Genomic DNA, 276,443 nt, shown 5'->3' with positions numbered 1-276,443 from the left:
CCCTGATCCAGAGACCATGAAAACATATCTGCTTATTATATTTTCATGATACTTTTTGAATGTGGCTTTGAGTAGCCTGAGGGGTGCCATTTTTGGAATGGTGTCACTTTTGGGTGTTTTGTGTCATGTAGACCTTTCAAAATCGCTTCAAATGTGATGTGGTTCCTAAAAAAAAGTGGCTTTGTAAATTTTGTTGTAAAAATGAGAAATTGCTCATGAACTTTGAACCCCTATAACGTCCTTAAATTTTATTTTTTTTCCCCAAAATTGTTCTGATGTAGACATGTGGGAAATGTTATTTATTAATTATTTTGTGTCATATGTCTTGTTGGTTTTAGAGCATAAAAATTCAAAGTTTGAAAATTACAAAATTTTCGCGAAATTTCCGTTTTTTCACAAAGAAACGCAAAAACTATTGGCCTAAATTTACCACTAACATGAAGCCCAATATGTCACGAAAAAACAATCTCAGAATCCCCGGGATCCGTTGAAGCGTTCCAAAGTTATAACCTCATAAAGTGACACTGGTCAAAATTGCAAAAAGTGGCCTGGTCTTTAGGGTCAAAATAGGCTGGGGTCTGAAGGAGTTAATGTAATAATAATCTATTTAATTTTCTAATATACTTTAATTAAAAATTCCCTACTATTCCCTATCTAGTCTAATTGTTTTTTTTTTAACAACTTCCTGTTTGATGACATTTCGTTTGAGAATCCCCATTGCATCAGGGCGGTAGAGGCTGTAGTCACTGCTTCTGTCCCCACACTGAAATTAAGCATCATCAGTGATGTACATTTCAGGCGCTGAGCTAGTCCCTGCTCTACTGAACATATGTTGGAATTGACAACCGACATACTGTCACTGTGCAATATTCTTTGTAATGCACAGTGACAGTACACTCCCTAGCAAGCCCTGATTTGAAGTGATGAGCCAGTGAGAGAGCAAATTGTAAGGAGCTAAACGCTGGCTTTCCCAGGAGAACTGGTAAAAAGAAAATACGACGCTCCTGAGGATTGTTGTTGCCCGGATAGAGTCCCATCCATTGTATCAAGTGAAAATGAAGATATTTGGCACTCAGAAATTAATAAGGTGAAAACCAATGGCAACTTTATATTAGTGGTCCAAAGATAATTGTGTATTGAATTTGTGAACAGACCTTTTTCAAACCTACACTGTGAAAAAAGACAAATATAAGAATTCAAAGAAATATGTACAATATAAAAAAATTAAATGTTATTTTGATACAGGAGGGCATGGTAGTTGCAAAGAGAATTAAATGGTACAGCAGTAATTGTCAAGTCCAATCACTAATTTCAGTAATGCAGCAGATTGAATGGTGGCTTAAATAGCAGCCACCAATATGACAAACAAAGCGCATTACCCTGAGCGACGCAGTCGCATGTCCCAAAGTTCTACATTCCTTTGCTATCTATACAGGTCGTTACATTCCAGCCAGTAAGCATATACTACAGTATACTAATTGTTTGGACACAGAGTGGATAAGACAGATTGGTAAAATAAACAGCAATCATACAAGGCACTCCAAACAACAGAATGGAGAAATGTGGAATGGACCAATGAGCCAAACCAAAAAGGGATAAGGAAGGGAGCAATCCAACACACTTTTCAGATAGCAAACTCTAACAGTGGATCTCAGAATGACTTTCTCGATTACAGCTCACAGGTTCCCTCTCTAGAGGCAAGCTTAGCAGAAGCTATCACTGGCAATTACCTGGACTGGGACTTGGAGAGCTAATAACAAACGTTTATTATATTATAGAGATATATTATATTGTAGCAGAGGTACTTAGAAGCTCAGCACAGCTGATTTCAGCTTATATCCAGAGCATAGGGGACCAGAGGAACTGCTTAACCCTACAGCACCAGATAAAGGAGAATCTGCACAGCCAGCAGTATTACCCTGAGCAAGTGTGTTTCTAGCCCTGCGCTGTGATCTCCTTCACTAGAAATAGGAGAGACCACTCTCCATCATGGTACACTTGTGACACCCCCACATATAAGTCCTTTTTAGTATTTCATCATACCAGTGATATTCTAAACACCCAGGTTTTGGCAGCACTACCTGAGGCACATGTCTGTATGTCTTTTACTGCTTCTTCCTGATATTCTGACCTTATCCATCCATATTACTATGCATTATCTTTGCTACATTGTGTTACACTTTATATCATGAGACCTTTTTCCTTTGACTTTAATATATATTTTCCCCTCTCTCTTTCTTATTTCTCTGTATTCTTTTGTATATGACATTTGCCCTTTTTTTTCTTTGTGACAACTACACTATTTATAGCCCTCTATATCATGTTATACGCTTCTGCTGCATTACTGAAAACATTGATTGTACTTGTCAATTACTATTGTACCATTAAATTTGCTTTGTAAATACCATGCCAGCCGGTTTTGAAAAAACATGTCTTTTTATGTTGTACATATTTGTTTGAATTCTTATATTTGTCTTGTTTTATTTCACAGTGTATGTTGGAAAATGGTCAGATTTTGACCGAAACATCACAAATGTATACACATGTACCTTTGGACCATTAATATAAACTTGCTATTGGTTTTCACCTTATCCATTTCTGAGTGCTGGATTTCTTCACTTTCACAGTAGAACTGTCAACTGTCATGACAAGCATGACAGCAGACTTCCAGCTGACATGGTAACCCATTGATTCTCCACGATCATGGCACGTCCTTGTTGATGAGAACAAGGAATGACATACCCCCTTGCTGGTTTGCAAAAATGCCACTGTCAGAGATTGACAGCAGCATTTAACAAGTCACCCATGCCCACACCACTGATTGGCAGCTTTCTGTATACACTGTAGAAAGCTGCCAATCAGTTGTGGGAGAGAGGTTATGCAGAGCTGATGAATAAGGAGCACATACATAGCAGCAGGTTCATTAGTCCCTCTGAGGTTAATTTCCTCCTGATAAATCAATGATTTAATCAAGCATGCAGTCAGGGTCTCTGTGCGATGCCGAGCATCGAGGTGTAATGAGATGCTAGACCACTAGGAGTCGCTAGATACCATAGTGGAGGACGTCTGCAGGGAAGTCAAACAAGCCAGGGGTCAGGAGCGGAAGATCACATTAGTAACAGAGGGAGAGGGAGAAGCCAAAGTCAGTGTGTGAGCCAAGAGTCAGTAAACCAGGAAGTCACGTAAAGTACCAGGAAGAGAGCGGAGCCGTGGTCAGAATACAAGCCGAGGTCGGTAGCCAAGAGGACAGGTACATGGGAGAGAGCGGAGTCGGGGGTCAGGAACAAACCGAAGGTCAATGAGGCAGGGAGTCAAGACAGAGTAGGGGAGGATATGGGACAGGGTATGAGGAAGTAGGAAGCGGGACAAGATCAGGACAGTCACTTGCAGGAACCAGAGATGAGTACTGCTAAACAGGAACTACCACTGGTGGTGTTCCGGGTGTACTGGCTCCTGGATCAAGCAAACATACCCCAGTGTTTGCCGGCTATGACCTCCTCCGTACTCGGGATGGATAACGCACCTCAGCTGAGGAGCAGTACCCTGTGGCGACCTGAAGCATCAGGGGCACCACACATGCTAATATAGTTAACAGTGGCAGTAACTCCAGGGGAGGCCCACTGATTTAAGGACCGAGGGGGGCAGAGGTGGCGGTTTCCCTCGGCCCTTAAATCAGTGGGCCTCCCCTGGAGTTACTCCCACTGATTTAAAGGCCGAGGGAAACCGCCGCCTCTGCTCCCCTGGTAGCACCATGGATATTTTTATTATATGCACTGTGTATTAATTAACTACCTATATTAAGGTACCTCTCTGATCATGAGGTAGGGATTATAATCTGTTCTTATTGTTCCACTCAAGCTTTCTCATATGAAATATGAATAGAGGTATTACATTTAATAAAACACTTGTGCATGCCCTGTATCTGGTATATAATTCCATAGGATATATTACGGTGACTAAGTTATTCACTTTGTTCTGGACCATGTATCTCATACAGTATATCCCGTATTAGGCTCAATATATGGAGTTATGTATACATCCTATAAGGTGATTTTATACTGGTGTTTGATAGGTGTCTCTTCCCTATTGTTATATCTTCTAACCCATATATTTTGTGTGGACCATCTTGGGATAATTACGTACTTTATCTACATTTATCTAACTTGTGTTATAGCAGTTATTTCCAGGCTATTCTTTAGTTGCCTTATGTGCTTCCGTATATTCTATGGAGGTACTTTGTATACTCTGACTCCTTGCGCATGTGTCTATATACTCCCTAGTTGTGTGAGATTTCTGTGAAATATTTCTAAGTTTTTGCGCATGCGTATCATACCACTGGGACACGCATCTCCGGCTAATTTTACATGCAGGAGGTGTGCGCTGGGAGAACTCTCCTGCGCATGCGCGGAACCATTTGTTGCATAGGAACGCTTTATGTCACTCATTTACACACCGGGGTTCATGGTGAGTTGCACACTTCCGGTCACGGAGGATTACGGGCTTCCCCTGTTTTTTTCACTGGAGGAGTGTTTCAGGATGCATGCTTCCGGTACGCACATCACAGCTGACCTGTCTAACGTGCCCTAACAGGTGTTGTACATAATTATTTGTTTAACAAGTGTATGTTTGATATAAAAAGCACCAGTTTTTGACCTATGTATTCATGACCCATTTTTCCCTGAGGAAGACATCACTAGGGTGGCGACACGCGTTGGGGGGGGTTTCTTGTCCCCCTCCGTTATGGTTATTTTATTTCATCTGTGGGATTTGCTCCTGATTGCTAATTCTCCTATCTGAACTCTGACTGAGATAGTGTAGCGTACCTGAACCCCTCAGGGTGCTATAAGGTTCTGCATCCCAACAAGGATGCAGGGCCTACCCCCTTAGGGACCCAAAACACCAGTGCCGGTAACACCAAAAACCCAGGTAATCCCAGTTTTCCCCTACAATCCCCCATACAATGGTACCTACATTAGCTAGGGTGGGACCATGGATGGCTGCCTAGAGGTGGAGCCACGCCAGTCCATTAGTTGACCAGGTGGGAGGGGCAGACTGTGGAGAGTAGTCAGTTAAAGTCAGGCTAAGTCTGGTGAAGGTGGAGGGTGTGACTGAGGAGCATCCTGACTCGGGTTAACGGTGACGTGATACCCAGGAGAGGTAGTTGCCGGTGGAGTGGTTGGAGTACTCCTGGAACTACGCACCGACGGGGTACAGGACCCTAGGACAGGAAAGAGCTCCAAGTCGACCTGTTAACACCTGCACAGCAAAGGGGACCATCAAGCACCTTGCTGACCCTAAAGAATCCGAACACTCAGTAGCAAAGAGAGAGCCGGGGACCGGACCAGAGACTCCATCCCCACATGGTTCACGCTACCATCAGGCGAACAGAGGTGGACAAACCACAAACCGGGGACCCCCAGTGTTCCATACCATGGGGACCCACTTCAAGAGACAGGTGCAAGGAAGAAGGTACCAGAGAACCAGACTGACACTGGGACGACGGGGACCTGGAAACAAAACCAGCCGGCCTCAGGCAACCAGTTAGCAACTAAAGTGAGTAAACCAGTTGCACTGAATACCTGTCTGGACTCCTTCTTCCAATGTCTACCGCACCATACACCTGCTGGGGTAATACCCTACTTGCGGAGGGCCCACGTCATCAGAGCTGCACATTCCATCAGCCCCAGCAAAACCTGCAGCGGCGGCTCCCTACACTTAGCCGCATCACCGCAAGTGGCGTAACTAATAACTTTATTCACAACTAGCTTGTAAATATTCCCCATTACAAAAAGGGCCCAGGGCACGGAACCAAGTAATGGCCACCATCGTGACATCCCCAATAGAGACACTGGCCGTAATCGAGTACCCCATATCCCTGGGTGCTGCAACCCTTTTTCCTGGCGTCACGAACAGGATTGAACTGCACCCGATCAAACCAGGTGACGTGTGCTTTAAAAACTGTATTATATGGACTGAACTTTGTTGTTTGAAAAAACGCAGCCATTTTGCTGTGAAAAATAACTGCGCCACAGCAGGCTAAAAGGCGCAAACAGAAAACCCCGCCCACGACTCCTGTAAATGCGGGCAGAAGGGGGCAGTAATCTGACCTGGAAGTTCCCACGGGTGCTCCAGTTCCGCGAGAGTGGTAAAGAAAAACCAAGGGGGACTAGAAAAATACAGGCGCCTGATAGCGGGAACGCAGTGGGCCCAGTTCCGGTAGATTAAGCAGCAGCACCCAATGCCGGAACGATGGTACCAATTATGCCAATCACCCTGCCGTATGTCCCCGGAGCGGCATGGCTGCCCCAATATGTTGGCAAACCGGATGCCTTACTCGGGTTTAAAAAGAAAATCTGCACTGTGTTGGACATGTATGCAAAGACCGGTAAACAGCGAGGGTCTGTTTTGCTGGGAAAGTTGAAGGGGGCAGCAGAACTGGAGGTGGAAACCTGGTCAGATGTGGATTGAGAATCTGTGTCCACCATCTTTGAAAAATTAAAAGCTGCTTTTGAAACCGCACAGAAGCAGAGCTGTGGATGGACTTTTATAATTGCAAGCAGCGGCCCAGGATAACATGAGAGACTATGTGTTAAGATTGCAAGCTGCACTACCGGCTCTGAAACATATAGATCCCATTGATAACACACAGCCTCTGATGTTTACTATGGTGTGTACGTTTATATGGCAACAAGATACTTCCTGCGGTGTGTCCACGTGTCCCGCACATCACGCCCGCTCCATAGCCAGCCCACTCAAGCGTGCACAATTTAATAGAGGGCGGCTGGTAAAGCAGTGCCTATACAGCAGAGTGTCTAGCGCGTCATGAAGAGGAGCCAGCACTCCATCTCAGATAACCAGTGTAGTGGTATATATATATTGAGATGGGCGTCATGCCAACAGGACACCTTAATATGCATCCACTTATCCCTGTCCCTTACAGCCCACAAAGTGAGACCACCCATTCTGATAGGTACGATCAAATGGGGATATAGCCAAAAAAGGCAAAAGGTGACAGCAGCGTATTTGCAACATCACATGGGGGGCTTTTACATATACTCTCTGGTAACCTCTGCGGCGCCCAAAGTGAACGCCCGGGGAGCACCACGTCACCGCGAACGTGTCCAGCCGCAACCATGGGGAAAAAATTCCCATCGGAGTGGCCACGAAGGACGCGTCCACGGCGACACAGGGCAACCAGGGCGAGCACATGGGCGCACCGGTACCAAAAGAGACATGCAAAAAACAATCCGGTTTGTGCCTGATGCAACGGATCCATCTCTGATTGTGTAAAAACTGATGTGATGGATCCGGTAAAAAACGGATCCGTTTTTTTTTTTGTTTTTTTTTAAAGGCTTAGAGAGAGAGAGACTCCATTATCACCGCACAAACACCGTCACTACCGCCCCCACCATCACTGCACATACACCGGCACTACCATCCCCACCATCACCGCACATATACCGGCACTCCCGCACGCACCATCACTGCACATACACCGGCACTCCCGCCCCCACCATCACTGCACATACATCGGCACTCCCGCACACACCATCACTGCACATACACCGGCACTCCCGCACGCACCATCACTGCACACACCCCGGCACTCCCGCACGCATCATCCCTGCACATACACCGGCACTCCCGCATGCATCATCACCGCACATACACCGACACTCCCGCATGCATCATCACCGCACACGCCCCGGCATTACCTCAGTGACGTCCCTGCTGACAGCGCGACTCACGTCAGTTGCTGCGTGGAGCTGATAGAGAGCGGCGGTGTTCTACTGCCGTTCCTGTCAACTTCATGTAGCAGAGCTGAAAGCGAATGTGGGACCTCTGTGGATTACGTCGGACCTGGAGGGGTATTTGGGGATTTTAATAAAATGGTGAAAGAGTGTTTTTTTGTCTTTTATTCCAAATAAAGTATTTTTTTCGTTGTGTGTGTTTATTTAATTTCACTTACAGGTTAATCATTGAGGGTGTCTCATAGACGCCTGCCATGATTAACCCCTTATTACCCTGATTGCCACCGCACCAGGGCAATTCGGGATGAGCCAGGTAAAGTTCCTGGACTGTCGCATCTAATGGATGCGTCAATTCTGGGCGGCTGCTGGCTGATATTGTTAGGGTGGCGGGCTCCCCATAATGTGGGGCTCCCTATCCTTAGAATACCAGCCTTCAGACGTGTGGCTTTATCTTGGCTGGTATCAAAATAGGGGGGGACCGCACGCCATTTTTTTTTAATTAATTATTTATTGATTTATTTTACCGCAAGATATAGACCCGCCCACCGGCGGCTGTGATTGGTTGCAGTGAGACAGCTGTCACTCAGCGTGGGGGCGTGTCTGACTGCAACCAATCATAGGCGCCGGTGGGCGGGGAAAGCAGGGAATACGAGATTGAATAATGGGCGGCCGGCATTTTCAAATCAGGAGAAGCCACCAGCAGTGTGACAGCCGTGCAGCGCCGGCCCGTGATCGGTGAGTGGGTGAGAGTGAGTGAGTGAGTCAGTGTGAGTGAGAGAGAGTGAGTGAGTCAGTGTGACAGCCGAGCAGCGAGGCGCCCGCGATCGGTGAGTGAGTGAGTCAGTGTGAGAGAGAGAAAGAATGATTTTCTGACAAGCAATGAATTAGATCACTTCTGGGCATGCTCAGAAGTAAAAACCGAATCCGGTACATACTTCCGTCGTTTGATGCATGCCACCGGATTCGGCGTTCATAGACTTTCATTATGCACCATGCCGCACAGCGCTGCACCCGGCGCTACGCGTTTTTTTGCCGCGGGCAAAAAACGTTCCTTTCTGCGTCCTGTGCGGCTGCCGGAGTGATGATTTTTGCCGCAATCGGCAAAAACCGGATGAAACGCAAGTACATGCGGCACAATCCAGCGCTAATAAAAGTCTATGAGGAAAAACCACACCCGGCGGCAAAAAAAAACGGATGCGTTTTTTCTGCAGAGCGCCGGACTGTGCCGCACAGGAAAAACCTGATGTGTGAAAGCAGCCAAACTTGGACTTTGATGTTTTTAAAAGACCGAGCTATAAAAGCCCTGCAGTTCCCTGTCACCACAGACTCTGTTCCCTAGCCCTGGCCAACCAGTGCCTCACCTGTGCGGATGGAACCCCCCTTCCTCAACAGTGGCAGCAGCTAATGAGCAGGCTGTGCCCCCTGGTGTTCCAACTGACTTATGCTCTCAGGTACAGCAGCTGAGCAAAGACGTTGCTAGGATCCTGAAGGTGATGCAGATCAAGCCTAAATCCCAGCCAGTGGAGAAGATCCTGATAGCTGACTGCCCTGAGGATATCCTGTGGATGCGAGGAAGGAGGACCCCAACATCCAGAGGGAGGAACAGCGACCGGTACGACTCATCTGGACAACCCATCTGCTGTCGTTGCCACAAAGCCGGCCATTTTGCACGCAGGTGTCCTTTAAACCGGCAAACCCTGGGGCCAAGGGCTAACCCCCAGGATTAAGGAGACAAGGCCCAGCTGACTGGCAAGACCGGTATGTAGGAGGACGCCTGATTCTGTCCATCACCTTGGACGGGATACCCACTTCTGCATTGCTGGATACCGATTCCCAAGTAACCACCATACCATATGTTTTGTACAAAAGGTTTTGGTCAGATACTGAACTTACCCGCCCGGACTCGGGCTTCACTATTTATGCTGTAACTCAAATCAGGTTTAAAGAAGTCACCAAAAAAGTGGGGAGGGGAGAGTTAAAAGGCCAAGGCCTCATTGTAGTCGAAAGTGATGTAAATGACAGAAATGCACAGGTGATTCTAGATACCAATGTCATTGAAAACTGTTTAGGAGAAGTGTTGTTTTTGCTCCAACAGATTGCTGAAACTGCAGGTGCTGGGCAGCAGAGGGTCCTGTAGAGAGAGAACCGAGCCCTCTTGCAAAGACAACAGGTAATCCTGTCTATTGGAGAAATTGAAAATGTATGGGTAATTGACCCTGGTCCCATAGTGATACCACCCTGAAGTGAAATGATGATCTGGTGTCGAGCATCCATAGGCTTAAAGGGGCAGGACTACCAGGCGGTAGTGGAACCCATTTATTCAGAAAATTGGGCAACAGTTCTGACAGCCAGGGGAGTGATTGATGTCCGCCGGGGAAGAGTGCCTGTGTGGGTATTAAATTGTGGAGAGGAGGAAACCAAATTGCCCAGGTATGCCACCATTGCCAAATTGTTCACAGTAACAGATTACTCCATCCAGACAGTGAAATCCCTGATGCCATAAGAGCCAGAGGAGGTTGACAATCCCAAAAACAGAGGATTGGTGCCAAGAGTTACATGTAGGTACTGATTCCACACCTACACACCAGAAACACGGGGTTTACAGGGTAGTACAAGAATACGAGCAAGTCGTTAGTAAACACCCACTAGACTTTGGGAGAATCAAAGGGGTACACCATCACATACTCACAGGGAATCACCCTCCCATTAAAGAGAGGTACAGACCTATACCACCTAAACATTACCAGTGTGCCAAAGAAATGCTGAAGAACATGAAGGAGGCTGGGGTTATCAGAGACAGTTGTAGCCCCTGAGCAGCTCCATTGATTCTGGTGAAAAGGAAGGATGGCACCATGAGGATGTGCGTGGACTATAGGCAGATCAACCAGATAACACACAAAGACGCCTATCCACTACCCCATATAGAAGAATCCCTGGCTGCATTGAAGGCTGCTAACTACTTTTCCACCATATATCTCACAGTGGCTATTAGCTAGTCTCCGTTGCAAAAGAGGACCGAAAGAAAACTGCATTTGCCATCCCGATGGGATTGTGTGAGTTTAACAGCATGCCCTTTGGACTCTGCAATGCACCTGGACCGTTTCAAAGATTGATGGAATGCTGTCTGGGACACTGCAACTTTGATACAGTCCTGCTCTACCTGGATGACATGATAGTCTACTCGAAGACCTACGAGGATCATCTGGAACACCTGGCTGAGGTATTCGAGGCACTATCCAGGTATGGAATTAAGTTGAAACCATCAAAGTGTTACCTGTTGAAACCCAGGGTCCAATACCTCGGACACATTGTCAGTGCAGATGGAGTAGCACCAGACCCAGAAAAGGTAACAGCTATCAAGAACTGGCCATGACCAACTACTGTCAAGGAGGTCCATCAGTTCCTGGGCCTGGTAGAATACTACAGGAGATTCATCAAGGGCTACACGAAGATGGCAGCGCCCCTACAGGAACTCCTGGTAGGCCAAACTAAAAAGGGGAGAACTTCTGGTCCTCTATTCGAATGGGGTGAGGAAGAAGAAAACTCCTTCATACAGATGAAGTTGGCCCTGACTGGTGATGAAATTCTGGCAAACGTTGACTACAATCTGCCCTTTGTGCTATAGACAGATGCTAGCAAAGTGGCACTAGGAGCTGTGTTATCCCAGGTACAGAATGGTAAAGACAGAGTGATTGCCTACGCAAGCAGGAAGCTTTGCCCTACGGAGAGGAACCCTGAGAATTACAGTTCCTTCAAGATGGAGTTCCTGGCGTTGGTCTAGGGGGCTGTCACAGAGCGGTTTAAACATTACCTGGCAGCCGCGAAGTTTACTGTGTTCACGGATAACAATCCCCTGACCCACCTGAATACAGGAAAAATTGGGTGCATTGGAGCAGCGGTGGGTGGCTTGACTAGCAAACTACGATTTCACCATCAAATATCGTGTTGGTCGCAAGAATGCCAATGCAGATGCATTATCCAGGATGCCTCACTTTTGAGAAAAGGGAGAGGATGTGGATGAGTTGGAAGAAATCGAGTTACCAGCATTCAACCGCCCTAGTGCCTCCCAGTACCAGCAAGTCAATAACAAACTTCAAGAGGCTGCATTAAACTCGTTACCTCATCTTGGTTGGAAAGAGACTCAGGATGGTGACCCTGCTGTGAAGTTGGTCAGGGAACTGATCACTCAACCAGATGCGCACCTAGGACCTGATGCTGCACCTGAAGCCCAACAATTGTGGAAAGAAAGAAGCAGGTTATGCATCCACAGGGGTAAACTATGCAGAAGTGTTACCAACCCTAAAACTCATGAAAGAGTGTGTCAGGTGGTGATACCCAAAAGCCACATCCAGATGGTGTTAGAACCTTACCATGATCGAGCAGGACACTTTGGCTGGAAGAAATTGGATGCATTGCTGCAGGACAGATTCTATTGGATTGGAATGAGAAACTGGTGCAAAAACTGTGGTCCATGTGCACTGAGAAGAAAGGATCGCAACAGCCAGAAAGCGCCACTGCAGCCCATTGTTACCAAACAGCCTTTGGAGCTTGTAGCCCTTGATCATGTGAAGCTGACACCCAGTAGATCAGGCTACACTTATGCCGTGACAATAGTAGATCATTACTCCAGGGTCTTAGTGGTCATCCCAGTTAAAGACTTAACAGCAATAACAGCAGCAAAAGCCTTTCAAGCGCATTTTTGCAGACCACATGGATACCCTAAGCAGGTATTAACAGACCAAGGACCTGCATTTGAAGCTAAGATCTTTCAAGAGTTCTGCCACCTGTACGGATGCAAGAGGATTCGCACCACTCTGTACCATGCACAAACCAACGGCATGTGTGAACGCATGAACCAGATTGTCATTGAATTGCTAAAACCTCTCCCACTAGAGGAAAGAAACCTGTGGCCAGAGAAGCTACCAGACCTAGTGGATATCTAGAATAAAACATTCCAGTAAGTTCAACAAACTGTACACCAGCTTATCTCGTGAGAGTGAGACCTGGAAGACTACCAGTTGATTTGGAAATGGAAGTCATAATGCCAGAACTTGAATTCTCTGAAAATGACTGGAACATTACCTACCAAGCACAGTACAAGAAGATCCAAGAATGTGTTGAGAACAGCTTGAGCCAGAGTCAAGAAAAACAAGAAAAGGACTTTAACAAGAAAGAAAAAGCTGCTCCCTTCAAACCAGGAGAAATAGTACTGAAGAGGAAAAGAAAAATTCACAAACTAGATGATCAATGGGAAGCGGAACCAGCTCAGTTTCTTTTGGTGTTTTTCGTCTGTTTTCTTGCTTTAGTGCAAGATGGGGGTGCAGCCCTCCTTATACTGAGACTGGGCAATCAATTTGCTTCCCACTTTGCTGTGTATTTAATCTGGGACTCAGCTGACCACTTGCTACCATTCACATTGGAGTTTTGATAGACACAAGTCAGGTATAGAAAATGTTTTTAACTTTAGTTGGTTAGGGACTGTCCCAGATGGGTACACCGTGACGAGGTGGGACAGCTTCTTACCTTTTTGTAAAAATGTATATACTAAGTACCCTGTTATTAAGCACTTGCAATTTATTTATTTATAGTCAGGGTATTTTTCATACAATTTTTCTCTTTGTTTTTTTTCTAGTCTTGAGGCTGCCATTCACATGCTTGTAATGTTGCATGTTTACTGAACATTTGTTACAGCTCAGTTTCTTTTGGTGATTTTTATAGTTAACAGTGGCAGTAACTCTAGGGGAGGTCCTCTGATTTCAGGGCTCAGGGAAACTACCACCTCTACTTCCCTGGTAGTTACACTACTTATGGGCGGGACAGGACGTGTTCACGCCTGCCCATCAAATTCATTACAAGTTATGCCATGGATGCGGAACAACATAGCAGTGGTGATGTAGAACAGGGGTTTCATTAGGTAGATTATGGTTCTTTTGCTATGGTATGCATTTCACTCTTTTTAGTCAATTCGCCAATCTCAGAAAACTACTTTAAATCACTATTTTACAGTATTTCAAAGACCTTTTGTGTAAAATGTTTAATAGAATAACTCAACACCCAGTTCTGAGCCTGCCACATTTGCCACAGCCCAGCAGTAATCACAGCAGTCAAATCTGTGCTGTTAACAGACGGTGCAGCACACATGTGTTAAGCCGATGCTGTTCATGCGGCAGAGTTTGAGAGGCCAGACCACATATGGAAAAGCAAAGCCTGATCAGTTAGTTGACACCGGGATCAGATAAGCAAAGTTGGCAGACAGGAACCTTGGAGTAGTGGAACCAAAAGCATTTTGTTTTAGGTGATGTAAAATTTCTGAGGAAGCAAATTCTGTAATATGAAAAAAATGTCTTGCTCAACAGCTTATACCTAAAATACAGAACTTACTATGCATTGCACCATACTGAAACTTGACAACTCACAGCCCGCATTATGTTTCTTTTTGGACTTTGAGGTTTTGAGATAGAACAAAATTATGACGTCTAATGTGTAACTGCTGTGGGAAGGAAACTGGAGACATGTCACTTGTTTTATTAATTCTGTACTAGTAGTGATATATCCCTCAAAGATAAAAATGATCTAAAATTATTATTGCTGTTAACCAGTTCTTGATTTGACCAACTTGATCTGCTAAACAATAAAAACAAGCATCTAAAATGTAGAGAACATTGGGCCTTCACCCTGGAAGTGGAATCTGTCAAGTTTACCGGGAGCTATGTTTGTAGGCCACATTTCCACATTTAGAGTTTGGTCAGTATTTTACCTCAGTATTTGTAAGCTAAAATCAGGAGTAAAACAATCAAAGAAAAAGTATAATAGAAACACGTCACCACTTCAGCATTTTTGACCCACTCCTGGTTTTAGACTACAAATAGGCTATGTGAACACGTCGAGTATTTGGTGAATTTTTACCTCAGTATTTGTTAGACAAAACCAGGAGTGGGTGATAAATACAGAACTGGTGAGTGTGTTTCTGTGACGCCCTGGACTAGCCAGGTAGTCACAGGTAGGCCCCCTGCACAAACACCAGCCCCTAAAAAGGTATCAACAGCCAACCTAAAAACCCTGAGTCACCCCTCTCAGGTCTTCACGTTCACACCCGGGGGTGGAGCCAGGTGGTTGGCCACACTCACCGAGGATTTCGGATAGCCTGAGGTGGGGAAAAACACACAACAGATCTGTTAGGAGGTGAAGTGGAGTAGAGAGGAGTAACGTCTGTCAGGGATCTGGGTAGGAGCCCGGATACCCTGTGGCCAGGAGGCAGATGGTGGTGGCCGCCTGCAGGGGCCGGAAAGACAGCCGGTGGAACTGTCAGGGTCCGGGACAGGGTAGTGGCCCACCAGTACCGAACCGGGGAACAGAACGGAAACCGGAGCACCAGGAGGGGTACTCAGAACCAGTACGACACGCAGAAGCCACTGGACAGAGTCGAATTCACTGATTGGGGTCTGGACCTTAGGTTCTTTCCCACCCAAGTCCCGACTGAAGGCAACAGCCCAACGAGGGGGATAGAAAGCCACCGCCCAGGCATAGAGATCCCACGGGCCAGCGTCTGCGGGCAATCAGGCTCCCCCGACATCCACTAGCCGGGGAGCGGACTCCCGTCGCTGAAGCGAAGGAAGTCAGCATTCTACTACAGAGGTGCAGGAGAAAGGCGGCGACCACCAACCTGAGTAAGGGGCAAAGCGCAGCCGGCTGCGGGCACCGACCACCATCCTTTTGGTTTACCAGAGACTCCGGTGTATTTATAATAGTGAGTACAACAGTGCCCTCAGGCAGCGCATCGCACCGCACAATCCCGCCCGCACCTCTCACCCAATCGGGCCCCCTGGGCCACCAACCCCTGCCCACGGAGGGGATCAACACCAAGCTGCATAACACCGTCCCCGGGAGCCTAGTCAATGGCAGCGGTGGTGCCCACTCACTCACCACAACCCGTGGGTGGCATCACGAACTTAATCCCCCAAACAACCGCGGCCCCAGCCGTGAACCTCCCCACCGAACATCACCCCTCACATAGCGCCAGCATCACTTCAGATCGACGTGACCCCCGGGTTCGGCAGGAGCTCGAGCCACCAACCGACGAGCACGGATCCGAGCGGCTCGGCAGCCGGCCGAGCCCCGGGGCGGTACATTTCCATTATACTTTCCCTCTGATTGTTCCACCCCTGGATTTGGCTACAAATATGGAGGTAAAAAACCTCACCAATACTCAATGTGTGTGTGACGCCCCTGATCTTATCAGGGTGTCACAGGGAACTGCACTTCTTTCTCTTATGGCGCAGAACTCATCCTCCATGGTTCTGGGATCCTAACTCTGGTATTGTTTTCCATCCGCATACAAATCCTAACCACACCTCACACCACACCCTGTCAGACACACCAGCGGGTGGTCTAGTTGGAAAAGAGCCACCCGCCTAGGGGTCAGGCAGACTGGTGGGAGGGAGGAAGAGAGTGTTGAGAGTAGCCATCAAAGAGTGAGGAGCTGAGGGAGTTTTAGCTCCCTGGGAGACTTTTGGTTAGGTCGCAGACGGTGGTCTGGGACCGGAGGAGTCAGAGACGCGGTCGCAGGGTATTGGAGAAGGGTGCCCAGACTTTGTTTTGGAGAACGGTCAGCACCGAAAAGTCCAGTAACCAGACCGGTACCGAGCACGGCGGGGTACAGGACCCTAGATCAGGGAGTAGCTTGACGCAACCTCGTAATTCACCTTTGGAGAATAGTCTCTTTATGAACTTACCCAAGAGCTCAGAGATCTAAGGCATCAACACAACAAGGGGGATAGGGCTTTCCAGTCTATGCGGCCCACTAAAATCCCAAGTGTCAGCCATCGAGAGCAAAGCTTCCCTATTTAAATATAGGGAGCGGGACCCCGACCGCTTCAGGCTGAGGGGTCACACAGAAACATCTATCTACATGTACATGGAGGCAGGCTCCAGTCCACAAAACAGTAATAGCAGGGACGGATTCCCAGACAAGCTCCCCAAAGTGAGCAAGGATGGTTGACCTTAGGGAGATCGACATCCACCACTGCGGAGACACCATCACGTGTTTCTCAACGCAGTGATTCTAGAGCAATGCCCCCGGGGAAATATTCAAAGCAAGAAGGCCTGCGGAGACACCATCACGTGTTTCTCAACGCTGGCAGGAAACTAGCCAGGTCTTTCACCGGGAAGGAACAACCACGGGAAGGGCAGTCTCCAGTCAAGGAGACCACCTATGCCAAACATGGTATCCATCCACAGACAGCCGTTTCGGGGTATTTGCCCCTCATCAGTGTAGAGTAGGAATCTGGCTAGTGGGACATTGCCTAGTAAAAGACTATGTGAGCAAGGATGGTTGACCTTAGGGAGATTAACATCCACCACTGCGGAGACACCATCACGTGTTTCTCAACGCAGTGATTCTAGAGCAATGCCCCCTGGGAAATATTCAAAGCAAGAAGGCCTGCGGAGACACCATCACATGTTTCACAACGCTGGCAGGAAACTAGCCAGGTCTTTCACCGGGAAGGAACAACCACGGGAAGGGCAGTCTCCAGTCAAGGAGACCACCTATGCCAAACATGGTATCCATCCACAGACAGCCGTTTCGGGGTATTTGCCCCTCATCAGTGTGGAGTAGGAATCTGGCTAGTGGGACATTGCCTAGTAAAAGACTATGTGAGCAAGGATGGTTGACCTTAGGGAGATCAACATCCACCACTGCGGAGACACCATCACGTGTTTCTCCACGCAGTGATTCTAGAGCAATGCCCTCTGGGAAATATTCAAAGCAAGAAGGCCTGCGGAGACACCATCACATGTTTCTCAACGCTGGCAGGAAACTAGCCAGGTCTTTTACCGGGAAGGAACAACCACGGGAAGGGCAGTCTCCAGTCAAGGAGACCACCTATGCCAAACATGGTATCCATCCACAGACAGCCGTTTCGGGGTATTTGCCCCTCATCAGTGTGGAGTAGGAATCTGGCTAGTGGGACATTGCCTAGTAAAAGACTATGTGACCAAGGATGGTTGACCTTAGGGAGATCAACATCCACCACTGCGGAGACACCATCACGTGTTTCTCAACGCAGTGATTCTAGAGCAATGCCCCCTGGGAAATATTCAAAGCAAGAAGGCCTGCGGAGACACCATCACATGTTTCTCAACGCTGGCAGGAAACTAGCCAGGTCTTTCACCGGGAAGGAACAACCACGGGAAGGGCAGTCTCCAGTCAAGGAGACCACCTATGCCAAACATGGTATCCATCCACAGACAGCCGTTTCGGGGTATTTGCCCCTCATCAGTGTGGAGTAGGAATCTGGCTAGTGGGACATTGCCTAGTAAAAGACTATGTGAGCAAGGATGGTTGACCTTAGGGAGATCAACATCCACCACTGCGGAGACACCATCACGTGTTTCTCAACGCAGTGATTCTAGAGCAATGCCCCCTGGGAATTATTCAAAGCAAGAAGGCCTGCGGAGACACCATCACATGTTTCTCAACGCTGGCAGGAAACTAGCCAGGTCTTTCACCGGGAAGGAATAACCACGGGAAGGGCAGTCTCCAGTCAAGGAGACCACCTATGCCAAACATGGTATCCATCCACAGACAGCCGTTTCGGGGTATTTGCCCCTCATCAGTGTGGCGTAGGAATCTGGCTAGTGGGACATTGCCTAGTAAAAGACTATGTGAGCAAGGATGGTTGACCTTAGGGAGATCAACATCCACCACTGCGGAGACACCATCACGTGTTTCTCAACGCAGTGATTCTAGAGCAATGCCCCCGGGAAATATTCAAAGCAAGAAGGCCTGCGGAGACACCATCACATGTTTCTCAACGCTGGCAGGAAACTAGCCAGGTCTTTCACCGGGAAGGAACAACCACGGGAAGGGCAGTCTCCAGTCAAGGAGACCACCTATGCCAAACATGGTATCCATCCACAGACAGCCATTTCGGGGTATTTGCCCCTCATCAGTGTGGAGTAGGAATCTGGCTAGTGGGACATTGCCTAGTAAAAGACTATGTGAGCAAGGATGGTTGACCTTAGGGAGATCAACATCCACCACTGCGGAGACACCATCACGTGTTTCTCAACGCAGTGATTCTAGAGCAATGCCCCCTGGGAAATATTCAAAGCAAGAAGGCCTGCGGAGACACCATCACATGTTTCTCAACGCTGGCAGGAAACTAGCCAGGTCTTTCACCAGGAAGGAACAACCACGGGAAGGGCAGTCTCCAGTCAAGGAGACCACCTATGCCAAACATGGTATCCATCCACAGACAGCCGTTTCGGGGTATTTGCTCCTCATCAGTGTGGAGTAGGAATCTGGCTAGTGGGACATTGCCTAGTAAAAGACTATGTGAGCAAGGATGGTTGACCTTAGGGAGATCAACATCCACCACTGCGGAGACACCATCACATGTTTCTCAACGCAGTGATTCTAGAGCAATGCCCCCTGGGAAATATTCAAAGCAAGAAGGCCTGCGGAGACACCATCACATGTTTCTCAACGCTGGCAGGAAACTAGCCAGGTCTTTCACCAGGAAGGAACAACCACGGGAAGGGCAGTCTCCAGTCAAGGAGACCACCTATGCCAAACATGGTATCCATCCACAGACAGCCGTTTCGGGGTATTTGCCCCTCATCAGTGTGGAGTAGGAATCTAGCTAGTGGGACATTGCCTAGTAAAAGACTATGTGAGCAAGGATGGTTGACCTTAGGGAGATCAACATCCACCACTGCGGAGACACCATCACGTGTTTCTCAACGCAGTGATTCTAGAGCAATGCCCCCTGGGAAATATTCAAAGCAAGAAGGCCTGCGGAGACACCATCACATGTTTCTCAACGCTGGCAGGAAACTAGCCAGGTCTTTCACCGGGAAGGAACAACCACGGGAAGGGCAGTCTCCAGTCAAGGAGACCACCTATGCCAAACATGGTATCCATCCACAGACAGCCGTTTTGGGGTATTTGCCCCTCATCAGTGTGGAGTAGGAATCTGGCTAGTGGGACATTGCCTAGTAAAAGACTATGTGAGCAAGGATGGTTGACCTTAGGGAGATCAACATCCACCACTGCGGAGACACCATCACGTGTTTCTCAACGCAGTGATTCTAGAGCAATGCCCCCTGGGAAATATTCAAAGCAAGAAGGCCTGCGGAGACACCATCACATGTTTCTCAACGCTGGCAGGAAACTAGCCAGGTCTTTCACCGGGAAGGAACAACCACGAAAGACCTGGCTAGTTTCCTGCCAGCGTTGAGAAACATGTGATGGTGTCTCCGCAGGCCTTCTTGCTTTGAATATTTCCCAGGGGGCATTGCTCTAGAATCACTGCGTTGAGAAACACGTGATGGTGTCTCCGCAGTGGTGGATGTTGATCTCCCTAAGGTCAACCATCCTTGCTCACATAGTCTTTTACTAGGCAATGTCCCACTAGCCAGATTCCTACTCCACACTGATGAGGGGCAAATACCCCGAAACGGCTGTCTGTGGATGGATACCATGTTTGGCATAGGTGGTCTCCTTGACTGGAGACTGCCCTTCCCGGTGAAAGACCTGGCTAGTTTCCTGCCAGCGTTGAGAAACATGTGATGGTGTCTCCGCAGGCCTTCTTGCTTTGAATATTTCCCAGGGGGCATTGCTCTAGAATCACTGCGTTGAGAAACACGTGATGGTGTCTCCGCAGTGGTGGATGTTGATCTCCCTAAGGTCAACCATCCTTGCTCACATAGTCTTTTACTAGGCAATGTCCCACTAGCCAGATTCCTACTCCACACTGATGAGGGGCAAATACCCCGAAACGGCTGTCTGTGGATGGATACCATGTTTGGCATAGGTGGTCTCCTTGACTGGAGACTGCCCTTCCCATGGTTGTTCCTTCCCGGTGAAAGACCTGGCTAGTTTCCTGCCAGCGTTGAGAAACATGTGATGGTGTCTCCGCAGGCCTTCTTGCTTTGAAGCTCCCCAAAGTGGCAGCGGCACCCAGAGACTTGGTTTACTTCAGTGTCAGAGTCTGTTTAATGGTCGCACCAACGTCCACACAGCCTGTGTGAGTACACTGCTCTCCCTGCATCCTGTCTGCCCACGCAGCCCGCACCACGTTATCCTCCACTTATTCTCTAGAGTCCCGGGGTCTCCCCTACCCGTGGAGGGAACATCATCTGGCTGCCCCGCTCCATTTTCCCTGGGTACTCCCATTGGCAGCATCGGTACTCCCCTTACCGCGAACCATGAGTGGCGCCACAAACTCTCCCTTGTAAATATCCCCCCCTTTACATTTCGAAGTGGCCGCAAGCCCCCGGGTCCAGAGACCCTCGAGCTACAGTGACCCCGGATCCGCGCAGTTCGACTGCTGCAGGGGCGGCACACCTCGAAAACTTTAGCGTCACGAATAGGATCGGACTGGACCCACTAACCTGGGTGACGTGCGCCTTGAAAAATCCGAACTGCGGTGCTGAAAGTCTGTTCCCGCCATTTTCCGCCATTTTGGTGTCTAAACGCCATCTTCCCTGCCAAAAGAGCGTGAAACTGAAGCTCCGCCCCTCGTCAATAGAGCGCAGTCGGAAGCTGGAGAGCTGGCTACCGAAAACCAAGGGGGTGTAACGGGATGTAACAGCGGAAGTGGCACAGGGACGCCAGGATTCTACCCATAAAGTTCCTGGAACCCGCAGAGGCAAGATATCGGAGCAACGCGACTGGTTGACAGAAGGTGCTGCCCCCAGGACGGCTGCCTGGATTGAGATGAGGAGCGTAGCCGCAGCGGTGTGGGCCCGCAAAATGGAAGCCCTGTGTGTGGAGCGGGCAGTGTGGACAGTGGGCTGGATGGCCTGTGGTATCATGAGGATGAATAGTGCTGAGCATTTGATCAAGCACCGTACAATAGCCATGTAGACAAACAGGCACTTTGATATAGTGGAGCCAAATCTGTTGACAGACATTGGAACAATAGAGACAAGCAGATAGCCAGACACTTAGGCGGGCTTTGCACACTACGACATCGCAGGTGCGATGTCGGTGGGGTCAAATTGAAAGTGACGCACATCCGGCATCGCATGCGATATCATATTGTGTAAAGCCTAGATGATACAATTAACAAGCGCAAAATCGTCGTAATCGTATCATTGGTGCAGCGTCGGCGTAATCCATAATTACACTGACGCGACGGTCCGATGTTGTTCCTCGTTCCTGCGGCAGCACACATCGCTGTGTGTGAAGCCGCAGGAGCGAGGAACATCTCCTACCGGCGTCACTGCGGCTTCCGTAGGATATGCGGAAGGAAGGAGGTGGGCGGGATGTTTACATCCTGCTCATCTCCGCCCCTCCGCCGCTATTGGCCGCCTGCCGTGTGACGTCGCTAGGAAGGATGCGGGTCGCCGGCCAGAGCGACGGTCGCAGGGCGGGTGAGTGCATGTGAAGCTGGCGTAGCGATAATTTTCGCTACGCCAGCTATCACACGATATCGCACCTGCGACGGGGGCGGGGACTATCGCGTGCGACATCGCAGCATCGGCTTGCGATGTCGCAACGTGAAAAGCCCGCCTTAGATGCAGCAGAGTCAAGTGTGTGATTGGGAGCTTTCAACAGCAAAGCCATGAAAGTAAACTGGTACCTTGTTGATGCAGAGCCAATTGTGTAGACAATACTTAGGAACAGCCTGTGTAATCAATTAAATGACCACCAATTAGTAAAAGTTTACAAACAAGTGGTTATTGAGTGCTGCTGATTTGACTGTCTGATGGGAAATTAAAGTGAGGCCGGAGTCACATTTGCAAGAGATTCCCATCGCATCACCCGACATGGCAGCACACTCTCCTGACCGGAGCAGGTCGGCTGCATGTATTTCTATGCAGCTGAGATGCTCGTGTCCGGAGAGCGACAGGCTGTGCCGGGTGATGCGATGCGAGTCTCCCACAAGCCGTCAAGAAGTGCTGAGAAAGATGCGGGCTCACACATCACAGCCAATGACATAAATATAAGTCACCATTTGTGAAGGAATTACATTTCTTTTTTTTTCCCCACATGTCATAGACAAAAAATAAAATTATAGAAACCAACCTGAGGAGGGGACATATACCCCCTCACATTGATCAAATTGGATTAATTATAACTGGGAAAGTGAAAGACTGATAACTGGGGAAGAGAGAGAGCTGATACTTCAACCTCCACTAGGCCGGGGCCACACGAGGCACTAGTGCGATGCTCGCATGACACTCGGCTGGCGCTGGCAGCACAGCAGGAGCCGAGTGTAATGCTAGTGTCCCTGCGACTGAGGTCCGACTGTGCGAGCGGACCTCAACTGCGGGGTGGTGGGCCGGCACTGCGGAGGGGAGGGCCAGCACTGCGGAGGGAAGGGAGGGATTTCTCTCCCTCTCTCCTCCGTAGCCGGCTATTGCGATTCTCGCTCTGCATGCACGGTATACCGGTGTACTGCGAGTGCAGGGCGATTTTTCTCCCCCCCCCCATTCACTTGAATGGGTGCGAGAGAAAAGAGTCTCGCATTACAATCGTAGCATGCTGCGATTGTTTTCTCGGTCCGATTAGGGCTGAGAAAATAATCGCTCATGTGCGCTGACACACAGGCTAAAATTGGTCAGAGTAGAATGCGATGTTTTATCGCACTCCACTCGCACCGATTGTCTCGCCGTGTGGCTTAGGCCTTAAAGTAGGACTTCCTGCAGTGCCCACATAATTGAACTGTACATCTGCTTCTTAACAGACACAAATCCTTGGCTCTGTTTATACCAGAGTGTAGAAGTGACAAATGTATCACCTTTTCAGAGTCAGATCTGCTTGAGTTCCAAGCTCTGTAAGTGTGGCGCCCCTGACATGGTCAGGCACCACTTAGTACTGCACCCATGTTGGGGGCAGTGCAATACAGGTAATCCAGAAGGCTGACCAAGATGTGACTACACAGGCGCATAGTAATCAGGTCTCACACATTGACCTTTGAAGGGCCTCCTGAGAGATTCCAGGAGGGGGGCGTAGCCTCCATATCCACTCAAGGGGTGTGGTAGAGAGCCTGGTTGCTAGGTGGCGTAGGCAGGCACAGTGGAGAGAGGAAGTAGAGAGGAGAGAGGAGTGAGGAGTCTGGAAGTGGAGCTCAGAGGGAGCAGACGTGCAGAACCCACTAGTGAGCCAGTTTAGAGTGTGCAGCCCAGGGAGAGGAGTCGCGGGCAGCAGACCCTGGAGTTGAAGCACTTGAACAGCGTCCGCGCAGTGACTACCGACGGGGGAGATTGGTCACCTGGTAGTACCACCCGAAATCCACCCAAGGCTAGAGAGAGCAAAGGGGTGGCAGAGTAAGGGGACTGCCAGGGAGGTACCAGGCCCACAAGGGTAACAGGTCCCAGTACAGAGATAGATTCACCTTTCTTCTGCCAAACCTGCCTGAGGGGGCACTTCAAACCCCCAAGACAACACCACAGAGTCCGCAGCCACGTAGCAAAGAGAGGGCCCATAGTTCACAGGAGGCAAGCAGCCGGAGTGACCTGGTCCAGGCTACAAGCAAACGGGCCGAAACGAGGGGAGAACAGACAGCAGCAACTTCCCTGGGTGACCCCCGTAGGGACTTCAAGTCGGGGTCACCACAAAAACACAAAGGGCTAAGGAAGGCAAGTTGGTAGTCACCCTCATCAGCCAGCCAGAAGGATTCCTGGTTCCAGCCTGGTTCATCCCAGCTACGCCCGGGTTACCCTGCCACCTAATGTGAGTAAAACCCCTGAAAGACATTCTGCTTGTGCGTGTGAGTCATTCTGCGACTTGTGGTGCCACACACTTACACAGGGCCCTGGGGCTTACCTCACTCTCGGGAGGCCACTACAAATGACTGCACCCACCATCAGCCCTAGGTACCCCTTAATCTGCAGTGGCAGTCACCCTGACCGCAATACTGAGAGTGGCGTCACGGAATTCCTAAAGAAGCAACCTACCTGTGACCAGACTGTTCCCTCCACGTGGAGTCCCTGAAGGCAATGCACCGACACAACACCTGTGGGGCTTCACATAAGCAGTTGCCTCGCTTCAGAACCAACTAGACAGTTATGAATACTTGGGTTCTTGTGGCAAGCAATAGTTATGGGAGATATATTTTCAGCATCATAGCAAAAGGATGAACATAATGCATTCACTCACATCACCATATGGCCAGCCGAAGACCTCCAACTTACTATTGGTCAGACAAATGATGCTATCCATCCCATGTTTCATCTTCATAGAAAGGTAAAATCATGATACTTAACATGACCATATCGCTCGCCTGGGACCTCTAGGGGGGAAGATATGAAAGTTGGGGATCTCATAAAATTCTAAAAGACTTAGTACATCCCACGACCGGCCCTCATATCTGCTTACCAAGGGGAGATATGTGGCCATAACATGTATCCAGTAAAAACCGGAGTATGGGTTTCTGTCATTTGTCAGTCCTGAAAGGTACAGCTTGCGGTGGTTCCCTCCATTTTCCTAAGAAGCACCTCCCTCCGATAAACTCTGATGCATTTCCGTGACACAGTTTAGTTGTTTTCTTTTGTTATCCATTTCATTTTATGTAATTGTCGTAGGATGGCACTTGGTAATATCGGAAATGGCCGGTATGTGTCGCAGAGAACCTCTGCCATGAACCTGGAGTGTTCGCTGGGACTTGTAGTTCCACAAATCTGTTTGGTAACATGTTTCAGAGCTAGATTAATGGAATAGTCAGAAGTGATGAGCGGGACCATCCACATACCTCCCACCCAGGAGTGTGTCTGGGAGGATATCATGTGTCTGGTTGTGATCACTGCTGGAGCAGATCGTGAGACCATGTGGGGAGTGTGCTGCGACTCCTGAACAGGTAACCCCAGGAGAAGGGGGTTGTGAGCTGACTGGGTGTCAGCAAGTGAAGACCGCCATATATGTCTTCGTTCAGAGACAGCTGCGAGGTCAGTGAGTAAAGGCTGTGATGCTGGCACGGGGACGCTGTGTGTGTGAAGCCTTGCAGATATACTCACTATTGGAACAGACTGGGGATAGTGGCATGTTCCGGTAATATGTTTAAATGAACTGTAACAGCGGTTCATGAGGTTTGAATAAACCACATGGACATTTTAAGTTATAAAGTTCTCCTGTGTGACTCAATCCCGCTACCTGACGCATGGTCCCCCCATATGCTCGGGGACCACGTCATCACATTGTATATACTGTTTTTTGTCCCCCCGTGTAACATCTTTTGTATATTGTTATAAACACTGCCTGTGCTTCAGATTAAATCTAAAGAATTGAATAGCTTTGTTTCTCTTGCTCTATAAACCCCATCTCTGAAGCCATCTACTACCTGTAAGTGTCCAATCAGCCTGTATATACGAATAGTGGTGGCAGCTAGTAATTCCTTTTGTTATTGCTTCTACTATAGCCTGATAGTGGAAACAGCCTCGGCTTCGTCCGTCACTTGTCAGTCAATTGGCTAATTGTTCTGATAATTGGAGACAGCAGAGGGCTGTTTGTGACACAGCACTACTAGACACGTTTGTTATCGCCATCATGATACTGACTTGAATCATATTGTGAGGTTATTTTTACCACATAGGGAATGCTATAGGATCAAAATCTTAAAAACAATGGCAAAATTGTGTTTTGTATGTTTTACCATTTAACTGCACTTGGAATTTTTTGTTTTAAAAAACATTGTATGGTAAAATGCACGGTTTGGCATCATTCAAAACTACAACTCGTCCCGCAAAAATAAGCCCTCATACACCTATCTATATGGGAAAAAATGAAAGTTATAGCTCTTGGAAGAAAGGGAGGAAGAAAAGATTGGGCAAAAATGAAAAATGCCATGGTCATTATAGGGTTAAGAGGATTATTATTATTATTATTATTTTTTTTTTTTTTTTTTTTACTCATATGGGGACAAAAATGATATACATACAGTGGTGAAAATAAAAATCCAATAAAAAACTTCGACTTTTATTTCAACAAGGTTAAAAGCGATAAAACCAATTCACATGAATGTAAAGGAAGACGCGTTTCGGACAGTCTATGTCCTTAGTCATCTAACATCATGAGTGATGTGACACACAAATGTTTTATAGCCAAAAAGAAACATGTGACAACCAATCACCTGGACAGCTGATCACATTGGCTAAACATGCACCAAGCACAACACATATGTGGAATAAAGACTGATTGATCACTATATATATAATTGCCTTATTCTGTCTGTCTGTCTGTCTGTCTGTCTGTCATGCTCCAAAATTGTGTCCTTACGGTGACACAAAGCTGATTGGCCGCTGGGCTCGCCATGGCCCCGCCCCCCCACACGGATTGGCCTCTCGCCCCGGCTTTCTGCAGGCCCCGCCCCCCTCACGCAATGCACGCTCGCTCTGGCCCAACTGACACGGAGCTCCGACTCCAAGGTGAGTACACACACATCAGATCACACTCACTCTCACACACACCTCACACATCACATCCACACACTCACAACATCCTGGGATATCGCTTGCTTCTACACCGGCTCCGTCAGGATCCCAGCAGCGCCAGACATAACCTTGCGATGCTGGGATCTTGACGGAGCCCGTGAACGCTGGTAACCATTATACACATCGGGTAACTAAGGTCCCTTGGTTACCCGATGTGTATCATAGTTACCAGTGTACACCGGCTCCGTCACGATCCCAGCAGCGCCAGACATAACCTTGCGATGCTGGGATCTTGACGGAGCCCGTGAACACTGGTAACCATTATACACATCGGGTAACTAAGGTCCCTTAGTTACCCGATGTGTATCATAGTTACCAGTGTACACCGGCTCCCGGTACACATGTGCAGGGAGCCGGCATTATACTCCTCTCCCCCCAGGACTACTCCTCCTATTACAGCCCTCCTATTATACTCCTCTCTGAGTATAATAGGAGAACTATTATAGCATGGGGGATGTAGCACGATGGGGGGTGCGCAGCATGGGGGATGTAGCACGATGGGGTGCGCAGCATGGGGGATGTAGCACGATGGGGAGTGCGCAGCATGGGGGATGTAGCACGATGGGGAGTGCACAGCATGGGGGATGTAGCACGATGGGGGGTGCGCAGCATGGGGGATGGAGCACGATGGGGGGTGCGCAGCATGGGGGATGTAGCACGATGGGGAGTGCGCAGCATGGGGGATGTAGCACGATGGGGAGTGCGCAGCATGGGGGATGTAGCACGATGGGGAGTGCGCAGCATGGGGGATGTAGCACGATGTGGAGTGTGCAGCATGGGGGATGTAGCGCGATGGGGAGTGCGCAGCATGGGGGATGTAGCACGATGGGGAGTGCGCAGCATGGGGGATGTAGCACGATGGGGAGGTGCGCAGCATGGGGGATGTAGCACGATGGGGAGTGCGCAGCATGGGGGATGTAGCACGATGGGGAGTGCGCAGCATGGCGGATGGAGCACGATGGCGGGTGCGCAGCATGGGGGATGTAGCATGATGGGGAGTGCGCAGCATGGGGGATGTAGCACGATGGGGGATGTAGCATGATGGGGGATGTAGCACGATGGGGGGTGCGCAGCATGGGGGATGTAGCACGATGGGGAAGTGCGCAGCATGGGGGATGTAGCACGATGGGGAGTGCGCAGCATGGGGGATGTAGCACGATGGGGAGTGCGCAGCATGGGGGATGTAGCACGATGGGGAGTGCGCAGCATGGCGGATGTAGCACGATGGGGAGTGCGCAGCATGGCGGATGGAGCACAAATGGCAGGTGCGCAGCATGGGGGATGTAGCACGATGGGGAGTGCGCAGCATGGGGGATGTAGCACGATGGGGAGTGCGCAGCATGGGGGATGTAGCACGATGGGGGGTGCACAGCATGGGGGATGTAGCACGATGGGGGGTGCGCAGCATGGGGGATGGAGCATGATGGGGAGTGCGCAGCATGGAGGATGGAGCACGATGGGGAGTGCGCAGCATGGAGGATGGAGCACGATGGGGAATGCGCAGCATAGGGGATGGGGCATGATGGGGGGTGCGCAGCATGGGGGATGGAGCACGATGGGAGGTGCACACCTCCCCCCAACACACACACACACACACAGGGAACCACAAACACCGCCATACACAGACACCCACACACACAGACAACGCTGCACACACACAACACCCAACACACAAACACCGCGGCATACATAAATATACGCACATACCGCACAACACACACATTGCACAAAACATACCTCCCCCAAAACACACCACACCCACACAAACCGCGCAACACACACACACACACAACGCGACAGACACACAGCGCTCCACAAACAACGCAACAGACATACAACACCGCTCTCACCCCCCGCCACACCCAGACAACACCCAGAACATGTACAGCGCCCTACACAAACACTTGGTAACTACACACAACAACATCTATATAAATATATATATATATATATATATATATATATCTATATCTATATCTATAACAAAAATCATACATGAACTACACAATACGTAAATTCTAGAATACCCGATGCGTAGAATCGGGCCACCTTCTAGTCTATATATATAATTGCCTTATTCTGTCTGTCTGTCTGTCTCTCATGCTCCAAAATTGTGTCCTTACGGTGACACAAAGCTGATTGGCCGCTGGGCTCGCCATGGCCCCGCCCCCCCACACGGATTGGCCTCTCGCCCTGGCTCTCTGCAGGCCCCGCCCCCCTCACGCAATGCACGCTCGCTCTGGCCCAACTGACACGGAGCTCCGACTCCCAGGTGAGTACACACACACACACATCAGATCACACTCACTCTCACACACACCTCACACATCACATCCACACACTCACAACATCCTGGGATATCGCAGACATAACCTTGCGATGCTGGGATCTTGACGGAGCCCGTGAACGCTGGTAACCATTATACACATCGGGTAACTAAGGTCCCTTGGTTACCCGATGTGTATCATAGTTACCAGTGTACACCGGCTCCGTCACGATCCCAGCAGCGCCAGACATAACCTTGCGATGCTGGGATCTTGACGGAGCCCGTGAACACTGGTAACCATTATACACATCGGGTAACTAAGGTCCCTTAGTTACCCGATGTGTATCATAGTTACCAGTGTACACCGGCTCCCGGTACACATGTGCAGGGAGCCGGCATTATACTCCTCTCCCCCCAGGACTACTCCTCCTATTACAGTCCTCCTATTATACTCCTCTCTGAGTATAATAGGAGAACTATTATAGCATGGGGGATGTAGCACGATGGGGGGTGCGCAGCATGGGGGATGTAGCACGATGGGGTGCGCAGCATGGGGGATGTAGCACGATGGGGAGTGCGCAGCATGGGGGATGTAGCACGATGGGGAGTGCGCAGCATGGGGGATGTAGCACGATGGGGGGTGCGCAGCATGGGGGATGGAGCACGATGGGGGGTGCGCAGCATGGGGGATGTAGCACGATGGGGAGTGCGCAGCATGGGGGATGTAGCACGATGGGGAGTGCGCAGCATGGGGGATGTAGCACGATGGGGAGTGCGCAGCATGGGGGATGTAGCACGATGTGGAGTGTGCAGCATGGGGGATGTAGCACGATGGGGAGTGCGCAGCATGGGGGATGTAGCACGATGGGGAGTGCGCAGCATGGGGGATGTAGCACAATGGGGAGGTGCGCAGCATGGGGGATGTAGCACGATGGGGAGTGCGCAGCATGGGGGATGTAGCACGATGGGGAGTGCGCAGCATGGGGGATGTAGCACGATGTGGAGTGTGCAGCATGGGGGATGTAGCACGATGGGGAGTGCGCAGCATGGGGGATGTAGCACGATGGGGAGTGCGCAGCATGGGGGATGTAGCACGATGGGGAGGTGCGCAGCATGGGGGATGTAGCACGATGGGGAGTGCGCAGCATGGGGGATGTAGCACGATGGGGAGTGCGCAGCATGGCGGATGGAGCACGATGGCGGGTGCGCAGCATGGGGGATGTAGCACGATGGGGAGTGCGCAGCATGGGGGATGTAGCACGATGGGGGATGTAGCATGATGGGGGATGTAGCACGATGGGGGGTGCGCAGCATGGGGGATGTAGCACGATGGGGAGTGCGCAGCATGGGGGATGTAGCACGATGGGGAGTGCGCAGCATGGGGGATGTAGCACGATGGGGAGTGCACAGCATGGGGGATGTAGCATGATGGGGAGTGCGCAGCATGGCGGATGTAGCACGATGGGGAGTGCGCAGCATGGCGGATGGAGCACGATGGCGGTGTGCGCAGCATGGGGGATGTAGCACGATGGGGATTGCGCAGCATGGGGGATGTAGCACGATGGGGAGTGCGCAGCATGGGGGATGTAGCACGATGGGGGGTGCGCAGCATGGGGGTTGTAGCACGATGGGGGGTGCGCAGCATGGGGGATGGAGCATGATGGGGAGTGCGCAGCATGGAGGATGGAGCACGATGGGGAGTGCGCAGCATGGAGGATGGAGCACGATGGGGAATGCGCAGCATAGGGGATGGGGCATGATGGGGGGTGCGCAGCATGGGGGATGGAGCACGATGAGAGGTGCACACCTCCCCCCAACACACACACACACAGGGAACCACAAACACCGCCATACACAGACACCCACACACACAGACAATGCTGCACACACACAACACCCAACACACAAACACCGCGGCATACATAAATATACGCACATACCGCACAACACACACATTGCACAAAACATACCTCCCCCAAAACACACCACACCCACACAAACCGCGCAACACACACACACACACAACGCGACAGACACACAGCACTCCACAAACAACGCAACACACATACAACACCGCTCTCACCCCCCGCCACACCCAGACAACACCCAGAACATGTACAGCGCCCTACACAAACACTTGGTAACTACACACAACAACATCTATATAAATATATATATATATATATATATATATCTATATCTATATCTATAACAAAAATCATACATGAACTACACAATACGTAAATTCTAGAATACCCGATGCGTAGAATCGGGCCACCTTCTAGTCTATATATATAATTGCCTTATTCTGTCTGTCTGTCTGTCTGTCTGTCTCTCATGCTCCAAAATTGTGTCCTTATGGTGACACAAAGCTGATTGGCCGCTGGGCTCGCCATGGCCCCGCCCCCCCACACGGATTGGCCTCTCGCCCTGGCTCTCTGCAGGCCCCGCCCCCCTCACGCAATGCACACTCGCTCTGGCCCAACTGACACGGGGCTCCGACTCCCAGGTGAGTACACACACACACATCAGATCACACTCACGCTCACACACACCTCACACATCACATCCACACACTCACAACATCCTGGGATATCGCAGACATAACCTTGCGATGCTGGGATCTTGACGGAGCCCGTGAACGCTGGTAACCATTATACACATCGGGTAACTAAGGTCCCTTGGTTACCCGATGTGTATCATAGTTACCAGTGTACACCAGCTCCGTCACGATCCCAGCAGCGCCAGACATAACCATGCGATGCTGGGATCTTGACGGAGGCCGTGAACGCTGGTAACCATTATACACATCGAGTAACTAAGGTCCCTTGGTTACCCGATGTGTATCATAGTTACCAGTGTACACCGGCTCACACTCACTCTCACACACACCTCACACACACATCACATCGCATCCACATACTCACAGCATCCGGAGATATCGCTTGCTTCTCAGCCTCGATACTGTGCTGTTGTGACCTTCCAGGACCTGCCGGAGGATCACATGGACAGAAGCATGTGGTATCTCCGGATGTTGTGAGTGTGAGCGTGGATGTGCGATATCGTCAGTGTGTGTGTGTGTGAGTGTATGCGATCGGGTGTGTGTGAGTGTATGCGATTGGGTGTGTGTGAGTGTATGCGATCGGGTGTGTGTGAGTGTATGCGATCGGATCTGTGAGTGTCGGCAGAGGAGCACGGCGTGCTGGAGGAGGCTGGGAGGAGAGAGGCTGATCTTGGGGAAGGCTGGGAGGGGGAGGCTGATGCTGGGGGAGACTGGGAGGGGAAGGCTGATGCTGAGGGAGGCTGGGAGGGGGAGGCTGGGAGGAGAGAGGCTGATCCTGGGGAAGGCTGGGAGGGGGAGGCTGATGCTGGGGGAGGCTGGAAGGAGAGAGGCTGATGCTGGGGGAGGCTGGGAGGAGAGAGGCTGATGCTGGGGAAGGCTGATGCTGAGGGAGGCTGGGAGGGGAAGGCTGATGCTGAGGGAGGCTGGGAGGAGGGAGGCTGGGAGGAGAGAGGCTGGGAGGAGAGAGGCTGATCCTGGGGAAGGCTGGGAGGGGGAGGCTGATGCTGGGGGAGGCTGGAAGGAGAGAGGCTGATGCTGGGGGAGGCTGGAAGGAGAGAGGCTGCTGCTGGGGGAGGCTGATGCTGGGGGAGGCTGGGAGGGGGAGGCTGATGCTGGGGGAGGCTGGGAGGAGAGAGGCTGATGCTGGGGGAGGCTGATGCTGGGGGAGGCTGATGCTGGGGGAGGCTGGGAGGAGGGAGGCTGGGAGGAGAGAGGCTGATGCTGGGGGAGGCTGATGCTGGGGGAGGCTGGGAGGAGAGAGGCTGATGCTGGGGGAGGTTGATGCTGGGGGAGGCTGGGAGGGGGAGGCTGATGCTGGGGGAGGCTGGGAGCACGATGGGGGGTGCGCAGCATGGGGGATGGAGCACGTTTGGGAGTGTGCAGCATGGCGGATGGAGCACGTTTGGGACTGCGCAGCATGGCGGGTGGACCACGTTTGGGAGTGCGCAGCATGGCGGATGTAGCATGTTTGGGAGTACGCAGCATTGCGGATGGAGCACGTTTGGGAGTGCGCAGCATGGCGGATGGAGCACGTTTGGGAGTGCGCAGCATGGCGGATGGAGCACGTTTGGGAGTGCGCAGCATGGCGGATGGAACACGTTTGGGACTGCGCAGCATGGCGGATGGACCACGTTTGGGAGTGCGCAGCATGGCGGATGGAGCATGTTTGGGAGTGCGCAGCATGGCGGATGGAGCACGTTTGGGAGTGCGCAGCATGGCGGATGGAGCACGTTTGGGAGTGCGCAGCATGGCGGATGGAGCACATTTGGGAGTGCGCAGCATGGCGGATGGAGCATGTTTGGGAGTGCGCAGCATGGCGGATGGACCACGTTTGGGAGTGCGCAGCATGGCGGATGGAGCACGTTTGGGAGTGCGCAGCATGGCGGATGGAGCACGATGGGGGGTGCGCAGCATGGGGGATGGAGCACGATGGGAGATGCACACCTCCCCCCAACACACACACACACAACACACCACACACACACTGGGAACCACAAACACCGCCGTACACAGACACCCACACACACAGACAACGCTGCACACACACAACACCCAACACACAAACACCGCGGCATACATAAATATACGCACATACCACGCAACACACACACATTGCACAAAACATACCTCCCCCCAAAACACACCACACCCACACAAACCGCGCAACACACACACACAACGCTACAGACACACAGCGCTCCACAAACAACGCAACACACGCAACACACATACAACACCGCTCTCACCCCCCATCACACCCAGACAACACCCAGAACATGTACAGCGCCCTACACAAACACTTGGTAACTACACACAACAACATCTATATATATATATATAACAAAAATTATACATTAACTACACAATACGTAAATTCTAGAATACCCGATGCATAGAATCGGGCCACCTTCTAGTACAATATAAACAGAAAACTGGAAGGTCTGAGAAAGAAAAAAAAAAAAAGAAAAAAAATTTAGCGAACCACAAATGATCAATTTTGATAAATATTATTCAGTTCGTTTCTCAAATTTAAACCAAAGGGCATCCTAGTGTCTAAGTCAAAGATCCATTTTGCCTCTTTTAAATGCAATATAGACACAGGATTTCCTCCTCTCTTAGGTAAAAAAATCTGTTCAATAGCATTGACTCTGAAGGAGTCCACATTGCCACTGTGCACATTGATAAAGTGCTGGGAGGCACCTGATGGGCCTCTGCTACTGATGTTTTTTATATCATAGAGATGTTCAGAAATCCTGCGTCTTAATGTGCGATTTGTACTACCTACATATTGTACATCACAGGAGGTGCAGGTAATCAATTCATTGCTTGAACACCTCTCTAAGTGGTTGGATGTCAGGTTGCAGGCTCTGTCTCATGTGTCACCCAGCTATATTCAGGATACTAAACACATTCTTAATGTTTTTTCAGATTTTTCCTGGCAGAATCAATATAGCTGGGTGACCTGTGATATTCAGAGCCTGTACACTTCCATTCCACATGATCTGGCTATTCTTGCCCTAAAACATTCTTTACACAAATACAGCAACTATTCTGATGACCTTCAGTATTTTATACTGGAGGTCACTAGGTTTTTGCTGGAAAATAATTTTTTGGTATTTTTGGATGAATTCTATATCCAGCTACAAGGCTGTGCAATGGGTGCTCGTTTTTCTCCATCACTTGCAAATATTTTTCTTTCCTGGTGGGAAGAAGAATATATTTTTTTCTGTCAATAATCCCTTTATTAAGAACATCATTATTTTTTTGAGATACATAGATGATGTCATCATCATCTGGGATGGAGACACTCCTTGCTTGGACAATTTCATGTTCTATATTAGAAATAACCCCTATAATCTCAGGTTTACGTTTGAACATGACCCAAATAAAATTTCTTTTTTGGATGTGTTTTTCTCATCTAATACTGCTACTCAAAAAATCGATTGTACCGTTTACAGAAAATTGTCTGCTGGAAATTCACTCCTTCATGCCCGGAGCTGCCACCCCAAACACGTTGTCAATAATATACCCACTGGGGAATTTATTGGAGCTAAACGTTGTTGTACATCTGAGGCTGCTTTTGGGGCTGAATGTGTTCGAATTCCCAGCAGATTCAAAAACAGAGGTTACTTTAGTTCAATTATAAAAAAAGCCATGGACAAAACCAATGAAAAAAGCAGAGATCAGTATTTGATGAAAAAAACCTTTTCTGAAAAAACATCCTCCAATTCGGTAGTCTTTTCTACTAAATTTAGCAAAGATTATTTTTCTATAGTTATTATTGTAAAAAAAATCTTGCCCATTTTGACTATCGATAATACCTTAAAAAACATTTTAGGGGATGGTATAAAGTTTGTTTCCAAAAGAAACCGCACCATAGGTTCGATTTTGTCTCCCAGTGACCACTTGAACAAAATTTCCCAGAATAAAAACAATGCAAGAACGTGGCTTTCCACTACTGGGTCCTACAAGTGTGGACACAAATTATGCGGTTTGTGCAAACATATGTACAATACAAAAACATTTTTTTTTTGTACATCAAAAAAAGAATTTAATATTAAAACCTTTATCAATTGTGGATCCAGTGGGGTAATTTATTTGATTACCTGCACCTCCTGTGATGTACAATATGTAGGTAGTACAAATCGCACATTAAGACGCAGGATTTCTGAACATCTCTATGATATAAAAAACATCAGTAGCAGAAGCCCATCAGGTGCCTCCCAGCACTTTATCAATGTGCACAGTGGCAATGTGGACTCCTTCAGAGTCAATGCTATTGAACAGATTTTTTTACCTAAGAGAGGAGGAAATCCTGTGTCTATATTGCATTTAAAAGAGGCAAAATGGATCTTTGACTTAGACACTAGGATGCCCTTTGGTTTAAATTTGAGAAACGAACTGAATAATATTTATCAAAATTGATCATTTGTGGTTCGCTAAAGTTTTTTTTTTTTTTTCTTTCTCAGACCTTCCAGTTTTCTGTTTATATTGTATAGTGATCAATCAGTCTTTATTCCACATATGTGTTGTGCTTGGTGCATGTTTAGCCAATGTAATCAGCTGTCCAGGTGATTGGTTGTCACATGTTTCTTTTTGGCTATAAAACATTTGTGTGTTCACTCATAATGTTAGATGACTAAGGACATACACTGTCCGAAACGCGTCTGCCTTTCCATTCATGTGAATTGGTTTTATCGCTTTTAACCTTGTTGAAATAAAAGTCGAAGTTTTTTATTTTACTGGACGCAGTTGCTGGATTTTCATTACCTACCTACATGCTGTGGATTTGCCTTCCATCCGTGCACCGTCTCAGGATCACATCTTTATATTGGGGTGAGCTGGACTTTTTTGTTTGTTTACAGTGGTGAAAATAAGTATTTGATATACTTCCAATTTTGCAAGTTTTTCCACCTACAAAGAATGGAGAGGCCACTTAGTTTCACTTTAGAAGGAGGGTTACCTCGGAACAGTTTGGACGCAGGAGAGAGAACAGCTTGAGACAGAGAAGAGCAATGCCTTTGGGGGGATGCTGAATGGCTCCCCCCAGAGGGGCCGACCGGGTGCCGGGCAGACTGAGAGAGAAACAGGAGACTACTTGGTGGAGCTGTGAGATTAAGGAGTTCATACGGTAGCTGGAAGATGAACCCCAACAGCCCCTTTGGGACTGGTGCCACACAGGGTGCAGAAGCCCTAGGGTAGAACATGCTTCACGTTGAACTACCAGAATCTGCAGCGAAGGGGGATTTCACGTCCCTTTGCCCACCACCAAAAGTCCCGGGGCACCAGCAGCACATAGAGACAGGAGCCACGGACAATGGTCAGGTCCAAAACAAGTTTTGCGCTTTGACATCAATGTGTGTATTATCCCTGTACTGTCACATCACTGTGTGTATTACCCCTGTATTGTGACATCAATGTGTGTATTACCCCTGTAATGTGACATCACTGTGTGTATTACCCCTGTACTTTGTAGTTTTATTATGGTTCCTAAGGCTATGAAGAAAAAATAGAAGAAAGGATCTCCAGCAGCTCGGTAGAATATAATAAAAACACTTTATCCTACATGTTTCGGCATGAAGCCTTAAGGGCCCCGTTACACGCTACGATTTATCTGATGATTTGTCGGGGTCACGGTTTTTGTGACGCACTTCCACCGTCGTTAACAATGTCGTTGCGTGTGACACCTACGAGCGACTCCAGACGATTGTAAAAATAGCGAAAATCGTTGATTGTTGACACGTCGTTCATTTTCAAAATATTGTTCGTCGTTTCGAACGCAGCAGACATATTGCTACGTTTGACACCCTGCCAACGTCGAACAACATCGTTAGTGCGCCTATCATCAGCGACGCGGGCATGTCGTTACCAGCAATGCTCCACGCCTCCTCCGCTCTGATTAGTGTCACGCCAGGGTGTATGCATGGACAATTATACGCCTCTGTCTTTGCCGGAATCGTTGGGAGGAATGCTGTGTGACGGTACCCACACGACCGCCTTGGTCAAACAATATATCGCTGAACGATATAGCGCCGTTTGTGAGATGGGTACATGTGACCGCTACAAAACGACCTATGAGCGATCTCGGCAAATCGTAGCAACGATCTGGGCATGTAACATCGCTAACGAGATCGCTAGAGATATCGTTGTGTGTAAAGCGGCCTTTAGCTTTGTCCAAGTCTAAAGGGTGCTTTACACGCTGCGACATCACTAATGATATATCGTCGGGGTCACGGTGTTTGTGACGCACATCCGGCGTCGTTAGCGACATTGCAGCGTGTGACAGCTAGGAGCGACGATCAACGAAAGCAAAAACGTCAAAAACCGTTGATTGTTGACACGTCGCTCCTTTTCATAATATCGTTGGTGGTGCATGCTGCTGGTTGTTTGTCGTTCCTGCAGCATCACACATCTGTCCCGCTCCCCGGTCCCCGTGGCACGCTCCCCAGTTCCCGACGGCGCTCCCCGGTCCTCCTTTCCACGGTCCTCCTGCTCCCTCTCCCTCGCCGGTGTCCTCCATGCGTCCCCGCTCCAGGCGCCCCTCTGCATCGCAGGACACTCTGCCCGGCACTCCTGCTTCTTCGGCGCCTCTTCCTTCCCTGGTCTCAGGCACTCGGGTCTCGCGCATGCGCATTAGGGCACGCGCGCGGTCATTGACCCTCTCTTAACGGGCCAGCGTCCAGAAACAGGATATTGGCTTGCAGGTACAGGGTATAAGAGGATTCTTCTTACAGGTGGGCGGGGCCTGTTCTACGTGTTTAGTAAGCTAGGAGTTCAGGTCCCCTTTTGCCTTGTCCAGTATTAACCCTTGTCTGTCTCGCAGAGCTCGTCCTGCCACGCCAAACGGTCCTAACCACAACTGCTGCTTAACTCGGGGTGGGGGTGACCGGACAGTCCGCCCTGTATAGGGATTAGCTCCGGGTTGCTCCACTGGAGGAGTCCGGTGCACGGTCCAGAGTTTCCACCACCAGGACCTTACAGATAGAACAGGCCATGGATCCCGCCGAAGCACTGGCGTCCCAGCTGGCCGGATTACAGCAGGAACTGGGACGTCAACGCGAAACCCAATCCCACATGCTGGCTTTCATGACATCGGTTGACACCCGCCTGAATACGCTACAACCGACAGCCACGTCCCTGGCTACTCAGTCCACGTCCGCAGCTCCCGTGGGGGCTTCCTCGGAGACCTCTAAACTCCGGCTCGCATCTCCGCCCCGGTATGCTGGGGATCCTAAGGCCTGCAGGGGATTTGTGAATCAGTGCTCCCTCCATTTGAAGCTTCTTCCGCATCTTTTTGCCTCAGACCAAGCCAAGGTTGCGTTTGTGATGTCCCATCTAGAGGGTGAAGCACTGGCCTGGCTGAATCCCTTGTGGGAGAAGGAGGATCCTGTGACCACCAACATCCAGGACTTCCTGCAAGCTTTTCGCACCACATTTGACGAACCCGGACGCGCCTCCACGTCCGCCTCATCACTCCTCAGGTTACGTCAGGGGACCTTGACGGTGGGCCAGTATGCCATCCGCTTCCGCACCTTGGCCTCAGAATTAGGATGGAACAATGAGGCTTTAACTGCTGCTTTCTGGGAATTGCTCTCTGGTCGTATCAAGGACGAGTTGGCCGGCCGCGACGTGCCCTCCACCTTGGATGCCCTGATTGCTCTAGCAACCCGAGTGGACCTGCGCTTTCAGGAACGATCCAAAGAACTGTCCCGTGAGAGACGTCCAGTACGGCACTTCTCTCCTCCGTTAAAATCCGCTGCTCCCCAGGCGGCGTCATCTGGCATTCCCATCCACAAGCCTATGCAAATCGACCGTCTGAGGCAGTCTGAGCAACGACGAGCAGATCGGCTCACCAAGGGCCTCTGCCTCTACTGCAGAGATGGCACACACCTGCTATGGTCCTGTCCAGAGAGGCTGGGAAACTCCAAATCCTAGGGTTGGTAGGAGAGGCCACCCTATGTACTGGGACTCTCTCAGATCCTATTACATGGACTGTTCAGGTGACAACGGAGGAGTCCCAGTTCATGGCAGAAGCGTATCTCGACTCTGGGGCCGCAGGCAACTTCATCCAGCAGGCTATGGTGGACAAGTACCAAGTGCCTGTTACTTCACTAGACAAACCCCTCGTGATTGCCTCTGTGGATGGGAGACCCCTCTCGGATACCATCTCGTTCATCACCAAGCCTGTGGAACTTCGCATCGGTGCCCTGCACACCGAGAAAATCACTCTCTATGTCCTTCCGCGCATGTCTCATCAGATCCTGCTGGGTCTCCCCTGGTTACGGGCACACGAACCTTCGGTCAGCTGGTGTACTGGAGAGATCACCCGATGGGGTCCGTTCTGTCACGAGAACTGTCTGAAGTCCATACAGCCCATCCGACGACCTCCGGCCCCGGAGTCTCTACCAGGACTGCCTTCCACCTATTGGTCCTTCGCGGACGTGTTTGATAAAAAGGAGTCGGCGGTGCTTCCGCCACATCGTCCCTACGACTGTGCCATCGACCTGCTGCCAGGAACCACGCCTCCTCGGGGACGGATATACCCCTTGTCCCCTGCTGAAACATGGGCCATGTCCACCTACATCACCGAGAATCTGGCTAGGGGATTCATTCGGAGATCCTCGTCTCCTGCTGGAGCAGGCTTTTTCTTCGTTAAGAAGAAAGAAGGTGACTTCCGTCCCTGTATTGACTACCAAGGACTAAACCAGATCACCGTGAAAAATAAATACCCTCTGCCGCACATTCCCGAATTGTTCGATCGGCTTAGAGGAGCCCGTGTGTTCACCAAGTTGGATCTCCGCGGTGCCTACAACCTGGTTCGCATCCGCTCTGGGGACGAATGGAAGACCGCGTTCAACACTTGTGATGGGCACTACGAGTATTGTGTGATGCCCTTTTGTCCGTGTAACGCCCCGGCAGTCTTCCAAGAACTAGTGAACGACGTATTCAGGGATCTCCTCTACGTCTGTGTGGTCGTGTATCTTGACGACATCCTGGTCTTCTCTCCGGACCTACCGACCCACAGAGAAAACGTGCAGCTGGTCCTACAAAGGCTGAGAGAGAACCGTCTGTACGCCAAGTACGAGAAATGCGTGTTCGAACAGTCGTCTCTTCCCTTCCTGGGTTACGTGAGCTCCAACATTGGTCTGCAGATGGACCCAGAGAAGGTCTCTTCCATCCTCAACTGGCCCCCTCCTTCCGGGCTGAAGGCTATCCAACACTTCCTCGGTTTCGCCAATTACTACCGTCAGTTTATTCCTCACTTCTCTGCTCTGACTGCGCCTCTCTCGGCCTTGACCAAGAAGGGGGCTAACCCGAAGGACTGGCCACCGGCGGCTGACGCTGCATTCCGCTGCCTGAAGCAGGCCTTTGCTTCCTCTCCTGTTCTCCATCGTCCAGAGTTGAACCAACAGTTCACCTTGGAGGTGGATGCCTCCTCCTCAGGGGCCGGGGCAGTACTCATGCAGAAGACCTCCACCGGGAAGATGGTCACTTGCGGATTCTTCTCCAAGAGCTTCTCGGCACCTGAGCGCAACTACACCATCAGTGATCGAGAGCTACTGACCGTCAAACTGGCGTTGGAAGAATGGCGCTACCTCCTGGAGGGTGCAGTATACCCCGTGATCATTTACACTGACCACAAGAACCTGGAATACCTGCGGTCGGCTCAAAGACTGAACCCACGACAAGCCCGATGGTCCTTGTTCTTTGCCCGGTTCGATTTCCAACTCCATTTCCGGCCCGCAGATAAGAACGTGCGAGCAGATGCCTTGTCCAGGTCCTTTGTGCCAGTAGAGCAGGAAGAAGAGGCGTTCCAGCCCATCATTTGTCCCAGCAAGGTCATTCCGGTGGCTCCTGTCACTCAGGCTCAGATACCTCCTGGGAAGACCTATGTCTCGGAGACCGATAGGCAGAGAGTCTTACACTGGGTATATGCCTCGAAAACAGCCGGCCATGCTGGCCAGAAGAAGACATAGAGTATGATTGTCCGTCACTATTGGTGGCCATCTCTTCTCAAGGACGTAATCTCCTTCGTCTCAGCCTGTCCATCCTGTGCCCGGAACAAAACGCCCAAGCACCTTCCCTATGGCCGCCTTCTGCCTTTGCCAATTCCCTCCGTAACGTGCCGACACATTGCCATGGACTTTATTACGGACTTGCCCTTGTCCTCCGGGCATACGGTCATATGGGTCGTGGTGGACCGTTTCTCTAAAATGGCTCATTTCATCCCCATGGTCGGATTGCCCTCCGCTCCGGAGCTTGCTGACGCCTTCATACAGCACATCTTCCGGTTACATGGCTTTTCCACACACATTGTGTCTGATAGAGGAACTCAGTTTACCTCACGCTTCTGGAGGGCCCTCTGCAAGCATCTGGGAGTGTCTCTAGACTTTTCTACAGCCTACCATCCTCAGTCAAATGGCCAAGTGGAACGAGTCAACCAGATCCTGACTTCATTCCTGCGTCACTACGTCAACGCCCATCATGATGATTGGTCCCCGCTTCTTCCTTGGGCTGAATTCTCCTACAACCATCACATCAGCGAGTCCACCTCCAGCTCTCCTTTCCATGTCGTTTACGGACTTCAGCCTTCCGTTCCTTTACCAGTATCCTTGGCTTCTGATGTCCCCGCTGCTGATGCCCTGACCCGAGACTTCTCTGCCATATGGAACACTGTTAAGACCTCTCTTGAACGAGCCTCCCTGCGGATGAAGAGACACGCCGACAAGAGGCGTCTGGATCCACCGAAATTCTCTCCAGGCGACCTGGTCTGGCTGGCTTCCAAATATATCCGATTGAAGCTGCCTTTGTACAAGTTTGGTCCTCGATACATCGGGCCGTTCAAGGTTGTCAGCAAGATCAATGAGGTCTCCTACAAACTGCAGCTCCCGGCCACGATGCAAATACCCAACTCCTTCCATGTCTCCTTGCTCAAGCCGATTGTTCTTGGTCCCTTCTCCGATGACGCCTCTGCTGCTCCTCCTCCTATTGCTGACGATGACGTTTATGCGGTAAGGGATATCGTGGCCATGAAGACCGTGCGGGGCCGGCAATTCTTCCTGGTGGACTGGGCGGGTTATGGCCCCAAGGACAGGTCCTGGGAACCCCGGGAGAATGTTGGCACTCCCCTAATTCGTGCCTTCCTGTCCCAGTTGCGGGGGAGGGGGTACTGTCGCGCTCCCCGGTCCCCGTGTCGCGCTCCCCGACGGCGCTCCCCGCTCACCACTCCTGTCCCCGGTCCTCCTTTCCACGGTCCTCCTGCTCCCTCTCCCTCGCCGGTGTCCTCCATGCGTCCCTGCTCCAGGCGCTCCTCTGCATCGCAGGACACTCTGCCCGGCACTCCTGCTTCTTCGGCACCGCATCCTTCCCTGGTCTCAGGCACTCGGGCCTCGAGCATGCGCATTAGGGCGCGCGCACGGTCATTGAACCTCTCTTAAAGGGCCAGCGTCCAGAAACAGGATATTGGCTTGCAGGTACAGGGTATAAGAGGATTCTTCTTACAGGTGGGCGGGGCCTGTTCTACGTGTTTAGTAAGCTAGGAGTTCAGGTCCCCTTTTGCTTTGTCCAGTATTAACCCTTGTCTGTCTCGCAGAGCCCGTCCTGCCACGCCAACCGGTCCTAACCACGACTGCTGCTTAACTCCTGTCGGTGACTGTTGGCTGAGGACTCCACCATCATCTTCAGCCCAGACCCGGCTCCGATCCCCAGCTCCACGTGGTGACCTCCGCCCTCTCGTCCAGCTGGATCCGGTTCCACCTGTCATCTCCACCCGGCACCTGAACCAGAGCCTTGTTATCGGGATTACCATCTGGAACCCTGTGACCTCAGGGACATCTTCCTTTCTCTTTCTGGAACGGACTGTGCCTATACAGCTAGTGCTTCGGCTACCGTGCATCAAGGCCCCCTGGTGGGGTGACCGGACAGTCCCTGTATAGAGGTTAGCTCCAGGTTGCTCCACTGCAGGAGTCCGGTGCACGGTCCAGAGTTTCCACCACCAGAACTTTACAACATCGCTATGTGTGACACCGCAGGAACGACGAACATCGCCTTACCTGCGTCCACCGGCAATGAAGAAGGAAGGAGGTGGGCGGGATATTCCGCCCGCTCATCTCCGCCCCTCCGCTTCTATTGGACGGCTGCTGTGTGACGTCGCTGTGACGCCGCTCGAACCGCCCCCTTAGAAAAGAGGCGGTTCGCCGGCCACAGCAACGTCGCAGGGAATTTAAGTCCGTGTGACGGGTGTAAGCGATGTTGTGTGCCACGGGCAGCGATTTGCTGGTGACGCACAACCGACGGGGGCGGGTATGCTCGCTAGCGATATCGATAGCGATATCGCAGTGTGTAAAGTGCCCTTAAGGCTCCATGCTGAAACATGTAGGATCAAGCTGAGTACCTAACTGTGTTCCCCTGCTATTTCTATGGTTTTAGAGGACTAAAATAAGTGTTTTTTTTTATCATATTCTACCGAGCTGCTGGAGATCCTTTCTTCTATTTTTTCATTGTTCAACACTGCCCAAGGCCAGGGCAGCTCCGAGCACCGACAGGGAGTCTGCAATTCACTGCAAGATCAGAGGTGAGCTGAAGATCTACATATAAGGCTATGAAGAGGCTCATATTCGTTACCATTATATGGGGTAGATAGAGGTGGAAATTTATAATATGTGTGATGAGGGGCATCAAGGAGATCATCGTTACTTAAGGCCAAGTTCACACACTGCAGATTTGTTGGTGATTTGCGGTGTGAACCCACTGGTCTTTGTGCAGTGGACTTTGCTCAGTAACAGTATGATAGCTATATTCAGACTCTATGTGGTGATAATATTTGGTCATGGTGTGGCAGCATTATTTTGCAATGTATTATTGGTTTTCATATGGCGGGTGCTGTTCAGTAACACTATATAGCATGTATTATTTGTAAATTGTATGACTACTTTGTTGATGCATTACTAAAAAGAAATGTAGATATTTATAGATTTGTATTATTTAATTATTTTTATGGCGGCAGTAAATGTATCACTAGTTACTGTGAGACACTTTGGTAGGACTATTTTTTAGTACTGTTTACTCTGGAGTTCTTTGGTTTGTTGGTTGCGGCTGATTCCACTGTTTGCAGGCACTGCGGTGCTTAGCGAGCGTTAGGCGCTGCGGTGCCCAACGAGCGTCAGGCATTGCACAGAGTCACAAAACAGGACCACAGGAGCACACCACTGCCTAGACTGGTGCTCTGCACATAGAGCTGCGCCCGGTAATAGTCTGCTTACTGGACTGGTAGACTGGTAGATATATAGCCTTGCTAGGACAAAGATTAATTCATAATTTCTGTATATATGCCCCCCAATAACTTGTATGCCCCCCACTGGTCCCTAGTAACTTGTATGCTACCCCCAGTAACGTGTATGCCAGCCTCCAGTAACGTATGTGTGACGCCCTGGCCTAGCCAGGTAGTCACAGACACAACACCATACACCCCTTCCCTGGACAGGTCACACCAGTCACACATTAAACCCTTGTTGCCACCCTCCAGGGTTGATGTCCACACTAGGTGGGGCGGAGTCAGGCGGTTGACCCCGCCCACCGAGGAGTTCACAGGCCTGGAGGCGGGAAAACACAGTCAGTTAGAGAGTCCCGTTGTGGGCAGTAGAGTGAGAGGAGTGAAACTGTCGGTGTCTGGGTTGGAGCCCGGGCACTTCCAGCAAGGTAGGCAGACGGTGGTGGCCATCTGCAGGAGTTAGTGAAGGTCAGCGGAACCGTAGGACCGGGGTCGGGCGGTGGCCCGCCGGTACCGAACCGGGGAGCCAATTGGAGCCAAGCACCAGGCAGGGTACTCAGACCCCGACTAGGCTCGAAGCCAACCTTTAGTCAAATTTACTGATGGCGGTCTGGACCTCAGGGGTTCATTCCCACCCAAGTCCCGAGTAAAGGCAAAAGCCCAACCATTCCGGATAAGTGCCACCGCCAAGGGCCAGAGATCCACAGGGCCAGCGTCTGCGGGCAAAAGGGCTCCTCCGGCACGTATACGTCAGGGAGCGGACTACCGGTGCCCAGGCATTGGAGTCAAGATACAAAAGACAGGTGCAGGGAAACGACAGCCACCATCAACCCATCCAGGAAGAACACCGCAGCCAGCTGCAGGCCCCGTCCATCCAGCCGTTTGGTTTACCAGAGACTCTGTCCATCTGTGTCTGAGTGAGTACACCTGTGCCATCCGGCACCGCACTGCACCGCAACCCTGGGTGGCGTCACAAACTCTCCACATCCCAAAAGGAAACCCAATCCCCCTTTTCACTCGATGGCGAGGAGCGCTGCTCGAGCCCTGGGTTCGGCCCGCTCGAGCCACCGAGGAGGAGGCACCAGATCCGAGCACGATATCCCCGAGCAGCCCCCGCGACGGGGAAGCTGGCCCCCGCCCCCGACATATGTGCTGTTTATTATGTGAATATTTTATCGTAAAAAAAATTTTATTAGGAGAAGGGCCCCCATTCAGTCTTTTGCTATGGGGCCCCATGATTTCTATGTGAGCCCCTGCTTATCACTATCTTCAGTGTATGCTTTTGTTGTTTAATTTCGTAATTTCTTTAAATGTCCGAATATCCTCCCTTTTAACACCGCTTTTGCTGTATCCCAATATAAATGTTAGCTATCCTTGTGCCCCTTGTTAGGCTATGTGCGCACGTTGCGTACTGTCCCTGCAGAAATTTCAGCAGCGATATGAACAGCTCACGTGCAAATCGCTGCAGAAACAGTCCGTAATGAAAAAAAAAAAAGCTGATTTCATGCGCTCTGACTGCAGCCCCTCCCATAGACAGAGCGGGACCTGCAGGCAGAGCGCACGAAAGAAGTGACATGTCACTTCTTAGAACGCGCGCTTCGGGCAGCAGCCGAAGCGCTGCTCTCTAATACGCCACGTGCGCACGTCTCCTGCATAATCTTCCTAGATTATGCAGGGGACGCAGGACGCATGCAGTTACACTGCGGTGCAGATCGCAGTGTAACTGCATGCAATTACACAACGTGCGCACATAGCCAAAATTCCTGCCACCACATCTTCATCAGCTTTTGAAAATTCTCATCTTGCGACAAGTATGAGGGAAATTTCCACATTATCACCAAGTCTTGTATACTAATTTTCCTTATTTTTCTGATTAAAACATGTGATAGCAGGAAGTAATCTATCTTTTACCACGTACTATGAACATGGGAAAAATTAGTGTATTCACGATCTGCTGGATGGGCACTACGCCAAGTGTCTGTCAAGGCGGAGATGGTTACAAACGGGGCCAGAACCTTATCAAGTGTCCTGACTAAATACTTTGGTACCTGGACTTGCCCTATCTTCTTTTACGTTCAACACAGTATTAAGATCTTCACCAATCATAATATTCCTCTCATAATCTTCCAGTACCTGCTTCCCCAATTCCTGGAAGAAAAATTATTACTTTAATTTGGTGCACACAGATTGTAAATTTTCAACCACCAATTTGGGCCGTCAAATATTATTTTTTTTTGTATTCTACCTTCTTCATCTCTTTCATATGTTATAAAGGAAGAATAGGTGTGGACACATGTCGCGGGCGGAGGAGGGGACGCTGCGCTCTCCCACTGCTCGGGTCCGGCTGCTGCTGTTGCTGCTTGGTGGTGGCTCGAGCGGTGGGCCGCATCCCGGGGACTCGAGCAGCGTTCCTCGCCCGTAAGTGAAAGGGGGGGAGTTGATTGTGGGGATTTGGTATTGTCCGTGACGCCACCCACGGTTGTGGTGAGATTGGTGACACCACCGCTGCTCTGGACAGGGATCCCGGGAGCGATGACAGGGAGCAGCCTGGATGTTAGTTCTCCCCTCCGTGGGTAGGGGGTTTGGTTGTCCCGGGGCCCGATGAGGGGGTAGGGATGGATGGCAGGCAGATTGCAGGGCCTGGTGAGGTGCAGGGTCGCGGGGCAGCGCTGTGCCGCACGGCACGGTGGTACTCACTCAGCCAATGAGGAACACAGAGTCTCCGGTAAAACAAACGGCTGGATGGATGGGTCCCACAGGCGGCTGCGGTGTTTCTCCTCCCGGCAGGTTGATGATGACTGCCTTTCCCTGCACCTGTTTAGAGTGTATGGTTCCAATGGGTTCCCACCGGTAACCCGCTCCCCAGCTTGGATATGGGCTGAAGGAGCCCCTTTTGCTCGCAGGGTCTGGCCCTGGGAACTTTAGCCTTGGCGGTGACTGTGTTTCCCTCTAACGGTTGGACTGTTGCCTTCTATCGGGACTTGGCTGCTGGGAAACCCCGGAGGTTCCCTTCGCTAACAGATATGACAAATTGAACGGCGACTCCTAGCCTTGTCGGGGTCCGTAAGCCCCTGCTGGATGGTGCTGGCTTCTCTTTGCGTACCGGTCCGGTACCGCCGGGCCACCGCCCGTCCACGGTCCTTACGGCTAGCTCCAATAGGCCTCTCCTGCAGACGGTCACCACCAGCTGCCAACCTTGCTGTTCTGTCCGGGCCACACACCCGGACCAACTTCAGTCTGCTCCACTACCACTTTCCTTCCTTCCACTTTCAACTCTCAAACTCCACTCTTCCTTTTCCCGCCTCCAGGACTGTGAACTCCTCGGTGGGCGGGACCAACCGCCTGGCCCACCCCCTGGTGTGAACATCAGCCCCTGGAGGAAGGCAACAAGGGTTTTTGTCTGACTTTGGTGTGCCTGACCGGGAGTGTGGGGTGTGTTGGTGTAGTTCCTGTGACGTCCTGGCTTGTCCAGGGTGCCACAACACACATCCCTTGATTACCTGGTCTGATGCTGCAGATGGCTGGGGAAAGGCACTGAAACCCAAAAGAACGACAGCCGTTTCGCACAAATACACTTCTACAGGTCCTTGCTGAGCAAGTGATATAAATCCACCTCCTTTTAAGTGGAAGCGCCGGGTACAGCTTTCTTCCTCTTTTTAATCCAGGGCCACACGGGGCACTAGTGCGATCCTTGCATGACACTCGGCTCACGCTGACAGTACAGCAGAGTTGAGTGTCTTGCGAGTGTCCCTGCGACTGCGGTCCGACTGTGCGAGCAGACCTCAGCTGCGGGGGGGTGTGCCGGCGTTGCGGAGGGGAGGGAGGGATTTCTCTCCCTCCCTCCTCCGTAGCCGGCTATTGTTGTTCTCGCTCTGCACGTGCGGTACACCGGTGTACCACGAGTGCAGTGCGATTTTTTTTTTTTTTTTTTTTTTTTTTTTTTTTTATTCGCCCCATACACTTGAATGGGTGTGAGAGAAAGAGTCTCGCATTACAATCGCAGCATGCTGCGATTGTTTTCTCGGTCCGATTGGGGCTGAGAAAATAATCGCTCATGTGTGCTGACACACAGGTTAATATTGGTCCAGTGGAATGCGATTTTTTTTTTTTTTTTTTTTTTTTTTTTTTATCGCACTCCACTCGCACCGTTTTTCTAGCTGTGTGTCTTAGGCCTTACTGCCTCACTTTTATGTGTTATCACCTTGCAATTTGCCTGTTTACGGAACAACATTAGGACACCCGCTTTTTTATTCTGGGCTGAAGATTCATACACTTCTCCCACCAACGTTTTGCGCATTCTGTCAAAATCCTGGCTTTTCATATGGGTCTCCTGAGGTAGTGCTACATGTACTTAAGTTTCTTTAAATGTCTCAAAACCATACGTCTTTTATGTGGAGATTGCAGGCCTTTCACATTCCATGACACAATTTGCATCCTAGTATACTAGATATAAGCTTTTATTATAGGTCACTGACCCAGACCTAACACTTTAGATATAAGCTTTGTATTAAACTTTAATTTTACTTAAACTTTTCTACCACTAGTGGTAGAGAAAACAAACAAAAACTTTAGTTGTGTAGGAAAACACTTTCTTCCCACATGTGTAAAGGGACTCCTACCTATCCCTTATTCGTATCTTCAATAGCATAGAACAAATATAATCGTCTTTGGATTTCCAAACTTTCTCACCTAAAAATACAATAAGTAAAAAAATATATTTACAGATATCCCCTAATTCAGAGAAGCTAGAAGAGAATAGATTGAGAAGATGAGGGACGACTTTTTGGTGAGACTGAAGGGGAGGGAAAAGGAGGCAGGGAGCTTACATCCCCGCATAATTGCCTTTACACATGTTGGTATTTATGTTTAAACAAAACACAATAGCTCCTCTCCCGCTATAGGGTGATGAATCTGTCATCAGTCTCTCTTACCTTGTCAGTGACCCTCTCATATGATGTAAAAATGTGTCAGAGTATGGGTCAATGGAAGTGTGGCGCCCCTGAGTATATCAGGGTGTCACAGGGTACTGCAATCCTGTCACCCAGGGTGCAGGACCTACACCCCATGGTTCCAGGTTCCTAAGAAACCGGTGTCACTACCATCAGCACCACAAATTCCAATCACACCTCACATTATGACCTGTCAAACACACCAGTGGGTTGGTTAAGCTGGAATAGGGCCAACCATCTAGGGGTCAGGCAGACTGGTGGGAGGGAAGAAGCAGGAGAGTAGTGAGAGCTCTCAAGGAGTGAGGAGCTGGAGTAGTAGCTCCCGGGGCTAGACTGAGGTTGGGTCGCAGATGGTGGTCCGGGACCAAAGGAGTCGGGGACCGGTGGCAGTGACATTGGAAGGGTGCGACGGACATAGTCTAGGAGGACTGTCGGCATCAGAAACCCAAAAGAACTGATCGGTACCGAGCTCGAAGGGGTACAGGACCCTAGGTCAGGAGCCGATTCAACGTCCTGATAATTAACCTGGGAAGGAGCGTATCTTTATGAACTTCCCTAAGAGCTCAGAGAATGAAGGCGACAGCACACCGTGGGGGATAGGGCTTTCCAGTAAAGCGGCCCACTAAAATTCCAAGTGCCAACTATCAAGAGCACAGCTACACTAAAGTATAGTGAGCGGGGCCCTAACAGCTTCAAGCCGAGGGGCCACAACAGAGAACTAAATTGTGCACGGAGGTGGCTCGAATTACCAAGTGACACCGGTGGGAGCAGACACCTGGACGGGCTCCCCGTAGTGACTGTGATGCACAGAGACTTTGGTTTATCTTCAGTGTGAGTGTCTACTTTATAATCCTTATCCAGCACCACGACTACCCACAGTGAGTACCCTGGTCCCCTGCACCCTGCGCTCCCAAATATCACACCAAAACCCCAAAGGCCGGGGCCTTCCCGACCTGCAGAGGGACTGACACCGTGCTGCTCCACACCCTCTGCCCCGATACTCCTTCCAGAAATGGCGGTACTCCCATTACCGCAACCCGCAGGTGGCGTCACGAACTTCTCCCCTGTAAATAATCCCCTTTCAAGGATCGGAGTGAGTGCCGGGCCTGGGTCCGGACCCCTCGAGACACGACCACCCCAGATCCGAGCAACCCAGTCTGCGCCAGGGCGGCACAGAAGTCCTCATTCAATCTGAACAGTGTTATCCCTGTGATGCCCTGGCAAAACTAGGTAGTCACAGATGACTGTACCCCCACCAAGGGTACAGAAATCACCTCCTCCTTGGGAATTAACACCACACATCCCACATACAGGAACACCAGCCACAAATCCTAGTTGCCCCCCCCATGACAGCCGGGACACACCATTGGGCGGGACCAAGCGGATGGGAACGCCCACCTAGGGGTCTTGAGGTGAGAACCAGTCAGTTTTCCAGGGAGTTGGGAGTTGGAGGAGCACTCGGTGACAGGAGCTGAAGTGCAGCGTGGTCAGGATTGGAGCCCTTGGACCACAGGAGACCCAACTAGGTGGCAGACGGCTTTGTAGGGCCACAGGCGATGGAGATCCGGTCGCGGGAGAGCTGAAGTGGACCGGGGCAGGGTTGTACAGATGACAGGAATCCGGTCCAGAGGCCATGCACGGGCGGGGTACCTGGACCCTAGGACGAGGCAAGCTTCAAGCCCCTTGTTAATTGACCACCGGGATAAGGTACCAGGCCTTGTTCCCGAAGAGAGCAGCCCAGATAGAGCAGACCGGAAGCCCAACGCGGGGGACAGGGTGTCAGCCAAGAACCTATTGAAGTCCCACGGGTCAGCGTCTGCAGGCAACGGCTCCCTCTGCGTCCAAAACTGCAGGGGAGCGGATTTCTCCCGTTACAAGCAGGTTAACCCACACACCAAAAGACACAAGTGCAGGAGGAAGGACCCCTACATTGCTAACCCGTGTGCGGGACCAGCACACCCTTCCAGAGGCAACCAGCATCCGGCCTTGGTTTACAGTACTGACTCTGTGTGGATTATTCGTAATCGTGAGTACACCGGTGTCACCGGATCCAACCTGTCAACAACGCCCCAGCCCTGCTCCTGACCCCACAACCGGACCCCGGGACTACACCACCCCTACCCGTGGAGGGGATCCCACCTTGCTGCCCCACTCCAGCAGCCCCAGGCACCCACAAACAAGGCAGCGGCGGTGCCACCATCCCATCACCGCAACCCACGGGTGGTGTCACAGACAATCTCCCCTGTAAATGTGCCGCCCCCGAGACAGCCGACGGGCTGCTCGGATCCAGATCCGCAGTGGCTCGAGGGGTCTCCGGACCCGAGGCGGGGTCGCGCGGCCACTCAAAATGAAAAAGCGGGGTATTTACAAGGGGTATAAAAATAAAGTTTGTGACGCCACCCACGGGTCGTGGTAATGTGGGATACCACCGCTGCTGTGTTTGGGGGGGAGGAGCGCCCGGGAGCGATGGGATGGCAGCTTGTAATGTTAACTACTCCGTGGGCAGGGGGAAGGTGTCCCGGGGCTTGGTAGTGGAAGAATGGGGACCCGTCGGGAGGAAAGGGGCACAACGTACTCAGAGTCCAGAAATTCTGACACTGACAACGGGTAAACCAAAGTCCTGAATGCCCTGCAGATGTTGTTGGAGCACGCTGGGTCCATGCACTTTTGGCGTTGCTGGTTGGTCTGAAGCCTTGTCCTTTGGCACTGTGTTTACTCTTTGTGGATCCCTTTTGCCTGAAACTACTCGGGTCCCGCTCACCCGCTAACGGAGTGAGCTTGCTCTCAGGGTCCACGCTTTTGATTTTCTGGACGGTTTTGGGAAGTCCTATCCCCCTCGTTGCGCTAGTACCCTGATTTTGGAGCGGGTGGAGAACGGCTCGTGAAGACTTCGTCCTCATCGGGTAAATTACTGGGCTGTGTGAAGCTACTTCCCAGCCTAGGGTCCGCATACCCCGTAGTGCCCTGGCCCCTGCCCGGTTGTAGCACAAGGCCGCCGAACTGCCGTCCGTGGCAGTACTGTGCCCCTTGCCACTACCCGCTGCGACCGGGGTCCAGCTCCTTCCAGGCCAGGCCAACGTCCGGCACCTGGGACGGGTACAGGAGCCCAGCTCCGCAGTGTGACCTTTCACTGTTACTGCTGTGCTCGAACTCTTCTACTCACAGTGACAATTCTGGCCCTCCTTCTACCATCCCTCCATCTGGGCGGCCCTATTCCCCTCAGGTTGCCCAATGGGTGTCTGGTGGGTGTGGTGCAGAGTGTTCCTCAGGATTTCTGTATACCTGTTCTTAGCAACACCAAAGGGACAGGACCCGTAACCAAGGAGGAGCAGGTACTATGCAGAAGGGCAGATTGCACAGCACCCTTGTGACGACCTGATAGGCCAGGGCGTCACATAAATACCTCCCTTTTTCACTGTGTGCGAGGACGGGCGGTTGCACGAGCCCCGAATCCGAGCACCCCTCGAGCACCCCCAATTGCCGCAGCGGAGGCGGCACCCGTCCGCGACTTCCCCATCTTCCGTAGGTGACGTCGTTTTTGAGAGAATCTTTTCATCTAGTTTCTTACCTGATTACGGGTGATGAATGTCTCTGTGCCTCCTCCTATTCTTTCTGACTGGGTCAGTGCACACAGCACTGAAAGCTCTTCTTTCCTTTGTGACCTCCGCTGAATAGTCACTAAATATTAGGACATTGTGCCCCCTAATCAGTGTTGGAGCAGATTTCTTCTGATAAGATTGCAGAATGTTTGTTTAATCCACAAAGTTCAAGTATCTGACAATCGCCGGACTGGGTCTGTTAGGGGTACTTGCATTTGCCTGCTGAGTTGGGGGTCCCACTCTATATGCTCTTTCTACCTTGAGTGTGTCACCAGTTCCCCAAGCATGGGATAAGTACACCATACAGATCACCATTAACTGGTGTGGAGTGATGGATTCTAGCAAGCCTATGATTCTCAAGTTGTTTCTTCTGGAACAGTTCTCTAAGTCATCTCCTTTATCAGAAAGCAGTTTATTCACTCTGTTTAGCTCAGTCTGTACGTTCACCAGATCATCCTCAGCTGAGCTGATTCTGTTCTCTGCTATCTCCAGTCTCTCTGCTTGCTGAGAAATGGCTCCCTGACTTTGATGCAGCGTGTCAGTTACTGCCTGCCTGCTCCAGCATCTGCTTAAACTCTGGGGTTAGCATTTTAGCTACTTCTGCCATGAAGGATTTTTATAGGATGTTGAGCTATGAGATCCTCCTCATCCCCTGAATCCCTCTCCGGGTGGGTCTGAGGAGATTGCGAGGCAGTTTTATTATTTTTCCTGGGCCTTGGTGTGTCCAGCGCCAATATAGAGCGGGTCTTTGGTGGCTTATCCCCACTTGCTGCCCTGGATTGACAGCTCTTTGCCTATGTGCAAAGGCAAAAAACTTGTCAATCCAGAGATACCACCAGGGACTCACCTCTTACTAGTTTCCCGCAAGACTCGGTCCCCAGTGCTTTTTAAAGTATGTCTTTCTCTGACACGCTGTAGTGTTTCAGACTCAAACATACCTGGCTGACATCATACAGCTAGTTACCTGATACATGCTGTCCGTGGATTGGGCATCATGAATCAGCTGTCAGGTTCAATTTAAATAATGACCTTATGGTGGGGGTGTGACAGGATTATTTTTGTCCTTCCAAAGACTCTGAACGTTTGATTGGATGAAAGGGCTTGATCACATACAAGAAACCTTACGGAAGGCACCTGCAAGGCTAAAGACCTGCATTTACACTTGATAGCTACCAGCAGAATAATATTTTGATCCATAGTTTGACAGCTATTTTCCTTCACACTCACATACACAGTGTCATAAGTAGAGTCTGATGGGGACCAGTAAAATAAATGTGGACCTGGGTCCAGCCCTGCATGTTTTTCAGATATATGTGCCTTTGTAGAGTTCTAAATCCTATAAAGACATACATGTAGCCCACTCTCCCCCTTCATCATGTAATAATGTCCCCATCCTGTATTATGGTATTCTGTTCTGGGCTCCTTATAAGTATATGTTCCCCATCCTGGTATATGTGTATCCCATCCTGGCTCCTTTCCTGGTATATTTGTCCCCCATCTTCCCCATCCTAGTATATATGTCTTTGATTATTTTCCCCTTCCTGGTATACTTGTCCCCATCCTGGAATATAGGTCTCCCACTCTGTTCTCTTTCCTAGTATATATGTCACCTATCCTATTTTCCTTCCTGGTATATATGTCACCCATCCTGGGTTCCTTGCTGGTATATGTAACTCATTCTGGGTTCCTTCCCAGTTAACATGTCTCCAATCCAGGCTCCTTCTTGGTATACATGTTTCCTATCTTGGGCCCCTTCCCGGTATACATGTCTCCCATCCTGGGCCCCTTCCTGGTATACATGACTACCATCCTGGGCCCCTTCCTGGTATATATGTCTCCCATCCTGGGCCCCCTCCTGGTATACATGTCTCGCATCCTGGGCCCCTTACTGGTATACATGTCTCATATTCTGGGCCCCTTCCTGGTATACGTCTCCTATCCTGGGCCCCTTCCTAGTATACATGTCTCCTATCCTGGGCCCCTTCCTGGTATACATGTCTCTTATCTTGGGCCCTTTCCTAGTATACATGGCTTCCATCCTGGTATATATGTCCCCCATCATGGTGTATATGTCCCCCATCGTCGCATATACTGTACGTCCCCCATTCTGCCACTGTTTTCTAATACATAACAGAACGACCAGTGACGTCCTCTTCTATAGTTGGTGTAGAAGCCAAGAGTTGACATTGGTGTGCCTGCTATGGTGATGCATGACTTCACTGCCATACAATGTCAATTCCTGGCATGCCGACATTAGCTAGCAGGCCCCAGATTGGCAGGTGGCGTGTATTGCGATGCAGGGAACCGATGAGACTGCAGTGCTATACACTTCAGCTGAATATGTGCCCAGGTCGGTGGGCTCCATCTGGCACAAGCCTGGTAGCCCCCTCTGAGACTGTTAGGCCCTGTGCGCACTTGCCGTTTTTTGCCGCGGATTTGCTACATGTTTCGCTGCAGAAAATATTCATAACATCTCAGTGATTCCCCAGCAAATCCTATGGGAAAAAAAAATGCTGTGCGCACTAGGCGGATTTTGACAGCTGCATGTTTTTCCTGAGGGATTCCCGCAGCAAAAACAATTGCATGTTACTTCTTTTCCGCAGGTAGCTGCGGGATTTCACTCCATTGACTGTAATGTAATCGTGAAATCCTGGAGGGAATAACGCAGGTAGCAAATTCTGTGCGTTTCATTGTGTTTTCCTGCATTATTCCCTCAGGTATTTCGCGTTTTCGGGACATAATGTTCATCACTGCCCTGCGTTTTGCAAGGAAGTGATGTCATTATGACAGGAAGAGGAAGCTGAGCAGAGTAAACACACACACATCACAGACATACACAGACACAGACATATAGAATACACATAGAAATCAAACATACATATAAAAATAAAAAAAAAAAAATGCGGGCTCCGCAGTATTTTTACCGTCCAGCTGAGGTAAATACACAGCGGCAGCCCGGTATTCTCAGGCTGAGGAGGGCGAGGGCCAGGGTTAATGCCCCCCCCCCTCCCGCAGCCGAGAATATCAGTCCGCAGCTGTCCCGGGACTGTCGCATCCATTATGCGATAGTCCCGGAGTGTCCCTGGTTCTTCCAGATTGCCGTGATGCGGTGGCAATCAGGGTAATAAGGAGTTAAATGGCAGCGGCTGCCATTTAAGTCCAGGCTTAATCATGGCAGCGTCTATGAGACAGCTTTCATGATTAACCTGTAAGTAAAGTGAATAAACACACACCGAAAAATCCTTTATTTTAAATAAAAAAGCAAAAAAGCCCCCTCTTTCACCCCTTTATTAACCCCCCAAACACACAGCTCCAGCGTAATCCACGCAGGTCCCACGACGCTTGCAGATTGCTGCAGCCGCGTCTGACACACTGTACTGAATGCAGCCTCGTAACGAGCCTGCAGGGTGATGTGAACACATTACCGCTTGTGAGAACTGCAGTGTGTGCTCACAGGGACTCTATTGATTGATCTGTCCGCTATCTATTGATTATCTATCCATCTATCTATCCATCTATCTATCTATATATCTATCCATTATCTATCCATCTCCGTATCTCAGAAGGAAACTATTTATTTATTTTTTTTCAATGTGCATTATTGCATGGAATGCATTAAAACACATTTACCAACCCACCGAAAAACCGCAACAAAACGCATGCAGATTTCGGTGCCTGCGGAATTTTCTTAAGAAAATTCCATTTTCTAGTGCGCACAGGGCCTTAAGCTTATCCAGCTTCTTTACCCACTTTTCACTGCAGTTCAGTCAGATGTAAATATACATACACGTCGCGTTTTCTGTCAGAATTTCGTGCATTGTGTCAGTAATTCTCCGTACAGTCAGTGTGTAAGTGATTGTGAACTTGGTTGTGTATGACCCCGTGTGACAGCACACAGCAGCCACCGCCTCAGACACGACACGGAGGGAGGACGGCCCGGGAATTCCCTGTCACTACACGTAGAGTCGCGCAATAGGGAAGGGGCGGCACCGAGAGAGTCCACCAGGAAGACAAGTTCTGAGGGAACAGGCTCCGGCGAGGACTCCAAGTGTCCAAAGTCACCGGCTGTGGAGAAGTGAGGGCAGAGAGGGCACAGCGCGGGAAGTGCCATGTAGAAGGAAGTGGGGATCCACGGAGAAGCTTCCAGCCCCGCACGGTGAGTGTGACCTGTATGTGACAGGTGGGGGAGGCCTCTGTTCTGTGCACAGCTGGAAGTGCGGTGTGTGACTGTGCCAGGCAAGTGTGGCCATGACAGTACGGCCAACCCAGTACGGCCACCCCTGTGCCATTCACTGGAGGTGGGGAAGCGGAAGCGAAAGTGAAAGTCTGTCCTGTATCCTGGAAGGGCCAGTGCTAATGAAGTACAGCCAGATAGTTAGTGTGTGTGAGAGTGTGTGTGAGTGTATATATACTGTGTGTGTGTGTATGTATATATACTGTGTGTGTGTGTGTGTGTGTGTGTGTGTATGTATATATACTGTGTGTGTGTATATACTGTGTGTGTGTGTGTGTGTATATATATATATATATAATATATATATATACTGTGTGTGTGTATGTATATGTATATATATAGTGTGTGTGTGTGTATATATACTGTGTGTGCGTGTGTGTATATATTCTGTGTGTATATATACTGTGTGTATATATACTGTGTGTGTGTGTATATATATATATATATATATATACTGTGTGTATATACTGTGTGTGTGTGTGTGTGTGTATATACTGTCTAGACAAATTACAGATATCAAACTCAAATACACAGTGGGCTAAATGGAAAACGTTGTCATAGTCACGGGCTAAACTTGATGTTTATTACAAAAATGTCTACAATTAAGGACGTTTTATATAAAGATGAGACTTATGAAACAAATTTAAAGGGGTTGTCCATAAAAAAAACTACATTTTAATCAATAATTCTGAGATGCAGAAATTTCTGCACCCAAATACTCAGCGAGCGCACATAGCCTTAGGGCATGTGACCCATGATCCACACGTTACGTCCAGGGCGCAGCGTGTCTTCCTCTGCGACGACGCGAGTGTTCTCTGCAGGAGAAAGCAGCATCCCTGCTTTCGATCGGTGTTCTGGGCGCTGCTTTTTGTGTGTTCCCCGCAACCATAAATTAACGTGCAGCAGCACAGAAATCCAAGATGAATATCCATTTACGCTGCAGAAAACAGAAGCGCACAGTGGGCATGGGAATTCTCTAAATCCCATCCACTGTGCTTGTACTGTACAACGCAGAGTTTTGGACGCAGAAAAAACATGCTGCTTCCATTCCAAAAGCTGCTATTCCTTATTGTGGGCACATATCCTTACAAAATAATTTTTCCTCCTGTTGAAACCCCTACATTACCCAGTCAGTGCACCCATAAATTATGGTGCCAACAAAAGTGCCCACAGTTTGAAACCTCCACAGTGAATTCCTCTACGGTACTCTCAATGTGCACGATATGATAGCCCTACTGTACACCCCCCTGTCTCAACCAGCCTGGCACATTATTGTGACCCCCAACACAGTATGATGACAGTAAGACAACTATGATCCCCACGCAGCTCTCCACACTGTTTTATATGCCCCACATAGCCCTCTATACAGAATAATGTGCCCCACATAGCCCTCTATACAGAATAATGTGCCCCACATAGCCCTCCATACAGAATAATGGGCCCCACATAGCCCTCCATACAGAATAATGGGCCCCACATAGCCCTCCATACAGAATAATGGGCCCCACATAGCCCTCCATACAGAATAATGGGCCCCACATAGCCCTCCATACAGAATAATGGGCCCCACATAGCCCTCCATACAGAATAATGGGCCCCACATAGCCCTCCATACAGAATAATGGGCCCCACATAGCCCTCCATACAGAATAATGGGCCCCACATAGCCCTCCATACAGAATAATGGGCCCCACATAGCCCTCCATACAGAATAATGGGCCCCACGTGGCCCTCCATACAGAATAATGGGCCCCACGTGGCCCTCCATACAGAATAATGGGCCCCACGTGGCCCTCCATACAGAATAATGGGCCCCACGTGGCCCTCCATACAGAATAATGGGCCCCACGTGGCCCTCCATACAGAATAATGGGCCCCACGTGGCCCTCCATACAGAATAATGGGCCCCACGTGGCCCTCCATACAGAATAATGGGCCCCACGTGGCCCTCCATACAAAATAATGGGTCCCACGTGGCCCTCCATACAAAATAATGGGTCCCACATGGCCCTCCATACAAAATAATGGGTCCCACATGGCCCTCCATACAAAATATTGGGTCCCACATGGCCCTCCATACAAAATAATGGGTCCCACATGGCCCTCCATACAAAATAATGGGTCCCACATGGCCCTCCATACAAAATAATGGGTCCCACATGGCCCTCCATACAAAATAATGGGTCCCACATGGCCCTCCATACAAAATAATGGGTCCCACATGGCCCTCCATACAAAATAATGGGTCCCACATGGCCCTCCATACAAAATAATGGGTCCCACATGGCCCTCCATACAAAATAATGGGTCCCACATGGCCCTCCATACAAAATAATGGGTCCCACATGGCCCTCCATACAAAATAATGGGTCCCACATGGCCCTCCATACAAAATAATGGGTCCCACATGGCCCTCCATACAAAATAATGGGTCCCACATGGCCCTCCATACAAAATAATGGGTCCCACATGGCCCTCCATACAAAATAATGGGTCCCACATGGCCCTCCATACAAAATAATGGGTCCCACATGGCCCTCCATACAAAATAATGGGTCCCACATGGCCCTCCATACAAAATAATGGGTCCCACATGGCCCTCCATACAAAATAATGGGTCCCACATGGCCCTCCATACAAAATAATGGGTCCCACATGGCCCTCCATACAAAATAATGGGTCCCACATGGCCCTCCATACAAAATAATGGGTCCCACATGGCCCTCCATACAAAATAATGGGCCCCACATGGCCCTCCATACAAAATAATGGGCCCCACATGGCCCTCCATACTAAATAATGGGCCCCACATGGCCCTCCATACAAAATAATGGGCCCCACATGGCCCTCCATACAAAATAATGGGTCCCACATGGCCCTCCATACAAAATAATGGGTCCCACATGGCCCTCCATACAAAATAATGGGTCCCACATGGCCCTCCATACAAAATAATGGGTCCCACATGGCCCTCCATACAAAATAATGGGTCCCACATGGCCCTCCATACAAAATAATGGGTCCCACATGGCCCTCCATACAAAATAATGGGCCCCACATGGCCCTCCATACAAAATAATGGGCCCCACATGGCCCTCCATACAAAATAGTGGGCCCCACATGGCCCTCCATACAAAATAATGGACCCCACATGGCCCTCCATACAAAATAATGGACCCCACATGGCCCTCCATACAAAATAATGGGCCCCACATAGCCCTCCATACAGAATAATGAGCAAGACCCCAGTGACCGCCTAGGCTTCTGCCGGTCCATCACAGTAGTCTGCCACCAGTTCCTCGTTAGATATAGGTTTGGTCCTTTAACCAGCCCAAGTAGCATGTAATATGAAACCGACATCACGGACATAGAGTTTGGTGATCGAGATAAAAGCAACAGCCCAAGATGACATTTTATATTTAATCGGCTTAAGGGCAAACTAGATAATACACTATATACAAGATGGGATTTACAGATATTATGTCAGAAGTAGAGTTAGATACATTTTAGATGTAGATACACAGATGGATCGGTTACCTTGTACTTTGAGCCTAGTGCTGACTTGCACAGGGGAGGCGCTGAGCCACAAATTTTCCTCAGTCTCTCTCCTCTCCTCTCTCTATCATTACAAGCTTTTTTTTGTTTTGTTTTTTTTTTTTAAATTTTCAGGCTCTCTGAGACAAGTTCCAGCTTTTGGTTCAGTTTTGATGTCTCAAAGGTGCAGGTTTTTTTGTGACAACATAACTGCAGTGTGCGTATGTAGCCTTATCTGTTAGAAATTTGTGACAAACTGCAGACAAAAAAACTGCAACTTGTGCAGCAAATCTAAATTTTCATAGACTTTGCTGGGAAGTGAAAATTGAGAACTTTCTGACAACACACCACAAAATGCGGCATAAATGCGGCGAAAATGCAGTGTGCGAATGTAACCTAAATCAACCAGGAGCACCCGTACGCCCAGAAACTAGTGTTAGGCCCTGTGCGCACTTACCGGATTTTGCCGCGGATTTTTTGCGGTTTTGCTGCATGTTTCGCTGCAGAAAATGTTCATAACATCTCTGCAGTGAATCACCAGCAAATCCTATGGGCAAAAAAAATCCTGTGCGCACTAGGCGGAATTTGACAGCTGCATGTTTTGCTGCGGGATTCCCGCAGCAAAAACAATTGCATGTCAATTCTTTCCGCACGTCGCTGCGGGATTTCACTCCATTGACTGCCATGTAATCGTGAAATCCCGCAGGGAATAACGCAGGCAGCAAATTCTGTGCGGTTCATTGCGTTTTCCTGCGTTATTCCCTGCGGTATTTCGCGGTTTACCTGCGGTAATGTACATCGCTTGCCGGCGGTTTTGCAGGGAAGTGATGTCATTACAGGAAGAGGAAGCTGAGCAGAGAGTAAACAAACACACATCACAGACATAGAACACATAGGCACAGACACATAGAACACACATAGAAAGCAAACGGAAATATAGAAAACAAAACACGTGGGCTCCGCTGTATATTTACCGTCCAGCCGAGGTAAGCACACAGCGGCGGCCCGGTATTCTCAGGCTGGGGAGGGAGAGGGGCAGGGTTAATGTCCCCCGCCTCCCTCCCCCTCCCGCAGCCGAGAATATCAGCCGCAGCTGCCCCGGCACTGTCGCATGCATTATGCGGCAGTACCGGCGTGTCCCCGGCTCTTCCTGCCGCCGTGTAGCAGTGGCAGTCAGGGTAATAATACAAGGAGTTAATGGTGGCGGATCACCGCCATTAACTCCAGGCTTGATCATGGCAGCGTCTATGAGACAGCTGACATGATCAACCTGTAAATAAAGTGAATAAAACACACAGATAAATCCTTTATTTTAAATAAAACACAAACAAGCCTCGTTCACCCTTTTATTAACCCCTCCCGAAACAAAGCTCCACCATAATCCACAGCTCCGGCGTCCTGCTAGGCTTGCATCCAGCCGCGACTGACAGACACTGCTGAATGCAGCCTCGCAGCGAGACAGCAGAGAGGTAACTCCAGGGCATTTCCCACAGCCGGTAATGTAAACTCACTACCGACCGTGAGAAATGCAGAGTGTGCTCACAGGGAATCTATGTATCCCTCTGTCTATCCCTCTGTCTATCCCTCTGTCTATCCCTCTGTCTATCCCTCTGTCTATCTGTCTATTTCTCTATCTATCTATCTATCATCTCAGAATGAAGTGACTTTTTTTCTCTTTTTTTTTTTTTTTCAATGTGCTTTATTGCATTGAATGCAATAAAGCACATACCAACCCGCACGCGGCAATACCGCGAACAATACTGCGGTAAAACCGCAGAAAACCGCATGCGGTTTTCGGGTGTGGTTTGCCGCGTTTTTTTACCGCGGGTGCGGTAATCTTTGAATACCTGCGGAATTTTCTTGAGAAAATTCCATTTTCCAGTGCGCACATAGCCTTAGCTTGAACACTAGCAGTGTCCCTGAGTTGCCTGCTCCTGGCCTGAATAAAGATCAAGTGCATGCGTGAAAGAATTGACACCAGACAAAGAGTCAGATTTGAATCTCTCCTTGATCAGAGAATGGCACAGCTTCAACTGCCTTTATTTTAACAGAGCACTTGCTTATATAAACAAGGAAAAGGGGCGTGGCTAGCTCTATACTGAGCATGCCCAGATGTGTCCATTGGTTAATGGTCGGTCAGTGGGTTGGTTCATGGGTCGGTCAGTGGGTTGTTTCATGGGTCGGTCAGTGGGTTGCTCCATGGGTCGGTCAGTGGGTTGGTCAGTGAGTTGGTTCATGGGTTGGTCAGTGGGTTGGTTCATGGGTCGGTCAGTGGGTTGGTTCATGGGTCGGTCAGTGGGTTGTTCATGGGTCGGTCAGTGGTTCATGGATCGGTCAGTGGGTTGGTTCATGGGTCGGTCTGTGGGTTTGTTCATGGGTCGGTCTGTGGGTTTCTTCATGGGTCGGTCAGTGGGTTGGTTCATGGGTCGGCCAGTGGGTTGGTTCATGGGTCAGTCAGTGGGTTGGTTCATGGGTCGGTCAGTGGGTTGGTTCATGGGTCGGTCAGTGGGTTTGTTCATGGGTCGGTCAGTGGGTTTGTTCATGGGTCGGTCAATGGGTTGGTTCATGGGTCGGTCAGTGGGTTGTTTCATGGGTCGGTCAGTGGGTTGGTCTTCCTCTTCCATCTGGACATTCCTCGCATACCAGGGCAGGGTGTAGTGAACAGGAAGTAGCAGCCATATCAGATCTGTGTCACGCGCATATATCCAAAACAAGCTTATGTAAGGTGAAATAATACATTTCATCGGTCATTTCACACAATCCCCTACGTCTCATGGTTAATTAAGTATTTGATCCAATAGCCCTCCTTATAACACTAGGAAATCGGCAAGCGGACACTCCTCAAAATGAAAGATAACTGAGCACACCCATGTCAGAATTCACATGTCTAACTTGTTTAATGTTTTTTCTTTATGTTATTCTGGCAATATTTAGTTTATGGAATCACAAGCAGCAGTTGCAGACATGTCTCTCGATGACATTCGTATGAGTTCCAAGGACCTGCTAGATAAGGAGGAGATTGATTCTGGAGGATTTGGCAAAGTCTATTTATGCTGTCATCGAAAATATGGGCTAGTGGCACTAAAAACTGTTTTTACAGGATTAAAGACCGAGTCGTAAGTTACTATTCCGTACATTTCACCTGTGCTTTTCACAGTTAGGCTGGAGTCACACTTGTGAGAGACTCGCGCGAGTCTCACATCGCATCACCCGCCACGGCCTGATGCTCTCCGGACAGGAGCTTCTCAGCTGCATAGAAATACATGCTGCCATCCCGCTCCTGTCTGGGGAGTGTGCGGCCATGCCGGGTGATGCGATGCGAGACTAGCGCGAGTCTCTCACAAGTGTGATTCTGGCCTTAAAGTCATGATATTCTGCTAGATAGATTTGTGTGCCTGAAATTTTGCATTTTAGTTTTTCATATTTGTGAATTTTTTCACGTTTAAGTGTACTTTTACATAAATGTTCAGAATTAGGTGATGTATATGTTGTACTATATATGAGGAAGACCATTTTCTGGCTATTATATAATTTGCCTCCTGTTTATTTTAGCAGTCTTTCCCTCTGCACCAGGAGCTCCTGCAGGTTTTCTTTGTCTAATATTACTCTCCCTCTTCAGTTTCTTCCTCTACATAGACTTTTATAGGCAGCAGGTATTATTTAATCCCTTAACAGAAAACAGATTTGAGCAGTTTTTCAGTGTGATTTATCAGCGCAGAAAATAAATGATGACTAGCGAAAGATATTACAAACTCCTCTTGTGGCATATCTCTCGGAGCACAAAAGAAGCAGTCCAAAATTGCACATGCCGAATCCTTGTCTTCATCGATATTTATCTGTTGGGAGGTCCTCATATACATTAGACTGTCGATATTGGTGGTTTGGCAAATGTTAGTCTGATATATACTAGGGGCTGCTCATAAGTCTTTGGCTTTACCCAGAAAGAAACGAGATAGGATGATGAAACTTTAGATTTATTCCACATACTCTCCACTGATGGCAACCTACTATTTCAAGTTCTCTAAGCCTAGCAAAAAGAAGGATTTCTGTTGTGACTCAAACCAGGCATCCATAGCAGCCGTGGCATCAGAAATGGTGTGAATTTTGGTACCCTAGAGGTGTTTCTTCAGGTTTGGAAACAGATAATAGTCAGAGGGAGCTAGATCTGGTGAGTAAGGTGGGTGGTCAACCAGCTGGAAGCCCAGCTCTGCCAGTTTTGCTGTGGTCGCTTGTGCAGTGTGAGCGGAGGCGTTGTCTTGCAGGAACAAGATTCCTTTGGACAGCTTGCCACGCCTTTGGGCCTTCAGAGCTGCTTTCAATTTGTCCATACCTTGCATTGATGGTGGAACCCTTTTGAAGGTAGTCCACTAGCAGCACGCCCCCCTTATCCCAGAACACAGACGCCATCACCTTAGTGGCTGATTTGTGCAACCTGAACTTCTTTGGACGAGGAGAACCACTGTGCCTCCACTCTTTTTTGACTGATCCTTGTTTTCAGGGTCATACAAATAAATCCAGGTCTCATCCATAGTGACCAGTCGATCCAGGAAGTTTTTATCGTCTGGAAATGTTGACAAATGAACCGGGAAGTTTTCACTCGCATGCTTCTCTGATCTGTTGTCAAACATTTGGGAACCCACTTTGCAGATCGCTTCCTCATGTCCAAATGTTCATGGATAATGACACAAACACGTTCACGGGAAATCCCCATGATGTCTGCTATTGCTTTAGCAGAAATTCGTCGATTCTCCAGTATAAGGTTGTGCACAGCATCGACGATCTCCAAAACAACAACCACTCTCAGTCGTCCAGGACGTTCCTCATCATTGGTGCTGAAGTGGCCCGTTTTTTAAATTTGGCAACCCAGTTCTTAACTGAGAAATATGAAGGGCATTGATCCCCCAATGTCTGCGACATATCACCATGAATATCCTTCGCGGGCTTTACTTGCAGAAACAAGAATTTTATCACTCCTCTGCTCTCAGTTGCTGTGAATATCGCATTAGACTCCGCCATTTTGTTTTCCCGCGTACGTAAAACACTTGCTATATGCGACAAGCACAAGTTTTGTAAACCTATATTAGACACATAAGGCTTTCATGTGATGTAATATTCGTTACCATAGAAACAAAAAAAAATCACAAAGCCAAAGACTTATCAGCAGCTTCTCGTATAGGTACCTTTAAGGTTTTTTGTTACATTGGAATACAAACCAACTATAATGAGTATCATTTCATTTTTATGTAGGAATAATCATAGGGTTCACTTGCAAGATGATTCAAGGAATGTGCTGCTGACAAGTCATTTTATTTTTTTTTTTGCCCTAATAAATAAAATCAGTGACAAAGGAGCATTATATTATTTGTCATCTATTAGCTAAGGATATATTTTCTGGCCTATTATGATTGTTTATTATATATTATTTAGTGGATTTTATGCATAGCTTTCCTATAGGTCATTCTTTATAAGCAGTAATCCTAAATAGAAATCTTACTTGAATTTAACTCTTTCTAAGGTCCTTTTAATACGCTGTATTATATGTTTGGATATTTTTTGGTGCATAAGATCCCTCAATGATTGACATCCCTTTCTCTGCAAGTGTGCATATAGCTCTTGGTCACTAATTAGGTCCACCCACTGGACAAGTGTAATGCTCGCCACAAGAGATTGTAACACAGGAGTGGACCACAGGGGGGACACGGGCTCACCCTTTTGAGGGATGGGCTTGAATAAGCGACCCCCGCAAGACAGAAATTAGGTGCCACTCCCAGGGCAGTTACGGAGTGTGGCAGCTGAACTCCAGGGCAAGGGCAGACGCTGATACAGACTGGCCTATTCTCTAGTGTAGACCGGGACCTCGGGGACAGTCAGATAGCACAGTCAAGACGGACAGGTTCAGTCACTAGTATAGACAGGGATGTCCAGGATGGTTGAAGCAGATAACATGGCCAGGACCGACTTGTACAGTCACTCACTACTATACACGGGGACCACTGGGATGGCTGAGGCAGATAGCACTGCCAGGACGGGCAGGTACAGTCACTAATATAGACAGGGACCACATGGATGGGCGAAAAAGATAGCACAGATAAGACGGACAGGCACCAAAGTACCGGCAGGGCAGGGGTACAGGAATGTATAATGGCTCAGACACGGACAGTGGACAAGTGAACCTGACAGTTAGCTAGGGAAGTGAACTCTAACAATGTTGCTCAGGCACCTCCCCTAGTGGGAGAGTGCCTTAACTACCCAGTGCCTCTCAGCGATAGGCTGAGAAGCACTTCCAGGAAATGGCTCATTGGCCCTTTAAGAGAAGGGCAGTTGTGTGCGCGTATGCCCTGGCAGCACAACCGGAGGTCCTGTGTGGCCTGCACAGATCCCAGGAGGGGGAAGCAAAGGAGACCCATGTGCAGGACCGCGGGGAAGCCAGCCAGGGCAGTGCGGGCCAGCCACGGCGGGAATTGACTCAGTGTCCTTGCAGGGAGGAGGACAAGCAGTGCACGGGTGTTGGCGCTACAACAAGTTAGTGGATCTTTTCCTAAAATCTATATATTAATCTTCTTTGTTCTTGCTCCTCCTTCTGCTTTATACCATCCTGCTGGCAGATCAGACTGCATGTTCAGTATGACAAGTTTCATATAACAAGGTTTTTTTTAACTACTTTTTGAGTAAACTGTGTGAAATAGTTAAAGAGGTGGTGCAACACAAAATAAATATATATATTGGGCAAGGATTGATTGAAAATGTCACAGTGGCATAGTCCCCTTCTGATGCTCCCACGGATTCAGCTCAGGCTGCTTCGGAAGACTCAATTTTGCTCTGGAAGTGGTGTCTGCCCTGTGGAAAGTCCCAGTACCCCTGCAGCCTGTAATTGGCTGCAGTAGTCAGGTGACTATAAGAGTGAGCCAAGAAACCGCTACCGCCAATTACAGGCTGCAGCAATGCTGGGACTTCCGAGTGAGGCAGATACTTCCAGATCTAATGGAGACCCCAAAGTGGCCTGTGCTAGAACTGTGGGCACCAGGGGGTGTGTTTTCCTTCATTTGTTATCTTCAATCAACCCATTGGTTGAAAAAAATAAATTGATGGACAGTCCATTTAAAAAACTAGAAAGGAATAAACCCCGTTAAAATTTAACTTTTAGTAATAATAATATTAAAAGGTCAAAGACCAAATAAGCACAATAACATGTAACGAATAATGTGCAGAGTGTGTAATAACAAATACTAGGTGGGAGAGATTTTTTTTTTTTTTCCCTGACTGGCCTTAGGTAAGCCCTAATAAATCTCTCCCTACCTAGCAATAGAGGGAATGACGCCCTAGGGTTGTGGCATCCCCATTCACCGACGGGAAACCCTATGTAGCCCTAATTAGCCGTGCACAGACCAAACAGCAACATCACCAATTTTAAACAAAAGACTCCCATCAAAATCATATGGAGGGTCAAACAACTTATCTGAAAAAGTCCAGAGACAACGTCCCGACGCGTTTCCTCCCAATAGATGCCAGGGATTCATCAGGGGACAAACAGGGGGTAAAGAGTCAATGCAGAAGCCTCCCTGGGGTGCCAGATAGGTGGTGCAAGAGGGTGATACCTGAGGTTTGGTCTGTGCGGGACTAATTAGGGCTACATAGGGTTTCCTGTAATGGTGGGATTCCCCGTCCCTTCTGGTCTTGATGCCTCTAAGACCTTAGCCATTCAGATTGATAGGCGGTTAAGTGAGCGCAGGAAGATACCTGCTGGTTTTGTGCCTGTGTTTCCTATATCACCACAGTCTTTGAATGTGGGGGTCTAGCTATTCTTTATCTATTTTCTGAGGCAGAGAGTTATTCATTTCCTTCCTTTAGGATAGCTAGTTCTCCGTCTGGGTTCGCAGGATGTTAGGCCACCCCTCGGCTACTTCTAGTGTTGATGGTTAGTAAGGGGATGGCGGCCAGATTAGTTGCCAATGCTCTTGTCACCTTTTACCAATGATTTATGGTGGTCTTCCATGGTTCCGGATCATAAGTTTCCCGTCAGTGAATAGGGATGCCACAACCCTAGAGCTTCATACCCTCCATTGCTACGTATGGAGAGATTAATTAGATGGTAAGCACGTGAAAAGGTCGAGTTCAGAGATTTATTAGGCCTTACCTAGGGCCAATCTGGAAAAAAGTTGTTTTTCTCTCTCCCAGCTAGCATTTGTTATTACACACTCTGCACATTATTCCTTACATGTTATTGTGCTTATTAGGTCTTTGACCTTTTAATATTATTAAAAGTTAAAATTTAACGGTGTTTTTTTCTTTTTGGTTTTTTGATTATATTGTCCCCACTTTATCGGTCGCAGCTTGGTTTTGTAGACAGTCCCTTTAACTCAGACAAGGACAGTACTGTTTTATTGATCTGGATAAGTTGGAGGCTTTAGCAGAGAAGTGTTAAATTATATTTAAAACTGATGATTGGAAGGTCATACACTTGGGAAGGTAATGTACGTGCCATGTTTACTTATCCAATTGGAAAACAGTGACAATTAAAAAGACTAGCTTTTATCTTTTTTAAAGCTGGGTTCACACTAAGCGACAGCGACAACGACGTCGCTGTTACGTCACCATTTTCGGTGACGTAACAGCGACCTTGTAAGTCGCTATTATGATCGCTGCTTAGCTGTCAAACACAGCAGAAGCAGCGATCATAACGTCGCTGTGCTACATGTGCAGAGAGCAGGGAGCCGCGCTTAGTGCTGGCTCCTTGCTCTCCTAGGTACAGTACACATCGGGTTAATTAACCCGATGTGTGCTGCAGCTACATGTCACAGTGGAGAGAGCAGGGAGCCGCGCACACTGCTTAGCGCTGGCTCCTTGCTCTCCTTGCTACAGTATACATCGGGTTAATTACCCGATGCATACTGCAGCCACATGTCACAGTGCACAGAGCAGGAGCCGGCACTGGCAGCAAGGGCGGAGGCTGGTAACGAAGGTAAATATCGGGTAACCAGGGAAAGGTCTTCCCTTGGTTACCCGATGTTTACGCTGGTTACAGCTTACCGCAGCTGCCAGACGCCGGCTCCTGCTCGCTTCATTTCGTCGCTCTCTCGCCGTCACACACAGCGATGTGTGTGTCACAGCAGGAGAGTGACGACCAAAAAATGAAGCTGGACATTCAGCAACGACCGGCGACCTCACAGCAGGGGCCAGGTCGTTGCTGGATGTCACACACAGCGACGGGACGTCGCTGCAACGTCACAGAAAATGGTGACGTAGCAGCGACGTCGTTGTCGTTGTCGCTGTGTGTGACACCAGCTTTATTCAAGTTGGCTCATCATTATAGGAAATTAGGCCATACTGCATTTACATGTGTATTATTTTTTTTTTCAACATGACAAACTCTTCTTCTGGAATTGTCCTATTTCTCTTCTGTTGCTTTGATATGTCTTGTAATGTCCATCAGGGCCTTATATATTTGTTTATATTTATTATCATTTCACTTGTATTTTCTTTTGCGTATTACAGATACAATAATGATCTCTACGAAGAGGGTAAAATAATGTATACACTCAGCCATGAACGAATTGTAAAGTTGCTTGGTATCATCTTAGAAGATGGTAATTACGCTCTGGTGATTGAGTACATGACCAAAGGAAATTTGCTGCATGTTTTAAAACAGGTACAATACCATGTGCTTAGCTGTCTTCTTTATGCAGGCCTACCTATGCTGCCCAATCATCACTGATTCACACCAGTACACATGAAGATCTGTGCAAACAACTTTTCAATCCACCAGTTGTTGGTTGATGGTTTGACAAGTCATATCTTTTAAAGGGGCTTGAAAAAGTTACTCAGCAGTTGTTTTTTCATCCTAATTGTTTGCTAGGGTAATGGGCTGCTGATAAGTCTTTGGCTTTGTGATCTTTTCTTGTTTCCATGGTAACGAATGTTACATCACATGAAAGTCTTATGTGTCTAATATATGTTTTCAAAATTTTGTGTTTGTTGCTTATGGCAACAGTGTTCTACGCACGAGGGAATACGAAATGGCGGAGTCTAATTCAATATTCACAGCAACTGAGAGCACAGGACTGATAAATTTTTTGTTTTTGCAAGGAAAGTCCACAAAGGATATTTATGGTGATATGTCACTGACATTGGGGGATCAATGCCCTTCATATTCCACTGTTAAGAACTGGGTTGCCAAATTTAAAATGGCCCCTTCAGCACCAATGATGAGCAAAGTCCTGGACGAGCGAGAGTGGTTGTTGTTCCGGAGATCGTCGATGCTGTGCACAACCTCGTACTGGAGAATCGACGAATTTCAGCTAAAGCAATAGCAGACATGGGTATTTCCCGTGAACGTGTTTGTGTCATTATCCATGAACATTTGGACATAAGGAAGCTATCTGCAGAGTGGGTCCCCAAATGTTTGACAACAGATCAGAGAAGCATGCGAGTGAAAACTTCCCGATCCATTTGTCAGATTTTCCAGACTGACAAGAACTTCCTGGATCAACTGGACACTATGGATGAGACCTGGATTTATTTGTATGACCCTGAAAACAAAGAGCAGTCAAAAAAGTGGAGGCACAGTGGTTCTCCTAGTCCAAAGAATTTCAGGGTGCAAAAATTAGCCACTAAGGTGATGGCGTCTGTGTTCTGGGATAAGAAGGGCATGCTGCTAGTGGACTACCTTTAAAAGGGTTCCACCATCAATGCAAGGTATTACATTGAACGTTTGGACCAATTGAAGGCAGGTCTGAAGGCCAAAAGGTGCAGCAGGCTATCCAAAGAAATCTTGGTCATGCAAGAAAACACATCCACTCACACTGCACAAGCGACCACGGCAAAACTGGCAGAGCTGGGCTTCCAGCTGATTGACCACCCACCTTATTCACCAGATCTAGCTTACTCTGACTATCATCTATTTCCAAACCTGAAGAAACACCTCAAAGGTACCATATTTCACGCCATTTCTGATGCCATGGCCGGTACGGATGCCTGGTTTGAGGCACAACCAAATCCTTCTTTTTGCTAGGCTTACAGAACTTGGAATACCGATGTAAGAAGTGTGTTGACATCAGTGGAGAGTATGTGGAATAAATGTAAAGTTTCATCATCCTATCTCGTTTCTTTCTGGGTAAAGTCAAAGACTTATCAGCAGCCCCTCGAATATAAACTATTCCTAAGATTTTTAAAATAATGTTATTTTATCACTTTAGTGTAGCTAATGATTATCTCCAGATAGGATGCAAAAATATTTTATGGCCTTATCTGCTTTTTATAAATCAAGCATCACAAGTTTCAACAGTGCAGCATTTCGGTCATAACCCTGACTCTGGTCCTTAATAATGGTACAAGTGGACATTAAGCCTCAACTTGCACATGTTCAAATTTTTCCAAGGAGGTAAATTAGCTAAAGAGGCAACAGAAAAAATGAAAGACATGGGATTTCCAGTTTTAAACTGCTACGCATCGACAAGGATGAGCCCCATTTACATTATTCTACAACCCATGTCTCATTTATACCGGGAATTGCTGGATTTTTCTACAAGTGTTGTAATTTTGCCATCGAATAAGTGTTTCAGTTTTCACATGAAATTATGTTTATTCAAATAATTTTGTTATATTTTCTGTATCCAGGTAACCGTTCCAGTTTCAGTAAAGGCTCGATTTATCCTTGAGATTATTGAAGGAATGAAATATCTGCATAATCAGAAGGTGGTTCATAAGGATCTGAAACCAGAGAATATATTAGCCAATGATGAATTCCATGTAAAGGTAGTTTTCCATCTTTTAGAGGAACACTAAATCTAAACATATGGGGTATAAACGTGTGTACACTGTCAGTGTGCAGTGTTATCTGCATATATAGAACACATCATACTTTATTTTTTGACTGGGAAGAGGTTGAAGGGTGCAGCGTAAAGGGAACCTGTCATCAGATTTGGCGACTATAAGTTGCGGCGACCACTAGTGGGCTCTTATATACAGCATTCCAGAATACTGTATATAATTGCAAAGGCGATGCTGTATAACGTAAAAAACACTTTTATAATACTCACTAGGGGGCCGTCCGGTTTGATGGATATCGCTGCTCTCCGATCCGGAGCCTCCTCTCTCTGGTCCGGCGCCTCCTGTCTGGGGCAATTGCCGTCCTCCTTCTTCTGAGGCCCGCGCACTAGCCGGCATTGAGGTCCTGCACAGGAGCACTTTGATCTGCCCTGCTCAGGGCAGATCAAAGTATTATAGGGCGCATGCTCGGGTGGTCTTTAACCATTCCTTGCACCTGCACATTACAGTACTTTGATCTGCCCTCAGCAGTGCAGATAAAGTGCACCTGCGCAGGACCGCAATGTCTACTTGTGTGGATGACGTAGACGTGTGCATCCACATTGAGCTGGGAAGAAAGAGGACGGAGATTGCAGCAGAGAGAAGGTGCTGGACCAGAGAGCAGCGACACTGATCGGACTGGACCGCCTTCCCCCCAGGTGAGTATTATAAAAGTGTTTTTTACGTTATATAGCGCGGCCTGGGCACTTAAATACAGTATTCTGGAATGCTCTATATTAGACCTAAGCCACACGGCGAGAAAATCGGTGCGAGTGGAGTGCAATAAAACATCTCATTCCACTCGGACCAATTCTAGCCTGTGTGTCAGCGCACATGAGAGATTATTTTCTCAGTCCTAATCGGACCGAGAAAACAATCGCAGCATGCTGCGACTGTAATGTGAGACTCTTTTCTCTCGCACCCATTCAGGTGAATGGGACAAGAGAAAAATCGCACTGCACTCACGGTACACCGGTGTACCGTGCGTGCAGAGCGAGAATCGCAATAGCCAGCTACGGAGGAGAGAGGGAGAGAAATCCCTCCTTCCCCTCCTCCGTGCCAGCTCGCCCCTCCGCAACGCTGACCCGCCCCCCGCAGCTGAGGTCCACTCGCACAGTCGTACCTCAGTCGCATGGATACTAGCATGACACTCGGCTCCTGCTGTGTTGCCAGCGCGAGCCACGTGTCGTGCGAGGATCGCACTAGTGCCCCGTGTGGCCCCGGCCTAAGAGCTCAGTAGTGGTGGCCACAGCTTATAGTTGCCAAATCTGGTGACAGGTTCCCTTTAACAACACGTATGTCCTATTGCACACAGAGAAGTGGAGGAAGGCTCCTCCTGCAGGCAGTTAACTTTCAGCTAGGCATAGGAAAGTGGAAAGGAAGAGGGGTGACATGGCTGAGTACGTGGTACACACAAAAGATTTCTGTTTTTTATTAGTTTTAATTGTAATTATTGAACGTTCTGTCAAATACAAAAAAAAATAAATCTGTGTCATACTTAGGAGGTAAGGGAGGAGACGTTTTGTAGCTCTCATACACATTAGATTACCACCATGTATTTTGCAAATATTCCATTTGGAAAAATACACATATTTATCATTTTGAAATCATTTTAAAGTGCAAAAAACATTGAACATTCAGCATATAACCTGGTGGACTGAAGCATATTTATTTTATTTTTTCAATTTTCTAAATTAATTATTTTGCATGCACTATACTTTTGACAAAAAATGTGCTTTTCATTTTCCAATATTTAAAATAAAACTGCCTTTATTATTAGATTGCAGACCTTGGGGTTGCTGCCTTTCAGAAATGGAGTACCCTCACAAGAGAGGAGACGGATCGGCAGAGGACTCAAAGCAGCACAGTGAAAACAAAGAATGCTGGAACATTAAGTTATATGGCTCCAGAACACCTGAAGAGTTTAAATGTAAAGGCAACTGAAAAATCGGACATTTACAGTTTTGGAATTGTAATCTGGGTGATACTGAACAACAAGGAACCCTACGAACGTAAGACAGTATCTGGTTTTAGCTGCACGTCATGCACTATGGAAATAGTGCAAGAAGGGTATTTCTGAAATATATCTCCACAGTATTTCAGGGATTCACTTGTAGACTTATTTTATATTTTAAGTATCTGTGTCTATCATTCATTCTTAGGGGTACTTTGCACATTGCGACATCGCTAGCATCGGCTAGCGATGCCGATCGCGATAGTACCCGCCCCGTCGCACATGCGATAACTTGTGATAGTTGGCTTTGCGAACATTATCGCTACGGCAGCTTCATACGCACTTACCTGCCCTGCGACGTCGCTCTGGCCGGTGACCCGCCTCCTTCCTAAGGGGGGCGGGTCGTGCGGCGTCACAGCGACGTCACACGGCAGGCGGCCAATAGAAGCGGAGATGAGCGGGATGTAAACATCCTGCCCACCTCCTTCCTTCCGCATAGCCGGTGGAGGTAGGTAAGGAGATGTTCCTCGCTCCTGCGGCTTCACACACAGCGATGTGTGCTGCCGCAGGAACGAGGAACAAAATCGTATCTCCTATTGGTGCGACATTATGAAAATGGCCGACGCTACACAGGTCACCGATTTCCGACGCTTTTGTGATCGTTTATCGGCGCATCTAGGCTTTACACGTTGCGACGTCCTTACCGGCGCCGGATGTGCGTCACTTTCGTTTTGACCCCGACGATAACGCAGTAGCGATATCGCAACGTGCAAAGTACCCCTTACTATTTTGCCCAAGTCAGTGGTTAACATACTGTACATCTATACATCTTTGAGCACTATTTTACAGTTGACCTTTATATAATTCATGGATATTGTGTGTACACATCTGATATTCACACATGTATTATGGAGCCCTGGCTTTATGGTATAGTAGTATTATCCTGTTTCCTCAAAAATAAGACCTACCCTGAAAATAAGCCCTAGTAGGACCTTTGGGGCTTTTTTGAGTAAGCTTAAAATATAAGCCGTACTCCAAGAATAAGACCTAGTTGCCGTTCCATAAGGAATTGTCCAAGCAGCTAAAAAAGTTAAATAATACAGCATGACTCTTCATCAAAGAAAGCAGACATCCCCAAAAGAAAGCAGACACTCCAAAAAAGAAAGCAGACCTCCCCCCCCAAAAAAACAAAAAAAAACAAACTTTGTACTCATCAGACTCCAAACAATTACAATGGTGGATGGGCTCTCATACAGAGATCTGCATTGCTTTCAGGTTCCTTGCCATTCCAGCTGCATTGCACTGCAGCTCTCACACACAGATTGGGTAGCAGTATCACTCCGCACGAGTGATACTGCTTCCAGTCACCAGGGGGAGCCAAACGCTGTAGAACAAAAGAGGGACCTGACAGCAATGCAGATTTGTATGATAGAGCCCATTCACTTGCCAACTCTAATTGTCTGGGGTCTGGTAAGTGTGATTCTTTTGGGAGGCATCTGCTTTCTTTTGGTGGAAAACTTAGCATTACATAGAAAATAATTTAAGCAGGTAATTTTAAACCTTTATAAATATATGTACCGACCACTTTGACTGGTTCTGTATCATGAGAATAGTAGATCAGATAAGAAAATGTGCATCTGAACCAGTAATAGGATTAACATATTATTATTTTATGTATTCAAGAATAAATGTGGATTGTTGTTGATGGGAAAATATAAAACATCTCCTAAAAATAAGCCCTATCACATATTTCGGACCAGAAAATAATATACCGTATTTCTTTATCGTTCCTATGGGAGACCCAGACCATGGGTGTTTAGCTTCTGCCTCCGGAGAACACACAAAGTACTACACTTAAAAGTGTAGCTCCTCCCTCTGAGCTTATACACCCCCTGGAGAACCAGATCTAGCCAGTTTATCGCTTTGTGTTCAGAAGGCATACATCCACACATGCATTCTCATCTGATTTTTTGATTTTTGGAAAGAGTTTGAAGAAAAGCGGGTCCAAGTCTGGACTCACGGCATGTCCCTTCTCACCCCACTGTGTCGGCGGTGTTGTTAAGGTTGATTTACAAGGCTGCAGCCTTACATGCCGCGCTCCTTCACCATCCCTCCTGGGCTCTGGCTTGAAGTGGGAGCCAGCACGGTCTCCATGCTTGGCAGGAGACCAGTCTCCATCCGCAGCCCTTCAGGATCCTGCCAGACCGGAGCACTCATCCCCAGGGACTTGGAACCCTGCGTCTCAGCAAGCTAAGTACCTGAGACGTTTATATATGGGGGTCCCTGTACTTTATTTTTGTGGGAGAGTGTGCTGAGTGTGTTTTATGACATTTCCGGCGGGTTCTCTGGCTGTCGCCTGAGAACCGCGCCGATGGTGCCTGCGCGCCGGCCGCGCCGCTCAAATTTAGGCCCCGGCTTCGCCGGAGGCCTAGTTTCGGTTTCACTGCCCTCGCATGTCACTCATGCAGAGGGACAGGCTCTGCTCCGCCCGGCGGCCGTTCTGGATACTCCCCACTGCTGGGGCGTCCCTCCTCCCCGGCAGGTCTCTATAGCCCTCCAGTTCCCGCTCCTCAGGACAAGTCCCGCCCCCTCTCTTCGCTCCGGCGGCCATTTTCTCAGCGTTCTCTCTGCAAGCGCTGGTCTGCAGCATCTCTGCTGAGTTGCTGTGCTTGGGGGTCCGGACTTCGGGATCTGGAGGGCACACAACACCGCTCCAGCGGTCTGGTAAGCCACAACCGGTCTCCGGTTGTGGACCTCTGATTATACTCTCTGGGGTTCATTCTCTGGCAGAGCCCCCAGTCCAGCAGCATGTCTCACACGAGGAGCAAGGCTCCAAAGCTGTATTCAGTATGCACTGCATGTAAGCTCCTGCTGCATGAACCGAGCATATTCCCACATTGTGATGCCTGCTCTAACCTGGCGGTGCCTCAGCCTGGAGTCTTACCCCCAGTGGTCTCTCAGGCTGCTCCTGCTCCTGTGGCTGAACCCCCGGCTTGGGTAAAATCCTTTTCTAGGTCTATCTCCCAGTCTTTTGCTGAGTCCATGGGACTTCTGTCCAGGACTTTGCTGAACATGCATCAGCCCCTTTCACAGGGTGCCTCTGCTGCTAGGGGTCTCTCAGGACCGAAGCTCACAGAGGATTCATCATCTGGTCCCAGACCCCGTCCTCCTAAGAAGAGACGCAGGGTTCCCTCTCCTTCCTCGTCCCGCGGCTCTGATTCAGGAGCTGACTCGCAGGACGAGGAGGATGCCTTTACGGGGGGCTCGGAGGTTAACTCCATGTACCCCATTGATCTGTCCGAAAGTGACTCAGATGTTAGTGATTTGATTGCGTCCATTAATTCTGTACTGGATCTCAATCCGCCAGTATCAGAGGAGCAACCCTCTCAGGCGAGGTAAACTGGTGCTTTTCTGCCAAAGAGAGCAAAGAGTGTGTTCTTTAACCACTCCAGTTTTAAGGCCGCTGTGACCAAGCCCAGGGCCTGTCCTGACAAACGCTTCCCAAAGCGTGGTTCTGATGACCACTTTCCCTTTCCACCTGAGGTGGTCAAGGAGTGGGCTCATTCCCCAAAGGTAGACCCCCCCGGTGTCTAGGCTCTCAGCCCGGACCGTTCTATCGGTGGCTGATGGCACCTCTCTTAAGGATTCCACTGACCGCCAGATTGATCTTCTGGCCAAATCCGTATATGAAGCGGCGGGGGCTTCGTTCTCCCCGACTTTTGCAGCAGTGTGGGCTCTCAAAGCCATATCTGCTTCTCTAGAGGGGATGCATTCCCTCACCAGGGAATCAATGCCCGAAATGGTTACCTTAACTTCCCAAGCTTTAGCTTTTTCGTCCTATGCCATGTCTGCCATGCTGGAAGCTTCTCACCGCACTGCGGTGGCTTCGGCTAATTCCCTCGCTATCCGCAGGATCTTGTGGCTTCGAGAGTGGAAGGCAGATGCTTCTTCAAAGAAGTACCTTGCTGGACTCCCTTTTGCTGGGTCCCGGCTGTTCGGTGAACAGCTGGATGAAATTATCAAGGAAGCTACTGGCGGGAAGAGTACTTCCATGCCACAAACCAAAACCAGGAAACCTGTCCAGGGCAGGAATCAGTCGAGGTTTCGTTCCTTTCGTTCCTCCAACTGGTCCTCCTCTAAGCCCTCGGCCTCGTCCACTAACTCAGCCAAGGACCAGAAATCCAACTGGCGCCCAAAAGCGCGTCCACAAAAGACCGCAGGAGGCGCTGCCACCAAGGCAGCCTCCTCGTGACTATCTGTCCGCGCCAGCAACGTCCTTAGTCGGTGGCAGGCTCTCCCACTTTGGCGACGCGTAGTTTCAACACGTCTCCGATCAGTGGGTAAGGGATATCATCTCCCACGGCTACAGGATAGAATTTTCTTCCAGTCCGCCAAACAGATTTTTTCTCTCAACTCCCCCCTGCTCCAAGGCCGCAGCCTTCTCACAGGCCGTGGCATCCTTGCAGGCCAACGGAGTAATTGTACCAGTTCCCGCCCGGGAACGGTTCAGAGGTTTCTACTCAAATCTCTTCCTAGTCCCCAAAAAGGACGGTTCTTTCCGACCCATCCTGGATCTCAAGCTTCTCAACAAGCATGTTCAGGTGCGGCATTTTCGCATGGAGTCTCTGCGATCAGTCATTGCCTCAATGACCCAAGGGGACTTCCTGGCATCCATCGACATCAGAGATGCCTATCTGCATGTGCCAATTGCAGTTTCACACCAGCGTTGGCTACGTTTTGCAATCGGAGAGGAACATTTCCAATTTGTGGCTCTCCCCTTCGGGTTGGCCACAGCTTCTCGGGTATTCACCAAGGTCATGGCAGCAGTGATTGCGGTCCCGCACCTACAGGGGTTGGCAGTGATCCCTTACCTGGACGACCTTCTGGTAAAGGCTTCATCCAGCGTGGACTGTCAGCGGAGGGTCTCGCTCACTCTCGCCACTCTAGCCCAATTCGAGTGGCTTGTCAATCTTCCCAAGTCCACTCTGACTCCGACCCAGAGTCTCACGTACCTAGGGATGCAGTTCGAGACTTTGCCGGCACTTGTGAAGTTGCCCTTAGTCAAACAGCAGTCCCTCCAACTGGCGGTGCGCTCTCTGCTGAGGCCCCGCCGTTATTCCCTCAGGCGCCTGATGCAGGTGCTGGGTCAGATGGTGGCATCAATGGAGGCTGTTCCCTTTGCCCAGTTCCAGCTGCGTCCCCTGCAGCTGGACATTCTCCGCTGCTGGGACAAGCGGCCTTCCTCCTTGCACAGGTTAGTGGCTCTGTCGCCACAGACCAGGAGCTCTCTTCAGTGGTGGCTTCGGCCCCTCTCTCTGTCCCAGGGGCGCTCCTTTCTGGCCCCGTCCTGGGTGATCCTTACCACGGATGCCAGTCTATCCGGCTGGGGAGCGGTATGTCTCCACCACCGAGCGCAGGGCACTTGGGCTCCGTCCGAATCAGCCCTTTCAATCAATGTGCTGGAAACCAGAGCCGTGCTTCTGGCTCTCCTAGCTTTTCACCATCTGTTGGCGGGCAGGCACATCCGAGTCCAGTCGGACAATGCGACAGCGGTTGCCTACATCAATCACCAAGGCGGGACACGCAGCCGCCTGGCAATGTTGGAGGTACAACGCATCCTTCAATGGGCAGAGGACTCCAAGTCCACCATATCCGCAGTCCACATCCCAGGCGTGGAAAACTGGGAGGCAGATTATCTCAGCCGTCAAACCGTGGACAGTGGCGAGTGGTCCCTGCACCCGGCAGTTTTTCAGTCAATCTGCCGCAAATGGGGCACTCCGGACGTGGACCTAATGGCATCCCGTCACAACAACAAAGTTCCCGTTTACGTGGCTCTCTCCCACGATCCTCAGGCATTCGCCGCGGACGCTCTGGTCCAAGACTGGTCCCAGTTTCGTCTGTCCTACGTGTTTCCCCCTCTAGCTCTCTTGCCCAGAGTCCTGCGCAAGATCAGAATGGAGGGCCGTCGAGTCATTCTCATTGCTCCGGACTGGCCCAGGCGAGCTTGGTACCCAGACCTGCTCCTTCTGTCCGTAGAGGTGCCGTGGCATCTTCCGGACCGTCCAGACCTTCTCTCACAAGGTCAGTTTTTCCGCCTGAATTCTGCGGCTCTCAAATTGACGGCGTGGCTCTTGAGTCCTGGATCTTGACGGCTTCTGGTATCCCTCCTGAAGTCATCTCCACTATGACTCGGGCCCTGAAGTCTTCCTCCGCCAAGATCTATCACAGGACTTGGAAAATTTTCCTGTCCTGGTGTCGCTCTTCCGGCCATCCTCCTTGGCCATTTTCCTTGCCGATCCTTCTGTCCTTTCTACAGTCCGGTCTGCAGCTGGGACTGTCCCTCAACTCTCTCAAGGGACAAGTCTCAGCTCTGTCAGTTCTGTTCCAGCGGCGTCTCGCCCGGCTGGCTCAGGTCCGCACCTTCATGCAGGGCGCGTCTCACATCATTCCGCCTTACCGGCGGCCCTTGGATCCCTGGGACCTCAATTTGGTTCTCACGGTTTTGCAGAAACCCCCCTTTGAGCCTCTTAGGGAGGTTTCTTTGTTTCGTCTTTCACAGAAAGTGGTCTTTCTAGTGGCCATAACTTCCCTCAGGAGAGTCTCCGATTTGGTTGCGCTCTCTTCGGAGTCACCTTTTTTGGTTTTTCATCAAGACAAGGTGGTTCTCTGTCTCACTCCGGACTTTCTTCCTAAGGTGGTCTCTCCTTTCCACCTTAACCAGGACATTACCCTACCTTCCTTTGTCCGGCTCCTGTTCATCGCTTTGAAAAAGCGCTGCATACCCTGGATCTGGTGCGTGCTCTCCGGATCTATCTGTCTCGCACCGCTGCTCTTAGGCGGTGCACTTCTCTTTTTGTGCTAACCACAGGTCGGCGCAAGGGCCTCTCTGCTTCTAAGCCAACCTTAGCCCGTTGGATTAGGTCGACCATTTCGGACGCCTACCAGTGTTCTCAGGTGCCTCCCCCGCCGGGGATCAAGGCACACTCGACCAAAGCTGTCGGTGCCTCTTGGGCTTTCAGGCACCGGGCTACGGCTCAACAAGTCTGTCAGGCTGCCACTTGGACTAGCCTGCATACCTTTTCGAAGCACTACCAAGTGCATGCTCATGCTTCGGCAGATGCGAGCTTGGGCAGACGCATCCTTCAGGCGGCTGTCGCCCATTTGTGAAGTTAGGTTCTGCCTACTTCTTAGTTTTTCTGTTTATTTCCCACCCATGGACTGCTTTGAGACGTCCCATGGTCTGGGTCTCCCATAGGAACGATAAAGAAAAAGAGAATTTTGTTTACTTACCGTAAATTCTTTTTCTTATAGTTCTGTATTGGGAGACCCAGCTCCCTCCCTGTTGCCTGTTGGCAATTTCTTGTTCCGCGTGTTTTCACCGGCTGTTGTTGATGACAGAGTCTCCGGTTGTTCCGGTTTTTGCTCTGTTTTTACTTGTGGGTGGCTATTCTCCTTCAGCTTTTGCACTAAACTGGCTAGATCTGGTTCTCCAGGGGGTGTATAAGCTCAGAGGGAGGAGCTACACTTTTAAGTGTAGTACTTTGTGTGTCCTCCGGAGGCAGAAGCTAAACACCCATGGTCTGGGTCTCCCAATACGGAACTATAAGAAAAAGAATTTACGGTAAGTAAACAAAATTCTCTTTTTTTCGGACTATAAGACGCACTTTTTTCCCCCCAAATTTTGGGGGAAAGTGGGGGGTGCGTCTTATAGTCTGAATGTAGGGCTGAGGGGAATGAGGGTGCTGCGGTGGAGCGGGTCATCGGGGGCATGAGCAGACTGCAGCAACGCCTGCTGTGACCACGTCGGCCCGCTCATTACATATGCACACCCATCCTTCCGCTCATCTCTCAGCGCTGAAGCTGGCGCTGACAGGTGGACGGGGGATGCGCGCATACTAAACAGCCAACCCACATGATCACCTCTGGCAACTACAGCCTGGAGTGATCATGTGCGGCTGTATTCACTGCCCCCCGTGCATCATTATCAGTGCGGGGTGCAGTGAATCAGTATACTCACCGTTCCCTCGCAGCACCGCAATCTCCTCCTGTCTGTGCCAGCCGCGGCTGTGTGGCGACTAGTGGTGCTCACAGCGATGACGTCATCGCTGTGCGCACGTGTCCACACACAGCCGCGGACGGCACAGACAGGAGGACATCGCGGTGCTGCAGGGAGCGTGGCCGGCTCCAGACTCCAGGGGCGATGCTGCCGGCACAGACATGAGGAGGAGCGATGCTGCGTGGAGCGAGGAAATGTGAGTATAAACGTTTATTTATATTTTTTTTGTGTGCCACAGGATGCAGGACATATAGCAGGATGGGGGTATATTGCAGGATGGAGCTATATAGCAGGATGAATGGGGGTATATAGCAGGATGGATGGGGGTATATAGCAGGATGGATGGGGGTATATAGCAGGATGGGGGTATATAGCAGGATGGGGGTATATAGCAGGATGATGGCATATAGCAGGATGGGGGCATATAGCAGGATGGGAGCACATACCAGGATTGGAGCACATAGCAGGATGGGAGTATATAGCAGGATGCGGCCATATGCCAGGATGGGTATATAGAAGGATGCGGCCATATGCCAGAATGGGGTATATAGCATGATGCGGCCATATACCAGGATGAGGTATATAGCAGGATAGGAGCACATACCAGGATGGCAGTATATAGCTGGATGGGGGCTATACCAGGATGAAGGACATATATATATATATATATATATATATATATATACAAGGCAGGAGGATCATTACCAGGATGTGGTACCTTAGTAGAGAATTTGGGGACATTACCCCCCATAATAGTGTCAGCAGCAGCTCCTCGCCCCATAACAGTGTGTCATGACCACATTGTTTGCTTAAAACTTTATTTTCCTATTTTCCTTCTCTAAAACCAGGGTGTGTCTTAAGGTCCGGGTGCGTCTTGTAGTCCAAAAAATACGGAAAGACCCAGTCTGATTTTTGGAGAAACACAGGTATGTCATGCAAAAAAGGGTCTACAATTGAGATAAGTGATCTACAGTATGTTACACCAAATTTTCAGTCAGATGTATGACGTTACACAGATTGGCTCAATCCATTTCTGTGAAAGCTTCAGTTGTGTGCGCAAAGTCACCATGTATCCCTAACCTAACTAAAGGAGGCCATAAAATAGAAAGAAGGTGGATGGACAAATCATTGAGGGTTTTTTCTAATTCTGTAGATGCAATTAATAATGAGCAAATATCAAGTTGTGTACGTATCGGTGAAAGACCAGAAGTAGAGGAAAATTTGCAATGTGAACTAAATGAAGCCTCAGATCTGATGGTGCAATGCTGGACCGGTAAACCAGAAGAGCGTCCTACTTTTCAAGGTCAGTCTTACAGAGTGTGTCTTCTGAAAATTACTGATTTGTTTAAATCAAATTCTATGATAAACATTTCAAGAATTTGTGATGTTTATTTAGTTTTCTGTAACAATATCTATTAAGAAAAATAAAAAGTCTTGCCGTTTTTTATACCAGCCATGTTATACATGCGAGGGGAAAAAAAAGCTGAAAAGTTCAATGTTTAAAAATTGCAATTGGAGAGGGTATTGCCCTAAATTGTGTACCCTCTTTGGCTATTGAACTAACATAGTTACATAGTTACTTAGGTTGAAAAAAGACCTAGGTCCATCTAGTTCAACCTTCCTCCACCAGTTCTACATTTAGTCACTAAGTCATTTATAACCAACAATGTTGTGTGTACTGAGGAAATCATCCAGCCCTTTTTTGAAAGCTGTTATAGTATCTGCCATTACTACCTCTTGTGGTAGGGCATTCCACAGTCTGACCGCTCTAACTGTAAAGAACCCTTTCCTATTTAGGTGTCGGAATCGCTTTTCTTCCACTCGCAGTGAGTGCCCCCTGGTCCTTAGTATTGTTTTCGGAAGAAATAAGTCATGTGCCAGTCCTTTATATTGACCACACATGTATTTATACATATAAATGAGATCTCCTCTGAGCCGTCTTTTTTCTAAGCTAAACATATCTAACTTTTTCAACCTCTCATCATATGGGAGGCCTTCCATTCCTTGTAATAGTCTAGTTGCCCGCCTTTGAACTGACTCTAACTTCTGAATGTCCTTTTTAAAATGTGGAGCCCAAAACTGGATCCCATATTCCAGATGTGGCCTTACAAGTGATTTATAGAGGGGTAACAATACGTTGGGATCACGGGATCTAATCTCTCTTTTTATACACCCTAAAATTACACCTATTTTTGTTGTTGACTTAAACTTGTGGTTAAATAAACTATTAGTTCATAGAGCATAGAAAATAGACTGTGTAAAGAAATGTGGACAATCGGCGTTATCTGAGCCTCAAATGTGTTTTATGTAAATTGTTGCCTGAAAAAATTGCCCTAGGAATGTTCTTTTTTTTTTTTTTTTAACCAAAACAGCATTTGTACTGGGTATCAGATAAAATATTTGCCATGAAAAGGTCTCAGCTAACATGTATCTATGCTTACAGTGGCATGTAAATGTTTGGGCACCCATAGTCAAAATTACTGTTATTGTGAACAGTTAAGCAAGTTTTAAGGGAACCTGTCACCAGGTTTTCCCCCATAAACGGCGACCACCACCAGTTAGCTGTTATATACAGGATTCTAGAATGCTATATATAAGAGCCCAGGCCGATCTGTATAACGTAAAAAACAACTATTATTATACTCACCTGAGGGGCGGTCGGCTCCGATGGGCATCGTTGGTCTCGCTCTGGCGGCTCCTATCTTCCTTCCATTGTCATCCTCCTTCTCTGCTCCGTTTGGATGACACATCCTATGTCATCCACAGAGGCCGCCATTGTGCTCCTCCACACGCACATTTTGATCTTCCCTACTGGGGGCAAAGCAAAATACTGTAATACGTGGAGGCAAAAGCAAAATACTGTAATACGCAGGTGCAAGGAAAGGTCAAAGAACACATGCGCACTACAATACTTTGATCTGCTCTCAGCAGGGCTCATTTTCCTTTTTTTGTTAATTTAAAAATGTAAAAGATGAAATGTAATGTTTTTTTCTTTTTTGCCTAAAATACAAAGGAAATGTGTCATCTTTAACTTTATGCCTTTCAGAGATCAGTTCATCTTTAATTTGCTTAACTCTTCACAATAGCAGCTATTTTGGCCAGAGGTGCCCAAACATTTCCATGCCACTGTATATGCTGTGGCTACTGCAAAGCCCTTAATGTGCTACTTAGTGAGCGCTAATGCTTCTAGCTGGAATAATCTTTTTAATGCCCAATGTTTTATCTTTAGACCAGTAATTTCCAAACGGGTATATGGCACAGGCTCAGAAACTGAACTCACTTATACAGGGTGGATGTAGGCTCCAGCTCTCATCTACCTATTTTCACTGTTATGCAGTAGATGATTGCTGATGGATTTGTAGGTTCAAGTATCTTAGGGAAAATAAAAAAAATGTAAACATTAGTTTAAAGAATTAAAATGATAAAGAAATTAATAAAGTAAGCATATTTGGTATCGCATTCAGGAAAAGTTAAGTGTCAGACTATATGGGGGGGCGTGGCCTGGACGGCAATGTGAAGAGACGTGTTTGTGGAGCTCTCCTGCAAACTCCCTTGATAAATCCCTGAATACCGCTGTTATCACTGCCTCAGCCGGCTGTCAGGAAGATAAGGTGGTGAGGACTTATCTGGGGTGAGTCTGGTGGATGCAGAGTGCCATGGTCCGTCACAGGCAAAAAGATAATGGAGGCGGGAAAGTCCCCAGCTCTCAAGATGGTGCCATGATAAGGCAGGAAGCTGAGAAAGTTAATGCAGCCTGTCAGGAGAGGATGCAGATTGCTGCAAAGCTGGAGAAATTTGCCCGGACTTCAGAGAAATCACATCAGTATATAGATAACAGAGGTGAGGAGGGAGAAGATAATGCCAGCTCTGATGAGATGGGGGATGGTGAAAAGCAGCAAGATAATACAGAAGTGGAGAAAGCACATAGTGCACAGGAGGCTCTAGAAAACCCCACTTTAAAGGACATTTTTGCAGTGGTGTCATTTTGTAAAGCAGCTCTGACTTCCCTGACGAAGCAAGTTAAGGGATTACAGGCAGAGGTTGCTGACATCAAGAAAGACCTCAAGAAAGCCGATCTGAGAACAGGAGCTGTGGAGGAGAGAGTGGGGATAATAGAGGATCATATTACAAAACTACAAAAGTCTGAAAAGACATTTGCACAGCAGATAGCTGAAATCATGGCAAAAAATGATGATTTAGAGAACCGCTCTAGAAGAAATAACATCCGAATTGTCGGCATCCCTGAGAAAGCGGAAGGAAGAAACCCCACTGAATATGTAGAAGACTGGCTCAGGGGGAAAATGGGTGCTAATGTCTTATCCAAGCTCTATGCTGTGGAACGTGCACACAGAGTCCCGATGCAGCCACAACCAGCAGGCAGGGGCCCTCGCACTATGCTAGCCAAGCTCCTCAACTACAGAGACAGGGACACTATACTGCGAAAGGCAAGAGACATGGAGGATCTTATGATTGATGGCCAGAGAATTTCCATATACCCGGACTATTCCATTTCTGTTCAAAAGCTACGTATGACTTTTACAGGAGTAAAGAGGCGCCTGCAAGAGATGGGGGTGCAATACTCAATGATGTTCCCGTCAAAGCTAAGAGTGATGGCGTTGGAGCAGGTGCACTTTTTTACAACTCCAGAGGAAGCCATGCAGTGGTTGGACGCAAACGAAAAGCGGATCCGTTTGAAGGAATGAGCTGACTGTCTGAATCTGCAGTGTGTTGGAGAAGGCCGGCTGAGGCTCTACGACATCCTTAGGAGCTTACAGGGGACCCTTCTTGTTTTTTCTTTTTTTTTCTCCTTCCCTTTGGGATTGAGGTAGTATGCAGGGGGAATGCGAAGGGTTTGATGTGAGCTTCGCAGGACATGGGGACTGCCTAATTAGGCGCGGTGGTGGTATTTACAATTTGAGATTCCAGTTTAATTACTGTTCGCCATTTTACTGTTATATTGGTTAAGTGGAATATGATTATACATAGACAGGGGGGGGAGTGGAGAATTGTTGGAAAAGGGACGAGTTTTAAAATGTGTCTAAGAGGGGAAGGCGAGGGAGGTAGGGGGGAATTTAGTAGGGATTATGGACCAGGTTTGGAAAACCCGATGCTTCACGGGAGTACTCGAAAACACGAAGTGGTGGGGAGTAGGAGGGGAGGGGAGCAGGGGGGGAGGGGGGAAAGGGGTAGGGTAGAGGCAGCATGGGGAGATACTACAAGGTTTGATGGTTTTACTGGGTGGGATAATGGGGGATAGAATTAAGGTGTTGAGTTGGAATATTAGAGGGTTATCAGATAGGTCTAGGAGAGCAGCAATAATTAAATATGTTCAAGACCAGAACCCGTCAGTAATATGTCTACTAGAAACGCATCTAACAAAGGAGACAACACATGTTTTAAATAGGAGATGGGTGCAGAAGGCCTATCACTCCACCTTTTCCAACTATGCAAGGGGTGTATCACTGCTGATCCATAACTCTGTGCAATATGAAGAGATAGAAGTGTATGTGGATAAAGAGGGACAGTGTGTGGCCGTCAAGTGTAAAATATTTGGCAGACTCATGTGTATAGCTGCAATATATATACCACCTCCATATAAGTGCACCAAACTAAGGGAGATAAGGGAGTTCTCTGAGAAGGGGGGAGTAATCCCTTTTTTACTGGTGGGGGACTTCAATAATGTGATAGACCTGTACCGGGATAGGAGTAGTAGACCTCCAGGTATCCAGGATAGTTGTATGACTTCGTTTGGCACTCTTATTGGGGAACGTGGAATGGTGGATGCCTGGCGAGTGAGGAATGGGAGGGTATCCTGCTTCTCTTGTTATTCGGCTTCACATAACACTCTGTCCCGCATTGACATGGCTCTAGCTAGTGATCTGATGGATGCAATGATAGGCGACGTGCAATATCTGACAAGAGTGATTTCAGATCATAGCCCGATTCTAGTGTCCATACGACGGGGAACCCGGACAGGGGGAAGGAGGGGAGAGTGGAAGCTTCATCCAGCATGGATCCGTCATATTAATATGGGGAATATAGAACGGGATCTTGGGGATTTCTTTATCCACAACGAGGGTAGCACTGGTCCGCTGGTGGTATGGGATGCGATGAAGGCATACCTCAGGGGGCTCCTGTTCAGAGATATCTGTAAACGTAAAACACAGACGAGGCAGGATGAGAAAGATAGACTGGAGGCCTTAGATAAGGCAGAGCTGGAAGCAATCCGGAGTACTACTACGGACGCGAAGCACAATCTTAGGCAGGCGCATGAACAGGTTAATAAGATGCTTTTGGAGAAGGCGGTAAGGAAGCAGGCATTCCAAAAATTGCATTTTTATGAGGAGGGGGAAAAAGTTGGTCATCTATTATCGGTCATAGCTGCAGCTCAAAGGAGTAGTTCATTTGTGCATGGTATGGACACGGTGGAGGGGACACAGGTCACTGAGGTTGAGGAGATCCTTGGGGTCTTTAAAGATTTCTATCGCACGCTATATTCTTCTAGCGGAGAGATGAGGGCGGAAGAGGTGGACTCATTTCTTGAGCGAGGTGAGCTTCCGGTGTTGTCTGTGGTGGATAGAGATAAACTGGAGTCACCTATTACTATTGATGAACTGGAGGGCGCTCTGCATGGCATGAGCAATGACAAGGCACCGGGAGCAGACGGGCTACCAGTTGAAATTTATAAACAGTTAGAAGGAATCCTATTACCCAAACTATTGAAAGTCTTTGAGGTGGCGGAGGGGGAAGGTGTATTGCCTGAATCTATGAGAGAAGCAATAATAGTAGTAATTCCTAAGGAGGATAAAAATCCGAGGCTTCCAGACTCATATAGACCCATCTCGTTATTAACAGCGGACGTGAAGCTTCTGGCTAAGGTGTTGTCAAACCGGCTGACTGGAGTTATATCTAACCTAATACATATGGACCAATCAGGGTTCATGGCCAATAGGTCGACAGCTGCTAATATCAGGAGATTGTACCTTAATCTACAGTTGCCGCCTGACAACCCTGGCCGGAGGGTGATCGCTTCGCTAGATGCCCAGAAAGCGTTCGATAGTGTTGAGTGGGGGTATCTGTGGAAAGTGTTGCAGCATATGGGTTTTGGCCCAAGGTTTGTAAAGTGGGTGCAGCTGTTGTATAATAGGCCTACAGCTAAAGTTAGAGTTAACGGTATGACCTCCTCAGCGTTTGAGTTGCACCGGGGAACGAGGCAGGGCTGCCCACTATCGCCGCTCCTATTTGCTATTGCAATAGAGCCTCTGGCGGCGGCCATTAGGAAATCAAAGGAGATCCATGGATTTAAGTATGGGCATTTAGAGGAGAAAATAGCTCTTTATGCTGACGATTTATTACTTTTCTTGGGGGATCCATCAGCCTCATTGGATCATGCCATGCAGATAATAGAGAAATTTGGAGAAGTTTCGGGACTGACCATTAATTGGTCTAAATCGAGCCTCTTTAAAGTGGATGGGGAAGTAGCCTGGACAAATGAGGATACTGGGGCTAACAAATTGAAGAATGTGGACGAATTTAAATATCTAGGTATCCAGATATCTCTGCCAGTAGAAAAATAAATACAGGTGAACTTATGGCCTCTCCTTAAAAAATTGAGAGCCAAGGTGGATACCTGGAACAAGCTACATTTGTCAGTTGTTGGAAGGGTTAATTTGCTAAAGATGGTAGTAATGCCTAAACTCCTATACATACTGCACAATGCCCCTGTTTGTATTTCAAGGGAAAGATTTAAAGGGATAAACTCGCTGTTTAGGGACCTGGTGTGGGGTAAAAAGCAGCCTAGGGTGCGATTAGAGACTTTACAAAGGCCGAAGGATGAGGGGGGGTCTAGCAATCCCAAATCCGGAATTGTATTATATAGCGGCGCAATGTCAACACCTCAGGGGTTGGTCTGATCGAGAGAAAGATGGGGGCATTAAAGAAGTACTGGAATACATAGTTGGTAAAAGTCCATTGGTAATGGGACTAGAGGATGGTGCGGTGGGGCTCCTGGGTAGAACATCTCCTACAATGGCACTTATAAATAAGACCTGGGATAGGCTGAAAAGGGTGAGAGGGGTGACCCGGTTAACTAAGTTTACACCTATCTGGGATAACAGTAATCTCCCGGAGATTCAGAAAATGGGGAATATTGAGGAGTGGAGACGCAAGGGTGTGATATACATGCATCAGATATTGGACGGAGGAATTGTGAAATCGTTCCCGCAGTTACAGAGTGAGTTTCAGTTACCGGCGTCCGGCTGGCTCCACTACAGACAATTAAAACATGCGATTGCAGCCCAAGCGGCTAAACAAAGTGTGGCCATACAGACTGACCTGGTACTGGAGGATGTGTGTAAGGGCGGAGGAAGCACTAAAGGGATCATTTCTGGCACGTATAAAGATATACTACATACCTTTCTTTTAGACTACCCAATTAAAACTAAATCTAAATGGGAGGAGGAAGTTGGGCCGATAACGGAGGAGGTGCGGGAGAGTATCTTAGAGTATGTCCCTAAACTTTCCATGAGCGAGCCGGCCAGACTATCTCACCTATACGTGATTCACCGGGTATATAGGTCTCCTTTACTGATGTTTAAAATGGGGTTGAAAAGGAATTCGGAGTGTCCAAGGTGTCAGGGATCTGACGCAGGTATTTTTCACATGATGTGGTCTTGTCCGAGACTGGTCTCCTTTTGGACTAAGGTTATCCACAAGATAGGAAGAACATATGGGTGTGTCCTCCCCAGGGAACCAGTGATATGCCTATTGGAATATGTTGAGGAGCTTGGGGTGGAAAATACTATGAAAATTGTCATTGCTAGGCTGCTGTATGCGGCAAGAAAGCTGATCGCCAGGTCCTGGATTAAAAAAGACCCCCTGACCAGGGGAGAATACATTAAAAGGGTGAAATGTATTCTTCAGCTGGAACGGGGAGTGTATGAAAGAAGGGGGAATGTTAAAATGTTTGAGAAGCTATGGTCTCCTTGGCTGCAATGCGAATAAGACGAGTGATGGACCAATAAACTGGTCTGGGACCGGGATAGCCGTCTGAGACCTCTGATATGTAGGTTTTGTTTTATTTGTGTTACTAGTTGTTCCTCTTGCACAACGGGATGGTTGCTATACTACAGTTGGAGGGTATTATAAGTGTGTACTAAATGGGATGTAGTATCGGGGAGAAGTGTTGCTGCCGGGGTGGGGGAGGGGGCGGGAGGGGGAGTTAAAGGGGTAATAGATGTGATAAATTTAATTTGGATGCCGATTTGTTATTCTGTTGTATGTATTCTGTTTTAATAAAAAAGTATCTGATTTAAAAAAAAAAAGTGTCAGACTATATACATTACCATATATCTATATGTCAAAAAGAAAAAAATGAAACCTCATAATTGCCATTTTGTTTTGTCACCACACCTACTGTACCTGGTCCTCGTAAACGAATGTGGTTTGTTTAGCGCTGGTAGCATTCATAATACGAAGAATCTAATATTTTGTAGTAAATGTAGCCTAAATTCCTTACATTTCGTTTTCTTTTAGAATGTGAAAAGATATTTGGACCCATATATTGTGAAAAATATGAAAAGTATGTAGAAAAAGATGTGGGTGCAATTCAGGTAAGAGGTTTACCAGATAGAAATTGAGTTGTTTACCCCTTCACGACCTGTGACGTACTGCTACGTCATATTTTTAAGTCTCTTAACGACCAATGACGTACCAGTATGTCATGGAGATTGCAGGGGTTCCTGCACTGTACCCCTACGATCTCCACCGGGTCACCAGCTGATCTTACAGCTAGGACCGGGCTCTCACTGCCAGGAACGGTCCCCTAAATGCTGCAATGAATGCGATTGCAGCATTCAGCAGCATTCAGGAGGCAGGGACAGGAATTGCTTACCTCTCCCTGGCGATCGGATCCCTGTAATGCGATCATGGGGACCTGATCGCTACCATGGTAACCCTGGGTCGTCACCATGACAACCCCGGGTTACTGAGCTACGGATCGCCTCACAGACCAAGCTGTATGCATGGTGTGTGAGGTGAAGTGTCAGAGCTGCTGCTGATGCTTTGACTCCTATAAGCCACTGCAGTGATCAAGCACTGCAGTGGGTTGTATCAGTGATCAGATGACTGAAAGTTAGTGTCCCATAAAGGGACTAAGTAAAAAAATAAAGTTAAAAAAAATATTAAAAGTATTGAAAACAATTTGGGGAAAAATAAACAAAAAAAATGTTCCAATAAATATATATATATATATATATATATATATGTAAAAAATAAAACATTTGGCATTTCCGCGTCTGTAACAAGGTATAGATATAAAATTGTCACACTAGTTAACCCCTTCAGTGCACACGGTAAAAAAAAAAAAAAAAAACGTTTCAAAATCTATATCTTTTCATCATATAACTGACAAAAAGAAAGTTCAATAAAGCGCGATCAAAAACGCATATTAAAAATGGTACCGCTGAAAATGTCATCTTGTCCTTCAGAAAACAAGCCGCTATAGAACTCAATCAGCAGAAAAATAAAAGCTCTCCATCAATGCAAAATCTTTTTTTTACTATAAAATAGTTTTATGGTGTAAAAGTGGCAAAACATAAAACTATATACATGTACTATCGCTGTAATCGTACCGACCTGCAGAATAAAACTGTCTTACCACTTTTACGACACGGTGAACTGCATAAAAAAAAGAAAACAAAACTATTTCTGAGTTGCTGTTTCTTTTTGATTCTGCCTAACAAAAAGTGGAATAGAAAGCGATCAAAAATTGTGGCCCAAAATGGTACCAATAAAATCTCCAACTCATCCCACAAAAAATAAGTCCTCACGTGACTGTCGGCAGAAAAATAAAAAAGCTATAGTCTTCAAAATACGGTGGTGAATAAAACCTTTATTTTGTAAAAAGCGTTTTTTAGTGCGATAGTTGCTAAACTTAAAAAAAATAAACTATATAAACATGGTATCTCTGTAATCATACTGACGAGAGGAATAAAGCCACCTAATCACTTATACCGCAAAATGAATGACGTAAAAAAATGACTAAATCTACTTTACTATACCTAGACACCACTTCTATGCCTATAGCTGCCGCCGTTCTCAAGTTAATGGCGGTGGACACACTGTATAGTGCCCTGTATGCAGTGTGCTGCCTGACAGCAATCAGTTTATTCATCTGAAAGAAGCACTGACTGTAAAATAAGGTACAATTTTGATGATTTCACTAAACTTTATTTTTATTTTAGAAATCATACCCTAAGCCGAATGACTTAATTAAAAGGATGGCATCTTTACAGTTAGATTGTGATGCACAGCCACCCAGTGTCCCAAGAGGTAAGAATTTACCGTTTATATAACTAATATGAGAGAATCTTTGCTTTGTAAGGCCAAATTTACACAGTGCAAGTTGGTGTTGTTATTATTTCTTATATTTTCCTTAACCCCATTACGACCGCGTTACGTTTTAAAACGGCACTAAAAAAGGGTACTTATTCCTTTCTGCCGTTTTAAAACGGCGGTCGGAAAAAAGGGTCTAGCGCCCCCCAGAGTCAGAAAATTTCCGGGGTCTCAGCTGCCGGGGGTAGCTGAGACCCTGGAGATCATGATTCGGGCCGGTTTTTCCGGTCCCCGCTCACCTGATGACCGGTATACACCGTATACCGATCATCAAGTTATAGTAAATGACCGCGCCGGTAAAAAATCATTTATCTCCCATCTGGCATGATCAAACATGCCAGATGGGAGATAAATCTTTTTCCCGGTTCCCTCCGGTCCCCTCGGTATCCCCAAAGTGCCCCCCCCGACCCCCAACCCCCTCCCGAAAATCCAAGATGGCCGCGCGCATCGGAGAGCACAGCAGCGCGCCGGCCGCATTTACAGTGTTCCTATGGTTTCTGTCGTATGTGCCATAACACATACGACAGAAACCTGCTCCCCAGGCCCTGCCGGGTCCCCCCCTACCCCCCCCCTGGTGTCCCCCGGTGTCCCCCGGTGTCATACATACCGGAGCGCTGATCCCCCGCGGCCCCCTCCTCCTTCTCTGCAGACGCCGGTCACATGTGCCGAGCAGATGACAGCTTCCTGTGTTCAGAGACGCTGGCTGCTGCTCAGCACTGTGCAGCTGTGACCCGGGGAGGGTGGGTGCAGCTTTTTGCACCCACTCTCCTCAAATGGAGGGTCTGCCCTCCTAGAAAATGGGGGATACGTTCCCTGAACGTGTCCCCCATATTCTAGAAGGTCCAGAGGCGACGTGGGACGTCCAAATGGATTATAGTGGATTTTTTTTTTTTCTTTTCAATAAATTGGTCAATCAGGGAATGTTTTGGGGAGTGTTTTTTCAAATAAATTTTTTTTTGTTGTCAATTTTTTTTCTTATTACTGTCAATTAGTTATGTCAGGTATCTGATAGACGCCGTGACATAACTAATTGCTGGGCTTGATGCCAGGTGACATTACACACCTGGTATCAACCCCATTCATTACCCCGTTAGCCAACGCACCAGGGCGCGGGATGAGCTGGGGCGAAGCGCCAGAATTGGCGCATCTAATGGATGCGCCACTTCTGGGGCGGCTGCGGCCTGCTATTTTTAGGCTGGGAAGAGTCCAATAACCATGGCTCTTCCCATCCTGAAAATACCAGACCCCAGCTGTCAGCTTCACCTTGGCTGGTGATCTAATTTGGGGGGACCCCACGTTTGGTTTTTTTTTTAATTATTTATTTATAAATAATTAAAAAAAAAAAAACAGCTTGGGGAGCCCTCCAAATTGATCACCAGACAAGATGAAGCTGTCAGCTGTGGTTTGCAGGCTACAGCTGTCTGCTTTACCCTAGCTGGCTATCAAAAATAGGGGGGACCCCACGTCATTTATTTTAATTTTTTTTTTTTTTTTGGGCTAAATACAAGGCTAGGCATCCTTTAGTGTCACATGAAAGGCACTAAAGGGCGCCAGCTTAGAATATGCAGGGGGGTGGGACGTTATATATGTTTGACATCTATCCATTCATCCATTGTAGCATTTTACGCTGTGTGCCCACAATCAGGGTTTGCAGCGTTTTGGGCGCAGAGTGTTTTCCCTGCGTCCATAACGCTGCGTTGTGCAGTAGAAGCACAGTGGCAGGATTTTTAGAAATCCCGTGCCCACTGTGTTTCTTTTCTCCGCAGCATAAACCGACCTGTGGCGCAGCTTCCCGAGCCTCAGCATGTCAATTTATGCTGCGGAGATGAGTGTTCTTTGCAGGTAGAATAAAACTAAAGTCCACAGCAGCCTGAACCCAAATCGTGGGCATGGGCAGCTGCGTTCTCCCGTGGACAACACTCACATTTCTGCAGGAGGCTGACACTGTGTACTAGACGCCGTGTCGCTGGATCATGGCCACATAGCCTAAAGGCTACTTTACACGCTGCGATATCGGTCCCGATATCGCTAGTGTGGGTACCCGCCCCCATCTGTTGTGCGACACGGGCAAATCGCTGCCCGTGCCGCACAACATCGCGCAGACGCATCACACATACTTACCTGCCCGGCGACGTCGCTGTGACCGGCGAACCGCCTCCTTTCTAAGGGGGCGGTCCGTGTGGCGTCACAGTGACGTCACTGAGCGGCCGCCCAATAGAAGCGGAGGGGCGGAGATGAGTGGCCGGAACATCCCGCCCACCTTCTTCCTTCCTCATAGCGGCCGGGAGGCAGGTAAGGAGAGGTTCCTCGTTCCTGCGGCGTCACACATAGCGATGTGTGCTGCCGCAGGAGCGACGAACTACATCGTTACTGCTGCAGTAACGATAATCGAGAATGGACCCCCATGTCACCGATGAGCGATTTTGCACGTTTTTGCAACGATGCAAAATCGCTCATCGGTGTCACACGCAGCAACATCGCTAATGCGGCCGGATGTGCGTCACCAATTCCGTGACCCTAACGACTCCGCATTAGCGATGTCGCAGCGTGTAAAGCCCCCTTAACAGTGAGAAATTTGTTGCTACAGCAACATTTTTGTGAAGTACCTGTGGATTCAAAATGCTTACTATACTCCTGAATAAAATCCTTGAGGGGTCCAGTTTCCAAAATGAGGTCACTTGTGGGGGGTTTCTGATGTATAGGTACCCAAGGGGCCCTGCTAATGTGACATGGTGCGCGCAATTTACTTCAACTTTTCCAAAATTCAAATGGTGCTCCTTCCATTCCAAGCCCTCCCATTTATCCAAACAAAGGTTTTTGGCCACATGTGGGGTATCCCTGCGCTCACAAGAAATTAGATAACAACCTGTGGGGTACACGTTTTGTTGTTGCCTCTTGAAAAAGTGAAAAATGTGTCGCTAAATCAACATTTTTGTGAAAAAAATGAAAATTTCAATATGGCAACCTAAGCTTATCAAATTCTGTGAAGTATTCGTGGATTCAAAATGCTCAATATACACCTAGATTAAAGCCTTGAGGGGTCTTATTTCCAGAATGGGGTCACTTGTGGGGGACCTCCACTGCTTAGGCACCTCAGGGGCTCTCCTAATGCAACATGGCGTCCGCTATTGATTCCAGCCAATTTTGCAGTCAAACTGCACTCCTTCTCTTCTGAGCCCTGTAGTGTGCCCAAACAGTTGATTTCCACCACATACAAGATATCAACAAACTCAGGAGAAATTGCGCAATAAATTTCATGGTGATTTATTTCCTGTTACCCTTGTGAAAAAAAAGGCTACCTGGTTGAAGTAACAATTTTGTGGTAAAATTTTATTTTTTTATTTTCATGGCTCAACGTTATAAACTTCTGTAAAGCACCTGGAGGTTCAGGGTACTCACCAAACATCAAGATAAATTCCTTGAGGGGCCTAGTTTCCAATATGGGGTCACTTGTGGTGTTTTTTTGCTGTTTACGTACCTTAGGGGTCCTCCAAATGCAACATGGTGCCCGCAATCTTTTTCAGCCAAATTTCCTTTCCAAAATTCAAATATTGCTCCTTCCGTTCCAAGCCCTCCCATTTCTCCAAACAAAGGTTTCAGACCACAAGTGAGGTATCACCGCGCTCATAAAAAAGTGGGTAACAAACGTTGGGGTCAAATTTTTGGAATTACCTCTTGAAAAAGTGAAAAAATTGATGCTAAAGCAACATTTTTGAGAAAAAAATGAAAATTTTCAATGTGACAACGTAACGTTATCAAAATCTGTGAAGTACTTGTGGATCCAAAATGCTCACTATACCCCTAGATAGAAGCCTTAAGGGGTCTAGTTTCCAAAATGGTGTCACTTGTGAGGGGTTTCTGCTGTTTAGGTACCTTAGCGGACATGTAAATGCAACATGGTGCCCGCAATCTATTTCAGCCAAATTTGCTTTCCAAAATTCAAATATTGCTCCTTCTGTTCCGAGCCCTCCCATTTGTCCAAACAAAGGTTTCTGACCACATGTGGGGTATTGGCGCGTTCATAAGAAAGTGGGTAACAAGTTTTGGGGTTCATTTTGTTGTGTTATTTCTTCTAAAAGTGAATAAATTTGGGGTAGAGCAACATTTTAGGTAAAATTTTATTTTTTGCTTTTTTTCATTCCACTTTGCTTTAGTTCCTGTGAAGCACCTGAAGGGTTAATAAACTTCTTGGATGTGGTTTTGAGTACTTTGAGGGGTGCTGTTTTGAGAATGGTGTCACTTTTAGGTATTTTCTGTCACTTAGGCCTCTCAAAGTCACTTCAAATGTGATGTGGTCCCTAAAAAAATGGTTTTGTGAATTTTGTTGAAAAAATGGGAAATTGCTGATGAACTTTGACCCCTTCTAACTTCCTAACCCCAAAACATTTTGTTTCAGAAATTGCGCTAATGTAAAGTAGACATGTGGGAAATGTTATTCATTAACTGTTTTGTGTGACATAACTCTCTGGGTTAAGGGCATAAAAATTAAAAGTTTGAAAATTGCAAAATTTTCAAAATTTTCATCAAATTTCCGATTTTTTCACAAATAAAAGCAAAAAATATCGTTCTAAATTTATAACTATCATGAAGTACAATATGTCATGAAAAAACAATGTCAGAATCACCGGGATCCGTTGAAGCGTTCCAGAGTTATGACCTCATAAAGTGACACTGGTCAGAATTGCAAAAAATGGCCTGGGCATTAAGGACAAAACTGGCTTCGTCCTTAAGGGGTTAAGCCATAAATGAAATCTAAAACCACAAAAAGTACAAAGGGAAGATTTGTATCAAAAGCTGCTTTGTGAACATGCCCTAGAAAAAAAAAAAAAAAAAAAAAAAACCACATCAAGACAAGCCACAATTTAGAAACATAAGCATCAATTGATCAAGGAAATTCAATAGAATTTTACAGATCTTTAATAAGTCCTTCCATGACATCCACTAAGCCTTTATGGTGCAATGACAAAGAAGGTGTCTTCATCAGCAGCGTGGCAGCTGTATATAATATCTAGATACCCCTGCTGTGCTGGCGCTAAGGCCAGTTGTGGCAGTTTAACACTTTACATGCTGCTGACATTTATCCCTGCAGGATCTAGAAGGCTTCCTATTTAACCCAATCACAGGTAAAGAGGCAATGAAAGGGTTAAACGCTGCGCTGCCTTGCATAAGGATAATCCAGGTATAACCAGAGTGATTTATTGTGAACGCATTTTTGGAGATCCCATCTCCTTCTTCAGACACAATCTTCAGCTCTGTGTTTAACCCCTTCGTTGCCTCTTTACCTCTGACTACGGCAGCCGTGCGTTTATGCTATAATAGTTGGTTGTGACTCGCACAGCCCTCCAAGATGAGCAGTACCTGTACCTTCTTTCTTGTCACCACTTGAGACCCTATTTGCGCTCCTTGTCTTCCAGCTCTCTTAATTATTTAACCCTATCGGCACTTCGCAATGGTGCCAGTGATTGCAATGGCAAATCTAGGCCATGTAATGGCCTAATGGTAAGCCAGCTACAGTGGCCTGGTATTCTTTGTTAGAATAACACACCTTCTGTCAGTGGTAAAGTGACAGGTCTATACCCTGCAATACAACATTATAGCAGGCTGTTAGACTAGTGATCAGACTAGTCCATATAGTTCAAGTCCCATAACAGTAAAAAGTAAAAGTAAGTCCAATAAAATTTGTGAATTGGGAAGAATGTTTCCATACTAAAAAGGTTGCTTTGATGTAAAAACAAAAGTAAACAAAAAAAAAGATACACATAATTAGTAATGCCACTAGGGATGGGTGAACTCGCAGATAAACTGGATCGGCGGGTCTAACCAGGTTTTAAAAAATAGAAAAAAAATGGTTTGGTCATGAATTAATCCCAGATATCTGGCCGGAGGCCAATCGCATATAAGTTTATAGGGACCAGAATCCAATGCTTTAAAAATGGTGGTAGAAGGGATAGGGGATTGGAGCAAGCGTGCTGTACTTCCCGAGTCTCAAGGCACAGCTGTAACTGCTTCTGGGTCGCTCACTCTTTTTTCGGGGATCATTATCGCTCATCCATATTCACTTCCCCGGGCCACCGGCAATCCTGGCATCTGTGATTGGTTGCAGTCAGATAAGCCCCCAGCCTTAAACGGGCTTTACACGCTACGAGATCGCTACAGCGATCTCGTTGGGGTCACGGATTTTGTGACGCACTTCCGGCCGCTGTAGCGATCTCGTTGTGTGTGACTCCTAGGAGCGATTTTGGATCGTTGCAAAAACGTCCAAAATCGCTCCTCGTTGACATGGAGGTCCTCTCTCAATTATCGCTGCTGTTGCTTGGGCGAAGTTGATCCTCGTCCCTGCGGCAGCACACATCGCTATGTGTGACGCCGCAGGAACGAGGAACCTCTCCTTACCTGCCACACGACAGCAATGAGGAAGGAAGAAGGTGGGCGGGATGTTCGTCCCGCTCATCTCCGCCCCTCTGCTTTGATTGGGCGGCCGCTTAGTGACGTTGCTGTGACGCCGAGTGAACCGCCCCCTTAGAAAGGAGGCGGTTTGCCGGTCACAGCGACGTCGCCAAGCAGGTAAATACGTGTGACGCTGCTGTAGTGATAATGTTCGCTGCGGCAGCGATCTTCACATATCTGCATAACAATAGGGGCGGGTGCTATCACGCTCGCCATCGCTAGCATCAGCTAGCGATCTCGTAGCGTGTAAAGCCACCCTTAGTGACAGCGTGTTGTACTACTGGCAATGACAGGCACTGTCTGTGGCTCTATTGTGGTGTAAAAGTAAATAAAAAATATTATGATAACCAGCACAGATAAAGCCCACAGCTATCGGCTGCAGCCCCAAGCCATGCCCTTATCTTGGCTGTGTGTCAAAATAAGAGAAACCGCATGGGGCTTTTCTTTTTTTTTTTAATGAAATAATTTAAAAAAAACAATATGCAGACACCCCTCTTCCCCATTTGATACCCAGCCATGATAAAGAATATATGTGCTTAGTTTATACCACAGTTTATACTTAGTTTATAAGAAATGATGTGCTTAGTTTATACCTAGTCTATTAGCATATATGTGCTTCGTTTGTACCTAGTTTCTAAGCCTATGTGTTTAGCATTGTTCTTTCTCCCTGTAGATGAACCACTATCACTACACAGCTCTGTGGGTTTTCAACGAGAACAAGTTGAAGAGAATTTATTTGCAGCTTCTAGTAATGAGCCAGTAGAATCTGAGGAGGAAGGATGTGATGTTTTTTTGGAGAGAAAGCTGGAAGAAGAAATGAATTACCATCGTACAGGAAATCGCATTAACAATTCGACAAACCTTTCTAATCCTCTTTTTTTGAGTGAATTGAGAAACCGGAAAGTGTTTAGCGAAGCAAGTGAAAGACATTCAGCTCCAGCCGGTTCTTTCCATTCTTACCCGGTAAACATGCCTTTTGGCTGCAATAATGAACAATCAGCTGTTGCAGCTCCATCGTACACCCATAACGTACTACAAAACCCAAATCTTTTTCAAACGCCTAGCAGATCTGTAGATTACCATCACCCATATGAAGCTCAAAGTATGTATTACCCTGCATCTCATCCTGGAACGTGGAATTCACCCAATTTAGCTCCACATAACAGTCAGAACTTGTATACGTCTGACGCTTCTGCTGTTCCGCGTGACTCCACCAAGTTGTCAGTTACAGAATCCGAAAGGCCAAATTTCTATTCAATGCCTTTACACCAAACACCTGTAAACCATACTGCTATGGGCCATGCTATGGGTAAGTTTCTTGAGTTATTTTCCTAGTTGCAGACACGGGCTTTGTGATCTACAGTGTATTTGGGTTAGAAGAATGTCACCAAGATTTTGCTTTCCCATCTGAGAGCAGCATGATGTAGGGGCAGAGACCCTGATTACAGCAATATATCATTTACTTTACTGGTTGCTGTAGTTTTAAATAAAAAAACGTTTAATCTGCTCCAGTTTTCTGAATGCTGAGCTCTGTATAAATCTGCCCCCACCACTGATTTGATAGATTTCTGTGAAGACTGTGCATAGGCAGAAAGCTGCCAGTGGTGGGTGTGGTTGGACTACTAATGACTATCTGTAAAGCGCTGTGAAATATGATGTGCTATACAAGTAAGCATAATAAATAAATAAATTCCTGCTGATAAAACACTGATCTTATAAAAAGTACACTAAGCAGACCAGAAATCATGCACTGCTGGAATCAGGATCTGCCCCTACATTATTCTGCTTTAAGGGGTACTTTGCACGTTGCGACTGCGATATCGTCGGGGTCAAATCGAAAGTGACGCACATCCAACGCCGATAACGACGTCGTAACGTGTAAAGCCTAGATACGCCGATAAACGATCGCAAAAGCGTCGAAAATCGGTGATCTGTGTAGTGTCGGACATTTTCATAATGTCGCAACAATAGGAGATACGATGTTGTTCCTCGTTCCTGCGGCAGCACACATCGCTGTGTGTGAAGCCGCAGGAGAGAGGAACATCGCCTTACCTGCCTCCACCGCCAATGCGGAAGGAAGGAGGTGGGCGGGATGTTTACGTCCCACTCATCTCCGCACCTCCGCTTCTATTGGCCGCCTGCCGTGTGACGCCGCACAACCAGCTCCCTTAGGAAGGAGGCGGGTCGCCAGTCAGAGCGACGTGGCAGGGCAGGTAAGTGCGTGTGAAGCTGCCGTAGCGATAATGTTCGCTACGGCAGTTATCACAAGATATCGCATGTGCGACGGGGGCGGGGACTATCGCGCTCGGCATCGCTAGTCGATGCTAGCGAAGTACCCCTCAGATTAGGTAGTAAAAACCTGGTGACAGATTCACCTTAAAGCAAGTTAATACCTATAGGTGTTAGGTAGGGGTGGCCAGGGCCCAACCTATAGCTACATGGAAACATTACCTGTTGTTATTTTTCTGGTTCAACATTATAATTCTGTAAAAATAGTTTCCACACGAGTCATTACTAGTAACTAGTATCAACTTAGTTACCCTTAATTGTAAAATATAACCAATAGTACCACTGTAAACCTCTTTTATATAGAGGTCAGATACTACGCTGGGCTTCTATACACCACAGAACTGATCAGTAGCAGGCACAAGTCATATATGTAACAATTTTAGCCAGTGATTCACAGGTTACATCTTTTTGATCACTTTCCATTTCTTTTCCATTGAACCCAAGCCACCATAAGAACTCTTCCTGATATCTGTGGCCACTTACTTATGCAGACATCCTTCACTTCCTTACCAAAACAATATCAAACTCTATTCCTTTACACTTCAATATTGGAGCTACCTTCATTATTCTGCCAACTGCTTCCCAGGTGACCCCATTACTCTATCTAAGGTGCTACCCAATACCCCTTAGCGAAGCTCATTTTTCAATTCCAAAATAAATTCACACCGTATCCTCAAATTAATTCAAACTTTGGAATAAAACCCATAATATAATCAGAATGAAAAAGACCCCAAACCAGACCAGTCCACACCCTCAAATTCCACATCCTCAAATTATTAAGTCTTTGCTGAGAGTGGAATTTTGAGATTTTGCTCTTCTGGTAACGTGGAATTTTTTTTTTTTGGCAAATACAAATTAACCCTTACCGACATCTGTCATACATGCATCTCTCATTAATCTCTCCTTCCCCTCACCTGTGAACTGATTCTCACATATGAGAGAATTGGAGCACGTGAATAACACTCGCCTTACGCTTGCAGCAGAGCCTGAGCCGAGTGTCCAATGCTCTTGTATCCAATGCTTTACGCTAGTGTGAGCGCACCCTAAACCCATGATAGCTATACTTTTTGTGTCTATAGAAACCTGGCATATTGTGAAAATGCCACTGGACAACTTTTACATGCACGCACCCTCATGCTATTTTGCATTAAAATGAAATGTTTCTTGAATAAAATGCTTACAATTCATATTGGTGGCTCAAAGTGTGATCCAAACAGAACATTACATGCATGATACCATTTAAAATATATTTATTTATTTTTTGCACTTGGCAAGCAAACAAAAAAACATTGAAATAGAGCTAAAAAGTAACCTGCAATATTCCAATCCTATTCTGGGATAGGAGGAGAATCGCACATCACAGATTCTCCTCCTATCACTGCAGTGTGTCCTCCTACTATCCCTGCACTGTGTCCTCCTATCCCTGCAGTGTGTCCTATCCCTGCAGTTTGTCCTCCTGTCCCTGCAGTTTGTCCTCCTGTCCCTGCAGTGTGTCCTCCCGTCCCTGCAGTTTGTCCTCCCGTCCCTGCAGTGTGTCCTCCCGTCCCTGCAGTGTGTCCTCCCGTCCCTGCAGTGTGCCCTCCCGTCCCTGCAGTGTGCCCTCCCGTCCCTGAAGTGTGCCCTCCCGTCCCTGCACTGTGTCCTCCTGTCCCTGCACTGTGTCCTCCTGTCCCTGCACTGTGCCCTCCTATCCCTGCAGTGTGTCCTCCTATCCCTGCAGAGTTTTGGCTTCCCCTGCCAATGACTGGAAGAACTGAGCGGGTAACATGAACTGTATCTGAGCTGCGATCACAGCTACAGCTCTGACCTAGTTTATCACATAAGCCTCATCAAAGTTATCTTGTGTACATACTTCACCACTAATGTGCTTCCCTGCAAGAACGATAGAAGTTAAAGGGGGTTTCCACTTTCAGAAAAGTTGAGTTCGAAGGTGCAAATTCTTTTAAAAAAACAAACAAACTGTGCTTTATTCACCCTCCACAGGTCTAGTGCTGAGTCTTCCCTGCTGCCTCCGGTGTCTGTTGTTGTCTGCAGTACTGACATCACACTGGCAGTATTGCGGCTAATCACTAAGCTAAGCTGGTAAAGGGAGGAGCTAGAGGCAGAGCTCCGCCCCGCTTCACTCTTATCTACATATAATCTTAGCAGTAACAGCTGCCATCTCCTATCTCAGTAATGGGAAAGTCTTCACTGAATACAGATTATACCTCAGAATTGAGCATTTTGATAATGACTGATCAATTCTGGCAGAGAAAGAACCAAATACCTCTGGTAATATATATTACCGAGTTACTTATTTTTATGTGTACTATTGATCTATTAAATAGAAATTGAAATGATGGTTACTCTTTAAATTTATTGCACCTGAACCTAGACACTTAATTAACCCCTTCACGACCTTGGACGTAATTATACATCCTAGAAGGGAAGTAGTTCCTGAACTAAGACATATAGGTAAATCCTGGCGATCACGGATGAACAGTAGCTGTGCCCAATTGATTGCCACTGAGGACTCTTCTTTCCCAACAGCCGAACCCCGGCTTTCAAAGTCAGGAATGGTCCCTGCCCCTTCTCTAGCTGTGTAACCTCGTAAATGCCGAGATAGATATCCCTGGACGAATTAATTGAGGGGTGCAGTTTGTAAAATGGGATCACTTGTGGAGGTTTTTTGGCTGTTTTGGCACCTCAGTGGCTCTGCTGACGTAAGACTGGTTTGGCGGCGGAGGAGATTAACCCTTTTCTTCCTTCCATTGAATCTAACTTGGCACCCGCAAACCATTCCATAAATCTGCGCTCCAATAATGGCGCTCCTTCCTTTCTGTACTTCAAAAGTAGTTTTCAACCACATAATGGGTATTGTACTCAGGAGAAATTAATTGCACAACAAATTGTACAATGCATTATCTCCTGTTAACTGTTATGAAAGATTTGAGGTTAAAGCATCATTTTTGTGGTAAAAAAATTGTCATATTCATGGCTCAATGTTATAAAATTCTGTGAAGCACCTGGGGGTTAAAGGTGCTCACCAACCATCTAGATAAATTGCTTGACTTGTCTAGTTTCCAAAATGGGGTTACTTGTGGGGGAGCTCCAGTGTTTAGGCACATCAGGGCGTCTCCAAACGCAACATGGCATCCGCTATCTATCCCACACCATTTTGCAGGTCTGAAATTCAAATAGCCTTCTTTCCCTTCCAAGTCCTGCGGTGCACCCAAACAGGTAATAGTGTACTCAGAAATTCAACAATAAATTGTATGGTGCTATTTCTCTTGTTACCCTTGTGAAAATGGAAAATCTGCGGCTAAATTAAAATTTTTGTGGGAATAAGAAATTTTAATTTTTCTTCTTCCACATTGCTTTACTTTCTGTGAGGCACCTAAAGGGTTAATAAACTCCTTGGGGACGTTTTTAGAATGGCGTCACTTTTGGGTATTTTCTGTCACCTAGGCCTCTCAAAGTCACTTCAAATGTGATGTAGTCTCTAAAAATAATGGTTTTGTAAAATGTATTTGAAAATGAGAAATTGCTGATTATCTTTTAACCCTTCTAACCTCCTTGAAAAAAAAATGTTTCAAAATTTGTGCTGCTGTAAACTAGACATGAGGGAAATTTTATTTATGAACTATTTTGGGTGACATAGTTTAAGTGCATACAAATTAAAAGTTTAAAAATTGCAAACATTTTTTTTTTTCACAAATAAAAGCAAAAAACATTGTCCTAAGTGTACCACTAATGGGAAGTCCAATATTTTGCACAAAAAAAAAAACAATCTGAGAATCTCTGGGATCCGTTGAAGTGCTCCAGAGTTATCTAATATATAAAGCTGAATGTGTGCATGTACGGTATGTATGTATGTATGTGTGTATGTCTGGGATTGGCATCTGCACCGTCGCAGCTACATCCACAAAATTTTACACCAATTAAGACCAATAGGAGCACTGTGGTGTGCACAAAGGCTGTCACCACAAAACATACATACACTCCAATAATAAACCGGAAGGCTATAATAAATATATTGAGACCAAAAAAGAAATAGCCAACAACCACAATAATATGGTAAAATCATTAACTTTATTATTACAATATCAGTAAAATGTATCAAGGTTTAAAATAGGTGATAGAAAAAAGGGGAGGCTGACACACAGTACTATTAACAAAATTCATTAAATACACCAAGTGTAATATGAAAAACGGTCACTAGATGGCACTATCAAAAGGAATATGGAACAGATGTAAGCAGAGAATCATCACCATGAGATAATTATAACATATGGCACCTATAATAGACGCTATTAATATAAAGTGCATGAGTACTATCAAGGTCTATGTTAAAGTGCATGATGGTCATGGTGATGCATGTCAGCTAACATCTCCCCACATCCCTATCTCCATAGTTCATGAAATGGAACTCCATGCTTAAATGGCACCAAAATCAATAAGAATATAGGGAGCCCAAGGTTAAAGAGGATATACCTGAAGTCATCAGCCTGTACAAGTGTGGCAGCCAGCCGACCCAACACGTGTTTCGGAAATCCTTCGTCAGGGGGCGTGTACAGGGACGGCTGGCATGGAATCTTTTAAATGGGGACGGGCCAATCAAATCGTGGGAGTCTATTACCAGGATAGTTTATCGGGCGCATGCGTGTGACGCCGCTCGGAAAAGCGTCAGCTGACCGCGGACGTCATCCGGAAATGGAGAGGATGACGCGAGCGGCCGCCGCCACGTGATAAGTCACATGACCGCGAACCGATCACGTGACCCGATCCATGCCAGATAGAGACGCCCACAGCCGTGACGCTCTCCAGCACCATCACCGCATGCGCACATCCCGGATTCAAACGGATATGGGTAGGGAAGAGATTCAATAAGATATTCATATAATTTTCATTATAAACCTGACAATAGATGCCATATAACTTAGAATGTGCCGAAAACTATTAGAATAGGTGAAAAATCAAGAGAATACCAAAGAAAAAAGTGAACATACAAGCTTAAATACACATGTGTAAAACACATAAATATAGCTAGAGATAACTGAATGTGAGTAAAAAACAGTGCAAATAATTGTAAATACACTAAGAAATATATACTTATAATAAAATACATGTGAATCAATGCAAATGACAAATAGTGCAGAATAAGTAGAAAAAGGTAAAATATATATATATATATATATATATATATATACATATATATACTAAGGAATAAAAAAATTTTTTTGTGAGTAATCAGGATGAAAATGAAAAAACAATAAAAACATCCAGAGAAAATAAATTAATTAAAATGAATATCAAAAAATATATATAAAATATAAATATAATACATGAATTTGTATATTAAATGCATAATTTTCTGTTTCTTCCTTTTATTTTCCAGAAGAGAATCACTCAACTCCAATCCGAATAAATACTGCAGCCCCAAAGAAAGCCCATCGGTAAGTAGAAAAAACCAATACATCAGTAAAGTGCTCAATCGCCAACTCCTCCAAAATTCTCAAAGCCTCCTGTTCCTGGGTAGATGGAAACTGTTTACGCAAATCCTCATCATGAAACCATTTTTTGTGTATCAATGACCTAGCAAAGATGTTCAGATCTTTGACCGCTTCAAGGCATCAGTAGAACTTTCACCAATAGTGTTTTTATTCCCATTATGTTTTTGATTCCATTTTCTTTTTGTAGTGTTAGATCTTGTAGTCACAGAACTTGTAGTAATATCTGATTTACCTCCAGATGAAATAGAAGAAATAGAGATTGATCTACCCCTGAATGTGGGGTTATTAGCTCTACTGTGCCATCTATAAACTCTGTTATTCTGAACATCTTGGAGGTCCCGATTCAATTTTCTAGACTGATTATCTTGAATCTCCTTTTCCCACGTATCAAAGTTCTGTTCCATTTTCAAATTGAAACTGGTAACTTGAGCAGCGGTAGCATTAGTTGTAAATATACTGATCTGTTCATCAATATTTTTCTCAACTTCACCCAACTTTTGTTTGTTGAGATCCATTAAAAGCTCAATAAATTTCAAGGAAGTGCTAGTGCACAGTTCTTCCCATTGGTTAACAAAATTCTTATCCTCCACTGGAAATGAGGGGAAAATTTGAATACGTAATCCCCTTGGAACTAGGCGTTTCTGGAAATAATTCTTTAGGAAACCACCATTCCACCAAAGTCGTGTCCGCTTATACATCATGGTTTTTAAATTTTTCTGTAATTCAAGGGTAGTATCCAGACCACTACCCCCATTAAGACCAGTATCACCATTAAAAACCTTAGAAAGATGATCAGTCCAGGACGATTCCCTGGACCTATAGTCCATAGTGGAATTGGTACGAGAATCTGAAGTCATCAGCCTGTACAAGTGTGGCAGCCAGCCGACCCAACACGTGTTTCGGAAATCCTTCGTCAGGAGGACGAAGGATTTCCGAAACACGTGTTGGGTCGGCTGGCTGCCACACTTGTACAGGCTGATGACTTCAGATTCTCGTACCAATTCCACTATGGACTATAGGTCCAGGGAATCGTCCTGGACTGATCATCTTTCTAAGGTTTTTAATGGTGATACTGGTCTTAATGGGGGTAGTGGTCTGGATACTACCCTTGAATTACAGAAAAATTTAAAAACCATGATGTATAAGCGGACACGACTTTGGTGGAATGGTGGTTTCCTAAAGAATTATTTCCAGAAATGCCTAGTTCCAAGGGGATTACGTATTCAAATTTTCCCCTCATTTCCAGTGGAGGATAAGAATTTTGTTAACCAATGGGAAGAACTGTGCACTAGCACTTCCTTGAAATTTATTGAGCTTTTAATGGATCTCAACAAACAAAAGTTGGGTGAAGTTGAGAAAAATATTGATGAACAGATCAGTATATTTACAACTAATGCTACCGCTGCTCAAGTTACCAGTTTCAATTTGAAAATGGAACAGAACTTTGATACGTGGGAAAAGGAGATTCAAGATAATCAGTCTAGAAAATTGAATCGGGACCTCCAAGATGTTCAGAATAACAGAGTTTATAGATGGCACAGTAGAGCTAATAACCCCACATTCAGGGGTAGATCAATCTCTATTTCTTCTATTTCATCTGGAGGTCAATCAGATATTACTACAAGTTCTGTGACTACAAGATCTAACACTACAAAAAGAAAATGGAATCAAAAACATAATGGGAATAAAAACACTATTGGTGAAAGTTCTACTGATGCCTTGAAGCGGTCAAAGATCTGAACATCTTTGCTAGGTCATTGATACACAAAAAATGGTTTCATGATGAGGATTTGCGTAAACAGTTTCCATCTACCCAGGAACAGGAGGCTTTGAGAATTTTGGAGGAGTTGGCGATTGAGCACTCTACTGATGTATTGGTTTTTTCTACTTACCGATGGGCTTTCTTTGGGGCTGCAGTATTTATTCGGATTGGAGTTGAGTGATTCTCTTCTGGAAAATAAAAGGAAGAAACAGAAAATTATGCATTTAATATACAAATTCATGTATTATATTTATATTTTATATATATTTTTTGATATTCATTTTAATTAATTTATTTTCTCTGGATGTTTTTATTGTTTTTTCATTTTCATCCTGATTACTCACAAAAAAATTTTTTTATTCCTTAGTATATATATGTATATATATATATATATATATATATATATATATATTTTACCTTTTTCTACTTATTCTGCACTATTTGTCATTTGCATTGATTCACATGTATTTTATTATAAGTATATATTTCTTAGTGTATTTACAATTATTTGCACTGTTTTTTACTCACATTCAGTTATCTCTAGCTATATTTATGTGTTTTACACATGTGTATTTAAGCTTGTATGTTCACTTTTTTCTTTGGTATTCTCTTGATTTTTCACCTATTCTAATAGTTTTCGGCACATTCTAAGTTATATGGCATCTATTGTCAGGTTTATAATGAAAATTATATGAATATCTTATTGAATCTCTTCCCTACCCATATCCGTTTGAATCCGGGATGTGCGCATGCGGTGATGGTGCTGGAGAGCGTCACGGCTGTGGGCGTCTCTATCTGGCATGGATCGGGTCACGTGATCGGTTCGCGGTCATGTGACTTATCACGTGGCGGAGGCCGCTCGCGTCATCCTCTCCATTTCCGGATGACGTCCGCGGTCAGCTGACGCTTTTCCGAGCGGCGTCACACGCATGCGCCCGATAAACTATCCTGGTAATAGACTCCCACGATTTGATTGGCCCGTCCCCATTTAAAAGATTCCATGCCAGCCGTCCCTGTACACGCCCCCTGACGAAGGATTTCCGCAACACGTGTTGGGTCGGCTGGCTGCCACACTTGTACAGGCTGATGACTTCAGGTATATCCTCTTTAACCTTGGGCTCCCTATATTCTTATTGATTTTGGTGCCATTTAAGCATGGAGTTCCATTTCATGAACTATGGAGATAGGGATGTGGGGAGATGTTAGCTGACATGCATCACCATGACCATCATGCACTTTAACATAGACCTTGATAGTACTCATGCACTTTATATTAATAGCGTCTATTATAGGTGCCATATGTTATAATTATCTCATGGTGATGATTCTCTGCTTACATCTGTTCCATATTCCTTTTGATAGTGCCATCTAGTGACCGTTTTTCATATTACACTTGGTGTATTTAATGAATTTTGTTAATAGTACTGTGTGTCAGCCTCCCCTTTTTTCTATCACCTATTTTAAACCTTGATACATTTTACTGATATTGTAATAATAAAGTTAATGATTTTACCATATTATTGTGGTTGTTGGCTATTTCTTTTTTGGTCTCAATCCACAAAATTTTGCACACTCACACGTCTGGACCCCGAGAGCGTCATAGGCTATGTTGTGAGGCGAAATTTTAACCCCGTGCATTCCAATTTACCAATCAATTTTGCCCCTATCTACATAATGGGGAAAAAGTGAAACGAAAAGTGTATCCGCACCGTCGCATTTACAATCATGAAATTTTGAACAGACACCTCCTGTGACCCAGGGAACGTCGTAGACTATGTTTTGACAGGAAAATTTAACCCTGCGCTTTTCAGTTACTCTCCACAAAACATGCCTCCATTAAAGTAAATGAAGCCTGGAACTATAGGTTATTAGTAGGAGCTGTGATTGGTTGCTATAGGAACAAAAGACATTCATAGTATAAGAAGCTTATATGTGAGGTAATAAGATGTCGGTGGGGAGACGGACAGAGAGGCAGACAGACAGAGAGGCAGACAGACAGACAGACAGAGAGGGAAAGAGAGAGATAGAGACTGACCTGGAAAGAGACTGACCTGGAAAGAGACAGACAGACATGCAGACAGAGACAGGCAGACAGGGAAGGAGGAGACAGCCAGAGAGACAGACAAAGATAGATGGGGAAAGACACAGACATTGATAGAGACAGATGGGGAAAGAGACAGAAAAATAGAGACAGACAAGGAAATAGACAGACAAAGAAGGGCAGACAGGGAAAGAGACAGACAGGAAAAGACAAAGAGACGGGGAGACAGACGGGGAAAGAGACAGACCTAGAAAGAGACAGATGGGGAAAGAAACAGAGAGACAAACAAAAAAAGAGACAGACAGAGCCAGGCAGACCTGGAAAGAGACAGACCTGGAAAGAGACAGACGGGGAAAGAGACAGACGGAGCACATTACTTGGCCAATTTAGTTAAATCTGTGTGGAATATCTGTGATGTTGAAATATATGTTGTGAAATGCTTCTATTAGCTTAGTTTTTGTCTTTTAATAATTACATTTCTATCTATTTGTTCTGTGTTTTTTGTGTGCAGAATACATTTTTGTTAATACATTCTGTTTTGTTAACAACAGTTATTAACCCGTGCGAAGCCGGTGTGAGACTGTGACCGGGGTTATCTATGACGGCCGGTATGTCTCGCCCCGGTTGTGCTCACTCCATGATAGAAAGTAAATCCACTCTAGGGTTAATGCTGTTTCCCTACAGGCTGAAGGAAGGGTTAAATGGAATCAGGAACAAGGGCAGGTGTGCCGGGTGTGGGGGAGTGAACAGAACTCCCTGAGTTCTCTGCTGGAGAGGCACATGTATATTGTTGTGGACTTGTGTTTGGACATTAAACCGTGTGCTGTGAACCTTAATGCCTGGATCCCGTGTCTTCTGCTGCGCAGCCGACCGTGCTACCTCACACCGGGTAGTAGTGACACTGGTCATAAATGAGAAAATTGGGCCAGTCATGAAGGTGAACACAAAATAAGTGGTTAAATCAGACCCAAAACTAGATAATTGCATTCAGTTGCACTTAGTTTCCAGTGACATCTTTGATTCAGTTCCTGCCTTTCATGGAACACAAAACGCTGTGTCAGAACGTCACCAGTGGCACCTGATTGACAGCATTGCTTAATGCTAAATTTTTCTTTTAAAATACGATTACATTTGGATTGGACATTCCCACACATTTGTGTATAGGGCCCTAAAGAGAATATGACACCAGAATTTGTTGCCCCATCAAAGAACAGATAAAAGTAGAGATAGGTATCCTATTTCCAGTGTTGTGTGTCTTTTATGCCGTAGTCTTGATAATACATTGTTTCATCTGCTGCAGCTCTGCTAGTCCTCTGTGATGAGCTCTTGTTATTCAAGCCTCAATATTCATGACTTTAGCTATCCTCACCCCCATTATTGATAGCTGCTTTCTGCCTATGCAAAGTGGTGGTCACCTGTCAGGTAGTGCCTTAGATCATATTGCATATTCTTGGCCACGTGACTGCCATTTCCAGCTCTGACATTGGTGAATCCTCCCAGCGTGCGATATGAGGATTCTCAAGTCTGCAGTCACACAGAGTAACACACAGAGTGACTGCAGACTTGCGGATTTAGACCGGACAACCCCTTTAACTATCAATTGTTATATTATTTTGTATTAAAGGGTTACAGATGCTGTACACATTTCAACTGAGAACTGAGTAAAACAGGTGACATCATGTCTACTGATACCTAACACGATGCTTGTCCCATTCAAAGAACTTCAAAATCTCTTTGGTGCTATTCCTTTCTTAAGGCCCCGTCACGCTAAGCAACATCGCTAGCAACATCGCTGCTAACGAACAACTTTTGTGACGTAGCAGCGATGTTGCTAGTGATGTCGCTGTGTGTGACATCCAGCAACAACCTGCCCCCTGCTGTGAGGTCGCTGGTTGTTGCTGAATGTCCTGGGCCATTTTTTAGTTGTTGCTTTCCCGCTGTGAAGCACAGATCGCTGTGTGTGACAGCGAGACAGCAACAACTAAATGTGCAGGCAGCAGGAGCCGGCTTCTGCGGAGGCTGGTAACCACAGTAAACATCGGGTAACCAAGAAGCCCTGTCCTTGGTTACCCGATATTTACCTTTGTTACCAGCCTCCGCCGCTCTCACGCTGTCAGTGCCGGCTCCTGCTCTGTGCACATGTAGCTGCAGGACACATCGGGTTAATTAACCCGATGTGTGCTGTAGCTAGGAGAGCAGGGAGCCAGCGCTAAGCATTGTGCGCTGCTCCCTGCTCTGTGCACATTTAGCTGCAGTACACATCGGGTAATTAACCCGATGTGTGCTGTAACTAGGAGAGCAAGGAGCCAGCGCTAAGCGGTGTGCGCTGCTCCCTGCTCTGTGCAGCTGCACCCTGTACTCTATACCCTATATATGTAACCTGTGCAGCTGCACCCGGTCGCGCTGCTCCCTGCACATTTAGCTGCAGCACACATCGGGTAATTAACCCGATGTGTGCTGTAACTAGGAGAGCAGGGAGCCAGCGCTCAGTGTGCGCTGCTCCCTGCTCTCTGCACGTGTAGCTGCGTGCGCTGGTAACCATGGTAAATATCGGGTTGTTTACCCGATATTTACCTTAGTTACCAAGCGCAGCATCTAATACGCGGCGCTGGGGGCTGGTCACTGGTTGCTGGTGAGCTCACCAGCAACTCGTGTAGCGACGCTCCAGCGATCCCTGCCAGGTCAGGTTGCTGGTGGGATCGCTGGAGCGTCGCAGTGTGACATCTCACCAGCAACCTCCTAGCAACTTACCAGCGATCCCTATCGTTGTTAGGATCGCTTTTAAGTTGTTTAGTGTGACGGGGCCTTTAGTCCTGGAATGTGTGAATAAATTGACAAGTGGATATGTCTTCAGTCCTATCAGTGCTGACAGACTGGGTAGAGTGGAATCACTATTGACAAGGGGAATGGTAACCCCCACAAAGCACATCCGTCTCCATGAGACATGTTAACAGAAAATAGATATTTTAGTATATTTTTAATAAAGTATGAATGAAAAATAAATGCACGTCAAGTTTTTTTTTCCAGACTTTTATAGACATTTTTTTCTTTGTTGTTGCAGGAGTCGAGGGAAACCATTTGTTCCCCAAAGGAAACTTTGAATATTCACAGATATATCCTCAAGGTAAATGTTACGTGTCATTAATTTGTTGTACGCCATTCTGAATTGTGATTTGGTTCTGTGGCGTTATAGGAGTGAGCGGTTTGATGCGTGCACCTCAGCACCATTGTAGGTTACACAGCACAGTTTGAATCAGGGTTCTGGAGTCGGTAAGCCAACCCTCCAACACTGACTCCTTAAATTTCCTGATTCCTACTCCACAACTCCGACTCCGTCTTACATGCCTTATGTTTAAGTGATACATTTACTAATTATATTTTTATCTTGAGTCACTGTGAAATACTCAAATACAGCTGACTTTGTAGGAAGCTTCTTAGACATTTTGTAATCATATAAATTTGCTCTCAAAATAATTTTGTCCTATAAAAAAAAGGTATATTGTAAGTCCTGCAAGAATAGGGAATCGTATGTATATCCAAATTTGAAATGTTAGTTTTTCCCCTTATATTCGGTTTTCTATATACAGTGCCTTGCGAAAGTATTCGGCTCCCTTGAATTTTTCAACCCTTTCCCACATTTCAGGCTTCAAACATAAAGATAAAAAAAATTAAATTTTATGGTGGAGAATCAACAACAAGTGGGACACAATTGTGAAGGTGAATGATATTTATTGCTTATTTTAAACTTTTATAAAAAAAACTGAAAAGTGGGGCGTGCAATATTATTCGTTCCTTTTACTTTCAGTGCAGCAAACTCACTCCAGTTCATTGAGGATCTCTGCACGATCCAATGTTGACCTAAATGACTGATGATGATAAATATAAGCCCCCTGTGTGTAATCAAGTCTCCATATGAATGCATTTGCTCTGTGATCGTCTCAGTGTTCTGTTTAAAGCACAGTGAGCATCATGAAGACCAACATAACAGGCAGGTCCATGATACTGTTGTGGAGAAGTTTAAAGCCAGACTTGGTTGCAAAAAGAGTTCCAAAACTTTAAACATCCCAAGAAGCACTGTGTAAGGGATCATATTGAAATGAAAAGCGTATCATACCACTACAAATCTACCAAGACCCGGCCGTCCCTCAAAAATTTCTTCTCAAACAAGAAGATTGATCAGAGATGCAGTGAAGAGGCACATGATCACTCTGCATGAACTGCAGAGATCTATAGCTGAGGTGGGAGAGTCTGGCCATAGGACAAGAATCAGTCGTACACTGCACAAATCTGGCCTTTATGGAAGAGTGGCAAGAAGAAAGCCATTTCTCAAAGATATCCATAAAAAGTGTTGTTTAAAGTTGGTCACACGCTACCTGGGAGACACACCAAACATGTGGAAGAAGGTGCTCTGGTCAGATGAAACCAAAATCAAACTTTTTGGGCACAATGCCAAATGATATGTTTGGTGTAAAAGCACCACAGCTCATCATCCTGAACACACCATCCCCACTGTCATACATGGTGCTGGAAGCATCATGGTTTGAGCCTGCTTTTCTCCAGCAGGGACAGGGAAGATAGTTAAAGTTGATGGGAAGATGGATGGAGCTAAATACAGGACAATTCTTGAAGAAAACCTGTTGGAGTCTGCAAAAGACCTGAGACTGAGACGGAGATTTGTCTTTCAACAAGACAATGATCCAAAACATAAAGCAAAATCTACAATGGAATGGTTCACAAATAAACGTATCCAGGTGTTAGAATGGCCAATTCAAAGTCCAGACCTGAATCCAATCGAGAATCTGTGGAAAGAGCTGAAAACTGCTATTCACAAACGCTCTCCATCCAACTTCACTCAGCTCGAGCTATTTGCAAAAGAAGAATGGGCAAGAATTTCAGTCTCTCGATGTGCAAAACTGATAGAGATATACCCAAGCGACTTGCAGCTGTAATCGCAACAAAAGGTGGCGCTACAAAGTATTAAACTTAAATATTCTGAATAATATTGCACGCCCCAATTTTCAGTTATTTATTTTTTTTATAAAAGTGTAAAATAAGCAATAAATTTCGTTCAACTTCACAATTGTGTCCCACTTGTTGTTGATTCTTCACCATAAAATTTAAATGTTTTGTCTTAATGTTTGAAGCCTGAAATGTGGAAAAAGGTTGAAAAATTCAAAGGGGCCGAATAGTTTCGCCAGGCACTGTAGATATACAGTATATACAACGGTCCAACACACAAAAACTAAAGCAAAACAAAAAAGTTGTGCAAAGGTGGGCAGACGGGATAGATTATTCTAGAATGGTGCTGGATAGCCGGATGTATCTAAGCCATTAGATAGCTATATGTTAATGTAGAATATAAGCTTTAGGTAGGGGTAGGGCTAACCGTCCCGGATATCAACCCTACCTGACCGCGGAGGTTATTACACCCTAATTTTCTGGGCGCCCCCGCTCAACATCGGCTTGCCCTAATCTATCCCTGTAACCTGGCATACAACCAGGATTGAATAACCACAACCCAAGATAAAGTGTAAAAGTTGCTAATGTGCTAGGTGTAAGTCACAAATAAATAAAATAAATTTAAAAGGTCACTTGCTCATTAGAATATTAGATTAGCAATAAGCCTAATGTATGCAGAAATTAATTTATAACAGATCTATAATAAGTGTCCAAACCAAAATGACACCTTGTAGAGAGTATATAATACCAGAAACCATGTTAATCTGCCTGGAGACATGCAGAATCCCTGCAGATCCCAACGCGTTTCTCTCATGTATTGTTTGGGGTTCATCAGGGGATGTTATTAAGTGTGGGAACAAGCCACGTATATCAACGCCATCTAGATGATGCTGCTGTTCTCTATGAGGCTCAGCAATGCATTGGTGCCATAATCCTCAGAAGATAGGAACCTCCTAGACAATGCTAGATGAGGTGCCTGGCATGCGGTTCATCCTGTCCCGGGTGAATGCGGAGCTCCAGACATGCAGGAGACCAGTGACGTCATCAGTGGGGGCGGTGCTAGTCACCTTCATGTCGAGTATGGACACTACTCTGTTTCCAGCTGATTATTACAGATCTGAGCCGATAACAGAGCCATTGCTGTGCAGATTGCACACAGCAGGGAAATTGGAACAGAGCAGGGAGTTACTCAGAGAGACAAACCAGCCCCTGAAATGAGCATCATGATCTCATTTTTTCAGATAAGGGGACAGAGTCTGCGGTCACTGCCAAAGCCAAAGACTCTGACTCCTGATGACACTTCTTTTGAATATCCCAGACCATAGCAGTAGCCCGAATTGGAGCTCTGTGCCTGTTACTTATCAAGTCCCGGGCCTAGCCTATCCATCTGGTCCAACAAGAATCACTATTATTTCGTTAGTCCATAAAACCTTTGAAAAATCTGCCTTCAGATATTTCTTGGCCCAGTTTTGGTGCTTCAACTTATGAATTTTGTTTATTGGTGTTTGGGTTTCAACCTCCCTCACCTTAGCCATGTCTCTGAGCAGTGAATACCTTGTACTTCTGGACACTCCAGGGAGGTTGCGGTTCTGGAATATGACAGTACTGGAGGATAATGGATTCTTGGTCGCTTCACGCTTGATTCTTTTCGTTCCTTGGCAGTTAACTTTTTCTTCTCAGTGTTGCAATTTCAATGTTGAGGGGGGGTGTATAAAATGTTGTAGTTCATAATTTGATTAATTTTGTTTTATTATGCTTTGGTGTTTTTTTGGGGTTTTTTTTTAGAGAAATCTGTCAATTTGACCATATCAAACAGTACAGCCTTTCAGATTGGAAACAATAATTACTTAAATATTGGAAGAGGATCTGATATGAAAAGTGGTCAAGTCACCCAAGGATCAAATTACATGCAATATCAATATACTGAAATACTTGGTAAGTTTGTTTGGGTTTTTTTTAATTGGTCAATTAAAAGCGGCATATAAAACGCCCCTACTATTATCTGCTTGGATTTACAAGCAGTTGAAAATTATACCTAAGGGTAATTAATAATACATAAAAAGGACTCATTTAGACCTCATTGCATTACGGTCTGATCATGGCCCACAATGCACACACTGGCCTATGATTTCCTGACCCGAATTCATATGAGACAATGAACAGTTTGATAGAGCTCTGAATGATTGGGGTTTAATTTGGGGGGGTTCTTTAAACACCTTCTGTTTGTTATTTTCAGAGTAATTTTGGACTCTCTCTGACCTATGTGATCCATGCTTTTTTAAGCATGCATAAAAGCACAGTTAACTACAGTTTTGTGCACTTCTGAAAAGGACAATGCTGAACAGAGGCCAGACAGGGTCCAGAGTAAATGGATCTCTCGGGGGTGTCATCTGAATCACGTCATTTGAAGATTTAGATGCTAACCCTGATGTAAGTGCTCAACATAGAGCAAAGGATTAAATGGGATCCAAGATTTTATGTAAAATGTTCCCAATAAAAGCTTCAACTCAAACCACAATGTACGGGCACTACAATGTCAGATTTGCAATTTACACTCATCAAGCAACAAAAAGCAAACATCCTTTGCTGCTTGTTTCTGGAAAACACCCATTGAGTCAAAATCGTCAATATACCTGTAGTTGAATTCTCCAAGGAGTGTACTTTACAAAAGGGGGATCACTTAGGGGGATTCGGCTCTTCTTGCACGTAGTGGCTCTGTATATGGAGTCTGCAAACTATTCTAGGAAAGTCTGTGCTCCATGAGTCAAATAGTGCTCATTCCCTCCCAAGTCTCGCCATGTAGCTAAGCACTACTGTACAGACACTTGGAGTATTGCCAAATGTTGGTGCAATTCGTACCTATTTCCTAATATGAAAATGTAAAATCTGGGGCTAAAACAATCTGGGGTTACTTATGGGCACCTCAGAGCCAATATGACATGGCACCTGCAAACTATAACTGCAAAATCTGCACTACAATATGGCGCTTCTTCCTTTGAGTTTTCCACTGTACCTAAAACCTAGTTCCCGCACTCAGGACAACTTGCACAACCAACTGTGCTGTCCATTTTTTCCTATTAGCCCTTATAAAAATGTAAAACTTGAGTCTAAAACAAAATTTTAGTGGTAAAAATGTAATCATTCTTTCTTCACCACCCAATAGTATAAAATTCTGTGAGGCACAAGTGGTGTCATTATGCTCACTGCACCATTCGATATGTTCCTTGAGGTGTGTAGTTTGTAAAAAGGGGTCACTTATGGGGGAGGTCTGCTTTTCTGGCACCTCAAGGGCTCTGCCAATGAGACATTGCACCCTCAAACCATTCCAGCAAAATCTGCAATCCAATATGGTGCACCAAACCAAAATGGCGCTCAAAAATTCAAATAGCGCTCCTCCCCTTCTAAGCCCTGATGTGTTTTCAAACAGCAGTTTTCCACAACATATAGGAATCAATGTACTCAGGAGAAATTGCACAACATATTGGGGCTAATGCAATATTTTTTGTGGGAAAAGTTTTTGGCCTTTTTCTCACGGTCAACATTATAAAATTCTGTGAAGCACATTACACCAGCTATATCTCTCTTAGCCGGTTTTGGAGTCCAAAAGTCAAATAGACTCCTTACCGTCAGAGCCGTGCTGTGCACCCAAACAATAGTTTTCAACAAATATGGGGTATCTGCGTACTCTGGAAAAAAATTGCACAACCAAGTTTACTGTCTATTTTCTCCTGTTACCCATGTGAAAATGCAAAATTTGGTGCTAAAACAACATTTTTGTGGGGAAAAAAAATAAATTTTAATTTTTTTCCTTCCACATTGCTTTAATTCCTCAAGGGTTAATAACATATTGGATGTAGTTTTGAGCACTTTGAGGGGTGCAGTTTTTAGAATGATGTCACTTTGGGGGTTTTCTGTCACCTAGGGCTCTCAAGGTCACTTCAAATATAATGTGGTCCTTAAAAAAATTTTAAAATTGTTTTTGTAAATTTATACAGGGAAATTAAATTTCTGATAACTTTTAAGCCTTCTAACTTCCTAACAAAAAAAAATATTTAAAAAATGGTGCTGATGTAAAGAAGTCATGTGGCAGATCATATTAGGCTGCTTTCACACATCCGGTTTTAGCAGTGCAGCTAAATCCGGCTCTAAAATCTATGCAACGGATGCGGCAAAAAAAATGCATCCTTTGCATACGTTTTTACATGCAGCCCGTCCGGTTTTTACGGTTGCGGCACGCTACTGAGCATTCGCAGTGCAAAAAACCGCATGCGGCAGCGCGATGCATTTTTTTCGCCGGACAAAAAACCGTGCCAGGCATTGTTCCATTTGGCCGCCGCATGGGCTAAATATGCCGCATCCGGCAAAAACCGGACCGAACGCAAGGCCATGCGGCACAATCCAGTACTAATGAAAGTCTATGCGGAAAAACGCAACCAGCGGCAAAAAAAAAAACGGTTGCGTTTTTTCAGCAAAGAGCCGGATTGTGCCGCACAGCAAAAACCGGATGTGTGAAAGCAGCCTAAGTTAACTATTTTAAATATTACAAATTGTCACTTTTTTATATATTTTCATAAACAAACACAAATCATATCCACAAAAAATTACCACAAATATGAAGTACAATGTGTCCCGAAAAAAGATTCACAATCACTGTAATATATTGGTCTGGTCAGAAAAGTGAAAACAGTCTAAAGCGGGCTTTACACGCTGCGATATCGGTACCGATATCGCTAGCGTGGGTACCCGCCCCCATCTGTTGTGCGACACGGGCAAATCGCTGCCCGTGCCGCACAACATCGCCCAGACCCGTCACACGTACTTACCTGCCCGGCGACGTCTGTGTGACCGGCGAACCGCCTCTTTTCTAAGGGGGTGGTTCGTTCAGCGTCACAGCGACGTCATAGCTGCGTCACTGAACCGCCGCCCAATAGAAGCGGAGGGGCGGAGATGAGCGGGACGTAACATCCCGCCCACCTCCTTCCTTCCGCATAGCGGCCGGGAGGCAGGTAAGGAGAGCTTCCTCGTTCCTGCGGCGTCACACGGAGCGATGTGTGCTGCCGCAGGAACGAGGAACAACTTCGTTACTGCTGCAGTAACGATATTTGAGAATGGACCCCCATGTCACCGATGAGCGATTTTGCACGTTTTTGCAACGATGAAAAATCGCTCATAGGTGTCACACGAAACGGCATCGCTAATGCGGCCGGATGTGCGTCACCAATTCCGTGACCCCATCGAGTTCGCATTAGCGATGTCGTAGCGTGTAAAGCCCCCTTTAGGTTTGAAGGGGTTAAATAAAAAAAGTGGCTACACATACGTGATAGGTACACTTTAAAGCCTGAATCTGTATAATCTTTGGAGATTAAGGATATTTGTATGACATGGACTAATGAAGACTGTGAATTAAAAAAGGACCATCAGAAAAAACTAGTGGTTTTTGACTTGAATACTGCTAGAGTCAAGGTCTCCAATAATTACAATGATTGTTTTATTAAAACAGCCAGTTAAAAATTGGAAAATGGCTGTACAGGGTGTCTAATACCTGGCGCTCAGAAGGGAATGCTAAGTAGTTTCTACTTATATATTAATTGCTCAGTTTTAAGAAGTGTAATCGTATAGCATACAACACATGACAAAAGTATTTCAGCTGAGGTAATGGCAAATCTGTAGGTTTTTCAGTTAAGCGGATGACAAGCTTTTCTCTTTATTTCTGAATTTCAGAGAGCACTTCTTTATTAAATGACAACCAGATGCAATTATTGCGGGACAATTTGTCGAAGAAATGGAAAGAGTTTGCGCGCCAAGTTGGATTACGTCAGCCAGAAATAGACGAAATTGACCATGACTGTGAACGTGATGGGTTAAAGGAAAAAGTTTATCAGATGTTGTATAAATGGCAGATGAAAGTAGGCTCCAAAAATGTTACTGTTGGAAAGGCAGCCTCTGCGCTCTTTCATCTTAAAGATACCGACCTACTCAATCAATTAATCATGTTGAACCAAAATAAAACTACAAACAATTAAAGCTCACTTGAATTGTCGAGAGAACTTTCCATCCTATAAAGAGAGGAAATGCCAAAAATGCTGACTGCCAGTGAAGAGACCGCAAGTGTTGTACTGTGATAACTTTCTTTTTTTTGTAGCCATTACAGGAAGTTTATATCTTGCTGCAATACATATTTTAACACAGTGGAATTTCATCTAAAATTCATAGATCTGCTACGACTGTTTGTAGTTTCTGACCTAAAATACTATTTTGCTGCCAATGAAGATAATTTCCATTAAAAAAAAAAAGAGAAAAATTATAAAACCAGATCTGGATTAGCATTCTTAGGACCCTACTCACTCCTTCCACTTTTTTATATGACTTTAAACTGATTTTAATCTAAGCTCAGGATAATCAACAATAATGACAGAGTATTGTGCTCTCAATTCAACCTTATCTTCAAAAAAAAAAAAGAAAAAATCACTGACAAGTAAAGATGTTTGTCTGTGGATATATATACGTGTATGTTACTTTTTATTCAAATAATAACATAAAAATTAATTACCTCCCTGTCCACAAAATAAATCAATACATAGATTTGTGTACATATAATAAAATGAATTTGTACGAAAAGTAAAGATAGTAAGGAAAATACTTTTGTATATTTTATGCTTTCAGATTTTAAAGTGAAAACTCTTTGTTGGACCCGTACTAGTAGATTTTTTTTACATTCGTACATTACATACGTTCTGTACTCTTGCCCTCCTATATAATGTACATCTATAATTTTCACTGCGTATTTGTAACCCTGGTGGTTGCTGAATGTATTAGACAAAATGATACATTAAAGGGAACCTGTCAGCAGAAATTTTGCAATAAACCTAAAAGATTCCCCTTCTGCAGCACTTGGGCTGCATTCTAGCAAGGTTCCTGTTGCTATTGTGCCCCCTTTGAGACCAAAATAAATACTTTATAAAGTCTTACCTTTTTGTATGCTAATCGTTTTTTATGTACACGGGGGCGGGCTCTCTTGCGTCCGTCAGTCGCCCTCCTGCCGCTTTACGCCGTCCCCCATCGCTCATTTCCATAACTGAGGACGCCGCCCAGTGCTCCCGAGGTCTCGCGCATGCCCAGTGCCTATCTCTCACGGGAGTGAGCACTGTGCAGTGTGACCGCTGGTGACGTGATTGCGCAGGCGTGAGATTATGGGCGGGGCTGTGATTGTCATCAGCAAGTACCCGCCCATAATCTCGTGCCCGCGCTTTTCACTCTGCCTCCACCGTTATGCTGCTCCGCTCCTCCCATCTATTTCCTGCTCCAGGGAAAGATGGATAAGAGGTGACGTGGGTTAATCTGGCCAGCGCTTGCGCAGAACGGTGGAGGCAGAGGGGAAAGCGCGGGCACGAGATTATAGGCGGGTACTTGCTGATGACAATCATAGCGCCGCCCATAATCTCACGCCTGCGCAACACGTCACCAGCGGTCACACTGTGCACAGTGCTCAGTCCCGCGAGAGTGGCACGGCGCATGTGCGAGACCTCGGGACCACTGGGTGGTGTACTCAGTTATGGAAATGAGTGATGGGGGGCGGCGTAAAGCGGCAGGAGGGCGACTAACGGACGCAAGACAGCCCACCCCGTGTACATAAAAAAAGATTTGCATACAAAAAGGAAGACTTTATAAAGTATTTTATTTTGGTCTCAAAGGGGGCACAATAACAACAGGAACTTTGCTAGAATGCAGCACAGGAGCTGCAGAGGGGGAATCTTTTAGGTTTATTGCAAAATGTCTGCTGACAGGTTCCCTTTAAATTTGAAGACTACATATACAGGTATTGCTGATATAATGGGAAGTAAAGAAATTATATGAAATGTTAGCTGTTTTGAAGGTAAATGTATTACAGGGGAACCTCCCGGGGTATTTCTGATTGTAAGACATATACTCTTATTTGATATACCTCTTAAAATATGTAGTCATGCATTTATTGTTCATTTTTACTTATGTTGTTTTTTTTCTTGTATTGTGAATTTTGATTTCAGGTGCTCTGGAATATGGAAACATCTCCAGCAAATTCATATGTTACATGCAGAATGTGTTGCAGATTGCCCACTGCAGCGTAATAAACATTACAGTAAATTTAACAATATGCAGAATGCCTTAAAATCTTTTTGGAGTATTTTTCCTCAGACTGTAGACAGGTTCAGGTTTACTGTCTTTAGTAGACAGAGCGGACCCGTTGAAATTCGGTTTGCCGGGTTCAGCTGGACTTAAGATATAGTTCGGTTGAACGCAGAGTTGACCTCAACCTCAGTGCAAGTCACTGATTGGGCAATTCAGGTCTCCGTCCACAGCCAGCTATAAACAGATCACTTCCGGGGGAGGGTGAGCGTGTTTTTTTTCCATTTATATTTTTTTCCGGTGCACATTACATCCGATCACACTGTTGGTACCTTCATTTCAAGCCGATCAAACACTGCATGCGGCTCGCACTTGGCTGACTCGCGTACCCGAACACAGCGATGCTCAAGCGAGTGGTTAGCATACCTACAGCACCCGAACTTGAACATTGTTTTTCTGAAAAGTCCGTGTTCAGTTCAAACACCAACATAACTCGTAACTAGTCTTTAGTCTCCCAGGAGAGCAGTTTTTGGCTGAGCTCTTTTAGCCATTCATTTCAAGGATCGGGGCATTTCAGTCTTTGCTCTTTAATTTACATGGAATGCATTAAAATTCTTATGGCAGCCTGTAGTCCAGGGTTGCTGATTTTCATGAATGGTAAAGAACCATAACATAACTTCGACTCTTACAAGAGCGGCAGTGCCCGACATCCATTTTATTCAGATGGGGCTTTGCATAGCCTCATTTTTAGGAATGCTATTGATAAGGAATAACTTACTATCTTGGGAAGTACTACTACTAGTACTGCTACTGCCTAGATTACTACTGCCAGTGGTGGTGGCGCTTCTACTTCTGCTGCTAGGATTTTTTTGTTGTTTTTTTTATACTACCCCTTCCATTGCAACTAGAGTAAAAACTTAAATTAATATTTATCTCTAAATCAGGTGTGGGGAATCTTTTTATCTGTTAAGGGCCAGTTGGAAATATATAACCATCATTCGCGGGCTGTACAAAATTATCGACTTAACAGGATCATTTTTATCTTTTAGTCAAACATTTAATTAACTAATCTCTAATTTGATGGCAGAAACTGACTGTGATGTTAGATGGTGATGTTACTACTTACAACTGTTTTTCCAGCTTTGCTTCCGTCTGCAGTGCAGTTGACTGTTTGTTACTCTTCTACTTGTCAGTGTAATTGCAATGTTTTGAGCTTTTGATTTTCAGGCTCTATATCTCACCATCCACCACACCTTTGAGCATTAAGGTGGTGTCACACACAGCGATGGCGACAACGACGTCGCTGCTACATCACCATTTTCTGTGACGTAGCAGCGCTGTCCCATCGCTGTCGCTGTGTGTGACATCCAGCAACGACCTGGCCCCTGCTGTGAGGTCGCCGCTCGTTGCTGAATGTCCTGCTTCATTTTTTGCTCGTCACTCTCCCGCTGTGAAGCAGACATCGCTGTGTGTGACAGCGAGAGAGCGACGAACTGAAGCGAGCAGGGAGCAGGAGCCGGCTTCTGGCAGCCTGCGGTAAGCTGTAACCACGGTAAACATCGGGTAACCAAGAATCCCTTTCCTTGGTTACCCGATATTTACATTAGTTACTAGCACCGCCACTCTCACGCTGCCAGTGCCGGCTCCCTGCACTCCTAGCCAGAGTACACATCGGGTTAATTACCCGATGTGTACTCCAGCTACGTGAGCAGGGAGCCGGCACTGGCAGCGTGAGAGCACACCGCTTAGCGCTGGCTCCCTGCACACGTAGCCGGAGTACACATCGGGTAATTAACCCGATGTGTACCCTGGCTAGTAGAGCAGGCAGCCAGCGCTAAGCGGTGTGCACTGGTAACCAAGGTAAATATCGGGTAATGGTTACCCGATATTTACCTTAGTTACCAAGTGCAGCATGGCTTCCACAGCGACGCTTGTCGTTATGATCGCTGCTGCGTCTGCTGTGTTTGACAGCTAAGCAGCGATCATAACAGCGACTTACTAGGTCGCTGTTGCGTCACAGAAAATGGTGACGTAACAGCGACGTCGCTGTCGCTATGTGTGAACCCAGCTTTAGACTACCTTCATTTTATAGACAATCATCTTGGCTATCTCATACATAAATTTGAGTTACAACTATTTAGCATATGACCAGTTATGCAGGTTTTTGTCATGTCACTGCATTGTTACACAGCCAAAGGTAGTGGATACCTGGCCAGAACCGATGGCAGTCTCAATGCTGTGCTATATGTATCCTAAAAGACGAATCATACACTCTAGTAATATGGGTATGAAGAAGACGACAGTGTTCGACCAGGACAATGACCCAAAACATAATTCAAGAGCGGCAACATAAATGGTTCAGTGACAATGAAGCTGAGATGCTGGATTTCCCCCCCAATCCCCAGACCTCAACCCAATTGGACACTTGTGGGTAGAGTTGAAGAGTATACATACCCAAGTGAGTCGACCAGTATGCACCAAGATTGGGAATGTGTAGAAGAGATCTGGGATCAGATTTTGGTCAAGACATGCTTTAATCTTATCGAGAGCATGCGCAGAAGCATTCAGGAAGCGTTGAACACCAAAAGGTACATTAACAAAATAATTAAAATTTTAACTTTAGATTTTTAGGAGCAAAAGAGTAACAATGCACTAACATTACAAGAATCTGTATAACTAATGATATGCTAAATAGTTGCAAGTCAACTTTATGTATGAAATAGGCAAGATCATGGTCTATAAAATTGAGGTAGTCTCACGCTCAAAGCTGTAGTTGATGGTGAGATTTGGAGCCCAAAAGTTTAAAACATTGTTACCCTTTTGCTCAGCACTGTATAAGTTTTGTAAAGAACTCGCAGCAGTAGGTTCTTCCAAACAGATACATATTACAATGTGTCTCGAAGGAAAAACATCAGTGCTCAGGTAATGTTTATAGAATTCCAACTGTGGTAAGTCTGTGGTATACATCACATAGGATACACTGAGACTGCTGTATATATAAAGACTTTACCCCTCCGTAGAGGCTATCAATTTATAGTGCAAGAGTGCACAGATGTGGCAGCACAGAGATGACAGCTCAGATGTAGAGGCACTGGAGATATGGCACAAAGGTGATGGCATTTACATGACAGCATTCTGGTGATGTCTCAGACATGGTACTGTGGTGATTGCTCATGTGGCGGCACTCTGATGATAGCTCAGAAGTGATGGCACAGAGGTATTGGTGGAGAGCAGGCTCTAGAACGAGACAGAGGTTAGGAACACAAGACTGGTAAGAGGATTCAACAGCAGGGCTAGGCAAAGTAACATATGGGGACCTGAGAACTAGCAACGCACTAATAGGCAGCGTTGCTCAGGATCCTTCTGTAGGGGAAGGCAGTCTTAAATACCTTTTTAGCAATAGGTGACCTCTGAGATCACTTCCAGGTAATGGAACGCCAGCCCTTTAAGAAAGGGGGCATTTCCGAGCGCACACCCTACGGGCATTCACAGCAAGTCGGCACATGGCCTGAAAGCAGGAGGAGGACACGGCAGACCCCGGGAAAGAAGAGGAGGCTGTGGAGCTGCCGGGCAGGTGAGAGAAAGATGACGCCTCCGCCGGAGCCTGGGAGCAGGGACATGCAGGAATACCACGTTGGGACTGGGCAGGTGAGAGGGGGAACGACTTCACCGGAGTCTTGAAGCCGGGACCGGGTGCTACAACATATATGAGGTATTACTTGATATTTTGGACAAAATACGGACGCTCGCAACCCAACGTCAAGGGTCCTCATGTATTGCGAGTCCCTACACTAAATTTAAAAGCTAAACCACAAAAAGAGGAACTAAATTTTCCCCTCAAAATTCAGAAATATTCACAGAAACAAAGGGCAACAGTGTTTATCTGCTCAGGCCACAAAATCAAATGCACTAACAGTATACAAAACCCTAAAAGGGATTTTGCTGCATCCTGTTAGTGCATTTGATTCTGTGGCAGGGGTTGTTTCGCTGTCTCTGACACTGCGTGCCTTGACTTTTTACAAGACACCATGAAGTCTGAAATTTACCAAAGAATGTTGGTTTGCAATGTAGCTGAGTTTGCGTTCTTGGCCATGGGTCTTCCAGTAAGACAAACCCCAAACAAACTTCAAAACAACAAACTTCAAGAAGTACCATCCCATTTCTGGGATGGAAATAAAGCGCTGGAGACTTCTAAAGTGGCCAGCAATGAGTCCGGATCTAATCCCATTGAACACCTGTAGAGAGATCTTAAAATTGCTGTTGCGATAAGGCACCCTTCAAATATGAGAGACATATACAAGTGCATCTCAATAAATTAGAATATCCTCAAAAAGTTAATTTATTTCAGTAATTCAATACAAAAAAGAAAAACACATATTACAGAGTCATTACACACAGGGGGATCTATTTCAAGTGTTTATTTCTATTAATGTTCATGATTATGACTTACAGCCAATAAAACCCCAAAAGTCATCTCAGAAAATTAGAAACAATTACCACAAAACACCTGCAAAGGCTTCCTAAGCATTTCAAATGGTCCCTTAGTCTGGTTCAGTAGGCTACACAATGGGGGAGACTGCTGACTTGACAGATGTCCAGAAGGCAAGGTAAGCCACAAAAGGTCATTGCTTAAGAAGCTGGATGTTAACAGAGTGCTGTATCCAAACATATTAATGGAAAGTTGAGTGGAAGGAAAACATGTGGTAAAAAATGTGCACAAACAACCAGAATAACCGCAGCCTTGATAGAATTGTTAAGAAAAGGCCATTCAAAAATTTGGAGGAGATTCACAAGGAGGAGTGGACAGCTGCTGGAGTCAGTGCTTCAAGAGCCACCACACACAGATGTATCCAGGACATGGGCTACAACTGTCACATTCCTTGTGTCAAGCCACTCATGACCAATAGACAACGCCAGAAGTGTCTTACCTGGGCCAAGGAGATAAAGCACTGGACTGTTGCTCAGTGGTTCAAGGTTTTGTTTTCAGATGAAAGTAAATTTTGCATTTCATTTGGAAATAAAAGTCCCAGAGTCTGGGGGAAGAATTGAGAGGTACAGAATCCAAGCTGCTTGAGGTCTAGTGTGAAGTTTCCACAATTAGTGATGGTTTGGGGAGCCATGTCACCTGCTGGTGGGCATTAGTGTAGCATGTGTCAGCCTCTACCAAATGAACAAAGCAAAATGTGTCCACCTCTACAAAATGAAACAAACAAAGTAAATAAACAGTAGAAATGCATAGGACCTCAGTCAGTCGGAAAATTACCAGAAATTGTGATATCAGAGGAAATTGCGCAGCTATTTCATCTACGTTGGCATTGAATGGTACTTCGTTGTGTATCTTTTTCCACCAATATTCAGCCAAGCGCCAGTCAATAAATTTGGCGATGTACCTTTCATTTTTTGCAATATTTTGGTTTTAATGTGACCCGAGTGGCACTCGATCCTTTGCGTGTTCGCGCGTGATAGGGTCAATTAAATTTTGTTGATGATTCACCGTTTTGTGCATGTAATTGAAACCGTGCCACGTGGAAATGTTCCGATAAGCGGCCCATCAAAAAAAAAAAACTGTGTGCACAGGGTTTTAATGCGGTTCTGCTGCGGAAACACACTAAAAGCACATCAGGTTTCTGCATCCGGTGCAAATCTATGGGGAAATTCGGCACAGAAAACTCAGCGTACCCACAAGAGATATTGACATGCTGCAGATTGGTGAGTTTCTGCAGTGAAAAAAAGCACAGTGGGCATGAGAGATTTCTATAAATCCCATCCACTTTGCTTCAACTGAAAAACTCTGATGTAGCGAAGATACGCTAATAAAAACTCATTGCCAGCACAGACCCTTATGGGCAGTTCACTGAGAAAAGACATAATGGTAGAGAATTCCTAATATGTTCATCAGAAGGGGGGGAGTGGAAATTTCCAATTGGAACTACATTTGACTACTCACAAGGGAATAAATTGAATTTTTTTAGCTCACAATGGTGTGGATTTGTGATGCCCTGGCAAAACCAGGTTGTCACAGAGACTGCGCAAATCTTCCAGGTGCAGGCCTCCATCCTCCTTGGCAGGGCCGGCTCCAGGTTTTTGTGGGCCCTGGGCGAAAGAGTCTCAGTGGGCCCCATCCACACATAGACATGCACAGATACATACACATACAGGCATACATACGCATACTTATTTAAAGGGAAATTCACAAAAACACATATAAATAGACAAAAATCTAGACAGTCATATACACTGACATACATAGATACACATCATACATGCGCACACAGACACATTAGAGATATTTCTAATATTGGGAAACCGGCAACAGCCTCTTTCACCTCCCCACTTGTGTCCATCCAGCTCCTCCTGGGCATGTGTCTGTGCCACGCTGATTGGTGGCCGTCGCTAACAGGCATGGCCGCACATAGAGAACACTAACACTGCTGTATATACATCACAAGAGAGGCTGGGGACATACACATTACTTGGGGGCATACATATTACTGAGGAAAGGGATATACAGCAATGGGGGACATACAGCTCTAGAGGGGGGCAGTGGCTCTGGGGTGGGGGGACAAACAGCTCTGAGGTGGGGAGGTGACATGCATCTCTGGGGGTATACACAGCTCTGAGGGGGTATACAGCACTGGGGTGGAGGTGACATACAACTCTGGGGGTATAGTAGTATGCAGCCCCCATATTCCTCCATATAGTGTTATGAAGCCCCCATAGTTCTCTATGCAGACCCCATATGGCACTATGCAACCCCCATATAATATTAAGCAGCCCCCATATAGCACAATGCAGACCCATATACCATTAGGCATCTTCATGTAGTATACAGCCCCCATATAGCACAATGCAGACCCACATAGCATTAGGCACCTTCATGTAGTATACAGGCTGCATATAGAACAATGCAGACCCACATCGCATTAGGCACCCTCATGTAGTATACGGCCGCCATATAGCACAGTGCAGACCCAGATTGCATTAGGCACCTCCATGTAGTATACAGCACCTATATAACACAGTGTAAACCAGACCTGGGCGAGGGCCGGCCCACGGGCCGGATGCGGCCCGCCTACTGTCTGTGACCGGCCCGCCCGTCTTAGCTCAGAGTTGGAGGTGTGGCCTGATCTACGATGTTATGCCTCAGCCCCGCTCTCACTGTCGGGAGCTATGTAGCCCGCAGTTCAGTGATAAGCAGCTGCCACGCCCCCCACTCTGCCAGTCATGCCCCCTCTTGCTGCCAGTTATGCCCCTCTGGATGATGGTTACAGTCTCTGGATGCCTTCCATGGCGTCTATGCTGCTAGACACGCCCCTTTTGCTGTCGTCCATGCCCCCTCTGAATGCTGGACACACACACTCCTCAGATGCCTTCCTTGTCCCCTCCTGCTGCTGTTAATGCTGGCCACGCCCCCTTTGCCTGCCCCTTCTACCCAGGATCCTCACATGTGACCGGCTCATCTGCACAGCGGCCACTTAAAAAATGGAGGTAATGGGAATCAGTAGCAGCAGGGAGAGTGCAGAGTGCCTGCAGGAGGACAGTGCAGAGTGAGTGCAGGAGGGGGGAGCAGAGGAGCAGCTCTTGTGTCTTCTCAGGTCCCCCTGTGCCTGCAATAGAAATAGCAGACACACAGGGGATTCAGAGAAGGCAGCCAGAGGAGCCGTCAGGCTCTGCTGCTGCAGTGATACTAGCCTGTGCCCTCAGCACCCCTAGGGCCAGTATGTATGCCCCACAGGCCACCAGGGCCAGTATGTATGCTCCCCACTAGCCACCAGGGCCAGTATTTATGCTCTCTACTGGCCACCAGGGCCAGTATGTATGCTCTCCACTGGCCACCAGGGCCAGTATGTATGTGTCGCGGGCGGAGGAGGGGACGCCGCGCTCTCCCACTGCTCGGGTCCGGCTGCCGCTGCGGCTGCTGCGGCCTGCTGCTGCTGCTCGGTGGCTCGAGCGATGGGCCGGATCCCGGGGACTCGAGCGGCGCTCCTCGCCCGTGAGTGAAAGGGGATTGGTTTTTGGGATAGTTTATTGTCCGTGACGCCACCCACGGTTGTGGTGATTTGTTGACACCACCGCTGCTCTGTATGGGGATCCCGGGAACTGATGACAGGGAGCAGCAAAGTTGTTGGTTCTCCCCTCCGTGGGTAGGGGGGTAGGTTTCCGGGGGCCCAGTGATGAGGTGGGTGATGCAGGGCTTGGTGGGGTGCAGGGACGCGGGGGCAGCGCTGTGCCTTGCGGCACTGTGGTACTCACTCAGCCTGAGACGATGACACAGTTCTCGGTAAAACACATGGCTGGAAAGACGGTTCCCACGGACGGCTGCACTTGCTTTTCCCCAGTAGTTGACGGTGACGGTCCCTTTTTCCTGCACCTAAGATGATGATGGTTGCGATGGGTTCCCACCGGTAACCCGCTCCCCGGCTTGGATTTGGGCCGGAGGAGCCCTACTTTGCCCGCAGGCGCTGGCCCTGAGAAACTGGTGCCCTGGTGGTGGCGGTGTCTCTCTGTAACGGTTGGACTGTTGCCTTCAATCGGGACTTGCTTGTTGGAGACCCAGAGGTCCCCTTCACTAACGGATTTGGCAAATCACGGCGACTCCAAGCCTTGCCGGGATCCGGAAAGGCCCTGCCACTGGTGCTGACTGCTCTTCGTATACCGCTCCGGTACCGCCCGGGCCACCACCCCGTCCGCGGTCCTTCCAGCAACCTCCAAGCAGTCACCCCTGCAGACAGTCACCGCCGTCTGCTGACCTTGCTGTCTCAGTCCGGGGGCACACACCCGGACCAGCTTCAGGCTTCACAAACTGTCACTTTCTACTCCTTCTCTCAAGCACCTCTACCACTTCACTGTTTACTCCTTCACTTCCCTAGCTGTTCTGCTTGGTTTTCCCGCCTCCAGGGCTGTGAACTCCTCTGTGGGCGGAGCCAACCGCCTGGCCCACCCCTGGTGTGGACATCAGCCCCTGGAGGAAGGCAACAAGGATTTTAGGTTAGCCTTGGTGTTCCTAACTGGGTGTAGGGTGTGGTGGTGTTGTGACCTGTGGACCCCTGGCTTGCCCAGGGCGTCACACATATGCTCCCCACTGGCTACCAGGGCCAGTATGTATGCTCTCCACTGGCCTCCAGGGCCAGTATGTATGCTCTCCACTGGCCACCAGGGCCAGTATGTATGCTCTCCACTGGCCTCCAGGGCCAGTATGTATTCTCCCCACTCGCCACCAGGGCCAGTATGTATGCTCCCACTCGCCACCAGGGCCAGTATGTATGCTCTCCACTGGCCAACAGGGCTAGTATGTATGCTTTCTACTGGCCACCAGGGCCAGTATGTATGTGTGACGCCCTGGGCAAGCCAGGGGTCACAGGTCACAACATCACATTCACCCCACATTCCCTGCAGGAACCACCAAGCTAAACCCAAAATCCTTGTTGCCTTCCTCCAGGGGCTGATGTCCACACCAGGGGGTGGGCCAGGCGGTTGGCTCCGCCCACCGAGGAGTTCACAGCCCTGGAGGCGGAAGAACCAGGCAGTTCAGTTAAGGCAGTAAAAGTAGAAGGAAGTGAAGTGGTAGAGGAGCTTAGGAGAGAAGCTGAAGTAAAGTGAAAAGAAACAGTTGGTAAAGCCTGAAGTTGGTCCGGGTGTGTGCCCCGGACCGTGACAGCAAGGTCAGCAGACGGCGGTGATAGTCTGCAGGGGGACTGCTCGGAGGTTGCTGGAAGGACCGCGGACGGGTGGTGACCCGGTGGTACCAGAGCAGTATACGAAGAACAGTCAGCACCAGGGCAGGGGCCTTTCGGATCCCGGCAAAGCTAGGAGTCGCCATAATTTGCTAAATCCGTCAGTGAAGGGGACCTCTGTCTCCTAACAACCAAGTCCCGATTGAAGGCAACAGCCCGACCGTGAAGGGGAGACACCGCCACCGCCACCGCCAGGGCACCAGTTTCCCAGGGCCAGCGCCTGCGGGCAAGAGTAGAGCTCCTTCGGCCCAGCTTGAAGCCGAGGAGTGGGTAACCGGTGGGAACCCATCGCTACCAAAAGGACTTTACATAGGTGCAGGGAAGAGACCGTCACCGCTAACTGCAGGGAACCGCAGCACCGTGAACCGTCCGAGGGACCCGTCCAACCAGCCGTTTGTTTACCGAGAACTGTGTCGTGTTTACTGGCTGAGTGAGTACCTCCGTGCCGTGCGGCACAGCGCTGCCCCTGCGCCCCTGCACCTCCACAGGCCCCATACCCGCCTGTCCACCATACCAACCCCATCACTGGGCCCCGGGAGCACCAAGACCCCTACCCACGGAGGGGCAAATCAACAACTGGCTGCTCCGTACCACCACTCCCGGGCTCCCCAACCAGAGCAGCGGTGGTGCCCACTCAATCACCACAACCGTGGGTGGCGTCACGGACAATAAACTATCCCAAAACCCAATCCCCTTTCACTCACGGGCGAGGAGCGCCGCTCGAGTCCCCGGGATCCGGCCCATCGCTCGAGCCACCGAGCAGCAGCAGCAGGCCGCAGTGCCAGCCGGACCCGAGCAGTGGGAGAGCGCGGCGTCCCCTCCTCCGCCCGCGACATATGCTCCCCACTGGCCACCAGGGCCAGTATGTATGCTCCCCACTGGCCACCAGGGCCAGTATGTATGCTCCCCATTGGCCACCAGGGCCAGTATGTATGCTCCCACTGACCTCCATATTTTCATTGAAGCTTTGTATTGTTTAACTTACTGTTTGTTTATGGAGGGTTAGTGTATATAGTATATACAGTATTGGGTAAAACTGAGTTTATTATATTAGTCCGGCCCTCTAAAACCATCCCAATTTCTCATGCGACCTCATGGGAAAATTAATTGTCCACCCCTGGTGTGGACCCACATAGCATTAGGCATCCTCATGTAGTATACAGCACCTATATAGCACAGTGCAGACCCACATAGCTTTAGGAGGGGGGAGGTGGCATAACGTGCAGTACCTGAGACCCCAATAATTGCCGTAAAACAGCTCAGTGCGCAGTTCAGGAGTCAGAAGGGCACAGCTCCTGCCTATATTCAGTAGAAAGTATTTAGACAGAGCAGTGCACTTATATGAAGTCTGAGTAATCAGTGGCGGTCTCAATACTCAGACTCCACCAATCTGCAGGGGTTTTCTGGGATAAACACATTTCTGAAGTGCCATAATTGCACTGTATACTGTGGAGTGCTGACATTGTGCACTGTGCTCACTGACAGGATTGTGCTCAGTTTGCTGCTCCAGCTGTGCTCCCCCTGTACTGTGTGGTAGTAATGCACCTTGCACACAAGTTCCTATGAGACCCGCAACACACATCCGTTTAATTTGTACGTGTGCGGTACGTATTTGCACGTACCGGAGACACGTACACACGGAGACCCATGTTGTTCTATGGTAGATGGCACACACACGTAAAATCGCACGGAACGTGTGTCCGTGAGGTAAGTACGTGTGTGCGCTTTTCTACACGGACAACATGTCCGTTTTTGGCTGGCAGCACGCAGGCACGGACCCGCTTTAGTCTATGGGTTCGTGCCTGCACGTACCGCACACGGAGTATGTCCGTGTTCAGCACGTTTCGTGCGTGTGCGTTTTTACACTAGCGATCTTATTTTTATTTTTTTTTTAATTAAATTCAGTATACTTTTTTTTTTCTGCTGTTCTCAGTCATACTTACATTGGCGCTCGTTTTTTTTCTTCACCCGGCTCATACCGCTCCCTGATCACCAGCGCGGCGAGGAACAGCTGTGCAGAGAATACGCGGCAACAGTTACTTTGAATAAGCCGGTGGGCGTGTCTATACTGTGCAGTAAAAAAAATAAATAAATAATTAAAAAAAACGGCGTGCGGTCCCCCCCAACTTTAATACCAGCCAGATAAAGCCATACGGCTGAAGGCTGGTATTCTCATGATGGGGAGCCCCACGTTATGGGGAGCCCCCCAGCCTAACAATATCAGTCAGCAGCCGCCCAGAATTGCCGCATACATTATATGCGACAGTTCTGGGACTGTACCCGGCTCTTCCCGATTTGCCCTGGTGCGGGGTAATAAGGAGTTTTTGGCAGCCCATAGCTGCCAATAAGTCCTAGATTAATCATGTCATGCGTCTCCCCGAGATACCTTCCATGATTAATAAATAAACACACACACCCGAACAATCCTTTATTAGAAAAAAAAACCACTAACAAATTGCCTTGTTCACCAATTTAATAAGCCCGAAAAGGCCCTCCATGTCCGGCGTAATCCAGGATGGTCCAGCGTCGCATCCAGCTCTGCTGCATGGAGGTGACCGGAGCTGCAGAAGACACCGCCGCTCCTGTCACCTCCACGCAGCTAATGAAGGCGATAGCGCGATCAGCTGAGCTGTCACTGAGGTTACTCGCGGCCAACGCTGAATACAGCTGATCGCGCTATTGCCTTCATTAGCTGCGTGGGCGGGGAAAGCAGGGAATACGAGATTGATTAATGAGCGGCCGGCATATTCAAAGTAATTGTTGCCGCGTATTCTCTGCACAGCTGTTCCTCGCCGCGCTGGTGATCGGTGAGTATGAGAGAGGGCTGCTCACTTCAGTCACTCGGGGGATTAGCGGTCACTGGTGAATCCTTCACAGGTGACCGCTAATCAGTACGCGGCGCACAGACAGAGCCGCGGCATGACAATGAAGTCGGGTGAAGTTCATTCTCATCGCGCAACTCTGCTGTCAGCCCACATGTATCAACGACATTGTGCAACACACAAACGAACATTCCACACGGACATTCCACGTACACATACACGGGCATTTTACACACAAACACGGACATTTTACACGTACACACGGCTCGCATACGCCATCACACGGATGCCATACGTACCGGAGAAACGCCCGAAAAACGGACCGTGTCACACACACGTTTTTTTTTTTTGCGGAAGTGTGTTTAGGCCTGAGGTAAATCTCCTCGCACAGTAGAGTATGTCCAGCAGAGAGGTGCCTGTAGGGCGCAGTGTGCTGTAACATACGCTGTAATGTGCTCTGCTCTTCATGACTTGGAGCTCATCCGACAGTGTCCACACACAGAGCTGGGAACTGGGAAGGAACACAGGAGACTGCAGGAGTAACATGGCGCTGTGTGGAGCGGCCGCTGCAGTTATGTCGTCTGCTTGTCTCCTGCGCCGTGTAGTGAGGCTATCCCTGCCCAGCAGAGCCGCACAGTTTTACTGGTAAAGGTGTTTGTGCTGATGGTAACCCTTCATGTGCACTTGTCGCTGCACAGACGCTTTACTTTAGGAAGCTGGAAACTAGCTGTGACAGAGGGACTATATGCAGTATGCTCTGACCAGCGTGTGCTGAGCCATGGAGGATTGTCTGAGCCCTTTCTATAGTGCGCGGTCCTGTATAGCACAGCTTCATCTCAGCTGACATTATTCCTCCATGGAGCTCTATACTGCGGTGTCTCATAGGAGTGAAATGTCATATTGAGCACAGCCTGACCTCAGCTGACATTACTCCTGTATATTGTAGTGGGGTGTCCTGTATAGCCGCACAGCTTCACCTCAGCTGACATTATTCCTCCATGGAGCTGTATACTGTGGTGTCTCAGGAGTGGGGTGTCCTATAAGCTCAGCCTGACCTCAGCTGACATTACTCCTGTATAGAGCTGTATATTGTGGTGTCTGAGGAGTGGGGTGTCGTGTATAGCACAGCTTCACCTCAGCTGACATTACTCCTCCATGGAGCTGTATATTGTGGTGTCTCAGGAGTGGGGTGTCCTATAAGCTCAGCTGACATTACTCCTGTATAGAGCTGTATATTGTGGTGTCTGAGGAGTGAGGTGTCCTATAAGCTCAGCCTGACCTCAGCTGACATTACTCCTGTATGGAGCTGTATATTGTGGTGTCTGAGGAGTGGGGTGTCCTGTATAGCCGCACAGCTTCACCTCAGCTGACATTACTCCTCCATGGAGCTGTATATTGTGGTGTCTCAGGAGTGGGGTGTCCTGTATAGCACAGCCTGACCTCAGCTGACATTACTCCTGTATAGAGCTGTATATTGTGGTGTCTCAGGAGTGGGGTGTCGTGTATAGCACAGCTTCACCTCAGCTGACATTACTCCTCCATGGAGCTGTATATTGTGGTGTCTCAGGAGTGGGGTGTCCTGTATAGCACAGCTTCACCTCAGCTGACATTACTGCTGTATATTGTGGTGTCTCAGGAGTGGGGTGTCCTGTATAGCACAGCCTGACCTCAGCTGACATTACTCCTGTATAGAGCTGTATATTGTGGTGTCTCAGGAGTGGGGTGTCCTGTATAGCACAGCCTCACCTCAGCTGACATTACTCCTGTATAGAGCTGTATATTGTGGTGTCTCAGGAGTGGGGTGTCCTGTATAGCACAGCTTCACCTCAGCTGACATTACTCCTCCATGAAGCTGTATATTGTGTTCTCTCAGGAGTGGGGTGTCCTGTATAGCACAGCCTCACCTCAGCAGACATTACTCCTCCATGAAGCTGTATATTGTGGTGTCTCAGGAGTGGGGTGTCCTATAAGCTCAGCCTGACCTCAGTTGACATTACTCCTGTATGGAGCTGTATACTGTGGTCTCTCAGGTCATTTCAGCCGCACAGTCCTTTGCACTCACTGCCACACCTGAGTAAATGTGCCCTGTGTGTGCCATGTTTATTATGTCCCTCTTATTACAGTTCACTACCATGCAATACTGGACTAGTTTGTTGATAACAAATTAAGTCCTTAGATGCTGCTGTCAAATGTGACTGTTGACCTGGCATACAATGCTCCGTTGCCACTGTTGCTATAAAGGCCTGCCTGAGAATTTTGTACAATATTCTGCAATGCTACAGTATAGACAATTTGTAATTTGATTGTAGAGTACTTAGCAATGTAGAAATTTTTTTTTATTTTTTAAATATAACCCCCCCCCCCAACTTTAATGTAATGCAGTCATTTAAATTTCACCCTTTTCTCCAATAATGAGTAGCAATATCGAAGAAAAATATAATAAAAATTTAAATCACTACTCCATCGTTTTGGTTTTTTTTTTGTTTCAGAGCTGGAGTGGCGCTTTAAATGTAAACCCCTTGTCATATACTCATTTTCTGGTGTTTTCATAATTTTTCAGCTCTGCTCCGATTTGTCAGCGCCATCTTGTACCTGAAACTTTTGACTGGTTGTAAGTCAGAAGTTACGTCACAAGTAGAGATGGGTGAACCCGCAGATGTTCAGGTTCGAATGGTCTGGCCGGACTTAAAAAAAAAAAAAAAAAAGTCTGGTTCAGAACTGGACTTGAACATCTGCCCGGGTGCCGAACCACATATAAGTCTATGGAGATGCAAACATTGTGCTGGAAAATGGTGTAAAAGGGGCTAGGGGGGTTATGCTTACCGAGTCTCCTGCGCAGCTGTAACACTGCTTCCAGGTCTGCATCAGTCCCGGCGTCTGAGATTTGTTGCAGTCAGACCCTGTGTGACAGTCTGTGGTTGGAATCACACATGCTGTCTGCGTCACTATAGTTGTGTAAAAATAAATTAATAAATGGCGTAGGTTCCCCCATATATTGTGATACCCAGCGCAGATCAAGCAGACTGCTACAGGCTGCAGTCCCCAGCCGTTTGCTTATCTTTACTGTATCAAAATAAGTGGGACCCTATGCAACTCTTATTTATTTAATAATAAAAAAAAAATTTTTTAAAAAATGGTGAGTGATTTTTTTTTTATCCCCCCCCCCCCTTCCCTTAATTTTGATATCTAGCCATGATAAAGTCGACAGGGGCTGGGGAGGTCCATAGTTATTGGACCGCCCTCCCAGCCTAAAAATAGCAGCCTGGACCCTCCTAGAATTGTCGAGTTCATTAGATTTTAAATTTCTATCATTGTCTGAAGAGTAAGGGCTCGTGCGCACGTTGCGTAATTGCATGCATTTATGCTGCGTATAGCACTGCAGCGTAAATGCATGCGTCCTGCGTCCCCTGCACAATCTATGTAGATTGTGCATGATACGTGCGCACAATGCTTTGATGAACGCAGCGATTTGGGTGCTAAAATTTTGACCCAAATCCGTCCGTTCATAAAATGAGCATGTCAATTAATTAGTGCGCTATGGATGCGGCAGCTCCCACTCGGTCTATGGCGGGGGCAGCAGCCATAGCGCTTGAAATCGGCTTCTTTTGTACAGAAAAACTGCATCCATTATGCAGTTTTTCTGCAGCGATATAACGCGCACATGTGCTGTCAAATCGCTGCAGAATATTCAGCAGTTACGTGCGCATGAGCCCTAACACATACTTCTCTGAGACGTTCGTGTTCAGGGTCAGCGCACGGACACTAGGTGTCCGATATGGACCCCGAACTTTACAGTTCAGGTTCGTCTATCAATAGTGATAACCCTTTTAACTTAGTAAGAAGAATTTTTTTTTAAAAAAAAATGGTGCTGAAGTAAAGTAGACACGTGGTAAATGTTAGTTATTAACTATTTCTTTGTCGCTCCATTGGGAGACCCAGACAATTGGGTGTATAGCTTCTGCCTCTGGAGGCCACACAAAGTATTACACTTAAAAGTGTAAAGCCCCTCCCCTTCTGCCTATACACCCCCCCGTGCATCACGGGCTCCTCAGTTTTTATGCTTTGTGCGAAGGAGGCACACATCCACGCATTGCTCCACATTTTAGTCAGCAGCAGCTGCTGACTATGTCGGATGGAAGAAAAGAGGGCCCATAAAAGGGCCCCCAGCATGCTCCCTTCTCACCCCACTCTGGTCGGCGGTGTTGTTAAGGTTGAGGTACCCATTGCGGGTACATAGGCAGGAGCCACATGCTGTTTTCCTTCCCCATCCCTTCAGGGCTCTGGGTGAAGTGGGATCCTAATCTGTCTCCAGACACTGGGACCGTGCTCCCTCCGCAGCCCCTGGGGAATCTGCTGGACAGGAGCCGGGTATCGTCAGGGACAAGGCCCTGCTACTGTGAGGTACTCTGTGTCCCCTTGGGGACGGCGCATGGAGCGCTTGTGTCATACACGCTGCAGCACTGCTGGGTGTGTTAGTGCGCCGGGACTACCGCGCTGACCACGCTTGTTTGCCGGCCGCGCTTGTAACTTTAGTCCCCGGCTTCTGCGGCCTAGTACCGCATACTCCCGCCCCCGGGCCTGCCAGTCAGGGGAAGGGAGGGACGCTGCACTGGACGTCAGCGCTGAGGGCTGGAGTATACTTTGTATCCTCCTCCCCCCTCACTCAGCACAGTGGGGCACCAGATTCCCGCACTTTCTAGGGCACGCCCACGGCCTCCTCCTCCTCACAGAACGCCGACAGCCATTCCTGTCAGCACCTCTGACGCTGGAGAGGAGAGACAACACGGCTCTGGGAGGCCCAGGCAGGGATCTGGTGGTCACACAACCGCTTTGAGCGGTCGGTAAGCCGCACCTGTTAAGTGCTGGCCCCCCTGGGCGCTGAAGTGTATATATATATATATGCTTATATGCTATACATTTACTCTGTACAGTCGCACTGTTGGTTTTTGGCTATATACCCTCCTGGTTTGTACTCAGAGGGGACAACAGCACGTCGTCCGCAAAAAGCAAGGGTGCCAAAGCACAGGCTTACTTTGCAACCTGTACCTCATGTGCGGCTATGCTACCGGCAGGTTCCACCTACCCTCATTGTGTGCAATGCTCGGTCCCTGTGGCACTTACTCAGCCGGAGCCTCTGCCACTGGTGGCCCAAGTGGAACCACCTGCTACCACTGTCCAGGTGACAGGGACGGAGTTTGCAGTATTCGCTGACAAACTTGCTGAGAGTATGGATAAATGGTCTGCTAAGATACTAGAGGCCTTGCAGTCCAGACCGGTAACACAGGCCCCGGGCACTGTTGAATCATTGACCCCAGGCCCCCCTCAGTTGGAGCAGCAAAGTGCTCCTGGGGTGACTCATAGGTCCCAAGGTGAGGTCTCTGACACGGACCGCAGTCCCAGACCGCCTAAGCGGGCTCGCTGGGAGCCCCCCTCGACCTCATCACACTGCTCAGGGTCTCAGCAGGAGGACTCTCTAGAGGATGAAGCGGAGGTGGCAGATCAGGATTCTGATCCTGAGGCCGCTCTCAACCTAGATACACCTGAAGGGGACGCCATAGTGAATGACCTTATAGCGTCCATCAATCAGGTGTTGGATCTTTCTCCCCCAGCTCCTCCAATTGAGGAGTCAGCTTCTCAGCAGGAGAAATTCCGTTTTAGGTTTCCCAAGCGTACAATGAGTACGTTTCTGGATCACTCCGACTTCAGAGAGGCAGTCCAGAAGCACCGAGCTTGTCCAGATAAGCGCTTTTCTAAGCGCCTTAAGGACACACGTTATCCCTTTCCCCCTGATGTTGTCAAGGGCTGGGCTCAGTGTCCCAAGGTGGATCCTCCAGTCTCCAGACTGGCGGCTAGATCCATAGTTGCAGTGGAAGATGGGGCTTCACTCAAAGATGCCACTGACAGACAGATGGAGCTCTGGTTAAAATCCATCTATGAAGCTATCGGCGCGTCTTTTGCTCCAGCATTCGCAGCCGTATGGGCACTCCAAGCTATCTCAGCTTGTCACGCGCAGATTAATGCAGTCACACGTGCCTCTGCTCCGCAGGTGGTGTCATTAACCTCTCAGGCGTCGGCGTTTGCGTCCTACGCCATTAATGCTGTCCTGGACTCTGCGAGCCGTACGGCGGTAGCATCCGCCAATTCGGTGGCAGTCCGCAGGGCCATGTGGCTACGTGAATGGAAGGCAGACTCTGCTTCCAAAAAGTTCTTAACCGGTTTGCCATTTTCTGGCGACCGCCTGTTTGGTGAGCGATTGGATGAAATCATTAAACAATCCAAGGGAAAGGACTCATCCTTACCCCAGTCCAAACCAAACAGACCTCAACAACGGAAGGTACAATCGAGCTTTCGGTCCTTTCGGCCCGCGGGCAGGTCTCAATTCTCCTCGTCCAACAGGCCGCAGAAGGATCAGAGGAACTCCGATTCATGGCGGTCTAAGTCACGTCCTAAAAAGACCGCCGGAGGAACCGCTCCCAAGGCGGCCTCCTCATGACTTTCGGCCTCTTCACACCGCATCCTCGGTCGGTGGCAGGCTCTCCCGCTTTTGCCACGCCTGGCTGCCACAGGTACAAGACCGTTGGGTGAGAGACGTTCTGTCTCACGGTTACAGGATAGAGTTCAGCTCTCGTCCTCTGACTCGATTCTTCAGAACATCTCCGCCCCCCCGAGCGAGCCGATGCTCTTCTGCAGGCGGTGTGCACTCTGAAGGCAGAAGGAGTGGTGATCCCTGTTCCTCTTCAGCAACAGGGTCACGGTTTTTACTCCAACTTGTTTGTGGTGCCAAAAAAGGACGGTTCTTTCCGTCCTGTTCTGGACCTAAAACTGCTCAACAAACACGTAAAAACCAGGCGGTTCCGGATGGAATCGCTCCGCTCCGTCATCGCCTCAATGTCCCAAGGAGATTTCCTAGCATCAATCGACATCAAAGATGCTTATCTCCACGTACCGATTGCGCCAGAGCATCAGCGCTTCCTGCGTTTCGCCATAGGGGACGAACACCTTCAGTTCGTGGCACTGCCTTTCGGCCTGGCGACAGCCCCACGGGTCTTCACCAAGGTCATGGCAACAGTGGTCGCAGTCCTACACTCTCAGGGTCACTCGGTGATCCCTTACTTAGACGATCTGCTTGTCAAGGCACCCTCTCGAGTGGCATGCCAACACAGCCTGAACGTTGCTCTGGAGACTCTCCAGAGATTCGGGTGGATCATCAATTTCCCAATCATTGACATATATCTAGGCATGGAGTTTCATACTCTTTCAGCGATAGTGAAGCTTCCGCTGGACAAACAGCGTTCACTACAGACAGGGGTGCAATCTCTCCTTCAAGGTCAGTCACACCCCTTGAGGCGCCTCATGCACTTCCTAGGGAAGATGGTGGCAGCAATGGAGGCAGTTCCTTTTGCGCAGTTTCATCTGCGTCCTCTTCAATGGGACATTCTCCGCAAATGGGACAGGAAGTCGACGTCCCTCGACAGGAACGTCTCCCTTTCTCAGTCAGCCAAAGCCTCCCTTCGGTGGTGGCTTCTTCCCACTTCATTGTCGAAGGGGAAATCCTTCCTTCCCCCATCCTGGGCGGTGGTCACGACGGACGCGAGTCTGTCAGGGTGGAGAGCGGTCTTTCTCCACCACAGGGCTCAGGGTACCTGGACTCAGCCAGAGTCCTCCCTTCAGATCAATGTTCTGGAGATAAGGGCAGTGTATCTTGCCCTAAAAGCATTCCAGCCGTGGCTGGAAGGCAAGCAGATCCGAGTTCAGTCGGACAACTCCACCGCGGTGGCATACATCAACCACCAAGGCGGAACACGCAGTCGGCAAGCCTTCCAGGAAGTCCGGCGGATTCTGCTGTGGGCGGAAGCCACAGCCTCCACCATATCCGCAGTTCACATCCCGGGCGTAGAAAACTGGGAAGCAGACTTTCTCAGTCGCCAGGGCATGGACGCAGGGGAATGGTCCCTTCACCCGGACGTGTTTCAAGAGATCTGTTGCCGCTGGGGGATGCCGGACGTCGACCTAATGGCGTCCCGGCACAACAACAAGGTCCCGGCATTCATGGCACGGTCTCACGATCACAGAGCTCTGGCGGCAGACGTCTTAGTTCAGGATTGGTCACAGTTTCAACTGCCTTATGTGTTTCCTCCTCTGGCACTGCTTCCCAGAGTGTTACGCAAGATCAGGTCCGACTGCCGCCGCGCCATTCTCGTCGCTCCAGACTGGCCGAGGAGGTCGTGGTACCCGGATCTGTGGCATCTCACGGTGGGTCAACCGTGGTCATTACCAGACCGACCAGACTTGCTGTCTCAAGGGCCGTTTTTCCATCTGAATTCTGCGGCCCTCAACCTGACTGTGTGGCCATTGAGTCCTGGATCCTAGCGTCTTCAGGGTTATCTCAAGAGGTCATTGCCACTATGAGACAGGCCAGGAAACCAACGTCCGCCAAGATCTACCACAGGACGTGGAGGATATTCTTATCCTGGTGCTCTGATCAGGGTTTTACTCCCTGGCCATTTGCCTTGCCCACTTTTCTTTCCTTCCTTCAATCCGGATTGGAAAAGGGTTTGTCGCTCGGCTCCCTTAAGGGACAAGTCTCAGCGCTCTCTGTGTTTTTTCAGACGCGCCTAGCCAGACTTCCTCAAGTACGCACGTTCCTGCAGGGGGTTTGTCACATAGTCCCTCCTTACAAGCGTCCGTTAGAACCCTGGGATCTGAACAGGGTTCTGATGGCTCTTCAGAAACCACCTTTCGAGCCTATGAAGGATATTTCTCTTTCACGCCTTTCGCAGAAAGTGGTCTTCCTAGTAGCAGTCACATCACTTTGGAGAGTGTCTGAGCTAGCAGCGCTGTCATGCAAAGCTCCTTTCCTGGTGTTTCACCAGGACAAGGTGGTTCTGCGTCCGGTTCCGGAATTTCTCCCTAAGGTGGTATCCCCCTTTCATCTCAATCAGGATATCTCCTTACCTTCTTTTTGTCCTCATCCAGTTCACCAATGTGAAAAGGATTTGCACTTGTTAGATCTGGTGAGAGCACTCAGACTCTACATTTCCCGTACGGCGCCCCTGCGCTGCTCGGATGCACTCTTTGTCCTTGTCGCTGGTCAGCGTAAAGGGTCACAGGCTTCCAAATCAACCCTGGCTCGGTGGATCAAGGAACCAATTCTCGAAGCCTACCGTTCTTCTGGGCTTCCGGTTCCCTCAGGGCTGAAGGCCCATTCTACCAGAGCCGTGGGTGCGTCCTGGGCTTTGCGGCACCAGGCTACGGCTCAGCAGGTGTGTCAGGCGGCTACCTGGTCGAGTCTGCACACTTTCACGAAACACTATCAGGTGCATACCTATGCTTCGGCAGATGCCAGCCTAGGTAGGCGAGTCCTTCAGGCGGCGGTTGCCCACCTGTAGGAAGGGGCCGTTTTACGGCTCTATTACGAGGTATTATTTTACCCACCCAGGGACTGCTTTTGGACGTCCCAATTGTCTGGGTCTCCCAATGGAGCGACAAAGAAGAAGGGAATTTTGTTTACTTACCGTAAATTCCTTTTCTTCTAGCTCCAATTGGGAGACCCAGCACCCGCCCCTGTTCCCTTCGGGCTGTTGTTTTTTTGTGTACACATGTTGTTCATGTTGAATGGTTTTCAGTTTTCCGAATATCCTTCGGATTGAATTTACTTTAAACCAATTTATAAATTTCCTCCTTACTGCTTTTGCACCAAAACTGAGGAGCCCGTGATGCACGGGGGGGTGTATAGGCAGAAGGGGAGGGGCTTTACACTTTTAAGTGTAATACTTTGTGTGGCCTCCGGAGGCAGAAGCTATACACCCAATTGTCTGGGTCTCCCAATTGGAGCTAGAAGAAAAGGAATTTACGGTAAGTAAACAAAATTCCCTTCTTTGTGTGACAGAACTCTCTAGTTCAAGGGCATCAGAGTGTCAAAATTGCAAAATTTGCCAAATTTCTGATATTTTCTCAACTAAATACAAAAAATATCCTAAATTTACCACGAAGATGAAATACAATATGTCACAAAAAAAACAAAACATTCTCAGAATCACTGTGATCCATGATGCGTTCCAGACGTCATCTAGTGACACTGGGCAGAATTGAAAAAAAAAATGGCCTGGTCAGTAAGGTGAAAACCAGGCTTAGGGATGAAGGGGTTAATTTACAATGTGCACATTCAAATAAAACAAGTAAAACCATTGCTTGAACAGGTCTGGTACTTGCAACTGTCTTGTAGTCAGGGGACAACAGTATAATATGATTTTATTCCCTCAAGCCATTGCCTGGTGGTAAATACATGTATCTATATTTCTTTTCAGCACAGCAATCACATCTGGAAGAATACAAGTTAACGGAGTCAATCTTCATTATCAGCGAACAGGATGTGGAGATCATGCGGTTCTGTTACTTCCTGGTGCTCTAGGTGTGAATTTACCAAATGAAGCACATGGTTGCATGTGTGTGATGTAAAGGGTATTATACTGTACTCAGTTCAGTTCTAGATTGACTGCTTCATTTAAAGAAGGATAGTGTACAAGATCTGAGGTTTGTTTTCTAACATTTAGCTTTTGGCTTATAGTTTATTTACACTATAAGGATACTTTCACACTGGTGTATAAAACTTACAAGTGCAATGTGAGGAAAAAAAACAAAACACATTGCACTCGTACCAATGTTAGTCAATGAGGCAGAGCAGATCTGCAAGTTCTTCCTCAGCTCAATTCGAAGTGAAGAAAAAAAAAATTGCAGCATGCTGGGATTGCACTCGTGTATCGGACACGACTCTTTAGTGGTTGCGAGGAAAAACGGATGCCACACCCATGTTACTTTACAATTCTGTAGCATAGACTGCTGTAAATGGTTTTTTAAAGGGAACCTGTCACCACTTTTTTGGCCTATAAGCTGCGGACACCATCACCGTTCTCTTATATACAGCATTCTAACATGCTGTATATAAGAGCCCAGGCTGGGGGTATAACATACAAAACACTTTATAATACTTACCGAACGGTCGCTCGGTTGGCCATATGGGCGTCTCCATTCTCCGGTGCTGGCGCCTACTCTTTCGGCCATCTTCATCCTCTTTCTGAAGCCTGGGTGCATGACACGGCTACGTCATACACACTCGCCGGTCCTGTACAGGCACACTACAATACTTTGTTCTGCCCTGCTCAGGGCAGAACAAAGTGCGCCTGCTCAGGACCTTAATGCCAGCGAGTGTATATGACATTGGACCCGTCATGCACTGCGGTTAGAGAATAAGGAGCACAAAGATGGCCAAAAGAGGCGGTGCCAGCACCGGACACACCCATAAGGCCCACAGCGCGACCGTTAGGTAAGTATTATAGTGTTTTTTTTATGTTATACCCCCGGCCTGGGCTCTTATGTACAGCATGTTAGAATGCTGTATATAAGAGAACAGTGATGGTGGCCGCAGCTTACAGGCCGAAAAAGTGTTGACAGTTTCCCTTTAAATGATTGTTCAATAATAGCTGCTGAGAAAAAAAAAACATTGCATACGGATGCTAGATGAGAAAAAAAAAATCTCACATGACAGGCGGAATATGACAGTATCGCTCTGATCAGGAGAAGCTATTGGATTGTGCAGCCATAGAGTCCCTTAGGGGAACTAGTAAAAAAGAATAAAAAATGTAAAAAAAAAGTTTAAAATATGAAAAAAATCACCCCCCCCTTTTTTTAATCCATTGAAAATACAATAAGGGTATGTTCTTACGCTGCAGTTTTGTAACCACAAAAATGCATCTTATGGCAAAAAAACGCGCGTTTTTGGTGCATTTTCTGACCATGTATTTTTTTTTTTTTTTTTTTAACACTAATGGGTGAAAAACGGAAAAAGAATTGACATGATGCATTATTGCGGTCACCACAAAAATGTAGCCCTAATAAAAGCAACAAGCACACAGCAAATCTTAAATCTCATATACTTTGCTGGGGAAGGAAAAGCATGCAGTTTGTTAAAGGGAACCTGTCATCAGAAATGTAGCTATAAACCTAAAAGTTTCCCCTTCTGCAGCTCCTGGGCTGCATTCTAGAATGGTTCCTCTAGTTTTTCTGGCCCGTTTTATACCAAAATAAACACTTTATAAAGTTGTACCTTTTCGTATATGTAAATTTCGTAAATTATCCATGGGGGCGGGCTGTCTGGTGTCCGTTACTGTTCTCCTGCCGATTTACGCCGCCCCCGAACGCTGAATTTCAAACCTCAGGACGCCGCGCCCGAGGTCCCGCGCATGCGCTGTGCGACTGTAGCGGGACTGTGCACTGCGTGCATGTGTGACCGCTGGTGACGTTTTGCGCAGGCACGAGGTTATGGGTGGTGATGTGAGTGTCATCAGCAAGTGCCGCCAATAACCTCATGACCGCACTTTCCCCTCTTCCTCTAGCGTTCTGCGCCGGCCAAATGACCAGACGTCACCTCCTTCCCATCGTACCCTGCAGCAGGAAATAGATGGGAGGAGCGGAGCAGCACAGCACAGGAGAAGCGGAGAGGATCTGAACTACGTACAGAGGGGAGAGCGTGGCCACGAGTGTATGGGCGGACACTTGCGATGCAATCACAGCACCGCCCATACTCTCGTGCCTGCGACCACGTCACCAGGTGTCCTGGTGTGCACGGGACCTCGGGCGCAGTGGGCGGCGTCCTGAGGGATGATTTGGAGCGTGGGGGGACGGCGTAAGGGACAGCAACGAACACCAGACGGCCCACCCCCATGGAGAATTTACAAGATTTTCATACCAAAAGGTATAACTTTATAAAGTATTTATTTTGTTTAAAAGGGGGCACAAAAAGTATAGAAACCTTACTAGAATGCAGCCCAGGAGCTGCAGAGGGGGAAACATTTAGGTTGAAAGCCAAATTTCTGATGACAGGTTCCCTTTAACTAAAAGGTCACCACAACCTGCACCAAAAACGTATCAAAAACTGCGTGTGCGCATGGATTATAATAATAAAACAAATACACATATTTGGTATCGCCGCGTTCAGAAATGTCCAATCTATCAAAATATAAAATCAATTCATCTGTTCGGTACACGGCATAGCAAGAAAAAATTTCAAAACACCAAATTTAAGGGTTTTTTTGGTCGTTGCAACATTGCAATAACAAGCGATCAAAACATTGCATCTACGCAAAATTAGTATAATTAAAAACGCCAGCTCAAGACATAAAAAATAAGCCATCACAGAGCCCCAGATCCCGAAAAATGAGAACTTATACGGATCTCAGAAAATGGCGACAAAAGCACCATTTTTTTTTTATTTTATTTTACAAACTTCTGAATTTTTTTTCACAGCTAAATAAAAGTATACATGTTTGGTATCTATAAACTCGTATGGACCTGGGGAATTGTACTGCCAGGAAAGTTTTTCAAAATGGTGAACATGGTAAAACAATAAACTCCAAAAATAATTGTGTAGTTGCACCACACTTGGAATTGTGTTCCCATTTTCCAGTACAATATGGGGAAGAATGAACGGTGTCGTTCAAATGTGCAATTGTACTTCATAGAAACAAGCCTCCATATGGCTATATTGACAGGAAAATAAAGTTATGACTCTTAAGGCTGCTTTACACGCAGCGACATCGCTGGCGAAAGCACCCGTCCCCGACGTTTGTGCGTCACGGGCAAATCGCTGTCCGTGGCGCACAACATCGCTAGGACCCGTCACACAAACTTACCTGCTCTCGACGTCGCTGTGGTCGGCGAACCGCCTTCTTTCTCAGGGGGCGGTTCGTGCGGCGTCACACGGCAGCCGTCCAATAGAAGCGGAGGGGCGGAGAGCAGCCGAAAGAAAGTGACACCCACCTCGTTGCCGGAGGACGCAGGTAAGGTGTTGTTCCTCGGGTGTCACACGTAGCGATGTGTGCTGCCTCAGGAACGACAAACAATCTGCGACAGCAACGATATTTGGGATTAGAACGACGTATCAACGATTAGGTAAGTAATTTTGATCGCTAGCGGTCGTTCGTATGTTTCACACACAAAGACGTCGCTAAGGAGGCCGCATGTGCGTCACAAATTCCGTGACACCAACGACATCTCGTTAGCGATGTCATTGCGTGTAAAGCCACCTTTAGAAGAAGGGGAGGAAAAAATGGAAAATCACCCAGGGGTGAAGGAGTTAATGAGGAATTAATGGTATCCCTGATAATGTTATGTCATTGGATTTGCTTGTATAAATACTATAGATTTTGTACATTTTGTGTACCCATTCCTGGTTTTGGCTTACAGAAAACTCACCAAATACTCATCATGGACAAATAGCCTGATGTTCTGAAACAAACCTCTGAGGCTTTCATATAACAGCTGCAGTTATGCAGAGGATAAATTACACACAATTAGTCTCAATTTACTAATTCGGCGACTTCTGGAGGTAATTGGTCACTCAGGATTTTATGGGTATCAGACTACAGGGGGTGAATATAAGTACACATCACAATTTTCAGATTTTTATTTTTAAAATATTTTTTAAAACTTATTTCCTTTTAAACTGCACAAATATTTGCTACTTTTGTTGGTATATCACTTAAAATGCCATTAAAATATATTTACGTTTGTGGTCGTAACGTGAAAATATATATGAAAAAGTTCAGGGGTATGAATACTTTTCAAGGCACTAACTTTTAGGCATTAGGAAACATAAGAGGGTTTTCTTAAACCCAAGGCAGAAATATATTTGAGAGCAAAGGAAACTAAAAAGGAAGGGAGTTGTAAGGCTTCTTCCATCCGGATAAACTTCTGCATGAACAACTTCACGTGTATTTCTAGCATTAAAATGGTATTCCCATCAAAGACATCTATATATTCTATAAGTGTTTGATAAATGTAGGTCTCATCTCTGGGAACCACACCTTTGTTAACATTAGGGGTTTTCTGAGCTGTGTCGTTAATGGTACGATGGATGCCTTATCCAGGCAAATTCACTCCATTTACATTCATGTCTATATTTACATCTATGTAAATCCAACCTTTTTTTCTCATTTTACTTCTATGCTGCATTTTTTTTTTTCTTCACATCTGCTTTTAAACTGAAGGAGATACTCTTAACTTGTATCCATTGACAACGAAGTACAACTTGTGTCTTCCATTTTATATAAATCCCCATAGACTTTAATGGCTGAGTTTAATACGCAATATGGATGACTATTGGACATGCTCTGAGGCTCATGGTCCTTGACACATAGATTAATTTTCTTTATCGTTCCTTTGGGAGACCCAGACCATGGGTGTTTAGCTTCTGCCTCCGGAGGACGCACAAAGTACTACACTTAAAAGTGTAGCTCCTCCCTCTGAGCTTATACACCCCCTGGTGAGCAGACTCAGCCAGTTTATCGCTTTGTGTTCAGGAGGCATACATCCACACATGCATTCTCATATGCTTTTTTCCTTTTGGAATGAGTTTGAAGATCTGCGGGTCCACGTCTGGACCCCCGGCATGTCCCTTCTCACCCCACTGTGTCGGCAGTGTTGTAAGGTTGATTTCCTAGGCTGGAGCCTTACATGCCGTGCTCCTTCACCATCCCTCCTGGGCTCTGGCTTGAAGTGGGAGCCAGCACGGTCTCCATGACTGGCAGGAGACCGGTCTCCATCTGCAGCCCTTCAGGACCCTGCTGGACCGGAGCACTCATCCCCAGGGACCTGGCCCTGCGTCTCAGCAGCTAAGTACCTGAGACGTTTATATTTGGGGGTCCCTGTGCTTTATTGTTTGGGGTGAGTGTGCTTATTGTATTTACTGACATTTCCGGCGGGTTCTCTAGCTGTCGCCCGCGAACCGCGCCGATGGTGCCTGCGCGTCGGCCTCGCCGCTCAAATTTAGGCCCCGGCTTCGCCGGAGGCCTAGTTTCGTTTCACTACCCTCGCATGTCACGCATGTCACTCCCCACTGCTGTGCGTGTCTTCTCCCCTGTAGGTCTCTATGGCCCTCCAGATCCCGCTCTTCATGCAAGTCCCGCCCCCTCTCTTCGCTCCGGCGGCCATTTTCTCAGAGTTCACTCAGCGCTGGTCTGCGTTCTGCATCCCTGCTGAGGTGCTGTGTTTGGGGGTCCGGGCTTCGGGATCTGGAGGGCACACAACACCGCTCCAGCGGTCTGGTAAGCCACAACCGGTCTCTGGTTGTGGACCTCTGTATATACTCTCTGGGGTTCATTCTCTGGCAGGACCAGAAATCCAACTGGCGCCCAAAAGCGCATCCACAGAAGACCGCAGGAGGTGCTGCCACTAAGGCAGCCTCCTCGTGACTATCTGCCCGCTCCAGCATCGTCCTTAGTCGGTGGCAGGCTCTCCCACTTTGGCGACGCTTGGTTTCAACACGTCTCCGATCAGTGGGTGAGAGATATCATCTCCCACGGCTACAGGATAGAATTCTCTTCCAGCCCGCCAAACAGATTTTTTCTCTCAACTCCCCCCTGCTCGAAGGCCGCCGCCTTCTCTCAGGCCGTGGCATCCTTGCAGGCCAACGGAGTAATTGTTCCGGTTCCCGCCCGGGAACGGTTCAGAGGTTTCTACTCAAATCTCTTCCTAGTCCCCAAAAAGGACGGTACTTTCCGGCCCATCCTGGATCTCAAGCTTCTCAACAAGCATGTTCAGGTGCGGCACTTTCGCATGGAGTCTCTGCGATCAGTCATTGCCTCAATGACCCAAGGGGATTTCCTGGCGTCCATCGACATCAGAGATGCCTGCATGTGCCAATTGCAGTTTCACACCAGCGTTGGCTACGTTTTGCAATCGGAGAAGAACATTTCCAATTTGTGGCTCTCCCCTTCGGGTTGGCCACAGCCCCTCGGGTATTCACCAAGGTCATGGCAGCAGTGATTGCGGTTCTGCACCTACAGGGGTTGGCAGTGATTCCTTACCTGGACGACCTTCTAGTTAAGGCTTCATCCAGCGCACACTGTCAGCGGAGTGTCTCGCTCACTCTCGCCACTCTAGCCCAATTCGGGTGGCTGGTCAATCTACCCAAATCCACTCTGACTCCGACCCAGACTCTCACGTACCTAGGGATGCAGTTCGAGACTTTGCCGACACTTGTGAAGTTGCCCTTAGTCAAACAGCAGTCCCTCCAACTGGCGGTGCGCTCTCTGCTGAGGCTCCGCCGTTATACCCTCAGGCGTCTGATGCAGGTGCTGGGTCAAATGGTAGCGTCAATGGAGGCTGTTCCCTTTGCCCAGTTCCATCTGCGCTCCCTGCAGCTGGACATTCTCCGCTGTTGGGACAAGCGGCCTTCCTCCTTACACAGGTTAGTGGCTCTGTCGCCACAGACCAGGAGCTCTCTTCAGTGGTGGCTTCGGCCCCTCTCTCTGTCCCAGGGGCGCTACTTCCTGGCCCCGTCCTGGGTGATCCTCACCACGGATGCCAGTCTATCCGGCTGGGGAGCGGTATGTCTCCACCAGAGCGCAGGGCACTTGGACTCCGTCCGAGTCAGCCCTTTCAATCAATGTGCTGGAAACCAGAGCTGTGCTTCTAGCTCTCCTAGCTTTTCATCACCTGTTGGCGGGCAGGCACATTCAAGTCCAGTCAGACAACGCGACAGCGGTTGCCTACATCAATCACCAAGGCGGGACATGCAGCCGCCTGGCAATGTTGGAGGTACAATGCATCCTTCAATGGGTGGAGGACTCCAAGTCCACCATATCCACAGTCCACATCCCAGGCGTGGAAAACTGGGAGGCAGATTATCTCAGCCGTCAAACCGTGGACGGTGGCGAGTGGTCCCTGCACCCGGCAGTGTTTCAGTCAATCTGCCGCAAATGGGGCACTCCGGACGTGGACCTAATGGCATCCCGTCACAACAACAAAGTTCCTGTTTACGTGGCTCGCTCCCACGATCCTCAGGCATTCGCCGCGGACGCTCTGGTTCAAGACTGGTCCCAGTTTCGTCTGTCCTACGTGTTTCCCCCTCTAGCTCTCTTGCCCAGAGTCCTGCGCAAGATCAGAATGGAGGGCCGTCGAGTCATCCTCATTGCACCGGACTGGCCCAGGCGAGCTTGGTATCCAGACCTGCTCCATCTGTCCGTGGAGATGCTGTGGCATCTCCCGGACCGTCCAGACCTACTCTCGCAAGGTCCGTTTTTCCACCTGAATTCTGCGGCTCTCAAATTGACGGCGTGGCTCTTGAGTCCTGGATTTTGACGGCTTCTGGTATTCCTCCTGAAGTCATCTCCACTATGACTCGGGCCCGTAAGTCTTCCTCCGCTAAGATCTATCACAGGACTTGGAGAATTTTCCTGTCCTGGTGTCGCTCTACCGACCATCCTCCTTGGCCTTTCTCCTTGCCGACCCTTCTGTCTTTTCTACAGTCCGGTCTGCAGCTAGGACTGTCCCTCAACTCTCTCAAGGGACAAGTCTCAGCTCTGTCAGTTCTGTTCCAGCGGCGTCTCGCTCGGCTGGCTCAGGTCCGCACCTTCATGCAGGGCGTGTCTCACATCATTCCGCCTTACCGGCGGCCCTTGGATCCCTGGGACCTTAATTTGGTTCTCACGGTTTTGCAGAAACCCCCCTTTGAGCCTCTTAAGGAAGTTTCTTTGTATCGTCTTTCACAGAAAGTGGCCTTTCTGGTGGCCATAACTTCCCTCAGGAGAGTCTCTGATTTGGCTGCGCTCTCTTCGGAGTCACCTTTTTTGTTTTTTCATCAAGACAAGGTGGTTCTCCGTCCGACTCCAGACTTTCTTCCTAAGGTGGTCTCTCTTTTCCACCTTAACCAGGACATTACCCTACCTTCCTTTTGTCCGGCTCCTGTTCATCGCTTTGAAAAAGCGCTGCATACTCTGGATCTGGTGCGTGCTCTCCAGATCTATGTGTCTCGCACCGCTGCACTTAGGCGGTGCACTTCTTCTCTTTATGTGCTAACCACAGGCCGGCGCAAGGGCCTCTCTGCTTCTAAGCCGACATTAGCCCGTTGGATTAGATCGACCATTTCGGACGCCTACCAGAGTACTCAGGTGCCTCCCCCGCCGGGGATCAAAGCACACTCGACCAGAGCTGTCGGTGCCTCTTGGGCTTTCAGGCACCAGGCTGCGGCTCAACAAGTCTGTCAGGCTGCCACTTGGACTAGCCTGCATACCTTTTCCAAGCACTACCAAGTGCATGCTCATGCTTTGGCAGATGCGAGCTTGGGCAGACGCATCCTTCAGGCGGCTGTCGCCCATTTGTGAAGTTAGGTTCTGCCTACTTCTTAGTTTTTTTCTGTTTATTTCCCACCCAGGGACTGCTTTGGAACGTCCCATGGTCTGGGTCTCCCAAAGGAACGATAAAGAAAAAGAGAATTTTGTTTGCTTACCGTAAATTCTTTTTCTTATAGTTCCGTATCGGGAGACCCAGCACCCTCCCTGTTGCCTGTTGGCAATTTTCTTGTTCCGCGTGTTATCACCAGCTGTTGTCGTGGACAGAATCTCCGGTTGTTCCGGCTCTTGCTCTGTTCTACTTGTGGGTGGCTATTCTCCTTCAGCTTTTGCACTAAACTGGCTGGGTCTGCTCACCAGGGGGTGTATAAGCTCAGAGGGAGGAGCTACACTTTTAAGTGTAGTACTTTGTGTGTCCTCCGGAGGCAGAAGCTAAACACCCATGGTCTGGGTCTCCCGATACGGAACTATAAGAAAAAGAATTTACGGTAAGTAAACAAAATTCTCTTTTTTAAAGTGTGTAGATTAATGAAATACTATGGGTCCTTGTGCCGTCCTAGAAAAAAGAAATCAGTTTACGGAAGTGTCACATAGGTATGTATGTAGGGTTATGGAAACTGACAATGGGATCCCTTGCTTTCAGCATAGTTGCATATCACATACAGTTAGGTCCAGAAATATTTGGACAGTGACACAATTTTCGCGAGTTGGGCTCTGCATGCCACCACATTGGATTTGAAATGAAACCTCTACAACAGAATTCAAGTGCAGATTGTAACGTTTAATTTGAAGGTTTGAACAAAAATATCTGATAGAAATTGTAGGAATTGTACACATTTCTTTACAAACACTCCACATTTTAGGAGGTCAAAAGTAATTGGACAAATAAACCAAACCCAAACAAAATATTTTTATTTTCAATATTTTGTTGCGAATCCTTTGGAGGCAATCACTGCCTTAAGTCTGGAACCCATGGACATCACCAAACGCTGGGTTTCCTCCTTCTTAATGCTTTTCCAGGCCTTTACAGCCGCAGCCTTCAGGTCTTGCTTGTTTGTGGGTCTTTCCGTCTTAAGTCTGGATTTGAGCAAGTGAAATGCATGCTCAATTGGGTTAAGATCTGGTGATTGACTTGACCATTGCAGAATGTTCCACTTTTTTGCACTCATGAACTCCTGGGTAGCTTTGGCTGTATGCTTGGGTTCATTGTCCATCTGTACTATGAAGCGCCGTCCGATCAACTTTGCGGCATTTGGCTGAATCTGGGCTGAAAGTATATCCCGGTACACTTTAGAATTCATCCGGCTACTCTTGTCTGCTGTTATGTCATCAATAAACACAAGTGACCCAGTGCCATTGAAAGCCATGCATGCCCATGCCATCGCGTTGCCTCCACCATGTTTTACAGAGGATGTGGTGTGCCTTGGATCATGTGCCGTTCCCTTTCTTCTCCAAACTTTTTTCTTCCCATCATTCTGGTACAGGTTGATCTTTGTCTCATCTGTCCATAGAATACTTTTCCAGAACTGAGCTGGCTTCATGAGCTGTTTTTCAGCAAATTTAACTCTGGCCTGTCTATTTTTTGAATTGATGAATGGTTTGCATCTAGATGTGAACCCTTTGTATTTACTTTCATGGAGTCTTCTCTTTACTGTTGACTTAGAGACAGATACACCTACTTCACTGAGAGTGTTCTGGACTTCAGTTGATGTTGTGAACGGGTTCTTCTTCACCAAAGAAAGTATGCGGCGATCATCCACCACTGTTATCATCCGTGCACGCCCAGGCCTTTTTGAGTTCCCAAGCTCACCAGTCAATTCCTTTTTTCTCAGAATGTACCCGACTGTTGATTTTGCTACTCCAAGCATGTCTGCTATCTCTCTGATGGATTTTTTCTTTTTTTCAGCCTCAGGATGTTCTGCTTCACCTCAATTTGAGAGTTCCTTAGACCGCATGTTGTCTGGTAACAGCAACAGCTTTCAAATGCAAAACCACACACCTGTAATCAACCCCAGACCTTTTAACTACTTCATTGATTACAGGTTAACGAGAGAGACGCATTCAGAGTTAATTGCAGCCCTTAGAGTCCCTTGTCCAATTACTTTTGGTCCCTTGAAAAAGAGGAGGCTATGCATTACAGAGCTATGATTCCTAAACCCTTTCTCCGATTTGGATGTGAAAACTCTCATATTGCAGCTGGGAGTGTGCACTTTCAGATTATATATATAATTGTATTTCTGAACATGTTTTTGTAAACAGCAAAAATAACAAAACTTGTGTCACTGTCCAAATATTTCTGGCCCTGACTGTAGATGGAGCCAGAATCCATGAGATATTTATGGCATGTATCAGGCGTGCTTTGAAACTAATAAAATGGCACCTAAAATATATAAAAAAACCCCTCAAAAATATTCATTCCATTTCTTACAAGTGTTGTAAACTGCTGAAAAAATAGTTTAGGAATGAGGACTAAAAGCAGTAAAGGCATAATCTGATTGGCACTAATTAATTTTGGGACTCATTCAGGACTTGTGCGCACAGTGCAATATTTGGTCTAAATCTGCATGTCTATTCTTATGCCAGCAAAGTCAATAAGAATTCTGAAGTGCTGTGCGCACTTTGCTTATTTTTTCCTTGCAGTTATGGGTGCAGAAAAAATTTGCAGCATGTCAATATTGGTGCGTTTTTTCCCCTGCATTTTTTAGACCTTCCAGCTATTGTTTTTGTGCCTCCCCCACGTCAGTAGCAGCCGGGCTGCTTGGATCCGGACCCGCAGTGTGGCTCAAGGGATTCTCCGGACCCGGGGGTCACGCGGACACTTCAAATCAAAGGGTGACGTATTTGTGCGGGATTTGCCGTAGTCAGTCCGTGACGCCACCCACGGTGTGTGGTGAAGTATGGCACCACCGTTGCTGCTGTGGGACACCCGGGGCGATGGGATGGCAGCTGGTTGTTAAGCCCTCCGTGGGTAGGGATGGTTGCCCCGGGACTTGGTGCAGGGGACGGTGATGGCAGGGGCTGGCGCACCTGGTCAGACCAGGGAGTCTCAGCTTTTTCACGGTTAAAGAAATCAGACAAGTCCAGTGGTTAACCAAGGTGCTGGTGGCCGGCTGCCACGGCCGGGTGTACTCTGGTCCCCCACCCAGGCTGGTGGTCTGTGTCACTTTCCTCTGCACTGTGTTATGAGGTGGTGGACTTCCCGGTGTGGAACGCGGGAGTCCGCTCCCGGTACTATTGTTGGGAGCCTTACCCGCTGACGCTGACCTGTGGGATCTACCGGGCCCTGGCGGATGCCCTATCCCTCTCTGTGGGTGGTTGTCTGCTTTTGGGACTTTGGTTGGGACAGGACCTATAATTCTGCCCTCAATTGGTTAATTAGATAGGCCGTTGGTTCCGGTCCTGGCTTCAGGGTCCAAGTACTCTGTGCACGGTTTTCAGGTCAGTTCTCCGGTGTCGGTACCGGCGGGCTCCAACCCTGCCCCGGTCCACCTCTGATCTCCGGCTGCCGTCTTCCCGTCTCCTGCTATACACGGACCACCGTCTGCCACCTAGCCAATGCACCAGGGCTCCAACCCCAGCGCCTGTCAATTTCAACCTCCTACTCCTCCACTCCACTCAACTCTCTTCACTGAACTGAACTGACTGCTTTTCCTGCCCCGGGCTCTCCAGACCCCTAGATGGGCGTTCTCCATCCGCCTGGTCCCGCCCACTGGTGTGCCTGTCCTTCCCTGGGGGGTAGACCAGGGCTTCAGGTCGGCTGTGTGTAACCCTGTGAGGGAAGGTGTTGTGTGGGGGCCTAATCTGTGTGACCACCTGGCGGCGCCAGGGCGTCACAATTTCTTACAAAAATAACGCATGGCACAAAAATGCACCAAAATAGCATGTGGGTTTTTGTTTTGTTTTTTTGTCACGGTTCATTTTGTGATCTAGAATGTCTGCACCAAAAACTCTGCATGTGCACATACCCTAACAAGGTTATGCCCATGATGAGTGGTTGGGATGTACTTCATGAAAGAAACATATTACAGTAAGTGATGTATGTTTTTATGACATTTAGAGAGGGCTTGTCATTTGCTCAAAAAATTTAAATACCTTGTAAAAAAAAAAAAAGAAAACTGTGCTTCACTGATTCTGACGCTGTTTTCTATGTGTGTGTATTGCATAGACGTCTCGTGACCCAGGGAAAGTCGTAGACTATGTTTTGACAGAAAAATGTAACCCCGTGCTCTACCGTTAGTCTCTAAAATCCTGCCACCATTAAACTGAATGGAGGTGGGACCTATAGGTTATTAATAGCAACTGTCAGTGGTTGCTATAGGAACAAAATAAACTGTTTGTTGAAGCTTATGCGTGAGGTAACATGATGTCGGTGGAGAGATGGATAGAGAGATAGAAAAAGACAGACAGACGGCCCGGGCATGAGACGGCCCGGGCACGAGAGAGACGGGGAAAGAGACATAGAGATGGAGACAGACAGACTGATACAAATACAGACAGAGATAGAAATAGACAGACAGAGACATAGACACAAACAGAAAACGAAAGAGGCAGACAGACAGCAACACACAGACAGACTAGGAGAAAGACAGTTACTATCCCGGGCAACACCCGGGTACTACAGCTAGTGTATCCATAAAAATCGGATGCCCTACAGATGGTCTGTATGGCATCCTTTTTTTCTCTGACGCCTCATTGGGGGACACAGGACCATGGGTGTTATGCTGCCTATCCATAGGAGGACACTAAGTAGATGCAAAAGCATAGATCCTCCTCTGCAGTATACACCCCCTGGCCGGGCCAGGCAACCTCAGTTTTAGCTTAGTGTCTATAGGAGGCACATCTCTGCAGACTACTGCAGCAAGAATTTTTTGTTTTTAGAGGGCGATGGTTCCTTCGGGGACCGATTTTCCCAAAACCATCAACAGGTGGGAACGCGGAGTGTTGCCTCCCCGTACCACCTCCTGCGACGCTGGATCCTGGGCTGTTACTCACTGGACGACAGGTCTCATGGCACTGATTTTCCAGAGCAGATGAAAACTTCCTCAGCTCCGCACCAGCGTGACCAGACTGCCATCTCCACAGGAGTTGAGGTGAAATCATTCCGATATTTCCAGAGCAGATGAAAAACTTCCTCAGTCCTCTTGCAGGCTCTGAGTTGATATTCGCTCCGCACCAGTGTGACCAGACTGCCATCTCCACAGGAGCTGAGGTGAAAGAATTCCGATTTTTTTTTTTTTTTTTTTTTTTTTTTTTTTTTTTTTTTTTTTTTTTTCCCAGAACATTCCTCAGTCCCTCTGGCAGGCTCTGAGTTGATACACGTTCTGTGACCAGGCACAGCAGGCGTCAGAATCTGCACATTGGCTCCCTGACAGGAAACTGGAGCAAAGGTCACACTGACTGGATGCACATGGGCTGTGATTTGGCTCCCTGACAGGAAACTGGAGCAAAGGTCACACTGACTGGATGCACATGGGCTGTGATTGCAGACACTTGCAGAGCATTCCACCTGTGGTGGGGGGAGGGGACAACTCCCTGGACTAAGTGCACCCGCAGCTGCGGTACACTTATAGAGGTTTTTCTGTCCACCATTGTACAGGGCTGGAGGGGGGAAGGGGAGTCCCTTCCCACCATTTTTTTTTTGTTTATTATATTTTCTCATGCCTTCTTGTCAGAGCTAAGCCCTGCCCCCTACGACACTCGATAAGCCACGCTCCCTCACGAAAGCGCGCGTAACCCTCCTCACACAGGATCTGCAGAGCATTGCTCCCTCTTGTTGTGATCAGAGCCTGTGGGCGTCTCTCAGAGCTGGCTTCCTCCTTCCCACAGGAACTGTGATGCAGGAGGGGGAAAGGGTCATCAGGGTTCTGGATGAGTTATAGCCTCACTTACATATTAACTCTGCAGAGCATTTCTCCCTCATTACAATCAGAGTTTGTGGCTCATCAGCCAGGGGCTGCAGTCACATGTTTTATGCCCTGCACAACTACAGCAACAACTATAAGACTATTAATGTATCCTGCCACGCTGAGCTACTAGGGGATGATAGCACCTCTTCCTTCTGTGAGTCAGGTGCCTTTGCAGCCCACCACCGCAGCAACCACTGCCAGCCAAGAGCCTACGGCTCCCAGTCCCCCAGAATGGGCACAGTTCCCAGAACCTGGTGCTGGCTATGCAACATCGTCCTACACCCCTCGGGGCCCCTGGACAGAACGCAGCCTGATGACACACCTATAGAGGGTCCTTCTGATGAGAATCAGCCCTCTGCTTCACCGGTTGCAGATCAGAAAAAGGGCATGACCCCCATGGGTCTCCCTCTGGGGTTCACAGATGGGGTTCTCCCACATGTTCCGCGGTCTCTGAGGAGCCGGAGGAAGGGGAATGATGTTTGTACCGGGATGATTCCTTGGTTTCAACCTCCCCGAGCGATCAAGCTGCGATGGACTCCCTTATTGCAGCAATCTACCAAAACTCTGCATGTGGAAGATCTCCCATCCACTACTACTGACCCTGCGGTCTCCTTTAAAAGGGTGAATAAACTTCAAAAAACAAAAAAAAAGAGCTTTTTGACACCGCTTTGGTATCCGTAAACTCATGGAGTCCCGGTACCCCTTTGGCTTAGCTGTCTCTAAGGGCTGGGCCGATCCGGCCTCGGTGGACCCTCACCCGGCTTCAGCCTGCCTGAAGGACCCTCCTGTCTTTTACTTGATGGATCCTCCTTCATGGACCCGACACAGACAAGTGGAGCAGCTCGATCGCTCTGCCTCGAGGCCGCGGGTCCCTCTCCCCTTCCGTGTGGGTCGCACAGGCACCAGGACTACCAGTTTTCCTCAGACCCTCACAAATGTAACTGTTCACATTGCGGCAGCGGCGGAGTACCTCATGCAGGCCTCCCTCTGCGCTGCTACCTGCGCAGTTATTGCCGCCTCAAATACCATAGCCATCCGTAAGGCCCTCTGGTTCCGATAATGGAGAGTGGACTCTGTCTCTAAAAAGCCTCTCACAGTACTCCTTTCCAGACCGATGGTTTGCCGATCGTCTGGACAGGCTTTTTTTTTTTTATTGTCTCACGCCACGGGAGGAAAAAGAGTACCTCTCTCCCCCAACTCTAGCCCAGGATGTTTTTTACTAGACACGCAGGGCCCGACCTTCTCAGCCCTCCCCGAGTCCACCTCGTCCTGGCAGTCTAGACAAAGACCGAGAAGTCTCGTCCTTCTCCATCTGGGCCGCCGCCTCAGACCACAAATGGGTGTGATACCTTGTGTCTTCCGGTTACCACATTGAATTCTGGACCCGATCCCCTGGTCAGTCGTTTCTCTCAAACGCTCCAAAACACCACGAGGCCTTCTCAGCAATCCACTCCCTCCAAACGGCGGGGGTGATGGTACCTGTTCCGGACGGCGAGAGGTTCAAGGCTATACCTATCGTGGTCGCCAAAGAAAGGCGGGTCAGTTCGTCCCATCCTGGACCTCTAACACCTGAGCAAACGTGCACGTAAGGAGATTCAGAATGGACTTCCTAGGGTCCATTATTATCTTTATGGTCGAAGGAGAATTCCTTGCTTCCCTAGCTATCAGGGACGCGTACCTGCACATACCCATCGCTCCAGCTCACCAGAGTTTCACCGCTTCGCGGTTCAGGACTTCTTATTTTCATTTGTGGCCCTACCCTCGGCTCTGCCCAGCACCAAGGGTCTTAACTAAGGTCATAGCGGCCACCATGAGTGCCCTTTATGCCAGGAGAGTGGCTGTTCTGCCTTGCTTGGATGACCTCATCAAGGGCTCAACCAGCGTGCAGATCTCTGTGGGCACCCTATCCCGCTTAGGGCGGCTTCTGACTCCAGTCAAATCATCCCCGGTCGCGTCAAAATCAGTCACCTCCCTGGGCATGTCCCTGGACACTCTTCGGGGCTTGATATTTCTCCCTCAAGTCAAGGCGACCGCTCTACAACAAGCGGTACACTGCCTTCTACGTACTCCTGTCACTTCATACGATTCAGTATGAGAGTGCTAGGTATGATAGCGGCGGCTATAGAGGCAGTGCTGCTCGCTTAGCCACACCACCGCCCACTGCAGCTTGCGCTTCTAGCTGCCTGGGGCAAGAGCCCCTTTTCCTTGGACGATCTTTTCACCTGACACCTTCAGTCAGGTATGCGCTTTACTGGTGGCTTCAGTCCTCTTCCATATCGAGAAGGAGTTTTTCTCCCCCAAGTGGACTGGCTACTCCTGACCACGGACGCCAGCCTCTTAGTATGGGGAGCAGCGTACAGGCTCCACACTGCTTCGGGATGTTGGACACCCCAGGAGTCTTCCCTTCCCAGAAATCATCCTGAAAATCAGCGCGATCTTCTCGCGCTCAGGTCATTCCCCTTTTCTGCTAGCAGGTCGTTTGATTCGGGTCCAATTGGACAATGCAACAGCTGTGGCCTATGTCAATCAGCAGGGAGGTACCAGCAGCAAGACAGCTTATCTCGAGGTCCTCAGGATCCTCACCTGGACCAAATCGACGGGGGTCTGTGTTTTCAACGTTACACATACCGGGAGTAGAAAACTGGGTGGCGGACCTTCTAAGTTGCCAAGGCCTGGCCGCCGGAGAGTGGTTTCTCCACCCAGAAGTGTTCCCACACATCTGCACTCACTGGAGTACACCAGACGTGGAATTAATGGTGCTCTACAAATAAATAATAATAAATAATAATAATAATCTAATGGCCTCAAGGTTGAACGCAAAGGTACCCGCGTTCTTAGCCAGGTCACGTGACCCACAGTCCATTGGCGCGGATGCTCTAGTCTCCTGAAGTCATTTCCATCCAACTTACATGTTTTTCGCCTTTGCCCCTGCAGCCGCGAGTAATCAGGAACATCAAGGCAGAAGGAGTCCCGGTGATACTAATAGCACCGGACTAGCCCAGGTGCGCCTGGTATGCTGAATTAGTACAATTGGTCATGGCGCCTCGTAAGCATCCCAGACTTGCTGACCCAAGGGCCCATTTCCCATCAAAACTCCAGAGCCCTGAAGCTGATGGCCTGGCCATTGAGACCTGGACTTTAAAAAGAGGGAGATTCTCTCCTGCGGTTATCTCCACGTTGTACAGTGCTCGAAAGCCGGCCTTCATCCCATATTTACCACCGTACGTGGAAAACTTTCCTTTTCCAGTGCAGGGAATCTAATGTCCAACCTATGCCTCTGGCAATCCACAGAATTCTTGATTTTTTTTTTTTTTTTGCAGTCAGGTTGCAAAAGGGGTTGACCCTCAGCTCCCTTAAGGGGCAGGTTTCATCTCTGTCAATATTCTATCAATACCGCCTAGCTTGCAATCCGCAAGTCAAGACTTTCCTTAAGGGTGTTTCCCATCTAGTTTCCCTGTATAAACGGTCGCTGGACCCATGGGACCTCAATCTCGTTTTGGACGGTATCCAGAGGTCCCCTTTTGAACCTCTTAAGGAATCTTCTCTTGCTCTTCTCTCCTGGAAGGTAACATTTTTAGTGGCGATTACGTCCATCAGAAAAGTTTCGGAACTGGCATCACTCTCTTGCCGCGAACCCTTTCTGATCTTTCATCAGGACAAGGTGGTTCTACGCCCCCTTCCGGATTTTCTTCCGATGGTTATTTCCCCGTTTCATATGAACGAGGACATTGTTCTGACTTCCTTTTTGTCCACACCAAGTCCATAGGGTGGAAAGGTTTCTACATTCTCTAGATCTTGTGAGGGCTCTCAGATATTACGTACCCAGGACAGCCCCTTTATTATTATTATTATTATTATTATTATTGTTTATTTATAGAGCACCATTGATTCCATGGTGCTGTACATGAGGGGGTTACATACAGAATACATATACAAGTTACAATAGACAGACTGGTACAGAGGGAAGAGGGCCCTGCCCTTGCGGGCTTACATCCTAAAGGATTTTGGGGAGGAGACAGTAGGTGGGGTGTAGGTGGGGCGGCAGCTCCGTACGGTGGTGGGGCGGCAGCTCCGCACGGTGGTGGGGCGGCAGCTCCGCACGGTGGTGGGGCGGCAGCTCCGCACGGTGGTGGGGCGGCAGCTCCGCACGGTGGTGGGGCGGCAGCTCCGCACGGTGGTGGGGCGGCAGCTCCGCACGGTGGTGGGGCAGTGGCGTCATTGTAGATTATAGGCATTTCTGAACAGATGAGTTTTCAGAGTCCGTTTGAAGTTTGCAAGTGTAGTAGATAGTCTGATGTGTTGAGGCAGTGAGTTCCAGGAGACTGGGGATGCTCGGGAGAAGTCTTGGAGTCGGTTGCATGAGGAGCGAATGAGAGAGGAGGAGAGAAGGAGATCTTGGGAGGACCGGAGGTTACGTTTTGGAGTGTAGCGAGAGATTAGTTCAGAGATATATGGAGGAGACAGATTATGGATTGCTTTGTAGGTCAGGGTTAGTAGTTTGAATTGGATACGATAGACGATTGGGAGCCAGTGGAGGGTCTTGCAGAGAGGAGAAGCGGGGTGGTATTGAGGAGAGAGGTGGATCATTCGGGCAGCAGAGTTAAGGATGGACTGGAGAGGGGCGAGTGTGTTAGCAGGGAGACCACAGAGGAGGATGTTGCAGTAGTCGATGCGGGAGATTATGAGGGCATGCACTAGCATTTTTGTAGATTGGGGATTGAGGAAAGGGCGGATTCTGGAGATATTTTTGAGTTGAAAACGGCAGGAGGTGGTGAGGGATTGGATGTGCGGTATGAAGGACAGGGCAGAGTCAAAGGTCACTCCGAGGCACCGAACTTTGGGTGCTGGGGAGAGCGTGATGTTATTAATTGTAATGGATAGGTCAGGTGGAGAGTGTAGGGGAGATGGAGGAAAGATGATCAGTTCAGTTTTGGCCACGTTAAGCTTTAGAAAGCGAGAGGAAAAGAAGGAAGATATAGCAGATAGGCACTCTGGGATTCTGGACAGCAGAGATGTGACATCTGGACCAGAGAGGTAGATCTGAGTGTCATCGGCATATAGGTGGTACTGAAAGCCATGGGACTTTGAGTTGTCCCAGGCCAAATGTATAGATAGAAAAAAGTAAGGGTCCCAGGACAGAGCCTTGAGGGACACCAACAGAGAGAGAACGGGGTGAAGAGGTTGTGTGGGAATGGGAGACACTAAAAGTGCGGTTGGAGAGGTATGAAGAGATCCAAGAGAGGGCGAGATCTCTGACACCAAGGGAAGAGAGGATCTGTAGTAGCAGGGAGTGGTCAACAGTGTCAAAGGCTGAGGATAGGTCTAGAAGTAGGAGTACAGAGAAGTGGTTGTTAGCTTTGGCGGTAAGTAAGTCATTTGTGATTTTAGTCAGGGCAGTTTCAGTGGAATGATGTGGACGGAAGCCGGACTGTAGGTTGTCAAAGAGAGAGTTAGAGGAGAGGTGGGAGGAAAGTTCAGCATGGACGTGCTGTTCCAGGAGTTTTGAGGCAAGTGGGAGTAGCGATATGGGTCGATAGCTGGTAGTAGAGGTTGGGTCGAGGGAAGGTTTCTTTAGGATAGGTGTGACTGTTGCATGCTAAAAGGCAGAAGGGAAGGTACCAGTTGTTAGAGATAGGTTGAAGAGATGGGATAAGGCTGGAATAAGGATAGTGGTGAGGTTGGGGAGGAGGTGGGATGGGATGGGGTCAAGTGCGCATGTGGTGAGGTGTGCTTTTGAGAGAAGATGTGCAAGCTCTCCTTCGGTGATGGTGGGGAGGAAGTTTATGGGGGAGGAGCAGTGGTCTGTTATATGAAGGGGTTGTGGTGGTTCAGCAGAAAAGACTTGTCTGGTTTGGTCGATCTTTTCTTTGAAATATGTGGCAAATTCTTCTGCGGAGATGAGGGAGGTTGGAGGGGGCAGCGGTGGGCGAAGGAGGGAGGTAAAAGTGTTAAATAGCTGTTTGGGGTTGTGTGTTAAAGAGGATATGAGGTTTTTGAAGTAATTCTGTTTAGCAGAGGTAAGGGCCAAGCGAAATGTGTGAATTGTATTTTTGAATGTGGTGAAGTCTTCCTGGGAGTGCGTTTTCTTCCAGCGCCGCTCTGCGGCTCTAGACACTTGCCGTAGTTTTTTAGTGAGGCTGTTGTGCCAGGGTTGTCTATTGATTCGTCTTGCTCTGCCGTTCACAAGAGGAGCGACTGAATCAATAGCTGATGTGAGAGTGGCGTTGTAGAAAATGGTGGCACTGTTTGTGTCGTGGAGTGAAGATATGGAGGACAGCGGTAGGATAGAGTCAGAAAGGGTGTGTATGTTGATGTGTGCAAGGTTTCTGCGGGGGTGTGATACGTGCTGGACAGGGGGGGCAGGTGAGGAGGACAGGGCTGAAAAGGTCAGCAGATGGTGGTCAGATAAGGGGAGAGGGGAGGTAGTGAGGTTAGATAGAGAGCAGAGACGGGTGAAGATAAGGTCTAGTGTGTGGCCATCTTTGTGGGTGGCAGAGGCGGACAACTGAGTTAGACCAAAAGATGAGGCGAGGGAGAGGAGTTTGGAGGCTGCTGACTGGCGGGTGTCAGTAGGGATGTTGAAGTCACCCATGATGATAGTGGGGATGTCGGCAGAGAGAAAGTGTAGAAGCCAGGCAGAGAACTGGTCAATAAAGGCAGTGGTTGGGCCCGGGGGTCTGTATATGACGGCCACTTGGAGGTTGGAGGGAGAATAGATGCGGACAGAGTGCACTTCAAAGGAAGGCAGGACAAGGGAGGGTAGAGGTGGCATTGGGGTGAAGCTGCAGTTGTTAGAAAGGAGGAGGCCCACTCCTCCACCCTGTCTATTGCCAGGGCGAGGAGTGTGGGTGAAGTGGAGGCCACCGTAGCACAGCGCAGCAGGGGAGGCAGTGTTGGATGGTGTCAGCCATGTTTCGGTGAGGGCCAGAAAGGATAGACTGCTAGAGGTAAAGAGGTCGTGAATGAAGTGCAGTTTATTACAGACGGAACGGGCATTCCAGAGCGCTCCAGAGAGAGGGGGCTGCGGAGTGGCAGAGAGGGGAATGGATTTTATGTTGGAGAGGTTGCGGTAGTTACTACTAGATGGGGAGCGATAGGGGGGTGATAAAGAGGAGTGTCCCATCTGTGGGGGTCCAGGATTGGGAGATATGTCGCCAGCAGTGAGGAGAAGTAGAGAAAGGGAGAGCAGGTGGGAGAAGGAGAGTGGACGGCCTGGTCTGCGCGATACTAGAAGCGATCTGAGGTTTAGGAGCAGGTCAGCAGATGAGAACAGGTGGGGAGGTAAGAGGGAAGGGGAGATGAATATTTGTTTGGAGAGTGCTGGGGTTTGGGGATAGCGAAGGAGAGTGAGGAGGAGTGGAGCAAAGACTGTGAGGGCATAGGTGAACATGGTGCGAATTAGGTTTTCAAGTGGGAATAAGGGGAAGGAACTAAATGCAAGTGAAAGACACACAGTTAAAGAAGTAGAATTCACCTTCTGGTCACTTCTGGGACATTTCTGGGACATTTCTGGTATATTTCTGAGCACTTATGAAGCACTTGTAGAAGTACAAAGACCAAGGTACACAGACCTAATGCCCTAAATATATACCAGTCTCATTACACAAGATGAACAGCAGGTGAGCAAGAGAGAAGGAAGCAGATCAAAGGGTTACAATACTTATGGAAACAAACTCACAGAAGAGAAGACAACACATAACTAATTACACAGCAGAGATAGGTCAGTTTAACATACCAATATCAGAAACAGCTTTAAGTGTGAAGACAGAACAGGAGAGTAGATTAGGATCTGTGCAGGAAATTCAGAGGGTCAATTCAAATGAACAGTGTTCATACCTGTGAATGAGACAGATGGATTGTCAATATCATAGATGACTGATGACCATGGAGAAGTTATTCCATAGAATTACATTTCTGTTTTCTGGTATATTTCTGAGCACTTATGAAGCACTTGGAACATAGACTCCTTGTTCGTCATTCCTGAAAGGCCTAAGAAAGGACAGGCAGCTTCATAGGCAACGCTGGCTCGCTGGATTCGCTCTGCGATCCAGGAAGTCTACCACTTGCAACTTAAGCCCATTCCTAGTGGGCTGCGGACTTATTCCACGCAAGCAGTTGGCGCCCCTTGGGCCATTAGGCATCAGCCTTCAGTGGAACAGAGGTGTAAGGCTGCGACCTGGTCTTGCCTACATACTGTTTCAAAGCATTACTGAATCCATACCCAGGCTTCGGCTGAGGCGAACCTAGGTAGGAAAATTCTGCAAACGATAGCCAGGAGCGCCTACTGAGATAGGTACTCCACTATCTGGGACTGGTTCCTAGTCCTTGGGTTGCGTTGTTTATTGTTTACCCACCCATGGACTGCTTTAGGACGTCCCATGGTCCTGTGTCCCCCATTGAGGCGTCAGAGAAAAACGGATTTTTGTGTACTCACCGTAAAATCGTTTTCTCTTAGCCATCATTGGGGGACACAGCACCCACCCTGTTGCCCTGTTGGGCCTTGGTTCTCTCAGTACCTTATTTGGTTATGACTCTTTTTTTTCTCATGTTCCTCTGTTGAGAAGTTTTTACTGTTTTTTTTTTCTCCTACTGCTTGTGTACTAAAACTGAGGTTGCCTGGCCCGGCCAGGGGGTGTATACTGCAGAGGAGGAGCTATGCTTTTGCATCTACTTAGTGTCCTCCTATGGATAGGCAGCATAACACCCATGGTCCTGTGTCCCCCAGTGATGGCTAAGAGAAAACGATTTTACGGTGAGTACACAAAAATCCGTTTTTTTTTTTTCTCACACTGTACCAATCTAAATCAAATCTTTTTTTCTCATGTCAAAAACAGCTGAGAAACAAAGCGCAGAGCTGCACTGCCTCAGTCCGAGTGTAATCCCCATTTATATATATATTTTTTTTTTTAAAGGGAACCTGTCATCAGAAATTTAGCTATAAAGCTAAAAGTTCCCCCCTCTGCAGCTCCTGGGCTGCATTCTAGGAAGCTTCCTATAGTTTTTTTTGGCACCTTTTATACCAAAATAAACACTTTGTAAACTGGTACCTTTTCGTATGCAAATTTCTAAAATCTTCCATGGGGGCGGGCTGCCTGGGGTCCGTTGCTGTCCTCCTGCAGATTTACGCCGCCCCCGAACGCTGAATTTCAAAAGCTCAGGACGCCGCCCCTGGGTGCCCGTGGTCCCGGGCATGCGCTGTTCCACTGTAGCGGTGCCGTGCACTGCGTGCACGTGTGACCGCTAGTGACGCTTTGCGCGGGCACGAGGTTATGGGCGGCGCTGTGAGTGTCATCAGTAAGTGCCGCCCATAACCTCGTGACCGCACTTTCCCCTATGACTCCAGCGTTATGCGCAAGCGCACGCTGGCCTGATGCCCGGACGTCCCCTCCTTCCCATCTATTTCCTGCTGCTGAGCAGGATGGGAAGGAGGGGATGTCTGGGCATCAGGCCAGCGAGCGCTTGCGCATAACGCTGGAGTCATAGGGGAAAGTGCGGTCACGAGGTTATGGGCGGCACTTACTGATGACACTCACAGCGCTGCACATAACCTCGTGCCCGCGCAAACCGTCACTAGCGGTCACACGTGCACGCAGTGCACGGCACCGCTACAGTGGAACAGCGCATGCGCGGGACCACGGGCACCCAGGGGCGGCGTCCTGAGCTTTTGAAATTCAGCGTTCGGGGGCGGCGTAAATCTGCAGGAGGACAGCAACGGACCCCAGGCAGCCCGCCCCCATGGAAGATTTTAGAAATTTGCATACGAAAAGGTACCAGTTTACAAAGTGTTTATTTTGGTATAAAAGGTGCCAAAAAAACTATAGGAAGCTGCCTAGAATGCAGCCCAGGAGCTGCAGAGGGGGGAACTTTTTAGCTTTATAGCTAAATTTCTGATGACCGGTTCCCTTTAAGAGCGAACTTGTCAAATGTATACCCTTGCGTGAGTGAGCCCTAATGCAACCGGGCGTTTTCCTGGGCACGTGCAATTTCACTGCGCTAATAAAGCAATAAACGTGAATATTTCTGCAATGCAGTAATTAAGTGCAAAACAGAAGAGTGGCAGAATCAGAAGTGCTCAGGGGTTTTTACAAGGTATTTAACTTACATTTTTTGAGCTAGTCACAGGTCCTCTTTAATTTCACATTATGACACCGTTTCTGTGTTTAGGTTGCAGTCAAACTGACTTTGGACCACAGCTCAAGTTTCTAAACAAAGAACGTTTCACTATCATTGGATGGGATCCCCGAGGATATGGACTCTCCATCCCGCCAGCTCGTGACTACCCTACAGACTTTTTTTCGAGGGACGCAAAAGATGCTGTAGATTTGATGCAGGTAAACTAAAACTTGTACTATATACCTAAGTTGAATTGACATGTTTTTGAATGAAAATGTCGTGTTGGGGTAGATGTTTCTGGTTATGTTAAGCAATTAAATAATGAAGTTTGCTTAGTCATGAAATTTAAAGGTAAGTAGTCACTTTTAATATTAGGGAAATGCATTTTCAGATATATATTACATTAGGCCAGGATCACATACAATGTTAAAGCGCACCAATCATCAGGATTTTCGTATATAACCTAAAGCCATTACTATACTGGCACTGTCAGGCTGATTCTCTACATATCTTTAGTGGTCAGCTCGGATGTATAGATTTTGAAATCCAAGAAAGTAAAGTTTATAAAATCGGCAGCTTCTTGAGTGACAGCAGCTGAGGATCAGATAATATCTGGGGAGGGGTATTCATTGTTATTCAGTTATCTCCTCCCCCTGTTAGAATTAGCATAAGTATTCTACAAACGATTCAGGACCTGTGTGAGGTCATATCCATGTGACCATGTGAAAAAAACAAACCTCTTGTTAGTGATGCACAATGCACATGGCATCATTTAAAACACATTCTGGCCAGTTTAATGTCTAAAAATGAGGTGACAGATTCCTTTTAAGGTTGAAGGATATGAGTTTTTTTTCTAGACCACCAGATACTGGTGTTGAACAAATACAGTGGCATAGCTATGTAACTAGGTAGTTTTCTAGCATGAGACAGCTTACCGTGATGGGCAGTCCCAGACTGACAGCGTGTCAGCTGACTGCTTCCAATCCCAGACCCGGTCTACGAGTCTATTGTGGTTAAAAAATAAATTAAAACATTGGCGTAGGGTCCTCCTATATTATGATGCCCAGCAAAAATAGAGCATACGGCCACAGGCTGCAGCCCCCAGCTGTGCGCTTATCTTGGCTGTGTATCAAAATAAAAAGAACCGCATGTGGGGGTTTTTTTTCTTTTAATTATTTAAATCATTTAAAAAACAAAAAACCTGCTTGCTGCCCCCCCCTCCTCCCCCTGCCCCTAGTTTTGATAGCAGGCCATAGTAAAGCCTGACATCAGGTATTCTTAGACTGGGGAGACCCATGGTTATTGGGAGCCCCCCAGCCTAAAAATATCAGTCTTCAGCCACCCAGAATTGTCATTAAATGCGACAGTCCCGGCAGTTTACTCTGCTCTTCCCGATTGCCCTGGGGCAGTGGCAATGGGGTCAATATAAGGGGTTAATGGCAGCCCACAGCTGCCAAGAAACCCTAGATTAGTTATGGGAGGTGTCTGAACCCCCCCATTACTAATCTGTAAGTGAAAGTAAATAAACACAAACACTGAAAGTCCTTTATTTGGAATAAAAGACACAAACCCTCTTTCACCACTTTATTAACCCCCAAAACACCTCTGCAGGTCTGACGTAATCCACACGAGGTCCTACAACGATTCCAGCTCTGCTACATATCTGAAGTCACAGAGCGTGATGATGGAACATGGCTGCTCACTGTGAGGTTCAGGCAGAGAATGAATGAGCCGCGGTGACATCACTCAGGTTAGTTGTGGGCACAGCTGTAGGTTCCCACAGTCCTCCACCTGTGACCGCAGGTAACCTGACCTCAGTAAACTCGGGTTCACAGACATGCATCTCCTGGAAGAAAACCGCTTTTTTTGCCAAGAGATACAGATTTGCTGCTGACATTTTTACACCATATTCCTGCACCCAATCTACACCTGGCAAAAAAAACCCATCATACCGCTTGCGGATTTGATGCATTTTTCTTTGTCGCTCCATTGGGAGACCCAGACAATTGGGTGTATAGCTTCTGCCTCCGGAGGCCACACAAAGTATTACACTTTAAAAGTGTAACCCCTCCCCTCTGCCTATACACCCTCCCGTGCATCACGGGCTCCTCAGTTTTATGCTTTGTGTGGAAGGAGGCACACATCCACTCATGCATTCTCAGATTAGTTATATCGGTTGGAAGAAAAGAGGACCCCCACGGGGCCCCCGGCATGTTCCCTTCTCACCCCACTATGTCGGCGGTGCTGTTAAGGTTGAGGTACCCATTGCGGGTACAAAGGCCGGAGCCTCATGCCGTTTTCCTTCACCATCCCTTAGTGGCTTTGGGAGAAGTGGAATCCTGACCGGTCATCCATTCACTGGGACCGGGCTCCCTCCGCAGCCCCTGTGGGAATCTGCCGGACAGGAGTCTATTCATCCTCAGGGACCGGGTCCTGCATCTATAAGGTACTCTGTGTCCCCATGGGGACTGTGCATGGAGCGCCTTCTTCCCAGACGCTGCAGCAGCTGCTGATTTGTGAAGACCGGCGGACTTCCGCGCCGACCGCGCCTGCTTGTCGGCCGCGGTCTTAAATTTAGTCCCCGGCTTCATCGCGGCCTAGTAGCAAAAATCCCGCCCCCGGGCCTGCCTGTCAGGGGTAAGGGCGGGACGGCCGGCCTGACGTCGGATGTGAGGGCCGGAGCATCCTGTATGTTTCCTACCTCCTCACTGATCACTGTGGGGACCCCAGATTCCCGCACTTTTTCTAGCACCGCCCACGGCTCCACTCCTCCCCTGAGAGCTCCGGCAGCCATGTTTTTGGCATTCTGCCGGTGGAGGATTATCAGAGAAGAGCTCTGCAGCTCTGGGAGACCTAAGGCAGGGAATCTGAAGGACACACACTCCGCTTTTTAGCGGTCGGTAAGCCACACCGGTCACCCGGTGCTGGTCCCCCCTAGGGTGCCGGAATAGATACGTATTTATATACATATTTCTGTTCGGTCGGGCTGTATACCCCTTCCCATATACCCTCAGTGATCACTCTCCTAGGAGACAACAGCATGTCGTCCACAAGGAGCAAAGGTGCTACGGCACAGGGTTTTTTTGCGACCTGTACCTCTTGTGGGGCTATGTTACCTGCGGGTTCCACCTACCCGCACTGTGAGCAATGCTCGACCCCTGTTTCGCTTGCTCAGCCGGAGCCTCGGTCACTAGTGGGCCCCTCCGCTCAGGTAGACCCCCCTGCTCCCCCTGTCCAGGCGGCAGGGACAGAGTTTGCTGCGTTTGCTGAGAAACTCTGAGTCACTTTCACAATCCATGGCTCAGTCTATGGACAAATGGTCTGCCAAGCTGCTAGAAGCTTTGCAGTCCAGACCGGTCCTTACACAGGCCCCGGTCCCCGTTGGATCGTCGCCTCCAGGCCCCTCTCGGTCCGCGCCGCAGCGCGCTCCCAGGTTGGGCCCTAGGTCCCACGCGGAGGACTCCTGCTCGGACCACAGTCCCAGACCGACTAAGCGGGCCCGCTGGGAATCTTCCCCGACTTCTTCACGCTGCTCGGGTTCCCAGCTTGAGGACTCTCTGGAGGACGAGGCGGACGTCGCAGCTCAGGGCTCTGAACCTGACGTTGCCCTCAATCTTGATACACCTGAAGGGGACGCCTTAGTAAATGATCTTATCTCGTCCATCAACCAGGTGTTAGATCTGTCTCCCCCGCCTCCACCTGTAGAGGAGTCGGCCTCTCAGCAGGAGAAACACCAGTTTCGGTTCCCCAAACGTACACGGAGTGCGTTTTTCGATCACTCTAACTGCAGAGATGCTGTCCAGAAGCCCAGAGCGGTTCCGGACAAGCGCTTTACTAAGCGCCTTACTGACACACGTTACCCCTTCCCCTCTGACGTAGTTAAGGGTTGGGCTCAGTGTCCCAAGGTGGATCCTCCAGTCTCTAGATTGGCGGCTAGATCTGTGGTATCGGTGGCAGATGGTTCATCGCTAAAAGATGCCACTGACAGGCAGATAGAGCTCCTGGTGAAGTCCATCTATGCAGCCGTGTGGGCACTACAAGCTATCTCAGCTTGTCTGGCTGAGATTAATGCAGTCACACGTAATTCTACTCCGCAGGTTGCGTCTCTGACTTCTCAAGCGTCAGCTTTTTTTTCCTACGCCATGAACGCAGTCCTAGACTCTGCTAGCCGTACAGCGGTGGCATCCGCTAATTCTGTGGCAGTCCGCAGGGCCATGTGGCTGCGCAAATGGAAGGCAGACTCTGCCTCCAAGAGGTTCCTAACCAGTTTGCCGTTTTCTGGCGACCGATTGTTTGGCGAACGATTGGATGAGATTATTAAGGAATCCAAGGGAAAGGACTCCTCCTTACCCCAGTCCAAACCTAAGAGACCTGAGCAACGGAAAATTCAATCGAGGTTTCGGTCCTTTCGTCCCTCCGCCAAGTCCCAATCCGCTTCGTCCAGCAGGCCGGAGAAAGGCCAGAGAAACTCCTATGCGTGGCGGTCTAAGTCACGCCCCCAAAAGGCCGCCGGAGGCGCTGCCTCCAAGGCGGCCTCCTCATGACTCTCGGCATCCCCGAACCGCATCCTCGGTCGGTGGCAGGCTCTCCCGCTTTTGCGACGCCTGGTGGCCACATGTTCAAGACCGATGGGTGAGAGACATTCTGTCTCACGGTTACAGGATAGAGTTCAGCTCTCGTCCTCAGACTCGTTTCTTCAGAACCTCTCCGCCCCCCGCTCGGGCCGACGCACTTTTTCAGGCAGTGGACGCTCTGAAGACAGAAGGAGTTGTGATCCCTGTTCCCCCTCAGGAACATGGTCGCGGCTTTTACTCCAACTTGTTCGTGGTGCCAAAGAAGGACGGATCATTCCGTCCCGTTCTGGACCTCAAACTGCTCAACAGTCAACAGACATGTGAGCACCAGACAGTTTCGGATGGAATCTCTCCGCTCGGTCATCGCCTCGATGTCACAAGGAGACTTCCTAGCATCGATCGACATCAAAGATGCTTATCTCCATGTGCCGATCGCACCCGAACATCAACGCTTCTTGCGTTTCGCCATCGGGGGACGCGAGCCTGTCAGGGTGGGGAGCGGTTTTCCTCCACCACAGGGCTCAGGGAACCTGGACTCCGATAGTCATCCCTTCAGATCAATGTTCTGGAGATAAGGGCAGTGTATCTAGCCTTATTGGCTTTCCATCGGTGGCTGGAGGGCAGACAGATCCGTATACAGTCGGACAACGCCACTGCCGTCGCATACATCAACCATCAGGGCGGCACGCGCAGTCGTCAGGCCTTCCAGGAAGTCAGGCGGATTCTGCAGTGGGTGGAAGCCACAGCCTCCACGATCTCCGCAGTTTACATCCCGGGCGTAGAAAACTGGGAAGCAGATTTTCTCAGTCGTCAGGGCATGGACGCGGGGGAATGGTCTCTTCACCCGGGTCTGTGGCATCTCACGGTGGGTCAACCGTGGGCGCTTCCAGACCGCCCAGACTTGCTGTCACAAGGGCCGTTTTTCCATCTGAATTCTGTGGCCCTCAACCTGACTGTGTGGCCATTGAGTCCTGGCTCCTAGCGTCTTCAGGATTATCTCAGGATGTCATTGCCACTATGAGACAGGCCAGGAAACCAACTATTACAGATCTTGGCGGATCTTCTTATCCTGATGCTCTGATAATGGTTTTTCTCCCTGGCCGTTTGCCTTACCCACTTTTCTTTCATTCCTTCAATCCGGAATGGACAAGGGTTTGTCACTCGGCTCTCTCAAGGGACAAGTATCGGCGCTCTCCGTATTTTTTCAAAAGCGCCTGGCCAGGCTTCCGCAGGTCCGCACGTTCCTGCAGGGAGTTTGCCACATAGTCCCACCTTACAAGCGTCCGCTGGAACCCTGGGACCTTAACAGGGTGCTAACTGCTCTTCAGAAACCACCTTTCGAGCCGCTGCGGGATGTCTCTTTATCTCGTCTTTCGCAGAAGGTGGCATTTCTAGTGGCAGTTACATCACTCCGAAGAGTGTCGGAGCTTGCAGCGCTGTCATGCAAAGCCCCCTTCCTGGTTTTTCACCAGGATAAGGTGGTTCTGCGTCCTGTCCCGGAATTACTCCCTAAGGTGGTATCTCCTTTTCATCTCAATCAGGATATCTCCTTACATTAATTTTGCCCTAATCCAATTCACCAATGCGAAAAGGATTTGCACTCATTAGATCTAGTGAGGGCACTCCGGTTCTACGTGTCTCGCACGGCGCCCCTGCGCCGTTCAGATGCGCTCTTTGTCCTTGTCGCTGGCCAGCGTAGGGGTTCGCAGGCTTCCAAGTCAACCTTGGCTCGGTGGATCAAGGAACCGATTCTTGAAGCCTACCGTTCTTCTAGGCATCCGCTTCCTTCAGGGCTGAAAGCCCATTCTACCAGAGCAGTGGGTGCGTCCTGGGCATTGCGGCACCGGGCTACGGCTCAGCAGGTGTGTCAGGCAGCGACGTGGTCTAGTCTGCACACTTTCACGAAACACTTTCACGAAACACTATCAAGTGCATACCTATGCTTCGGCAGACGCCAGTCTAGGTAGGCGAGTCCTTCAGGCGGCGGTTGCCCACCTGTAAGAGGGGGCCGTTTCGGCTCTTTTTATCGAGGTATTCTTTTACCCACCCAGGGACTGCTTTTGGGCGTCCCAATTGTCTGGGTCTCCCAATGGAGCGACAAAGAAGAAGGGACTTTTGTTTACTTACCGTAAATTCCTTTTCTTCTAGCTCCTATTGGGAGACCCAGCACCCGCCCCTGTGCCCTTCAGGCTGGTTGTTCTTTTGTGTACACATGTTGTTCATGTTGAATTGTTCTTTTGGTTCATGGTTTTCAGTTCTCCGAACATCCTTCGGATTGAATTTACCTTAGACCAATTTATAAGTTTTCCTCCTTCCTGCTTTTGCACCAAAACTGAGGAGCCCGTGATGCACGGGAGGGTGTGTAGGCAGAGGGGAGGGGTTACACTTTTTAAAGTGTAATACTTTGTGTGGCCTCCAGAGGCAGAAGCTATACACCCAATTGTCTGGGTCTCCCAATAGGAGCTAGAAGAAAAGGAATTTACGGTAAGTAAACAAAATTCCCTTCTTTTTTTACCAGGAGGTGTATATTGGGTCATGAATATGATGTAAAAATGTCATCACCAAATTTGCATCTCTTGGCCCAAAAATGCACCTACATATAGAGGGGCAACTCGTCGGGTATTTTTCCTTTTATGAATACATAATGGCCAAGTTGTCATATATTTTTTTATGTCTGTGCGATCATTACAGGAATAGGATGATCAGACAGGAAAACGTCATTTTGACTGTGACTGGTTTGATGCCCAAAATTCAGGAGACGTATGAGCAAACTAAGACCTGGTCACGAATATTATATAACCCATCAGTAGTGACTGAGACACAACTCGAGGGGCAAAACATAACACCTCAAATAGATATTCAAATCCCCTGGGAAAATAGGGAACTTTCTCTATCGCTTTCATTGGGGGACACAGGACCATGGGTGTATGCTGCTGTGACTAGGAGGCTGACACTAAGTGAACATAAAAAAAGTTAGCTCCTCCCTGGCAGTGTACACCCCGAGCCGGAGGCGGATCTATGCCAGTTTTTTTTGCTTAGTGTCGTAGGAGGCTGAAGTGGGCCCATATCTCTGTGGGCCAACCTCAGCCTAGGCTATCCCTTTTTTTTTTTTCCGTTTTTTTCGTACGTTACGGCGCCGCTCAGCCTTCTCATCTCTTCTAGGCTTTTGTCTCTTCTGCAGGGTTAAAGGCCCAGCATCAGAGAGAACCCTCGCCTTCTCCGTTGCTACGGGGTACCGTCCCCTGGGTCGCTTGAGGCGACCCCAGGCCCTATCCCCCTCCTGCCCCATGGTACCACCCCAGGGGCTGCTTGGGGTTGCGCATTTTTATTTTATTTTTTCTAAGGGCACACACTCCCCGTCGACCCCTATGGTACCGTCCCAAGGGGTGCTTCTGGTGGAGGCGGTGAGGTATTATCGGCATCAGGATCGCAGGTCGGCAGCGCAGGAGCGCTTACAGCACCAGGCCTCCCCCAGCGTCCCTTCCTGGTACCCTGGGCCCAGGCAGAGAGTCGGTTCGCTGCAGCGCAGGAGCGCTCTGCAGTCTCCCTCAGCCCCCCTCCCTGATGCCTTCCACGAGCAGTCTTCACTCACTGGGGGCCGCAGCAGTCGAGGATGGGACCTGTGGACCTCAGCGACGCGCATGGACGCAGGTAAGATCTGCTCCGCGCGCAGCGCTGCGCTCCCGTCGGCCGCCGCTCACTAATTTAGTCCCCGGCTTCGGGCCTACCTCGGGCCAGAGCGCTCCGCCCCCCCCCGTTTGCGCGCGCGCGCGTCCCCCTTGGCCCGCCCCCCGCATTTTCTGCCCAGCAACAGCCAGCTCACCACCCTAGCACGCCCCCCGCAGAGAAAAAAAGAAAAAAAAAAAGGCAAAAGCCCGCACTTTCTACAAACAGCTCACTTCAGCACAGGCAGGCCGGTGAGCAGCAACAGCGTTTTTTCCTGCGACGGTTCCAGCTACTCTGAAGCCCCTGCTGACCCGGGAGGGACACAGGCCTGGGTGAGTGCTGCTCCGGTTTAGGACCAGCGAACTTTTTACACTTTTTTTTTTTTTTTCATCCTATCTCCTGTCTCCTCCCTAGTGTCTCTAGTAGGAGCCTCCTGAGCAGCCATGCCTAACTCTAAGTCTTCCCGATCCAAACAGGCCCCCTTTATAATGCATTTTGCGTGCTCGTGCTGCAACGAAAAATTCTCCCAAGGCCAGGCTACCCCCCTCTGCTCATCTTGCGTCCCTGACCCGCAGCCCACGCAGATTACTCCGGATGCCGCCAGCCCCCCCGTCCTCGTCTCTACTGCAGCAGTACAGGACGCCCCGGGCCCCAATGCACTCCCTCCCCCGGAGTGGCTGACTTCGCTCTCCCAGTCGGTGGATTCTCTGTCAAGGCCGTCTCTAACCATCGCGCAGGCTTTGCACTCGCTCCCTACGCTCAGCCATGCCTCGCAGGTCTAGCCTTCGCAAGTCGGCAGTCCGTCTGATCCAGACCCGGCTACTGGAGCGTGGAAGTGGACCCGCACGGTCTCGTCTTCCAATTCCTCCCAGAGGTCTCTCTCCCCTCCAACGCCCGAATGCCACTCGTCACCGGGACGTCTGATTTGTTAGGAGAAGAGTCGGATGCAGCCTCACTGCTGGACTCGGATCAGGCAGCCGATGTCAGGCGTATGGTGGACAGCCTGGTCGACGCGGTGAATAAAACGCTGAAGCTCCAGCCGGACTCGGCCACCACCCAGAGCTCACAGGTATCTTTCAAACGTGTTAAACGTGTCCACAGGTATTTCTGCGATAATCCGGAATTCGCTGAGATCCTATGCAAGCACAGACAGCAACCGGACAAGACGTTCAACAATAGTAAGTCTATTGATTTACATTATCCCTTCCCCGAGAGTCTCAGGAAAGAATGGGCAGGCTCACCGGTGGTCGACCCGCCGATATCCCGTCTGGCCTCGCATACAGTTCTATCCCTGTCGCAGGGGACATCACTCCGAGACGCCACGGATCGGAACATCGAGAGATTCGCCCGTTCGGCTTTCGAGGCAGCAGGCACTGCCCTGTCGCCAGCTTTCGCAGCCATCTGGGTAGCTAAGTCCATGGTGACATGGGCCGACACCCTCCGCAGAGGCCTTCGCGCACAGTCTAGCGATCCCGAGCTCGTCAACATGGCGGCACAGATTGTTCTAACGGGTGAGTATATCATTAACGCATCTCTGTCTACAGCCAAATGCGCAGCACAAGCAGCCAGCAACACTGTGGCAATCCGCCGGGCGATCTGGCTCAGAGTCTGGAATGCAGACGCGGCTTCAAAGAACTCCCTTACTGCCCTCCCATTTGCAGGAGGCCGGCTGTTTGGGGACAGGCTCGATCAGATTATCGCTGAGGCTACGGGAGGGAAGAGCACCTCCCTTCCCCAGCTGAGACCAAGACGTATCCCGCGCCGCCAGCCGACCTCAGGTTTTCGTCCTTTTCGCAGCTTCAGTTCCACTACACAACCTAGGAGGAACAGATCCCCACAGAGAAACAGGAAGAACCCGTCCTTCAAAACAAATCCCTCCTGGCGTTTTAGACCACGCCAGCCAGCCAGCCAAACCAGCATCTAGATCTCAGCGATACTCCTCCAAATGACTCGTGGTCTTCGCGCGCCAGCGCAGACCAGGTGGGGGGGTGCCTTTCTCTTTTCCAACACGTCTGGCTGCCTTTGATCACAGACGCTTGGGTCAGAGAAATCCTAGTCTCGGGATACAAGATAGAGTTCTCGTCAATTCCTCCAAGTCGTTTTTTCCTTTCCCATCCTCCCGAGTCAGACGCGCGAGCTCGCACTTTTCTTCTCGCCATCGAATCTCTGCTCCGCTCAGGAGTCGTGGTTCCGGTGCCAAATTCGGAACAGTTCAGGGGAGTCTATTCAAACCTCTTCGTTGTCCCCAAAAAGGATGGCACCGTGCGCCCTGTTCTCGACCTCAAAATCCTCAACAGGTACGTCAGACCCCGAAAAGTTCGCATGGATTCCCTCCGATCGGTAATTGCCTCCATGGAGGTCGGCGAATTCCTCGCCTCTCTGGTTATACAAGACGCATATCTGCACATCCCGATTGCACATCAGAACCAGAAATTCCTGCGCTTTGCCGTGGCAGACGATCATTATCAGTTTACTGCCCTACCTTTCGGCCTTGCGTCTGCGCCTCGAGTGTTCACGAAGGTCATGGCTGCTGCCATGTCGATCCTACACTCCAGAGGAGTTTTGGTGATTCCGTACCTGGACGATTTGCTGATCAAAGGCTCCTCTTTCAACGACTGTCTCCTAAGCGTTCAGGTCACCATCGATACTCTGTCCCGACTCGGTTGGATCATCAATCGGAAGAAGTCCTCTCTGACCCCAGCCCACCGGATTACCTTCCTAGGCATGGAGTTCGATACCATCCGAGGACGCGTGTCCCTCCCACAGGAAAAGATTGTCTCCCTCCGGAAAGATATCCAGACCCTCCACCACTCCAGAGCGGTGTCCATACGATTTGGAATGAGGGCCCTCGGTCGAATGGTGGCGGCAATAGAGGCGGTTCCGTTTGCTCGCTTCCACCTTCGCCCCCTTCAGCTATATCTGCTGCACAAATGGGACAAGTCTCTATTCACCTTGGATCGCAAGATACATTTGTTCCCGGAAGTCCGCCGCTCACTGCTCTGGTGGACCAACAGACACAATCTCTCCAAAGGAATGTCATTCTTACCGGTACACTGGCGGACAGTTACCACCGATGCCAGCCTTCTGGGCTGGGGAGCGGTGTTCCATCATCACACGGCTCACGGTCAGTGGTCCCCCCGGGAAAGCCGGCTCCCGATCAACGTTTTGGAGATCAGAGCGGTCTTACGAGCACTGCAAGCTTTTCAGCGCCTTATACAGGGGTCTCCAATCAGAATACAGTCGGACAACGCCACGGCGGTGGCATACATCAATCACCAGGGCGGCACGAGGAGTGTCATGGCAATGAGAGAGGTGAAGAAGAGCGTACAGTGGACGGAGTCTCACCACTCCAGGATCTCCGCGGTACATATTCCCGGCGTGGAAAATTGGGCGGCCGACTATCTCAGCAGACAGGGTCTGGCGTCCGGCGAATGGTCTCTCAACAGAGAGGTTTTCGAACAGATCTGCCACAGATGGGGGACTCCGGATGTGGACCTGATGGCCTCGCGGTTCAACAATCAAGTCCCACTGTTCATCTCCCGTTACCACGACCAGCAAGCGAGTCGACGCTCTCATTCTTCCGTGGAATCCGTTCAGACTTCCGTTCAACTTCCCACCGCTTCCACTGATCCCAAGAGTCCTCAAGAAAATCAAGGCAGAGGGCATTCCAGTGATTCTCATCGCCCCAGAATTGCCCAAGCGAGCGTGGTTCGCATTACTCGCACAGCTCGTCGCAGACACCCCATGGCGACTTCCAGATCAGCCAGACCTGCTGTCGCAGGGTCCGCTCTTCCATCAAAATTCAGGGGTTCTCAATTTGACGGCATGGCTCTTGAATCCTGGCTATTAGCTCAGTCAGGCTTTGCTCCAGGAGTGATACAGACTATGATCAGGGCTCGAAAGCCTTCATCGTCAAAGATCTACTACCGCACCTGGAAAGTCTTTTTTCAGTGGTGTGAGGTCAACGGCAATCCTTCCCCGTTAGTTCTGTCACTCCCGACGCTACTGGCGTTCCTTCAGGCAGGGTTACAAGCAGGTTTCTCGCTGGCAACGATCAAGGGGCCCTGTCTGTTCTTTTCCAGAGAAATTTAGCATCACGTCCACAGGTCAAGACGTTCATCCAAGGAGTCGCCCATCTGAATCCGCCCTATCGGGCTCCGCTAGAACCATGGGATCTTAATTTGGTTTTAGGATCCCTCCAACTGGCTCCATTTGAACCACTAAAAGAATCCTCATTCTCACACTTGTCCTGGAAAGTGGTCTTTTTGGTGGCGGTCACTTCAATCAGGAGAAAGTCTGAACTGGCAGCTCTTTCGTGCCGTTCTCCTTTCCTTGTTTTTCACCAGGACAAGGTCATCCTGCGCCCGTCTCCTGCGTTCCTGCCGAAGGTGGTGTCTCCTTTTCACCTCCAATAAAGAGATCGTGCTTCCATCTTTTTGTCCGGCACCCACTCGCTCCCTGGAGAGGTCACTGCACACTCTGGACTTAGTGCGAGCGCTCAGGACTTACGTCTCAAGAACTGCACCGTTCCACAAATCAGACAACTTGTTCGTCCTGCCTTCTGGTTCCAAGAAGGGCATGCCGGCGTCCAAGGCTACCATTGCCAGATAGATCAGATCAGCCATTTCGGAGTCCTACCGAATCGGGGACAAGTCCCCTCCGAGGGGAGTAAGAGCCCATTCCACCCGGGCAGTTGGGGCGGGCAATCAGACACCAGGCTTCAGCCGAGCAAGTCTGCAAAGCCGCCACGTGGTCCAGTCTTCATACCTTTACCAGGTTTTACAAGGTCCACACCCAGGCATCAGCAGATGCCTGCCTTGGGAGAAAGGTGTTGCAGACGGCCGTCGCTCACCTCTAAAAAGGTAGTAAACTTTGGACAGAGCTTTCCTACAGAAGGTTTGTGTTTTGTTTGGATCTGTAGGACTGCTTATGTACCCACCCAGGGACTGCTTTTGGACGTCCCATGGTCCTGTGTCCCCCAATGAAAGCGATAGAGAAAGAAGGATTTTTGTGTACTCACCGTAAAATCTCTTTCTCGGAGTCTTCATTGGGGGACACAGCACTTACCCTGTTTGGATTGTGAGGTCTTCATTTGCCGGATGTTCCCGGTATATACGTGTCCATAAGACACTGTGTTTCACCACACGTTGTTTTTTCTCTTTGTATTACATGGTTTAGTTATGGTTGTTTCAGGTCTCTCCTACTACTGCTTTTACACTAAAACTGGCATAGATCCGCCTCCGGCTCGGGGTGTACACTGCCAGGGAGGAGCTAACTCTTTTTATGTTCACTTAGTGTCAGCCTCCTAGTCACAGCAGCATACACCCATGGTCCTGTGTCCCTAATGAAGCCTCAGAGAAAGAGATTTTACGGTGAGTACACAAAAATCCTTCTATTTGCATTATATGTTGTATATGTAATCCTGGTTTGGGTAGTATGTGAATTATTTTTTACATGTTGTGTATCACAAGTGCGTATGATGTGCACTTTTTTTTTTTTAAAGAAAAGTATAATAAAAGTATGTTTTTAATTATTTTTTTTTTTTTTACTTTTTCTGTGAGCCCAATACTAGATTTAAAAAAAAAACAAAAACCTTTTATGTTAGATGAAAAACTGTGAAAAACGTTTTGCCGGGTGGCGGTAGCAGGCGGCCAGAAGTGCTTGGTTCCAGAGCTGCTCTGTCTTATGATAGTGGCCATGGCTGGGTACTGCACATCTGTCTCCTATTCATTTGAGTAGTTGAACGTGCAGCACCTGGCTGTGGCCACTATAAGAAGACCGAGCAGCTCCAAAATTGAGCATTTCTGGTCACCTGCTGCTGCTGGCGGCACTGAGAACAGCTGATCGGCAGGGCTGCTGATGGTGTGGGATCCTGGGCGATCAGACATTAATGACCTATCCAAAGGATAGACCATCAATGTTAGAATAGTGAACAACCTCTTCAATTTTCTCTTTCAATTTACCAGCACTGAGCAGCTTCAAAACACTAGTAACCAGCAGATTAACACCATATCTGCAGGTAAATGGCGTTTTTCATGTGACAGGTTAACTTTAAGGCTCCTTGAGATTAATTTTATACGTATGGACAAAAAATTTGTAACTCTTTTGCAGGCTTTGAATTTCAAAAAAATTTCCTTGCTAGGATGGAGTGATGGCGGTATTACTGCACTCATTGCTGCCGGGTCTTACCCATCACTTATAAATAAGCTTGTGATCTGGGGAGCCAATGCTTATGTTACTGAAGAGGATCTCGTTCTGTATAATGGTAAGAAGATACAGCTGCTATAAATTGCACACACTATGCAATATTACAGTGCTCTAATTGCTGGGAAAAATCTAGGCGTTCTATAGATTGTGATATAAATTCTAACAGTATTTCCTTAAAATCATAGCTTAAAAATAACATTTTTACTCTTACTTTGGAGCAGAATCTGTTGAATTTGTTGTGAAGACGCACTCTCCTGGCTGATAGACAGATGTTGCCAGCATGCTTATCAACTCTATCAGCTAGTGGGCAAAGTGTACCTAATTTCGGTAAATATAATGGGACACATGCATGAGTTTTGTTAGTTTTCGGATGGTTGCCCCAGCACTGTATTAAATAGCCTACATTAGCAAGTAGATGTCAAATTCAGGCCCGTGGGCCAAATCTCGCCTGCAGTGTAATTATATTTGGTCTGTGAGAAAATAACACATTTCTGCTAGAGCTGGCCCGCTAGTAGACAGCCCATGCACCACTAATATTGATACCCAGCCATGATAAAGCTCGACAACTGGGGGCTGGTATTCTCAGGCTGGGGAGGCCCATATCAGTGCACATAGCGTCTACTACCCTCTATCTCCTCCACAAGCCGGGCATGGGTGTGCTATTAAGCTGGTGTTTTAATGCCATGATTTATTTTATTATTCTATTTGGTTTTGTATTCTCCTTTTTTTTTGTCTTTTTTTTTTTTTTTTGTTGATTGTTATCCTTTCCCTCTGTATTGAGATCTTACCCTTTTTGTTCACTCCCTACCAACTTGACTCTGTGATATTATTCTTTCAGTCCTGTTTATGTACTTCTAATGTTTTTTACTTCTATTTGACAGTCATCACACCTTTTGCATTCCCCTGCTATCTACCAGCCCTAATATCTCCTGCAGTAATGGGGTTCTCCCTACCCTAAGCAGATTCCCCCAACCCATTGTGTCCCCCCTATATCCACTAACCTCCTTGCACCCAACTAACCTCCAAATGAAGTTTATTGAATTCTAGTGTAGTGCTTCGCTGAAGTCAAAGTATAATTCTGGGTGATTTTTCATTTTTGTGTGTTAGTTTTTTCCTCCCCTTATTCCAAGAGCCATATTGATATTTCTTTATCGCTTCATTGGGGGACACAGAGGCCATGGGTTGTATGCTGCTGCCACTAGGAGGTGACACTAAGCAAAACAAGGAAACCTCCTCCTATGCAGTATACACCCACCAACTGGCAATCATTCCTCAGTTTAAGCTTAGTGTCCATAGGAGGTGGACACACTTGGGGCTGCTCCCAGCCCCTCAGGTTTGTATTTTTAATATTTTCCCTTTTTTCGTTTTCAGACACAGCTCGTCGGGTGACAGGGTGTAATCGCTCACCCTGCTCTCCCCCCTAGAGACCGGTCGCACAGAAGTGGGGTTCGTCCGCCACTTCCGTTGTCCTCCGTGTCTGTCTGGCAGGACCCTACCCCCCTAACACTCTCAAGACTGTTTGGGGGGCATCCGCACAGAGGGACAGGCGGATGGTCCTTGCCCTCCTCCCCCTGCACGCTCGCCCTCCACAGCCGGCCTGATCAGGGAGGGGAGACGAAAAATTACCAGAAGATACCCGTCTCCCTACATACTTCCCAGGAGGCCAGGATCAAGGAGGACTTTCAGCCATCGGGACAGGTACCCATCCCTTGTCCCGGGTCATGGGGTGCTCCGTTAAATTAAAATCCAAAAAAAAAGGGGGAAAAGAAGGGATTAGGATCCATAGCATAGCTTACCCCTGGTCAGCCCCCCTTCAGACAAGCTCTGCCCCCGCTCTCGTTCTCGGCGCCGTTCTCCGGCTCCCCCTGCGGCCTCATTCCAAAATTTAGTCCCCGGCTTCTCTCCAGGCCTAGCTCCCGTCCGGCCACGCCCCCTCCCGGCCGGCCTATCGCGCGGGTCCTTTCTTCCCAGCAGGCCCGCCCGCTCTAGCAACCATTCCCAGAAGGCCTCTGCGCGCTCTTTTCTGTCCACTCACGGCCCTTCTTTCACTTAGCCAATCCCTGCAGCGCGCAATTTTTTTTCGCGCTTCTTTCCTGCTCCTGCCCCAGCCCGGACACCCTCAGCAGCGCCATTGCAGCCTGCGATCCCTCTGGGCAGCGGCAGCGTTCCGGTGCAGCTTCCCACTTAGTAACCTGCAGCTCTCCGGAGCCCCCACCTCTGCTCCCTCAGCCTGCAGCTTCAGACAGGGCACAGCGCCAGCACACACAGGATGCCAGAATCTGGGTAAGCTCTACCACTGAGAGGCAGCTCCTTCCCCAGTCCCCATCCACCTGGCACCCTCTGCTCTGTTCTCTTCCCTCTCTCTCTCCCTCTCTCTGCTGTCCCATGTCCAGCACAAGAGCGACCTGCTCTCAGCCACAGGCCATAGTACTTCACTTCGCCTGCACCTCTTGTCTAAAACAGTTTCCCTCAGGGCAGTCCTCCCCCATCTGCCTAGCCTGTAGCACCCCTAGCATGACTACTACGGAGCCCCCCACCGCCCGTAACGAGGACTCGGCCCCCATGCCTGGGTGGGCCTCAGCTCTCTCTGTCCGTGGACAACCTAACTAAGGTATCTCAAACCTTAGCCTCAGCCATAGAGCGTCTGCCCGCCTCCACCTCTGGAGTCCCCCCGGTGACCCAGAGCGAGTCTGAGCCCGCAGTGCCACCAGCCCGGCAGGGCAGAACACACAGGAGGTCTAGGAAGCGGTCCTTCTCGGGGTCATCCTCCAGCTCCCCTAGCCCCTCTATGGCCTCCAGAGCAATACGCTCTCTATCTCCTACCTCATCTGCGGCAGCCCCAGATTCGGACCAGGACCCTGATTCTGACTCCGATCTGGACTCTGAACATATCTCCAAGCTGACCAGTATGATAGACAGTCTGGTCATTGCTGTCAATCAGACCCTAGAGGTGAAGGATGTAGATCCGGCTCCTACCAGTCAATCGGTCCCTTTCAAAAGGGCCAAGAAACTGCCAAGAAGCTTTGGCAACCACAGGGAGTTTGAGGACGTTTTCTCTAGACAGTGGGAACATCCCGACAAGCGTTTCCAGAGGCGCAAGCGGGCACAGGTCCTTTATCCCTTTCCACCGGAACTTCTTCAGAAGTGGTCAGTGGCCCCTTCAGTGGATCCTCCGATCTCCCGACTTTCGTCCAGCACCACCTTGCCTCTGTCTGATGGCGCCTCCCTTAAGGATCCCTCGGACAGGACCAAAGAATCCTTAGCCAGGTCGGCCTTTTGAAGCCTCCAGCTCCGCCATCACTCCAGCCTTTGCATCCACCTGGGTCTCTAAGGCTGTCTCCGCCTGGGCAAAGCTCCTTCGGCGTGGTATCCTGGCTGAAGCTCCCAGCCCCGAGCTGGCAGATTTGGCAGATCAGATGCACATGCCGGAAAGTATCTAGTTGCTGCGTCCCTCGACTCTGCTGCTTCCGCAGACCTGGCAGCCGGCAACATTACTGCAATCCGCAGAGCCTTGTGGCTTAAAGCGTGGAACGCAGACTCAGCATCCAAAAAGTCTCTCACCAGTCTTCCCTTTTTTGGTACCAGACTCTTCGGAGAAAAGCTGGACAAGATCATCTCTGAGGCTACGGGAGGCAAGAGTACCTTCCTTCCCCAACGGAGGATCCCCTGTGCCCCTCCCAAACGACGGGCTTTTCCCTTTCGCCCCTTTCGTCAATTTTCTACCAACACCAACACACGTCGGGAGCGGTCCCCAGCACGTCAGGAGAGACGGAAGCCCTCCTTTAAGGCAACACCCCACTGGCGTTCCCGTGGCCAGCAGTCCAAGCCCTCCAGCTCCAGATCCAACAGATTCTCCTCCGCATGACTGGGCTCTCGTCCCCGGATCCTCATCCAGGGTCGGCGGTCGTCTCCGCATGTTCAGAAGCGCGTGGCTTTCCGTGATAGACGACACCTGGGTCCGAGACGTCATCTCTCACGGCTACAAGATAGTTTTCTTCTCTCCCATGCTCGCGCTTCGTCAAGTCCAAACCCCCCAAGGATCCCTCCCTCACCAAGGGATTCTTTGCAGCCATCCAGTTCATGCGAGACTCTGGGGTCATCACCCCCGTTCCCCCTCAAGACCGATCCCGGGGTTTTTATTCAAACCTCTTCGTTGTCCCGAAGAAGAATGGCACAGTCCGTCCCATTCTGGATCTCAAGCGCCTCAACAGGCGGGTCCGTCTCCGGCGATTCCGCATGGAGTCTCTGCGTTCAGTAATAGCATCCATGGAACCCAGGGAGTTCCTTTGTTCGGTGGACATCCAGGACGCCTATCTCCACATCCCGATCTTTCCAGCTCATCAGAGATTCTTACGCTTCGTGGTTCAGGAACAACACTTTCAATTCACAGCTCTCCCATTCGGGCTCTCGACAGCTCCCAGAGTCTTCACCAAGGTGATGGCAACTGTCATGGCTATTCTTCGGACCCGGGGAATTCTAGCCATCCCGTACCTGGACGACATTTTGATCAAGGCTCCCTCGGCGTCGGAGTGCCGCGACAGTCTCAACATCACTCTGGATACTCTAACCCGTCTCGGTTGGTTGATCAACAGACCAAAGTCATCTCTGATCCCGGCTCAACGCATCTCATTCCTAGGCATGATCTTCGACACCACGCAGGTGAGGGTTCTTCTGCCCAAGGACAAGCTCTCAGCTATCCTCAGGGGGATTTGGAAGCTCCAACGCGCACCCCGTTGCTCTCTTCGGTACTGCATGAGCATTCTCGAAAAATGGTGGCATCAATGGAAGCGGTGCCCTACAGTCAATTCCATACTCGCCCTCTTCAGGGTCTCCTTCTAGCAATATGGGACAAGTCTCTTCACTCCCTGGATCGGCCAATTGTGCTCCCTCCTCGAGTCAGAGAGTCATTGGAATGGTGGAAACGCTCTCCCCTCACCCTCCAGGGGAGATCATTTCTTCCCCTTCGATGGAAGGTCATCACGACAGACGCCAGCCTGCTAGGCTGGGGAGCCACATTCCAGGACCTCACAGTTCAGGGTCGCTGTACCGAGCCGGAAACCAAGCTTCCCATGAACATCTTGGAACTCAGGTCAGTTCGCCTAGCTCTCTTTCATTGGAAGTCCCTGCTTCTCGGACACCCAGTTTGGGTACAGTCCGACAATGCGACCACTGTGGCCTACATAAACCATCAGGGTGGAACACGCAGCCGAGCGGCGATGAGGGAGGTATCTCAAATCCTCGACTGGGCCGAACAGAACATCCCAGCGATCTCGGCGGTCCATGTCCCGGGAGTGGACAATTGGGCCGCCGACTTCCTCAGCCGAGAAGGACTCGACGCGGGAGAGTGGTCCCTCAATCCCAGAATCTTCCAGCAGATCTGTTCCAGATGGGGGACCCCCGACGTGGATCTCCTGGCCTCCAGGTGGAATCACAAGGTGCCCCAGTTAGTCTCCAGAGCAAGAGACCCACTGGCGCTCGCAACGGACGCCCTAGCGATCCCCTGGTCGCAGTTTTCTCTGCCGTATCTCTTTCCTCCGCTTCCGCTTATCCCCAAACTAGTCAAGAAGATCAAAGCGGAAGGAGTACCGGTGATTCTCATGGCCCCAGATTGGCCCCGTCGCCCGTGGTACGCAGAGCTCGTGCACCTTCTCGCCGACGTTCCGTGGAGACTTCCAGACGTCCCGGACCTTCTCACTCAGGGACCTTTTCTTCACCAGAATTCAGTCGCTCAATTTAACGGCATGGCTGTTGAAGCCGCAGTACTAACTTCCTCGGGATTCTCAGAAAGGGTCGTCCAGACAATGATTAAAGCACGGAAGCCTTCCTCTTCCCGCATCTACCACCGTACGTGGAAGGCCTATTTCCGCTGGTGCGAAGCTAACCAGGTCACAGCCATGACCTTCTCCTTGCCAGTTCTGTTGTCCTTCCTGCAGTCTGGTCTGGATGCAGGGTTAGCACTCGGCTCTCTCAAGGGGCAAGTGTCTGCTCTTTCCATTCTCTTTCAAAAGAGGATTGCCTCTCGCTCACAGGTTCGCACATTCATTCAGGGGGCTGCTCATTCGGTGCCCCCCGTTCAGCCTCCTGTGGAGCCCTGGGACCTCAACCTGGTTCTGTCTGTTCTTCAACATTCCCCCTTCGAACCTATTCAGGAGGTGTCTTTAATGTTCCTCTCTTGGAAGATCGCCTTCTTAGTTTCCATCACGTCAATCAGGCGGGTATCTGAACTAGCGATGCTTTCCTGCCGCTCTCCCTATCTTGTCTTCCACCAGGATAAGGTAGTCCTCCGTCCGGTACCGTCCTTTCTGCCCAAGGTGGTCTCCTCTTTCCATCTTAACGAGGACATTGTTCTTCCCTTCTTTTGCCCGAACCCTTCGCACCCTCGTGAGATTCTTCTCCACAAGCTGGACTTGGTCAGAGCACTCCGCCTGTACATTTCCAGAACGTCTCAATTCAGACGGTCGGATTCCCTCTTTGTGCTTCCATCCGGCCCGCGCAGAGGTCTACCTGCCTCCACGTCCTCCATTGCGCGATGGATTCGCTCTGCCGTGCTGGAAGCCTACCGGGTAAGAGGGAGAACGCGTCCACTCAGGATTACGGCCCATTCCACCAGGGCGGTGGGAGCCTCGTGGGCGGTCCGTCACCACGCTCCAGCGTCGCAGCTTTGCAAAGCGGCCACCTGGTCTTCGCTCCACACTTTCACAAAGTTCTACAGGGTCCACACTTTCGCATCCTCCGATGCGAGCCTCGGTAGACGAGTTCTGCAGGCTGCAGTGGACAGAGGTCAGCCCTGAGAATAACATTAGACCCACCCGTGGGACTGCTTTAGGACGTCTCATGGTCTCTGTGTCCCCCAATGAATCGATAAAGAAAAGTAGATTTTGGGTACTCACCGTAAAATCTTTCTTGGAGCCTTCATTGGGGGACACAGCACCCGCCCTTGTGTTGGACATATGTTACTGTTGGATGTTGAGTTTAATGTTCACTTCTGTAAGATTGTTCGTTCTTTACTTGTTGTCTCCTATTGATTTCTCACTAACTGAGGAATGATTGCCAGTTGGTGGGTGTATACTGCATAGGAGGAGTTTTCCTTGTTTTGCTTAGTGTCGCCTCCTAGTGGCAGCAGCATACAACCCATGGTCTCTGTGTCCCCCAATGAAGGCTCCAAGAAAGAGATTTTACGGTGAGTACCCAAAATCTACTTTTTTCCATCAATTAAGCCGTATGAAGGCTTGTTTTTTTTCAAGGATGAGTTGTACTTTTGAATGACGCCATCCATTTTATCATATGCTACGCAGGAAAAAATTCCAAGCATGGCGAAATGGCAAAATAAGTGAGATTCTACATATTTTTTTTTTTTTTTTTGTTTCCAGAGTTGATTTTACCATAAAACTAACCTAGCAGTATGATTCTCCAGGTCCGTACGATTACGTAGATACCGAAGATGTATAGTTTTTCTTTTAGTTAAAAGGTGGTTCACCCATATTTTTTGTCTAGTTCGATAATATATTGAGTAACAAGGCTTCTCTCAAATACCTTGTGTTGGCAATAGTGCCTGTGAGAGGCGCTATTGCAGACCGCTGTTCCCGCTCCAGTGACGTCACGTCAAGTGCCGCACACGTCACATCCGTGCAGCCGGCTGCATTCTTCCAGACTCACTGGGCTGTGGGTGGTGTTTCACCGCTCACAGCCCATCTGCTCCCTGCTCCCCCCCTCCCTCCTCCCTCACAGCACAGAGCGTCTCCTGCTCCCCCCTCCCTCCTCCCTCACAGTACAGAGCGTCTCCTGCTCCCCCCTCCCTCCTCCCTCACAGTACAGAGCGTCTCCTGCTCCCCCCTCCCTCCTCCCTCACAGCACAGAGCGTCGCGTCTTTTGCTTGCAGCGTTCTGCTGTGAGGGAGAAAGGAGGAGGGAGCAGGAGACGCACTGTGCTGTGGGGGAGGGGGGAGCAGGGAGCAGATGGGCTGTGAGCAGTGAAACACCGCCCACAGCCCAGTGAGTCTGGAAGAATGCAGCCGGCTGCACGGATGTGACGTGTGCGGCACTTGACGGTGACGTCACTGGAGCGGCAACAGCGGTCTGCAATAGCGCCTCTCACAGGCACTATTGCCAACACAAGGTATTTGAGAGAAACATTGTTTCTCAATATATCGAACTAGACAATAAAAAATGGGTGAACTACCCCTTTAAGTGGTGAAAAAATGTTTAGAAATTAAAAAAAAAAAATCTTGCTTGTAAAGACTTTGCGTTTTACATTTTTGGGATACAGAGCTGTGTAAGGGATTATTTTTTGCACCTTGAGCTGATATTTTTCTGATTTATTTTAGGGTACCGTATTTTCCGGCGTATAAGACGACCCCCAACTTTTCCAGTTAAAATATAGAGTTTGGGATATACCGTATATAATCGAGTATAAGCCGACCCGAGCAATGTGCCCATTGTTTAGTAATGTCCCCTGCAGTAAAGTGCCCATTGTTTAGTAATGTGCCCATTGTTTAGTAATGTCCCCTGCAGTAATGTGCCCATTGTTTAGTAATGTCCCTTCAGTAATGTGCCCATTGTTTAGTAATGTCCCCTGCAGTAATGTGCCCATTGTTTAGTAATGTCCCCTGCAGTAATGTCCCCTGCAGTAATGTGCCCATTGTTTAGTAATGCTCTCCTACCGGTCCCCTTCTTGTCACCTATTATGCTGTTGCTTACACCCAATAAACATTATTCGCACCTCTCCTCCATTCTCATAGTGACCTCAGCTGCTTCTTGTAGACCGCAAGGCACATAGACCCCTCTGTGATAGCGTCCGATACACCGGGCTGTCGTCATGGCATTACTGCAGTTGAATTCTTTGTGGTGCCGTAAAGCATTCAACTGCAGTAAAGCGATGACAGCAGCGGCCCCATGTATGGGATGCAATCATAGAGGAGCGCTTCTTGCGGACTGCAGGCCCATAGACCCCTCCATGACTGCATCCTGTACAAGGGGCCGCCGCCGCTGCTGTCAGCGCTTTACTGCAGTTAAATGCTTTTACGGCACCGCAGAGCATTTAAATGCAGTAAAGCCATGACTGCAGCGGCGGCGGCCCCGTGTACAGGACTCGATCATGGAGGGGTCTATGGGCCTGCAATCTGCCAAAAGAAGCTGACGGCACCGTGGGAACGGAGGAGAGCTGAGAATAATGTTTATTGTGTGTAAGAAGGGGACCGGTAGGAGGGCATTACTAAACAATGGGCTCATGCAGCACCATGCACCGCCGTATAAGACGACCCCGGACTTTTGAGAGTTTCAGGGGTTAAAAAGTAGTCTTATATGCCGGAAAATACGGTATATATGATGTTTAACATTTTTTCCTCTTTACGCTGTTTACTGCTTGGAATACTTTATTTTAGATTTTCTTTGTCGCTCCATTGGGAGACCCAGACAATTGGGTGTATAGCTTCTGCCTCCGGAGGCCACACAAAGTATTACACTTTAAAAAGTGTAACCCCTCCCCTCTGCCTATACACCCTCCCGTGCATCACGGGCTCCTCAGTTTTATGCTTTGTGTGGAAGGAGGCACACATCCACTCATCTTCTCATTTTAGTTATATCGGTTGGAAGAAAAGTGGGCCCCCGGCATGTTCCCTTCTCACCCCACTTTGTCGGCGGTGCTGTTAAGGTTGAGGTACCCATTGTGGGTACAAAGGCAGGAGCCTCATGCCGTCTCCTTCACCATCCCTTAGCGGCTCTGGGAGAAGTGGGATCCTCAGCGGTCATCCAGTCACTGGGACCGTGCTCCCTCCGCAGCCCCTGGGGGAAGCTGTCGGACAGGAGTTTGTTTATCCTCAGGGAGGATGTGCATGGAGCGCCTACATCCCGGACGCTGCAGCAGCTGCTTATTTGTGACGGCCGGCGGACTTCCACGCCTGTTTGTCGGCCGCGGTATTAAATTTAGTCCCCGGCTTCAATTGCGGCCTAGTTGCAAAACTCCCGCCCCCGGGCCTGTCTTTCAGGGATAAGGGCGGGACTGCCGGCCTGACGTCGGCTGTGAGGGCCAGGGCATCCTGTATGTTCCTCCTCCCCTCACTGATCACTGTGGGGACTCCAGATTCCCGCACTTTTTCTAACGCCGCCCCCGGCTTCTCTCCTCCCCTGAGAGCTCCGGCAGCCATTTCTTTGGCATTCTGCCTGTGGAAGTTTTCCTGGAAAGAGCTCTGCAACGCTGGGAGCCCTAAGGCAGGGAATCTGGAGGAGACACACTCCGCTTTTTAGCGGTCGGTAAGCCACACCGGTCACCCGGTGCTGGTCCCCTCAGGGTGCCGGAATAGATACCATATATATATTTATATATTTCTGTTCGGTCGGGCTGTATACCCTCCCCATATACCCTCAGTGATCACTCTCCTAGGAGACAACAGCATGTCGTCCACAAGGAGCAAGGGGGCCAAGACACAGGGTTATTTTGCGACCTGTACCTCTTGTGCGGCTAAGTTACCTGCAGGTTCCACCTACCCTCACTGTGAGCAATGCTCAACCCCTGTTTTGCTTCCACAACCAGAGCCTCGGTCACTAGTGGGCCCCTCAGGGACAGAGTTTGCAGCTTTTGCTGAAAAACTCTGAGTCACTCTCACATTCCATGGCTCAGTCTATGGACAAATGGTCTGCCAAGCTGCTTGAAGCCTTGCAGGCCAGACCGGTCCCTACACAGGCCCCGGGCCCTATTGGATCTTCACCCCAAGGCCCCTCTCTGCCCGCGCCGCAGCACGTTCCCAGGGGGGGCCCTAGGTCTCACGTGGAGGACTCCGGCCCGGACCACAGTCCCAGACCGGCTAAGCGGGCACGCTGGGAATCTTCCCCGACTTCTTCACGTTGCTCAGGTTCCCAGCGTGAAGACTCTCTGGAGGACGAGGCGGACGTCGCAGCTCAGGGCTCTGACACTGACGTTGCCCTCAATCTTGATACACCTGACGGGGACGCTATAGTAAATGATCTTATCTAGTCCATCAACCAGGTGTTAGATATCTCTCCCCCACTGCCACCTGTAGAGGAGTCAACTTCTCAGCAGGAGAAACACCAGTTTCGGTTCCCTAAACGTACACGGAGTGCGTTTTTCGATCACTCTAACTTCAGAGATGCTGTCCAGAAGCCCAGAGAGGTTCCGGACAAGCGCTTTACTAAGCGCCTTACTGACACACGTTACCCCTTCCCTCCTGACGTTGTCAAGGGTTGGGCTCAATGTCCCAAGGTGGATCCCCCAGTCTCTAGATTGGCGGCTAGATCTGTGGTATCTGTTGCAGATGGATCATCGCTAAAGGATGCCACTGACAGGCAGATAGAGCTCCTGATGAAATCCATCTATGAAGCCACGGGGGCGTCTTTTGCCCCGGCCTTTGCAGCCGTGTGGGCACTACAAGCTATCTCAGCTTGTCTGGCTGAGATTAATGCGGTTACACGTAATTCTGCTCCGCAGGTTACGTCTTTGACTTCCCAGGCGTCAGTTTTTTCTTCCTATGCCATGAACGCAGTTTTAGACTCTGCTAGCCGTACAGCGGTGGCATCCGCTAACTCTGTGGCAGTCCGCAGGGCCATGTGGCTGCGCGAATGGAAGGCAGACTCTGCTTCCAAGAGGTTTTTAACCGGTTTGCCGTTTACTGGCGACCGATTGTTTGGCGAACGATTGGATGAGATTATTAAGCAATCTACGGGAAAGGACTCCTCCTTGCCCCAGTCTAAGCCAAAGAGACCTCAGCAACGACAGATACAATCGAGGTTTCGGTCCTTTCGTCCCTCCGCCAAGCCCCAATCCTCTTCGTCCAGCAGGCCGGAGAAGGGCCAGAGGAACTCCTATGCGTGGCGGGCTAAGTCACGCCCCCAAAAGGCCGCAGGAGGCACTGCTTCCAAGGCGGCCTCCTCATGACTCTCGGCATCCCCGAACCACATCCTCGGTCGGTGGCAGGCTCTCCCGCTTTTGCGACGCCTGGTGGCCACATGTTCAAGACCGATGGGTGAGAGACATTCTGTCTCACGGTTACAGGATAGAGTTCAGCTCTCGTCCTCCGACTCGTTTCTTCAGAACATCTCCGCCCCCCGAGCGAGCCGATGCACTTTTTCAGGCGGTGAACGCTCTGAAAACAGAAGGAGTCGTGATCCCTGTTCCCCCCCCCAGGAACATGGTCGCGGCTTTTACTCCAACTTGTTTGTGGTGCCAAAGAAGGACGGCTCGTTCCGTCCCGTTCTGGACCTCAAACTACTCAACAGACATGTGAGCACCAGACGGTTTCGGATGAAATCTCTCCGCTCTGTCATCGCTTCAATGTCACAAGGAGACTTCCTAGCATCGATCGACATCAAGGATGCTTATCTCCATGTGCCGATCGCACCCGAACATCAACGCTTTTTGCGCTTCGCCATCAGGGACGAACACCTTCAGTTCGTGGCATTGCCTTTCGGCCTGGCGACAGCCCCATGGGTGTTCACTAAGGTCATGGCATCTGTTGTGGCGGTCCTACACTCTCAGGGCCACTCGGTGATTCCCTACTTAGACGATCTCCTGGTCAGAGCACCCTCTCAGTTGGCGTGTCAAAACAGCCTTTCCGTCGCTCTGGCGACTCTCCAGCAGTTCGGTTGGATAATCAACTTCCCAAAATCCCAGTTGACACCGACCCAATCACTGACGTACCTTGGGATGGAGTTTCATACTCAGTCAGCGGTAGTCATGCTACCGCGGGACAAATAGCTTTCTCTGCAGGCAGGGGTGCAATCTCTTCTTCGGGGTCAGTCACACCCCTTGAGGCACCTCATGCACTTCCTGGGGAAGATGGTGGCAGCGATGGAGGCAGTGCCGTTCGCGCAATTCCATCTGCGGCCACTCCAGTGGGAAATTCTCCGAAAATGGGACAGGAGGTCGACTTCACTCGACAGGAACGTCTCTTTCCCTTGCAACCAAGACGTCACTTCAGTGGTGGCTCCTTCCCAACTCTCTGTCGCAGGGGAAATCCTTCCTACCCCCCACCTTGGCTGTGGTCACGACGGACGCGAGCCTGTCAGGGTGGGGGGCGGTTTTTCTCCACCACAGGGCTCAGGGAACCTGGACTCCGATAGTCATCCCTTCAGATCAATATTCTGGAGATAAGGGCAGTGTATCTAGCCCTATTGGCCTTTCAGCGGTGGCTGGAGGGCAGGCAGATCCGAATCCAGTCGGACAACGCCACGGCCGTCGCTTACATCAACCACCAAGGCGGCACTCGCAGTCGTCAAGCCTTCCAGGAAGTCCGACGAATTCTGCAGTGGGTGGAAGCCACAGCCTCCACGATCTCCGCAGTGTACATCCCGGGCGTAGAAAACTGGGAAGCAGATTTTCTCAGCCGACAGGGCATGGACGCGGGGGAATGGTCTCTTCACCCAGACGTGTTTCGAGAGATCTGTCGCCGCTGGGGGACGCCGGACGTCGATCTCATGGCGTCACGGCACAACAACAAAGTCCCGGCATTAATGGCCCGGTCTCAAGATCACAGAGCTCTGGCGGCGGACGCATTAATTCAGGATTGGTCGCAGTTTCGACTTCCCTAGGTGTTTCCTCCTCTGGCGATGCTCCCCAGAGTGTTGCGAAAAATCAGGTCCGACTGTCATCGCGCCATTCTCGTCGCCCCAGATTGGCCGAGGCGGTCGTGGTACCCGGATCTGTGGCATCTCACGGTGGGTCAACCGTGGGCGCTCCCAGACCGCACAGACTTGCTGTCTCAAGGGCCGTTTTTCCATCTGAATTCTGCGGCCCTCAACCTGACTGTGTGGCCATTGAGTCCTGGCTCCTAGCGTCCTCAGGGTTATCTCAAGATGTCATTGCCACTATGAGACAGGCCAGGAAACCAACGTCCGCCAAGATCTATCACAGATCTTGGAGGATCTTCTTGTCCTGGTGCTCTGACAAGGGTTTTACGCCCTGGCCCTTTGCCTTACCCACTTTTCTTTCATTCCTTCAATCTGGAATGGACAAGGGTTTGTCTCTCGGCTCTCTTAAGGGACAAGTATCGGCACTTTCCGTATTTTTTCAAAAGCGTCTAGCCAGACTTCCGCAGGTCCGCACGTTCCTGCAGGGAGTTTGCCACATAGTCCCACCTTACAAGCGTCCGCTGGAACCCTGGGACCTCAATAGGGTGCTAACGGCTCTTCAGAAGCCACCTTTCGAGCCGCTGCGGGAAGTTTCTTTATCACGTCTTTCGCAAAAGGTGGCATTTCTAGTGGCAGTTACATCGCTCCGTAGAGTGTCGGAGCTGGCAGCGCTGTCATGCAAAGCCCCCTTCCTGGTTTTTCACCAGGATAAGGTGGTTCTACGTCCGGTACCGGAATTTCTCCCTAAGGTGGTATCCCCTTTTCATCTCAATCAGGATATCTCCTTACCTTCATTTTACCCTCATCCAGTTCACCAATGTGAAAAGGATTTGCACTCATTAGATTTAGTGAGAGCACTCCGGCTCTACGTGTCTCGCACGGCGCCCCTGCGCCGCTCAGATGCCCTCTTTGTCCTTATCGCTGGCCAGCGTAAGGGTTCGCAGGCTTCCAAGTCAACCTTGGCTCGATGGATCAAGGAACCGATTCTTGAAGCCTACCGTTCTTCTGGGCTTCCACTTCCTTCAGGGTTGAAAGCCCATTCTACCAGAGCCGTGGGTGCGTCCTGGGCACTGCGGCACCGGGCTACGGCTCAGCAGGTGTGTCAGGCAGCTACCTGGTCTAGTCTGCACACTTTCACGAAACACTATCAGGTGCATGCCTATGCTTCAGCAGACGCCAGTCTAGGTAGGCGAGTCCTTCAGGCGGCGGTTGCTCACCTGTAAGAGGGGGTCGTTTTTCGGCTCTTTTTATCGAGGTATTCTTTTACCCACCCAGGGACTGCTTTTGGACGTCCCAATTGTCTGGGTCTCCCAATGGAGCGACAAAGAAGGGAATTTTGTTTACTTACCGTAAATTCCTTTTCTTCTAGCTCCTATTGGGAGACCCAGCACCCGCCCCTGTTCCCTTCGGGCTGTTGTTCTTTTGTGTACACATGTTGTTCATGTTGAATTGTTCTTTTGGTTCATGGTTTTAGTTCTCCGAACATCCTTCGGATTGAATTTACCTTAGACCAATTTATAAGTTTTTCCTCCTTCCTGCTTTTGCACCAAAACTGAGGAGCCCGTGATGCACGGGAGGGTGTATAGCAGAGGGGAGGGGTTACACTTTTTAAAGTGTAATACTTTGTGTGGCCTCCGGAGGCAGAAGCTATACACCCAATCGTCTGGGTCTCCCAATAGGAGCTAGAAGAAAAGGAATTTACGGTAAGTAAACAAAATTCCCTTCTTTATAGACCGGACTTTTATGAAAGCAGTGATACCAAATGTGTATTTTTTAAAAAAATTTTAATCTTTAATGTGGTAAAAAAAAAAGGGTGGTTTGAACTTTTTTCATATTTTTGTATTTTTATTTAAAATAAATTAATAAATTCTACATTGTCCTGTATTTAATAGTCCTCTTATCGGATTTGAACCTGCAATAGTCCGACTTATGGTATTTACAGCAATGCCACATCATTGCTGTATATAGAAGAAATCAGTCACCTACTGTACTGCTGGAACACAGTTGTCTTTTTCATACCCATAGTACATTAACACAGGGGTCAAGATGGGCACATTACTACAAAGTGTTTCCCAAAATTACTATATGGTGCTAATGGTAAAATGATATTACAAGACGAGGATAAAATGTAAAAAAAAATAATAAAAAATAACATTCCAAAAAAGCATGATTTTTTTTTTTTATACCATTAAAAATACTCCACCAGTTATACATTTTTGTAATTAAATTATGTATAACCGACAATGTTGTGTGTACTGAGGAAATCATCCGGCCCTTTTTTAACCCCTTAACGACCGCGGGCCGTAAAATTACGTCCTAAAGGACATAATCTTACTGCCCGCGGTCCTCCGGCGGCAGCATGCCGCGATCGGCACACATCTCAGCTGATTTTCACAGCTGAGATGTGTGCCTGCTAGGCACGAGCAGAATCGTTATCTGCTCGTGCCGATTAACCCCTTATAATGGCGCTGTCAATACATGACAGCGCCATTATAAGCGCAATCGCGGTAAAGTTTTACTTACCGCCGAAACCGGAAGTCACGTGACGCGATCACGTGACTCCCGATAGTTGTCATGGTAGTACAGGGTCATGTGATGACTCCTGTACTACACATGAATTGGTTTCACTTTCGCTGTGCCCGGGGCACAGCAAAAGAGAAAGACAGCGTATCTGCTGTTTACAGCCTTCCAGCTGTGATCAGCAGATACTGCAGAGCGATCGGAATGCTGATCGCAATAGCCCCCTAGGGGGACTAGTAAAATAAAAAAAAAAAGTAAAAAAAAAAGTTTTAAAAAATTAAAAAAAAACAAAAAAACCTAAAAGTTCAAATCACCCCCCATTCGCCCCATTAAAAATTAAAGGGTTAAAAAAATAAAAAATATACACACATTTGGTATCGCCGCGTTCAGAAACGCCCGATCTATCAAAATATAAAATCAATTAATCTGATCAGTAAACGGCGTAGCGGCAAAAAAATTCCAAACGCCAAAACGACGTTTTTTTGTCGCCACAACTTTTGCGCAAAATGCAATAAGAGGCGATCAAAACGTAGCATCTGCGCAAAAATGGTACCGTTAAAAACGTCAGCTCGAGACGCAAAAAATAAGCCGTCATTGAGCCTAAGATCCCGAAAAATGAGAACGCTACGGGTCACGGAATATGGCGTAAAACGTGCGCCACTTTTTTCGGACAAACTTCCGATTTTTTTTTAACCCCTTATATAAAAGTAAACCTATACATGTTTGGTGTCTACGAACTCGCACTGACCTGAGGCATCACACCCACACATCAGTTTTACCATATAGTGAACACAGTGAATAAAATATCTCAAAAACCATAGTGCTATCGCACTTTTTTTGCAATTTTTCAGCATTTGGAATTTTTTTGCCATTTTCTAGTACACAATATGGTAAAACTGATGGTTTCATTTAAAAGTACAGCTCGTTCCGCAAAAAATGAGCCCTCACATGACCATATTGACTGAAAAATAAAAAAGTTACGTCTCTCAGAAAAAGAATGGCGAAAAAAAAAAACGGAAAGCGAAAAATCGGCCGGTCGTGAAAGGGTTAAAAGCTGTTATAGTATCTGCCATTACTATTCCACAGTCTGACTGCTCTAACTGTAAAGAACCCTTTCCTATTTAGCTGTCTGAATCGCTTTTCTTCTATTCGCAGTGAATGTCCCCTGGTCCTTAGTATTGTCTTTGAAAGCAATAAGTCGTGAGCCAGTCCTTTATATTGACCACACATGTATTTATACATATAAATGAGATCTCCTCTGAAATATATCTTTTTTTTTTTTTTTTTTCTTCTAAGCTAACCAAGCCAAATTAGAGTGTACCATTTACAACTGTTTGTTTTCTAGCCTTTAGCAAATTCCTTACCCATCAGCATAACATTTTTCCTAGACCCTACACTTTTTAGACAGATGAATGCAGCTCTGTAGTGAACTGCAGATCCAGTTATTAATGTATGCTTTGCCTTCTTTTATTCTCTAGCTGTGAAAGATGTCAGAACTTGGAGTCCGAAGATGAGGAAGCCAATGGAGGATATATATGAGAAGGAGTACTTTGCCAATACATTTTCTGCATGGGTGGAAGGCATAACTCAATTTATCAACAAACCTAATGGTATAAGCTTGAAGTTACCTGGCTTGCATTTTTTTATCTAACATCCATGTTTGTATGATCAGAAAATGATAACGTGTTTTTGTAGTGGGATGGGAAGCTTGGCTAACAACAAATATCTGATCCTAGCATTTCAAGCATGTCACTCTCCACAAGTAGAGGCGTTACCCCTCAGACGCCTGACATGTATTGTCACCATTAGGCCTAAGCCACACGGCGAGAAAATCGGTGCGAGTGGAGTGCGATAAAACATTGCATTCCCCTTGGACCAATTCTAGCCTGTGTGACAGCACACATGAGCGATTATTTTCTCAGCCCTAATCGGACCGAGAAAACAATCGCAGCATGCTGCGATTGTAATCCGAGACTCTTTCTCTCGCACCCATTCAAGTGAATGGGGCGAGAGAAAAATCGCACTGCACTCGCGGTACACCGGTGTACCGTGCGTGCAGAGCGAGAATGTCTATAGCCGGCTACACAGGCGAGAGGGAGAGAAATCCCTCCCTCCCCTCCTGAGTGCCGGCCCGCCCCCCGCAGCTGAGGTCTGCTCGCACGAACGGACCTCAGTTGCAAGGACACAGGCATGAGACTCGGCTCTGCTGTACTGCCAGCACGAGCCGAGTCTCATGCAAGGGGATCGCAGTAGTCCCCGTGTGGCCCCAGCCTTAAAGAGAGCTGTATTGTAGAGAGGGAATACAATAGGACAAAACACATCCATGTAATTTAATGTATAAGGTTGCCTATCCCTCTCTCAAAAGCAGATAGCAGGGACTAAAAAAATTGACACATTGAATGCCTAGCATGTACCGTATTTTTCCGACTATAAGACGCACCCTGGTTTTAGAGTAGGAAAATAAAATTTTAAGCAAAAACTGTGGTCATGACACACTGTTATGGGGCGAGGATCTGCTGCTGACACTATTATGGGGGTAATGTCCCCAAATTCTCTACTAAGGTACCCCTTCCTGGTAATGATCCTCCTGCCTTGTATATAATCCCCATCCTTGTGTATATATATATGTCCCTCATCCTGGTATAGCCCCCATCCTGCTACATAGCGCCATCCTGGTATATGTCCTCATTCTGCTATATACTCCCATCCTGGTATATACTCCCATCCTGCTATATACCCCCATCATGCTATATACCCCCATCATGCTATATACTCCATCCTGGTATATACCCCCATCCTGCTATATATCCTAATCCTGTTTATACTCCCCTTTCCTCACTCCAGCAGCATTGCTCGTCCTCCTCTCTGTGCCAGCAGCAGCACCGCTGACCTGTGTGGAGCCTTTTACCGTTCCCTGCAGTATCGCGATGTCCTCCTGTCTGCCACCCGCTGATGTGTGTAGAGAGAGGTGAGCAGAGTGATGACGTCATCGCTGTGCACAGCTCTAGTCTCCACACAGAAAAGCGGTCGGCAGACAGGAGGACATCGCAATGTTGCATTCAACGGTGACGGGTGAGTATACAGACCCTGACAGAAGTTCTGTCGCTTATCTATGTTATGTAAATAAAAGCTTAAAACCTGACTTTAAATTCATCCTTTGGTTTCATAAATTACTCTTTTGAAAGCTGGAACCCTCCCAAATTTGGTTTAGGTTATGAAAATAAAGTTGAATATTGATCATTTAATGAACAGAGAAAGGTCATCTTTTGGCAAGACAAAAGTTTTGTCGCCCACAGAAAGTAATGTGAAATTCAAACAAATCACAGGGTGGATTTTTGGCATGTTGTAGAAGGTCAAGTTGCAGTTCAAGTGAAGGTCTGGGGTGCTGGATTTCTTTTTATACACACCCACTAATTAACCAATCATTTAGTGAGCACAGGTGAGGATGTAAACTAGGATTGGGTGCATTATATGACAAGGCGAAAAAACTTTTGTCATGCCAAAATCTGACCTTTCTGTGTTCATTAACCCCTTCACGACCGCGGGCAGTAAAATTACGTCCTATTTCTTTGTCGCTCCATTGGGAGACCCAGACAATTGGGTGTATAGCTTCTGCCTCCGGAGGCCACACAAAGTATTACACTTTAAATAGTGTAACCCCTCCCCTCTGCCTATACACCCTCCCGTGGATCACAGGCTCCTCAGTTTTATGCTTTGTGTGGAAGGAGGCACACATCCACTCATGCATTCTCATATTAGTTATGTCGGTTGGAACAAAAGAGGGCCCCCACGGGGCTCCCGGCATGTTCCCTTCTCACCCCACTATGTCGGCGGTGTTGTTAAGGTTGAGGTACCCATTGCGGGTACAAAGGCCGGAGCCTCATGCCGTCTCCTTCACCATCCCTTAGCGGCTCTGGGAGAAGTGGGATCCTGAACGGTCGTCCAGTTGCTGGGACCGTGCTCCCTCCGCAGCCCCTGTGGGAATCTGCCGGACCGGAGTCTATTCAACCTCAGGGACCGGGCCCTGCAACTCTAAGGTACTCTGTGTCCCCATTGGGGAATGTGCAGGAGCGCACCTTCTTCCCGGATGCTGCGGCAGCTGCTGGATTGTGAAGACCGGCGGACTTCCGCGCCGACCGTGCCTGCTTGTCGGGCGCGGTCTCAAATTTAGTCCCCGGCTTCATCGCGGCCTAGTCGCAAAAATCCCGCCCCCGGACCTGCCTGTCAGGGGTAAGGGCGGGACTGCCGACCTGACGTCGGATGTGAGGGCTGGAGCATCCTGCATGTTTCCTCCCCCCTCACTGATCACTGTGGGGACCCCAGATTCCCGCACTTTCCTGGCGCCGCCCACGGCTCCACTCCTCCCCTGAGATCTCCGGCAGCCATTTTTTGGGCATTCTGCCAGTGGAGGATTCTCAGGAACAGCTCTGCAGCTCCAGAGGACCTAAAGCTGGGAATCTGGAGGCACACACTCCGCTTGTTAGTGGTCGGTAAGCCACACCGGTCACCCGGTGCTGGTCCCCCCTAGGGTGCCGGAATAGATACGTATTTATATGTATATTTCTGTTCGGTCGGGCTGTATACCCTGTTTTTGCCCATATACCCTCAGTGATCATTCTCCTAGGAGACAACAGCATGTCGTCCACAAGGAGCAAAGCTGTTAAGGCACAGGGGTTTTTTGCGGCCTGTACCTCTTGTGGGGCTATGTTACCTGCGGGTTCCACCTACCCTCACTGTGAGCAATGCTCGACCCCTGTTTCACTTGCTCAGCCGGAGCCTCGGTCACTAGTGGACCCCCCGGCTCATGTAGACCCCCCTGCTCCCCCTGTCCAGGTGCCAGGGACAGAGTTCTCCTCTTTTGCTGAGAAACTCTCTGAGTCACTTTCACAATCCATGGCTCAGTCTATGGGCAAATGGTCTGCCAAGCTGCTAGAAGCCTTGCAGTCCAGACCGGTCCTTACACAGGCCCCGGCCCCTGTTGGATCGTCACCTCCAGGCCCCTCTTGGTCCGAGCCGCAGCGTGCTCCCAGGTTGAGCCCTAGGTCCCACGCGGAGGACTCCTGCCAGGACCACAGTCCTAGACGGGCTAAGCGGGCTCGCTGGGAATCTTCCCCGACTTCTTCACGCTGCTCGGGTTCCCAGCTTGAGGACTCTCTGGAGGACGAGGCGGACGTCGCAGCTCAGGGTTCTGACCCTGACGTCGCCCTTAACCTTGATACACCTGAGGGGGGCGCATTAGTGAATGATCTTATCTCGTCCATCAACCAGGTGTTGGATCTCTCTCCCCCGCCTCCTACTGTGGAGGAGTCGGCGTCTCAGCAGGAGAAACACCAGTTTCGGTTCCCCAAACGTACACGTAGTGCGTTCTTCGATCACTCTAACTTCAGAGACGCTGTCCAGAAGCCCAGAGCGGTTCCGGACAAGCGCTTTACTAAGCGCCTCACTGACACGCGTTACCCCTTCCCCGCTGAAGTCGTTAAGGGGTGGGCTCAATGTCCCAAGGTGGATCTTCCAGTCTCTAGATTGGCGGCTAGATCTGTGGTATCGGTGGCAGATGGCTCATCACTAAAGGATGCCACTGACAGGCAGATAGAGCTCCTGGTGAAGTCCATCTATGAGGCCACGGGCGCGTCTTTTGCCCCGGCCTTTGCAGCCGTGTGGGCACTCCAAGCTATCTCTGCTTGTCTGACTGAGATTAATGCTGTCACACGTAATTCTGCTCCGCAAGTTGCGTCTTTGACCTCTCAGGCGTCAGCCTTTTCATCCTACGCCATGAATGCAGTCCTGGACTCTGCTAGCCGTACAGCTGTAGCATCCGCTAACTCTGTGGCAGTCCGCAGGGCCATGTGGCTGCGCGAATGGAAGGCAGACTCGGCCTCCAAGAGGTTCTTAACCGGTTTGCCGTTTGCTGGCTAACGCTTGTTTGGCGAACGACTGGATGAGATTATTAAGGAATCCAAGGGAAAGGACTCATCCTTACCCCAGTCCAGACCTAAGAGACCTCAACAACGGAAAATTCAATCGAGGTTTCGGTCCTTTCGTCCCTCCGCCAAGCCCCAATCCTCTTCGTCCAGCAGGCCGGAGAAAGGCCAGAGGAACTCCTATGCGTGGCGGTCCAAGTCACGCCCCCAAAAGGCCGCAGGAGGTACTGCCTCCAAGGCGGCCTCCTCATGACTCTCGGCATCCCCTAACCGCATCCTCGGTCGGTGGCAGGCTCTCCCGCTTTGGCGACGCCTGGTGGCCACATGTTCAAGACCGATGGGTGAGAGACATTCTGTCTCACGGTTACAGGATAGAGTTCAGCTCCCGTCCTGCGGCTCGTTTCTTCAGAACCTCTCCGCCCCCCGCTCAGGCCGACGCACTTTTTCAGGCGGTGGACGCTCTGAAGACAGAAGGAGTTGTGACCCCCGTTCCCCTTCAGGAACGTGGTCGCGGCTTTTACTCCAACTTGTTCGTGGTGCCAAAAAAGGACGGATCATTCCGTCCCATTCTGGACCTCAAACTGCTCAACAGACACGTGAGAACCAGACGGTTTCGGATGGAATCTCTCCGCTCGGTCATCGCCTCGATGTCACAAGGAGACTTCCTAGCATCGATCGACATCAAAGATGCTTATCTCCATGTGCCGATCGCACCCGAACATCAACGCTTCTTGCGTTTCGCCATCAGGGACGAACACCTTCAGTTCATGGCATTGCCTTTCGGCCTGGCGACAGCCCCACGGGTTTTCACCAAAGTCATGGCATCCGTCGTGGCGGTCCTACACTCTCAGGGCCACTCGGTGATTCCCTACCTAGACGATCTCCTAGTCAGGGCCCCTTCTCGGGTGGCGTGTCAACACAGCCTTACAGTCGCTCTGACGACTCTCCAGCAGTTCGGGTGGATCATCAACTTCCCGAAATCCAAGTTGACACCGACCCAATCACTGACTTACCTCGGGATGGAGTTTCATACACAGTCAGCGGTAGTCAAGCTACCGCGAGACAAACAGCTTTCTCTACAGGCAGGGGTGCAATCACTTCTTCGGAGTCAGTCACACCCCTTAAGGCGCCTCATGCACTTCCTGGGGAAGATGGTGGCAGCGATGGAGGCAGTGCCGTTCGCGCAATTCCATCTACGGCAGCTCCAATGGGACATTCTCCACAAATGGGACAGGAGGTCGGCTTCCCTCGACAGGAACGTCTCTCTTTCCCTTGCAACGAAGACGTCACTTCAGTGGTGGCTCCTTCCCAAGTCTCTATCGCAGGGAAAATCCTTCCTACCCCCAACCTGGGCTGTGGTCACCATGGACGCGAGCCTGTCAGGGTGGGGAGCGGTTTTTCTCCACCACAGGGCTCAGGGAACCTGGACTCCGATAGTCTTCCCTTCAGATCAATGTTCTGGAGATAAGGGCCGTGTATCTAGCCCTATTGGCTTTTCAGCGGTGGCTGGAGGGCAGGCAGATCCGTATCCAGTCGGACAACGCCACTGCCGTCGCATACATCAACCACCAAGGCGGCACTCGCAGTCGTCAAGCCTTCCAGGAAGTCCGGCGGATTCTGCAGTGGGTGGAAGCCACAGCCTCCACCATCTCCGCAGTTCACATCCCGGGCGTTGAAAACTGGGAAGCAGATTTTCTCAGTCATCAGGGCATGGATGCGGGGGAATGGTCTATGCACCCAGAAGTGTTTCGAGAGATCTGTCGCCGCTGGGGAACGCCGGACGTCGATCTCATGGCGTCACGGCACAACAACAAAGTCCCGGCATTCATGGCACGGTCTCAGGATCACAGAGCTCTGGCGGCGGACGCGTTAGTTCAGGACTGGTCGCAGTTCCGACTGCCTTATGTGTTTCCTCCTCTGGCGATGCTGCCCAGAGTGTTACGCACGATCAGGTCCGACTGCCGTCGCTCCATTCTCGTCACTCCAGACTGGCCGAGGCGGGCGTGGTACCCGGATCTGTGGCATCTCACGGTGGGTCAGCCGTGGGCGCTTCCAGACCGCCCAGACTTGCTGTCACAAGGGCCATTTTTCCATCTGAATTATGTGGCCCTCAACCTGACTGTTTGGCCATTGAGTCCTGGCTCCTAGCGTCTTCAGGGTTATCTCAGGATGTCATTGCCACCATGAGACAGGCCAGGAAGCCAACGTCCGCCAAGATCTATTACAGGTCTTGGCAAATCTTCTTATCCTGGTGCTCTGATAACGGTTTCTCTCCATGGCCGTTTGCCTTACCCACTTTTCTTTCATTCCTCCAATCCGGAATGGACAAGGGTTTGTCACTCGGCTCTCTCAAGGGCCAAGTATCGGCGCTCTCCGTATTTTTTCAAAAGCGTCTAGCCAGGCTTCCGCAAGTCCGCACGTTCCTGCAGGGAGTTTGCCACATAGTCCCACCTTACTAGCGTCCGCTGGAGCCCTGGGATCTTAACAGGGTGCTAACGGCTCTTCAGAAACCACCTTTCGAGCCGCTGCGGGATGTCTCTTTATCACGTCTTTCGCAAAAGGTGGCCTTTCTAGTGGCAATTACATCACTCCGGAGAGTGTCTGAGCTTGCAGCGCTATCATGCAAAGCCCCCTTCCTGGTGTTTCACCAGGATAAGGTGGTTCTGCGTCCGGTTCCGGAATTTCTCCCTAAGGTGGTATCTACTTTTCATCTCAATCAGGATATCTCCTTACCTTCATTTTGCCCTAATCCAATTCACCAATGTGAAAAGGATTTGCACTCTTTGGATCTGGTGAGAGCACTCCGGCTCTACGTGTCTCGCACGGCGCCCCTGCGTCGTTCAGATGCGCTCTTTGTCCTTGTCGCTGGCCAGCGTAAGGGTTCGCAGGCTTCCAAGTCAACCTTGGCTCGGTGGATCAAGGAACCGATTCTCGAAGCCTACCGTTCTTCTGGGCTTCCGCTTCCTTCAGGGCTGAAAGCCCATTCTACCAGAGCCGTGGGTGCGTCCTGGGCATTGCGGCACCGGGCTACGGCTCAGCAGGTGTGTCAGGCAGCGACGTGAAACACTATCAAGTGCATACCTATGCTTCGGCAGACGCCAGTCTAGGTAGGCGAGTCCTTCAGGCGGCGGTTGCCCACCTGTAAGAGGAGGGCCGTTTCAGCTCTTGTTATTGAGGTATTCTTTTACCCACCCAGGGACTGCTTTTGGACGTCCCAATTGTCTGGGTCTCCCAATGGAGCGACAAAGAAGAAGGGAATTTTGTTTACTTACCGTAAATTCCTTTTCTTCTAGCTCCTATTGGGAGACCCAGCACCCGCCCCTGTTCCCTTCGGGCTGGTTGTTCTTTTGTGTACACATGTTGTTCATGTTGAATTGTTCTTTTGGTTCATGGTTCAGTTCTCCGAACATCCTTCGGATTGAATTTACCCTAGACCAATTTATAAGTTTTCTCCTTCCTGCTTTTGCACCAAAACTGAGGAGCCCGTGATCCACGGGAGGGTGTATAGGCAGAGGGGAGGGGTTACACTTTTTTAAAAGTGTAATACTTTGTGTGGCCTCCGGAGGCAGAAGCTATACACCCAATTGTCTGGGTCTCCCAATAGGAGCTAGAAGAAAAGGAATTTACGGTAAGTAAACAAAATTCCCTTCTTTAACGTGACTTAACGACCAGGGACGTAATTTTACTGCCTAAACTTCATTTGATTGCCGTGGCCATAGCAACGGCTTTCAAATGATGTCCCCTGCTGTTTTTTACAGCAGGGGACCTTTGCTTGACCCCAGGGGGGGCGGCATCGCCACCCCCTATCGACGATCGATGTGATTGGCTGTTCAAATCTGAACCGCCAACCACATCGTTCGCACTAATTTCGGCAAAAATAATGCCCAAATTAGTACGATACTGTGAGATCCAGCTATGAGATGCCGCAGCTGCTGCAGCATTTCATAGGTGGACCTCAAACATGTCGCCCCCAGCCCCTGCAGCACTGATTGGAGCGATCGTGCTATGACTCGCAATCGCTCCAATCAGTGTGCAGTGGGGCGGTCTGATCTGCTGGTGGCCGCCCTCCCCAGGCCTGTGCTGGCCTGCGAGCCCTCCCCCAACATGTCTGCAGCGTGCAGTGGCTGGTACTTGTGGTACCACGCCACCGCTGCTGCCGCCGTTGCCGCCGTAGCTGAGGTCACTGCTCCTGCTGCACGTGAGTACTGTGCTCACCTTGCAGCCCGTGCGTGCTCCCGTGGTGCCCCTGCGCGCTCCCGTGCTAGCCCCTGCCCGTGCTCCCCTCCCCCCCCCCCCCCCCGACATCCCGATCTGCTCCCCCCGCGATCTGACTGCCTCCCCCATTATCTCTATTCTGCTTCTGCAGCTCCCTCTCCGGTCTCCCCCTCTGCTCTCCCCCCTCCCCCCCCTCTGCTCTCACACCCCCCTCTCCCCCTCTGCTCTCCCCCCCTCTGCTCTCCCCCGACGTCCTCTTACCTGTCTTCACCGGCCCGATCACATCTGCCTCCATCGCTGGGTCCTTCCTGGGCATTCTGCTGATCTGCCTGCTGCTCCTGTAAAGCTGTCCATCTCTCTGCCATCTGTTCCTCCTGCAGCTCTTCTGGTCAGTGATCCTCTGGGTACTGTGAGTATAACTTTTTTTTTTTTTTTTCTATATCCTGTCCATTTTTACACCTCATCCGTCCGTGCGTCCTGCTGAGCGCTGATCAGGGATACAGATAACGGATCTGCATCCCTGCTCAATTTTTGGCGTGACTTTTTTCCGTATCTGCAACGCTTTTTGTATCCCATCCGTCCGTGCGTCCCGCCGAGTGCTAATCAGGGATGCACATAACGGATCGGCATCCCTGCTCCATTTTTGGCGTGACTTTTTTCCGTATTTGCGACGCTTTTTGTATCGCATCCGTCCGTGCATCCCGCCAAGCGCTGATCAGGGATGCACATAACATATCTGCATCCATGGTCAATTTTTGGCGTGACTTTTTTTATACGTATCCCCGACGCTTTTTGTATCGCATCCGACCGTGCGTCCTGCAGCGGCCGATCAGTGCACTGCATCTATGCGTTTGAAAAGTCAAATGGCGCTCCTTCTCTTCTGAGCCCCGCCATTTGCCCAAACAATTACTTTCCACCACATGTGAGGTATCTACGTACTCAGGAAAAATTGCACAATACGTTTTTTGGTGCATTTTTTCCTGATACCCTTGTGAAAAAAAAGCTACCTAGTTGAAGCAACCGTTTTGTGGTAAAAAATAATTTTTTTCTTTTCACAGCTCAACGTTATAAACTTCTGTGAAGCCCCCAGGGGTTCAAAGTGCTCACCAAACATCTAGAAAAATTATTTGAGGGCTCTAGTTTCCAAAATGGGGTCACTTGTGGGGGAGCTCCATTGTTTAGGCACCTCAGGGGGTCTTCAAACCCGACATGGCGTCAGCTAATGAGTGCAGCTAATTTTGCACTCAAAAATTCAAATGGCGCTCCTTGCCTTCCGAGCACTGCCGTGTATCCAAACAATTGATTTTTACCACATATGGGGTATCCGCGTACTCAGGAGAACATGCACAATAAATTGTAGGGTGCACTTTCTCTTTTCTCCCTTGTAAAAATGAAAATTTTATGGCTAAAGTAACATTTTTGTGTTAAAAAGTAAAATTTTCATTTTTTCCTTCCACATTGCTTTGGTTCCTGTGAAGCACCTAAAGGGTTAATAAACTTGTTGGATGTAGTTTTGAGCAGTGTGAGGGGTGCAGTTTTTAGAATGGGGTCACTTTTGGGTATTTTCTGTCACCTCGGCCTCTCAAAGTCACTTCAAATGTGATGTGGTCCCTAAAAAAAATTATTTTGTAAATTTTGTTGGAAAAATGAGAAATTGCTGATGACCTTTGACCCCTTCTAACTTCCTAATGAAAAAAAAATTTGTTTCGAAAATTGCGCTGATGTAAAGTAGACAAGTGGGAAATGTTATTTAGTTTGACATATCTCTGATTTATGGGCATAAATTTTCAAAGTTTAAAAATTGCGAAATTTTCAAAATTTTCGCAAAATTTCCTAAATTTTCACAAATAAACGCAAAAAATATCGGCCTAAATTTACCACTGACATGAAGTACAATATGTCATGAAAAAACAATCTCAGAATCGCCAGGATCCGTTGAAGCGTTCCAGTGTTATAACCTGTCAAAGTGACACTGGTCAGAATTGCAAAAAATGGCCCGGTCATTAGGGTGTTTTAGTGGCCGGGGGTGAAAGGGTTAAATGATCAATTTTTCAGCAACTTTATTTTCATAACCTAAACCAAATTTGGGAGGGTTTCAGCTTTCAAAAGAGTAATTTATAAAACCAATGGATGAATTTAAATCCAGTTATAAGCTTTTACTTACATAACATGGATAAGCGACAGAATGTCTGTCAGGGACTCTACTTATTCACTGCACGCCGCGCTACTGATGATGCGCGGGGACCAGTGAATATAGCCGCACATGATCACTCCAGGCTGTAGTTGCCTGGGGTGATCACGCGGGTCGGCTGTTTAGTATGCGCGCATCCCCCGCCCATCATCCTGCCCACCTGTCAGCGCTGGCTTCAGCGCTGAGAGATGATGGGCGGGAGGATGAATGTGAAATGAGTGGGCCTACGTGGTCATGTCAGGCACTGCTACAGCCTGCGCATGCCGCCGATGACCTGCTCCACCGCAGCACCCTCATTCCTTGCAGCCATGACCTACATTCAGACTATAAGACGCACCCCCCCCATTTTCCCCCAACATTTGGGGAAAAAAAGTGCGTTTTATAGTCCGAAAAAAGACGGTATGTTTTTGGTGGAGATGAAACGGCTGTCAGCTAATTGGTCTTTTGGTGAATAGTTAAGCCACCACCATGGCATTATAGCTTAGGGTAATACGGTAGGTTTTGAAACATGACTGTCTAACACATCATTGCTGGAATACTGTGTAGGAACAGACATCTCTACAAAAAATATTACTCCTGATACTATTTTTTTTGCAGTGATGCAGCCAAGAAATCAGGTTAAGGTAAAGTAATACATAAGCTTTTTCATAATGTAGATGGTCAGAATGGAGGGTTATAAGGGAACTTGTCAAGCCCAGGGTCTTTTTGCAACCGTTACTATAGTAGTATACATGCGGTTTTCTTTATTCTAATAAGGCAGTCTCTTCCCCCTGACTAGTCCTTTCTTTGATCTTGTAATTATGCCTCTTTGGGCATGATTGACACACTATTGTATGCAGTCAGTGATTCATTCACATAATTGGATGGCATGATTAGATGATTGAAACCAGGTCTAGTCCAGAGGGACAGACTTTACACTTGACTAGTCTTGCCTCTGTTAACATATGTGACATTGTGTAATAAAAGTTAAGTCTTCAAAGACTACATGGAACACCTTATTGGAATAAAGAAAACCAGATATATACCACTATAGTAGTGATTGGAACAGTAAGTAGATCTGATCATTTCTCTTTAAAGAGGAAATGTCACCAGCTCAAAAGTGTGTTCACAAGTTTTTGCTTTTACTTATTTCCAATTGGTGTCGTGAGTGCTATTTTTTTATTTTGAAAATCAGCCATACGAATCTTTATTTGTTAATTCTCAAGATACTTACAAAGGGGCGTGTCTTTATGCAGCTCTCAGTAATCACTCTGTAAGACGCACTCTCTTGTAAAGACCATAAAAATCAACACAAAATTAAAGGCCTACATCTTTTGAATTGTATGGTGGATTTAAAAAACAACACAAACAATATTCAGGGGAGCAGCAGGAATAACATGAGGAAAAAACAGGCCAATTTAGGAGTGACAGGTCCACTTTTATTTGAAATTGTGGTGCAATATTCAAAGAAGGGGGGGGCAAGCCAGGAAGATGCCGGAGGAGGACTTTACAGTAAGGACGTGACCCAAAAAGGCCCGCCCATGTTGCACCAGTCAGTCAAAGTGCAGCGCTTTTCTGCAACTTTGATTAAAGCTATTTATCAACCATGCATCACATCTTTCTATAACAGGTATGCCTGCAATCAGCATCTAAGTGCCTGTACAGCAAAAACCTGCTGGTTGATTTCAACTGGCTTAAAGAGGACCAATGTATCAATAGTAATAGTGGACTAAAAATTCATCAGATTAGAAATGCCTGTGGTCATGCCTGAAATATTAAACACAATAGTAGCACAAATTTTATACAGTGGAAACTTTTCTGGCCGAGAAATCTGAATTGAGTAAACGTTTGACATGTTCACTTCCAGTTCTCATTTTCCTTTATGATGCATTGTTATTTTAGCTTTAAAGTATGCATGATGATTTACACTAAAGTAATATGCAATTATAATGTTATTTCTTATCAGGTAATATCTGTCGACATTTGCTTCCACTTATTGTTTGTCCAACCCTAATAGTTCATGGTATGAAGGACCCTATGGTGCCAAAATTTCACCCACAGTTTTTGCATGAACAAATCAAAAACTCAAGGTGAGTGATTAGGTGAATGGATAAATATAGATATAAATGTATTTGATAACACTGAAAGGAATTATAATTGATCCCAAAATCTCCCATAGCCAGGCATCAGAACAGATGACCTATTAAAGGGGTTATCTGGCTTATTTTGCCTTTTTCTTGTCATTACACTATTGGGCTACATTGGGGCAGATAGTGACTACTTTCCTGCCCTGCTGTCAGCCCCTCTCCCCGGCTCAGAGCGGTCATGTGACCGCTCCTGCCGTGATCTTTCTGCTTCCTATGGTGTCCCGGTGACAGGACAGGAGCTTATGCTCACCTTGTTGACGGGCATCACAGCCGACGTCATGTAGCTGCCCTGCTGGGCAGGTACAGTGCGTGGCGTCCCCTCCCTGCACCCTTCCACACATCACCATAGTGCAGGGGTCTAACTGCCTGTACGCTGCATGCAGCCCCCATGCTGTTGGCGGCGCGCAGGCTAATGGGCCCCATTGCTAAACGCTGCCTGTGTTGGGGCCGTGCAGTCAGTGCTTTATTACCGATGACAGATTCCCGGGTGCTCTGCAAAGCCGAGCTCTGTATACAGCTATGATCAGCCGCCAGCCAATCAGAAGCCAGCAGCAGATCACTGGAGAAGCCGCATAGAGAGCGCGTCCCTGCACAGCGCCTGGAAATCAGTCCTGTGATATAAAGCGCTAACTACATGGCCCCTGGTCAGCAAGGGGGCTGTGGCCGCAAGAAACAGGACACAGGGCACTGAGGGAACGAGGATAGGTGAGAAGGATTTGTTTGTTTTTTTTTTTTTGTGTGTGTGTGATGAATGGCAGAATAGGGGGCAATTCTACAAAACAGAGCATTACTACAAGAAGAGGAGCCCAAGGGGACATTACTACAGGATGGGCACAAGGAAAGGGGACATTACTACATTATGAGGACCGGGATGGGCACATTACTACATTATATGTGTGGTGGATGTGAGGTTATTGTGCTGTCACAGATTAGAGAAGCAGGATCACTGATCTGTACTACCAATGATTGGAATTACAGATCAGTAATATCTCATCTGTGCAGCACAATCACCTCACATCCACCGCACATATAATATAGTAATATGCCCATCTTTGCAGGAGTGATGAGAGGTCCGTGTTGGCGCAGAATACTGACAGCCAATGGCCGGGCGGAGGGCGGGACTGGAAAGTGAGGCCGGGCGGTGCCAGCTCTGACTTTGAGGTTTGGTACAGGATGATGTCATGTTTGGTTGAGCTGAATGTAAACAAAGAGCTGCAGAGAATAAAGGGATAATTCAAGAGGAACAAAAGTTAGAAAAGAAAAAAAAATAATGTAGGGGTGTTTTATATGACAAAACAGCACAGATTAGCTTAAAAATTTTTTTGAGTTTCAGACAACTTTTAGATCCAAACTACCCCCCCCTTTACAGACCGCAGACTAATTCCGCTCATAGGTTAGACATACAGGTTACCCACTACTCTTCAATCCTTTGTCTCTTTCTTTATCGTTCCTATGGGAGACCCAGACATTGGGTGTATAGCTTCTGCCTCCAGAGGACACACAAAGTACTACACTCAAAAGTGTAGCTCCTCCCTCTGAGCTTATACACCCCCTGGAGAACCAGATCTAGCCAGTTTATCGCTTTGTGTTCAGGAGGCATACATCCACACATGCATTCTCATCCATCTGATTTTTCATTTTTGGAAAAGTTTGAAGAAAAGCGGGTCCAAGCCTGGACCCCCGGCATGTCCCTTCTCACCCCACTGTGTCGGCGGTGCTGTTAAGGTTGATTCCAAGGCTGGAGCCTTACATGCCGTGCTCCTTCACCATTTCTCCGGGCTCTGGCTTGAAGTGGGAGCCAGCACGGTTCTCCATGCTTGGCAGGAGACCGGTCTCCATCCGCAGCCCTTCAGGATCCTGCTGGACCGGAGAACTCGCCCCCAGGGACTTGGAACCCTGCGTCTCAGCAAGCTAAGTACCTGAGACGTTTATATATGGGGGTCCCTTGTACTTTATTGTTGGGGGAGAGTGTGCTGAGTGATTTTTGTGACATTTCTGGAGGGTTCTCTGGCTGTCGCCTGAGAACCTGACGATGCCTCAGCCTGGAGTCGCATCCCCAGTGGTCTCTCCGGCTGCTCCGGCTCCTGTGGCTGAACCCCCGGCTTGGGTAGAATCCTTATCTAGGTCTATCTCCCAGTCTTTTGCCGACTCCATGGGACAGCTGTCCAGGACTTTGCTGAGCATGCATCAGCCCCCTTCACAGGATGCCTCTGCTGCTAGGGCTCTCTCAGCGGAGCTCACAGAGGATTCATCATCTGGTCCCAGACCCCGTCCTCCTAAAAGGAGACGCAGGGCTCCCTCTCCTTCCTCGTCCCGCGGCTCTGTTTCAGACGCTGACTCGCGGGATGAGGAGGATGCCTTTACAGGGGGGCTCGGAGGCTAACTCCATGTGCCCCATTGATCTGTCCGAAACTGACTCAGATGTTAGAAATTTGATTGTGTCCATTAATTCTGTACTGGATCTCAATCCGCCAGTATCAGAGGAGCAACCCTCTCTGGCAGAAAAGCACCAGTTTACCTCGCCTAAGAGGACAAAGAGTGTGTTCTTTAACCACTCCAGTTTTCAGGCCGCTGTGTCCAAGCCTAGGGCCTGTCCTGACAAACGCTTCCCAAAGCGTGGTTCTGATGACCGTTTTCCCTTTCCACCTGAGGTGATCAAGGAGTGGGCTCATTCACCAAAGGTAGACCCTCCGGTGTCTAGGCTATCAGCCCGGACCGTTGTATCAGTGGCTGATGGCACCTCTCTTAAAGGCCCCGTCACACTAAGCAACATCGCTAGCAACATCGCTGCTAACGAACAACTTTTGTGACGTTGCTAGCAATGTTGCTGTGTGTGACATCCAGCAACAACCTGGCCCCTGCTGTGAGGTCGTTGGTTGTTGCTGAATGTCCTGGGCCATTTTTTAGTTGTTCCTGTCCCGCTGTGAAGCACAGATCGCTGTGTGGGACAGCGAGACAGCAACAACTAAATGTGCAGGCAGCAGGAGCCGGCTTCTGCAGAGGCTGGTAACCAATGTAAACATCGGGTAACCAAGAAGCCCTGTCCTTGGTTACCCGATATTTACCTTCGATACCAGCCTCCGCCGCTCTCACTGCCTGTGCTGCCGGCTCCTGCTCTGTGCACATGTAGCTAGCTGCAGGACACATCGGGTTAATTAACCTGATGTGTGCTGTAAGTAGGAGAGCAGGGAGCCAGTGCTAAGCATTGTGCGCTGCTCCCTGCTCTGTGCACATGTAGCTGCAGCACACATCAGGTAATTAACCCCATGTGTGCTGTAAGTAGGAGAGCAGGGAGCCAGCGCTCAGTGTGCGCTGCTCCCTGCTCTGTGCACATTTAGCTGCAGCACACATCGGGTAATTAACCCCATGTGTGCTGTAGCTAGGAGAGCAGGGAGCCAGCGCTAAGCAGTGTGCGCTGCTCCCTGCTCTGTGCACATTTAGCTGCGGCATACATCAGGTAATTAACCCGATGTGTGCTGTAGCTAGGAGAGCAAGGAGCCAGCGCTCAGTGTGCGCTGCTCCCTGCTCTCTGCACGTGTAGCTCCGTGCGGTGGTAACCAAGGTAAATATCGGGTTGGTTACCGATATTTACCTTAGTTACCAAGCGCAGCATCTTCCATGCAGCGCTGGGGGCTGGTCACTGGTTGCTTGTGAGCTCACCAGCAACTCGTGTAGCCACGCTCCAGCGATCCCTGACAGGTCAGGTTGCTGGTGGGATCGCTGGAGCGTCGCAGTGTGACAGCTCACCAGCAACCTCCTAGCAACTTACCAGCGATCCCTATCGTTGTTGGGATCGCTGGTAAGTTGCTTAGTGTGACGGTACCTTAAGGATTCCACTGACCGCCAGTTCGACCTTCTGGCCAAATCTGTATATGAGGCGGCAGGGGCCTCGTTCTCCCCAAACTTTTGCAGCAGTGTGGGCTCTCAAAGCAATCTCTGCTTCTCTAGAGGAGATGCATTCCCTCGCCAGGGAATCTATGCCCGAAATGGTTGCTTTAACTTCCCAAGCTTCAGCTTTTTCGTCCTATGCCATGTCTGCCATGCTGGAGGCTTCTCACCGCACTGCGGTGGCTTCGGCTAATTCCCTCGCTATCCGCAGGATCCTGTGGCTTCGAGAATGGAAGGCAGATGCTTCCTCGAAGAAGTTCCTTGCTGGACTCTCTTTTGCTGGGTCCAGGCTGTTCGGTGAACAACTGGATGAAATTATTAAGGAGGCTAATGGCGGGAAGAGTACTTCCATGCCACAAACCAAACCCAGGAAACCTGTCCAGGGTAGGAATCAGTCGAGGTTTCGTTCCTTTCGTTCCTCCAACTGGTCGTCCTCTAAGCCCTCGGCCTCGTCCACTAACTCAGCCAAGGACCAAAAATCCAGCTGGTGCACAAAAGCGCGTCCACAGAAGTCCGCAGGAGCTGCTGCCACTAAGGCAACCTCCTCTTGACTATCTGTCTGCACCAGCAACGTCCTTAGTCGGTGGCAGGCTCTCCCACTTTGGCGACGTGTGGTTTCAACACGTCTCCGATCAGTGGGTGCGGGATATCATCTCCCACGGCTACAGGATAGAATTCTCTTCCAACCCGCCAAACAGATTTTTTCTGTCAACTCCCCCCTGCTCCAAGGCCGCCGCCTTCTCTCAGGCCGTGGCATCCTTGCAGGCCAACGGAGTAATTGTACCGGTTCCCGCCCGGGAACGGTTCAGAGGTTTCTACTCAAATCTCTTCCTAGTCCCCAAAAAGGACGGTTCCTTCCGGCCCATCCTGGATCTCAAGCTTCTCAACAAGCATGTTCAGGTGCGGCATTTTCGCATGGAGTCTCTGCGGTCAGTCATTGCCTCAATGACCCAAGGGGATTTCCTGGCATCCATCGACATGAGAGATGCCTATCTGCATGTGCCAATTGTAGTTTCACACCAGCGTTGGCTACGTTTTTCAATTCGTGGCTCTCCCCTTCGGGTTAGCCACAGCCCCTCGGTTATTCACAAAGGTCATGGCAGCAGTGATTGCGGTCCTGCACCTCCAGGGGTTAGCAGTGCTTCCTTATCTGGACGACCTTCTGGTCAAGGGTACATCCAGCGCAGACTGTCAGCGGAGTGTTTCGCTCACTCTCGCCACCCTAGCCCAATTCGGGTGGATTGTCTTTGATCTTCCCAAATCCACTCTGACTCCGACCCAGAGTCTCACGTACCTAGGGATGCAGTTCGAGACTTTGCCGGCACTTGTGAAGTTGCCCTTAATCAAACAGCAGTCTCTCCGGCTAGCGGTGCGCTCTCTCCTGAGGCCCCGCAGTTATTCCCTCAGGCGCCTGATGCAGGTGCTGGGTCAAATGGTGGCCTCCATGGAGGCGGTTCCCTTTGCCCAGTTCCATCTGCGTCCTCTGCAGCTGGACATTCTCCGCTGTTGGGACAAGCGGCCTTCCTCCTTACAGAGGTTAGTGGCTCTGTCGCCACGGACCAGGAGCTCTCTTCAGTGGTGGCTTCGACCCCTCTCCCTGTCCCAAGGGCGCTCCTTCCTGACTCCGTCCTGGGTGATTCTCACCACGGATGCCAACCTTTCCGGCTGGGGAGCGGTACATCTCCACCACAGAGCACAGGGCACTTTGGACTCCGTCCGAGTCAGCCCTTTAAATCAATGTGCTGGAAACCAGAGCTGTGCTTCTAGCTCTCCTAGCCTTTGACCACCTGTTGGCGGGCAGGCACATTCGAGTCCAGTCAGACAACGCGATAGCGGTTGCCTACATCAATCACCAAGGCAGGACACGCAGCCGCCTGGCAATGTTGGAGGTCCAACGCATTCTTCAATGGGCGGAGGACTCCAAGTCCACCATATCCGCAGTCCACATCCCTGGCGTAGAAAACTGGGAGGCAGATTATCTCAGCCGTCAATCCGTGGACGGTGGCGAGTGGTCCCTGCACCCGGCAGTGTTTCAGTCAATCTGCCGCAAATGGGGCACTCCGGACGTGGACCTAATGGCATCCCGTCACAACAACAACAAGGTTCTGGTTTACGTGGCTCTCTCCCACGATCCTCAGGCCTTCGCCGCGGACGCTCTGGTTCAAGACTGGTCCCAGTTTCGTCTGTCCTACGTGTTTCCCCCTCTAGCTCTCTTGCCCAGAGTCCTGCGCAAGATCAGAATGGAGGGCCGTCGAGTCATCCTCATTGCTCCGGACTGGCCCAGGCGAGCTTGGTACCCAGACCTGCTCCATCTGTCCGTAGAGGTGCCGTGGCATCTTCCGGACCGTCCAGACCTTCTCTCACAAGGTCCGTTTTTCCGCCAGAATTCTGCGGCTCTCAGATTGACGGCGTGGCTCTTGAGTCCTGGATCTTGACGGCTTCTGGTATCCCCCCTGAAGTCATCTCCACTATGACTCGGGCCCGTAAGTCTTCCTCTGCCAAGATCTATCACAGGACTTGGAAGATTTTCCTGTCCTGGTGTCGCTCTTCCGGCCATTCTCCTTGGCCTTTTTCCTTGCCGACCCTTCTGTCTTTTCTACAGTCCGGTCTGCAGCTAGGACTGTCCCTCAACTCTCTCAAGGGCGAAGTCTCAGCTTGTCAGTTCTGTTCCAGCGGCGTCTCGCCCGGCTGGCTCAGGTCCGCACCTTCATGCAAGTTGCGTCTCACATCATTCCGCCTTACCGGCGGCCCTTGGATCCCTGGGACCTCAATTTGGGTGCCACAGGCACCCGGCTGCCTGCACACAGGCACTCGGCTGTCCGAATACACCCGGTCGCCATACAGACAGCCCCCCCCAGTAAGCTATACTGCACCCCTCATTTTCCTCCCAAATTTTTGGGAGGAAAAGTACGTCTTTATAATCCAAAAAATACTGTAATTTTAAAATCTGTAGCATGGTGTGCTACAGGGATTAGTAACCACTGGTGCTATGCTTTTATCAAACTATATCTCTCACCATGTATTGACATCCACCTGACCATCTGTGTCATGTAATTCTTAAAGTTGTTGTTTCACAACTGCTGGAGCATGGAAGGTTCTGGCCCCTGGACTGTTAGGTTCTGATTCCATCCCTCTCTCATTTTCACTGACACCTGTTTTCCTGAATCGGGTTAGGTAAAATGGGCATATGTTAGTCTATTTCTTTGCTAGTAGGCACAGTTTCCTCACTAATTTATTAAATGCATGTGATTATCATAAACGGTCTAGTTGACTTTACATAGAACATGCAACCTTTAATAAAAACAATACATTCTTTGCAGTAAGTAATTAATAGTAATATATGTAACTAACATGGGGCCCAGGTAAGACGGACTGCCTGCTCCTATGCTGTCATATTACAAAGCTGACTGAACTCTATGGAGAAGGAAGGGGGAAGGATTGACAAGCAGGGAGAAGAAACAAGAGAAGACACAGAAAGATGAAGTTGAGCTTTCTAATAAGTTTTTACCTCAATCAGAGCTTGTTCACATCCAGATAGCTCAGTATTGTTGGATAATTTCCTCTATACTGCTGCTGCTTGTCTTTTGTGTGCTAAAAAAGGAATTCATCTGTATGCTGTGCGCCATATGGCCTAGAGCACTGCATCTAGACTGCTCCCCTTATCTGCCCAGTGGATATTGTAAATTAGTGATGGACCATGTACCGGTGGAAAAGCAAAAAGCTATAAAATTCTCTGAAATCTTTGTCTTAAAAATTAAATCTATTTTAAAGGGACCTTTCATCAAACCAGAGATAGGCAAGAAGAGTGAGACAGAAGAAAGAAAAGAGCAGGAGAGAGAAAACATGGAAGAAATGACAGCGAGAGGAGCAGATGAGAGAAAAGCAGAAGATAAGGGAGAGGCTGCAGGATATGTGAGAGAGAGGCAAGAGATACAAGTAACGGGTGAGAGGGCTATATATAAGACACTGACTGGCTCCAACTTGCCTTTAAAAGGGTTGACTAGTGTAAAACGATGTCTGTTTTCACTTTTTGTCACTATATGTGACTGCATCCGTGTGAATCCTCACGTCTCAGGCGATGTGAGTATTCACAACTATCTGAGCTGGGAATGGCGATCACGAGGCCATGAGTAGGTGATATGCATATTCCCAGCCAGAATCCATTGAGTATGTCCGGACTTGCACAATACACTTGCATTGAGAGAGACCGCTGTCATGTGCTCGGATTCTGACCTTGAGTCTGCATATCACATAATTTGCATGGACGCGGCAACACTGGGCGGCCGCAGGCTGCTATTTTTAGGCTGGGGGTGGCCCAATAAGCATGAGTCTCCACAGCCTGATAATACCAGCCCCCATCTGTTAGGCTTAATCATGTCTGGGTATCAAAATTGGGGGTACCGTATACAGTTTTTTTTTATTTATTTATTTATTTAAAAAAAAAAAAAAAAGCCACATGCGGTTTCTCCTATTTCGATACACAGCCAAGATGAGCACACGGCTGGGGGCTGCAGCCTGTGGTCGTATGCTTTATCAGTCCGACTTTATTTATCTGACTGCCAGATTCAGATCATTAGACCGAATTCCCTGAGAAATCAATACCTGGGCTTGGTACTCTGGTGCGTTTGAAATCGCGCAAATCCAGACTTTACAGTCCGGGTTCGCCCATCACTAGTTAACACGCAAATTTTGTGGTTGAGGACAGTGTGTGTGAAATGGGTGTGGCAAACAAATGGGTGTGGCATCTGAATGGGGCATGGTTTTAAAATGGCCATGGTTTTCAAATACAAATGGGGAACCTGTTAAATTTGAATCCTACCCCTGCTGCAGTGATGATGTGATGGGGGAACAGCAGACCTGAGTGTGATAAAATGTTTTATTCTACTCTGCAGTGCCTATTACATCATGTGTCTAGCTAAACATGAAAAAATGTTGTGAAAGGTCTTCTTTAACTTGTTAATTATCTTTTTATATGTAATATTTTTGGTTGGGATGTACAATTTTAATGAGGTTTTACACTTTAAAGCACCACTCCAGACTTTTTTTTTCTTGCACTGCTAGAGTGGTCCTTTTAAAGGGAACCTGTCATCAGAAATTTGGCTTTCAACCTAAATGTTTCCCCCTCTGCAGCTCCTGGGCTGCATTCTAGTAAGGTTCCTGTACTTTTTGTGCCCCCTTTTAAACCAAAATAAATACTTTATAAAGTTATACCTTTTTGGTATGAAAATCTTGTAAATTCTCCATGGGGGCGGGCCGTCTGGTGTCCGTTGCTGTCCCTTACGCCGTCCCCCCATTCTCCAAATCATCCCTCAGGACGCCGCCCACTGCGCCCGAGGTCCCGTGCACGCCAGGACACCTGGTGACGTGGTCGCAGGCACGAGAGTATGGGCGGTGCTGTGATTGCATCGCAAGTGCCCACCCATACTCTCGTGGCCGCGCTCTCTCCTCTGTACGTAGTTCAGATCCTCTCCGCTTCTCCTGTGTTGGCCTGCTCCGCTCCTCCCATCTATTTCCTGCTGCAGGGTACGATGGGAAGGAGGTGACGTCTGGTCATTTGGCCGGCGCAGAACGCTGGAGGAAGAGGGAAAAGTGCGGTCACGAGGTTATGGGCGGCACTTGCTGATGACACTCACATCACCACCCATAACCTCGTGCCTGCGCAAAACGTCACCAGCGGTCACACGTGCACGCAGTGCACAGTCCCGCTACAGTCGCACAGCGCATGCGTGGGACCTCAGGCACCCAGGGGTGGCGTCCTGAGGTTTGAAATTCAGCGTTCGGGGGCATCGTAAATCGGCAGGAGGACAGTAACGGACACCAGGCAGCCCGCCCCCATGGATAATTTACGAAATTTACATACAAAAAGGTACAACTTTTATAAAGTGCTTTTTTTTTTTTTGGTATAAAAGGGGCCAGAAAAACTAGAGGAATCTTGCTAGAATGCAGCCCAGGAGCTGCAGAAGGGGAAACTTTTAGGTTTATATAGCTAAATTTCTGATGACAGGTTCCCTTTAAATCTAAGTCCTCTCACCCCTGTCTGATACTCACCTTCTGGCAGCTTCAACTCCTATCACCGCCACTCAGTTCAGTGTCAGCGATTTGTGACCTGCCAGTTCAGTGTGCTCCATTGTTTCATGGAGTGCAGCGGAGATCACAAATCAATGGTAGTGGCTTTCATAAAGAGCTTGTGATGTAACGTCCCATTTCCGGCCAGTCAGACGTTACCGTCACAAGGTGGTGCCGTGGGACAGGAGTGGAGTCTGTAAAAGCTGAACCCGCCGGAAGGTGAGCATATGACAATCATTAAAAGGGTCACTCCAGCACTGGGAAGAAAAAATGCTGGAGTGGTGCTTTAACCCCTTCACGACCATGGACGGATATATCCGTCATGGAGCATGTCCCGTTAAGCCCCGCCCCCTGCCGCGGGCAGGCGGTGTTGATCGGCACACATCAGCTGTTTTCAACAGCTGACGTGTGCTGCATGTTACGAGTGGAATCGCATTCCACCCGAAACATTAACCCCTTACATCTCGCTGCCAAAGTCTGGCAGCGAGATGTATATACGCGCGGTGAAGATTTTCACTTACCACCGCCCCCACCGGAAGTCATGTGAGTGATCACGTGACTTTCGGTGGTTGCCATCGTAGCACAGGGTCATGTGATGACGCTTGGAGCTATGACGTTTCACTTTCGTTTTCCCTCAGCCCGGAGCAGAGGGAAACATGAAGTGACTGTATCTGCTGTTTACAGCTGTATAGCTGTGATCAGCAGATAGATAAGAGCGATTGGATTGCTGATCGCAATCAGCGCTAGGGAGGGGGACTAGTAAAAAAAAAAGTTTTAAAAATAAAAAAAACCTAAAAGTTCAAATCACCCCCCATTGAAAATTAAAGGGTTAAAAAATAAATAAATATACACATATTTGGTATCGCCGCGTTCAGAAATGCCCGATCTATCAAAATATAAAATCAATGATTCTGATTGGTAAACAGCGTAGTGGCAAAAAAAATTCCAAACGCCAAAATTACGTTTTTTGGTAGCCGCAAGTTTTATGCAAAATGCAATAACAGGCGATCAAAATGTAGCATCTGCGCAAAAATGGTACCATTAAAAATGTCAACTCGAGACGCAATAAATAAGCCGTCACTGAGCCATAGATCCCAAAAAATGAGAACGCTATGGGTTTCGGAAAATGGCGCAAAACGTACGCCACTTTTATTGGACAAACTTGTGATTTTTTTTTTTAACCCCTTAGATACAAGTAAACCTATACATGTTTGGTGTCTACAAACTCGCACCGACCTCAGGCATCATACCCACACATCAGTTTTACCATATAGTGAACCCCGTGAATAAAACATCCCAAAAACTATTGTGCTAAAAATTGTGGTCACAATTAAAAAATAACTTTTAATGTTTAAATTTTTAAAAAGATATTATACCACACACCATAAATGGTTGTAAAACCAACCAACTAATTGGAGCTAATATTTAAGCTCCTATTACTACCCTAGTCAAGGACACTGTATAACCAGTAGTAATGGTTCTACTGGAATAACACCAATTGGGACAAAAAATTGTCCCATATGTGACATATGTGATAGTTTAGTAATCCATAGCATAGACAGACATTAAGCAGGTGTGATCCCACTACAATACTGATGTTAGAGACCAAAATATTATTGTCTCCCAAATACTATACATAAGCTACAAACTGCAGCGATCAATAACCAAAAATATGGTCAAATGAAGAAAAGACTTGTTTTTAGTTGTCCAGCGACAGGGGGGGGGCACCAATCCGCCTCACAATACCCCTTGGCTGGCAACAGTCTGACCTGATGTTTTCTTAGACCTCCCGACGCGTTTCTTAATTAATCTTAATCTTATGTATAGTATTTTGGGAGACAATAATATTTTGGTCTCTAACATCAGTATTGTAGTGGGATCACACCTGCTTAATGTCTGTCTATGCTATGGATTACTAAACTATCACATATGTCACATATGGGACAATTTTTTGTCCCAATTGGTGTTATTCCAGTAGAACCATTACTACTGGTTATACAGTGTCCTTGACTAGGGTAGTAATAGGAGCTTAAATATTAGCTCCAATTAGTTGGTTGGTTTTACAACCATTTATGGTGTGTGGTATAATATCTTTTTAAAAATTTAAACATTAAAAGTTATTTTTTAATTGTGACCACAATTTTTAGTACCTTTTGCTTTGCTGACTCTCTGATTAATTGGTAAGCAACGACACATCCTGTTTCCAAAAACTATTGTGCCATCACACTTTTTTTGCAGTTTTTCCACACGTGGAATTTTTTTGCTGTTTTCCAGTACACCATATGGTAAAACGTATGGTTTCATTTAAAAGTACAACTTGTCCCGCAAAAAACAAGCCCTCATATGGCAAGATTGACTGAAAAATAAAAAAGTTACGGCTCTCGGAAGAAAGGGAGCAAAAAAAAACCCCCCAAAAACGGAAAGTGCCCCGGGGCTGAAGGGGTTAAGGAAAGGGACTTCAAACGCTCTAAAATACCTAAAGTAATAAATAGAGCATGTACTTGACCTTATGGGATCCAGTAACAGCTATCCAACAATGTGTGAGTTTCTGTGTTTTGGCTCATATCAACAGCTCAAATCACCGCTGTCATGAGCAAACCACTGAGCTAAGTGATTGACTTACTGTGATGGTTATGTGAGCTGTTGATATGACATGATCTTGCAGCCTAAACACCATGCATCATTAGCTCACATCACCACAGCTGCTGAGCTCAATTATTGTTTGCAACAATAATGCACAGTGTTGACGTAACCACAATAGCCAAAACACTAAAGGCCCCATTACACGCAACGACATCGCTAACTAGATGTCATTGGGGGTCATAGAATTCGTGACGCACATCCGGCCTCGTTAGCGACGTGGTTGCGTGATACACGTACGAGCGACCGCTAACGATTCAAAATACTCACCAAAACGTTGATTGTTGACACGTCGTCCATTTCCCAAATATCATTGCTGGTGCTGGACGCAGGTTGTTCGTCGTTCCTGAGGCAGCACATATCACTATGTGTGACACCCAAGGAACGACGAACAACAGCTTACCTGCGTCCTCCAGCAACGAAGTGGGCGTGTCTTTCATGCGGCTGCTCTCCGCTCCTCCGCTTCTATTGGACCCCTGCCGTGTGACGTCGCTGTGACGCCGCAGGAACCGCCCCCTTAGAAAAGAGGCTGTTCGCCGGCCACAGCGACGTCGCTAGGCAGGTAAGTCCGTGTGACTGGTACTAGCGATATTGTGCGCCACTGGCAGCGATTTGCCCGTCATGCACGAACGACAGGGGCGGGTGCTTTCACGAGCGACATCGCTAGCGCTAGCGATGTCGCTGCGTGTAAAGCGCCCTTAAGGCTCAAGCTGCGTTAGGGAGGTGGGTCTGAACCTGAGGCAGGCGAGTACCTGCTATTTTTTTTTTCTTAAAACTATAAAAGAGCATTTGGTGACGTGGAAAATCCCTGTAAGTTGTTTTGGAATTAGATATAACTTTCAATATGCTTCTATTTGACATTCCAAAATTTCTAATCGAAGTGATAGTTGCTGAGGGATTCTTTCATGCAGGATAATATACAAAATTGTTAAGTTTGTTTATTTCACAGGTTGCATCTGATGCCGGAGGGCAAACACAACATTCATCTAAGATTTTCTGAAGAGTTTAACAGATTGGCTGAAGATTTCCTATGCTCAGCATAACTTTTCTGTAAATCTGTATTGAAAAGTCTTACAGCCTGGTTAGTAATGAGAGAAAATATTGTATATCAGACTCCATTAAAAGTTTGCTATTAAAATTGCTGAAAACTTTAGTGGCCTTGAGTTATATAACTACTTGATAATGGGGGGAAAAAAAACTGTCCTGTGCACAACTGTCTAGTCCTTCTTTTGTAAGTGTTGCACACAGCTTATGTGCACTGTTTAAAAAAAGCTGATTATTTTTTGACTCCCAGTAAATTATACATTGCATCCCATGGAAGCTGTAAGATTAGACAACGACATGCAAATCTCTGCGGTATGTGCACATACCTAACACATCAGAGAACACTGAACTCGCTGATTTAGCTCAAGATCTTGAATTTTACCATGCTGGATTCTTTGTGCTTGAAAAAAGTGACTTCCAGAGGTGTGTCCTCAGGGTCCCTTTTCCCTCTCATTAAAAACGCATGCATGCTTTACTGCGCCCAATTCGCATGCGTATTAGGGTGTGAGAGTAATAGATGGCTGAAAAATCTGAGTCTAGCAACATTAATCTGTCAGTATCATTAACTAGTAGCAGAGTCCCTGATTCCGTTTCTGTGTCACTCCTTTCTTGCAGTTCCTTTTATAAATTTGGTGTTGATCGGGGAGCAGAGCACTCAAGTTCTCCAGAAATGTGAACATTATCCTAATGTTCCTGAGCTGCTGGCTTCCCTACCAACCCAGATTTAACTACTTTCTCTCAATGCATGGAAGCTGTCCCTTTGTAGCATGAAGGAAGAAGGTGAAAATGAGGATTCTGCTCTCAGCTGAAGCTAATAAACAGTGTTTTTATGGAAAGTACTGCAAGAAAGAAAATCATTGAATTAGCGGTGGAATTAGTGTCTGTCACTACTAGATCACCATAAGCCTGATGATTTGGTAAGAATTGGAGGAATAGAAGGTAATCAGCTCACCTTTACCTAGTTGGCGAATGTCTACTTTCTACGCAGTAGATAGAAGAAAAGAAAAACCACATCCAGCCTCCAGAATGTCTTTTTTTAATTTATTTTTTTTTTTTCAGATTAAAAACATACAATGAGAATCAACAGTAAGAGACGCAGATATGCTTATGCGTTTCAGGCGCAACTAAGAAGTTACAGCAGTCGTGCCTAGAACACATAAACCATGTGTATATCACTTGGTAAATGTTCTGACATGGCAGATTTGTTGAAAAAAAATGTTTTAATCTGTCCTATTCTTTGGAATGAAGCCTGTAAAAGTCCGTAAACTTATTGTTAACCCCTTCAGCCCCCAGCCTGTTTTCACCTTAAAGACCCGGCCATTTTTTACATTTCTGACCAGTGTCACTTTGACAGGTTATAACTCTGGAACGCCTCAACGGATCCTGGCGATTCTGAGATTGTTTTTTCGTGACATATTGTACTTCATGTCAATGGTAAATTTAGGCCGATATTTTTTGCGTTTGTGTGAAAAGTTTGGAAAATTGGCGAACATTTTGAAAATTTCACAATTTTCAAAATTTGAAATTTTATGCCCATAAATCTGTGAGATATGTCACACAAAATAGTTACTATGTAACATTTCCCACTTGCCTACTTTACACCAGCGCAATTTTCGTAACAAAATTTTTTTCCGTTAGGAAGTTAGAAGGGTTCAAAGTTCATCAGCAATTTTTCATTTTTCCAACAAAATTTACAAAAAAAATTTTTTAGGTACCACATCACATTTGGAGTGACTTTGAGAGGCCTAGGTGACAGAAAATACCCAAAAGTTACCCCATTCTAAAAACTGCATCCCTCACACTGCTCAAAACTACATCCAAGAAGTTTATTAACCCTTTAGGAGCTTTACAGCAACCAAAGCAATGTGGAAGGAAAAAATGAAAATTTTACTTTTTTACACAAAAATGTTACTTTAGCCATAAAATTTAGCATTTTCACAAGGGTATCAGGAAAAATGCACCATAAAATTAATTGTGTAATTTCTCCTGAGTACACCGATATCTCATATGTGGGGGAAATCAATTGTTTTGGCGCACGGCAAGGCTCGGAAGAGAAGGAGCATCATTTGAATTTTGAAAGCAAAATTGTCTGGAATAATTAGCAGATGTGATGTTGCGTTTGGAGACCCCCTGAGGTGCCTAAACAATGGAGCTCCCCCAGAAGTGACCCCATTTTGGAAACTAGACCCTTCATGGAATTTATCTAGATGTTTTTTATTGAGCACTTTGAACTTCTGGGGGCTTCACAAAAGTTAATAACTTTGAGCAATGAAAAAAAAAAAAAAAAATTACCACGAAATTGTTACTTCAACCAGGTAGCTTTTTTTTCACAAGGGTATCAGGAAAAATTGCAACATAAAATGTATTGTGCATTTTCTCCTGAGTACACAGATACCTCATATGTGGTGGAAATCAAATGTTTGGGCGCACAGCAGGGCTCGGAAGGCAAGGTGCGACAATTGACTTTTCAAACGCAAAATTGTCTGGAATCGTTAGTGGATGCCATGTTGTGTTTGGAGACCCTCTGAGGTGCCTAAACAATGGAGCTCCCCCACAAGTGACCCCATTTTGGAAACTAGACCCCTCATTGAATTTATCTAGATGTTTACTGAACACTTTGAACCCCTGGAGGCTTCACAAAAGTTAAGAACGTTCAGCCGTGAAAATATATATATTTTTTTTTTATCATGAAATTGTTATTTCAACCAGGTAGCTTTTTTTTCCACAAGGGTATCAGGAAAAAATGCACCATACAATGTATTGTGCAATTTCTCCTGAGTACACAGATACCTCATATGTGGTGGAAAGTAATTGTCTGGGCACACAGCGGGGCTCAGAAGAGAAGGAGCGCCATTTCACAGCAAAATTGGTTGGAATTATTAGCGTACGCCATGTTGCGTTTGGAGACCCCCTGAGGTGCCTAAACAATGGAGCTCCCCCACAAGTGACCTTATTTTGGAAACTAAACCCCCATGGCATAAATCTACATGGGTAATGAGCACTTTGAACCCTCACGTGCTTCATACATTGAGGCATAAAAACAAAAAAGTACTTTTTTTTTTTTCCACAAAATGTTATTTTAGGCTCCATTTTTTAATTTGTACAGGGGTAACAGGATAAAGTGGACCGCAAAATTTGTTGGGCAATTTGTTCTGAGTACGCTGATACCTCATATGTGGCAGAAAAACACTGTTTGGGCGCACGGCAGAGCTCCAGAGGAAAGGAGCGTCATTTGACTTTTTAAATGGAAAATTAGCTGGAATCGTTAGCCGCACCATGTCGCGTTTGGAGATCCCCCTGATATGCCCAAACAGTGGAGCTCCCCCACATGTGACCCCATGTTGGAAACTGGACCCCCCCCCCCCAATACAAAGAAATATTAGTTTGGCATAATAAAAAATACAGACGTCAGTAAAAAAAAAAAAATATATGCACCTGCAACTGACACTAAGGCAAGTGCCACACGTGAGAGCAATGCACAAATCTCGCATCGCATCACCCGACACAGCCGCACACTCCTGTCTGGAAGAGAGCGACCGTGCCGGATGCTGCGGTGTGAGACTCGAGCATCGCTCTCATGTGTGGCACTGGGCTGACCCTTACAATATTCAGTAAAAAATACTGTAGTTGATGATTACTACAGTATAATTTTACTGGCCCTAAACTAAGTTTATTTGTATTTCTTTCTTAGTTTACAGAAAAAAAAATTAGGACGAACGCACAGATGTACTGCAAAAAGGGGGGGACTAGGTGGGATGGAAAAAAGATGGCTGGAGGATAGAAGGGCACAACGGATGCAGGAGCGGCGGAGGATGGGTGAGGGGGCACGGCGGAGGATGGGAGGGCGTGGCGGATGGAGGAGAGGTGGAGGATGGGTGAGGGCACAACGGATGCAGGAGCGGCGGAGGAAGGGGGGGCGAGGGGAAGGGTGGAAGGGGAGTGGGAGGTGAGATTGGGGATAGCTACCTTACAGAATGGATCTAGGCAGCAGGATTGCAGCAGATCCGGGAGGGGGGAGAGGGGGCAGAGGATTAAGGGGATGGGAGAGAGCAGGCAGCAGATCAGGGAGGGGGCAGAGGCTGATGGGGGAGTGAGGTGGCAGATGCAGGGGCGCAGAGGCTGATTGGGGAGTGAGGTGGCAGATGCAGGGGCGCAGAGGCTGATGGGGGAGTGAGGTGGCAGATGCAGGGGCGCAGAGGCTGATGGGGGAGTGAGGTGGCTGATGCAGGGGCGCAGCGGCAGATGGGGAGAGAACTGTGGCTGATTGGGAGAGTTCGGCGGCAGATGGGGAGAGTGTGGTGGCAGATGGGGAGAGTGCGGCGGCAGATGCAGGGGCGATGGAGCGGCAGATGCTGGGGAGTGGAGCGGCAGATGCAGGGGAGAGTGGAGCGGCAGATGCAGGGGTGGTGGAGCGGCAGATGCAGGGGCGGTGGAGCGGCAGATGCAGGGGCGGTGGAGCGGCAGATGCAGGGGAGAGTGGAGCGGCAGATGCAGGGGAGAGTGGAGCGGCAGATGGGGAGAGAGCAGTGGCTGATGGGGAGAGTGTGGCGGCTTATGCAGGGGCGGTGGAGCGGCTGATGGGGAGAGTGTGGCGGCAGATGCAGGGGCGGTGGAGCGGCAGATGGGGAGAGAGCAGTGGCTGATGGGGAGAGGGGAGCGGCAGATGGGGAGAGAGCAGTGGCTGATGGGGAGAGGGGAGCGGCAGATGCTGGGGCGGTGGAGCGGCAGATGCTGGGGCGGTGGAGCGGCGGATGGGGAGAGAGCAGTGGCTGATGGGGAGAGGGGAGCGGCAGATGCTGGGACGGTGGAGCGGCGGATGGGGAGAGGGGAGCGGCAGATGCTGGGGCGGTGGAGCGGCAGATGCTGGGGCGGTGGAGCGGCAGATGCTGGGGCGGTGGAGCGGCTGATGGGGAGAGGGGAGCGGCAGATGCTGGGGCGGTGGAGCGGCAGATGCTGGGGCGGTGGAGCGGCAGATGCTGGGGCGGTGGAGCGGCAGATGCTGGGGCGGTGGAGCGGCTGATGGGGAGAGGGGAGCGGCAGATGCTGGGGCGGTGGAGCGGCAGATGCTGGGGCGGTGGAGCGGCTGATGGGGAGAGGGGAGCGGCAGATGCTGGGGCGGTGGAGCGGCAGATGCTGGGGCGGTGGAGCGGCAGATGCTGGGGCGGTGGAGCGGCAGATGCTGGGGGCGGTGGAGCGGCAGATGGGGAGAGAGCAGTGGCTGATGGGGAGAGGGGAGCGGCAGATGCTGGGGCGGTGGAGCGGCAGATGATGGGGAGAGAGCAGTGGCTGATGGGGAGAGGGGAGCGGCAGATGCTGGGGCGGTGGAGCGGCAGATGCTGGGGCGGTGGAGCGGCAGATGCTGGGGCGGTGGCTGATGGGGAGAGGGGAGCGGCAGATGCTGGGGCGGTGGAGCGGCGGATGGGGAGAGAGCAGTGGCTGATGGGGAGAGGGGAGCGGCAGATGCTGGGGCGGTGGAGCGGCAGATGCTGGGGCGGTGGAGCGGCAGATGCTGGGGTGGTGGAGCGGCTGATGGGGAGAGTGCAGCGGCCGCCGTGACGCTCTCCTCCCGCTGCGCCACCCCCTGCATCTGACGCCGCTTGCTCTTACTGCTGAGTAGCGGCGTAACATGCAGGGGCGCAGCGGGAAAGTAGCGGCGTCACATGCAGGAGCGCAGCGGGAGAGCAGGGGCGAAGCACATGGAGCAGGGCAGCGGTGGATCGGGGGCTGTGACTCACAGATGGGCGCCCGCAGGGATCGCTCTCCTCAGATTCCACGGAGGGAGAAGCTAAGGAGAGCGATCTCCTACAGCGAGCTCACCCGGTTCCAGAGGCACGGTGCTGCTTGGAGAAATCGGTCACAAGGCCGATCTCTCCAATCAGAGCTGGGGGCGGGTGCAGTAAAGCTCACTGAGCTCCAGCCAATGGCCAGTGCTGCAGCTGCACTGACATAGCTGGATTTCAATGCTTCAGCCATTTTCAATGGCTGAAACATAACACTGGCTGTGATTGGCTGACGAACGCCGTTCAGCCAATCACAGCCTCCGTAGGTCCGGGAAGGAGACACCACCCCTCCTGAGGTCAGGTACAAGTCTTCTCCTTCCCGAATCTACAGTTTTTTAAAACCGATCGCGGTGCCCGGTGCTCCGGGGCCGCGATTTCGCCATGACTGATTTAGCCGTCATGGGTCTTTAAGTACCAGGGCACCATGACGGCTAGATCCGTCAAAGGTCGTGAAGGGGTTAAATAAACCCTATTGAGATGTGAAGAAAACGGACAAATCTCTCCAACTGACACCCTGAGGCCACGTGCATACATTGAGTATTTGGAGTTTTATTTTACTGAACATTTGTAAGCCAAAACCAGGAGTGGGTGAAAAATGCAGAAGTGGAGCTCATGTTTCTATTGTACTATTCCTCTGATTGTCAAACTCCTGGTTTTGGCTACAAATACTGAGGTAAAAAATCACCAAATACTTAACATGTGCACATGGCATTAGAACGCAAAGTCAAAAATGGATCTCACAATCTGCATAAGAAAATATACTGAATGAGTTTCATAATGCTTTTAATTCTGTCTGAACAGTATACAAAAAGCCTAAAGAAAAGGGGCTTGGCTAAAAGTTGTAAAATGTGTTACATTTATTCAAGATTCACGATTTTTAGATGCAAGCATTTGAAAGGGAATCAGTCAGTAAGCTCAATCATCAACTTGCTCGTCCCTCCCAAACCGCATACTTGGGCATGCAGGCCTTTTAAAACTAAATCCATCAATACTTTTATATCTCCTATCTGTTGCTGCATTTACAAGTAATTATCACTTAACACCTAATTTGTATATGAATTTAAGTGCTATAGGCATGACAGAGCACTTAATAAGTCACTACTCCCCAGGTTGTTCCCCTGCCCTGGGATTGATCGCTCACTGTCTGATCTCCTTGCCTGCCACCTGATGTCACACAGGCAGTGAACTATCGATTTAAGCGATAGAGGCTGCTGCTGGTTGGGAAGGCAGCGTCAGATTCCCTTTTAAGTACGTATACAATACCCATGAGGATGCTTGATACAGAAAAGTCTTAATTGTCCCATGAAAAATGCCCACAGAACAAGGCTCACAGCCATGAATGCCCACACAGATATTTGCCCGTATGGATATTTCCCAAACACGTAAATTACAGCATCACAAAGTTTTGGATCTGTGATATTTGAGATAGAAGGTGAGCATATTCACATGAAATGTGATAAACTTGTGATTTTAGGTTGACCCAGTTAACAAATTATGAAAATTTCTTGTTTTGAAACCCATGTTTGTACCAGTCTGTCATTATCAACAATAGATACAGTCTGGGTGGATCCAAGCTGTTGGAGGTGCGGCGCGGAGACGGGGGCTTTGTCCATATCTTCTGGGCCTGTCTGGCTTTGAGACTGTTCTGGGACGGACAGGGCTGCTACTAGGAATTTCAGGGCCCCATACTGGCAAAAGTTCGGGGCCCCCTTGAGGCTCCAGCCCAGCTCCGCCTCCGGCCCGCGAATCTTCCACAGTCCCACCGCCACTCTTGGAAAAACTTCACTTCTGCACTACAGCCTCACTAATCACACATTAAGCCTTTACATTGAACACCGTATCACACACGCAGCTATCAGATTTTGTTTTGGCCAAAAGATTTTTGTAAGCCTGCCACCACGACAAGGTAGACTCTTTTGGCAGGGCCCTACTCTAACTTTTTCTTTTTCTTTTTAAATCTAACGTCTTTGGTATATATTTTTTTTGGTATATCTATTTTTTTTTCTTTAAGGGAATATGTCACATACAGTTTTTAAAGTAATTGAAACCAAATTGTGATAATGCAGACTTGTGGATTTAGACCTGACAACCCCTTCAAAGGGAATCTGTCACCAGGTTTTTAACACCTAATCTGAGTGCAGCAAAACATAGGGGAAGAGATCATGATTCCAGCAATTGTCACTTATTGGGCTGCTTAGTGTAGTTTTGATAACATCACTGGTTAATCAGCAGGAGATTATCATTACAAGGCTACTCGTCATGCTGCAGGTAGTCCAGCATATTCATGAGCTTTGCATAATTGCTAGATCTGCAGCAGCGAAAACATTGATTTTATCACAATGAAAGCAAACAGCCCAGTAAGTGACACATCTCTGGAATCATGGTATCTCTCTCTATATTATGCTGCTCTCAGATGGGGGAGCAAAAACCTGCTGACAGATTCACTTTAAGGCTCTTTCAGCAGATAGAATCATAGATGGGTATGTGGCGCTCATGAGGCTTCAGTCACCACAGGGTACTGCACCTCACTTAAGGTTGTAAACAAAAAATACATGGCTAAATAATTAATACTCTGGGGGAAACACTCCAAGGGTTCCCACAGGAGGGGTGCCAACTTCAAACCGAAACATATTAAACAAGGAGGACAAAGAAGGAAAGAGGCACTGAAGTTATGCAAAGAATAATTGTTTATTAAAAAATATTAATCATCAAAAATATTTATTCTTGAGTAGAAAACAGTCACAAGGTTTTTTTTCAAGAAAAGTAATTATTTATTACTTTTCTTGCAAGAAACCTTGTGACTGTTTTCTACTCAAGAATAAATATTTTTGATGATTAATATTTTCTAATAAACAATTATTCTTTGCATAACTTCAGTGCCTCTTTCCTTCTTTGTCCTCCTTGTTTATTACCTCACTTAAGGTGCAGTACTCATCCTGGATCCAGAGGCGGTCGGTACCAGTTCCACAACACAAACTCATATACACAACCAGGTTGTCCTCCCCATTGGGGACCAGGCTAGGGTCGGGTCTTAAGGTAGTCACCAAACATGGGGGCAGTCACCCACTAGTGACAGGGAACCGGGGGAGGAACAGCCACCAGGGGGAGTTAGGAGCTTACACAACAGTTAGTGTTCTCCAGCAGGAGAGAACAGGAGTGGGACCGGTGCAGTGCCTTAGGGTGGAACAGACTTGTCGTTGTATCATCAGAATCTGCAGGACAGGGGGATTGCATGTCCCTCTGACAACCACGAGATCTCGGAGCACAGTTCCACATAGGGTCCGGAGTCGTGATTACAGTCAGACCCCACAGCGGCTCTGCGTCACCTACACACGGGACAGGAGCTAACACTACACAAACCGTGGTCCCCAAGAAGCTTCAGGCCATGGGAATCCATCTTTAAAGGCGCAAGAAGGAAGGGCCCATCGACCACTGTACCGGTTCTAACCTCCAACGGATCTGGGATCGGGTGGGACCCATCACAGCTGGAAGCAGAGCATCTGATTCAGCCTTTTGATTGCCGTCACCCCGCGCTTCAGTGCCAACGGCCACTACTCTCCTCATCATCCTCCCCGGGGCCCCACTCCACCTGTGGGGAGCAGAACCATCCTTGCTGCAACACCATCCGCCCCGAAGGACAGCGACAGCAGCAGCGGCTAATCCCTGGCCACGTACCACAGGTGGCGTCACAAGACTATCATCCTCATCATTCCCCCACCATCATCCAAATCCCTTTTTATTGTACACCTCGGGGCCACGAAGCTGGGCAGGGCCACCTGTGACATCCCCCTGACCCAACATCACCTGCCTGGCAACGAGAAACATTTAACCCCTGCCCGTGGGTGCTACATATAGATGAGAGACGGATGGCCAGACAGACGGATGGCCAGAGGGACGGATAGATGGTGGGTGTGGATCACAGCAGTTGGGTGTGGATCACAGCAGGTGGGGGGGGGTCACAGCAGGTGGGGGGGGTCAGACAGGGACGGATAGACAGAGGGACGGTTAGCCAGAGAGTTGATTAGATGGTGGGGGAAATCAGCAGGTGAAGGGAGTCACAGCAGGTGGGGGGGGGTCACAGCAGGTGGGGTGGTCACAGCAGGTGGGGGTGGGAGTCACAGCAGGTGGGGCGGGGGTCACAGCAGGTGCGGATATCACAGCAGATGGAGGAAGGTGGGAGAGTGGGCAGCAGATGAGGGAGGGGGGCAGCGGCTGATGGGGGAGGCGGTGGCAGATGTAGGGAACGCAGCAGATGGGTTCAGTGACGCTGAATCGGGCAGTGACTGCTGGGGCAATGGCGGCGGCTGAAGGGTGGGGGCTGGGGCAATGGCGGCGGCTGAAAGGAGACAATGTCTTTTAAACTTACCGATCACTCCCCTCACCTTCCACAGCCGCCGGAGTGAAGCTGAGGGGGCGGTCTCCGGCCCCAGATCCACACTGATTGGGGAGAGCGGTCACAAGGCCGGTCTCTCCAATCAGAGCTGGGGGCGGGTGAAACTGAGGTCCCCCAGCTCCAGCCAATGATTGGTGCTACAGCTGCACTGAACATGGCTGGATTTTAATGTAACAGCCATTTTCAATGGCTGAAAAGTTACAGTGGCTATGATTGGCTGAGCGGCGTTCGTCAGCCAATCACAGCCGCCTTAGGTCGGGGAGGAGACACCACCCCTCCTGAGGTCAGGCAGAGGGCCCCTCCTCCCCGAATCTAAGATATTTGCAAAGCGATCGCAGTTACCAGGGCCGCGATCTCGCCATGACGTACTGGGTATGTCATAGGTCCTTAAGTACCAGGGAGCTATGACGTACTCAGTACGTCATAGGTCGCTAAGGGGTTAACCCGTTTTCAGGCTCTAGGGGCCGTCTCCCACTTGGGGCCCCTGTGCGACTGCAGGTGCTGTAAGTGCAACATCTCCGCCCCCTGCCCCATGGGGCCCGGTGAGCAGAGGAATGAAAGGGGAGGGGCCCGGGCTGTCAGCGTGTCCGGGTCCCTCCTCCTGCTCACTGCACGGCCAGCCCTGCGAAATGTACTGTCAACGCCCCCCGCCCCTGGGGCCCGGTGAGCAAAGGAATGAAAGGGGAGGGGCCTGTCAGCGTGTCCGGGCCCCCCCTCCTGCCTTCTGTTCACCGGGCCCAGTACAGGAGTTCCAGTAGTAATGCCCTGATGGCGGCCCTGGGGACGGAGTGGGTGAAGTGATCAGACACGTGACTGGGTCAACTCGGGCTCTGGGCCTGGAGTTGTTCCTGCTACAGCTATCAGGGACTCCAGCATCCACGTACAAAAAAAATCGCTGTTGCGCTTCCTGGTGATGGCAGCCAGATCGTGCATCCCCTTCAAATGGAAGTCGGGCGCTCCCCCCACTCTGGCCCTTTGGAGTTCAAGAGTCAGAGATCTTTTACAAATGGAGGATCTGACTGCCTCGCTCTATGACAGGCGTGAACACGTCTATGGGACTTGGCTCCCCTGGCTGTTCTTCAGGTTCTCTAGCAAATACGACCGGTTGATGGATGACTCAAAGTGATATGCTGGCATTATTTGGATGTCTACCCCTGGAGGGATTGGCTTTTCTTCTCACTTTTTCCTTTGCTCTCTATCTTCCTCTTCTCCCCTCTCTGCTCCCCCTCCCCTTCACTCATTTCTCTTCTCGTTCTCACCTTCTAGCCTCTTTGGGGGCAGTGGAGGCAGTTACTCTGCTGGTGTGCTCTCCATTTTCTTCTTTCCTTTCTCTCTATTTCACCTTCCCCTTTAATAACTTCAAAATACACAAACCTACATGCTAGGGGGGTAAGAACATTACTTGGAGCTGTATCTGTATGTGGAATCTGTTCACCCCCATAGATATGTATAATGTGGTCAAGTTTAACTGATTTTGTACTGTTTGGGTTTGTTAATAAATAATTAAAAAAAAAAAAACAATAGCTACAGTCTGATCTCATCACTCACTGATTCTGTCTTAGGCTAGTTTCATACTTTCGTTGTTTTCCTTCAGTTGCAATCCGCCATTTTAGAAAACAGCAGAATCCGTTAACGGATTCTGCTGCTTCCCATAGACTTGTATGGCCGACGCTGCGTTGCTTCCGCCAGGCTTAAGGAACTCAGCCTGTAACGTTTTTTGAGCAACGGAATCCTTAGGATTTCGCTGCACATGCTCTCTCTGGCTCCTTGCACACGTAACCAGGGTACACATCGGGTTACTAAGCAAAGTGCTTTACTTAGTAACCCGATATTTACCCTGGCTACGTGTGCAAGGAGCCAGTGCTAAGCGGTGTACGCTGGTAACCAAGGTAAATATCGGGTAACCAAGCAAAGTGCTTGTAAAGAGAAAAAAAAAGTAGATTCCATTGTTTCGCACGATCCTTTGCATCCGTTGTGCCACTATATGCAACACATCCGTTGCATCCGTCACCCAACGCAATGCAACGGATGACGTTCAATGCAAGTGTGAAACTTGTGTAAGAAGCCTTACTCCTGATTACTCCTCCCACTAGCTCAGCACACAGCAGCACATGCTGAGCTTAGAAAAAAAGCAGCAAGCAAAGTGATCTAGAAAATAGCTCACTGCTGTCTGCACTTACAAAGGTATCACTGTGTTGTTAAATAGGACTGCAGGTCACATCTACTATATTCTGCATTCACAACTATCACTGTATTATCTGTGGAACTAAAGGTGAAATAAAAGGGGTTGTCTCCTCTTTTTCAGAGTCTTGGTCATCAGTAGTTGATGGACAGGGATCCGCCATTTACCATGAACTAAGTGGGTGAGTGGCGCTGCTACAGCACTTCCTGCTTCTCTCCTGGTTAGGACTGGATGTGATGTCACTGATCAACAGAGGAGCAGGACGTGCCGTAGCAGCGCCACCCTCCCATTGACTTTCGTGGGAGTGAAGCTGGCACCTGCACTTCCTTTCCTGTCTGCTTATGACTCCCATTTGCAAGAGCAAGCAGAGCCTAAATTAGTTACTTATTGCATACATATACTGCAGGGTGGGCAGGCATATGATTTTGTGATCTAATAACGTTCCTGGGCTGCAATGAAATATATTATATCATAAAACAGGCAGCAAAGAAAATGCAGAATGGATTTGAATAAGCTTCTCTGGGCCAATATAGACCACACTGAGACTTGAATGACATCAAGCACAGTGAACTGACAACTCGTGAGAATAAAATCTGTACTCGGTAACTTGGTGAACCAAACCTGGAGAAGTGAAGTGGCCCAGAGACCTTTGTTGAAATCTATTCTACATTTTCTTTGCTGACTGTTTTGAGTTGTATTGTATTTCAATGGGGCCAATGGAAGTCATTTGGCTATGCATGTTGCCATTATTTCAAACAGGCCTCCAGCCTCTCCCATTGTTTCTATTTGTCAATTGTCATTCCATTTTCGAACAACCCTGTGCACAATGACTTTCCTGCTGTGCCAGCCAATTGTCATGTATTTAATAGATCTGTCCCTAACTGTGTCAATTTCTGCTCCATGAAATTGTATTTTGAGCTTATATAAAGTTTTTTTTATTCCATCCTGTAGTGAAAAGAATGTAGTTTTCAAGTACCCAGAGAAACAACTAAGTTATGATTTACTTGGGGTTTGAATATCTTGCATTTCACACCATCAGCGCAGTGGGGACTTGTAGATTCATACTGCATCGCTCTACAAAGTGCCATTCAATTGTCAAAACAAATAATGGCAACGTGGTTCAAGAACCAACAGAACATTGTCATGACTTCTGCCCTCAAAAAGCAAATGTTGCCAGAAACAAAATGAGTAAAAAGAGCAGTAAGTGCTAATCTTTGCAAGTGATGGGAAAGGTGTTGTCTGGGTTGAGTAATGATATATTGGCTCTTTCGAGAAGTCTTGTCCATCCTAGAACAAATGGAAATTTGCCTAACCCAAAAACTATACATTTTTATATTCCGAAAAAGTAAAGTCAACTGATACTTCATGGTTCACGAAAGAATGATCAAAATAGAATTCTGGTTTTAGGCGATAAAGATCTTATGCTTAAACGGAACAAATATACCACCTATAGACATTTGATGGAGTGCCCAATACGTTTTACCAACTGTACACGTGTCATGCCAACTCGTATCCGCCATGTTTGTTCATTTTACTACAAATAAAGGACATTAACACGTATAAGAGAACGTTTCAACTAATGAAGCAATTGATTCCAAATCTAGCACCTCAAAAAATTTAGATTTTGAGAAACCTTGTATGACTACAGTAAGGATTGCCTTTCCACATGCTGAGGTTAAAAGATGTTGTTTTCATTTGCACCATAGTCTCCTCAGAAAAATACAAATATTAGTTTGTATACTTTATTAAATTTTAAGGGGTTTACAATAACAGGGGAGGGGGTAATTGAAGTATTTAAAATGCATTCTTAAAAATATTGTTGAAATAACAAAGAAGGGGAAGAGGAAGGGAAGAAAGGGTAGGCTAAAAGTGGATGGGAAGGGGTATTGGAGGGGAAGTGGGAATGGAAGGAGTTAGGGAATATAAAGGGGGAGGAGAATGGGAAGGAGGAAGACGTTGAGGTAATTCGTTAAGTTTCAAAGTCAAGCAAGATTATAAACTCATATTCATTTAGCACAGTATATAAACACATTCGGAAATAACATATTACATTTATATTATTTAGATAATGTCAAGGAACTAATTCAAAACAAGGTTTGGCATGTATTTCTGGGACCAAAGAGACCATCTTATTTTATATCTTTGATAGTTTTTTTCTTTTAACGCAATATTATACTCATATAAATTATGAGCTGAAACCCTGTCTGTAACTTCTGAAATAGATTGGATTCTTTCTTCTCTCCAGTTGGCTGCTAATAAATTCTTAATAACTAAGAAAATGTGACAGACAATGTATCTATACTTTTTCTCATATTCTTCTAACCCTATGGAAAGAATAACCAATTCTGGAGTAAGATTTATATCTTTTGTAGTCAATTGCTTTAAGAGGTCTCTGACTTTCTTCCATAAGGGTTTAAGTAAAGGACATCCCCAGAAAATGTGGATAAAGGATTCATTTATCCCGCAACCTCTCCAATATAGTGGTGAGTTTTCAGCAGAAAACTTGCACAACTTTAGAGGGGTATAGTACCATCTGGAATACACTTTATAATATGTCTCCTGAAGAGAAGCACAGGTTGCAGTTGCATAAGTTGTTTCCAGAGCTTGTTTCCATGTACTTATAGGGAATTCCTTGTGCAAATCTTTCTCCCAATTATTTAGGTTTAGCTTTTTCTCAAATTCATAATCTTCATTTAGCAAGGAATATATATTACTGGTTTTCCAAATAATTTGGTTTAATGGATTATTCAATAAATTTATTAGGGGTTTAGGAAGCTGAAATCTAGGTTTTTTGTTTGTAAGAAGATTTTCTATACGGTACCAAATTTTTTTCTCTTTATTTGGGATGTTGAATTTACTTTGTATGTTTTTGAAGGGCAAGATTTTGTTATTTTCTATTAGGTCGAGAAAATTGTTTGTTATATTGTTTCCATTTTATTATGTTCATTTTGGGAGTCAGAATTTGTATTGTTTCAATTGGGCAACATTTAATATCCTCCAAAGGTACATTATCTTTCATCAATGTTTTTAATAGGGATTTCCATGCCCATAGTTCTGCTTTACTTGTTTGAAATTTAGTTAATGTTTTTTGTGTGTTTTAAAAGTTGGGCCAAAATGATATCTGATTTGGGAATGTTTCGATTATAATGTTTTTCTATATGTACCCAACTATTTTTAAATTCGGTAATTAGACTATTTTGGGTCTGTTTAATGAGACTAGTTAAATAATAAGTGTAAATATTTGGTAAACCTAGGCCTCCATTCCTCTTATGTTTACATAAAATGTTTTGGGAAATTCTAGGTTTCTTATTTTGCCAGATGAATAGTGATAACTGAGATTGTAGTTTCTGGATCCAGTGCTTAGTAATTTTTGTTGTTAAACATCGGAATAGTTATAGAATTTTCGGCAAAATAATAGATTTATATGATATGACCTTTCCCATCCATGAAACTTCAGTCATCTTTAAATTTTTCAATTCATTTTGGATGTTGTTTAATAATGGGGTAATGTTCATAGATACAATTTATTTGGTTGGGTTTGTAATGTATATCCCTAAATATTTCAATTTTTTAGTTTCCCACTTGAAGGCAAATTCCTTCTGAATACAATCTTTTAAATCAGGGTCTATGTTATAACCCAAAATTTGGGACTTAGAATAATTGATTTTATAATATGATACGGCTGAGAAATCATCCAGAATATTAATTGTATTTCTAAGTGACTCTAGTGGGTCGGTTATACTAAGAATTACATCGTCAGCATATAGTGTGATTTTATACTGTTTGTGATTTGTGGAAATACCTTTTATATTTTCTCTTACTCTAATTTTTTCAGCTAGGGGTTCCATCATTAAGGCAAATAATAAAGGAGAGAGTGGGCAGCCCTGTCTGGTTCCATTGCTTATAGAAAAATTACTAGAGAGGAAGTTATTGACGTAGATTTTTGCAGTGGGTTGGGAATACATTTCTAATATTAATTTTAATATCTGACCATTAAATCCAAATTTTTTCAAGGTTGCTATCATGTAACCCCAATGGAAGGAGCAGAGAAGGCTCCTGATTTTTCTCAACCAGATCCACAAGGTTCAAAATTGTACACGTCGCATCAGATGACTGCCTGTCTTTAATAAACCCCACCTGATCCAAGTGGATCAAATTAGGCAGAATTTTCTGAAGCCGGTTTGCAATAAGCTTAGAGATTAACTTCATATCTGTGTCAATCAAGGATATCGGCCTATAATTTTACATGTCTAGAGGATCACCTTTATTTTTTGGGATAATAGTAATATTAGCTGTAAGCATCTCTTTTGGGATATGTCCTTCTGTAGATAAGTAGTTAATTAATCTGGTCAGATATGGGGATAATATATCTCCAAATGTTTTATAATATTCATTATTTAGCCCGTCTGGACCTGGTGATTTCTCTAATTTAAGCTGTTTGATGACTAATAAAACTTCTTCTTTTGTATATAGCTTATTTAAAGATTTTAAATCATTATTTGAAATTTTGGGAAGGTCAATTTTATCTAGAAAATCCTTTATTGATTTTTCAGTGGGTTGTATTAGGTTATCGTTATCTTTCAAGTTATATAAATCGTGGTAGTATCTGGCGAAGGAATTTGCAATATCTTTAGGATGTTTACAAAGGATACTGTCTTTATTTTTAATTGCTGGTATTCTACTTTTAACTCTTTGTTGCCTAATTCTTTTCATCATTAATTTTGTGGGTCTATTATTAGAATGGTAAAAATTTGTTTTGTTTATTAACGTCACTTTGTTGTACTCTTGGGTTAGTAAAGAATTTAGTTCTATTCTCAGATTCAGAATGTGGGAGTGATTTGCATCTAATGGGTTAATTATTTGTATGTGTTCAGCTTCCCTAATTTTGTCTGAAATTTCTTCGAATTTCTTCAATTTTTGCTTTTTATCTTTACTGTTAATTTGTATCATTATCCCTCTTATGACCGCTTTATGTGGGTTCCAAAGAGAGCTAATTGAGATGTCGTTTGTGTCATTTTCCTTGAAATAATTTTTAAGGGCTTCTTCAATTACTGCAGTATGTATTGGGTTTCTAAGCAAATACGAATTGCACCTCCATATTCTATCACTATTATCTAATTTTCCAGAACCTATCTGAAAATTTACAGGGGAATGGTCAGACCAGGTTCTTTGACCTATGCTTACAGATTTAAATTTATTTATTGTAAATAATGTAGTTAGAACCAAGTCTATTCTTGAAAAAGTCTTATGGGAGTCAGAATAATATGTATACTCTCTTGAACTCGTATTTAAGCACCTGAACATATCAAACAATTCTTCGTCTTCAAGCCAATTATCTAATGTAGGTAAAAGATATCTTGTTTTAGATGTTGAATCTAGCATGCCATTTGGTACCATATTAAAATCACCAAAAAGAATCAAATCCCCCTTCTGAACTTCTCTGACAATAGTCATCAACTTAAGGAAGTGTATCTGGCCTCTATTTGGTGCGTATACATTAACAAATGTATATATTGTGTTGTTGATTTTGCACACTATTATGCAATACCTACCTGCATTATCAGATACCTTAGTAATAAGTTCAAAGGTTACAGAATCTCTAATTAGAATAGCCACTCCAGCCTTTTTTTTTTCATTTGAGGAAGTATATTTGTGGGGAAAACGTCTATGGTTGAATGAAGGCGGTTTGGACTTTTTAAATTTTGTCTCTTGGAGACCTACAACATCCGCCTTTGATTCATTCAGGAATTTCCATACCGCAAATCTCTTCCTTGGACTGTTTAGTCCCCTGACATTAAATGTCAAGAGATTAAGTGTCATTAGCAATAGTATTGAAAAAGGTGGTTATTCCGAATGTTGTGTGGGGTAACCAAAGATTAGATTCGTATAAACATATAACTTGACTATTATTTTGTTCCTGTATGGAAAGAAAAAGGTTAAACACAAGTAATACAAACAAGAAAAACATAACTGTATAACATAAGTCCCAAAGTCTTCCTGGAGGATCTTGATATGGAAATGAAATGAAACCCATTTCAAGAATCACGCCTGATGGGGGTAAAGTTCAACAGCCAATGTCTTACTCCAACCTCTTTTATGAGTGGATATCCAAATCCAGTGATAATGAAGTGTTCTTCAAATCCAGGTGGTGGACCATAAATATTGTCCAACTAAATTGATGAGCCTAGAGAAGAAATAATAAATCAAGTTGTAACGAGTCCAAGATCCTTCAGCATCTTCTCGCCTTCTTTCGCAGAGATGATAACCAAAGTCTATCCTTGATGATGGATTAGGATCTTTGTAGGAAATCCCCATCTATATGATATGTTGTTCTGTCTAAGTAGTTGAGTGATACTATTGAGACTTTTCCTCTGTAGAATGGTTTCTTTAGATAATTCCGAAAAAAATCTTTAAATTCTTGTAGGGTGAAGGAAGACTCTTGTGAAGTCTTAGGTATTCAAATAGTTTTTCTTTCGTTTTATAGAAATGTATCCTGAGAATGGTATCCCTCGGAGTGTCTTGTGATATAAATTTTGGTCTAGGTAGCCTATGAACCCTATCTACAGTCAAATCCAATTCTGACATGTTAGGCAAGGTTGTTTTCAGTAGTTTCTGGATATATTGCAAAAGTTCGTTATTTTTGACATTTTTAGGAATGCCTCTAACCTTAAAATTATTCCTGCGATTCCTGTCTTCTTGGTCAGTTAGTTTTTGTTTCAAAATTCTGATTTCTTCTTTCATTTTCAATTGCTCTATAGCGACCACTTTGGTATCTTTTTTCAATGAATCGACTTCAGTTTCTGTTTTTTTAATTCTTGTGGACATAGAATTGAAAGTTGATCTCATTTCGTTGAACCGTTGATCTAAGTCCGACTGAATTGACATTCTGAAATTAAAAAGTGAGTCCGAAATGAATTTTTGGAGTGAGAGTATATCTTGTGATAAAATAACATTTTCTTTTACAGCTCCTAAGTCCATCGGTGAGGTATCAGGTGGGTTATTTTCGACATCCAAGCGTGCTCTTTGTTTATCTGGACTGTTGAGTGAAGAAGAAAGTTCATTTCCAGAATCTGAATCTGAATCCATGGCCCAAGCATCCCAGTCAGCATCTCTGTTTTTTGACGCATCCTTTTCTTTTTGTCTTGAGCCTCTTTTCTTCCCTTGTTGGCGTTTGTCTTTAATTATTTTGGGAATTGCTCCAGAGCTTGGATTCCCATGTGAAATATTTGTTGTGTTAGTTGGTGCCTCTTTGGTGTTTGTTGATGTAGTCGAAGTATTTTCCTCTTTTCCTTTTCGGTTATCTTTTTGAGACATTTTGTTTCAGGAATATTAATATTATATAGTAGGTCACTTAAGGGATTAATTATAGTTTTTAAACTTGGTGTATAACTAGTTTGCCTAATCTATTATACCTTTTTGATGTCTAGAGAGCTTTACTATCCATTACCACTGTCAGCAATCCCGCAATGTTTTAGTCTCAATAACTTTTTTGTGCCAGCTTTATTTTTCTTGAACGATGTCTGGAATTATGCAGGGGAGAGTCCTCTCTCCCTTGAGTATTGAGATTAGTTGGACCACACTTAGTTTAGGCTGTCAGATGTTCAGAAGTGACTGACATGCAAGGGTTTATATTAAAGTTGCACTGGTATTCACCTATGCAGTTTACACAGGCAATAATAATAACAATAAAAATAATAATAATTACGTTGTACCAGCTTAATTTTTCATAGGGTATGCCTAGAATCATTCAGTAAAGGGCTCTCTTTCTGCCAAGTGTCAAAACAAGTCAGACCAGGTTTTAGTATTACGGTCAGAAGTGTCACAGCTGAGGCTATGGAAGATCTCTGATATGTAAACTGCATATAAGTCTGTCAGGCTGGCTACAGTTGTTTGCACCACTGATTTCAGCCGCCGATTTATCCTGTCATTTTGCACAGATATTATCAATTATGGTCTTAATATATTTATTAGGGTCTCTTCTTATCAAGTGTAGTTCGTTTTAATCAGAACAATTTCTCCAAAAAGCTGTCAAGAATGCTTTCTGTCAGGGCAGTTATCCTGTCATAGATCAGAGTTAAACAGGGTTCATAGGCAGCACTGACAGGAATTCAACACTGTCAATTTCAGCTTTAAATAATTCTCTTGTACCAGGTCAGAATTTCCCCAAAAAGATCTTAAATTGTAGGTGGGGATGTTTCTTACTCCTTTGAGGGCAAATTTAGTCGAAGTAAATTTCCTGAATAGCTGTAACTTATGTTTTCTGAGGTGTCCCCATGACAACTAGATGGCTCCCTCACTACATAAAGGCAGTTTGCTGTCTCCTCAGAGGGATGTTATTCAGCAGTGTGAGGAGATTATCCATTAATTGTGGGATAATTTAGATTATTGATGAAAGCAGATAAAGAATATTAAATTATTTTGTGAGAAAATATCTTCTCTGGTGTTTAGTAGTAGAATAATTGTCCTGTCACAGAGGCACCTCCATGCGCCACTTACAGCTTAAGAAGACCTGGGTTACAACTATTTTGATGTGAAATCTGTCAAATTTAGTCTCTAAAGGCTCCTCATGTCTTCCTGAAGCTTTTATACTTCTTTTTTACCAGAAATGGATGAGTTTTATCTTCTACGTCGCTTTTGAGGTTGGAGATACAGTAGCAATTAAAAGATACGTCCTGTGTCGTCCATCATTAGGCCACGCCCCTAAAAATATTAGTTTGAAGACACAATATGAATCTAATATCAACATAAAAATGACATTGAAGTCTCTTGCTGCTTTAGCCTTTGTGCCAATTGAAGATGTGAACTGTGTTTTTGATAAGCTTGCTGCCACATGCCCAGATGAAGAATGCTATAATGAGAGGCTCACGTGTTATAATGAAGGGCTCATATACTTTTTTTTTTTTTTTTTCTTCTACGTACATTGAGGGTGCAACTGGTAGAGATCTTCCACTTCCTATAAGAATATGGAATCATCATGATACAGCTCTGGAACACTCACCAAAAACTACAAACTGTTGTGAGGGATTTCAAAATGCCCTTGATTCCTGTTCCACTGCAGTCATCCCAGATTGTGGTATTTCTTTGATGAAGTGCAGAAGGACATGACTTGCCACAAATTAACACTGCCTAAGGCCTCTGTCACACGTACGTGCCTCCAATACGTGTTTGGCAGTTTTCTCACGTACCGGAGACACATACACACGTAGACCTAGGTATTCCTATGGTTTTGGACACATGTATTTGCGCACGGAACGTGTGTCCGTTCCATACTTGCGTGTGTCTGTGTGTTTCTCACGCCGACATGTCCGTTTTCTCTCTGGCATCACGGGTGTCACACGGAACGCAAACGTGTCACACGTAATGAAAATGGACCACACGGATGTGTTCCGTGTGACACGCATCAGAGAGAAGACGTGTCTGTGAGAAAAAAAAAACTTTACTCCCCTTCTCCAGCCCTGTAGTGTCTGCCGCTGCTGTCACTTGTTGCCGACCGCCGCTCATTATGCTCATTGAATATTCACTTCACTGCGGCCGGAAGCAGCAGCAGCGGGGAGTCGGCAGGACCGGAGACCGAAGATCAGCACCATGGACAGCGACGCCAGGGACAGGTGAGCAGAAAGTTCCCGTTCTCCGTGTGTTATCACGGATAACACACTGAGAACGCACGTGAGCCATAAACGGCTCACAGAGGGCAAAACGCACCTCTGACACGTCTGTGAAAAACGCGCGAGGTTTTTCACGAACGTGTGAAAGAGGCCTAATGCACAGGCAGGTTGGTTTGAGATAAAAAGAAGCATGAGGCACTGTATCACACGACTATCACCAGGGGTTGTGGCTAAATCCCATTGGCTAGGAGGACCTTGGGTGTGACCGACTTGCTTAGTGGGCGTGGCCGGCTTGATTGGTGGGCATGGTGGTGTTTCCTCCCGTCCACTGTACTGATGCAAGGGGGGGGATTCGCCCCCCTCTGCAGCCCCACCATCTGGGGATCTTACCCCCCAGACCCCGCTTATATTATAAACATCTTCATGCCCACGTGGACTTAAAAAAAATAATGTTGCATCCTGGTATCAGCTATGTTGGCGGAGGCCCTGCCCCTTCTGGTCAGATGGGCATGATGTCAGCAGAGGTCCCTCGGTCCACTGGGATTTAAACGTTGCCTATCACCAGGTGGAAGATAAACTTAAGTACTTAGAGGTATTCCCATCTCCAAGATCCAATCCAAATATGTTGTAGGTGTAATGATATTAGCAAATACCTCCAGTTAGAAATGTGGTATCATTCTCCTGATTCACTACTAGTCGCTTACCTCATCTTCAGGGTTTGGCAGGACCTTAGGTATCCATGGTTAATGATACAAGCGACTATGTAACTGTGACTATGTGTGGTCATAACCATGAATAGGTAAGGTCCTACAATGCACTGCACATCAGGTAAGTGACATAGCTTTTCAGGAGAACTATATTACATTTCTAATTGGAGGTATTTGCTAATATTATAATTACACCTACTACATATTGGGATAGGTGGGAATAACTCTTTAAAGGGAATTTGTCACTAGGTTTTTGCCATCTAATCTGAGATCAGCATAACGTAGAGGCAGAGATCCTGATTCCAGCAGTGTGTCACTTACTGGGCTTCATTGTGTAGTTTTGATAAAATCACTGTTTAATCAGCAGTATATTATCATTACAGGACTACTTGGCCTGCTGCCAGGTAGTCCAGCATATTCATGAGCTCTGTATAACTGTTAGATCTGCTGCAGACAAAACTTTGATTTTATCAAAATGTCAGCAAACTGCTCAGTAAGGGACACATCGCTCGACTCAGGATCTCTGGCTCTACATCATCCTGTTCTCAGATGGGGTAGCAAAACCCTGGTGACAAAGTCCCTTTAAGTGGACACCACTCTTCTATAGCTAAAACAACTAATAGCAGGTACTCTCAGCTGAGATAGCAAAAACCTGCTGACAGATTCAATTTAAAGGGGTGGTTCACCCATTTTTTTTATTTTCTGTATGAGCTCTACTTACCTTTCTAGGCGTCTTCTCCATTGGCTTCTGTTTCCATTTCTGGCACTGAGCGGCGCTATGCTGCACGCTCAGTGCCGGTCACATGACCCCCTGGAGCTGTGGCCGCCGGCATCCTCTGACGTCCCAGCATTTCCGGGCTCTCAAACAAGACGGGTATGTCACAGGATGCCGGGGCCACTCAGATTGAATGACAGGGCTGTGGGCGGTGACTACCGCACGTCACAGCACAGCATCGAGGGGAGGAGCCAGAGGACGTCAGTGTGGAGCGGGCGTCCTGCAGATGGTGAGGCTGAGGCATGGGGCGCCAGTGTGCAGTGCAGGGGGGGTCGTCAGCTGAATCCCCCCCCTGCACGTAAGTATGTGATCACACTGTCCACCCGCCCGCTCTGCTGCGATGTCAGGAGAGCGGCCGGTGTCGGGCAGTGTGATCATCTGCTCCTCCCAGCAGCAAGACACTGACAGGCATGTCACCGCTGTGCTCTGCCATCTGTCCTGCTGCATGGGACCAACTGTCTGCACTCTGTCACCTGCACCACAAGTCACAGAGTGGAGACAGTTTGTGACAGAGCACCTCTGCCCCCCCCCTGTTCTTTCCCCACTCTCTTCTCTCCCCCCACTCTTCTCCCCCTCCCCTCTTCCCCCTCTTCTCTGCCCCCCTCTTATCCCTCTCTCCTCTCCCCTCTCTTTTCCCTCGCTCTCTTCCCCCCTCGCTCTTTTCCTCCCCCCTGCGCTCTCTTTTCCTCCCCCCGCGCTCTCTTTTCCTCCCCCCGCGCTCTCTTTTCCTCCCCCCCTCGCTTTCTTTTCCTCCCCCCGCGCTCTCTTTTCCTCCCCCCTGCGCTCTCTTTTCCTCCCCCCTGCGCTCTCTTTTCCTCCCCCGCGCTCTCTTTTCCTCCCCCGTGCTCTCTTTTCCTCCCCCCGCGCTCTCTTTTCCTCCCCCGTGCTCTCTTTTCCTCCCCCCGCGCTCTCTTTTCCTCCCCCCTCGCTCTTTTCCTCCCAACCTCGCTTCCTCCCCCCCTCGCTTTCTTTTCCTCCCCCCTGCGCTCTCTTTTCCTCCCCCCTCGCTCTTTTCCTCCCCCCTCGCTCTCTTTTCCTCCCCCCTCGCTCTTTTCCTCCCCCCTCGCTCTTTTCCTCCCCCCGCGCTCTCTTTTCCTCCCCCCGCGCTCTTTTCCTCCCCCCGCGCTCTTTTCCTCCCCCGCGCTCTCTTTTCCTCCCCCGCGCTCTCTTTTCCTCCCCCCACGCTCTCTTTTCCTCCCCCCGCGCTCTCTTTTCCTCCCCCCTCGCTTTCTTTTCCTCCCCCCTCGCTCTTTTCCTCCCCCCCCGCTCGCTCTCTTTCCCTCCCCCCCGCTCGCTCTCTTTTCCTCCCCCCTCGCTTTCTTTTCCTCCCCCCTCGCTCTCTTTTCCTCCCCCCTCGCTCTCTTTTCCTCCCCCCTCGCTCTCTTTTCCTCCCCCCTCGCTCTTTTCCTCCCCCCCCTCGCTCTCTTCTCCCCCCCCTCGCTTTGTTCTCCCCCCGCTCACTCTCTTTCCCTCCCCCCCGCTCGCTCTCTTTCCCTCCCCCCCGCTCGCTCTCTTTTCCTCCCCCCCGCTCGCTTTCTTTTCCTCCCCCCCCTCGCTCTCTCTCTTTTCCCTCGCTCTCTCCTGGCATGGTCAGTACAGAAATCTCTCCATCGTGGAGGGGTGAGAGGGAGTAATAAACATGGAGTCCCTACTGTGTCTGTGTATTTATTTCTCATAAAGTATTTTTCTCTGTGTGGTCTTTTTTTTTTAAACCCTTTATTGGAGATTCTTAATGGCCAGGTCAACCTTGGCCTGACATTAAGAATCTCGGGCTTTATACCAGCGGGTAAAACATAGCTGGTATTAACCCCTTATTACCCAGCGTGCCACCTGCCACCAGGGCCACTGGAAGAGTTGGATACAGCGCCAGAAGATGGCGCTTCTATGAAAGCGCCATTTTCTGGGGCGGCTGTGGACTGCAATTCGCAGCGGGGGGCCCAGAAAGTTTGGGCACCCTTCACTGCGGATTCCAATCCCCAGCTGCCTAGTTGTACCTGGCTGGACTCAAAAATTCGGCGAAGCCCATGTCATTTTTTTTTTTAATTATTTCATGAAATTCATGAAATAAAAAAAAAAAAAAAAAAAGGGCTTCTCTATATTTTTGGTTCCCAGCCGGGTACAACTAGGCAGCTGGGGGTTGGGGGCAGCCAGTAGCTGCCTGCTGTACCTGGCTAGCATACAAAAATATGGCGAAGCCCACGTCATTTTCTTAAAAACGTTTTCAGGGAAAAACCTTTATAAAAAAAAAAAATGCTTCCCTGCATTTCTATTGCCAGTGAAAGTAACACCAAGCAGCGGGGGCTAGCAGCCAGTAGCTGCTTTGGTTACCCTTAGCAACAGAAAATGCAGCGGGAGCCCACAAACAATGTGATTTTTTTGTTTTTTTATTTTTAATGAATTTTTTTTAAAAAAAATCGGCATGGGCTTCGCCCATCGAGCACCAGAGCATTTTACTGCTCAATTCATCCCAAGTAATCAGATGACTCCAGTGTCGGCCGATTACTTGTTCTGTGTCCCCCTGCATCCATCGCAGCGTGTACGGGCTGTGAGGTCAGCGGAGTGGAGACAGTGACATGCTCTGCTCTGACACATAGTGTGCTGCATGTCACTATCTTTCTCCACTCTGGCACTTGTAGTGCAGGTGACCGGATGCTACATGTCACTAACTGTCTCCACTATGGGACTTGTTGTGCAGGTGAGAGTGTATACAGTTGGTACTATGCAGCAGAAATCACAGAGTGGGGAAGTTAGTGACATGTATCATCCGGTCACCTGCACAACAAGTCCCAGAGTGGAGACAGTGACATGCTCTGCTCTGACACATAGTGTGCTGCATGTCACTATCTTTCACCACTCTGGGACTTGTTGTGCAGGTGACCGGATGATACATGTCAATAACTGCCCCACTCTGAGACTTGTTCAGGTGAGAGTGTATACAGTTGGAACAATGCAGCAGAAGTCACAGAGTGGAGCAAGTTAGTGACATGTAGCATCCGGTCACCTGAACAACAAGTCCCAGAGTGGATACAGTGACATGCAGCACACTATGTGTCAGAGCAGAGCATGTCACCAACTTGCTCTGCTCTGTCACCTGCGGTGCTGCATGTCACGTTTTTGCCGCGATTTGGTGCCTTTTTTGCTCACTGCGTTTTTAATCAGTGCACAATGCCATTAAAGATTGTTGATGAAAAAAATAAAAAAGGTCTGATGTCATTTCCTTATTCAAAATGTTCATTGTATGCAGGAGAGCAGACAGCAGCTGCAGAACTACAAGGCTCAGCATCCTACATCCAGGACTGTATGCAGTTTTTTACCCAAAAAGAAAAAAAAATGACGTGGGCTTCGCCATATTTTTGTATGCTAGCCGGGTACAGCAGGCAGGTACGGGCTGCCCCCAACCCCCAGCTGCCTATTTGTACCCGGCTGGGAACCAAAAATATAGAGAAGCCCTTTTTTTTTTTTAAATTATTTCATGAATTTCATGAAATAATTTAAAAAAAAAAATGACGTGAGCTTCGCCTAATTTTGGTGTCTAGCCGGGTACAACTAGGCAGCTGGGGATTGGAATCCACAGTGAAGGGTGCCCAAGCTTTCTGGGAACCCCCACTGCGAATTGCAGTCCGCAGCCACCCCAGAAAATGGCGCTTTCATAGAAGCGCCATCTTCTGGCGCTGTATCCAACTCTTCCAGCTGCCCTGATGCCGGGTGGCTAGCCGGGTAATAATGGAGTTAGGGCTAGCTGTATATTATCAGCTAGCCCTAAGCCCGAAATTCATGGTGTCACGCCAATATTAGACATGGCCACCGTGAATTTCTAGTAATGATAAAAAAAAAAAAAAAAAAAAAACAACACACAGAAAAATATTTTTATTAGAAATAAAACACAACACAATTAGTGACTCCATCTTTATTGAAATAAACCCCCCTCCGCAGTAATCCTGGGTTAGGGTCCCGCGCCGTCCAATCAGGATCCAATATCATCTGATCGGTTTGCTGGAAGGCAAAGCGATCAGATGATGTCAGGTTAAAGGATGTGAATCACATCACACTTCAGCTGATTGTATAAAAGCCGATTATACAATCAGCTGATGCATCAATAGAAAATAAATAAATAAATAAATAAATACACACGTCTGTGCTGATTACCGGCAGCTCCTGGAGCGGAGTCTGATCCTGGCCCATCACTGCAGGAGCTGCCGGTAATCAGCTGATGAAGTCCCCTGACGGCAGGATCAGCTGATAGCCGGCCGGGCGCGAAAAAGCCGGCGACACCACGAGAATCGATCAGCTGATGCGTCAGGTGACTGCATCAGGTGATCCACGGCCAGGTCCTGCAAGCTTCGTACGTGCCCCGGGGAGACTGCACACAGCCGAAGCGGCGGGACCGAGACAGGGGCTGGAAGCAGGCATGGCACCCGGACCCTGCAGACAGGTGAGTATGACATACACACACACACACTCACACACTGTATATACACACACACACTGTATATACGCACACACACTGTATATACGCGCACACATACACACACACTGTATATACGCGCACACACACTTTCTTCCCCTGGCTGTGTAGAGCTGCTGCTGTCTCTGTGTAATTGATCTCAGTGCACATCCACTGGGAAGAGGCAGGGAGGAAGGTTTGGGTGGGAGCAGAGTGGGTGTATTAGACACAATGGGTGTGTTAGAGAAGCTAGACACCGCCCTAAAGCCACAAAGAATTCTGGGACTTGTAGGAACTGAACACAGGAAGTCAGAGGAGAGATTAACCCCATCAGAGCTGGAGCCAGCAATGAGCATGTGCTGCTAGTGCACAATGAAAGGTAATTTTGCTGAAAAAACATAATAGATGTGTTGAGGGGCACATATTAGCAAGATTTATCAGAAAAAAAAAATCAGTTTTGGTAACTGGACAACTTCTTTAAGGAAATTAGCTAATTTGCAGTAAATTGGCTAACTTACAGGTGTGCAATGATTGTTTAATTGTCACACAGTGACCATGGGGGTTCGCCAAGTATAAGGGAACTCCCGGGCAGCACAACAACACGGTACACAAGGAACATGATACAATGGTGAGCCCTAAGGAGAGGGGAGCGAGGCTACCTCCTACCACTCATCTGAGGCTGATCCCTGCACTCCCTAGCATTGTTCTACCGGTCCTCCCCCATCACCAATCACATGCCTAGGTGCTTGCTTGCACTGAACTCCCCCTGGCAAGTGAGAAGGCCAGTGAGAGCACTAGTCTCACCACTGCAGCAATACAACACAAGAGAAGGAAGGCAGACAGACAGAAAATAGCCACAAAATAAAAACACTCCAAGCTCTTTCCAGTGTAGCTAAATACCACAGCTGCAACAGTTACGATTCCTCAGCTTCTTCTAGAGACTACCTCCTTCCAAAGTGATCAGCATAAGAATGAAGATTCTATCACCAATGTCAGATGGTAAGAAGTGACTTTTAATAGCAAAAAAAAGCCCACCTGGGATTAAGGCTACAAAGGACAGCCAGATAGGAAAGAGTCCTTATCCCCTACAGCACTAAAAGCAAGTAAATTTCACTCAAATACAAGTAGTGTACCTGTGAGCAATAAGGTGGGACCTCCTGACCCCAGACTCGCCAGACGTGTCCCCAGAGCTGGACACACTCATGACATTAATAAATTGGAGGAGTTGTTATTAAACTTCTTTAATAAACGGTTATTTTGTTCATGTGGGCAATTTCCAATGTGCCCATTTTTCCATGTGCACATACACCTTTAGCCCGCTTTAATAATCTTTTGTTAATAAACAGTTGTTTATTTGTCCATGTTGGCAATTTTTCGTGTGAGCAGTTTTCAGTGTGGGCAATTTTCCGTATGTGTTTTTTTTTTTCTTTTTTTTTTCATGAAGAAGGAGAGGCCTCTCTCTGAAACGTGTAGAAAATAAATCACCAACTTGTACCCTTAGACTAATTTCTTATGCGACAGTGTGGTGTTTAACCCTTTCCATTGTTTCTTGATTCCAAGTTTTCTTGTGGGCATTCATAGTCACAAAGTCTAACGTCTGCACAATTCTCCTAACTTTCTCATGCCTTGTAAGTGCAATTTATGTCCTTAATTGAAACATTTTTATTATTTGTGCCCAGCTACATGATTTATAAATGTCCCCTTCTTTCTTATGTATTTTGTAAAGCAGCTATTCCATTATCCTACTTCCCCACCCCCCACTGGCTCAAAAAAATGCCCTTATATATTGTGGAAATACACTTCACCATGCTATAATAATCTTACTCTTGGCTGTTATTTAACCCTTAGTGACCAAGCTATTTTTTACCTTAACGACCAAACCACATATGGGAAATCTAACCCGTGTCCCTTTATGCAGTAATAACTCTGGAACGCGTCAACGGAACTAAGTGACTGAAAGTGTTTTTTCATGACACATTGTACTTTGTTAAGGGTGCTTTACACGCTGCGACATCGCTAACGATAGCTAGCGATATTGTGTGTGACATTTGGTGATCGCTGCCGTAGCGAACATTATCGCTACGGCAGCGTCACACGCACATACCTTGTCAGCGACGTCGCTGTGACTGCCGAACAATCCCTCCTTCAAGGGGGTGGTGCCTTCGGCGTCATAGCGACGTCACTGCAATGTCACTAAGCGGCTGCCCAATAGCAGAGGATGAGCGGCTGGAACATGCCGCCCACCATCTTCCTTCCTCATTGCCGGTGGATGGCAGGTAAGGAGATGTTCGTCGTAAATTTAAGTCGATAGTTTTTGCATTTGTGAATATGGCAGGAATTTTGGTGAAAATTTTGCAATTTTCAAACTTTCAATTTTTATATCCTTAAACCAGTTAGTCAAGCTGTACAAAATAATAAATATGATTTCCCATATGTCTACTTCACAGTTTAGCAGCAGTATTTTTTCAAGAAATTTACAAAACCTGTTTCTTTAAGGATTTATTCAGATTTCAATGGACTTTGAGGGGCCTATATATTGGAAACTCCTCCACGGTGATAACATTTTAAAAACTGCACCTCTGAAATACTGTCCTGAAATTTTTAATCCCTTTGGGTGCTACACAAGGATTAATGCAAAATGGAAACAAAAAATTAACTTCTCCTCTAAAATGTTGCTTTAGTCCCAATATTTTTCACTTTTACAAGGGATAGAGTAAAAAAAATGGACCCCACAATTTGCCACCCAATTTCTTTTGAGCCCGATGATACCCCACATGTAATCAGAAACCTCTGTATGGATAAACAGAAGGGAAGGAGCGCCATTTGAATCTTGTAACAAAAATTTGGCTGAAATAGATTGCGGACACAATGTTGCATTTGTAGAGCGCCTCAGATATTTAAACAGCAGAAACCCCTCACAAGTGATCCCATTTTGGAAATTGGACCAATCAATGAACTCGACTATGAGTGTGTTCAGCATTTTGAACCCATAGATTCTTTACAGAACGTAGAGGTTTAAAATGAATTAATCGCCGATTGCAATGACTATTTTGTAACATCCATGCCATGCCTTTTTTTCTGGAGAATTGCAAGTATGGCAGCCACTGTGCCCCGCTTGTGCTTCTGGTGATACACACCCCGTAAATTGTAAAGTACTCTGTCCCTGCTATAATATTGCCACACATATGGTCGCTTATGGCAGTTTAGGCACCGCGGGGTTCAGGAGGATAGGAGAATTTGGATTTGGGAGCGTAGCTTTCACTGGATTTTATTTGGGAGCTGTTGCTTTTTCAGAGTCTTTATTCTACCAGTAATGTAGTAACCCACCCCCTACATTTCCAGTGACAGATGACAAACATGAGTGGGGCCTGATTTGTTGCTGGATTAGATAAGGGTGTTATTAGTAATATTGTGGGGTACAGAAAGTTTTTTTTTTTTATCACTTCAGTATAAGGCTAGGATCAAATTATTGTGTTATGCACTGAGCAATTAAGTCGGGGTTTGAGGCAGATGGAGACTTTTTAGATTCCTTTTGACGTCTGTTCCAGTGGTATCTGTTTTCATATGTGTGCACAGAACTATGGCCGTCCGCACTTGTCAACTGAAAAGACACCTAAAATGATGGGAACAGTGACCAGACTGAGTCCAAAGTTACTGCATCTGCCTCATTATAGTAAATTGTTCTGTCGTGGGTTTGGTCGGATTCATGGGTTCTGGATTTAGGGTACAACCGCACTTTGCGTTTCCAACTGCGTTTCCATTGCTTTTTGGTTGCGTTTACAGAAGCACCTTTTTCATGCCAAAATGCATGCGTTTCCATTTTCCATTAAAACCAATGGCAAAAGGAGTTTTCCCGACCGCACTTTGCGTTTCTAAACGTTAGTTAAAATTTGCATATTTTGTGGCAAAAACCATGCATTCAAAGAAGCAACATGTCAATTGTTTTTGCCTTTTTCGGTCAGTTTTGCTAACATTGGAGTCAATGAGAAATGGCAAAATGCACCCAAAATCCAAATTCCTGCGTTTTACCTGCTTTTTCATAGCGTTTTGAAGACCAAAAACGCATGCTTTTCAACCATAAAATTAAAGGATTATAATGTTCCTTTACACACACACAAAACCCGACAATTTAAATGATTTAAATTAATAAAATATACCTATTTTACCATAAAATTGTGTTTAACCGATATAATTTCATTAAAAATTTACATTTTTATTATAGTTTTAATAAATGCTTATTTAAACCATTTTTTTTAATCTTTTTTCATTTATTTTGACTAATGCAACTATATTTGACTGTGTCTTCTTCTTCAAAAAGCATCTATCAAAACGCAAGTGAAAAAGCAGGCAAAAAGCGCAGAAAACACATGTAAAACGCGGAAAATACGCATGCGTTTTCAGCGCTAAATTTCTAGAAAAGGCAACTTTGGTCAAATCAATTAAGGCAAAAAGGTGTGTTTTGAACTGCATGTAGGTGAGCGCAAAGTGCGGTTGTACCCTTACACGGAAACCTTGATGTAAGTGTTCAGTGGAGAGTGCAGGATAAATGTGAACCTAGTCTTAAGCGGGCTTTACACGCTACGATTTCGCTACAGCGATCTCGTTGGGGTCACGGATTTTGTGACGCACATCCGGCCGCTGTAGCGATGTCGTAGCGTGTGACTCCTAGGAGCGATTTTGGATCGTTGCAAAAACGTCCAAAATCGCTCCTCATTGACATGGGGGTCTGCTGCCAGTTATCGCTGCTGTCGCAGGGGCGAAGTTGTTCCTCGTTCCTGCGGCAGTGCACATCGCTACATGTGACTCCGCAGGAATGAGGAACATCTCCTTACCTGCCTCCGGCCACAATGCGGAAGGAAGGAGGTGGGCGGGATGTTACGTCCCGCTCATCTCCGCCCCTCCACTTTCATTGGGCGGCCGCTTAGTGACGTCGCTGTGACGCTGAACGGACCGCCCCCTTAGAAAGGAGGCGGTACGCCGGTCACAGCGACGTCGCTATGCAGGTAAGTATGTGTGACGGGGGTGCCAGATTTTGTGCGCGACGGGCAGAGATATGCCCGTTTCGCACAAACGATGGGGGTGGGTCGCATGCTAGCGATATCGGGCCGGATATCGCAGCATGTAAAGCCACCCTTATTCCGATTTTTGGAAGATAGTATGATGAAAAAGACAGCACTACAAGAATAGTTTTTTGGGTTTTTTTGGGCCGGTTCATAAGTGATAAGGCGGCATTATTCTTTAAATCCGTGCGATTACAACGATGACAGATTTATATAGTTTTTTTTAATGTTTTGCTGCTATCACACAGTAAAAATGTTTGTATAATAAATTGGTGATTTTTCGTCATGTTCTGAGAGTTATGTACCTATATGAGTACTTATTTTTTGCACGACAAGTTGAAGATTTTTTTTTTTACCATTTTGAGATAAACACTTTTTGATCGCTTTTTATTTCAGATTTTTCAGATGCAGAGTGAATAAAAAAACAGCAATTCAGTTTTTGTTTTTAATTTTCTTTTTGCATGCAGTTCACTGTGCGGTAAAAGTGATGAGATCATTTATTATTTGGGTCAGTGTGGTTACGTATATACCTTTTTTTTTTTTAATGCTTTGCTACTTTTACACATTAAAAACAATATTTTACAAAAATGAATTTGTTTTTGTACTGTCACATTATGAGTTACAGCTCATAATGTGACGATACAAAAAATAAAGTTACAGCTCTTCATCCCCCTGGCGATTTTCCGATTTTTTTTTTTGTTTAATTTTTTTTCCTCCCAAGAGCCATAACTTTTTTTATTTTTCCATCAATATAGCCATATGACGACTTGTCTTTTGCAGGAAAAGTTGTGCTTTTGAATGAAGCCATTCTTTTTACTCCATATTATAATGGAGAACAGAAAAAAAAATTCCCGGGATAGTAACTGTCTCTCTGTCTCTCTCCCAGCCTCTGTATGTGTGTCGCTGTCTGTCTGTCTGTCTGTTTCTATCTCTCTGTCTGTATTTGTATCAGTCTGTCTGTCTCCATCTCTGCATCTGTCTGTCTCTATCTCTGTGTCTGTCTATCTGTCTCTTTGCCCGTCTGTCTCTTTCCACCTGTCTCTATAATTGCAAGTTTGGCAATTTCAAGACTGCTGCATCCCTCTGCAAGACATCTCACAATTTTGGACTTTTCAGAGCCCATCAAATCTCTTTTCTGACCCATTTTGCCAAAGGAAAGGAAGTTGCCTAATAATTAAGCACACCTTATATAGGGTGTTGATGTCATTACACCACACCCCTCCTCATTACAGAGATGCACATCATCTGATTTACTTAATTGGTAGTTGGCTCTCAATCCTATACAGCTTGGAGTAGGACACCATGTATAAAAACTACATGTGATCAAAATACTTATTTGCCTAATAATTCTGCACCCAGTGTATATGAATGTTCTATAACAAGAGCAGGTTAGGAATGACGATCCCAAGGAGTATCAACGAGACTCTTTCCACACAGAAATAACTTAATTACTGGTTTACAGTAGGAAACTAGATGTTATATGTGCAGATAAAAACATAAATGTTATCTGCTTTTTGGAAAAGAGGTATTAAAGTTTTAACAACATAGATAGATGCTGTATTAAGAAAGAAAAAGAAAAAAAAAAAAAAGAAATCAGACAACACAGAGCAGACAAATATTCTTTTTATGATCTCCAGTGCAAAACAACATCTAAGAGCTGTCAATCGCTTCTAGATCCTTCTAGTACAGATCTTCTCATGAATTAGAAGAACCTAAGCAATTTTCAACATTGTTACAGTAACAAAACGCGATCCTGACTTCACTGACAATACAAAGGAAAACGCATGCTAGAACACAATTCTGCAGTAGACTTCATACTTGCTACTTAGAAACTGCCTTATTTTTCTAAGAATGCCTTATCTTCAAGCTTCATCATCTCCTTCTTCCTCCTCAAATTCTCCTTGCTCATCAGCAGTGGCATCTTGGTATTGTTGGTACTCTGATACCAGGTCATTCATGTTGCTTTCAGCTTCAGTAAATTCCATCTCATCCATTCCTTCACCTGTGTACCAATGCAAGAAGGCTTTTCGGCGAAACATAGCTGTAAACTGCTCTGAGATTCTCTTGAATAGCTCTTGAATGGCAGTGCTGTTGCCAATAAAGGTGGCAGACATTTTGAGGCCTCGTGGTGGAATGTCGCACACAGCGGTCTTCACATTGTTGGGGATCCATTCTACGAAGTAGCTGCTGTTCTTGTTTTGGACATTGAGCATCTGCTCATCGACTTCCTTCATGGACATTCTTCCTCGGAAGATAGCAGCGACAGTGAGGTAACGCCCGTGACGGGGATCGCAAGCTGCCATCATGTTCTTGGAATCGAACATTTGTTGTGTCAGTTCCGGCACAGTCAGAGCACGGTATTGCTGACTGCCACGGCTAGTAAGTGGAGCAAACCCGGGCATAAAAAAGTGCAGTCGTGGGAAAGGCACCATGTTGACAGCCAGTTTTCGTAAATCTGCATTCAGCTGGCCTGGAAAACGAAGGCAGGTTGTTACCCCACTCATGGTTGCAGATACCAAATGATTGAGGTCACCGTATGTTGGTGTTGTTAGCTTTAAAGTGCGGAAGCAGATGTCATAAAGAGCTTCATTGTCTATGCAGTAGGTTTCATCTGTGTTTTCCACCAACTGATGAACAGAAAGAGTGGCATTGTATGGTTCAACTACAGTGTCTGAGACTTTGGGTGATGGCATCACACTAAATGTATTCATGATTCGGTCAGGGTACTCTTCCCTGATCTTGCTGATGAGCAGTGTACCCATTCCAGAACCAGTACCACCACCTAAGGAATGGGTCAACTGAAAACCCTGCAGGCAGTCACAGCTTTCAGATTCTTTTCTCACCACATCTAGAACTGAATCTACCAGTTCTGCTCCCTCCGTATAATGACCTTTAGCCCAGTTGTTTCCAGCACCACTCTGACCTGAAAGGCAAAAAAAATATATAAACTACATCATCAGTTTAAATAGAGTGGACACTAACTAGCGTGTTAGACAGTTTTCAGTAAATTAAGCCTAACAAGATCTGCTATGCAGTTTATTAAAGTTTTGGGATAAGCCGTCAGTCACACCACTATGAACAGTCCAGATAAGAGATGTGTCTTTTGAGCCAAAACAGGATTGGATCATATCACAGAAAAGCTCTTTTTAAATCCTGTTTTACTTTGCTAGGATTCGAACCCACCATTGGCTCACATCTTTTAAGGCTGATTTTACTAAGGCTAACAATCATCCATAGCCTAAATGCAATAAGTTTACCAAAATGGCTCAGGTTACTTGTAAATCTCCTGAATCAATACTGTCTAGTCTTAAAGGGTTATTCCCAACTACAAGATATTATCCTAATATGTGGTAGGTGTAAGAATAATAATGTTAGCAAATACCTCTAATTAGAAACCTGGTATAGTTTTCCTGATTTACCATGTCACTTACCTAATCTTCAGGGCATTGCAGGACCTTATGTATCCATGGTTATGACCAGGCATATAGTCACAGTTAGTTTAGTTGCTCATGGTCATAACCATGGATACTTAAGTCCTGCAATGCCCTGCTCATGAGATAAGTGACATAGCTTTTCAGGAGAACTATACTACATTTCTAATTGGAGGTATTTGCTAATATTACTACACCTACTACTTATTGGGATAGGATTTTAGAGATAGGAATATCCCTTTAAGTGTACATCATCAATAAGCTGGCAAAGTTTGCTAGTTGAGGAGCAGTTCCTACACACAGGATCGCAATTTGGGCCATGCACCTTTCCCTGAACATTTTTCCGGTGTTTCATGCTACCATAGGCCCCTTTCAGACATCCTTGTTTAATCAAGTACAAGCCACATGCATCAGTATAGTCATGCATGTGTCACACATGTGACATCTGTGTTTGCATGCGTGACATCAGTGTGACATGTACCGCAGAAAACACGTCTTTGAAATAAAAATATTTTCTATATTCACCTGTATCCAGCGCTGTTTTCTTCGTCTCTGCTGCCTCCCGCTTCTGACCCCCGCTTATAATATTCATTGATTATTCACTGCACTGAGGACCTGGAAGCTGGAGCATCGCAGGGATAGCATCGCCGAGGACAGCATCCCCGGTGAAGGGTGAGTATTCAGCAAGCAAGCAGTGTGTGTGCAGTGACATTGAGGAGATCATTGGAGTTCCCAATGAACTTTGATGACATCCTGATGTCACCCCCGCTACAGCAGCGCTATTGGAACTCCTGAATGTCACTGCACACACACTGCTTGCTTGCTGAATACTCACCTGTCCCCGCAATGCTGTCCTCGGCAATGCTCTGGCTTCCAGGTCCTCAGTGCAGTGAATAATCAACGAATATAATTAACGGGGGTCAGAAGCGGGAGGCAACAGAGCCGAAGAAAACAGCGCTGGATACAGGTGAATACACTGTGCGAAACGTGTGACATCTGTGCTGCCGGAGAAAAAGCGGACATGTCTGTGTGTGCGTGTGGGGCTATGAGGGGGTCACATAGTCCGTGTTAAAACACCGCCATATGAGTAACAGTATAGAATAACATGTATGGGGGGCATCCGTGTTAAAAATGGATGTCACATGTAGCTGAAAAAGGGGCCTTACCGAGCTTGACAAAATGTGTAGTTACGAAGTATGGAAAACTGTTTTTGTTTTTTTTCCCCTGCAAATTAAGACAGAATTCAGGTGCATGGAGCTTAGTGGATTTGCTCCAATGAGTCTTATATTTATGAGGCCTCTATGCAAGTCTGTGTTTTCCAGATGCTTCAAAAGCCACAGATTTACAGTTTCTGCCAAGGAATATTAGAAGGGAGTAGAAACTCATGAATAATCACAACTATTTTCTGGCAGTGTACATTAAGGATTAGACAGTTGTTGATCTCGCCACTGTTTGACGACTAATCGCTCTTTACTCCCCCCACACACCATACACAGGAACGCTCTTGTGTTTTCTATAAGAGAACTACTCCTACAGTTTTCTAACAGCAGCTTATGCTCAACAAAAGGATCAGGTGATTAAATTCCAAACACCCAATCCTTATGCCACCCAGCGTATAGTCAAGATGCCCCATACACATCGGACCATTGATTTAACTGTAATTGATGGGTTCTTGTGTCTTTAATGTGTATGGAGTAAGGATGGGCGGACCCAGACTGTAGAAGTCTGGATCTACGCGGTTTCAAAGTTGCCCGAGTGCCGGACCCGGGATTCTGGGTGTTTGATCTGGATCCGGCACTCGAGAAATTAAAAAAAAAAATAAAAAGGATAAAGAAAATAAGAATGAAGCCTGTGCTTGGTTGCAGTCGGACGTGCCCCCAGCCTATGTGACCGTGTCAGACTGAAACCACTCACAGGAGCCAGGACAGCCGGGGGGCAGGGAAAGGAGTGCAACTGTCTTTGTAGGTCAGTATCATGGTATAAAAATAAATAAAACAATTGGTGTAGGGTGTTATGATACCCAGCACAGATAAAGGCCATGGCTACAGGGTGTAGTGACAACCATGCGCTCATCTTGCCTGTGTATCAAAATTAGAGGAATATGGCGTTTTTGGTTTTTTTTTTAACTATTTAAATAAATAATTAAAAGAACTGGCGTGCGGGCCTCCCCCTTCAATTTCGATACACAGCCATGATAAAGCCTGACAGCTGGGGCTGGTATTCTCAGACTGGGGAGGCCTATGGATATTAGGATCTCCAGCCTAAAAATAGCAACCTATAGCTGCCCGAGATTGTCGCATCCATTAGAAGCGAAAAGCTTGGCACTTTACCCGGCCCTGATGCGGTGGCAATCGGGGTAATGAGGGGTTAAGAACAGCCCAGAGCTGCTACTAAGCCCTAGATTAGTGATGGCAGGTGTCTATGACACCCCCCATAACTAATCTGTAAGTGAAAGTTAACAAGCACAAAACACAGACAAAAATCCTTTATTTGGAATAAAATACAAAAAACCACCTTCTTTCACCACTTTATTAACCTCAACACACCCCTGCAGTGCCAATGTAATCCACACAAGGTCCCATTACTGGTTCTGCTACATCCGAGCCTGGAGAGACCAAAAACACGTCTGATCTCTCCTGACAAGAAGGACCCGGCTGGCAGCAGCGACGTTACTCAGTTCTGCAGAGGTCATACCCAGGTTCCCATGGTATGACCTCTGGTGACCTGATGCACTCTGGCTTAAAGTATGGCACCTGTCCCGCTCCCTGGCAGCCCTTTAACACTGGCAGTGCCGGCCGGGGCTTGGGGAGTGCAGCCCACACCACCTGCCAGCACTGTCACTGTTAATGTGCAGGGCCGTGTCCCGCAACCCGCCAGCACTTTAACAGTGACAGTGCCGGCCAGCCGTTATGTCAATCAGGGAAGGAGGTCCATGGGAAACTTTCTGCTGTGACCGCAACTTACCTAAGTGACGACATGGATGATCGTGGCTCCAAATAAAGGATTTTGTTTGCCAGGAGGTGTAGATTGGGAGCATGAATATGGTGTAAAAATTTCATCACCAAATTTGCAACCCTTGGCCCAAACATAGTAAAAAAAAAATTCTTCCAGGAAGTGCAAATTTGAGACAGAAGATTTCAGAACCAAATGTGCACATCCTGGCAGAAAACCGCGGCAACAAAATGCTTAAAAAAAACAAAAACAAAAAAAAACAAACAAAAAAACACAAAACGTTTTTTGTTAGGAGGTGTAGATTGCGTGCAGGAATATGGTGTAAAAATGTCATCGCCAAATTTGCATCCCTTGGCCCAAAAATGGGGAAAAAAAAAATGTTTCTGCCAGTAAGTGCAAATTTGCTGCTAAAATCTGGTGTAGACAATTTCAGCACAAAATGTGCACCTCCTGGTATAAAACTGCAGCAGAAACCTGGGGCAAAAAAACACTTTTTTTTGCCAGGAGGTGTACATTGGGTGCAGGAATATGGTATAAAAATTTCATCACCAAATCTGTATCTCTTGACAAAAAAAATTGCGATTTTCTGCCAAGAGATGCAGGTCTTTGAACTCAGTGACCTCACCTCAAGTGAGGTCACCTGAGGTCAGGATACCTGTGATCACAGGTGAAGGACTGTGGGCACCTCCAGCTGTGACCGCAAATGACCTGAATTCATTCTGTGCACTGAGGCTATGTCCGCACGTTGCTTTTTACCTGCTTTTTTGCTGCTTTTTCAACTGCAGCGTTTAATGCCAAAATGGTTGTGTTCTGCTTTTCAAGCAAAGTCTATGGGAATTTGGGTTTCTTGTCCGCACTATGCAGTTCAAACTGCAGCCTTTTTGTTGCAGAACTTTGGTCAAAAACTCAGCTTTGCAGTGCAAAACCCAAATGGCAAAAACAATTGACATGTCAATTGTTTTTGCCATTTGGGTTTTGCACTGCAAAGCTGAGTTTTTGACCAAAGTTCTGCAACAAAAAGGCTGCAGTTTGAACTGCATAGTGCGGACAAGAAACCCAAATTCCCATAGACTTTACTTGAAAAGCAGAACACAACCATTTTGGCATTAAACGCTGCAGTTGAAAAAGCAGCAAAAAAGCAGGTAAAAAGCAACGTGCGGACATAGCCTTACAGGGGGCAGTCATGCTCTATGGCCACTTGCTGTGACTTGGATATAGCAGAGCTGAATCGTCATGGGACCTTGTGTGGATTACTTCGGACCCGCAGGGATGTTTAGAGGGTTAATAAAGTGGTGTAAGAGGGTGTTTTTTTCTAGTATATTCCAAATAAAGGATATTTTCGGCGTTTGTGTACTTTCACTTACAGATAAGTGATGAGGAGTCAGACGCCTGCCATCACTAATCTAGAACTTAGTAGCATCTGTGGGCTGTTATTAACCCCTCATTTTCCTAACTGCCACTGCATCAGTGAAATCAGGAAGAGCTGGGTAAAACGCTGAGCTTGTCGCATCTAATGGATGTGACAATTCCGGGCAGCTGGAGGCGGATATTTTTAGGCTGGGTCTCCCCAGTCTGAGAATACCAGCCCCCAGCTGTTGGGCTTTGTCTTGGTTGGGTATCAAAATTGGGGGGGACCAAGTTGCATGCGATTCCTCTTCTTTTGATACACAGCCAAGGTTAGCGCAGACCTAGGGCTGCAGCCTGGGCTTTATCTGTTCTGGGTATCAGAATACGGGGGGACCCTGCACCAATTGTTTTTTATTTTTATACCACGATACTGACGGTAGATGCTAGAGGGTATGGGCTCCTTCCAGGTATGATGTCACATTAACATACCCCCTATCACATGATAGCAGCGTGTTCAAAATGGCATCCGATCTTTCCAGCCAGAATAAACATTTTTTTTTTAAGTCCATATGGGCATGGAGTTGTTTATAATAGAAGCAAGGGTGTAGGGGTAAGACCCACAGATAGCCCTCCCTTGCATGATTATGGTGGACAAGAGGAAACATGGTGACTCCCACCAACCAAGAGAGTCACGCCCACTAACTGGAGTGGGCGCGTACATTCTAGGCTCACGGTAGATGCTAGAGTGTATAAGCTCCTTCAGTTACACTGCTTACCCCACCCACCAGCTGTCCTGGCACCTGTGATTGGATGCAGTCAGCTGACACACTGCCATTCAGGCTGGGGGCACGTCTGACTGCAACCAATCACAGGCGCTAGTGGGCAAGGAAAGCAATGCATATGCATGAGCAGTAATTAGCGGCCCAGCAAGTGAATGCGAGACCTGGGAGCAGCATAAAGCCATGCCAGAGCCTTGGTAAGTATAGCATGCTTGCTCCCATTCCCCTATCCCTTCCACCACATTTTTAATCTCCGGATTCTGATCTTCATAGACTTATATGGGGGGCCGGATTCCGGACCAGATCCGGATTTTAAAAACATGAGAAGATGGACCCGCCAGTCCCGGTTATCTGCAAGTCAGCCCATCTCTAGTATGGAGGCCCTAAGGAGCAAGTTCACCAAAACAACCTAACTTTAGTACATGAGTGACAGACTGCTGCAATATTCATGTTCACTTTTGAGGGAGGGCAACATAATCCGAATAACCGGTTTCTTCAGACGGGCAGATCATAGGCCTCTGTGTGGATGACATAGAGCTGGGTAGGAGGACGGTGATGGGAGATACGAGGCACCGGACTGAGACCAGCGATGCCCATCGGACCCGTCCGCCCCGCAGGTGAGTATAATAAATTATTTTTTTTTATGTTCTACAGAGTGGCCTGGGGTCTTATATACAACATTCTAGAATACTGTAATAAGGGCTTACTGTTGGTGGCCACAGCTTATAGGGGACAAATCCGGTGACAGGTTCCCTTTAATGAAGACCTCATTACACTAGCAATGCGCATGTGCTGCCAACAGTGGTAATGGTGGTGCAGTGCGAACTTGAAATTAAGAAAAGGGGCAAGCCAGGAGGAATTTACACAGAGAACCAGACCCACAAAGGCCCGCCTTGTTTCACATGTCAATTAAAGAATGCACCAATTTCTAGACCTTTATGAACATTTTATTCTGCAAACAAATATCCAATCTGAAAACTGAAGGTATGATTTTAATAACCATCCTAGTGCCAGTATGGCACTACCTTTACTTTAAAGGGAACCAGCCACCAGGAGTTTCCCATGTAAAGACACTATCTGGGCAATGCTTGATCATGTATTGAGATGACAAAAAAACCTGTTTCCAATGAGTTTTTTTGAGTGCGGAGATGGCCAGCATGCCACAGTTCAAGATACAGGACTTGCTGATTCCGGACCGGGTTAGGCTACATGTGCATGCTGTGTTTTTGCAGTGCTTTTTGGTGCAGTTTTGTCAGAAAGTTCTCATTTTTGACTTCCCAGAAAAGTATATGAGAATTCAGATTTGTTGTGCGCACGTTGCAGTTTTTTTGTCTGCAGTTTGTCACAAACTTCAGACAAATAAACTGCAGCATGTTCTATCTTTTTGCGTTTTGTCCCTGCGTTTCTCAATAGTGATGGGATGTATCGCAAATCAATCCCCCTCCGACTCAGGGTCGGCGGAGGATTGATCCCGGGTATCTGGTTGGATGCTCGTCCCCATATAATCTATGGGGACTAGAATCCGGCGCAAAGAAGTAGGAGCAAGCGCATCATACTTTTGATTTACAGGGGCGGCTGTCACACTGCTCCCGTGGACACTCATTCACTTCCTAGGCCTCTCATTACCTTTAATGAATATGCACTGCTTTCTCTGCCCACCGGCATCTGTGATTGGTTGCAGTCATACTGAGTGACAGGATGTCTGACGCTTCCAATCACAAACCCGGTCTGAGGGTCTATCGTACAGTAAAATAAATTAAAAAATTGGCGTAGGGTCCCCCCATATTATGATACACAGCACAGATAAAGCATACGGCTACAGGCTGTAGCCCCCAGCCATGCCTTATTTTGGCTGTGTATTAAAATAGGAAGAACTGCATGCGGATTTTTTTTTTTTTTTTTTAAAAAAAGGTGTGCGGTCCCCCCAATTTTGATACCCAGCCAAGATAAAGCCAGACAGCTGATGGCTGGTATTCTCAGGCTGGGGAGCCTCATGGTTATTGGGAGTCCCCCAACCAAAAATAGCAGTCTGCAGCAGCCCAGGATTGCCGCATCCATTAAATGTGACAGTCCCAGAACTTTACACCCAGCTCTTTCCGATTGCCCTGGTGCGGTGGCAATCGATATAATAAGGGGTTAATCGCAGCTCACAGCTACCACTAAGTCCTGGATTAATGATGGGTAGGCGTCTATGAGACCCCGCAATCACTAATTTGTAAGTGAAAAGAAATAAACACAAACACCGAAAAAATCCTTTGGAATGAAAGACAATAAAAACACCCGCTTTCACCACTTTATTAACCTCCAAAGCACCCCTGCAGGTCCAACGTAATCCACACGAGGTCCCACAATGATTCAAGCACTGCTACATCTGAATTTACACTGAGCGGCAATAGAACATGACCGCTTGCTGTGAGGTTCAGGCAGAGCTGAAGGTTCCCACTGTCCTCCAGCTGTGACTACAGGTAACTTGACCTCAGGTGACTTCTGTGACCTCACCTGAGTTCATCAAGGTTCCCTGAGGTCAGGTTATCTTTGATCACAGGTGGAGGATCGTGGGAACCAAAAGCTAACCTGAGTGACGTCATCGCGGGGCTCACTCAGCCTCTACCTGAACCTCACAGCGTGTGGTCATGTTCTATGGCCGTTAGTTGTGAATTCAGATCAGATGTAGCAGAGCTCTAATCGTCATGGAACCTTGTGTGGGATACGTTGGACTTGCAAGAGTGTTTTGGGGGTTTATAAA

At 47.7% G+C, this 276,443-nt stretch overlaps 3 protein-coding genes across 5 annotated transcripts in view; 2 read left to right on the top strand and 1 right to left on the bottom strand.

Moving 5' to 3' along the window:
- Positions 1-57,834: 57,834 nt before the first annotated feature.
- Positions 57,835-124,664, top strand: RIPK1 (receptor interacting serine/threonine kinase 1). 2 transcript variants are annotated; one of them, XM_075314807.1, is made up of 12 exons: positions 57,835-57,994; positions 64,541-64,722; positions 71,099-71,252; positions 73,220-73,357; positions 75,189-75,420; positions 84,572-84,721; positions 92,953-93,029; positions 94,662-94,749; positions 101,933-102,568; positions 115,905-115,967; positions 119,588-119,737; positions 123,524-124,664. In XM_075314807.1, the coding sequence occupies exons 2-12, from the start codon at positions 64,544-64,546 to the stop codon at positions 123,823-123,825; spliced, it is 2,169 nt and encodes a 722-aa protein (XP_075170922.1). In that variant the 5' UTR covers positions 57,835-57,994; positions 64,541-64,543; the 3' UTR covers positions 123,826-124,664. The 2 variants fall into 2 exon arrangements, with proteins under 2 accessions (XP_075170922.1, XP_075170923.1); XM_075314808.1 differs by lacking the exons at positions 57,835-57,994; positions 71,099-71,252 and having other exon boundaries at positions 64,567-64,722.
- Positions 124,665-138,927: 14,263 nt separating this feature from the next.
- BPHL (biphenyl hydrolase like) lies at positions 138,928-232,337 on the top strand. Its single transcript, XM_075316487.1, has 7 exons — positions 138,928-139,106; positions 148,769-148,872; positions 173,659-173,825; positions 187,959-188,112; positions 205,630-205,761; positions 218,424-218,547; positions 232,148-232,337. The coding sequence occupies exons 1-7, from the start codon at positions 138,928-138,930 to the stop codon at positions 232,239-232,241; spliced, it is 954 nt and encodes a 317-aa protein (XP_075172602.1). The 3' UTR covers positions 232,242-232,337.
- A 34,456-nt stretch (positions 232,338-266,793) lies between these two features.
- The window catches only part of LOC142243169 (tubulin beta-2B chain), a 13,968-nt gene continuing 4,318 nt past the window's right edge, over positions 266,794-276,443 (bottom strand). For both annotated transcript variants that reach the window (XM_075314806.1, XM_075314805.1), the window contains one exon: positions 266,794-268,111. In XM_075314806.1, the coding sequence (XP_075170921.1) occupies positions 267,051-268,111 (1,061 nt within the window). In that variant the 3' untranslated portion in view covers positions 266,794-267,050. The remainder of the gene's footprint in view (positions 268,112-276,443) is intronic.

The sequence above is a fragment of the Anomaloglossus baeobatrachus genome, chromosome 6, assembly GCF_048569485.1.
Source record: "Anomaloglossus baeobatrachus isolate aAnoBae1 chromosome 6, aAnoBae1.hap1, whole genome shotgun sequence".
In the NCBI taxonomy this organism is placed as follows: domain Eukaryota; kingdom Metazoa; phylum Chordata; class Amphibia; order Anura; family Aromobatidae; genus Anomaloglossus; species Anomaloglossus baeobatrachus.
This window is presented reverse-complemented; position numbering and strand designations above follow the sequence as displayed.

What these genes read in the sequence shown, in the direction of transcription:
- BPHL (XM_075316487.1), top strand. Translation starts at nt 138,928, where the DNA reads ATGACTTGGAGCTCATCCGACAGTGTCCACACACAGAGCTGGGAACTG. An exon ending in AGAGCCGCACAGTTTTACTG is followed by an intron (nt 139,107 to 148,768) that starts GTAAAGGTGTTT and finishes ATTTCTTTTCAG; the next exon opens with CACAGCAATCACATCTGGAA. An exon ending in GGATCTCGTTCTGTATAATG is followed by an intron (nt 188,113 to 205,629) that starts GTAAGAAGATAC and finishes TTTATTCTCTAG; the next exon opens with CTGTGAAAGATGTCAGAACT.
- RIPK1 (XM_075314807.1), top strand. Translation starts at nt 64,544, where the DNA reads ATGGAATCACAAGCAGCAGTTGCAGACATGTCTCTCGATGACATTCGT. An exon ending in ATGATGAATTCCATGTAAAG is followed by an intron (nt 73,358 to 75,188) that starts GTAGTTTTCCAT and finishes CTTTATTATTAG; the next exon opens with ATTGCAGACCTTGGGGTTGC. An exon ending in AGAGCGTCCTACTTTTCAAG is followed by an intron (nt 84,722 to 92,952) that starts GTCAGTCTTACA and finishes GTTTTCTTTTAG; the next exon opens with AATGTGAAAAGATATTTGGA.